We start from the raw sequence: 241,449 nt of genomic DNA, 5'->3' as shown, positions 1-241,449 counted from the left end.
GGGTTCTCCTACTGGTGGGATGTGCCCTGAACACCTTACCAGGGAGGCGTCTGGGAGGCATCCTTATTTGATGCCCGAGCCACCTCATCTGGCTCTTCTCAACGCGGAGGAGCAGAGGCTCTACTCTGAGCTCCTCCCGGATGACCAAGCTTCTCACCCTATCTCTAAGGGAGAGCCCAGCCACCCTATGAAGGAAGCTAATTTCGGCCGCTTGTACCTGCGATCTTGTTCTTTCGGTCACTACCCAAAGCTCGGGACCATAGGTGAAGGTAGGAACGAAGATCGATCGGTAAATCGAGATCTTGGCCTTTCGGCTCAGCTCCCTCTTCACCACGACAGATTGGTGCAGAGTCCACATTACTGCAGACGCCTCACTGATCCGCCTGACGATCTCCCGCTCGATACTTCCCTCACTTGTGAACAAGACGCCGAGGTACTTAAACTCCTCCACTTGAGGTGGGATCTCCTCCCCCATCTGGAGAGGGCACTCCACCCTTTTCTGGCTGAGAACCATGGCCTCGGATTTGGAGGTGCTGATTCTCATTCCGGTTGCTTCACACTCGGCTGCGAACCGATCCAGTGAGAGCTGATGGTCACGGCTTGATGAAGCCAACAGCACCACATCATCTGCAAAAAGCAGTGACCCAATCCTGTGGTCACCAAACTGGACCCCCTCAAAACCCTGGCTGCGCCTAGAAATTCTGTCCATATAAGTTATGAACAGAATAGGTGACAAAGGACAGCCCTGGCGGAGTCCAACCCTCATTGGAAACGAGTCTGACTTACTGCCGGCAGTGCCGACCAAGCTCCGGCACCGGTTGTACTCCATATTCCTGGAGTACCCCCCACGGGAATCCCCGAGGGACACGGTGAATTCCTTCTCCAAGTCCACAAAGCACATGTGGACTGGTTGGGCAAACTCCCAACACCCTCAAGGACCCTGCTAAGGGTCCGGAGCTGGCCCACAGTTCCACGACCAGGAAGAAAACCCCATTGCTCCTCCTGAATCCGAAGTTCAACTGTCTGGCGGACCCTCCTCTCCAGTACCCCTGAATAGACCATACAACTGGGCAACCTCAGCCCCAGAGATGGAGGAGCCCACGCCCGAGTCCCCAGGCTTCTTGGCTAGGCTACTTCCTTACTGGAAGGCGTGTCGGTGGGACTGAGGAGGTCTTTGAAGTATTCCTTCCACCGATCCACAACGTCCCGAGTCGAGGTCAGCCGTGCACCGTCCCCACCATACACAGTGTTGACAGAGCACCGCTTCCCCCTCCTGAGATGCCAGATGGTGGCCACGAAGGCCTAATAGGACTTTTTCTTCAGCTTGACGGCACCCCGCACCGCCGGAGTCCACCAACGGGTTTGGGTGTTGCCGCCCCGACAGGCACTGACCACCTTACAGCCAGCACCTCCTCTAAGGACACCAAAAAGGGTGGATACGCTGCACTGCCGTTTGGACCATAGGCACAAACAACAGTCAGGATCTGTCCCTCCACCCGAAGGCAGAGGTAGGCTACGTTCTCGTTCACCAGGGTAAACTCCAACATGCAGGCATCGAGCAGGGGGGCAATAAGTATTGCCACTCCTGCGCGGCGCCTCTCACCAGTGGACACTCCACTGGTGAGAGGAGAAGACTGGTTCCTCTCGAGAAGACTGGTTCCGGAGCCTGTGTTATGTGTTGAGGTGAGGCCGACTATATCTAGTCAGAACTTCTCAACCTCAAGCACCAGCTCTGGCTCCTTCCCCACCAGAGAGGTAACATTCCACGTCCCTAGAGCTAGCTTCTACAGCCAAGGATCGGACCGCTAAGGTCCCCCCCTGCGGCACCCAACTCACACAGCATCTGACCCCTTTGGCCCCTCGTATGAGTGGTGAGCCCACGGGAAGGAGGTCCCACGTCACCTCTTGGGCTGTGCCCGGCTGGACCCCATGGGTAAAGGCCCAGCCATCAGGTGCTTGCCGTCGAGCCCCACCCCCAGGCCTAGCTCCAGGGGGAGCCCTGGTGACCCACGTCCAGGCGAGGGAAACTTCGAACCATTTGTCGCATTCATCAAAAGGGGTTCGGTTACTTATTTTACAATTTTTTAGAACATTCATTTGTTTGTCACATTGTAAAAAGGGGGAGAACAACTGCAACAAAATAATGTGAGAGCATCATTTGAGCTAGTCTTGTAATGTGTGGGAAGCTCTCCTCTTTACTTTAAAAGATGAGTGAAATGTTAGCAATGTCACTGATTTGAAGCTGTGAACTGTGAAAGCTGTGCATTAGCGGCGTCCACATCATATGTATAAAGAGAGGAGACTGTGAGCATTTTTGGTTCCGCTGCTTTTATCATTGCTACTGCCGACATATTTTTATATTTTTCTGCATTTTGTCTCTAAGTGACAAAATGCGATCGGGATCGACCTTATGCTTTTTTTTTTAACAATCAGGCGTCTCAAAATTGTAGCTTCTTGCATCTATGATGCACATACAAAACTCCGGTATGGACGCACATGCGCCTCAGCCGGATGTCAATTCAGTTGACACTACACAGGAAGCAAACTCACGACAGTAAAGCATTTCAAAATAAAAGCCAGTTCACATAATTTCATTTTATATATTTATTGAGTTTATTTGTTTCACAAGCACAATTCTGTGGTTTCCTTCCTTTCTGCTAGGCAGAACTGTCAGCCAGCGGGCGGTGTAAGGCCCAGGTCTTGTCTAAAAAGGTCTAAGCAAGATGAAGCAGAAACACAAAAAGCCCCCAAAAAACCTACACAGTGATCTGCTATTCCTCTTTATCTGGACATCCGTCACCTCTTCAATCTACCACGGCAAGTAGCCTTGGTGTTTTGGTCATTTTTTCAACTTCCTTTTTTTATGGTGTTTTTGGCCCTATTTGAACCTTTTAATGCTACGGCGTGTTCCAGCACGCTATTTTATGCTGTTTTCAGGTGTTTTCAGCTGTTTTTTGGATGTGCCATATTGTGACATTTTTACCAAAAACAGCAAGGCTATAGCTTTGGTGTTTTGGTCATTTTTTCAACTTCCGTTTTTATGGTGTTTTTGGCCGAATTTGAACGTTTTAATGCTATGGCGTGTTTCAGCACACTATTTTATGCTGTTTTGAGGTGTTTTCAGCTGTTTTTAGGACGTGCCATATTTTGACATTTTCACCAAAAACAGCAAGGCTATAGCCTTGGTGTTTTGGTCATTTTTTCAACTTCCTTTTTTATGGTGTTTTTGGCCGAATTTGAACGTTTTAATGCTATGGCGTGTTTCAGCACGCTATTTTATGCTGTTTTGAGGTGTTTTCTGCTGTTTTTTGGACGTGCCATATTTTGACATTTTTGCCGAAAACAGCAAGGCTATATGGTGTTCTGGTCTTTTTTTCTACGTCCTTTTTCATAGTGTTTTTGGCCGTATTTGAACGTTTTAATGCTATGGCGTGTTTCAGCACGGTATTTTATGCTGTTTTGAGGTGTTTTCAGCTGTTTTTTGGACGTGCCATATTGTGACATTTTTGCTAAAAACAGCAAGGCTATAGCCTTGGTGTTTTGGTCATTTTTTCAACTTCCGTTTTTATGGTGTTTTTGGCCAAATTTGAACATTTTAATGCTATGGCGTGTTTCAGCACGCTATTTCATGCTGTTTTGAGGTGTTTTCAGCTGTTTTTTGGATGTGCCATATTGTGACATTTTTGCCAAAAACAACAAGGCTATAGCCTTGGTGTTTTGGTCATTTTTTCGAGGTCCTTTTTTATGGTGTTCTTGGCCCTATTTGAACGTTTTAATCCTATGGCGTGTTTCAGCACGGTATTTTATGCTGTTTTGAGATGTTTTCAGCTGTTTTTTGGACGTGCCATATAGTGACATTTTTGCCAAAAAAAGCAAGGCTATAGCCTTGGTGTTCTGGTCAGTTTTTCGAATTCCTTTTTCATCGTGTTTTTGGCCGTAATTTTGTCGACGTCCTTTTTTATGGTGTCTTTGGCCGTATTTGAACGTTTTAATGCTATGGCGTGTTTCAGCACGGTATTTTATGCTGTTTTAAAGTGTTTTCAGCTGTTTTTTGGACGTGCCATATTGTGACATTTTTGCAAAAACAGCAAGGCTATAGCCTTGGTGTTTTGGTCATTTTTTCAACTTCCATTTTTATGGTGTTTTTGGCCGAATTTCAATGTTTTAATGCTATGGCGTGTTTCAGCACGCTATTTCATGCTGTTTTGAGGTGTTTTCAGTGGTTTTTAGGACGGGCCATTTTGTGACATTTTTGCCAAAAACAGCAAGGCTATAGCCTTGGTGTTTTGGTCATTCTTTCAACTTTGTTTTTTATGGTGATTTTGGCCGAATTTGAACGTTTTAATGCTATGGCGTGTGTCAGTACGCTATTTCATGCTGTTTTGAGGTGTTTTCAGATGTTTTTTGGACATGCCATATTTTGACATTTTCACCAAAAACAGCAAGGCTATATTGCCTTGGTGATCTGGTAATTTTGTCGACGTCCTTTTTTATGGTGTCTTTGGCCGTATTTGAACGTTTTAATGCTATGGCGTGTTTCAGCACGGTATTTTATGCTGTTGTGAGATGTTTTCAGCTGTTTTTTGGACGTGCCATATTGTGACATTTTTGCCAAAAACAGCAAGGCTTATAGCCTTGGTGTTTTGGTCATTTTTTCAACTTCCGTTTTTATGGTGTTTTTGGCCGTATTTGAACGTTTTAATGCTATGGCGTGTTTCAGCACGCTATTTCATGCTGATTTGAGGTGTTTTCAGCTGTTTTTTGGACGTGCCATATTGTGACATTTTTACCAAAAACAGCAAGGCTATAGCCTTGGTGTTTTGGTCATTCTTTCAACTTTGTTTTTTATGGTGATTTTGGCCGAATTTGAACGTTTTAATGCTATGGTGTGTTTCAGCACGGTATTTTATGCTGTTTTGAGGTGTTTTCAGCTGTTTTTTGGATGTGCCATATTGTGACATTTTTGCCAAAAACAGCAAGGCTATAGCCTTGGTGTTTTGGTCCTTTTTTCGAGGTCCTTTTTTATGGTGTTTTTGGCCGTATTTTAACGTTTTAATGCTATGGCGTTTTCAGCACGCTATTTTATTCTGTTTTGAAGTGTTTTCAGTTGTTTTTTGGACGTGCCATATTGTGACATTTTTGCCAAAAACAGCAAGGCTATGGCCTTGGTGTTTTGGTCATTTTTTTGAGGTTCTTTTTTATGGTGTTTTCGGCTGAATTTGAACGTTTTAATGCTATGGCGTGTTTCAGCACGCTATTTCATGCTGTTTTGAGGTGTTTTCAGCTGTTTTTAGGATGTGCCATATTGTGACATTTTCACAAAAAACAGCAAGGCTATAGCCTTGGTGTTTTGGTGATTTTTTCAAGGTCCTTTTTTATGGTGTTTTTGGCAGTATTTGAACGTTTTAATGCTATGGCGTGTGTCAGTACGCTATTTCATGCTGTTTTGAGGTGTTTTCAGATGTTTTTTGGACATGCCATATTTTGACATTTTTGCCAAAAACAGCAAGGCTTTAGCCTTGGTGTTTTGGTCATTTTTTTAACTTCCTTTTTTATGGTGTTTTTGGCCCTATTTGAACATTTTAATGCTATGGCGTGTTTCAGCACGCTATTTCATGCTGTTTTGAGGTGTTTTCAGCTGTTTTTTGGACGTGCCATATTGTGACATTTTTGCCAAAAACAGCAAGGCTATAGCCTTGGTGTTCTGGTCATTTTTTCAGCGTCCTTTTTTATATTGTTTTTGACCGTATTTGAACATTTTAATGCTATGGCGTGTTTCAGCACGCTATTTCATGCTGTTTTGAGGTGTTTTCAGCTGTTTTTTGGACGTGCCATATTGTGACATTTTTGCCAAAAACAGCAAGGCTATAGCCTTGGTGTTTTGGTCATTTTTCAACTTCCTTTTTATGGTGTTTTTGGCTGTATTTGAACGTTTTAATGCTATGGCGTGTTTCAGCACGCTATTTCATGCTGTTTTGAGGTGTTTTCAGCTGTTTTTGGACGTGCCATATTGTGACATTTTGCCAAAAACAGCAAGGCTATAGCCTTGGTGTTTTGGTCATTTTTCAACGTCCTTTTTATGGTGTTTTTGGCCCTATTTGAACGTTTTAATGCTATGGCGTGTTTCAGCACGCTATTTCATGCTGTTTTGAGGTGTTTTCAGCTGTTTTTGGACGTGCCATATTGTGACATTTTTGCCAAAAACAGCAAGGCTATAGCCTTGGTGTTTTGGTCATTTTTTCAACGTCCTTTTTTATGGTGTTTTCGGTAGTATTTCAACGTTTTAATGCTATGGTGTGTTTCAGCACGCTATTTCATGCTGTTTTGAGGTGTTTCAGCTGTTTTTTGGACGTGCCATATTGTGACATTTTTGCCAAAAACAGCAAGGCTATAGCCTTGGTGTTCTGGTCATTTTTTCAGCGTCCTTTTTTATATTGTTTTTGACCGTATTTGAACATTTTAATGCTATGGCGTGTTTCAGCACGCTATTTCATGCTGTTTTGAGGTGTTTTCAGCTGTTTTTGGACGTGCCATATTGTGACATTTTGCCAAAAACAGCAAGGCTATAGCCTTGGTGTTTTGGTCATTTTTCAACGTCCTTTTTATGGTGTTTTGGCTGTATTTGAACATTTTAATGCTATGGCGTGTTTCAGTATGCTATTTCATGCTGTTTTGAGGTGTTTTCAGTTGTTTTTTGGACGTGCCATATTGTGACATTTTGCCAAAAACAGCAAGGCTATAGCCTTGGTGTTTTGGTCATTTTTCGACGTTCTTTTTATGGTGTTTTTGGTAGTATTTGAACGTTTTAATGCTATGGCGTGTTTCAGCACGCTATTTCATGCTGTTTTGAGGTGTTTTCAGCTGTTTTTGGACGTGCCATATTGTGACATTTTTGCCAAAAACAGCAAGGCTATAGCCTTGGTGTTTTGGTCATTTTTTCGACGTCCTTTTTTATGGTGTTTTCGTTAGTATTTCAACGTTTTAATGCTATGGCGTGTTTCAGCACGCTATTTCATGCTGTTTTGAGGTGTTTTCAGCTGTTTTTTGGACGTGCCATATTGTGACATTTTGCCAAAAACAGCAAGGCTATAGCCTTGGTGTTTTGGTCATTTTTCAACGTCCTTTTTATGGTGTTTTTGGCCCTATTTGAACGTTTTAATGCTATGGCGTGTTTCAGCACGCTATTTCATGCTGTTTTGAGGTGTTTTCAGCTGTTTTTGACGTGCCATATTGTGACATTTTTGTTAAAAACAGCAAGGCTATAGCCTTGGTGTTTTGGTCATTTTTCAACGTCCTTTTTATGGTGTTTTTGGCTGTATTTGAACGTTTTAATGCTATGGCGTGTTTCAGTATGCTATTTCATGCTGTTTTGAGGTGTTTTCAGCTGTTTTTGACGTGCCATATTGTGACATTTTTGCCAAAACAGCAAGGCTATAGCCTTGGTGTTTTGGTCATTTTTCAACGTCCTTTTTATGGTGTTTTTGGTCCTATTTGAACGTTTTAATGCTATGGCGTGTTTCAGTACGCTATTTCATGCTGTTTTGAGGTGTTTTCAGCTGTTTTTTGGACGTGCCATATTGTGACATTTTTGCCAAAAACAGCAAGGCTATAGCCTTGGTGTTTTGGTCATTTTTTCAACTTCCTTTTTTATGGTGTTTTTGGACGTGTTTGAAGGTGTTAATGCTATGGGGTGTTTCCGCAGGCTATTTCATGTTGTTTTGAGGTGTTTTCAGCTGTTTTTTGGACGTGCCATATTGTGACATTTTGTTAAAACAGCAAGGCTATAGCCTTGGTGTTCTGGTCATTTTTTCAGCGTCCTTTTTTATATTGTTTTTGACCGTATTTGAACATTTTAATGCTATGGCGTGTTTCAGCACGCTATTTCATGCTGTTTTGAGGTGTTTTCAGCTGTTTTTGGACGTGCCATATTGTGACATTTTGCCAAAAACAGCAAGGCTATAGCCTTGGTGTTTTGGTCATTTTTCAACTTCCTTTTTTATGGTGTTTTTGGCCCTATTTGAACGTTTTAATGCCATGGCGTGTTTCAGAACGCTATTTTATGCTGTTTTGAGGTGTTTTAAGCTGTTTTTAGGACGTGCCATATTTTGACATTTCTGCCAAAAACAGTAAGGCTATAGCCTTGGTGTTTTGGTCATTTTTTCAACTTCCTTTTTTATGGTGTTTTTGGCCCTATTTGAACGTTTTAATGCTATGGCGTGTTTCAGCACGCTATTTCATGCTGTTTTGAGGTGTTTTCAGCTGTTTTTTGGACGTGCCATATTTTGACATTTTTGCCAAAAACAGCAAGGCTATAGCCTTGGTGTTTTGGTCATTTTTTCGACGTCCTTTTTTATGGTGTTTTTGGTAGCATTTCAACGTTTTAATGCTATGGCGTGTTTCAGCACGCTATTTCATGCTGTTTTGAGGTGTTTTCAGCTGTTTTTAGGACGTGCCATATTTTGACATTTTTGCCAAAAACAGCAAGGCTATAGCCTTGGTGTTTTGGTCATTTTTTCAACTTCCTTTTTTATGGTGTTTTTGGCCCTATTTGAACGTTTTAATGCTATGGCGTGTTTCAGCACGCTATTTTATGCTGTTTTGAGGTGTTTTCCGCTGTTTTTAGGACGTGCCATATTTTGACATTTTCGCCAAAAACAGCAAGGCTATAGCCTTGGTGTTTTGGTCATTTTTTCAGCTTCCTTTTTTATGGTGTTTTTGGTAGCATTTGAACGTTTTAATGCTATGGCGTGTTTCAGCACGCTATTTCATGCTGTTTTGAGGTGTTTTCAGCTGTTTTTTGGACGTGCCATATTGTGACATTTTTGCCAAAAACAGCAAGGCTATAGCCTTGGTGTTTTGGTCATTTTTCAACGTCCTTTTTATGGTGTTTTTGGCCCTGTTTGAACGTTTTAATGCTATGGCGTGTTTCAGCACGCTATTTCATGCTGATTTGAGGTGTTTTCAGCTGTTTTTTGGACGTGCCATATTTTGACATTTTTGCCAAAAACAGCAAGGCTATAGCCTTGGTGTTTTGGTCATTTTTCAACTTCCTTTTTATGGTGTTTTTGGTTGCATTTCAACGTTTTAATGCTATGGCGTGTTTCAGCACGCTATTTCATGCTGTTTTGAGGTGTTTTCAGCTGTTTTTAGGACGTGCCATATTTTGACATTTTTGCCAAAAACAGCAAGGCTATAGCCTTGGTGTTTTGGTCATTTTTTCGACGTCCTTTTTTATGGTGTTTTTGGTAGTATTTCAACGTTTTAATGCTATGGCGTGTTTCAGCACGCTATTTCATGCTGTTTTGAGGTGTTTTCAGCTGTTTTTAGGACGTGTTATATTTTGACATTTTCACCAAAAACAGCAAGGCTATAGCCTTGGTGTTTTGGTCATTTTTTCAACTTCCTTTTTTATGGTGTTTTTGGCCCTATTTGAACGTTTTAATGCTATGGCGTGTTTCAGCACGCTATTTTATGCTGTTTCGAGGTGTTTTCAGCTGTTTTTTGGACGTGCCATATTGTGACATTTTTGCCAAAAACAGCAAGGCTATAGCCTTGGTGTTTTGGTCATTTTTTCAACGTCCTTTTTTATGGTGTTTTTGGTAGCATTTCAACGTTTTAATGCTATGGCGTGTTTCAGCACGCTATTTCATGCTGATTTGAGGTGTTTTCAGCTGTTTTTAGGACGTGCCATATTTTGACATTTTTGCCAAAAACAGCAAGGCTATAGCCTTGGTGTTTTGGTCATTTTTTCAACTTCCTTTTTTATGTTTTTTTTGGCCCTATTTGAACGTTTTAATGCTATGGCGTGTTTCAGCACGCTATTTTATGCTGTTTTGAGGTGTTTTCAGCTGTTTTTTGGACGTGCCATATTTTGACATTTTTGCCAAAAACAGCAAGGCTATAGCCTTGGTGTTTTGGTCATTTTTTCGACGTCCTTTTTTATGGTGTTTTTGGTAGCATTTCAACGTTTTAATGCTATGGCGTGTTTCAGCACGCTATTTCATGCTGTTTTGAGGTGTTTTCAGCTGTTTTTAGGACGTGCCATATTTTGACATTTTTGCCAAAAACAGCAAGGCTATAGCCTTGGTGTTTTGGTCATTTTTTCAACTTCCTTTTTTATGTTTTTTTTGGCCCTATTTGAACGTTTTAATGCTATGGCGTGTTTCAGCACGCTATTTTATGCTGTTTTGAGGTGTTTTCAGCTGTTTTTAGGACGTGCCATATTTTGACATTTTTGCCAAAAACAGCAAGGCTATAGCCTTGGTGTTTTGGTCATTTTTTCAACTTCCTTTTTTATGGTGTTTTTGGTAGTATTTCAACGTTTTAATGCTATGGCGTGTTTCAGCACGCTATTTCATGCTGTTTTGAGGTGTTTTCAGCTGTTTTTTGGACGTGCCATATTGTGACATTTTTGCCAAAAACAGCAAGGCTATAGCCTTGGTGTTTTGGTCATTTTTTCGACGTCCTTTTTTATGGTGTTTTTGGCCCTATTTGAACGTTTTAATGCTATGGCGTGTTTCAGAACGCTATTTCATGCTGATTTGAGGTGTTTTCAGCTGTTTTTTGGACGTGCCATATTTTGACATTTTTGCCAAAAACAGCAAGGCTATAGCCTTGGTGTTTTGGTCATTTTTTCAACTTCCTTTTTTATGGTGTTTTTGGCCGTATTTGAACATTTTAATGCTATGGCGTGTTTCAGCACGCTATTTCATGCTGTTTTGAGGTGTTTTCAGCTGTTTTTTGGACGTGCCATATTGTGACATTTTTGCCAAAAACAGCAAGGCTATAGCCTTGGTGTTTTGGTCATTTTTTCAACTTCCTTTTTTATGGTGTTTTTGGCTGTATTTGAACGTTTTAATGCTATGGCGTGTTTCAGTATGCTATTTCATGCTGTTTTGAGGTGTTTTCAGTTGTTTTTTGGACGTGCCATATTTTGACATTTTCGCCAAAAACAGCAAGGCTATAGCCTTGGTGTTTTGGTCATTTTTTCAACTTCCTTTTTTATGGTGTTTTTGGCCCTATTTGAACGTTTTAATGCTATGGCGTGTTTCAGCACGCTATTTCATGCTGTTTTGAGGTGTTTTCAGCTGTTTTTTGGACGTGCCATATTGTGACATTTTTGCCAAAAACAGCAAGGCTATAGCCTTGGTGTTTTGGTCATTTTTTCGACGTCCTTTTTTATGGTGTTTTTGGTAGTATTTCAACGTTTTAATGCTATGGCGTGTTTCAGCACGCTATTTCATGCTGTTTTGAGGTGTTTTCAGCTGTTTTTTGGACGTGCCATATTGTGACATTTTTGCCAAAACAGCAAGGCTATAGCCTTGGTGTTCCGGTCATTTTTTCAGCGTCCTTTTTTATATTGTTTTTGACCGTATTTGAACATTTTAATGCTATGGCGTGTTTCAGCACGCTATTTCATGCTGTTTTGAGGTGTTTTCAGCTGTTTTTTGGACGTGCCATATTGTGACATTTTTGTTAAAAACAGCAAGGCTATAGCCTTGGTGTTTTGGTCATTTTTCAACTTCCTTTTTATGGTGTTTTTGGCCCTATTTGAACGTTTTAATGCTATGGCGTGTTTCAGCACGCTATTTCATGCTGTTTTGAGGTGTTTTCAGCTGTTTTTGGACGTGCCATATTGTGACATTTTGCCAAAAACAGCAAGGCTATAGCCTTGGTGTTTTGGTCATTTTTCAACTTCTTTTTATGGTGTTTTGGTAGTATTTGAACGTTTTAATGCTATGGCGTGTTTCAGCACGCTATTTCATGCTGTTTTGAAGTGTTTTCAGCTGTTTTTTGGACGTGCGATATTTTGACATTTTTGCCAAAAACAGCAAGGCTATTGCCTTGGTGTTTTGGTCATTTTTCAACGCCCTTTTTATGGTGTTTTTGGTAGTATTTCAACGTTTTAATGCTATGGCGTGTTTCAGCACGCTATTTCATGCTGTTTTGAGGTGTTTTCAGCTGTTTTTAGGACGTGCCATATTTTGACATTTTTGTTAAAAACAGCAAGGCTATAGCCTTGGTGTTTTGGTCATTTTTCAACTTCCTTTTTATGGTGTTTTTGGCCCTATTTGAACGTTTTAATGCTATGGCGTGTTTCAGTACGCTATTTCATGCTGTTTTGAGGTGTTTTCAGTTGTTTTTTGGACGTGCCATATTGTGACATTTTGCCAAAAACAGCAAGGCTATAGCCTTGGTGTTTTGGTCATTTTTCAACGTCCTTTTTATGGTGTTTTTGGTAGTATTTGAACGTTTTAATGCTATGGCGTGTTTCAGCACGCTATTTCATGCTGTTTTGAGGTGTTTTCAGCTGTTTTTGGACGTGCCATATTTTGACATTTTGCCAAAAACAGCAAGGCTATAGCCTTGGTGTTTTGGTCATTTTTTCGACGTTCTTTTTTATGGTGTTTTTGGCTCTATTTGAACGTTTTAATGCTATGGCGTGTTTCAGCACGCTATTTCATGCTGTTTTGAGGTGTTTTCAGCTGTTTTTTGGACGTGCCATATTTTGACATTTTTGCCAAAAACAGCAAGGCTATAGCCTTGGTGTTTTGGTCATTTTTTCAACTTCCTTTTTTATGGTGTTTTTGGCCCTATTTGAATGTTTTAATGCTATAGCGTGTTTCAGTACGCTATTTCAAGCTGTTTTGAGGTGTTTTCAGCTGTTTTTGGACGTGCCATATTGTGACATTTTTGTTAAAAACAGCAAGGCTATAGCCTTGGTGTTTTGGTCATTTTTCAACTTCCTTTTTATGGTGTTTTTGGTAGTATTTGAACGTTTTAATGCTATGGCGTGTTTCAGCACGCTATTTCATGCTGTTTTGAGGTGTTTTCAGCTGTTTTTAGGACGTGCCATATTTTGACATTTTGCCAAAAACAGCAAGGCTATAGCCTTGGTGTTTTGGTCATTTTTCAACTTCCTTTTTATGGTGTTTTGGCCCTATTTGAACGCTTTAATGCTATGGCGTGTTTCCGCACGCTATTTTATGCTGTTTTGAGGTGTTTTCAGCTGTTTTTTGACGTGCCATATTGTGACATTTTTGTTAAAACAGCAAGGCTATAGCCTTGGTGTTTTGGTTATTTTTTCGACGTCCTTTTTTATGGTGTTTTTGGCCCTATTTGAACGTTTTAATGCTATGGCGTGTTTCAGAACGCTATTTCATGCTGATTTGAGGTGTTTTCAGCTGTTTTTAGGACGTGCCATATTTTGACATTTTTGCCAAAAACAGCAAGTCTATAGCCTTGGTGTTTTGGTCATTTTTTCGACTTCCTTTTTCATCGTGTTTTTGGCCCTATTTGAACGTTTTAATGCTATGGCGTGTTTCAGCACGCTATTTTATGCTGTTTTGAGGTGTTTTCAGCTGTTTTTTGACGTGCCATATTTTGACATTTTTGCCAAAACAGCAAGGCTATAGCCTTGGTGTTTTGGTCATTTTTTCGACGTCCTTTTTTATGGTGTTTTTAGTAGCATTTCAACGTTTTAATGCTATGGCGTGTTTCAGCACGCTATTTCATGCTGTTTTGAGGTGTTTTCAGCTGTTTTTAGGACGTGCCATATTTTGACATTTTTGCCAAAAACAGCAAGGCTATAGCCTTGGTGTTTTGGTCATTTTTTCAACTTCCTTTTTTATGTTTTTTTTGGCCCTATTTGAACGTTTTAATGCTATGGCGTGTTTCAGCACGCTATTTTATGCTGTTTTGAGGTGTTTTCAGCTGTTTTTAGGACGTGCCATATTTTGACATTTTTGCCAAAAACAGCAAGGCTATAGCCTTGGTGTTTTGGTCATTTTTTCAACTTCCTTTTTTATGGTGTTTTTGGTAGTATTTCAACGTTTTAATGCTATGGCGTGTTTCAGCACGCTATTTCATGCTGTTTTGAGGTGTTTTCAGCTGTTTTTTGGACGTGCCATATCGTGACATTTTGTTAAAAACAGCAAGGCTATAGCCTTGGTGTTTTGGTCATTTTTTCGACGTCCTTTTTTATGGTGTTTTTGGCCCTATTTGAACGTTTTAATGCTATGGCGTGTTTCAGAACGCTATTTCATGCTGATTTGAGGTGTTTTCAGCTGTTTTTTGGACGTGCCATATTTTGACATTTTTGCCAAAAACAGCAAGGCTATAGCCTTGGTGTTTTGGTCATTTTTTCAACTTCCTTTTTCATCGTGTTTTTGGTTGTATTTGAACGTTTTAATGCTATGGCGTGTTTCAGCACGCTATTTCATGCTGTTTTGAGGTGTTTTCAGCTGTTTTTTGGACGTGCCATATTTTGACATTTTCACCAAAAACAGCAAGGCTATAGCCTTGGTGTTTTGGTCATTTTTTCGACGTCCTTTTTTATGGTGTTTTTGGCCCTATTTGAACGTTTTAATGCTATGGCGTGTTTCAGTACGCTATTTCATGCTGTTTTGAGGTGTTTTCAGTTGTTTTTTGGACGTGCCATATTTTGACATTTTCGCCAAAAACAGCAAGGGTATAGCCTTGGTGTTTTGGTCATTTTTCAACTTCCTTTTTATGGTGTTTTTGGCCCTATTTGAACGTTTTAATGCTATGGCGTGTTTCAGCACCCTATTTTATGCTGTTTCGAGGTGTTTTCAGCTGTTTTTTGGACGTGCCATATTGTGACATTTTTGCCAAAAACAGCAAGGCTATAGCCTTGGTGTTTTGGTCATTTTTTCGACGTCCTTTTTATGGTGTTTTGGTAGCATTTGAATGTTTTAATGCTATGGCGTGTTTCAGCACGCTATTTCATGCTGTTTTGAAGTGTTTTCAGCTGTTTTTAGGACGTGCCATATTGTGACATTTTCGCTAAAAAACAGCAAGGCTATAGCCTTGGTGTTTTGGTCATTTTTCAACTTCCTTTTTATGGTGTTTTTAGTAGCATTTCAACGTTTTAATGCTATGGCGTGTTTCAGCACGCTATTTCGTGCTGTTTTGAGGTGTTTTCAGCTGTTTTTAGGACGTGCCATATTTTGACATTTCTGCCAAAAACAGCAAGGCTATAGCCTTGGTGTTTTGGTCATTTTTTCAACTTCCTTTTTTATGGTGTTTTTGGCCCTATTTGAACGTTTTAATGCTATGGCGTGTTTCAGCACGCTATTTCATGGTGTTCTAAGGTGTTTTCAGCTGTTTTTTGGACGTGTCATATTTTGACATTTTTGTTAAAAACAGCAAGGCTATAGCCTTGGTGTTTTGGTCATTTTTCAACGCCCTTTTTATGGTGTTTTTGGCCCTATTTGAACGTTTTAATGCTATGGCGTGTTTCAGCACGCTATTTCATGCTGTTTTGAGGTGTTTTCAGCTATTTTTTGGATGTGCCATATTGTGACATTTTTGCCAAAAACAGCAAGGCTATAGCCTTGGTGTTTTGGTCATTTTTTCCACTTCCTTTTTTATGTTTTTTTTGGCCCTATTTGAACGTTTTAATGCTATGGCGTGTTTCAGCACGCTATTTCATGCTGTTTTGAAGTGTTTTCAGCTGTTTTTAGGACGTGCGATATTTTGACATTTTTGCCAAAAACAGCAAGGCTATAGCCTTGGTGTTTTGGTCATTTTTTCAACTTCCTTTTGTGTGGTTTTTTTGGCCCTATTTGAACGTTTTAATGCTATGGCGTGTTTCAGCACGCTATTTTATGCTGTTTTGAGGTGTTTTCAGCTGTTTTTTGGACGTGCCATATTGTGACATTTTTGCCAAAAACAGCAAGGCTATAGCCTTGGTGTTTTAGTCATTTTATCAACTTCCCTTTTTATGGTGTTTTTGGCCCTATTTGAACGTTTTAATGCTGTGGCGTGTTTCAGCACGCTATTTCATGCTGTTTCGAGCTGTTTTCAGCTGTTTTTTGGACGTGCCATATTTTGACATTTTGCCAAAAACAGCAAGGCTATAGCCTTGGTGTTTTGGTCATTTTTCAACTTCCTTTTTATGGTGTTTTTGGCCCTATTTGAAGGTTTTAATGCTATGGCGTGTTTCAGCACGCTATTTCATGCTGTTTTGAGGTGTTTTCAGCTGTTTTTAGGACGTGCCATATTTTGACATTTTTGCCAAAAACAGCAAGGCTATAGCCTTGGTGTTTTGGTCATTTTTTCAACGTCCTTTTTTATGGTGTTTTTGGCCGTATTTGAACGTTTTAATGCTATGGCGTGTTTCAGAACGCTATTTCATGCTGATTTGAGGTGTTTTCAGCTGTTTTTAGGACGTGCCATATTTTGACATTTTTGCCAAAAACAGCAAGGCTATAGCCTTGGTGTTTTGGTCATTTTTTCAACTTCCTTTTTCATCGTGTTTTTGGTTGTATTTGAACGTTTTAATGCTATGGCGTGTTTCAGCACGCTATTTCATGCTGTTTTGAGGTGTTTTCAGTTGTGTTTTGGACGTGCCATATTGTGACATTTTTGCCAAAAACAGCAAGGCTATAGCCTTGGTGTTTTGGTCATTTTTTCGACGTCCTTTTTTATGGTGATTTTGGCCGTATTTGAACGCTTTTAATGCTATGGCGTGTTTCAGAACGCTATTTCATGCTGATTTGAGGTGTTTTCAGCTGTTTTTAGGACGTGCCATATTTTGACATTTTTGCCAAAACAGCAAGGCTATAGCCTTGGTGTTTTGGTCATTTTTCAACTTCCTTTTTATGGTGATTTTGGCCCTATTTGAACGTTTTAATGCTATGGCGTGTTTCAGCACGCTATTTTATGCTGTTTCGAGGTGTTTTCAGCTGTTTTTTGGACGTGCCATATTGTGACATTTTTGCCAAAAACAGCAAGGCTATAGCCTTGGTGTTTTGGTCATTTTTTCGACGTCCTTTTTTATGGTGTTTTTGGCCCTATTTGAACGTTTTAATGCCATGGCGTGTTTCAGAACGCTATTTCATGCTGATTTGAGGTGTTTTCAGTTGTTTTTTGGACGTGCCATATTTTGACATTTTTGCCAAAAACAGCAAGGCTATAGCCTTGGTGTTTTGGTCATTTTTTCGACGTCCTTTTTTATGGTGTTTTTGGCCCTATTTGAACGTTTTAATGCCATGGCGTGTTTCAGAACGCTATTTCATGCTGATTTGAGGTGTTTTCAGCTGTTTTTTGACGTGCCATATTTTGACATTTTTGTTAAAACAGCAAGGCTATAGCCTTGGTGTTTTGGTCATTTTTTCAACGCCCTTTTTATGGTGTTTTTGGCCGTATTTGAACGTTTTAATGCTATGGCGTGTTTCAGCACGCTATTTCATGCTGTTTTGAGGTGTTTTCAGCTGTTTTTTGGACGTGCCATATTTTGACAATTTTGCCAAAAACAGCAAGGCTATAGCCTTGGTGTTTTGGTCAGTTTTTCAACTTCCTTTTTTATGGTGCTTTTGGCCGAATCTGAACGTTTTAACGCTATGGCGTGTTTCAGCACGGTATTTTATGCTTTTTTAAGGTGTTTTCAGCTGTTTTTTGGACGTGCCATATTGTGAGTTTTTTCGCCAAAAACAGCAAGGCTATAGCCTTGGTTTTTTGGTCATTTTTTCAACTTCGTTTTTTATGGTGATTTTGGCCGAATCTGAACGTTTTAATGCTATGGCGTGTTTCAGCACGCTATTTTATGCTGTTTTGAAGTGTTTTCAGCTGTTTTTAGGACGTGCGATATTTTGACATTTTGTTAAAACAGCAAGGCTATAGCCTTGGTGTTTTGGTCATTTTTCAACTTCCTTTTGTGTGGTTTTTGGCCCTATTTGAACGTTTTAATGCTATGGCGTGTTTCAGCACGCTATTTTATGCTGTTTTGAGGTGTTTTCAGCTGTTTTTTGACGTGCCATATTGTGACATTTTTGTTAAAACAGCAAGGCTATAGCCTTGGTGTTTTAGTCATTTTATCAACTTCCCTTTTTATGGTGTTTTTGGCCCTATTTGAACGTTTTAATGCTGTGGCGTGTTTCAGCACGCTATTTCATGCTGTTTTGAGGTGTTTTCAGCTGTTTTTTGGACGTGCCCTATTTTGACATTTACGCCAAAAACAGCAAGGCTATAGCCTTGGTGTTTTGGTCATTTTTTCGAGGTCCTTTTTTATGGTGTTTTTGGTAGTATTATAACGTTTTAATGCTATGGTGTGTTTCAGCACGCTATTTTATGCTGTTTTGAGGTGTTTTCAGCTGTTTTTAGGAAGTGCCATATTTTGACATTTTTACCAAAAACAGCAAGGCTATAGCCTTGGTGTTTTGGTCAGTTTTTCGACTTCCTTTTTTATGGTGTTTTTGGCCCTATTTGAACGTTTTAATGCTATGGCGTGTTTCAGCAAGCTATTTTATGCTGTTTTGAGGTGTTTTCAGCTGTTTTTAGGACGTGCCATATTTTGACATTTTGCCAAAAACAGCAAGGCTATAGCCTTGGTGTTTTGGTCATTTTTCAACTTCCTTTTTATGGTGTTTTGGCCCTATTTGAACGTTTTAATGCTATGGCGTGTTTCAGCACGCTATTTCATGCTGTTTTGAGGTGTTTTCAGCTGTTTTTTGACGTGCCATATTTTGACATTTTTGTTAAAACAGCAAGGCTATAGCCTTGGTGTTTTGGTCATTTTTTCAACTACCTTTTTTATGGTGATTTTTGACGAATTTGAACGTTTTAATGCTATGGCATGTTTCAGCACGCTATTTCATGTTGTTTTGAGGTGTTTTCAGCTGTTTTTAGGACGTGCCATATTTTGACATTTTCGCCAAAAACAGCAAGGCTATAGCCTTGGTGTTTTGGTCATTTTTTCAACTTCCTTTTTTATGGTGATTTTGGCCCTATTTGAACGTTTTAATGCTATGGCGTGTTTCAGCACGCTATTTTATGCTGTTTTGAAGTGTTTTCAGCTGTTTTTAGGACGTGCGATATTTTGACATTTTTGCCAAAAACAGCAAGGCTATAGCCTTGGTGTTTTAGTCATTTCATCAACTTCCCTTTTTATGGTGTTTTTGGCCCTATTTGAACGTTTTAATGCTGTGGCGTGTTTCAGCACGCTATTTCATGCTGTTTTGAGGTGTTTTCAGCTGTTTTTTGGACGTGCCATATTTTGACATTTTTGCCAAAAACAGCAAGGCTATAGCCTTGGTGTTTTGGTCATTTTTCAACTTCCTTTTTATGGTGTTTTTGGCCCTATTTGAACGTTTTAATGCTATGGCGTGTTTCAGCACGCTATTTTATGCTGTTTTGAGGTGTTTTCAGCTGTTTTTGACGTGCCATATTGTGACATTTTTGTTAAAACAGCAAGGCTATAGCCTTGGTGTTTTGGTCATTTTTTCAAATTCCTTTTTTATGGTGTTTTTGGCCCGATTTGAATGTTTTAATGCTATGGCGTGTTTCAGCACGCTATTTCATGCTGTTTTGAGGTGTTTTCAGCTGTTTTTTGGACGTGCCATATTGTGACATTTCTGCCAAAAACAGCAAGGCTATAGCCTTGGTGTTTTGGTCATTTTTTCAACTTCGTTTTTTATGGTGATTTTGGCCGAATCTGAACGTTTTAATGCTATGGCGTGTTTCAGCACGCTATTTTATGCTGTTTTGAAGTGTTTTCAGCTGTTTTTAGGACGTGCGATATTTTTAAATTTTCGCCAAAAAACAGCAAGGCTATAGCCTTGGTGTTTTGGTCATTTTTTCAACTTCCTTTTGTGTGGTTTTTTTGGCCCTATTTGAACGTTTTAATGCTATGGCGTTTTTCAGCACGCTATTTTATGCTGTTTTGAGGTGTTTTCAGCTGTTTTTTGACGTGCCATATTGTGACATTTTTGTTAAAACAGCAAGGCTATAGCCTTGGTGTTTTGGTCATTTTTCAACTTCCCTTTTTATGGTGTTTTTGGCCCTATTTGAATGTTTTAATGCTATGGCGTGTTTCAGCACGCTATTTCATGCTGTTTTGAGGTGTTTTCAGCTGTTTTTTGGACGTGCCATATTTTGACATTTTTGCCAAAAACAGCAAGGCTATAGCCTTGGTGTTTTGGTCATTTTTTCAACTTCCTTTTTTATGGTGATTTTGGCCGAATTTCAACGTTTTAATGCTATGGCGTGTTTCAGCACGCTATTTTATTCTGTTTTGAAGTGTTTTCAGCTGTTTTTTGGACGTGCCATATTGTGACTTTTTTCGCCAAAAACAGCAAGGCTATAGCCTTGGTGTTTTGGTCATTTTTTCAACTTCCTTTTTTATGGTGTTTTTGGCCCGATTTGAATGTTTTAATGCTATGGCGTGTTTCAGCACGCTATTTCATGCTGTTTTGAGGTGTTTTAAGCTGTTTTTTGGACGTGCCATATTTTGACATTTTTGTTAAAACAGCAAGGCTATAGCCTTGGTGTTTTGGTCATTTTTTCAACTTCCTTTTTTATGGTGTTTTTGGTTGTATTTGAACGTTTTAATGCTATGGCATGTTTCAGCACGCTATTTCATGTTGTTTTGAGGTGTTTTCAGCTGTTTTTTGGACGTGCCATATTTTGACATTTTCGCTAAAAAACAGCAAGGCTATAGCCTTGGTGTTTTGGTCATTTTTTCAACTTCCTTTTTTATGGTGATTTTGGCCGAATTTGAACGTTTTAATGCTATGGCGTGTTTCAGCACGCTATTTTATGCTGTTTTGAGGTGTTTTAAGCTGTTTTTAGGACGTGCCATATTTTGACATTTTCGCCAAAAACAGCAAGGCTATAGCCTTGGTGTTTTGGTCATTTTTTCAAATTCCTTTTTTATGGTGTTTTTGGCCGAATTTGAACGTTTTAATGCTATGGCGTGTTTCAGCACGCTATTTTATGCTGTTTTGAGGTGTTTTCAGCTGTTTTTAGGACGTGCCATATTGTGACATTTTTGCCAAAAACAGCAAGGCTATAGCCTTGGTGTTTTGGTCATTTTTTCAACTTCCTTTTGTGTGGTTTTTTTGGCCCTATTTGAACGTTTTAATGCTATGGCGTGTTTCAGCACGCTATTTCATGCTGTTTTGAGGTGTTTTCAGCTGTTTTTGGACGTGCCATATTTTGACATTTTGCTTAAAACAGCAAGGCTATAGCCTTGGTGTTTTGGTCATTTTTCAACTTCCTTTTTATGGTGATTTTGGCCGAATTTCAACGTTTTAATGCTATGGCGTGTTTCAGCACGCTATTTTATGCTGTTTTGAGGTGTTTTCAGCTGTCTTTTGGACGTGCCATATTGTGACTTTTTTCGCCAAAAACAGCAAGGCTATAGCCTTGGTGTTTTGGTCATTTTTTCGAGGTCCTTTTTTATGGTGTTTTTGGCCCGATTTGAATGTTTTAATGCTATGGCGTGTTTCAGCACGCTATTTCATGCTGTTTTGAAGTGTTTTCAGCTGTTTTTTGGACGTGCCATATTGTGACATTTCTGCCAAAAACAGCAAGGCTATAGCCTTGGTGTTTTGGTCAGTTTTTCAACTTCCTTTTTTATGGTGATTTTGGCCGAATTTGAACGTTTTAATGCTATGGCGTGTTTCAGCACGCTATTTTATGCTGTTTTGAGGTGTTTTCAGCTGTTTTTAGGACGTGCCATATTTTGACATTTTTGCTAAAACAGCAAGGCTATAGCCTTGGTGTTTTGGTCATTTTTCAACTTCCTTTTATGGTGTTTTGGCCCTATTTGAACGTTTTAATGCTATGGCGTGTTTCAGCACGCTATTTTATGCTGTTTAGACTTTTTTTTAGCTGTTTTTTTGACGTGCCATATTTTGACAATTTTGCCAAAAACAGCAAGGCTATAGCCTTGGTGTTTTGGTCAGTTTTTCAACTTCCTTTTTTATGGTGCTTTTGGCCGAATTTGAACGTTTTAATGCTATGGCGTGTTTCAGCACGCTATTTTATGCTGTTTTGAAGTGTTTTCAGCTGTTTTTAGGACGTGCCATATTGTGACATTTCTGCCAAAAACAGCAAGGCTATAGCCTTGGTGTTTTGGTCATTTTTTCAAATTCCTTTTTTATGGTGTTTTTGGCCGAATTTGAACGTTTTAATGCTATGGCGTGTTTCAGCACGCTATTTTATGCTGTTTTGAAGTGTTTTCAGCTGTTTTTAGGACGTGCGATATTTTTACATTTTCGCAGAAAAATGGCAAGGCTATAGCCTTGGTGTTTTGGTCAGTTTTTCAACTTCCTTTTTTATGGTGCTTTTGGCCGAATTTGAACGTTTTAATGCTATGGCGTGTTTCAGCACGCTATTTTATGCTGTTTTGAGGTGTTTTAAGCTGTTTTTTACGTGCCATATTGTGACATTTTTGCCAAAAACAGCAAGGCTATAGCCTTGGTGTTTTGGTCATTTTCAACTTCCTTTTTATGGTGATTTTGGCCCTATTTGAACGTTTTAATGCTATGGCGTGTTTCAGCACGCTATTTTATTCTGTTTTGAAGTGTTTTCAGCTGTTTTTTGGACGTGCCATATTGTGACTTTTTTCGCCAAAAACAGCAAGGCTATAGCCTTGGTGTTTTGGTCATTTTTTCCAGATCCTTTTTTATGGTGATTTTGGCCGAATCTGAACGTTTTAATGCTATGGCGTGTTTCAGCACGCTATTTCATGCTGTTTTGAGGTGTTTTCAGCTGTTTTTTGGACGTGCCATATTGTGACATTTTTGCCAAAACAGCAAGGCTATAGCCTTGGTGTTTTGGTCATTTTTTCAACTTCCTTTTGTGTGGTTTTTTTGGCCCTATTTGAACGTTTTAATGCTATGGCGTTTTTCAGCACGCTATTTTATGCTGTTTTAAGGTGTTTTCAGCTATTTTTTGGATGTGCCATATTGTGACATTTTTGCCAAAAAGAGCAAGGCTATAGCCTTGGTGTTTTGGTCATTTTTTCAACTTCCTTTTTTATGGTGATTTTGCCGTATTTGAAGGTTTTAATGCTATGGTGTGTTTCAGCACGCTATTTCATGCTGTTTTGAGGTGTTTTCAGCTGTTTTTGGATGTGCCATATTGTGACATTTTTGCCAAAAACAGCAAGGCTATAGCCTTGGTGTTTTGGTCATTTTTCAACTTCCTTTTTATGGTGATTTTTGGCCGAATTTGAACGCGTTAATGCTATGGCGTGTTTCAGCACGCTATTTTATGCTGTTTTGAGGTGTTTTCAGCTGTTTTTTGGACGTGCCATATTTTGACATTTACGCCAAAAAACAGCAAGGCTATAGCCTTGGTGTTTTGGTCATTTTTTCAACTTCCTTTTTTATGGTTTTTTTGGCCCTATTTGAATGTTTTAATGCTATGGCGTGTTTCAGCACGCTATTTTATGCTGTTTTGAGGTGTTTTCAGTTGTTTTTAGGATGTGCCATATTTTAAAATTTTCGCCAAAAAACAGCAAGGCTATAGCCTTGGTGTTTTGGTCATTTTTTCCAGGTCCTTTTTTATGGTGTTTTTGGCCCGATTTGAATGTTTTAATGCTATGGCGTGTTTCAGCACGCTATTTCATGCTGTTTTGAAGTGTTTTCAGCTGTTTTTAGGACGTGCCATATTGTGACATTTCTGCCAAAAACAGCAAGGCTATAGCCTTGGTGTTTTGGTCATTTTTTCAACTTCCTTTTTTATGGTGATTTTGGCCGAATCTGAACGTTTTAATGCTATGGCGTGTTTCAGCACGCTATTTTATGCTGTTTTAAGGTGTTTTCAGCTATTTTTTGGATGTGCCATATTGTGACATTTTTGCCAAAAAGAGCAAGGCTATAGCCTTGGTGCTTTGGTCATTTTTTCGACTTCCTTTTTTATGGTGTATTTGGCCCTATTTGAACGTTTTAATGCTATGGCGTGTTTCAGCACGCTATTTTATGCTGTTTTGAGGTGTTTTCAGCTATTTTTTGGATGTGCCATATTGTGACATTTTTGCCAAAAACAGCAACGCTATAGCCTTGGTGTTTTGGTCATTTTTTCAACTTCCTTTTTTATGGTGATTTTGCCGTATTTGAAGGTTTTAATGCTATGGTGTGTTTCAGCACGCTATTTCATGCTGTTTTGAGGTGTTTTCAGCTGTTTTTAGGATGTGCCATATTTTGACAATTTTGCCAAAAACAGCAAGGCTATAGCCTTGGTGTTTTGGTCAGTTTTTCAACTTCCTTTTTTATGGTGCTTTTGGCCGAATCTGAACGTTTTAACGCTATGGCGTGTTTCAGCACGCTATTTTATGCTGTTTTGAGGTGTTTTCAGTTGTTTTTTGGACGTGCCATATTTTGACATTTTCGCTAAAAAACAGCAAGGCTATAGCCTTGGTGTTTTGGTCATTTTTTCAACTTCCTTTTTTATGGTGTTTTTGGCCCTATTTGAAAGTTTTAATGCTATGGCGTGTTTCAGCACGCTATTTTATGCTGTTTTATGGTGTTTTCAGCTATTTTTTGGATGTGCCATATTGTGCCATTTTTGCCAACAACAGCAAGGCTATTGCCTTGGTGTTTTGGTCATTTTTCCACTTCCTTTTTATGGTGTTTTTGGCCCTATTTGAACGTTTTAATGCTATGGCGTGTTTCAGCACGCTATTTCATGCTGTTTTGAGGTGTTTTCAGCTGTTTTTTGATGTGCCATATTTTGACATTTTTGTTAAAAACAGCAAGGCTATAGCCTTGGTGTTTTGGTCATTTTTTCAACTTCCTTTTTTATGGTGTTTTTGGCCCTATTTGAACGTTTTAATGCTATGGCGTGTTTCAGCAAGCTATTTTATGCTGTTTTGAGGTGTTTTCAGCTGTTTTTAGGACGTGCCATATTTTTAAATTTTCGCCAAAAAACAGCAAGGCTATAGCGTTGGTGTTTTGGTCATTTTTCGACGTCCTTTTTTAATGGTGTTTTTGGCTATATTTGAATGTTTTAATGCTATGGCGTGTTTCAGCACGCTATTTCATGCTGTTTTGAGGTGTTTTCAGCTGTTTTTTGGACGTGCCATATTGTGACATTTCTGCCAAAAACAGCAAGGCTATAGCCTTGGTGTTTTGGTCATTTTTTCAACTTCCTTTTTTATGGTGATTTTGCCGTATTTGAAGGTTTTAATGCTATGGCGTGTTTCAGCACGCTATTTTATGCTGTTTTGAGGTGTTTTCAGCTATTTTTTGGATGTGCCATATTTTGACATTTTTGCCAAAAACAGCAAGGCTATAGCCTTGGTGTTTTGGACATTTTTTCGACGTCCTTTTTTATGGTGTTTTTGGCCCTATTTGAACGTTTTAATGCTATGGCGTGTTTCAGCAAGCTATTTTATGCTGTTTTGAGGTGTTTTCAGCTGTTTTTGATGTGCCATATTTTACATTTTTGTTAAAAACAGCAAGGCTATAGCCTTGGTGTTTTGGTCATTTTTTCAACTTCCTTTTTTATGGTGTTTTTGGCCCTATTTGAAAGTTTTAATGCTATGGCGTGTTTCAGCAAGCTATTTCATGCTGTTTTGAGGTGTTTTCAGTTGTTTTTTGGACGTGCCATATTTTGACATTTTCGCCAAAAACAGCAAGGCTATAGCCTTGGTGTTTTGGTCATTTTTCAACTTCGCTTTTTATGGTGATTTTGGCGAATCTGAACGTTTTAATGCTATGGCGTGTTTCAGCACGCTATTTCATGCTGTTTTGAGGTGTTTTCAGCTGTTTTTTGGACGTGCCATATTGTGACATTTTTGCCAAAAACAGCAAGGCTATAGCCTTGGTGTTTTGGTCAGTTTTTCAAATTCTTTTTTTATGGTGTTTTTGGCCGAATTTGAACGTTTTAATGCTATGGCGTGTTTCAGTACGCTATTTCATGCTGTTTTGAGGTGTTTTCAGCTGTTTTTTGGACGTGCCATATTTTGACATTTACGCCAAAAACAGCAAGGCTATAGCCTTGGTGCTTTGGTCATTTTTTCAACTTCCTTTTGTGTGGTTTTTTTGGCCCTATTTGAACGTTTTAATGCTATGGCGTTTTTCAGCACGCTATTTTATGCTGTTTTAAGGTGTTTTCAGCTATTTTTTGGATGTGCCATATTTTGACATTTACGCCAAAAAACAGCAAGGCTATAGCCTTGGTGTTTTGGTCAGTTTTTCAACTTCCTTTTTTATGGTGCTTTTGGCCGAATCTGAACGTTTTAACGCTATGGCGTGTTTCAGCACGCTATTTTATGCTGTTTTGAGGTGTTTTCAGTTGTTTTTAGGATGTGCCATATTTTAAAATTTTCGCCAAAAAACAGCAAGGCTATAGCCTTGGTGCTTTGGTCATTTTTTCGACTTCCTTTTTTGTGGTCCTTCTTGTTTTTGGCAAAAATGTCACAATTTGACACGTCTCAAAAACAGCTGAAAACAAGAAAACTATGTCATCAAAAATTTCACCAAAACATCATACTATGTGGGCAAACATTTCATCAAAACAACATACTCTATTATCTTGTCCAGTATCTCACCATAATATCCTACTACACTGTCTTCCAAAATTTTACCAAAACGTCATACTATACTATGTCATGTGAAATTTCACTAAAAACATCATACTATAGTATGTCATCCAAATCTGACCAAAAAGTCATACTGCTTTATGTTGTCTAAAATTTCATCAAAACGTAATACTAAACTATGTTATCCAAAATGTCACTAAAACCTCACACTATGCTAAAAAATTTCACCACAACATGTTATACTATGTCATCAAAAATTTCACCACAACGACATACTACACTATGTCATCCGGAACTTCACCAAAAACGTCATACTATAGTATGTCGTCGGAAGTTTCACCAAAGCGACATGTCATCAAAAATTTCACCAAAACCTCACACGATGCTATATTGCCCAACATTTTACCGAAGTCATACTACAGTATGTCGCTGAGAATTCCATCAAAACGTCTTTCTATTCTGTCGTCAAAAAAAATCATGAAAACATCACACTGCACTGTCGTAAAGTTAACGAAAAAGGCAAACTACAGTGTCATCCAAAATTCCAACAAAACACCATACTATAGTATGTTGTCAAAAATTGTATTAATACAACATAATATAGTACACCATCCAAAATAGCCCCCAAAAAATCATAGAATAATTTGCTGTACAAATTTGCTTTAAAAAAAGTCATTGTATAATATCTTGTCCAATATGATATTAATGTCATAGTAAAGTATGTCGTCCGAAATGGCACCCAAGTCTTAGTATTGAATGTCATCCAAAAAATGCACAAGTTATAGTATAATGTGTCATTCAAAATAGCATACAATAGCAATAACATTGCATGTCGTCCTAAAATGACATTAAAAAAAATTCATAGAATAGTATGTCGTTCAAAATATCACAGAAAATCATAGTAGAGTACTATGTCCAAAACAGTAAAAAGTCGTAGCATAGACTCTTAACCAAAATGGCATAAAAATGTCATAGTATAACATGGCGTCCTAAATAGCATAAAAAAGTCAGTTAAGTATGCTCTACGAAATTGTAAAAAAAAGTCATAGTAGAGTATGTCATCCAGAATAGCACAGAAAAGTCATCATATCATATGATATTCAAAATAGATTTAAAAAATTAAAAATTAAAGAAACTGTTAAAATGTGAATTTCAAGACATATTTACAGTTTTTTTCTCATCACGAGAGACATCATAAGACTTAACTAACTTAACTAAGTTATGAACAGGATTGTACAAAAGTACGTATTATGTACATACTTTGTAGTACATACTTTTAATAAATTACAAGCCAATCTGTGGTGTAAAGTCCTGTCATTCCTAAATTTACCATGGATTTATTTATTTTCCACTAATTTTAGATGGGCTCTGATCTGTTCTGGTAAATCTATATTTGAGAGTAGATTTGGGGAGTGCGGTGGCAAAGTGCCAAGTCCTACATCGAGCTAATAAGAAAAGATTTGGTGTAGGCATTTAATGCAGCATTTAACTAATATGAATGCCAGTTAAATGGTTAAATTTTTTCCCCACTCTAAAGGACGACAGGACACTTTGTGATGTCGTTAAATGTTTTATTAAAGTGGAAAATCAAAAATTTAAAACAAAATACAGGATGAAACACAATGTCAAACAAATGAGAAAACAGTTCTATCACTTTACAGAATTGAGCACAACTGTCCATGTGGGGTATGATTTTGTGTTGTGTGTGTGTGTGTGTGTGTGTTCACATCTTAGCTTCCTTCTTGACTTTGAGGAACTCCGCCATGTTAGAGAAGTATTTCTGGTTGGCTTCGGCCACCTTTTTCTCCGCAGCTTGTGGGTTCACGATCTCCAGACCCTGCAGACAGGAGCAGAGCAGTTTGTAAATTTAAACACACATGCACAGTGTTAAGACCATGCTTAGTAACACGATGTTTAACTGTTTTTACCTGAAGAGGTGTGAACGCTACACTTGAGCTGGTTCCTGAGGAGCGGTCTCTGACTGTGGACTTTCCTCCGTATGTCATGCTCTGCTTCTGTAACGTCCTCTGTTGTGCATAAAAACAAAAAAATACAGAGAATTAACATACTGAAAAAAATTAATTAAATGAGTCAATAGTGGAGAAGAGAAAATTAGCAATGAATGAGTTTACCTGAAGGGATTTGGAGATTCTGGCCTTGGTGGCTTCGTTGACTTGAGCCTGCCTGACACGTCCGCTGCCGCTCTTTCCCAGTTGACCCAGACTGAAGCCAAGATCCTCCTGATATGCATCATCTTCAATCTGCAAATTGAGTCATGGAAAACTTGAGAACCACTGGTATATTATGCTCAAAAAAGTCACAGTAAACTGCAAAAATAATAAAGAACTAAAAAGTATGTTGTTAATAAAAGACACTGTATAGCAGGTTGAATAAAACTACAAAGTCATAGTATAGTAAGTCAATAGTGTATCATGTGTAAAAAGAAATTAAACTACGTCTAAAGTGTCATAGCATAGTTTGTTGTGAAAAGGTCATAGTATAGCACGTGAGTAAAAAAAAAAAAAGTAAAAGTAGAATATGTCAAAATAAAGTTATAGCATCTTATGTCGAAGGAGTCAGTTTTGTATGTTAAAAAAGTCATGGTATAAGAAGTAAAAAAAACTCACTAATATAAGTAATCATGTAGCATGTCTGAAAAAATGACGTTATAGCCCATCAGGACGTCCAAAGAGCATCAAATAAGTTACAGTATGTCTTCCAAAATAGCAACAAAACTGAAGAAGTCTGAGGTCTCACCACTGTGTTAAAGACATCTCTTTACCCAAAGAAAGAATTAACTCGTTACTTTGACCTGATATTATGACTTTTAGGTTGCAAGTGAACAGCGACATGAAACTAGTTTAAATGTTGTTTTGAACTTATTATTGCTACAGGAGCTTTCTATCTGAGATTTATGCACACTAGAAAATAATTAACCTTGTGCTGGAAGTAAATCATACTAGGGCTACAACTAACAATTAACAATCAGGACTAAAAAAATAGAAATAATGATAAAATAAGCATTTTTTCTCCCATCACATCATTTACAACAGTGCAAACAGTGCAGTGCATAAACAGCGGGTTGCTTGAACATCCCTGAGCTGTGAAAATACTATTAGATAATAAATAACTACAACATCAAATATGAAACAATTCAAAAACTAAATGCTGACATACCGTTATGTTTCTTTACTTCGTCAAAAAACGACGAATGTTCACTTTGATTTGCCGAACTGCAGCGTGTGTCATGCTTGAGGTGTTCACACATGCAGCGTTGTTGCAACGTCGCTGCTGCGTCACGGCCGCAGATATTATAATATGCATTTATGAAGTTATACAAGCTCTGCACAGCTGACAACACGGCCCTGTAAATGTTTCAAAATAAAATGCCTTGTATCAGCAACTGATGGGATTCTGTCCAGAGAGACGCCGTCAGAGGGCTTTTGTTTTGAAAAGGAAGTAGGGAAGTTGGAGTAAAACAGACGTCTTTGTATTTCCTCATCTCTGTGACAGAGAGAGACTTTTAGTAAAAAGTGGTATAGAGTCAATATAATCATCAAAACACCATCTTTACTTAAAAAATTGCCAAGCCACCGTTTCTCTACATGTGCTGCAGCTGACCTGCAGCGGAGACGCTCCTGACGTGCTGCGCGAGAAACGGTGAGTAATAATTGCACAACACAACAAATCGATAATTTTAGTTGTTGCCAACACATTTAATAATCGATTATAATCAATTTATCGATTTTTTGTTGCAGCCCTAAATCATACCAACAACTACAGTTTTCACCTTTCTACTAAAAAATAAACAGAACAAAAAAAAACAGGGTGCATATTCAAGAGGTACAGGAAGGGGTTTGGTGAAGATGAAGAATTAAAATAATTACAACTGCAGCGGGTTTGCCGTAAACAGCGTAGTTTAAATTAGAATTCTGCTTTGTGGCTGAAATATTAGAGCAAACTATGTCTCTCGGGATGCTGCAGTGTTGGATTTGCAGTTGTAAACTGATGAAATAAGAAACTAGTGGAGCTGCTAACAGCCTTCATCCTAGTCCAAGTGTTTGTATCTGCGTGTTTATATTTAGATGCTCTGGAAAAAAGATGATTCAGTGTGATCATCAGTATACGTGTCTGTGTATTCATTGTCTATTTTCTCACTGCCTTTGTACACAACTTACTTTTGTCTTTAAGTAAACCACATTCCTTGATTATGAGATCTGATAGCCAAATAACCATTACGGGGCACAGTTTCAAAATAGTATTAATAATAAGAATATTGTTGCCTTAAAGTGAACAGCACGGCATTAAATACACGTAAAAGTTGCTGTGAGGTTAGTTACACAATAGATGAGATATAGGAGGCATGAGAGACAATATTTACTGACCTCTGCAAAGGTCATCCTGTTGGCATGTTTCCTGATCTCAGTCAGTCCGAGGCGCTCCTTCATCTTTCGATACCTTCGGGAGAGGAGAAAAGAAGAGTGGAGATGGTTATGTTATATATACACGTTTGGAGAAGATGGTGGTATTCTAAACTTGGCTATGTGAGTTATGTAAGCTTTTTGCTGCTCTGTCCTCAGCTTCGTTTGCGTCCCCGTGTTCTGATGTTGCAGAATGTTTTACTTGAAATTAAAGGCTGCATTAATATATTCAATTTTCCATCAAGCATCTACATATTGCACTCCACTTTTTGGCCTGTTCTGCAGGTGTAAAGCAGCTGAGAGGATCGGTACCTTCTTCCTCCTCTCTTCTTCCTCTGTCCGTCCAGCGGGGCTGGCAGCGGTTTGACCTGCTTCACTGGCGGCGGCTCCTGCCATTTATCAAACTTCCTCTCTATTTCTTCTTTTAGATCGTAGCCAACCTGCAAAAATGACACAAAAGTTAACAGATGAGTCAAAAATGACTGAAATTACTGTTGAGTGCAATACATAAAATGCTAAACTGTTCGTAAAACTAATTTCTCAAATACCGACAGTGTCAGAGGTGTAATTTCAAACATATGGCACCGGTTGATGCTGTAGTTTTTGATCGTCAAAATGTTGGAACAAAATATATATGTTACAAGGTCACTAAAATGTTAAAGAATTTCGCATATTTGTACAATGTTATTTTGTAGCACACGTTAGTACGCACACAGCTAATCATAAATTCAGGATTAATGTGTATGTGCTCTATCTGAACAGTCACCTTGCCGTCCGAACTCTCGTGGAAACTGTCCACTCGGGCAGCCAGAGTGCACTTTGCAGCCACCAGACGAGCTGCCTTCCTCCTGAGGTCCTGAAGACACAAAATGGGAGACAGGTTTAAGCTACCAGGTCCCCTGTGCAGAGTGGAACAACACCGACGGTGATGTATTAATGTTGTTGTATTAACTGACAGGTGGTAGAGACTGCACAACGTCGCAGTGGTAAATGAAGCCGGTGTGGGGCAGCAGGGAGGTGCTGCTGAAGCCAGACAGCGTTCTTCTCTGAGCTCCCAGCAGCATCAGGTTACAGGCGGGCATCTTGGAGAGGTTAGTGAGGCCGCCAGCGATACCTGCAGAGAGGAAGAGAAACAGAGAGAGGCAAAGAAAAAGATTTTATTTGGGATAGATGGCACGGGCAATATGATAATATACTGTATTATCAGTGTATCTACAACACGCGTGTGTGTGTGTGTGTGTGTGTGTGTGTGCGATTGGTCGACTAGCCAAATAAAGATTGGGCCTCATGCAAGAAACGATATACAAACAAATTTCCTTTTGTTTTTGATCATATACAGGATTTGTTCCTAGTTTTTTTAGTAGCCTTTGGTTTTTGGGATTCACAAATGTTTTCTTATTTTTGCTTTTCTGTTCGGTAAGAGACCCATAATCAGAGAAAAACACAGTCCCTTTCACAGTCCACTAACTGTTGTCCAGTTGTCCAAATTGTTGTCCAGCACAATGAAAAATAAGTTTTATATCTGAGCAAAATTTAAAAAATGCAAAATTATCATTTAATCAAATATAGTTGAGGTTTTAGAGTAATTATAATGACGTGATTATTAAATTTCAGGGCTAAAGAGACACTGCTGTACTTGGTGCATTTATCCCCATTACTGTAATTTCAGTTATTTCAGAGTCCCTCTGCTGACTAGTGGAAGGATTCTGCTTTTAACAGCAAAATAGACAATAATGGCCTCCTGGCTAAAGCTGCAACAAACCACTGGAGAGATAGACTGAAAAATGCATTAATTATGGAAAAAATTACAGCTAAGTTACAGATGAAAATGTTAAGGTTTAGGGAACAATGGTCCCTGTTAATAGAGGCAACACCAGAAATTTTGGGACCTCATTTTTTTTCCAATGCCTCCGCTTTGTTTTCGTTGTTTGTTTACTTTTTGTTTTATTGTGGTTTTTAATCTTGGTTTATATTCATAATAAGTACTGATATGTCATATCTGTATATTTTGATGCCCTTTTTCTGTGAACAGAAAGGTGGGGGATAATGCCAAATTACTGAGTACGTAGTGGGAAGTAGTAATGCCACCAACTGTGTACTAAGTATGTTAAAAAATGGTCATGAAAGGACAAAGTATGTGTATATGTATGTTTGTGTATGTGGAGATTTTATATATATATATATATATATACATATAGTATGTGAATTTATGCGAACATCTATGTGTTGGTTGTAGGTGGTATCTGTTATCTTTATGTTGAATAAATAAAAAGTAAAAAAAAAAAAATGTTGCTAAGTGCCTCATCTTTCAGCCGCATTTAAAATATAATTGTGTTATTAAAAAATGTGATGATTTTTTTCAAATGGCCCGTAATAATAATAATAATAATAATATACAACATATTTTGAAGCCGTGTTAAACCATATAGATTAACCCTTTAAAACTGACATTTTTTCTTGCACAGCATCCAGATGCCTTTTGCATCGCAGTGTTTAAACCTTTGAAATGGGTTCGGCATTTCTTTCAAAAGCATAGAAAAAGACAATCAGCAACATGGTGGGAAAGTCCTGCAAATTGCAAAAAAATAGACAAGAAAATGAAAGAAAAAATAAATGAGAAAATTATCAAACAATTAGGAAGAAATACCAAGAAAGCCATTCTAATTATGTATTAATATATTAAAATATTTTTATTTCATTTTAACACTTTTTAGGTCATTTTCTTTTTCTTTTCGTGGTCTGTTACTTTTCTTTCATTTTATTGCCAGTCTAAGGTTATTTTCTAGCAAAATTTTACAAATATCTTGCTAATTTTTGGGTAATTTCTTGTTAAGTTGCTCATTGCCTTCATTGCATTTTTTGAAAGAAATCAGGCTCTGGTTTCAAAGGGTTTAATTGTACTCAATTCTGAGATCTTATGACTTTTAGACCAGTCTAAGCTCAAACATCCATATAACCAACAGGGACATTAGCCGTTGGGAACGTCCCTAATCTACATTTTTTTAAATACAAAATGGTTTTGTCGCATTTCTCACCCATGATCTTGGCAGCTGTTGATGCTCCAACAATGATGGACAGATTTGGGGCGATGAACGACATCCTGGACTCGACATATTCGTAGATCCTGTGTTTAGACTGGTTCAGCTCCAGAGCCATGTCACATGCCTCCTCCAGCTGCTTCAGTTCATCCTCACTCAGCAGTGACCTAAAACCATGAAAATACACAAAGTTGATGCATTGATGGGCATTAACCCTTAAACGTCCTGTGGATGGGAGCGATGACGGTAACCACAGACGTCTGTTCACTCACCCCTGTGTGGTCGAGGCTGTGACGCTCACAACCATAATAGTGGCGTTGGTGAGGATTTGCTGCAGAGTTTCATTGTTCTTGCATTTCTCCAAGTTATTTCCCAACTCCTGAGCAGGAAATACAAATGCCGAATATGATACTCAAACCAGACCAGAACCAGAATCCAGTGAATCGACAGGTACATACACATGCATATACATACATATCTAAGTCCAAATAAGGAATCTGATTGTTGGTGCATAACATAAATGTAATATGAGAAAATTAAATTTAAAAAAGTAAAACAAATATTGCAAAAGTAAAGTGTCACAAATATAGGATGGAATAAAGTTATAATATAAAATACTTGAAAAATAAATAAATAAATAAATACATACACACACACATACACACATTTATACAATGTGAGAAAATAACTTTTGTTTTCTAAACTATTTTACAACCTCTGGCAAAAATTATGGAATCACTAGTCTTGGAGGATGTTCATTCATTTGTTTAATTTTGTAGAAAAAAAGCAGCAGGGGTTGTATTATATTAATTTTCCTTAAGTATAAACATTCATTTCTGAGGATCTAAGAATTGTAAGCTTTTATATCTTAAAATAACAATTAATTATAGCATTAACCCTTTCAATCAGTGTAATTTCTCAACACAAACCCTCCAGGTCTTACATGAAACTTTTTTTTTTTTTTTTAATCTTTTCATTTCTTTATTTTATTTTATTTTTGGAGAATAATCATTTCAACTCATCTCACCTTGACTGTGCGGATGTAATCTAGAGAATCTGGCACCAGAGACTCGAGCTCAGGGAACCTCTTGGAGTATTTGTCCCGAGTAAATTTATGAATGATATCTAAAGGCAGAAAAACACAAGAAAAGTTTGTAACACAGAGCAGAACAGCATTAAACCGTTAGTATTTTGTTGTTGTTTTTTTTAAACTAAGGAGGAAATTTAACTCACTGAGCTCGTTGTCGATCTCCACTGTGAGGTTATTGGCTGCGACGATCAGTCTGTATTCTGGGTCAGCCTCGACTGGACCGGAGACTAAAAGGAAACACAAACCAACTTTATTCAGGTTCTTTGTTGATATTCAACTATAATTAAATGTTGTTTGAAACTCCTTTAACACACAGAATGAAAAACGTGCTCATGGGTTGCACTCACCCTCTGAGTTCTTGCGCTGCTTTCCACTGTACACGGAAATTTTGTCCATAATCTCTGAAAACTGGAGACAAATTAAAATTATGCAGAGAAAACCCTGAATAGACACCCGTATAAAACAAAAACTGAATGATAAAACTCACCTGTTTGCTATTACGGAGCTTGGCGATGGACGCTACACTCTCTGCTTTACTGTAGTCCACCTCCATCTCCTCTGGGATGTCTTCCAGCCCTGCCTCTGTCCGTCCCTGCGTCACCTCTCCATCACTCTCCCCCTCCTCTCCCTCTGGATACAACCCGTCCTCCCCCTCATCTCCGGCCTCCTCCAAATCTGCCAGCAGCTCGTCCGCCAGAGACATCTGCAATCAGGAGCAGAAAGTTTGAGGACATTAGAGGCAACTGGATAAACTGAGGTTACTCAGATCAGTTTACAAAATGAATCCGAGAAGAGGTTTGAGTGTTACTGGTAGTTCCACAAAGTTAATCTTTCTAATATGTTCTAGTTTTTAGTAACTTAATTTTCTATCCTTACTGTCAAAGCTGATCGCAATAAAAAAGTCATGGTCCTAACCTTTACACTGATTTGTTGTAAGATGACTTCAACACCAGAGGACGAAAAGAAGATGTTTAAATAAATATGAGGAATCAAAAGATCCCCAGAGGAAGGGTTGGAAATTAATTTCTAAATTCCTAAATCTACCAGCCACTTAATAGGTTACCACTGTTATTAGGTTAGGGTTTTTATTTATTTATTTTTTTTGGCTGGTGAGTGAAGCAAATCTAGCAGCCACTTGCTTGTTTTACCAGCATTTGAGCTGGTGGCTGGTGCTAATTTCCAACCATAGATGTTTTTTTTAAAAAAAATTTTTTATTAAAGACTATATTTAGGACTTAAGAGAAAACATTTTTGTCATAAAACATGCTATTTATATATTATATATATTTCTCAAATCTCTAATGATTTTTTTTCTGGCAAAATACTGGATACTTCTACTCATTCAAGCCTCCAAAATTCCTTAAATTAGTCAATCTGAGAAGTGACCTTGTTGAAATAACTTTCTTGACTGCTAACAACTTTTTTTTGTGACTTTGAGAATAAAGTCGAAATATTATGAGAAAAGGAAGTTATAATACTAAAAGAATAAACTAGTAATATTACTAGAATAAAACGTAATTTTACGAGAGAATGTTGTAAATTTATGAAAAAGGGGATATTATATTACAGAGATAAACAAATCACCAGCACACTTTAAAACAAGCGCAGCACAGGCAGCCACCTTAGCAACCACGGGTCTAAATGGCAGTTTAGCTCGTTTCCCGGTTTTGTTTTTCTCTTTTCAAAACGAAAATTTGTTGTCTGGTTGACTGTGTGTGGCACAACATGTCACTTTTATCTGCCAAGGTGGTTGCCTGTGCTCTCGCCTGTTGTATAATTTGCTGGCAATCTTATTTCCGAAATATAATATCCCCTTTCTCGTAAATTAACGAGTTTATTCTCGCAATATTACTAGTTTATTCTCGAAATTGCTACTTTTTTCTCGTAATACTATGACTGAATTCTCGAAATCTAACTATTTTTCTTCAACCTGGTCCTAATCCTCCGTCGCAATTACCTCACAGGTACCCATAGCTTCATTTTAAAGGTTCACAAGGCAACATATTGTGAAATACCTGCTTCATAGCGACAAAGAACTGCTGGTATTTCTCATTATAATGTCAATATAATTTGGGAAACAAAACTAGAAATTCAAACACAATGAAGAATGGTTGACAATGTTTCAATTTCATATCCGACAGATCACTGAATTAGCAGGTAAATACAAATCGCTAAAGTGAATAATGGTTTGTGATATCCTCAGAAAACATCTTCAAATGGGATTTCAAATCATCTGTTATGTTACATAGTGGTTGTTTTTCCTAGCTAATGCTTTCGTGGTATCACAGGCCCTGTTACAACATTAGTAAATGTAACAAAGGACATACAGATAAAATCAGAGTATGTAGTTATGTGTTTGATAAAGATGTTTGTACAATCAAATTCAAAGCCGGTGGTTGTTTAGTTCATGTAGCCTCGGTGCTAGCTAGCTAGCTTTAGCAAACGTTTGCTTGACGCAGCCGGTTGTGTTAAAAACGCTTTAAAAGTAAAACAATTACCTCTAATCTTCAAACTCTGGTGGCCTGGAGAAGGAAAATAAATATGCCGCAAAAGGGCTTCAAATTCTTCTGTATTTTTAAGCAAAACGACTCGATGTTTTCCTCGGCAGTTTGTGGAGCACACTTAAAATGTTTGTCGCACACTGAATACGTAGCCTTTGAGCTGCATTATGGGAAATGAAGTCAAAAAGCTGCACAAACAAGGACGAGTGGACGCTTTTTGTGCGAAGGTTATCTTATTTGAATTCCTAATCTAACTTCCAACGGCACAAAAAAGATGTTTTTATTCCATGTTTTTCAACAGTTTCCCTCCAATTTCTATTTGCCTCCACTTATTTCTTCGTCTTTTCCCCCTCTGACCCATGGATGTATTGTAGGAAGTCCCGCCCCCACGATGCGCATGCGCACCCAACTAATGTGACGTAAACGTGACGTATATACTATTTGAATTTGACAAGGAGAAATAAAGTTTTGGATATCTTGAAACACAGTTTCTTCTGGTGAGAGTGCAGATATATATGATTGCTATTCTGACTACTGAGAATATAATTAAGAAGAGGACATAACATAACAGCATTTCCCTACTCAATATGATGTTGTATTATATTATATTACATTATATTATAAAATATAATATTTTATATTATATTACCCAAAAAAATGTGAACAGTCAATGAGCTCTTTTAATGTAAAAATGGCATCATATCTACATGTCAACAGATATATTTAAGGATATCTACAATTGCATTGTCAAAGTCATAATTGTAATTGTAGATTTATAGAATTGCATTTTTACTGGACATAATGCTAATTGTGGTTATCCATAATGACACTTTTACTACTCAAAATGTATTTTGAATATTAGTAGTAATTAGTAGTATTAGTATTAATTATGGATATCTATAGTTAAAATTCTGACCAGTACAACTGGATTGTAGACATCTAAAATTTTAGTTATTCCTAGTGCAAATTTAATTTTAGATATCCAGAATATTCATTCTGAATATCCATTCTGGATATTTAAAATGACGCAAATATATGAAATTAAAAGCCCAATACACATGAATGGCAAAGTGATGCCATTTCTCAGAAGAATATCACTGTGCCTCTCTGAAATTTTCATTTTGACTAGGAGGAACTTAATTATGGAAATCAGCAATACATATCCAGTCTCTGTATTAAATGTTAGAACGGCCACTCATACTTTTTAGGGATTTGAAGACATCTTGAATTGAATTTTGACTAGTAGAAATAATGTTTTAGATATATTGGAACAATTTTTATAACTAAGAATGAATCACTGATATCTATAAATAACATTCTAAATGGTAATATTGCAATTTTGACTAGGATAAATGCTATTGATTATAAATGTTGAAACGTCATGCCAGAATTATACAGTATACAGGAGATATATGGGACTTCTTGGTTATAAATAGAGCGCTGTATGATTACAAAACAATACCATTTATTGTCATGAAACAGTTCAATAAGAGGTTCACATTTTGTAGTTTTTATTTCCCCTTGTTTATACATTATCCCTTGAAAACCATTCTTTAAACAATACAGGTTTTAAACCAACATTTAAACAGACTAAACAAATGGACTAGTTGGACCTCGACTGCAGGATGGACTGTTATTAGTAGAAAATGGGGTAAATTAACAGATACACAAACAAATGGAGTTATTTACTGATGAGAGGCTTTGATTTTTCATGCTAAGCTACGTTAACGGTCATTAAACAAAGTAAAAGAATGACAAGACGGCTAAAAATTCATAGACATTGGAAAATAATGACACGTTACAGGACATTGTTCCATACAGATTGGCATATATTAACAAGTAAAATTATACAAAATACTTTTTTTTTTTTTTTTAGCAATTAAGACGTTTGGGAAAATATTTTTGATTTATTTGTTATGAAGATCTTAGAGAAGGTATAACCTAGATGCATTCTGTCCCAAACAAATTATAGCTAAGTTAATATATATTAATTGCCGAAAAGCAAATAAATAAACTCAATAATAAATAAGTAAATAAAAATTAAATAAATAAAATATTGCATGGAAATTGGATTTACACAAATAAATAAAACAATAAATATATATAAATTAGTAACATAAGAGAAATCTTTTTAGAACTCAAAATATAAAGAAGCATAGCTTGTTTCGTTTTTCGTGCAGTCTAAGAATACATCTAAAAGTAAACAGCTCTAAAATGATATTGTTTTCACTTGTATTATGATATTTGTACAAATGCAAATGAGTATTGTCAAATACAGGAGTCGAGCGATTTCTGTTCCAAACTGCTGCCTACAAGAACAACTGACTGACTGCGATGAAAAACTTCTTCAATAAAGAGAGGGCTGGATCCAAGCGTTTACATAGACGGATGAATGACTAAAGAAAGTGCATTCCCCGCACATCTGGGGAATAATACAACAGAATGAAGAAGAAAAAGAGAAGGTAAGCTGGTACACAGCAAGACTCCCACTGCATAGCTGTCGAATCTGTTTCCGATTTTACAAAGCTCCAGGCTCCTCTGCTCCGCGCACACGCTGCCTCTTCCTTTTTGTAGCTGAAGGCTATGAATAAACTCTGTAAATAGTGGCAGACAGGAGCACAACAACCCCTGTCATACAAAATCCTGTCGCTGGTAAAACCTGGAATGTGTCCAGCTTTCCGAACGGGAGTCTCATTCTTTCAGTTGCCTCTTCAATAAAAAAATAGCCTCTGGGTGAATGGCTGGTTGTTGGGGTTAATTCACAGGCCAGTCCGAGAGGGTTCAGCTCTAAAGGTTCCCACGGTGACATGTGACATCACACCAAGTGGGGGTCATTGGCAGGGCTGACAGTGAAGCGCGATGATGTCACCGGGTTGGCCCCCACAGGCGACCTTGGTTTGATTGATAAATCCTCTTTTCTTTTTGATTCTTTGCTCTTGATGTTTGACCCTGAGGGAAAGAAACACAGAGTCAAGCACCATCTGTGCACCAGTCGCACGTCCCTTAGGTGCACATGCCAAACCGATTCATTTTACCTCTATTTTGTCTGTCAGTACTTTCAAATCCAACTTGTAAAGACAGTTAAAAGCTGCTCAGCTCTGCACTCACTGACCTTGAAATCTGGACTTAATGACTTGTTTTTAATTTGACAAGTATGCACCTGTGATGCACTATAGTGTGTAGCTTTTACAGTGTGTTTAATGTGCGATGTGCTTTTTTGTGTAGTTTTATGTCGCTTTTGTCATCTTTGTATTGCTTTATATCATGTGCTATTGTGTGTATTGTTTGTCTTGTTTAGGTTTTTATCTATTTTTTTGTCTTTTTCTCTTTTTATGTACAACTTAATATAATTATGCTATTGTGCTGTGTCTTTGTTCTGACCTGCCGAAGGACTGCAGATGTGAATTAGCACTGACCTATAATGTGATACGGTGCATCAGATGCTAATATTTTATGTTTTAAACTGTGCATGGTCCCTTTTGCATAAATAAATAAATAAACAAATACAAAAATAAAGATTTAAACTATCTTAAAATAGACTTTATCATTAGTAATGAGTTGAGATTTCTGTCCTTTGTTGTTTGCATCCTGACATGAAATTCCTCCAGCAATATGGCAACCTAAAGCGTCGACCTACTTACTTATACATATTTCATTAAGCAAAGCCTTCACATCTGACTCAGTGCATTATATTAATGCACATGTTCTAGAGTATTATCTCTGTACATTGCATATATTCTTCATACTTCATTACCTAAACTTTTGCACACTCCTTAGATAATATTTTGCACCTTCCATCCACTTTCTTTCAAATACTCGGACAGATGGACAGACGCATAGAAAGATAGACAGGTGGATACAATTACTGTATTTAAGTAATGTAACTTACTAAATTTGATTACTTATCTAATGAATGTTTTAATTGCACAATAAAGCTGAAAATGTCTGGAAATAGACCATGCCAAGAGAAGCATTACTGCATGACAAAAAGATGCAAAGCAGCAGAATGACACTTATATCCAACATGTAACTTTTTACCAAAATCCATACTTTCAGATGTAAACTCTCTGTAACCACCAACATCATATGACACATTTTCACCCAGTAACTGTAACTGATTTAAATTACATTTATTTGTAACTTAAATAGTTACTCCCCAACACTTGTGCCAAGTTTAATATAATGTATAGTGTGTTTCCTCATCCCTTTTTGTGTTCATTGTCTGGCCAGAGAGGTATAAAAGTTCCAAAACAAACCAAACACAAGTCAGAAAATAAACTACTAATTTATATCTATTAATACAATCACACTGAAGCAATTCTGGACAGTTTTTAGTTGAAAATAGCTCAAAGCGAACCCAGCCTCTTCATTCAACGCTTTGAAGTTTCAACTCTAAAGGCTACGAAAGATCATGAAAGCATCTAATTTTGGAGTTTCTGCATTTTTGTATGTATGCGCACAGCCCGAAGGAAACTCTGAGCCCAAACTTTCATTATTCTGTGAAATGAGGTAATCAGTGTACAAGATGGAGAGAGAAAGTCAAGAGAGCAAATGAAAATGTGTTGGGAGACACAGCTTAGGCCTGCATTGTTGAGCGCAGGATTTATGTCGCCGCTCAGTTCCACATGTCACAGTGTCGAGGGGGATAATTATAGAAGATTAATTCTGGCTGCATATTCGGAGGCGAGATGGTTGAAGTGAGGGTTTTCCATTTGGGTGGGTGGGGATGAGTTAGTAGCTGTCAGATTTTATTACGTCACTCTCCGGCTCAAGGTGAGGTGATAATACATGTGAAGAAAGAAGCGTATTTTGGACTTATGCGCATTATGTCTGTAGTCTGATAAGAAGAGTCTGCAGCATCCTGGCAACTCTGTGATGCTGCAGTGCTTTGAGCTAAATAGTAACGTGGGCACTCAAACATGAATCAATTACCTCAAAACACAACACGCAGCAGAAGACGATGTTGCGTGTTTTGCAGGTCTTTGGTCAAGTTTTTACAATTCATCCTGAGATTATCTATCAACAAATGTGTGTACCATAATGGCAGAGGAGGAGACATTTCACTCAAAGTTACGAATGTTAACCTGTGATGCAACAGGAAAGTCAGATTCGTCCTCTGGGGCCCATGAATGTTTGCACAAAATTTAATGGCAATACTTCCAAAACTAAAGAGACGGTGAGATGATTAGAAACAGCTTCCAGAGCTTTAAGGCTACATATTAAGCACATTATCAAGCTCATACTTGTATTCTGGTTTTCTGTTTACATGCTTAAATGCTCAAAAAGCACATTATTTTCCTCATACTGTCTGTGCTAGAAAACTTGGATTCACCTTCTGCCTGAAACACTTCATTCTGGCGCCTGTCTGTTAATTACTCCGCTTAAAAAAGCCCAATCTGCTGTGATTGGTTAGTGTTTCCAATTTTGCAGATCTGAACTCTCTGTGTCTCTGAACCATCACAGCAGTGGAAATGACTGTAACAGCACTGTGGCTACAGTTTCTACCTTTATAGAGTAAGTTTGTGACATCACAACTTTACAAAAGTCCTGATGGCTCGTTTAAAGGCACAGTGTCTGAATGCAGACTGTGTGCATTTCTCTGTAGACTGAGCATTTTGATACTTTCACAGTATTTATATAGTAACTATACCTGCTTTATAATTTAGAAAGACATAGAAATCTGACTTTTTACAATATGGGACATTTAAGGCAAATTAGATTTAAGAATGTGTAGGACTTTTTATGTCACTTGGAATTAATAACTAAGATTTAAAGGGGAAACATATGACCAAACATCAATTATTTAGGGTTAGGGACAATTTTGCCTAAATGTTTTTGTAACAATACGACTGTTTTCTTTCATGGCGCATGCAAGGGCAGAACAGAACTGGGAATTTGTTGGCAATTTTGTGTTTTTCACTCATTGATTTACCATTTGAAAAGTTTTTACATACAAATTACCAAGCCTCTTTGCATCACCCTATAGCAGTTTCCGTCAGGCCACAAAATCTTGATCAAATAGCCAGTTTTCTTTGTATAAGCACCAGAGTTTAGTGACAGCTTACGAACAGGATCCTCTGCTCTGAGTATCCATGCCAGAAACAAAATATCTATCCTGTCCTGACGGACATAAATGCAAGGGTTTTTTGGTAAAATAAAATTAAAAATAGATGTTTGTAATTATTTTGAGGTTTTAGAATTCAACATCAGAAAAAAACGATTCTTTCTTCCCATGTGTTAGCAATATTAAGACTTTTAAAAGGTTGATTTAAGACATTTTAATACAGATTAAGGCCATATTTTTAGATTAATTAATGTAATGCCTTTTAAGACTTGATGAGGATCCACAGAAACTCTGTTGGATGTTTAAAATATTTATGATCTTACCACGCAAATCCAACTTGGTGCTTTTGATGGACACTGGGGCCGGACTTGTAGGCGCTGAACTGCTCAACTCATTGGTTGGCGTTTCCTGTTGTAATGAAACAAAATAGTCAGGCCTCCTCTTATTTTTTCAAAAACAGTCTCCTGTAAATCGGTTATTGAAAGTGCGCGAAATACCTGATCGAAAAGATAGATTGTGACATCATCAAAAAAGGACACATTCCTCCCTCTGTCCCTCTCTCTGTCCATCAGCTCCTTGGGGGACTTTAGCAGACTCCTCAGCCCGACACGTTTGTCCACGTCTGTCTCGGTGACGACGATCACCCTCCGGGAGCTTTCGTCCTCCTGCTCGTCCTCCTCCTCATCGTCAGGGTCGCTTCCTGAGGACAGACCTCTCCGTCTTCCAATCCGATTTCCAATCGCACCGTCCCCAAATCCTTTACCGGTGGGGGTGAGGGGAAGCGTCAGAGCCAGAGGAGGGAGGGCGAGAGACAGACGAGCCAGTTTTGCTGTGAAAATGAGAGCAGGGAAGAGATATTGGACATGAGAGACATCTGACAAATGTGTCTTTAAAGTCTTTCAAAATTTGGAGGAAAGTTTGACCCTCTACGGGCAGACCAGTCGACTTAGGTGTTATTGATGTCCTCTAATTTTTTCTCTCTCTTTATTCGCTATTTTATGTTTGGATTGATGATATTTACTTTTTTTTGTTTCCTTTGTTTGTCGTCTCTTCCTTTTTTTCTTAATTAAAAAAAAAATAAACCCAGTGAAAATAGTGTTAAAAAAGCTCCCATCTCTTTCATCTTCTCCCTTTCTCTCTCGACTGTATATCATTAAAACTCTTGCTGCATCATTCTTGCCTTCAGCTACTGTTTCCTACAATGCTGTCATCCATGTTTGGGTTTAGGCCTCACTTTAGCTTAAAATGACAGTCAACCCCAAAATCAAAAATACATATTTTTCATCTTGCCTGTAGTGCTATTTATTAATCTAGATTATTTTGTTGTGAGTTGAAGTGTTGAAGATATCAGCCATAGAAATGTCTGTACTTGCTACAATATAATGGAACTAGATGGCACTCAGCTTGTGGTGCACAAAGCAGTAAAAAATGCATTTGAAAAACTCAAGAGCAATGTGTTTTTCCAGAAATCATAACCCGGTTATTCAAGATAATCCACACACCTTGTTGTGAACAGTTTCATATAGGAGCTATTTTCATTTCACAGAACTACACCCACCAACTGTATCACTGTGCAGTATCCTCTATGAGTCCTCTATCCTCTATGAGTAGATGCATGCTTGCTTATGCACAGTGATATGGTTATTACGTGTAGTTTGGTAGAAAGAAAATAGCTCCTACATGAAACTGCTCACAACAAGGTCTGTGGATTATCTTGAGTCACGAGGTCATGATTTCTAGAAAGAGATATTGTTGTTGAGTTTTTCAAAGTTCTTTTTTGTATTTTTGGGTGCTTTGTGCACCACAAGCCGAGTGCGATCTTGTTCAATTATATTGGAGAGAAGGAAGAACACTCTGTAACTCAGCACTACAGGTAAGATGAAAAATATGTAGTTTTGATTTTGAAGGTGAACTGTCCCTTTAACATTAGGCTGTGGTTAGGCATGGGAAAGTAAACAGGAAACAAACAAAGGTAAAATGCCGTTGTTCATATTTAATGATCTCAGTCATAAACATAAGTGGTATGCATGCTGCATGAAGGTACCTTTCATTGCCTGGTTGGCAGTCTGTTGAGGTGTTGTGACCTCAGGTTGTTCAATCACAGTGAGTGGCTCAGCTTTAGTTTCATCAGACTCAGTGTGGGGCTGAATGCTGGGGATATTTTCCTGCTCCTCTTGGCTACAACAACAAAACATAATAAAAAATGTAATTAAAACACGATTATTGAAGGTTTAGTTCACAAAATTATCCCCCCACATACTATTATAATATTGTAATATCTAGCCAAGCACATAGCTTTGGTTTTGTTTGTCCTTGTTCTGTTGTATTTATATTTATCTCTTTTTCATTTACCTTGTGTGCCTATAGTTTTGAAAAATGACATTTAAAAAGCAATCCCTGTTGCTCTAAATAATCCAGAGATGTTGCTGTCGACAGTTTTTATTGGAACTACTTTCTACAAGAAAAATTGCCCCTCTGAACAGTGTTCTGTAAATAATCCTAAACCACAAGGACACTGTTTCAGAAAAAAAGATGTTGGTTTAGAATCTTTTAGACTATTTTTTGAGGTATAAATTTTTAATGGACTGAGCACTGCAAATGAAGATCCATTCACTCCTGTTATACTGGGGTGACAGCCTTTTTCGTCAATAAGAGGGGGAAAAAAATCATCTTTCAAGACATAAAGGGCTCTATAATATCCCATTCCCACCAAAATTAGCTGTGTATGCAGGTTTTTCAAACACGGGTAAACCCGCTAAATATCAGTGATAAACTGCATTCGCATTGCCAGTGAACACACCGCTGCAGCAGACTAGTCTGCCTTTCTGTCAGCTTTTGAGTATGTGTGTGCGTGTTCTTTTACTGGTGTGTCCGTGCGACGTTACAGACAGACTGGAGAGCAGGTACACAGTAAACAGAAGAAACAGAGGTCTGAAAACTTTTCAGTGGTTTCTTCTCTTTATATATCTCTTACTTATTCAGTCTCTCTCTCAAACTTGGTGCAGACTAACTTGGAATGATGTTTAAGCACAGCTTGGGAGGAAACAGAGGGTAATTGGTGCCGGCGTGTCATTGCAACTCGCCTGTTAAGGAGCTGAAATTAGTGTGTTCACTTGTTTCCATCAATGCCAGTCGAAGCCAGAGGTGATAAATAACTGTGTCTACTGCGAAATCATTTGACCCGGGTGTAAATGCCAATTATATGCATTCCTACTGCATTGAAAAGATGTTGGTGTAGGCAGGCTTTTTCTGCAGTGGGAATGAGGCTAGAGATACCACTAGAGGAAAGTAAGAAATGTGTGGTTTTGTTTTTTTTGTTTGTTTTTTTTTGTGGCTGAATCAATTGTCTAACATAAACTCATGTTGTGTGTCAGTTGATATTCCTCTGTATTTATACTAGCTATTTTGAGTCCAGAAGTTTGTTCACACTAATGGGCATGGAAAAAGTGCACCACAAAGACCCGGATGGCGCACTCATAACAGTCAAAAAGTTAAGTGTGAAACGCTGGACACTTCTCGTACTCAATGGTCTTCATCTTGGATACATCTCTGCAGAAGAAGAGGGAATGTTAAACCCTGAATGCCCTGTCAAGTTGCAATTTGCCTTTAAAAAGAAGAATACAGCAATTATCATTTACAATAAGTGCAAAACAGCTCGATTTGACAAAACACTGACAGCACAAGTCTGCACACATTGTACTACATGAAGGTGCACTGACAGAAGTATCTGAATTGAGTCACACCATCAGATTTCTAAGTTAAGCCCTCTACATACCTTTCCTCCTCTTTTTGTTCATCCACAGTGACCAGCTCACTGCTGTTCTCCATGATTTGTTCCCCCCAAGGCCGCAGCATTACCGTGTCTTTGACAGTCGACCCCCAGAGCACGTTTGTTTTCACGTTTTCACTGAGAGAGAACTGCAGCCTCTCCTCACACACCTGAAGCAACAAAACAAAAGAATAAGAGAAGTGAATAATCTCAGAGAGGTAATATAAGAAGCATTTTTACAACAAACAAAACACAAGAAAACATGCTCACCTGCATCATGAGGCCATTCTTTGTTGTCATCTTAGAAAAAGATCTCTGTTCTTTGACATCAGACGTTTGGCTCTGTGTTTTCTGCCCATCATTGTGAGAGTCCTCAATCACATGTGATGCGGACTCTGGCACCTTATTAGAGTCATCCGAGATCCCGTCCTCCTTCAAATCCACGCTGCTCCCCTCAGGAGCTGAGGAGCCACATCCCTCCTCACCTGTATCATCGTCACCAACACTGCCGCCCTTCTGCTCAGGTGATTTCTTCAAAGACTCCAGGAGCTCCAGGTTACCCAGAAAAAGGTCCCCCAAAGAGTCCTCCTCGTCCCCAGATATGCAGCACAGTTGTTCCAGTTTTTCAAAATCCTCCAGGGGCTCCTCCTCCAAATCTCTCCACTCAGAAATCAGTAATTCTGGGAGATTGTTGAGGGGAACTTGGGGTGAAGATGGGGTGGCAGGTGGTGTTTTCTGGCACAGATCATCATGTTCACCCTGTTGTTCTGCGCTGGGTGTAAGGTCGCTCTCATCGGCCAGTGTTATATGCACAGAGGGGAGGTTCAGGTTGGCTGAGATCCCTTTACTCTGAGTTGTAGCAGGTGGTGATTCTTGCAGAGGTGGCTCTGAGACATCTGCGTTGTGAGTTGGGGAAATATACTGCTCCGTCTCGGTGCTAGTAATAAAGTCGTCTAGATTAATGTGACTAATAAACTCCTCTGCCTCTATAACAGATGGCGGTGGGCTAGGAAAAGAGTCGTCTAAACTCTCCAATTTATCATCTTGCACATCAAGGTCTATGCTTGGTGGAGGACTTGGAAAATCTACGGAGCTGAAATTGTCCACCTGTGGATATGACTGATCCGTCTCCTGCATATCAAGGTCACTGGGACAAGAGATGGGATTGGGTGGGAGTGGCATGTCTCTAAAATCCTCTTCTTCGCTCATAATGCTCTCTCTTTCTTCTATATATTGCCTGGCGAGCCATGGTTTCGTTTCAGCCTCCAACTCAACGTTTTCCAGATCTGAAAAGTTCTCATGAGGAGCTTCGGTGATGCAAATAGATATGTTTGAATTCTCTAAAGAGTGACTGAAACAGTTCTCTAAATTTGAGCCTTTGTTGACAGCCGATGTCTGTCCCTCTTTTTGGATCTTGCAGAGGTGATTCTGGGGCCATCTGTTAAAGTTTTGATTTTCCTCCGTCTCTGTGGAGTCTAGCAGACCTTGCCCGTCCCTGCCTGTCTGTCTGCATGACGAAATCTGCCCTTCTGTATCCTCCAAGGACTCCTGCTCTGGGATTTCTTTATTCTCTACCTCAACATTTGAGATTTTTCTTTTGTTAAAATCGCCAATTTCTCCCAGATTTTCAATATTTTCCTCCTGTTGTACATCTACAATTTGGACAGCCTGTTGGTCATCACCACCTGCAGAGTTCCACTTCTCCTTCATGGCAAGATTTCCAGCGAGTCCTTGCGTTTCATCGTTCCAGGTTTCTTCGCAGCCCTCCAGGACAGCAGGGTGTGGCTCACTTCCTGCAAGTTCATCGTTTTCTTCAGTCTCCCAAAACTCCTGACCCACAACGAGCCTCTCACCTACCTCCCAGGCCTTATTACTGAACCCAGAGAAAAATTCAGATCTCAGTTCATTATCTTGGTATTTCCTCTCTGGAGAGGCCCACTGGTCATTTTCATCAGGCCACAAACGTAAGTCTCTTGACTGTGAAAAACGGTGGCAGTCAAACTCTCCCCTGATGACTCCGGATCTCGTTTGCCCCTCATCCTCCTCCAGAGCACTCCATAACTCTTTAGTCTTTTCATTCAGGCCCTCGCAAGAGTCTTTATCCGTGTTGTTAGAGTCCGTCCGACTCACTGCTCCTCTCAGGGGTGACTTTTCCTTCATGGCGTTTCTCAGCTCTGCAGCAGCCAGCTGTTTCTCCGTCTCTGTTGTGACTTTCTTGACGTCGCTGCCATCGGAGCAGTGCAAGTTTCTCAGGCCCAGCTCGTTGTGGTCCAGACCAGGCTTCTCCTCAGCCTTTTCAACCCCTTCCTCGGCCCAAGAAGGACATGTCAGACCCCTCAATTTATCATACACAGACCCATCATCGCTTGGCTCGACTACTGACGGGGTTTCACCGCTGAGTGTAGCAGTTTGAACACTGTATACTTTAGATAATCTTGACTCACTGTTGTCGACTCGGGATGGTGTCACAGATTCCACAGCGTCATTTCCACCTTTCAGTCCAGAGAGATCAATATCTGTCTCTGTAACACTTGTGTAATCTTTGTTGTCGGGCCTTAACGTGCAATCCTTTGACTGGCTGCCAGATACAGACTCGATCAAAATATTTGTCTCAGCGAGGCTCCGTGAGTGTCGATTTAAATCGTTCTCCGCAGAGTCCTGGTATTTGCAATCTGCTATCTGGGAGATAATACCATCTGTGTAGTGGTTGTCTATCGGATACCCACCGCTGTGTGGGAGCCCTTTCAGTGGTTCATCATCTAATTTTGAAAACAACTTATCTATTAAGTCAACACAGTCCTTGGCCTGTGGGTCATCACGCAGCAGTGGTGACTTCATGCTGTCATTTTGGAAAATGCCAGAATCGTCTCTCTGTGTTGACTCCAGCCCTTTGTTTAAAATATCTTTGTCATCACTTAAATGAGACACGGCATTTTCTGAAGCATGTTGATATACAGTACTTGATTCCTCACACATTTCAATAGTTTCACCTTTATCTGACATGTGTGTACTGTTTCTTAAGGGGCTTTTTTCTCCCATCTCTCCCTCCTCCTCCGTTCTTTCCTCGATCCCTGTCAGAGTCCCCCGATCCCCTCCTCGACCGCTGCTCGGCCTGGAGGCAATGAGTCCATCACTACTCCTCCTGTTCATCCCATCCCCCTCCCAGTCACTGTCTGAGAAATAGGCAGAGTCTCGATGCGGTGTCTCATTTCCCAGAGCTCGCCAACCGCCGCTTCCCACTGCTCCTCCTCCTCCGCCACTTGTCCATGAGTCACTAGGTGTGAGACAGTCGGCTGAGTTGGAAGTCATAGGTGACAGGACCGAGTCGGTGGGGGTGATGAGTGAGACATCAGACGACAGGTCCCAGTCCGGGGTGGTTGGAGTGGCAGCAGGAGTGGGCGCCTTTTCGGCAGCGTGACAGAGTTTTTCTTGCCTGGTGTCATCGTGCTGGAGTGAATTTTCTCTTTTCGTCTCAGCGTTATTTTGAGAACTCTCCAAATTAGCTGCTGTGATGTGCTCAGATGCCACTGCGGACACGTTATCAGTGTGGTGCTGTTGTTTGTCTGGATCATGTGACGTAGTGTCAGTCTCTCTGCATGTTTGATCCCGTCTCTCAGGGCTGCTGGCCTCTTTCATTAACTCACCGTTCCCTATAACATCAGTCTTTTGACTATCATTTGTAATTGGCGATTTGTTCTCATGCTGTGGCGCCATGTTGGACTCAGATGGAGAGTGCTCTAAGAGATCGGTATGCTCTCCTCTGGCAGGTAACGCCGGACCATCTGCACTCTCCTCCTCCTCTTTCTCACATGGGAGTGTTTGGTTGTGCAGGAGTCCATTTTTGGGCATGATTTCTGAAAACACAAACTCACCAGATTGGCAGTGGTCAGCATTTCTTCCTTCGCTGTCCAGTTTAAGAGGTTGTTTATTTGATCCTATATGAAGGACGGGGATCTCAGGCTTCATAGAAACCTTTATCTCACTCTTTTTAGCACGCTTGGTCACTTGGGCATAGATGGCCTCTGTCGGTGTTTCAGGGTTGCCTTTGTTGGATGCTCGTATGGAGCTTTCCGTCTGGAATCTGATGGTCTGAGTGGCGTTAGGGTCGATGCATATGGACTCGTATTCAGGAGACAGTGGAGTTGGGGAGTAAGAAGAGTCTGGCTCCTTTTTGTTTGCGGCGGCATTTTGTCTCGATATGATTTCGGTCAGGAAGGTCTCTGCAGATTGAATCTCCTTTAGAAACTCCTCCCGGGTCATCTCTGTTCTCCGAGGCTCCTTCTCAGTCTGCTGCAGGTCGGACTCCTGCCTCCCCATCGTGATCTCAGAGAGGAGAGAGCGAGATCTTCGTATACCCTTTGAATAGGCTTCCTCGGCCTCGGTGTATGAGGGGAGGCCTGGAGCACAGACATAGGGCCGCAATCTTGATCCTGAAGGATAGAGGTATTTCACTGGATCGCTTTCTGACCCTCCCTCCACATCCGTGTCCATCCCTCCTGTGTCAATCTCTGTGAGGAAAAGATCTCTCTGGAATGATTCTTTAGTGACCGTGTTGTCCTCCTGAGTCCGTTTCTCCGGCACCCATGACTGCCCTGCTGACCCCAGCTCTGTGATCAGCGACTGAGAGCGGCGCATCCCTCTGTTGGGCAGCACAAAGTTCCCCCATCTCTCTCCATCTCTTTTCTCCTCCCCCTCCCATGACGCCTCCGACTTGGACTCGCTCGACTCTGTCACGCTCGATATCTCCGTCAGAAACAGATGCATGGGGGATTTCTTGGCAGCGGCCACACGTTCTGCGTGAAGTTCAGCGTCTTCCCTCCAAATTGCGGGAAGGATGGTGTCAAGGCGTGACTGAGTCCTTTTCATTCCCCTGGAGAAGAGCTCGGCGCACGCTGGGTCTGCGTCTTCAGATAGGCTGGAGTGAGTGACAGTAGTCCCACTGCCGGTTCTCTCGGGGGACATGAAGGGAGAGTCGTCCTCGTCTGAGTAGGTGGGACTGGATGAAGACTGTCTGTCAATCTGGGGGTTTGCGGGTTGAGGGCGGGGTATGTTGCGATAAATTGGGCGCAGTGGGTTTTCTCGACGAACGGGAGAGTCAAAGTCTTTTGCACGAGAATGAGAGGTCTCCCTGGAGTTGTGCAATGACACTAAATGCCTGCTGCCACCCTCTCTGTCGGACAGGTCACAGGATAATGGGTCTCTGTTGGATCTCTGCATTTGCGGCTTACTGTATCTTGAATAAGTGTCCGCTGTGTTGTAGCTGGGGCAGCTTCTTTGTGGTTTGGAGTGTGGAGGGAGGGGTGGGGGACACATTTGAGGAGGTTGGGGGTAAATTGGGTGGCTTGATGGCGGTAGGGAAGGGGAGAGGGACGGGGATGGCGGAAGAGTCTGTCGGGACCGGTGGAGCCCCAGGTGATCAAAGGTAGACGGTGGACAGCTGCTCATATGATGGGGGTCTGTTTCGATTTTTCCACTGATGGTGTAGTGAGGGAGGCCTCTGTAACCGAGTGGAGGGGCGGGGAGGGGGCGCGAGTGAAGGTGGTTGGCGGATGACATGGACATGGAGCGAGGCTTCGGAGGAAGGACCGGCGCTTGAGAACTCATTGAGGGTTTTTTATCTACCTCATTGCTCCTTTTCTTCTCCTCTTCGTCATCGTCTCCTAAATCGACCACTGAGAAGTCCGTCACTCTGCTGGAAGTGTCTCTGAATTCAGCCACGCCTGTGTTGGGCACCTGGAGTTGAACCTCGCTTGATCTGATGGTCTGGAGGCCCTTTCCACACTTGTCAGAAGAGCAATACGGGACTCGCTCTTTTCCCAGCATGCCACTGCGAATCTCCACCAGCTCCATGTCTCCAGGGCAGATGGAGTCAGAGCGGAAAGAGGACTTCCCTTTAAGAGTCGGCGACTTGTCCTGGGGAGTGTGCTCCTCTAATCTGATGTAGTACTCGCTGGCGAGGGAGGGGCTGCGAGCGCTTATCACTGGGACCACAGTGGGAGTGTCCAAAGACTGTCTGTGGTTATTGTTCACAGTCGGGATCGGCTGAGGAGGCGGGAGAGGTTTGTAGCCTCGTCTGGCATGAGCCTTTTCCCAAAAATACTCAAAGTTCAAGCCTTTGCTGGTTTCAGTGACGGTCAGGATGTCGTCCAGTTCAGACGAGGACGGGGTGATACAGTTCCCCACAGGGTCCAGCAGGGGGTAGGAGTTGTCTCTGTCCTCCCTGCTGTACTCTCTCTCCCTTTGTCGCTCATTTGCTGCAGTCTGGAAGGCAGGTGGACGGAGTAAGTCCCAGCGTCTTTCAAATGACTCCTCGCTCTCCCCTCTCCTTCCTCTGCCCTCCTCATATTCCTCATCCTCTTCATCTTCTTCGCCCACGCTCCCCCTCGTCATCCCTCGCTCAGCAGCCAGGAGGGAGGACAGGAGGAGGAATATCTCCGCTACAGAAGGGCGCTGAGATGGAGGTAGCCAGCAGGACTGCATGATCTCATACCTGAGGACAGGAGAGGAAAAACAGAGGAATTAAGTCTAGAGAGACAGAATTAGGGCATTATCACTTCCCACTGACATAATCATCATCTCTGCACAACTCCACATAGTGAATAAATACTTTTTCATGATCAAATTTTTACTTTTTGAAAATATTTACTTACTAGTTTCTGTGCAGAGCATAATAATAAATCCTAAATCCATAACCGCATCTCATCCACGTGTCTACATTTTACATATTTTGTGGATATTGAAACTCCAGAAGGAAAGTTAAGCTTTCCTCCTGTCCCCACCTTGACTAGCTCAAGATGACCTGTGATGTCTAAGTCATATGAAAAATAAAATAAAATAAAGACATACAGATTTAAGCAAGAAGACTTGCTTACTTAGTAATAGGACTACCACTAATAAGCGTATTGCTTGTACAAATATACTGTACTGCACACATGCCTACATATATCCATATAAAGCAGAAACAGATACATTAACACATCTATCCACAGATAACTCCTCTCCACAATGTAACAAGCAAACAAAAACAAAACCAGGGGAATTAAGTTTAGAGAGACAGAACTGGGGCATTATCACTTCCTATTAACATAATCATCATTTCTGCACAACCCTGAGTGGATAAATACTGACCAGTAGTCTGCATGGGAGAGTTTGAGTCTGGGCTGGGCGAGGGTGATCTGTCTCTCCCTAATGACGAAGGTCAGCACTTCTTCGTCGCTCAGGTGTCTGTGGGGCTGAGAGCCAAACTCAAACAGCTCCCATATAACCACCCCCAAGGACCTGCGGGACAAAGAAGACGAAGAGACAATGTGAGACAAATCTTCACAAACCTCTTAGCTGTTTTTTTGTTGTTTTTTTTTGTTATGTAATGCTTTTACAGCAACACTTTGTTTTATACAGAGCTCTGACTTAAAAGCAAACTAGTCTAAGAGATGATATTCGGGTGGTTATGTCATTACAGCTGTGTTATGATACCATCAGACGACAACACTTTTTGGAACACAAATAAGATAATGCAAATATTTTTTTAAATCTTTAGCTATCATTTTTTTCTGTGAGAGCAAGTAGTACTCATCCTCTGCTTGTGTGTTTTCCTCCCAGATTGTTTTCTTGTTGGTCCATTTAACAAAACACATTAAAGTGGAGTTTGTAATATCGAATGCTGAGTGTTCAGTCCAGCTTGTGCTTTTGATCCTCCATCGCTCCCTCTGATGTTCCTGAGTCTCGCAATGAAGCTACGGCTGCTGACAAACTGATGGACTTCCAAATTCTGCTTCAGCAAAAATTGAGGTCACACTGATCTTTAGAGGACGGCGTGTGTGTAAAGTATTTGTGGTACGATTTGTTTGAGAAATCAGCTGCCTTCGTGTCTTTATTCACATTTGGCTTTAATTTAAAGATTCAAAGAGTTCCAGATTTTGGGCCCAATCAAAGAGACCACAAAGAGGACTCTATAAGAGCATTTCAGATTATTTGCACACAGTTTCAACGGATGGGGTGTCATCTCATCCCCAGACTGATTTCAGTGGCATTAAGAGGTTTGAGGTTCACTCTGTTTTCCACAGAGAGCAAGTATTTTGTTTAATGAGCTGTTTTGTAATGGGTGAATTTAAAAAAAAAAAACATTTTGAGACCAGTAGACTAGCATAAAATGTCTACACAATATTAAAAATAATGATAATAAAAAATGCAACAACAACAACAACAACAACAATAATAATGATGATGATAATAATGATAATGATGATGATGATGATGATGACAATAATAACAATGATAATAATAATAATAATAATAATAATAATAATAATAATAATAATAATAATAATAATAATAATAATAATTCCAGTAAATTAAACCCAAATTAAAAGCCAAATTATTAACTTGGGTCTTTCTTTTTCCATTCCAAGGACGTTGTTGTTTTCATGCACAGTACATACATATACATACAAAAAGTAATGCATCACAATTCTTTCATAACCCACATATGCTTTGATCACATGACCAATCCGCTTGCAGTTGTAATGAAGGAAGGAGTATGTATAAATTTGTAACAACATTCATGGGTCACTAATTTGTTACATATCATACGAACCATTGTATGTGCACTTTTGGAAGATATCGTAGGAACTGTGAGGTTAAATTGCTGTTCTAAGATCCAAGCGGAGTGTGTTCCACAGTTTAAAGCCATAAAAACTGAGAGCAGCCTCAGCAGATTTCTTACGGGATACTTTAGGAACCTCTAAAGCCCAGGTCAGACCAAAGATTTGCAAAGAAACAAAACCGTTTTAGAACGCTGCGGAGAAAAGTGCAGCCTCACTGTAGTGGAATAATTGAAGTCATGCGACCGTGGTGTAGTTCGTTTATAGCTGAACGATAGCTTTTTTACTTTACTTCTTTAATACCTCTATGACAGTGCTAGTAAAAACGGAACTTCATTATTTCTGTAGAGTTAGGCTGAGATATTGCATTGGATTAAATTAAATCTTTCAGAGGAACCTAATATAATAGCTACCGAGTGTATACTGCATGACACCAGAGAGATGAGCATGATTACAGGATTACCAACATAAACTGGCTATAATCACCCTGGTTTCACTGTATATAAACAGCTATGATACATACCACACATTGCTTGTCTTGGTTTGGTCAGTAACAATGAGAGATCCTCTGTACTCCTCCAGCAGCTCAGGAGCAATCCAGCGCAGAGGGATCCATAGCTTGTCTGGAGTTAGGTAATAGTCCTCCTTCAAAAAAGACATAAAAACAATCTATTTTGAGCTAAAGAGCAGATTTAATTATGCCATTATTTACAAGACAAAAAAAAAAGCTTTACAAATCCTAAAATTGAAAATACAGGCTTAAACATTGTGGTAGCCTACATGAATAGATCATTAATTTATGTTTGGGTTTACAGCACAGACTGACGTACCTTATAATGGTTGTGTGAAAGGCCATAGTCGCCTATCCTAACAGTGAGGTCTGAGGTCAGCAGGCAGTTTCTCAAAGCCAGATCACTGCAGAGAGTAAAACACAAACTCTGAAAATTAACCACATTGAACAGGGACACAATCTTGTTTAACCCTTTGAAATATGAGCAAACTGGCTTGAAATGGTCCCAAAATAAGCAAGAAATTAGTAAAAAGTTAAAGAGAAAAGCCTGAAAATAAGCAAAAAAAAAGAAAAAAAAAACAAAACAGAAATATCTCTTGTGATTAAAAAATATCTATTTTAAGAGTGTCCAAGTCAAAACAGGCAGTAAAATAAGTTACAAAAACGAAACATAGACCAAAAATACAAAATCAAAAAGCAACTCCAAATGAAATTACTACAAAGAAAGACTAAAAACTGCAACAGTTCTTTAAAACAGCCAAGAGGGACCAAAAGGTGCAACAAATCCTTCTGTATAATATTCCACACATAAGGAGCTGCATACATAGAGTTTCTTTTGCCAAACCCTGTACAAACCCCAAGTGTAGAAAACAAGAGCATTTTCAGTTTTTTTGCATAATGCATACACATAAATATGACGGAAGTAGGCCAAGAATTGCTTTATAAATATAAAAAGATAATACCAATGAAAATTTCGAAGCAGTTTTAAAGACAGCAACCAACCCGAGCATTCCTTGTCACCTTTTAGTAATTTTTGCAATTTGCGGGACATTTCTTGTTGAGTAGCGAATTATCTTTTCTTAAATTAATTTTCTCAGTTTTCAGGTCTAAATGCTCATGAAAGGAACACAGCAAAGGAAAAATGATGACAATCCGGGTGTAAATGAGTTAAAGACGTGGGTGAAGTTATGACTGACCTGTGGATGTAGTTGTTTTCGTGGAGATGCAGCAGACCGGAGGTGATCTCAAAAGCCATTCTCTGAAGAGTGAGGAGGTCCCGGGTCGGCAGGTCGGGGGTCATCCCGTCTGACTTGCGCTGGGCTCTCAGGTACCTCTTCAGGTCACCCTAGTTGAACATCACAACAATAATGCAAGGAATGAACTGAATGCAGACTTAAGTAGACGATGAGTTAACGCCATTTCAGCCACAAGTGTGTGTGTGCCAAGCGCTTGTGCCCTTCTCCTAAAACACAGATAAAACTATCAGGCAACACCGTAAAGGCAAAGAGAATATTTGTGCCTTCTGCAGTAAATACGTCCCTTTTTAGGTGTTTTCCATCACAGAGCCTCAGAAGCAGCAGGGGAATTGGTAATGAGCTGGCAGCCTTTGTATTAGTCATTTGTGCTTCAGGAAGGGCAAGGAAATAAAATGAGGACTACATAAAAAGGATAGAAAATATCCGCGAGGAGAGGACAATGGGAGACTTTATCAAGCAGGATAATAGCGGCCTATGAGGCCCTCGGTGTTGTTTGGCTTCTCTCACAGCATTGCTGTAATTGATCTGCTTGTGTCTGTGTTCGGCCGGAGAGTCCACTCATATGGTTTTCTTAATCAGTCAGTGATTAAGGCAGCAGAGGAAAGGAAAACAAACTGATTGTACCGATGCAAAGCAGGTTTCAGTGACACTGTAACATCTATGGTTCTAATAATTTATCATTCCTGCAGCAAATAATACGCAGAGCTGCTCATATAAAATGACATTAGAACAAGGAGTAACTAAAGATAAGAAACATTTGTTGCAACTATAATACAACTAAAAAACTGCTACAAAAGTGGAACATAACAGCTTTCAAGCTGCAATCAGCACTTTGTTATTAAGAGTAAGGTCAAACTTCGCCCCTGTATGTTTAATTCCACTTTTGTCACAAATTTAAAGGGATAGTTCAGTTTTTTTTTTAAGTAGGGTTGTATAAGGTACTCATCTATAGTCTGTGTATTAGATACAGCTGGTGTCAGTCAGCTCACCCCCAGTTTGGAGAAGCAGGCTGGAGTCCTAAGTAGAAGCTAAGCAATGAACTGTTGTAGTGGAAAGTGTCAGCAACAAAACTTATTTGAGCTTTGCTAAAAAGTCCCATCTCGAAAAGTCAGTATCAGTTTAAGTGTAAGCTATATTCAGAATATTTTCACTGCTTCACCTTAATATCAGACCACGGTCTCCGACAGGAAACTGAAGCCAGTATATTGCTCCCTTCAAAGCCAGACTCCATTTAAAAAAACAATGCTTTAACATCGCTAAACACAGGGGCTGCTGATCTACTGCTGCCATGATCAGTTAGTGTGTTATTGTGTGACCTAAAAGGGTTAGTTTGGATTCACCAAAGTCACACAAGAATAGTAAGCTAACTAATGCCCAGGCCACAGTGCATGCATGAGCAGCACGTGTGTGTTGCGTCAGCCGTCATTTTTTATTTTGCACACGTATTAACAGGTTAAAGCAGCCACACTGCCCGGGTTTAGCAGCGCTGCTCAGGTGCGACAAATCTAGAGAACTGGACTGCTGATTTTTACTACATGATGCCCACTATTTTGAGTATAAATAAACACTTAAAATGGTGTTCTGATGGTCATAATGACTTTATACCACCTTTTAACTACAGTTTTTATGGATATTACAGAAATATATCTTTTTTCTCAACCTTTCCTGTTTCTGTTTCAAAATAAAAGCCCTCTTATAAAATTTCTGTGGACAGACTCCCTGCAGTTGTTAACATGAGGTTTTATATAGTGAAATATTTGCATTAGTGTTGTTGACAATGCAGAGGCTTACACGACTCCAAAAATTAGTGGCACATCAGCTTTTAAATAGGGAAATACAGTAGTTATGGCAGCAGGCAGCTCTGCAGCAGCACCGCAGCAACAACGTCTGCGTGAGCACCACAAGTGTCCAAGCCGCAGCAGTTCAGCAAGGTAGCCGTCACGTGCTGCTCACTCATGCAACGTGGCCCGGGTGTAGCTGATCAAAACAAAGATACACCAGCAGTCCTGCATTTAGTGAGATAAAATTACTATTTTTGTCAGTGAAGTCTGTTGGCTTTGCGAGACCAAATATGGGGAACCGAAGGTATTTAAAGCTTTCCTGTGAGGGACTGACATTACAGCAACCCTAACCTTAAACTGTGAAATTAATCTAAATATAGTGTACTAAAACTGCTATTGATTTTTTTTTTTTTTTTTTTGGTGGGACCTTTTTTAGGTGACTCATATCAGACCTGAGCCTACTTCCTCAAACTGGGGGCATGCTGATTGATATCTACTGTAGCTTATGCAAACCTATTTTAAAATGACTAAACTGTCTTTTTAAATGAACAAGTTGTACTCACCAGCTGACAGAACTCCATAACCAGGAGGAAGGGGATGCTCTCACTGCACTGCCCCAAACAATGAAGGATGTTGGGATGTTTAAGGCTCCTGAAGGGACAGAGAGAGACATAAAATTTACAGTCTGTGTGTGTGTGTGTGTGTGTGTGTGTGTGTGTGTGTGTGTGTGTGTGTATGTGGGTGGGTGGGTATAAAGGTGGGTGTATAGGTGGGTACATATAATGAGCTGGCAGCATTTGTATCACACAGATGAGAGTAGAGAGAGGAAGGAGAGGAGAGGCACTTGTGTGAGGCACTGCAGCAAATCCAAATGAAGTGCAAGTGAAAGTTAAAAAATGGAAATAAAGCATATTGGTGTTTTATGTGTTTTGCTTTTTATTGGGTGGGTGGGTGTTTACATTACACACACAAAAGATAACAGGTCAATGGGAAGGTGTGTGCCTCAGCAAGACTAGAAGTAACAGGAGATGTAAACAGCATATGAATGTGTGTGAAAATGACTTATTGTGGGTGTATAATTGTGTGTGCGTGTGTGTGTCCGTGTGTGCGTGCGTGCGTGTTTTGGGATGGCAGTGGCTGTTGTGGGTTTTGCCCAGAGATAGGAATAGAGAAGAAGACACAGCCCTGTCCTTGAATGCTTCCTCTCTCTCTCTCTGTGTGTGTGTGTGTGTGTGTGTGTGTGTGTGTGTGTGTGTGTGTGTGTGTGTGTGCGCGCGTGCGTGTGTTAAAAAGAAAGGACAGCCAAAATGACACTCAGTTTCTGAGTCAAACACTAAATAGGTCGGATCAGTGCTCATCTTCGAGAACAGTTTTTCTCACCATCTACCTGCAGTAAGATTACATCTAACTACACAGTAAAACTGAACAAGATATTTTTTATTGTGTAAACAGACACAATTAAAGCTAGTCTGGACCCCAGGACCACCCTGGGGAAGTCGCAAGCTGATACGTGTTGGTATATTTTTTATGTTTGTAGCTCTATGAATTAAAGGCCTATTATGTTGTTCAAACCGTAGTGAGTGCCTGAACCGTGACTGCACTGAGTGAAATGAAACTGAGTTGAAAAACAGATTGAATAAGTGAGACATAAAAAAAGAGAAGTAGCCACCATAAAGTTCTCACAGACCTCCATTTATGCTATTTTCCACTGTTTACCTGTTTATTTACCTGTCCATGACTTCGAACGTGACACACCAAAAAAAAATGAATAAAATGGACACACACACGCAGGCAGAGCTGTGTACACAACTTAGGCCTATTGGCAATGAGAAATCAGTTTATAGCCTATTTTTAGCAGATTTACCCGTGTTTAAAAAACTGCATGCATGCACTTATTTGGGTGAGAAAAGAGGTGTTTATGTTAGTTTTTAGTCTCTTCCTGGTCCATACATGTTAATTTGAGTGAAATTTTGTCAGTGAAAACCGGGGGGGCGGGCCCTAACACTTTGGGCCTGTGCCCAGTTAGACAATAATTCATCCATGGTTGTTAAGAAAAAGTTACATAGTCCTGCCTCCAAAGTGGCTACAGTTCCAGCAGCTTCTCCCACCTGTATGGCTCAGACTCGGCCAAGAACTTCCTCTGCTCCAGAGGGCTGGCACTGACACGCAGCTCCTTCACCACGGCCTGAGACGAACTGCAGTCACACAGCACTTCAGCCAGGATCACCTAGGAGAGATCGATGTGCAATAACATGGGAGAGCGCCCGGGAGAAGCAGAGCTGCCATAAATGAACTATTTTGAGTTAAGACTCCTGATGTGGTTGGTGGCTTGTATTAAATATAACAGAGAGAAGAGGCTGCTGCTCCAAAGAATATCTGTGCTGTGGGTCATATTTAACATGATAACAAAATGATATCTGAATGTGAGAGGCTTTAAGAAATGTTTATACCTTTCCGAACCAGCCATTCCCGATCTCCTGAAGATAGTTTAAAGTGTGTCTTTTGAAGCACTGAGACTTGGAGTCTGTAAAGAGAAAAATACAAAAAGAAAACATCAGGTTCGCACATATCTGAATTTGTTCTTTTATGAAATTAAATTTCACAGCAGGAACAAAAATCACTCTTAAAAACTGCTACACTCAGGAAAATATGTTATTTATAGTGCTGCTCACAACTACAGCGGCCATGATCGAAACATTAAAGGTCCCCTTCAGACATGTTTTAATGGGGCTGTATGTGAAAATCAGAGTGTTTTATTTATTCACAACATGGAAGTGGCTGAGCCAGCAGCTAGCAGCTAACAGTGCTGACTCTGCAAACAGTGCTTAAAATCAGTGCTGACAGGGTTAACCAGGGGGGAACTGGAGGGTGGAGGCTGCAACAATGCTATCATGGTATCAATGGTATCCACCTTATGAGCACGATGCAGAGCAGCGCCGATGAGCTAACCAGTGTGATACACACATGCACTAACATGCATGTGCTGCTGGACCAGCTTACCACAACAAACCACAGAGAAGCTCAGATTAAAAAACACACAGAGGGAGCGTGACGTCATTCTCTGCTCAGGAAGCCATTACTCCACTATATCTTTACGTAGCAAATAGTAATTTGCTGCTAATAATGCTATGACTGTTTCCTACAAGACCTTTATAGCATATAAAAAACTCCACTTTGAATAATTTGTGTCTCATACTGCTTTCCCCAAACATTGAAGTACATGCTTAAAAAAGATTAGAAATAATATCTATCTGTCTATATACCCTGTTCTTCATTGAGAAATCCAGAAGATATGTATCTGCAAATTTTAAAAAGTTTAACTCCTGAGCATAAATGTCTCACTTATAAACAGAAACATCCATTTCAGTGAAAATGCACTTTCATGTTTCCACATCACTTTTGTGTAATTTTGAAACACGATTGGCTTCCAAACTAGTGATGATGTATAAAAAAAAAAATAAATAAATAAAAATAATAATAATAATATTTTAAATATCATAGTAGTATGTACGCATCTTAAAACATGTATTTAAAGTCCAGGTACAGCAAAATCAGTTATGTATTTCTAAACACATGACAGTGTTAGAAAATACTTGTTGATAACGTGAAAAGACCGGGAACTATGCAGTACTGAATAGTAAATTAGACCATTAAACTGTTTGTCACCATCACTGGTAGCAAATCTGGAGTAAAAATGACTGCAAGGTAAGCTGGTGACGGATCGTGTTTATATGATTTCGGCACTTAACAGAGTTGTTTACTCATGTATCTATTAGACTGAAGAAGCTTCGAAAGTTTTCATAACGTAACGATCTCACCGCTCACACACAGGGTGAAGCAGGACGACACTAATGTATAATTAAATGCTAAAAGCTCTAACTTTTGTGGTAAACGTAAAATAGTTTACTCTTTTCAGTGTACACGCCCCCTGTGTCTCAGAGCGGAGAATACTGCTCAGTTTTTCCATGATTTTGAAACCTAATGTTGTTATATAGTTATTAATTTTTTAAATAATTCAAATGTGGTTGGATGGTTAATAACACATTTTTCTGTTGTATGACAAACTCATTTCACATATTTATCTTTGCTTTACTTGGACTTTAAGTTCAGCACAGAGAAACTGCAGCACATGATTATGACTTACTATGACTTATTATACTGTTCTTTTTGCTCTATTTATATTTCTTTTCTTTTCTCAGTTCTTTTTTCTATTTCTAGTTTGCGTCTTGTTTTTGCAATTTATATTGTTATTTTTGCTATATTTATCTTGTACATTTGATATCCCTTTGTAACAATGCTAATTTCCCTGTTGTGGGACTCATAAAAGATAAGATTATCTTATCTTATCTTATCTTATCTTATCTTATCTTATCTTATCTTATCGTATCTTATCGTATCTTATCTTATCTTATCTTATCTTATCTTATCTCATCTTATCTTATCTTATCTCATCTTATCTTATGATGTGAAATCATACTTCTAGTACACAAACATTATTCTGTACTGTTACGTAACAATTAGAAAAACATATCTGAGTGGAAGGAGGACTTTGATGTGTGAGACAATACCCCTCCTGATACCATCCGTGTCTGCAGCCAAACTTGGCGTGCTCACACGAGGCACTGATGCAGAATTTTCTCAGATCAGAGTTTTCACTTCATTGAACATCAGTGGGGAGTCCAGTACGACTGGTTTTACACCCTTTTTGAGACCTTTAATGGATCCACATCAGTGACTCAGCCACCAGACCATGAGGGAGTTTAGCACAGGACAGTGCTTCAGCGTCGTTTTGACGGGTTTGTGTTCGGGTGAGAGACAGAGAAGTTGTTTTGGGTTGTTACCTGCTCCATCCTGCAGGGTGGGGCAGTTGGGCCTGTCTCTGACTGGCAAGGTGTAGACCTCAGGGAGGGAGGGACATGACGACAGGCTGTCCTCCTGGATGGGACTGGAGCCTCCAGAGCATTCCTCCCCGTCTGCGTTGTCGAACTCCTGGTTGAGTCACAGTATAGAAAAACACCACACTGGTGTTATTAAAAAATATAAAATAAGCTGTCTCCTCATGACTCACTTCCTCCTACACCTGTTCGGACATGAAATACTTATGTTTGTTTACTGCATATGTCTGATCGGCATTCTGATGTTGTTGGGTTTTTTTTCTAGCTTATGTTTTATTTTTGTTGTTTTATTTTTTTTTTTTTTACCATGTTTGAAATAAAGATCTAACGACTATACAGTTTTACTTTTTCTTCCACAATTTAATTATATTTACTGTACACACAAACACACACACACACACACACACACACACACACACACACACACACACACACACACACACACAGACACAGACACACTGACTAAGTCTTATACAAAAAGATTCAATGTCCGAAAAGGAGTAGGAAGTCTAAAATTATTTATTGCTACCCCATCTCCCATATTCAAAAATTAACAAAATGTATCTATACATGCATTAACCTCTTCCTACACAGATTTATACATATGAAAATATATCATAGTTGTCGACACATATACACAAACACATTATTATTTACATATTATTCGACAGAACACCTGGTGCCTGAAAAAGCCCCTAATCATCCATATACTTTGTGAAAATGTTTTTGTTTGTCAGTTTGCAACTGCAAAAGATCAATAAACTTTAAAAAAATATACAACCTGAAAATCAGTTTGTAACTATCAAGGGCAGACAATGAGAAGGCAGCCACTCTGAACTAACAACGCCCCGCCTGCAGGCTCAACAGCACTGTCAGGTCAGGAGATGGAGGCTTAGTCAAGATTAGACTGAGAGATGATTATTGACCATTTCTACTTCATTAAATTGGAATTATTGACTCCTGACTCTGCTTCCATACCCAATCCTTAAGTCACATTTAACCCTTTGAAACCAGAGCAATTTGGCTTGATTTCTGTCAAAAACATGGGAAGAAGGCAATGAGCAATGAAAGAAGAAATGACCAAAAAATGCAAGAAATTAGTACAAAGTACAAGAAAATAACCTGAAAAAACAAAACAAAACAAAACAAAACAAAACAAAACAAAACAAAAAACAAAGCAAATGAGAAAGTAATACAAAGTAAATGACCCGGGAAAAAAAAATCTGTAACACAATTTAAAATATGTAATGATTATAATTACAGATGTAGTTCTTCCTTAGCTATTTTTCTTGTTCCCTGAACAATTTAAGAACAATAATAATAATTATATATATTTTTTGAACAAAACTGTAAATATTTGCAATAGTTATTGAGTTTTACACTACCTTTTTTCTTTTATCCCCAGATATCCTCCCTCTGCTTTTCCCAATAATTTTCTAAATCTACTAATTTCTTGCCATTTGTGGAACATTTATAACCAAGATGCTTATTCCTTTTTTCCCCCATGTTATGAAAGAAAATGCACCACTTTGCTTAAGATTCAAAGGTTTAAATACTTGTGAAAGGCATCTGAAAGCAGCACAAGAAAAGTGATGTTGCTCCAGGTTTCAAGGGGTTAAATAAAAATTATACCAGCATGCACAGAAGGTGTGGCAAAACTAAATAAGGCAGAGAGAGGTGAATAGATCTCTTACATGTTGAAGACTTACATTGAATCCCACTCCTCCTCTCTTGCAGCACAGGCAGGTCAGGAGCAGCAGGACAAAAGAGACGAGCCCCGAGCAGGAGATGAGGATGACGACGTAGGGTGGAGGAGAGAGGGACGCAGCCCTGGTCTGAGAAACTGAGAGAGGAAGAAAATACAAGGGAGGAACAGATTTAATGCAGAAATTCAGGGTGTTTGTGCTTCTATAAGGGGGACACACTGTTAGGTTTGAGTCAGTGACAAGGAAAAGAGAGACTTCACTGAATCAGAAAGATCTTGTTATAACAGGTGTTTTGTTTAGAGGGAAACCATTGGAGCGTTTTCTTAGCGGCAGGTTTGGGGACACAGTGGAGAACCCCAATGGACAGCTTGCATCAGGGGATTTGGGGAGGAAAAAAAGCAGGAAAAGAAGCTGAAGATAAAAAACGACTGTCTGAATCAGTAAAAGGAAAATAGAGACTGGAATTAAAGTTTGAAAGTAGGATAATATCCATTCCAGTAAGGACAAAAAGCACGGGGGGAAAGGGGAAATATCAGAAATGGCATTCCACTCAGGAAACACAGTTAAGAAGCAGGGGAAGGGTGGCTGGAGTTGTCATTTAGGTAAAAAAGGAGCGCTAATTGGGAAGGGTTTGGAAACTGGAAAAGAATTACTCAAATCAGGAAGGTTTACTACTCAGGTGAGAGAGGGAGGGATCGGGACATTTTGATATTTGTACCTCAACGTGGTCGATTGTGGGAAGTGAACCATCTGTAGAAAAGAAAAGGGGCAGGGCAGGGTGGTTAAATACCCTCAGGTGTTTTCTATATGGATTCATATAAAATACTGAAGCCAAAAAAAAATGCGTCAGACATATCACTTTTGACAGATGACAAGAGAGAGGAACAATGACACCGTGAAACAGTCAGGTGTTCAACTCACACTTAACACAACAAAGGACTTAAATATTACATATAAACGTTAAAGGTACAGTGTATAATATTTAGGGTAATATTGGCAGAAATGTAATATAATGTAAGTGTGTTTTCTTTAGTATATAATCACCTGAAAATAGGAATCATCAACACGTTCTCACTCGTCAAAAAGTGACGGTCGGTCAGTTGCCTTACACATCAACCTGCGATGTTGTAGTTATCCTTGCTGCACCAACCTATGACGTTACGGTGATGTCAACAAATGCACATGTGGTGGGATGACGTGGCACGGTCCCTATTCACACAACAGTGCAGACTGTCACGATGGTTGGGATTAGGCACGAAGTCACGGATGATTAGGTTTAGGCAAAAGAGGCACATGGTAAGGTGTTGTACATACACACACATACATCCACACGGGACACAAACTCACGCACGAAAGTTGGTTGTTTGTGGGACCCATCCTCCTCCTAACCCGCCCGTCCTTCTACGTGGTTACCCAACCGGGTCTCACTCCAAACTCAGAACGTCATAGGCTGACACGGCAAGGATACCTAAAACGTCATAGGTTGACATGGGAGGTCATTGACCAACCGTCACCATGTGACGACTTCGGAGGGAGACCATGTTGGAATCGTTGTGTTTTCGTTACCTTAGAACGAGCCATTTTGAACTACACAGGGAGTTGGTGGTTGGAGATCACCATGCTGCACAGCCATGTTTCTACAGTAGCCCAGAACAGAAAAACTGGGCACTGCTTCTATAGGGCCATGAGTGTTTTCACATTGTTCACTGTAGTTAGAAGCCCCTTTTACATGTGAATCTGCTTTATTCTGTGTGTTAACCAGTTTAAATCACTGGGTCCGTTTGTTTTGAAGAGGAAGAGACCTCTGTGGATAATTTGGCTCCCAGGAAAAACGTCCTTAACGTCTGGATCTTGAGGTATCAGAGAAGAAAGGTGAGCATGTATTAACAGGTGTTTAGCCAGTGGCCCCTCTGATGAAGAGCACGTTGCTGGAAACGTCACCTGGGTGGGAGCAGAATCCCGTAAGCAGACTTGCAATCTGCAAGCTTCACTGCCACTAAATGCTCCTAAATGTTACACACTTCTCCCTGTATAAAACGAAGGACTTAAATATCAAATACAAACATTAAAGTTCCACTGTGTAGGATTTATTGGCATTTAGCGGAAAGGTTGCAGAACCGAAACCTGCGTGTAGGAGAAACACGGCTGCTGACACAAAAAGGTCAATGGCCCTATCTAGTGCCAGTGTTTAATTTGTCCGTTCTGGGCCACTGTAGAAACAACATGGCAGACTCTATGGAGGAGGACCCGCTGTGAATGTAGATATAAAAAGTTCATTCTAAAGCCTGATTTATAGTAGGGCGGTCGAGAATTTCAATGAGTGTTGTTCGACAGAAATTATAGCCTTATGTGACGTTTATAATTCTTGCTTCGTCCAGAGGTTTCAGTCATAAAAACAAAGTCATAAAAAAATTTGCTCTGTGGTGGATTAAATATTTGAAAGAAAATGAAAAAAATTGGGCTAAAAAGAACCAGCTTAGCTAGACGTGGTTGAGCGGTCTTTTGGAGCAGTCACAGGCACTCGTATCGGAGAGAAAAAATAAGAAGGAAAGTAAGAAAAAACGCCAATGCGTTTCAGCACAGTGGCCTTCGTCAGGGTGTTGTGATCCTGCACAGGTGTGCTAGGATATAAATAGAGGTAAATTTCCTTGTTGTGTTGTCACATGACATCTTGCATCATGTGATGGTGTAATTTTGGTAGTATGTGTAATGTGTCTAGTGCAAAAATAGCAAATTAATTGAAAACAGAAAAAGAAAAAATATGCAATGGCAAAAAATAAGTTTATATAAAGGGTTTAAAATTAATTTCCCCATTCAGGCCTGGAAAAGTTATGGCATTGAGTCTGAAAATCCAGTAGTTTTCTCTCTGGAGAAGTTTTTTGACACTTTTACCAACACTATTCTCCAGCCAGTTTGTTTTGTTACATTATATCATCTCTATCAATAAGTATTTCCTTCTGAAACGCTTGTTTTGTATCTGCATATTTGTGCTCCTAATCTGTATTTTGATAATGACGGTATTTGATAAAATTTTTAAAATCGGTGAGTTAATTAAAGAGGAAGTTATTTAAAACTTAAAAGACATCAGGAGTCAAGAAAAGATGTTCAGTGTGTCCACTGAGCCAAACAAGGGAGCTTCAGGGTGAATATGCTTTGGTCCAGGCCACGGACAATGAGATGCACTTTCGTTATTTTCCAATGACTACAAACTGTGGTGATGATCTGGCCCTATTGCTCACACCAGGACACACAAAACTTCAGCAGATGTGTCAGAGAAGCTCACCATGACTATTAAAATACACTGCGCGACCAAATATGACAGCGTCTGCAACACAACACGAATTCTCAAAGTGTACGACAAGAGAGGAATTTGTGTTGAGCAGCATTCTTCAAAAAAGTGTCGAGTGTCCAACCATAAATCAGGCTCAATCAAAACACAATTTTTCTTCGTTTCAGGTAATTATAAAATAATAAAAACATAGTAATGAACATTATATGCCACTTCTGCCAACAGATGCCCCTAAATCCTACACACTGTACCTTTAATATTCAAACCATACCTTAGCCTATTTTTCTAAGTGTGTGTAAACAAAGCAGCATTTTTTACAGTATATTACCTAACATTAGCAAAGTATTAAGTAGAAATTTTTACCACGTGTTCTCTTGAAACAAACCTTTACAGCTATGTTCGCTGATATTAAAATAAATCACACACATTAAAACGTACTACATCACAATTTGAAACAACTATAAGCATTTGAAATAATAAAAAGGCATTGGGGGGGGAAATAACCCAGAGAGTACATAAACACTGATTTTAGAACCATGCCTTCAAAAATGTTATGTTATATCAGTCTGTGCTATCTTAAAAATATCCCAATTTCATTCTGTGTAACTCATACTAATCCAAAAATACATTCATTCGCAAGGTCATGATATTGTAAACACTGCATACATATATTTTAAAGTATATTTAATAATTAACCAGTGTAATAAATATTGTTTAAAAAAAAATTAGAAAAATAGAAAGAGAATCAGCATTCAGCTAGAAAATCCTCAAGTGATGTGAAGATAAATATGTAGGCTTCGTTTCAGTTATTTTGTCAGGTTTTCTTGTTTACAAAAAGTTGCAATAGGATTTTTTACACATCCTGCACAAAGGTAGCCTAAGTAAAGATATACCCAGCACATAAAGCTAGCTTTGTATCAAAGTATGGGCCAGTCTGTTGCTAATTAAAACAATATTTGTACTCTGGATTGCAACAAATTGTAGGTAATGCATCCTGCATAAGTTTTAGCCCATGCAACAGAGAGAAATAAAGCTAATTGTTGATCAGAGGCTAAACATGACAACTAAATGACCCTTTTTGGCAGTGTGATCTCCTATACATGCACCACGCAACATATGACTGGTGTCTCTGACCCTGATGCACAATTCCTGTGCAGTGCTATTCTTTCATCTTTCCCTAGACAGATGTCCAGACAGACACTGCATATAAATAGGAACCTAACACAGGGCCTTTTCCACCAGCCCCGGTGCCAGCAGCTCTTATCAAAACAATACACCACAATACAATGACTGCACACATTACACAAACACAACACTCTGCCAGATCTTGGGGGAAGAAGGCATATTCAGATTGAGGAAAATAAAGATGCCAGCACTGGTTAATAATCTCCAGTGCCAAGCGGAGGCTATTTATAGACTAAATATCTCGCACTGCTATTCGTACAGTATATATGCTGTTTTTAAATGCCATCGATGTGAGGCCCGAGACCTACCTAATATTTTCATCACTGCATGCAAATATGGTACCCTCCCCATCACCAAATCAGCCCCGCTGCTGTTTTCATTAAGTCAGCCACGTACTGCAATAATAATTCGCATTATGTCTCAGTCATACTGGCTGATAATATTGTACAGAGGCCTTTTCAGAACTGACTACATCCCCCCTCTTTTCTCCAGCATCACTGACAGCTTTTCAAACCCCCCTCCTCCTCCTCCTCCTCCTCCTCCGACTCCGCTCACCTTCCCTCTGCGGGGCTCCGAGCGCTCTCTCCGGGCTGAAGTACGACATGATCCCCGCCAGCGCCACCATCACCCAGCAGTGTGGCCGCATCGTCGCCGCGTCCGGAGCAACAACAACACCATCCGAGCGACGCTGCCGACTGTCGGTATCGGTGTCCTCCTCTCTCCCGTCACCCCCGCCACGGTCTGTGCCGTCTCCGGGCTCACGCTGTCTGTGTCTCCCCCCCTTCTCCGCTTTTCTCCTAATAATAAAGAGCGTCTCCTTGCCTTCCTTGTTGTGCTCTCTCCCCCCTCTCCTCCTCCTCCTCCTTTCTCCTCCTCCTCCCCCTTGCTCTAATCCGCAATTAAACACGGTGTGTGAGATGCTCTATTGTGCATCAGTCCACCGCGCTGCACAGACATTACTGCTGAAAACAACCACCCGCTATTTCTCCTGTTACACACACTCACATATATATATATAATTATTTCTCTCTCCCCTCAGTGTTGGAGGGTTGTCTGTGTTTTTCTCCTCCGCCAGCCTACGTCAGACACACACGGCGCGCATTGTCATGGTCCAGCTTGATCATCATAATGCTGCCCAGAGAAGAAGAAGAAGAAAAAAATCTGTGATAATATTCCCACAGGGAGGTTATGGGGTGTATGTGGGGCTCTGTAGTGGGTTTCTATTGATCTCATATTGAATTTTTAAGCTTTTAAAACATCATTTTAGTATTCATTTGAGGACTTTGGGGTGTGATGTGATTCTCTTATTATAAATAAAAAAGAATAAAATAAAATAAAAAATAAACAACTTAATTGACCGCACCTTTAAAGAGTGCAAGCCCACTTTATCAGTAAAAAACACAATTTAAAACAAAAAACACTTTCTGTAGGGATATTAATTAAATTTATTTCCTGTAATAAGGCGTAAATGGTCATAATGGGGGAGACTGGGTGCAACTGTAACAATTTTATGGTTTTGCCATCATTTACTCAAAAATCTATTTGGATAGTTTTTATGTACATAACTTGCATCTGTGTCCTACTTTTTAACAGATGATGATGATAGGGTAACAGTGAGACTACATATTGTACTTGTAGTATTGATGATGTTGATGATGATGATGACAGGGTGACGGTAGCAGTACATACTGTACCTGTGTGCTCTACTGCATCGACCTTTATGGCGCCGGTCCTGATGCTGCATTATTATGTCATTTCTGACGATGCTGTATACTACATTGGAAATGGTTTCCATTGTTGTCATATTTAACTATGAAGTTGTGGTGGACACTTATTGATCTGCTCCTGTGGAGCTTGTTTGTGCACAGGTTCAACTCCCACTGTGTACAGCTTAATGCCAATTGCTGTATGTTTCTGTATCATATTGTTTGTGCTTTCTGTGTTTTTATTGTGTATTTAACACTTGCTGCTACACAAACTGCCCTCTAGGACAAATAATAAAATTGAATTGTCATCAATTGTGTTACGGTACTTTTTCCACCGAAATTAGCAAATTTATGCAGGTTTTTAGAAAGCAGAAAAACACATAGCAATAATAACACAATAGCCAATAAGACTCCTTTTACATTTCCAGCAAACCAGAGCCGTGTACACAGTTCTGGATCTCTCAATACCGTCAATATGGATATTGACGGTATTTTGTGGGGGCAAAACACTGATGCCATGATGTGCCAGCAAAACGATGAAAATTTGGGCATCCAGCTGAATGTCAAACTTCCATCACTGCCGATCAAAGTCGATCGGAGCAGGAGCTAATAAGATCCCCTGTCGGACTGAATGCAGATTATTACCTATTAAATACAAAAGCAAGATGTTAGTGGGCGTTAATGAGGTTTCTGTCCACTGGCAAAAGGCTTCAGAGTCGCAATACTGATTAAAATACTAAAAGTCAAAATGTTACATCTGCCTCGGCCTGTAGGGGCAATCATAACAGCATATGTAGCATCTTCATGTAAATACCAAGGGCCACAATAACATCCCAAAAATGAGTCAGGGATCATCACAGACCAAGTGCAAAATGAGTTTCATAATCTTGCTAATTTCTGATTAAGGCAAACTGAAATGTTCCAATTGTCTTCCCTATACGAAAAACATGTTTAACCCTCTGACTAAAAAGTAAGATGTTGTGTACAAGTCATCGGTAATTTGTCACTTTGTTAGGTACACTAAACCAAAATGAATACAGTCTTATACATCAGCCCTGCAATAAATGACAAGTTATAATATTTAGTTTTTGGTTAAAAGTGCTAATTCAACGTTATGGCCACTTTTGGAGGTTTCTGAACAAAACAGAATTTCAGGCTGAGAGTATTTTTACGTGTATTTGTAAAATAATTTTAATGAAAAAAGCTGTGTCAGTCTTTTTGCTGCTCACTGATGGCGGGATATGGCGTATGCCTTTTTTTAACAGCAGACCTTTTGACTTGTCAGAGTAAAAATAAAATACACAGGTGTTACCATTAACATTATTATGGTTTCTCTCTTTTTTGAGTGTCCCTTTGAATCATGACAGTGAGCCAGCATGCACAATGTCAGGACCCTAAAATCGCAGCATAATGGCATTAGACGCACATTAATTTTATTATGTGCACCTGTAACCTTTTCCTGCTTTGACATGTCAAATGTTAAATTAAATGCAAAAATGTTCAGTTTACAAAGATCAGACAACAGCACATGAAATAAGGATTCGGGGACTTTTTTACTTCCAGAAAAATATAAATAAACCTTAAACAGTCTTTTTTATCCACAGCACTTACAGCTGGCATGTACTGTATGATCTCACGTAGAGCTGCAAATTAAGTTTTTGTAAATTATTGACTGATCAGCTGAATATTTTCAAAATAAGTAGATAAAATATTTTGTCAATACAATGTCACAAAACAGTGAAAATGTTTGTTAGAATTTCCTAGAGCACAAGTTGACATCTTCAAATTATTTGATAGATCCGAAACTACAAAAAAAAATCTGTTTCAAATATAAAATGTGGAAACGGACTATGGTTTGCAATTAAGCTTTAAAATAATCAATTTTCCATCAACTTATTGATTCAGCTACTCGAACTGTTAGGCTGCATTTTCATCATTTCGCCACTGAAAGACTGTTGTTAATTTTTCTACCATCATACAATATTTTTGAATTTTTTCGGTAATATATGAATGATTCGAACAGTTGTTCACAGCATGTTTTCTTTGCTGAGAGCTCGACCTTGAAGCCCCCTGTGATGACAACCATCTGCCCTGCTGACGTGATCATGAGCGAACCACTGCGGGGTTTAATGGTAACTATGGCCGAATCTGACCTCTGACTCTGTGGGTGAACAAATTAAATAGAAAGTGGCCGACAAGCTGCAGCTTTATTAACGAACCGACCACGACCAGGTTACTAATATGTTCTTTATGTGGCTCTGAAGCCGCTCTGACACACTTTCCACGTTACCGTCTTTCCTCTTTTTCCATTTGCTTTATCTGACTCTGGTCACAATGTTTATCCACTAACACCAATAAAGACGGTTCATGATTTTAGTATTTCATCTCTCCAGCTCTCTCGATCCCGTCTTTGGCGCTTTCGAGCAAGTTCAGGAAAGTACGCACTGTTGTACGGCCTCTCCCTCTCATTCACCTCCTTCCCCGCCTCCTTCCCTTTGCCGTTCCTCTGGTCGAGCAGGGCCTGGGCTCGCCTCCTTTCTTCAGCCTCCCTCTGCAGGCGCTCAGCGCGTAACCTTTCTATGGAGCTGGAAAAGACACGAAAGACAGATTTTTTTTTTTACATCTCTCCATAAGAATATTCACATCATCACATTTGATTCATATTATGACATTTGCTGCCTGCAAATAGAGCTGTGTTTACCGTGATCACAAAAACCTTGTTACTGGAAATTTTCACAACTTGTGACATGTTTGCTGACATTTTCAGAAACAGTAGAAGTCATAGAAGTGAATTCTTCAAGGGAATTTAAGTTAATATACTGCAATTTTAGTTGGTTTTCTTCATAATTTTACAATTTGTCTGTGGAAAACGTGGATACTCCCCACGGCGTCACCTTATTTCCACGTCATTATGCCTCTATGTTTCTTGAATTATGTTATCCACTTGAAAGTTTGTTAAATCGAAAGACTTGGCGGCTTCTAGATGCCAACAGTAGCGTCCATGTTGCCGTTGCCCAGCAGCAATCTTCTCATATCTTAAACATTTAAACACCAATCATACCATGTGCATGACCTCACATGTTGTAACCACATGCTCATGATTTCCATTTCAAGGCAGCGGCACACACGCCAGGTTATCTTAATTATATAGCTTAAATAGCTGTGTCCCCTCGCTTCCAGTCTTTATGTTAACCTAAGCTAACTTTCTGCTATTTCAAACAAACAAAATGTTGAATTACACATTTAAAACTGGAGAACTTAACAGCCAACACTGAAAAATCACGTACCCCACATCTAAATATTCTGAGTGATCGGGCTGAAATCAATCTACCAAATTAAATGGTCATATTCAATACTTCAAGATAAACTACAGCTGGTCACTATATTAATATTATATCAGTACTGTGATATGAAACTAGATATCATAGATTTTTTGGATACTGTAGTGGTCAGTGTTGTCTTTTCTTCATTTTAAAGGCTGCATTACAATAAATTAGCCGTTTTATTATTTGCCTTTACTTACGTCATTATTATATCCACATTACTGGTGATTATTTATTAAATGTCTTATTGTGTTAATATTTTGTGAAAGCACCAATAGTCAAAGATTATTTTATATTAGTTATTATAACATTATAAGTTAAAATATTTGATTTTACCTCTCTCCACTGCTTATCTTCATCCCTTTGTCTCTTTTTTCCTTTTTCTTGCTGCTGTGGTGTTTTCGGTCCTTTATAGCCAGCGCTTTCTTCATATCCTTCAACGGGTCTAAACTATCTTTCAATCTGCGATCTTTCTTCTCTCTCTCCTCTTCACTGATTCCCTTCCTCTTTTCTTTTTCTCTCCTCTCCTCTTTTTCCTTCCTCTCTTCTTTATCCTTGCCAGTCTTCATGTACCACGGAGTGACTTCAGACCCTGGTTGAGGTCCGAGAGACACCAGCAAGCCGATGGCTCGTTCCTGCTTCTCCTGAGCAAAAAAAAAGAGGGAAACCGACAGTAATTAAAATGTGTCGTACGGTAACATCAGTGCCGAAAGATGCCAAATGTATAAAAGGGCAAACTAGTAAAATGATTCACTTTTTAGGCTAAACTCTTGTCTGAGATTTGATTATAAACCTGGATCACATCCTTACATTTTAACATTTTGCCCTGAAATAGCGGTTTGGCGTCTCCTGTGGTTTTATTTATCTACCTCTCTGTCTGCATTAGTATTTCCTCATTCTCACACTCCATCTGTTTACACTGCTTGTATGCATAATGTGCCTGGACGGCATCCAGGATATATCTTGCTTTGTGATCACAACAAGAGACTGACCGCTTCCACCGAGTACAAATATCTGATTCAGTATGCTATCATCAGACATGTCTGAATGGTGAATGTTGTCCAGACTGTTACCTAAACATCTCAGTGGACCACAACAGTAAAACTGTTTATTCCAAATGTCGCCATCACAACTTCACTCCCGGTGTTACAATAATGTCAATTTCACAGGAAAAAACAGCACAAGATCAATTTGTGTTTGATTGTTTATACCAGAAGGTCGCCTGCTCACGTTAGTTCATAGACGACCTTTGAGTGAAACGGTAAATCTACACTAAACCAAGCCGGGCACCGGGACGAAGCGTCTGACGCGGCTGTTAAAAATTGCGAGGTGGGATGTTTTTTTCAGAACTTAATATGGAGTTACATTTGTCTTATTATTATTTGTGTGAACATAACAACAACCCATATGTTGATGTGTAATCTGTAAATATAAAACACCCTCCAGAAATACCAAAAAAAAATTTGTAAATTCAAAAAACTACTTTCAAATAAAACAGATCTGCAAATACACTAAGAAAATCAAAACATGTAAAAAAAAAAAAAAGAAAGATTCTGTGTGCATAACATGCAAATGTCCAGCTGTTGAATTGAGAGTGATTAAAAACTGGATTCACAATTACTTGTGTGAAAGTTGGAAATGTTAGTAAGATATTCGCAAATATTTTCCATTTATTTCTAAATGAATTACATGTGTTGTACAGATTTTTTTCTGAATTTGTTTGTGTATTTCCAGATCCGTTTCATATTTGCAACATTTTTTTTGACTTTAGGTTTTTTTTTTGTATTCGGGAAGATACATTTACAGATTACACATTAACACACACATCGTTGATTTGTTATACAAATAATATTAAAACAAATCCATCTCCACAATTTAACCATGCGACAGCCTTAGAAAGGCCAAATAACAACAAAATAGGGATTTTTTACATTAACATTAACATTTTTTTGACCTTCTAAATGATTCTGTCAAAATCAGCAGGTCTAATCTGTTTGCCGCTTGACGCTCTCTTGTGAAAACTGAATGTAACTTTTTCAAGGTTTACTTATTCATGTCACGATAGGGCTGAGCAATATGGCTGTAGAATAATGTCACAGTATTTTTAGGCTATATCGCCACACACAATATTTATCTTGATATTTTGAAATCTCCTCTTAACTAATGTAAAAAATCATTAAATTAACCAAAGTTACAAATAAAGTAGCTACTGTCATAAAATAAAGTTACAGAAACTACCGTTATAATAAAGTTGAATAAAATACTGTTATAATAATAAAGTTTAAAGTTAAATTAAATATTTTTATGGTTCAGTAATGCTTTCCAGCTCCTCCGTGTTTGTTTGTTTTGGTGCCGTGCATTGTGTAGACGTCCCCCTCGGCCACGTGGACAGATGCAGAGCATTATTAGCTAAAGTAAACGAAATAAATGATAGAGCATGATATAAAATGATCAATGTTTTTTTATCCTCAGACGACATATTTTGTCATATTACACAGCCCTATGTCACGATAAATCTAATCTTTAAGAATAATAAATTAGAGATGTAAAAATAATGATAAATCTTATCTTTAATATGTCTACCTTGTGCCTTGTATAATAATATATACATTACTTCTATATTGTTCAATTTAAGCATCTTTGTGATTGAGACATGTGACATGAGAAGCAGCACTGTCACCTTTTCATCCCTCTTTTCTTTGAGATATTCCTCGTTCCCCTTCTTCTCTGAGGAGTCCTCCAGGGGAAAAAGATTGAGATGCTCCAGAGCTCCACTCTGTTCACCATCATCCTCATCGTGCTTCCTCTCTCCTGCTGAAGAAAGAGCAGCTCGAGCTTTCCTTCTCAGATATTCTGTACGAGCCTGCGGAGAGGAAGAGTCGTTATTCCAAAATAACTTTATCAAAAATAATAAAGCCTTCTTCATAATGTATCATATCATATTTCACAGACTGGAATAAATCTCCTTCTGCTTCAGTTATTGATTTACTCTAACTAAAGTTTCAATGATGAAGCTTTTCATTCTTGCTTGTGTTATTTCACAAAAAGACAATACCACAGTAAAGAGTACATCTGTATAGTAATAGTAGGATGCATTGGAAGTAAAAAGATATCACGAAGACTAAGTTTGCTAGAGGCGTAGTACTGATTTTCAAAGGTACATATTATAGTCCTTTAATGATTATTTTGTAAATATTACTAATGACAGCATAGTAATACTGTTATTATAATAAACAACATATATGTCATATAATTCAGCACTATAATATTTTAACTCTACATGGTCAGGTCCAAGTCTGCAGCCAAATATTTAACTGCTTCTGCAATTTAGTAAGTGCTTCCTAAAACACAATTGCATAAGCAGTTTATAGTAAATAATATTAATTTAAATGTGCAAGAAATTAAATAAAAACTAAACATAGACTTTTCATTATGATTCATTCTTCTGTGAGGCTATCTCATGTTGTCAGGCATCTCATCTCGATGAAGGCAGAGGGGAAATAAGGTGAGTTAAGTATGTAATGCTGTCAAAGAGTTGTGCAACACAAAGATAAAAAACAACAACAATCATTCACCTCACATATTAACACAAGGCTGCTAACGCTAAATGTGAATTGGGAGTTTAAATGATTAGTCGGGATATATCGTGATTGATCAGGAACTACTCTCTTCACTCTCTGCGGCCACTGACGCATCAGCATCAACAACACATGCTCACCTCTTGCTCTGCACGCTCCACGCGACGTTTGGCCTCGCGCTCCTCCTCTGCGGCTTGGGCTTCGTCCCTCCGCACGCGAGCGACGTTATCTTTGTTGCGCACGTGCCAGCTCTTCTTCGGTAGAATGTTCATTGTTGCCTTGGAGACTGTTGCTACTGTACGTTAGCTGTTAGCTAGCTAGCTAATTAGGCTAGCTCCGACTGAAGTGGGACTAAGCACGGTCGAAACACTCAATTTGTTCATAAAACCCAACGCTTTTTGCAAGAGGAAGTTGAGAAATGAGTAGAGATGAAAAAATATCCAAATATGAACGCAGAAATACGGAAACCCCACCGTTATGGTGCTGCTTTAAATGTCAGTTGGCTTCCATTTCTGTAGTTTGGCTAATGTTAGCACAGGTCTGCTACTTTCCAACTAAACACTACACTTTAACGACTCAGCCTCGAGCACACACACTTAACTTGCTTTCTCACAACAAAATCATCATTTTAACAAGTAAAAAAATGTAATAAAAATACTGTCACCGACTTGCTGGAAGAAGAGTTGCTCTTGCTGCTGGCTGCAGTGACCCACAGGAACACCTTCATGCAAACAGGAAGTAAACATTAACACACGTTTGCAACACCACACTTTAAACACTAGAGGGTGCTATAATACATCACACTTTATTATGTAAAATAATAAGAAAAAGACATGCTTTATCTGTTTGCAAAGACATAAAAATAAATGGCGGTATTATATATTATAGAGGCACTCTTTGCAATGCATTTATACACAGATTTATGTAATATGGATCCATATTACATTAAGGTAAAATCTCTGACATCTGTCAAATCTGTGGACATCTGTTGGATTAATATCATCCATGTGCATTGCACATATTCTCTAAATTTTTGCACCTTCCTTTTACTTTCATACATTCCTTCAAAACTTTACAGATCTTTCATTTTAAAACAGATATACTGTACACATTTTCATAGTTTTTCATAATTTTATTGTATTTCGGTAATTATATTTTCATGTTTCTCAACTTTTGCATACTTCAATTTATTTTTTCCTACTGTGTATATTGTTGTGCACCAAAGGAAAATTCCTTGCATTTGAAAACCCTCTTTCATATTTGTATTGCTTTTGTTTTATTGATTGGATTGCATATTTTTATTGTATTCTTTTGAGAAACACTTTGTTTATTTCTGTGAAAGGTGCTATACCAAATACATTATTATTATTATTATTATTATTATTATTATTATTATTAGAATTATTATTACTTGGCAATAAACCTGATTTTAAATCTGATATACTGCTAGCTTTGGTAGGGTGATAATAAATAGGTTTTACTTTTCCTTTTTTCCAAATCCTCCTAGAAACAGAATTCTCATCTCTTAAGAACCACAACATCTTTAATTCATTTAACTAAACCCCAGACAGTCTTTTATGTCACTGACTTTAAACATATAGGTAGCATACAGATGCTCCATCATGTCATATCGTGTTTTAAAGGTTTGGTCCGTGTTCGATGTTCAGTTAAACGCTCCTGCAGAATGTTGTAGTAGCTGATGTCGACCCAGCTCCCCAATCTGCTTCACCAAGAACTGCTTGTCACGGCCTTCCTGCAAAAGCCAAAGACCCACCACTGTATTAGTAAAACTGAATGTGAATATTAGGCGGCCAACCTACAAGTTGCCAAAATTCAACACCATGTTAGTTTTTGCTTTACGGTACATTGTACAGGTAAAATGCCAACAACTTACCAGTTTGATTTGAGCTCTCAGCAGAGCAACACTTTTCCCATAGACAGAGGCTAAAGCTATGAAATAACACATCACCACACTGCCAGGAAGAAAGGAGCAGTTGTTATAAAATAATAATAATAAATAAAAAATCATGAAATGGTCAGAGAAGCATCACATAAAAATTACAGGCTTAATTCTATATTTACCTTCAGGTAGAGCATTGTATATACCAGAATAATGAAGCTACAGGAAGCACAAGCTGACTCACCAACTTAGCACAAACAGAGGGATGGAGAACGCTTGGGAACCAACGAAGAAGAGAAACTCCTTGGTGACATCAGAGAGGTTGTAGAAAGATTTCGGAACAATCGACCACATGCTCGGGAAGAAACGGAAAGGACCGCAACCCATAGAGGGATGGATTCTGGATGGAAAGAGGAAAACACTTGTCTTTAGTAAAATAATATGGAAAACATTTGAATCCAGTGTTTAGAGTGGTGACGTAACATTTTTTTTAAGGTGAAACATCCCAGATAAATAAGATACAGATATCACCACGAAACTCCCCCAGCTGATTACTCAAATTCAGACAGTTATTTTTGATGTTACAAATTATCTGAAACGTATGTTTAAATATGCAAATGAGAAGTGATGTATTTAAATATGCATTGACTTGTGTAACTTTCCAGAACAAAAAGTTAGTTTATATTTTTTTGTTATGTTAATGTCAAAGGTTTTTATAGATTGCATTATGGATGTCTCTTTTCATCTTTTCTCTCTCCTTTCACCACTCCGAGAATAAGCAAAAACTGCCAACAGCCATTAAAAAATAATTGCCATATCACATACACACACACATACACACACACACACACATAAATGAGAGAATAAATATTAAAGGGCTAGAAAGTTTAATGTATGTAAGTGCTACTGAAGTTGAGATTTTTGGCTCAGAGAATGATAAAAAATATATTTCTCAAGCTGATTACTTAATTAAGAAAATGATTTTTGCATTACAAAGTTTCTGAGATTTTTTGTTTTAATATATACATGCAAAACTATCTTTTAAATTATGCACTTTACATAAACTTCAAAAATCTGAACTAAAATTAACATCTAAATATTATTTTGGACATTTTCTTTCCTCTAGACTGAAGGAATCAAAATAGCCCCAAATTGCTAAAAAATAAAAATAAAAAAAATAAAAATTGACCAGTGCATGAAAATGTTTTTATCTGGGGCATCTAATCTTAAATTAAATCTAATCCTGTCAATTCACTTAGTATTTCAGATCTGCAGATTATGTCCACTGTCACTGCTATGTCACAATATTTACTGCCAGCCCTAAACTGAGAAGCACTTCTGTTCAATCACTCACTCAGCGAGACTGTAAACCATGACGGCTGTGGCCAGGATGAAGCCGAACAGGAGAACCACCAGGAAGAAGAAGGTGGAGGTGGTGGAGCGAAACGTCCTCAGTGCTGGCCGACAGTTATTGAAGAGTGTGAGCTGAGGAGGACAGGGGCAATCAAGGACATGAGGGGACAAAACCAAAACAGAGAGCTGGTGCCAACAAACTGGCACTGTGTGTAACGTTGGCCGTGTTAAATCTTCACCTTCTTGAAGTAGAAGAGGAAGATAAACTTTATGGTGTTGATGAGCGGCAGCAGAGGGCAAAACAGAGCTCCTGTCCAAACCACAGTCTGACCGTAAACCAGCCCGAGCACGTTGGCAGGTACTACAAACTCCTGTCGACCCACCCACTGAGTCAGCTTATTGGACCAGTTGTCGACCACCATCCTAATGCACACACACAAGCACGGTACAGTCACACGGATAAATATCTCACTTATAACATGATCTATATAATGTAAAAATTATCCACGCAGCGACGTGTACCTGCGTGGAATCTCCACCAGGACGAGCACAGCAAAATTGATGAGGAAGTCAAACAGCGTCAGCTTGTACATCTCCTGTCCCACACGAGTTTCCCAGCACTACAAGATGAGACAAACACAAAAAGATTAACCTGCCTTACAATATTTAAATCCTGAAAAGAATATATGTCAACTTTATTTTGTATTCTTTGGCATTTTCCCCCAAATTCTTAAATTAGGATACTAATTTCTTATCATAATATCACATATATAAGCTGTTATTACTCCATGTCATGATTTATAAACATTTATATGTGTATTTGACTTAAAGGAGCAGTGTGTAGGATTTAGTGGCATCTAGTGGTGAGGACTGCAGATTGCAACTGGCTGAAACTTTTTAAAGTTAGAATTCCTTCATTGTTCATTAAATTTTTTCCAGGAGCCAAATTATCCGCAGAGGTCACTCCCTCTCCAAAACAGATGGTCCAGGTGATTTAAACCGGTAAAAGCACAGAATAAAGCAGTTTTAAAACTCATTCATGCGCCTGTTATGTACTAAAATAGATTCGTCTGTTTCAGATGTTATCAGTGTCACCGCTTCGTACTTCCACGCGTGGCATAGATACAATTAATAGATGGCACGAGTGGGCAGAGGCGAAAGTTTCACACAGCCATGAACGAGGCCACAGTGGAGGAAGTGATAACATTTAACCTTTAAAAGGATGCAGCGTCATAGATGCAGCCATTATATACATCACTGTTTCAGCATATATTACTGTATATTATTGTAGGAGCCATTTAACATGGTTTTTATATTTGCATCGTTATATAGTTTAGTTCGGTATGTAAGGACTACAATATTTGACCACTAGATGGTAGTTTAGGTCTTATAGTCTATGACATCACATTGGGTGTGAGACATCGGTGTTTTAACGTCACGGTGGAGGGGCAAAATCCCATTGGAGCATAGGTGGGGGCACATATGGTTTTTATCGTAATCACAACTAAGAAGAAAGGCAGCAAAGGTAAATTGGTTCACATTACAGAGTAATCAGCTATCATCATTCTGTAATAAACAGAAACATCACCCAAAGATACTTCATTTTTTGGACAGTGGAATATCTTATGCAAGGAACCATATTGAATTATCTGAATTTTACTGACAGTCACAACAATCATTCTGTACCACCAGTTCCCTCCGTTCTGCCATTACTTAAATCTCTTTGTCGTCACCTGTGAAAATATATTTCAGGCAGAATCATTTTATATTCTCTTTGTAGTCTGGTGACTCACAGGTGTTTTGCAAAACAAAACTACTGTCAATCTGTTTGTTTTTCTTTTCCATTCTCGCAGTTATCTCCTCAGCTGTTCGAGCTGACTCAAAGCTTACTCCGTCTCCGCGACGACGCAAAATCAAACTGCAGACAGGATCCTTTGCTCATGTAAACACAGCCATGACAGTGAAGTCAGATTAGAAAAACAAACTGCAGAACTGCGCTGTATTTGTTATCTGAATCCCCCTCTGTTTCTTTCCTAAGCAGTTGGCACTCTGCTAACAGCTCAGACTCCTTCAATCCAGCCTGTGAAGAAGCAGCATCTAAAAAAAGTAGCATACTGACCGGGTAGTCTTTATGGCTGTACTGGCACTTTGCACAGTCTTCACTACTTGTGTCCCCCTTGCAGGTGATTTGAAGCCACAGCGTGTAGAGGAGAACACCCAGACCGACCAGACGAAGGATCACTGCCCTGTAACCGGAAAAGAAATCATGAATCATTCAAAACAACTGTGATACTGATGCTAAATTTCAAATGATAGATAATTTAGTTACTTAGTTTAGAGTAATTTAACACAAGGTTGTAAAGCATATGTTTAGTGCCGTGTGGATATAACTCTCAGACCACACAATAACAATTTACATATAAACTAATAATTAAATACAATACAAAATGTGTAGCCCTTGTCACACAGCCTGCAGATGTGAGTTGTTGGCAGTTCCAAGAGAAAGAGTGATTTCCCATCTAAAGCTCTCAGGTAGTTTCATTGAAGTAATTGTTTAAGGCCCAAAAAGGTATTAAAAAAATGTCAACATTTCATAAAATGCAAATATATTAGAGTAATTAGTAAGTCATCATTTGGAAATATCAGCTGAAAGCCGATATATTCAGTCTGACTTTAATTTCCAGCATTCCTATTATTTTTAAAATTTTATTTAATTTATCACAGACTGTGTTTTCATTGTCTCCTTTTTGCTTTTGTGTTGCATTTTTATTGTGAAACATCTTGAGCTGCACTCCTTTTATGAAAAGTGCCCCATAAAAAGTTTATTTTATATGTTTATTTTTTTCTTTCCTCTCCCATTACTCACCGCACGACGCCTCAGATGAACTTTGTTAGGAGCTAGGAGCCAAGTACTTTTGTTGATAATACTTCTGTACATCTTCAGTAGCTCTGTACTTAAGTAAATCTTTAAATCCAGGACTTTTACTTTCAAGCAAGTACTTCTTCTTTGTTGTATTACTACTCACACTTTCAGGGATAGTTCATCCCGAAATCAAACACATATTTTTCCATTTACCTGCAGTGCTATTAATCAGTCTAGATTGTTTTGGTGTGAGTTGACAGGTGTCTGCCCTCTCTCCAGTAAAAAAAATAAGTCCCAAGACGTCAAATACCTTCGCTTGGTCACTGATTTTGGCGTAAGACAGCAATGCAAAAAGCTACCTTTCATGGAGGCACGATACGCCACCAGATGGGCAGTGATACGGTTGGGTGGTGTAGTTCGGTTGACCGAAAATAGTTCCTGCATGAACCTGCTCACAACAAGGTCTGTGGATTATTTCGAGTAACTGGGTCATGATTTCAAAGAAAGACACATTACTGTTCAGTTTTTAAAAATGCAGAGAAGGCAGACATCTCTACGGCCGACATCTCCAGCACTCGGCAACCCACACCAAAAAAATCTAGGTTAATAAACAGCGCTACAGGTAAGAAGAAAAATGTGTATTTTTGATATTGGGGTTAACTGTCCCTTTCAGTAAAGTACTTTTCCACCACTCAGTTCAGATGATATTACTTTTTGTAGCAGGTTTCATAAAATCTCAAAATTATGATTATTTGACTCAATTCTTTTTGTAGCATTTATCATTAACAAACACAAATTAACTCAATGCACACATAATCACGCTGACAGAAATACCCCTGCAAACCTTAATAGTGCTGCTATGACAGTGGTGCTGGGGGGGTATCGCTCAATGAGGGCGATCTGGTCACACAGCAGCGGCACCAGGAAGTTTGCGGCGGTGATGACAATGGAAGGTAGATACTCAAAAAACAAACCCAGGATCCCTTCCTCTCCACTCTTTCCCTGTTTGTCAAAGATGGGAACCAAGAGGTCACCAAAGACTTCCAGACTAAATTCATTACCATCATAACTCTTCTTTTCCATCATTTACCTGGCTGAAGACAGTGGCCATGAAGATGCAGTAAAAGGCTGCAACAATGAGCGCAACAGAAAGAAGACCCATAGAGACACGTAGAGAGTATAAAACTATTTTTTGACACAATGTCAGAGCGGCTGCCCTTTTCTTTATGCTCTCCTCTTCCAGATCAACCTGACAGAGAAAGAGAAAACAGATGAGGGGTTGTCTAAAAGCACGCAGGGACTGAAAAACTGTGTTGTGCTGCGGAGAGAAATCCTCCAACAGGCTAACTGGGACAGATCCCCTCTGACCTGTAGCCGGTAGTGGATGTTCTTCTGCTTCAGTTTGGTAGCTCGATCACCCAGGCAACCGTAGTCCCAGCTGGTGAACACGATAATGCTGTAGTTGCCTAAAGCGCTGCCTCCCGTTGCCACGGCAACTCGAGCCGTAGTCCCCAAGCTGCGCGGGAGCAGCCGGCAGTCAGAGAGAAGAGGAAACAGACGCAGGTCAAGGTGACTGAACTCTCGACTCGGGCTTTTAAATGTCATTCTGTCTGTTCCACTTATTGGCCTGAACCCTCACTGAACACACACACACACATACACTAATACACACATATTGCATCCTGATTGTTAAAGGGGAACTTTGGGATTTTTCAACGTGGATTCTAATTTTTGAGAACAGTCCAACATTGAGCGAGAGCACTGCAGCCTGCATCAACCTGCAACGTAACCAGTTGAGGCATTTGTGCACGTCAATTATACGCTCACTTAAAATGCTTATTTTGCCAAAGGAGAGCCTAAGATTGTTACCACAAGAGTAAGAGCCTTTTGTTGGACCAGAAAAAGCCCCGAAACAGCCATTGCCAAACCCATCAGACTTGGAAAAAATAATACTTTAATCATCATGAGACATACTTTAGTCACAGTCAACAGAAACCAAATAACACTAACAAAAACCGCTGTGGTTTGTCTTTCCACTGTTTCAGCAATCACCAACCCTGGCTTTGTTGAAATAAATCCTTAATTCGCCCAGTTAAATGTGAAAATATGCTTCAAAATTACTGTTTATTCAAATAGAGTCTGGTAAACTTTGCAATACCGATTTCGGGCTGTTTCTGGTAAAAGCCAAATTATGTAGCAATTCGGTTCCTTGTGCTTTGTTGGCAATGGAAGGCCTCTGAGTGCAACACCAATGTAATAAAACACACATATTACTGATACACCCCCTCCTCATAGACAACGTGCAAATTTTGACAAGCTGAGTGGTGCGGAGCTTCGAATAGTTACACTGAAGCCTGTTTCACTGCTGCAGCACTTTCACTCAATACTGGACCAAATTAAAACATTTTTGCTCACATTTGTCACTGACAGAAAAATATGGGAAAATAGGGTCCATGTTGTAAAATACAGAAGTTATCCTTTCATACCGAGCCTGTTTACATTGGGACTCACCGTGCGATGATACAAATGAGGCAAAAGATGAAGTAGAAGACGGCGGTGAAGAGGTAGGCCAGGGGGATGTTGTAGGAGAAGTTCCTGTCCTCCACCATCGTGTTGTTGTAGTAGCCATAAAACATATATGAATACTCCATGAAGCCCTGACCAAAAAGAAGATGGTCAATAAGCATGCTGACGTACTAAATGTTCACTGCAGTGGGAGTATGTGGAAGCAGAGCTGTAGTACTACTGAGGACACTGAGGTCATGTCCACTGTGTATGGGGAAATTTGGAGGATTTCTTTTGCATGCTTTGCTCAATTCAGTTGTGTGTGGAAATGGCCTCCTGGTATATTAATCACTCACTGACTTTTATTTTGAAATTTAGGCCTCAGCAACAATGTATTCCTTAACTTAAAGAAATATTTAATCTGCTGAACGATTGTTTGCATGTCATTGACTCACAGTGTGTTACATTACAAGATTTTTTTTTCTCTTAAAGTTACAGTGGGTAACTTCTTTCAAAATAACATTTTATCATATTTTCTGAAACTGTTACAATAGTCTGAGAGGTGCATATGAGAAGGATGATCTGTAAAAAAAAATCTGGGTCCTGGGGCTCCTCCTGGTGCTGTTATTGCTATTTGTAGAAATCCATCGCGCCCAGCAGAGATCAACCAATCAGAGCCAGGGGAGGGCTCTACGCACTGTCAATCACTGCCGTGCACTTACTGCGCAAAGTTTTTCACATACTACTGTATAAATATGTGTAAAGTGTCATTACTTATGTTTACATGAGCTTCTCGGGTATTGACTGCTTCTCTCAATGCTACAAATGCAGTTTATTCTAGCGCACTACGAGGGAGGGTGACTGTGCAGCGAGAGCACGGCAGTGATTGACAGTGCATAGAGCCTCCCCCTGGCTCTGATTGGTTGATCTCAGCCAGGCGCGTGGATTTCTACAAATCGCAAAACCAGCACCAGGAGGAGCCACAGGACCCCGATTTTTTCACAGATCATCTGTCTCATATGCACCTCTCAGACTATTATAACAGTTTCAGAAAACATGACAAAAAGTTATTTTGAGAAAAGTTACCCACAGTAGCTTTAAGTCACTGCATAAGAATATAATTTAGAAAGGATTAAACAGCGTAACCATCAGTGTTATCCAAAACAACTCATGACCTCAGTATTTCTAATGTCCTGGCTGCAGTCTTGTGTTGCAGAGTTCAAACATTGTAAAAAAGCAGAACGTAAAGACTAATAATGTCCAGTAATTAAAAACACTAATATTACTGTACAGTTTCGCTATACATTCTGCACATTTCATATCTTTGTAGGTCACTGTGATGCTGCAGTTTCTCACCGTTCCCGAAAGTAAGTCAAGGAAGTAATTATAGAACACCACCAGGCCTTGAGGATTAGGGTCATAATCCAAGCACTCCTCTGGACCTGAAAAACACAGCAAGGAAAAAGCTTTACGATCTCTGCATGCATTCTCACAGATTACAGTTTTTCTGTAGGTTTCCCTGAATCTCTCTGGACGTGCAGGTCATGTATTTGTCCCGATGTTTTAAGAGTAACATAAAGAGGAGCGAGGAAGCTGCAGTGGTGATTAAACGTGGCTAACATGATAGCAGAGGTTATTAATCCGTACACGGTCATCGAGATAAAGCTGGATCCCTCACATCCGGGGGTTATAGAAAATGAGAAATTGTGACTTATTTTCTTGCAAGATGAAAGAGGGCAATAAAGCTTAGGTTTCCCAAGTGTCAGTGCATGAAAAATGTTTGAACATTATATCTTCAATATCTTACACAAACTCACCGACGAATCAGGTCATCATATTTTTATTTTTATCTTGGGGATACGTTTTCTGCCCATGAACCATCAACCATTTCTTTTTCTTAGGGGAATACCACAGCTGCTGTCTCCACGTTTACTCCTCAGAGGCTGAGCGGTTGCCTAGAAACTGTTGCATCAAGCTGTGAGAGCGCTTCCTGTTTATATTAGAAAGAATTGTGCTAAAATATCAGGATATAAGAAATATGGGGAGACAAACGACCACGGAAACACAACTTGCCTCTGCTTTGTGTTAGTTAAGTTAAAGCAGCGGTGTCAAACACACCAGCCCACCAAAGGGTCCAAGCCAACACACTGGATGAAGTGTTATTCCTATCTTTTCACAGGGTTCCTACAGCTTAAAGTCTATTAGATTTAGGATTTTTTCAGATTTTTTAATGCCACTCATAATAAACTTGAAGACCAATTTTACAACAACCAAAACTGAATGAAATCAGTTGCTAGGGTTAGGGGCAGTTTTGCCCAAGTATTTGTTACATACATAAAACATGACTTTTTTGGTGGTGTTCATGCGAGTAATATAATGACTAAGTAAGTAATAATAATAAATAAATAAAATATGTTACAAGTTATTCTGAAATTTTACTATGCAGCATCAGAAAAGAAATAATAAAATTCTGTTCCCTATATCTGAGCATTTTTAAGAAGTTTCATTCAAGACATAATTAAGGCCTTATTTTTTAGATTCAAGGGTTCAACGCCTTTTAAGATTTTTTGAGGATCTGCGGGAACCCTTTTTCCAAATGGACCACTTCCTTTTTTTCACAAAGGTAAACTGAAAACCGGTGCTGTTTGCGTATTCCCAGTATCTTCAAGTGCTCAAGGAATATAACATTCTGCGCCACCATAAGTCTCATATCAAAAAATACTACAGTTTGCAAGGACAAGTGAGAGCAGATAAGATAAATGAATTGTTTGCAGGTTTGAAGAAAACGCAGACTGTTTGTAGTAGCAGCTAAGAGATCAGCGATGCAGCTGTGAAGCTCGCTACCTTATTACAGATAACATCAGCACTAAAGCACTAAAGGAAAGGGACAAATTTGGGGGTGTTGTTATTTATAGGTTATTATGAAATGGTTTCTCTGGTCCAATCCTGCTGCATGTGGTCCAAAATAAAAATGAGTTTGACACCCCTGAGTAAAAGCAGGTCCTTACCAGTACTGTTGACGACGCTGGACCCGACAGATCTGAAGACGATGCTGGGGATGAGGACAAATCCAGCAATCAGTAAAAAGGAAACAAAATTGAGCACCACCAGGAATCGCAGGAACAGGAAGTAAGATTGGACGCCACCTCCAAAGTTCCCTGTGGGGCCAAAAGTTCATAATTTAAACATACCATACTATGCATGGAGTGTACAGTGTGAGTGATCTTTAGTAATGAGAGCAGCGTTTGAAGTTTTACCTCCGATCTTTTGCAAAGTCTTGCTCCACGGTGTTATGATGCTGAGAAATTCTCTGGCGTTGTCTCTGAGTTTGCGCAGCGCTTTGGTCTTTTTGTGTTTCCTGCTGGAAACCACAGGCACTCGCATTTGCTGGACCTGCCTGTAAAAGATAAATTACACTTAAACGACTCTAGAGCAGTTACTGTGTCATAAAATTATTGGTAGTAATTGGTAATAATATTTATAATTATTATAATAATTTTCCAATAATTTCTGAGACATTTCCTTAAAATAAACATATAATTTCAGTCTAACTATAGGGGAAATAGGGACAGCGTTCAGTTGGTACATTTCTAAAAAATTAATCCAGTTAATTGCAGTACATGACGTTTCGCTTAACCATTAAACATTTTAAGTCCCCCTTCACTAAAAAAATGTGTTTAGCTTATCATGACTTCACTTGGATGTTTGACCTTCGCTGCACAAAATCATGTATGTGCAGGTGTATGACTGTGTGAGTTTTAAGGAGGAAAGTTTCTCGGTGCTCACCTTAAATCTGAGTTCCAGGCGTGTAAATGTGAGCAAGATTTTGCGACATCACAACTACTTTTATGCACCCAATCGCTGATGTTCAAGTGATTGTTTTTATTATTAGTTTGGTTTTAATGAGTTAACTAGTTCTATAAAAAGGGGATTTTCCACCATGACTGACAGCTATGACAGCCACTCTGTGCACTCCTGTTCAATGATGCTGTCCCTATCTCCAGGGAAAAAAGAAAAAAAGCTTGGGAAAACTTTATAATTCATAATTACGCATAAAGTTTACATATATAAAATTGTGTTACAGAATTATTATATTTTTAAGCACTTTTTCCAAGTCTTGCTTGCCATCTTTTTTTTTCTTTTTCATTTTTTAAACTAATTTTAAGGTAATTTTCTTGTATGTTTTGCTTATTTCTTGCTAATTTTGGGGTAATTTTTTCTTTGGTTGCTCATTGCCTTTTTTGAAGAAATCAAGCCAATTTGCTCGGGTTTCAAGGAGCTAACTGAGACTTTGATGGTGGTGTTTTTAATCAAATTTCCAGCGGTGGATTTCATACCTCACAGCTCTTTTCAGTGCCATGGGCAGAGGAATGCCCCTGAGGTCGCGTGGCTGTCCACCGTCGCCCTCTCCATCCTCCTCAGCTGGCGTTGAGCTCCAGTCGAACTGGGGGTAATTCTGATTGGACACTCGAGATGAAACCCGTCGTAACCTTAGCGACGGCTGGTCACCGGAATAACCACCTCCTGAGTGGTTGAGTGACGGACAGAAAAACAGCAATGAAAATCATAAAACACAATTTAGCTAGATTATCAGATGATTCAATATCAGCAGTGACATTATTTATCAGTCGATTCAGATACTGTGATTAAAATAAATATGTTTAAGTATATGTGATCAGAGGTAAGAGAAGACACACCTTCAGTATAGTCGTACACCTCTATTGAGTCTCGTCTCTGTGGTCCGCCGGCCATTTCTCTTTTAAAACTTAACACAACCAGCTTTAAAGACTCTCTTCTGTAATCACATTTAAAACAAATTCAGAATAAAACAAACGGTGAAACCTGCCCGTCATGAGGAAATGCTGCCTGTCTGGTATCTACTTCCCTGTTGTTCTCTCTCACGGACTTTACTCCCTTTGTAAATGACCACACAGGTACTTCCTTGTACGATTTAACCCATTATTTCCAAGGGGATAGTTAGCGTTCATTTACAGTTTGCACGGTCAAATAAACTGCTGGTAGAAAAGAAACATAGCAAGAAAACACGTTACATTCAAGTTATCTGTGTTACCGAGGAGTTCAAAGATGTGTCTTTGAGTGTGCTTTAGGAAATATGTTGGTGATTTTTAATTGTGGCCAGTGATGAAAAAAAAACCTATATAATAAAACATATATTATTAATATGTACAAGTTAATAAGATGAATTCACCTGCCACAAAACATTTGTTTTATCAAAGAGCTGCAGTTTCTCTTAGCTCAGAGAGAGCACTGAAACTCTGTTGTGAGGTAACTAAGCAGGCGTGTTTGCAGTCACTAATAACACCAAGTTAATGATTTCTCACTCCAGCGAGTGAAAAAATGTGATTTATAAAAGCATCTTTTTACAAGCTTTAACCCTTTGAAACCTGAGCAAATTTGACTGATACTTTTCAAAAATAGAGGGCAATTAGTAACAAAAGAAGAAATGACACAAAAATTAGCAAGAAATTAGTTTTAAAAAATTCTACTAATATTAAAAATTACAAATTTACAAATTTAAACAATTTTAAGTTAAAAACAAGTTCTTAAAAATATATATATTTTTGGAACATAATTGTAAATATTTAATTACAGAATTTTACTTTACAAATTTTACTTTTTCCCAAAATATTTACCCCCTTTTTTTTTCAAAATAATTTTCTAAATCTACAAATTTCTTGCAGTATGTGGACCATTTCTTACAAAGTCGCTCATTGCCTTTTATCCCATGGTTTTGAAAGAAATTGCATCAGTTTTCTCAGATTTCAAAGGTTTACATACTTGTGAAAGGAGTCTGGAAGCAGCAGAGAAGTGATGTCGCTCCAGGTTTCAAAGGGTTAACTGACTGACTTACACAAGGTAATTAAGAACAAATAAAGGTAAAAAACAAACAAACACATATTATCATATTAAACAGACTAAAGAAAGAAAAAGGCAGGTGAGTAACATCGATCAGGAAAGGCTGATATGTATTCCACAAGTAACACTGTTACAGACCGGGGAGTGTTACAGTAGGTGCAGTGAAGCTGAAGATAAACGGACAAAAGGCTGAAAATTATATAGTCTGGAGATGAGCAGTCAATGGAGGAACTACAAGTCACAATATCACAGTAATAAAAACTAAAACTGTTTCTAAAAGGCTTGAGTCTTGGCACAGAGGGTAAAGGAAATAATCTCAGTTCCAGCTAACATGTGGAGAGCAAAACAAAATAAGAGGAAAAGAGCTTTCAGTTCTGCTGTCAGTCAAGCTCATAGAAAACAGACACACAGCGGAGGTATGACACCGTTTCGGATACACAGTTTGAGACAGGTGTGAGTGAAACAACTCTCAACATGTTTTCCAACTGTTCACAGTTTATCGGGTGAGGGCCGGGCGATAATTCAATATCATCGTTTAAAAAGTTTTGGCAGAAGCATATCGTGACTGTGATTATGTTTTCACTCGTGACATTTCTGCAGCTCTGATTAAAGGCAACAAAAGTTATGTTTTTGTTTTACATATAAGTTCAACATGTAATAAGGGCTCAATTTAATATATTAATCTGACAGTTATTTTCTCAATGAATTGATTATATGTTTTGTCAATAAACCTCCAGAAAATAGTGAAACATGCGGCATGTAATTTCGCAAAGCCCAAGGTGAGGTCTTCAAATCATCATCAGATGTCTGAAATGTAAATTTATGTTGGTTTCTTACAATCTGTTGTACATGTTCACTGTTATTTTTTTGGGGGGGTTTTTTTACATATACATAGTATTTTATTTACTTTTTTTTTTCAAATCAAAAAATGATTTAAAAAGTAAAAAAAAAAAAAAAACAATAAATGTTTGGCTTTTTCCGTCTAAAAAATACTAACATTATTGAGTAAATAATAATAAGAGTAGCCAAATAATTTTCTGTTGATCAAATAATTGATTAAATGATTCATAGCAAACTCTAATTAGAAAACTAAAATTTTACACACATTATAAGTTTGCTCATATGTAATACATAAATTGGCATATTGCTTTGAACATCAGTTTGATTATTTTATAGATAATTTGATTTTTTTTTAATTACTGTCACATACTTTTAGAAAATAGTTTAAGCAACATAATGATTTGAACCATATCGCCCGGCCCTATCTGTGCTGTTAATCACGTTGGCAGCTTACAGTTATGACGTGAAACTTGCAGCTTTTGGTTTCCAATGTTTGGTCCCAACCCTGAATGGTCCATGACGGCAGTACAGACATTTTGGCAGTGAACGTACTGTTGCTATTCTTTCACAAAGCACACTCTTTAGCGGACACAGCACTGCCACAGACATGTCAGTGCAGATGTTCCACTTATGTGCACAATTACAGGCAGAACAGTTATGAAAAAAAGTCCAAAAATAAAAATTTTGGATTCAAGGGATCACAGGAGTAAACCAAAGCACAGAAATGTTTAGCAATAAAATGAGAAACATTATAATGCTGAAAACCAAAATATAAAACACTTACAGAAGTCTTAATGTCATCAGGCAGGAATACAAGTGTAATCTGGACCTTGCTTTGCTCCTGTAAACCTGTAATGAGGGTTGCACAGTAAGTTTGCCATTGTTATTTTTCTGCTTTTAAAGATACACTATGCAGGATTTTACTAAAAAAAAAATGTATAGACTCATACTGAAGTAAACTCTCTCAGTCATCACTTATGACACACATGAAGTGTGTGGCGGTGTGTTTTTCTACAGAGACTGTTTTTCTGTATTTTCTTACTTAATAAAGACGTTTATGGGCGTGAACGCTCACAGCGCTCGGTGAGGTTGGGGCTTATAAAAACGTACCGACCAGGTGCCAGACTGTAAGCGGCAGGCAGCCGAGAGACACAGCGATGAAAAAAAACCTGCAAATATAGCGAGGCGAACACCAATTAAGAGGGAGTCTCGGGTTGGCGTTTTCTTTCATTTTTGCTGGCAAAAGTTTTTACAAACACTAGACTGCAATTCTGCATAGTATACCTTTAACTATCATAAAAACACAAAACTATTTATTGAGGTCAAAAGAAGTCAAGATGCTGATATTCAAGACAGCAATATTTTTGTTTTGTTTTGTGAAATTTAAAAGTTTAAAAATTCTGACAATGCAAAAATTACAGCTGAGGCCCAATGAGAAACCATTATAAAGATTTTTTTTCTTCACAATCTTTCCATTATGTACTCCAGTATAAAAGTACTGTTACATAAAACTAAGTGCTGCTCAGATTTGTTGTTGGTTATGGAAAAACTCAATTTAAACACATTCAATTTGCTCCTCTTTTAAATATTTGTAACAAGGTTCCCACACATTTTCAACTATTAAAATTTCAGTCATTCATGACTTTTATGTTGTTTCTTGACCCACTTGCCATTTTTTTGTAAGCACATCAGATATCAACATATCATTAAAACTCTATTTAAACATGGTTTCAGCAAGCTGGCATACATAAAGAACTGGAGGGAACTACGAGAAAACTAAGAAACAAACATGACGGTAAACAAATCATCACATATTGATGCATATTGGAGCTACGTTACGTCATCAGTTACAGAAATTAAGTTTGCCGTTTTGTTAAATTTCATTGAAAGTTATCATGTAACTTCATTATGTGCAACAAAATTCCCAGACTTTTCCAAAACTTTCAATTATTTTTAATACTTCCATAACTTCTGCAGTTGTAGAAAATGTGATTATAAATTTCAATGACTATTCCAGATTTTTCCTGATCTTGGGAACCCTGTATTAAGTTTTTTTCCATCACTATGTATCCATTTTTTTACCCCAGTATAAACATACTACTGGAATGTCCTGTTGCTCATAGAAACTAAATTTAATCACATTGAATTTGCTTTTAAATATCTGTAAGATCATTTAGAGGATTTTGCTGGTTATTGTTTGACTCACTCTGCTGCCTATTTCAAAAACAGCATCTTGAAATTTCAACGACCTCATTTTGACCGGTCGCACAGCTCGCTTAAACGCTTAAAACTGGGAATGGTATGGTGAAATAAAAGAACGCATACTGTAGAGGCCGACGCTCCACTTACTCACAACACAAAAGTAACAATCATTGAGCTTCTCTCCCAGTGTTCACAGGACTTTCATGTACATGTATGGAATGTCTTAACAGATTTTACACATCAAAGTTTATATAACTTTTACATTTTCCCACAAAATCTTACTGGACCTGTGGGACGTTTGTAGAAAGATGGTGCGGTGGTTGTTCTAGTCTTAAAATACCTCCTCCTCATGTCCCGATAAAGTATCCATCCCAGTTTTTACTGTACCATTCAGTCTGTTTTTTCTCCAGTTTTCACATTTTCAACCTTCTCTCCCTCTCTTTTCTCCTCCTTTTCTCCTCTCCTTCCTTCTCGTTTCCCTCCCTTCAGAACCTTCCCGATTACGATGCAGCAGACGGCGATAACGTGCATGATGAAGTAGATGGACGTCCAGTAGTTGATGGTGTCAGAGGCCTTCAGCAGCACGAAGCCCATGCACATGTAGTCGTAGGCCCTCATCTTCAGGAACCAGTGGATCCAGTCGAAGACGTTCTGTCCAAAAGGACCAAGTTTAGCTCGGACAGAGGCTTCCATGGCGGACTCGGCGGCGATGCACAGTGGGATGGTGAGGAAGGAGAGGTAGTAGCCGGCATGCAGTCCATGCCAGTAGGCGCTGATGAACATGGTCCAACCGGCCCTGAGAGTCACACAAAAACAGGAGATGCTGAAGTTTGAGCTATCAAAGTTTATTTTCCAAGATTAAATCCTGTTTTCTCGCTTCAAGCAAGAAAATATTTGATTTCAACTTTGCAACTTTTTTACCTTTATTAGAATACGGTGATCTGCTCTTTATGAATGCATCTGACCAGCAGCTAGAGAAGTTGGATACTGTGTACCATTGTGCTTTACGTTTTATTACTGGCCGTGTGCACCACTGTGCATTACTGCTAAATGGCCTCCTCTGTCCGTCTGCTGACTCTCACATCGGTTGCTCTTTGTATAAAAAGCTCTGCCTGGGCTGATTCTTTCTTATTTATGTACGTACATGTACAAAATCCAAAACTGATACAGCCTCCCACAATATTCCATAATAGTTAAACCCCAAAGGTTTAAACTGAACTTGGCAAAAAGCTTTTAAATATGCTGCCCCGTCTTTGTGGAATAATTTATACAGGGAGCTAAAACTATCTGAGCTGATAAGTAACAAGAATTTAAGCCAAATTTTAAGGATAGAAAAATTGTCACCCTTGGTAAATGTGATGGCTATTCAAATAATCACTGAAATCCTTTTAAAAAGTTGCACACGTCCATGTATTCAACTGGTTCCTTTGTTTCATTTTGACTGGATTTTATGCTTGTTTACTTGCTATGTGAGACAGTGTATTTGTCTGCTTATATTAATTGTTGTAACCAAATTCAACAATCATCCTAAGTACGTTCTGGGTAGCCAAAGCGTGATGCAATAAATGTCTATTGTTGTCCCAAAACCTATTAAAAAAAAACACATAAATAAGCCACACTGTAGCACTGGGTGACATACTCCTCCATTTCCATCAACACAAAGACTTTAGTTTATTTTTAAATCACTCCCACATACACCATCCTGCTGCCGTAAACACTCACCAGTAAACCAAATCAATGGCTGAGTCAGTCCAAAAACAATTTACTCTTACCTCCTATTTTAGTGTTTGCTGAAAACTCCAGCTTTTGTAAGACATTTAGTCAAATTTATGTCTTCATGCATTTAATCAGGACCCTTTTTCAAAGATTTGCATATTCAGGGGGACAGATTTCCAGAAAAGAAATAAAAGCGTTTTCAGACTGAAGGATCTTTTTAATGTTTCTAACTTCTTTTTCTGATTTGTCTGCACAGCGAGAACTAGGAATGATCATAATTCTCAGAACACTGTTTTGAGACTTTTAAAGTCCTTATTTTGGAGTAGGTACTCTCCTAGCATAAGAGAAACTATGAGTGATGGAAGTGTACAGTGATTGGTCGAACCCATGAGCCAAAGCAGCACCAGCAACCGCCACTTTAAAAGACCTGTTAGCCGTGTAAACAACAGACAACACAAACAACAGCTCACAACAAAATAAATGGATGAAAGCACGGACAAACGGACTGACAGTAAAGGACAAGTTTACTGAGCTGCGAAAGAGACAATGCATCAACAACTGCTGGCCAGCTTACAGCGCGCCACTTAAGCATTCCTCTTGGCGGTGCGGACACAAACAGAAAAACAAAGCCCTGAAGGTATGTAGTCCTCGGGGAAGCTCCCCATTGAGCAGTTTCTCTCAGGGAGTCCCCAGCTCTGTCTGGTTCGAAAACACCTTAAGACACTGTTGGTTTTTGTCTTCTCATGGGATGTATTTACAATAACAACAAAGAATATCACCAGTACTATTTTTAACATTTACATTTATAAGCCATGTCTAGCAGAATTAGCTAAAAAAGTAAAAAGTATTTTTAAAATAAAATGCTTAAATGTAAGAGCGGGAGCTTCACGGGTTTTCTTGCAGAAAATTGACATTTAAAGATCCAAGCAGATTATAAACAAGAAAGAATGACTAGAAAACATAAATCTGAGGTTAGTGCTATGACCTCACATTTGGCAGTAAATAATCATGTTTACTGTGAAGTCCTTCTGTCAGAGACCTTCTTCACGGATCAATCTCTATATTAAGACTAATCAAGTGACGTTCTCCTACGCTCCTGTAAGTGCTGGTTCCACTGTTAATAATGATTCAGCTCCAGCTCCTGAGTCTAGGTCCAAACACCGGGTGAGCAGTACTTTGATATGAACTCACATTTGAAATCTTTAATATTTTGAATCAGCACAGGTCCAATAGAGGTATTTTGATGCCAAAACGCACCACAAAGGGATTTATCGACAAGTTTGGGGTATCACGTGGTATTTTCAGAACCTGTGGCGCACATATGCACATACCTGAGAGCGTAGGCTCTGAAGGGGGCGTTGGGGTAAATGTAGTGATGCAGCCACCACTGCACCGTCATGTTCCAGTAACGCATGCCGTGGCGCACCTTCACACAGAAGTCGGTGTTGTAGCAGTCAATGTTCTGGATGGTTTTGAAGTCATATTTCTCCTCAGTGGAGGGATCCGGACTGCAAAAAAAACAACATTGAATAAGAGAAAACAAACATTCAACAACAGAATATTCAAACGCTGACATATACAAATATGTGAGTGAGCAATGCAGTTCAATTTAACAACGTGGGTAAATACTGATGCATCCTATTTCAGTCCTGTGATCAAGTACCTGTAGTTGACGGTGGGTCCTCCTCCAGGTTTGGACAGCGCCTTTTCTGGATAACAGCCCAGACCTGCACTGATACAGCCAGCTTCAGCTCCGCACCACGCCGCGTAAAAACGCATCCGAAACACGAAAAACACAGCGATCATGTAGAAAAACCTGGTGACAGAGAACGAAAGAAAAGTGTATCATTAATCTCTATCTTAACTCCTTAAAACCTAGGCAATTTTTTTAACAACAATAAGGCAATGAGAAACTTAGGAAGAGAAAAAATTGCAAAAAACTCTAAAAAAAAAGTAATAAACAGAAATCAAAATTGTCAAAGAAAATTACTTGAGTAAACGACACATAATTCTGTAACATATTTATGCAGTTAGAATATTTAGAAAGATAGTTTCTGGACATTTTTATCTCTGATTTAAAAATAATAATTTTCTCTATCTACTTAATTCTTAATATGCTACATATTTCTTGCCAGGTTGCTCACTGCCTTTATCCTCATGTTTTCGAGATAAAGCAAACCAGTTTGCTCAGGCGTCCAGGCTCAAAATACTGGCAACACTCATTTGCAACATTAACATCTATCTTACCAAACAACTGCAGAGATGTCACAAAGACATTTAACCCTAAATACTGCTACTACTATGGTCCAAAACCATAGAACTGTGATATTTAGCTAACTAGAAATAGTAATCTATGCTTTGTTTTGAATTGATTTGTCTAATTTCTAAGGTTGTAGCCAAATCTGATCGTTTTTATTTGACGTAGATCAGGCTGCTAAATACAAATATTCAACAATTCGTTTCTCAGTTTTTTTAATATAGCCTATAGACAACCTGGCATTCAGAAAATTCACTGCCATCTGACTGTGTGTGACTGATGATTTTGATCACATTATACTGATAAAATGCAACAGTGTCCTGAGGACATATTTTTTGAGCATTTAAAAATCGATTAAAGACAGATAGACAGCTATACGATGCAACATTTCAATTACCTTCCTCTACAACAAACTGCAGCCAGACTCTGCAAGAAATTAGCTGTGACACGTGTACAATCAATACACTGTAGTTTAAGTTAACTGGCTTCTAGTACAACTCAGGAAATATAAAATATTACTCAGAGGTAGTTTTGATAAGAGCATGACGTGAGAGTAATTTTAACAGACATTATCAGGGCAGTGATGCAATGAAACAATACCTAAAGAAAACGTTGTGATCCAGGAACTCCTCAGTGCGAACGTAGGACAGTGGGAAGACGGAGTTGACTGCAAGGAACAGAGCGCCGTAGACAGGAACCAGCTTCAGACGCTGCAGGCATGGCACCCAGCCGGGCAGGGCCTGCGGGCTCGGCTGCCTCAGCCAGTCAACGTACGTTTGGAAGCGAAAGAATGGACCTTTAGGGAAACGGAGGGAGGAGATTAAGGAACACAGGTGGTGTTGAGAGGACAGTGAAAATGGACAATAAGGAAAATGCAAGACACAAAAAGGAACAGTGGAGGACAGTGTGGTTCCAAAGAAAGGAAAAGGGAGAAAGTAAACAAAAAGAGTAGAGGTATATTAATTAAAACCGGAAGTTATTCTACATAGTACTGAAAATGATATGGACTCACACAATGTTGGACAAGTAGCGGAGAGTGAGACAAAGAGAGACAACAGTTAAAATTCATGCAAAAGCAAATGAGCATCAACAACAACACGTGAATATAAACAGCTCACACACAAACGTATTGTTACATCTCTCAACCTTCACTTAAAGCATCAGAACTCATATAACTTCAGTAACATTCAGAGAGGACGTTTCCACAGACTTACCGGTCATTATACCGGCATAACAATAGCTATAGGACAGAATATCGTAGATGGAGGGCTCCTGAGACAGACCACCGATGACGGGAGACTTGGCAAAAGAGCTCACGTCCTTTTTCTTCTCCATGTGGAAGCTGTGCACCTCATTCGCCAAACTCACCATCTGAGTTAGAAAGAGAGAGAAACAAAAAGTCAACAAAGAAGCACAAACTGTAAGGACACCATGTGGTGCTTCAGTATCTTTGACTGCATTTCAGTACCTTGAGAGTGAGGAGTAGTTGGATGGCATTAGCAAAAGGAGTCGGCTGTGGCAGACCGAACCATGTGACCAGACGGAAGAAGAGGAGGTAGAGGAAGGTCCAGCTGAGGCTCAGTGCTGGGGCATGCCTTGTGGACAGAGACAAATGTTATTAGTGAGTTTATGTCTGCACTGTATCTAAAGTGCAGTGCATGTTGTCCTCTTTGACTCCTGTTGTGTGCCATGTGCGTCAGCATTTGGTGAAACGAGAAGTTATTTGTTTAAAATTTCCATTTATTTAAATCATGTATTTGTTTGCACATAAAAACACAACTGGAACAATCCTCCCCTGTCCGTCGCATTTGCTGAGTCCTTTGACTGTTTTAAACGTCTCCTAAAAACCCACCTTTATAGGAAAGCGTTCCCATAGTAACTCCATGTGCTATGTTTTTCTTTCTTCGTTTTAGTCTTTGCTGTCCTTCATTGTATTATGTTCCTTATTGTAAGTTACTGAAACTCAATTCATCATTCACTCACTTATTTCCTGTGTACATGTGTTTGTGAAGCACTTTGTGACTGCATGTTTTAAAAAGTGCTATATAAATAAATAGATAAATAAGGTATGTATGTAAACAAAAACATCCACGTGCATGCAAAAACTTTCACCTTTTAGCTATGTTTTTTGACGTCACTTTAGACTTTATTGATGACATATTAATTACTGTAGATTAATAAATTTAAAAAGTGTTAGTTACAAGCTGATTTTTATATTTAAAAAATTGTGTGTGTTGGTGAAATATGTGTAATAGTGGATGTTCATCTCTCACCGCCAGCCGCTCTTTATAATAATCCATGTTCCTATCACCGTCACCAGAGAGTGGAGGGTGTGGATGTGACAGGTGGCGATGGCGACAGAAAGGCCCAGAAGAAGAGCTGCCCCCTGCTTCACAGGAGGACCTGAAGTGAGAGAAAAGTTATACAATTAAGTCAACTAGTTACATCGGGTTGGAAAAGAACCTGAGACACAGGATGAAAAGTGTGTAAAAGCTATGAATTTCCCCATATTGCCCTTTTTTTTTTCAAAATGGACACACAAGTTGTATTGTGGGTAACATCAGCACCGACAGCCTGTTGCACCAGCTGTGTGTAACTTCTCTCTTCAGTTAGGGTGCAAAGTCCCCGCTAAACGCTACGCTGAAAGTAGTCAGTTTGATACTATAATCGTCTGAATATTGCTGCAGCAAAGGATGTTTTCACTTTCTGTGGCCAATCAGTGAACCTCGATATGGTGTTTATGAGTCGGATATGTTGAAACACTGTCAAAGTCTGTCAGCAGGTTTATTTCATTTTTCATAAACTCAGACTCAGAGAGCTGTTCCAATCCGTTTCATGTTGTAATTCAACGGTAAGTGGATCAGTTAAGTTTTGCATCTCTGCTGGGTGAAATGGGAATCGAGAGTGCATATCAACATCATTATAATTATCAAAAGAATGCAGACTGTCGTGCAGAATATGTGGTTGGACGAAATGATGAGGAAAGTGGTCATCGTCATCATCATCATCAAAAAACCCTCTCAACAAATAATGTAGTTTTTCCGCCATGACATTGGTTGAGTTAAGAATGACATGTAGGTGTAAATTTTAAGTTATATCTTACATCAGAACTAACTTGTAACCACCGAAATTAAGTTTTAACATAATTCGATATAACTTAAGCTATGTTCGAACGTCCGCACAGGTGGTGCAAAAGGCTGCTGGTTATGAAAAGAAAGATGAATGTGCGGCATTAAAAAGACAATATCTCTGGTTCTTCTAATCAGTTTTGATCACTTTGTTTGTCCATCGTGATACAACAGTCTTCACCAAAGACTTCACCTCAAAAAGAATTAAAAAATTCACTTTTATATGTAAGGATATGCTTTTAAAACAATAACATGACAACATGTTCTGTAAACTGCAGTTGCAAAACAAAAGTCTGAGGCTGTGAAGCATGCAGACAGGCTTTACACAAGGTTGCACAAAACTCACAACCCTGAACAGAGCAAAAGATTAATAAGTCATCTTTCTGTATGATTCATGGCCTCCCTGAACACCAGATTAAGCATCACTAATCCTTCACAGAGCAGAGACTGTTAAGCAGATTTCCACTTTATTCATCCCGTCGAAGAACAGAAAGCTTTCCATAAATAAATGGTCCAGTATGCTGTGACGACCTATTTCAGGATATGTAATGATGGTTAGGGTTTGAGCTGTAGTCAGTTACGCTGTATTTTGTTCATCCTTTGTATGAGAAACATGATATCATAGTTTTTGATCATTTTTTTCTGTCCCACAGTTCAAAACTTCCAGCAGCAATGGTAAATTTTTAGTTTGTGCCATTTAGAGGAGAATTACAAAGAGAAGTGTTTTTTCACAGTTGCTTACAGAGACCACAAGGTATGGCATAAAGCATTGACCAACAGAAAAATAAACAATGCATTAAGTTATATTCCAAAATACTCACTGAGGTAACGGAAGAGGAACCCGACAGGGATGGAGGCTGCGAGGATTCCCAAGTACACCAGCTCATCAGGAGACATCGCTCTGCCAACGAAAACACGGATCAGCTCCATACAGAAAATTACGCACATAAAAAACATTTTTAATGGACAGTTCATAATTATAAGGGAACAACAGCAACACAGCAAACTTAACAAAAACAAGAAAAGCAATCAACAATCCTGCGCAGCTGAGGAGATAATCTGCCATATATCAGGGACGGTAAACTATTTTTTAATGGCATGTTAAGCCGTTGTTATTGTTTAGAAAGTGCTGCCAACACATAAGTCGTATGTCACACTAGAAGCCGACTCTGTTGTGTTAAATGTCACGCCTCTTTTGATTCTGCGGTGCCAGCATGCTGTCTTATATCACACAATGGAGCGACATGATGTTTGGTTCTGTGGAAAAATACAAAGGAGGCATGAAGAGACATCGCAGCTGCCACATAGCAGAGTCACTGTGTAAAAAGGGCTAACAAATGGGAGTCTGATTTTGTGAACCAACAGAATGTTTGTTTCCTTTTTTATACCCAAAATTAACTTTATTCTGTAGTAGTGTTCTCAGTTTTATTTACATCATCTTTCCCAATTCAGCATCTCCAGACTTTATACTAACATAGACATCACCAATTTGAGTTTTGGCAGTCTGACATAACGATTTGTTGTTCATTTTTGCTAATATTTTTGGACTATCTTAGACCATAGGACTAACATGCAGGAATGTTCAAAATGGGCGTTGTTCCCCTTTAAGCGGTTTGTGAAAAGTTATGCAAGAGCACCTTGTAACGTTATTTTGAAAGGTTGCATAAAAGTTCATAAGAGATTAAATGCAACACATATGGAAAACACAACACGAAACAACACACAGGGACTCATCCATAATTTAGGACAACATAGTAAGTAACTGAGTGTGTGACATGGTAGATTTCAGTGTGTATTGAAGCCAAGGAGAAAACTGGGGCATACGGCTACTTCTTTGATCACTTTTAATAGGTGTGATGAGTTATGTAGTGCATTTACCTGTAGTTTAACTCAAATAACGAGCTCAGAGCTGACTGAATAGTGTCTACTGTCACTCATTTGTGTTTACAAAGCTACTTCCAGGTGAGTTTAAGCGGTAACGTTAGCTTACAGCAACATAGCCCTACGAAGAATCACAAGGAAGTCAATGATTTATAAATTGTGACGGATTAAAAATACAAAAACAGCTCAGAAAAAGTAAAAAAGAGGAGGTTTCATCGCTTTAGTCCAGTCTGTATTTACTGTATCAGTCTGTTCAGGTGTGCAAACGTTAGCATTCAGAGTACAAACTAATCATTTGTTAGCTACGGTTAGCAACCACAATAAACAACAGTTACATTAGCAAACGCACGTCGGAGAGTTTATATTACTTACATTTATAACGTGTTAAATCACCACCGTTTGATGTCTCCGGTCTGCTGAAAAGCCTACACACCCCAACGACCCATCCACACACCCTTAATACTGCAAACATGTACTTCCTGGTTGATGGATGACGTCACCCAGCGCCCCCCGCTTTTTTTTTTTTTTACTCTTTCTTAACAGAATTAAAATAATGATATAATAATAATAATAGATATATAGATAGATAGATAGATAGAGAGAGAGAGAGAGAGAGATACAGAGATACACTGTTACTTGTGTTACTTGTTTTGTTTTGCACTGCTAGACTAGTACTTTTTATATTTTATATTTGTATCTTCTATTTTATCTGTTTTCTTTTTTTCTATATTTATGTTGCACCAACCCACCAGAACAAATTCCTCGTATTGTGTTAACTATACCTGGCAATAATTTTTTTTCTGATTCTGATTCTGATATACTTTATTGATCTCAAAACTGAGAAATTGGGATGTAACAGGGCCGTACAGTAAGAACAGAGAATAAAGAGCACACATTATTAATAGAATATAAAGGAATATGCTTAAAAAAACCTAAAAAAAAACCCAAAAAACTAAGAGACTGTACATATCTACATATATACATGTGTAAAGTGCGGAACAGTATCTGAATAAATATAAATAAAAATAAAGTCAGCAGTGTAGAATGACATGGAGCTAAGACCGGTGTTTAAAGCGCAGAGTTTAAAGATAATAATAATTTAAAATAATGAAAAAAGTAGGTACAAAACCAGACAAACCAAAATAAAATAAAAATAATTGGAGGGGGTTACCTAATTTGTTATATAATAGAGCTGTAAGATTTAATAAATTAATAGTTTTGGTTCTTTTTTTATTATTATTACTTTCGATGTTGTTTGAAGGTATGCAGCTACTGTGGCATAAATGTCAAGCTTAATAGGGTATCCTTCAAGATATTACCTAGAATTTATCTAGTAAAGCTTGTTAGAAAGATTCAAGCTGAACATTATAAATGTGATGTTTGTAGGCCAGAAAAACTACTTGTCACTCTTTTTGCTGATTTACGTACACTTTGATTCAAAAAGAAACAAAATGAATATTGAAATATAATTATGTAATGCTGTAATTTGGGCAAAGTAAGACTTAGAATTACAAATTGTATATCGGACAAAATTTTTCAGTTATATAAATGGTCCAAATTCTGCAAATTTCCTAAATGTTCATGATTTTCAGATACCAAGATATTGAAGTGAAATGATTTCATGATGCTTGTCACACAAACCTTGACATTATATAATGTGAACATAATTATTTGAATTGTAGTTTGTCTTGCCTTTTTTTCACCCTATGAATCTGAATCCTTTTTGTAAATCTTGTGTACAAGAAAAAAAATGACTTCAATAGGAAATTATCATGTGCAACATAGGGGTCTTGATTCAACCATTCTGACTTGCTGGATGACATGAAAAAAACTAATTCATTGCTACTGCACTTAACCTCCAAATTTGAATTCAAAATCATAATTCAAAACAAAAATTCACATCAACAAGTATGCTGCAATGTTAACCTGCTAGTTACAGTTTAGACATCAGCCAATTATACAGTTATGATATTCTTGAGGAATGAAAACAAATAACTCAGTTCTCTGGTTAGACCAAACATTTTTATTGAAAATTTTGACAGAACAGGAAGAATCAGAACAACGCTCCCTGGTCAACATCCTTCTTAATCCTCCTCCTCATCGTCAGCTCCTCCGGCTCCGCCCTGGCCCTTCTTGGCGTTCTTTCTCTTGACGCGGCCTGGGCGTCCACCGCCGTATGGAGACCTCAGAGAGAAGTCGATGTGCTTCTGGCTGTCCAGGCGAACCACAAAGGAGGGGATGTTCACCACCTGCTTGCGCACACTGCCAAGACAAATAATGTAGGACTTTAGAAAAAGGAGAAATTTTATTTATCCAAATTACTCTCAACATGTAAATGTCTTAGTGCCATAATTGACTGCAGGCTTCATTGACGAGGAATTCTTGACACCACAGAAAATCTGAACATGTAAGTTTAATCATCAGCCTGAGTATCTGGCACATCGGAGAAGAGAAGGTGTAAAGCAAACACCAAATTGCCCGAGGTGCAATCCCCCGTACCTTACCTGACAGCCACACCGCAGTGGCACAGTCCAAGCCCTCGGCGGCAGGATTGGCTCTGGGCAATGTCTACTGACAAGGTATACGGTTTTGATACCGAATTGACCTTGCTGAAATGTATAACTGATCTCAGCGGAGAGCTTTACAAGCTGATGGTCCTCTGATGAAAGAGGAAGCATTGAGTTTCTGATGAGTCCCTGAAGAAGACTTGTGACCCCTTTTATCATTTGAAGCTTGTTCCCCAGGAGCCTCAGAGCTTACCGAATGTGCCTCTGGCGGATAAGGACACGGGCGTGGTGGATGCTCTTGGCAAGTCCAAGCTTGAAGACCTGCGTCTGCAGCCTCCTCTCCAAGAAATCTTCAACCTTCAGACCGAGGATGTAATCGAGCTTCATCTTACCCTCGTCCAGCACACCGATCCTCACCAGACGCCTGAGCAAAGCATTACCTGGAAAACCACAAAGGAGCAGTTTAAAATCTCACACACTGTATGAAGCTGTTTGAGTTAAGCACTTTATTGGCCTCACTGCAGCTCTTGACACCACAGGAGTCTGACAAATGATGATGTTAATAGAATTTATTTTGCGTACCTTCAAACAGACGTTTGGGGTCTTTCTCGTCCAGAGTGAGCAGCTCTCTGGCAGCTTTACGGATCTTGGCAAGGGTGAACTTGACCCTCCACACCTCACGCTTATTCCTCAGACCATACTCGCCTAGAAAGAAGAGGGGACAGTAAACAGTCAAGATCAGTGCTGTCTAATTCATAAGAGGACAACAAAGGGGGTAACATTGCTTCACTGTTCACGAAATCACAGCATACCAATGAGTTTCAACTCCTGGTCGAGACGGGACTTCTCGAAGGGACGGCGAGGGGTGACATATGTCTTGCGACAAACCCAACTCCTGGCAACGGGCATGGCGGCTTATGAGTGCCTGTAATGTCAGAATATCAGACATTAGGTTGGTCAATCAGTGTAAATAATTACAAAATAGTTTCACAACAGAAAAATGTCATAAATATTAAGAAACATCCATATCAAAATCTTCAATTTATGATGTGCATCCAGTTTTCACTACAAAAAGTGTATTTCAAAGCCCTTAAAGTCATGAAAAACCAAACACTATGGAACTCTTTTGCCCAAAACAAGATTTCTTTCTGTAAAAGAAACTTAATTTGAGTTTCATCTTAGAAATTCACAGAATATTGCAGACTGCTATCAGACTAAGCTGTCTTAACATATGCAAAAATCCTTGTCAGTTAGTCCCATTCCCACTGAATCAGTTAAATTTGACCACAGTACACCACTGAAATTATGTCCAACTTATCATGTTTGCATAAATAAAGTACATCATGCTACAACGTTAATGAATATATCCTCATCTGAATGACACATCTGAGGCTTTTGACGTTTCTCTGATGTTTCAGCTTACAAACGCGTTCAAAAACCCCAAATACAATTTGCAGTTTAACGTACATTGTCAAATAATTTTAATTCGACCTAATTTCTGACATTTCCCTACAAGTCGCTGTTTAAGATGCACACTGAATTTGCGGCGTTAGCTAAGCCGAATGCTAACATTACACGTGAAATGTGTAGATATGAATGACTTTACAGCATTGCTACAACATTAAGATTTATTAAATGGTCTTAGTCTGCAAGACATCACGTAAATTAGCGTTTAAACCAATAATCTATCGATCATACGACTAGGCCGCAACTGCACCGCACCACGTTGTTCAATGTGATAAGCTAGCGTTAGCTTAGCCTCTCTAGCGTTTCACCTCAATAATTCGTCACAAAATGATAAAATTGTGAATTTAAAAGTCACATATGCCCGTAAATTGGGTTTCTTTTCACTGGTATTTACTTTTTCAAACTTTACAGGTCTAAAATGTGAGAGGTTGTGTTGTAATGTAGCACAAGGCGGTGGGACATACCTGTCTCGCTCAGGCTAGCGCAGTAAAGAGGACGTTTGAGGAAGTTCACAGTGATTTATAGGACGGACGCACCGACTACATTTCCCATGATCCCCCTCTGCGGTCGAACGGAAGTTGGGATGTTGGTGTTGTCGCACTCTGTTGGTCAAGCAAGGAGAAAACAGCTAAAAACACACGGTTTTAGCTGAAGATATATATGTGTGTGTGGCCCCGCATGGCTGCACGTGTGTGTGTTTCATACAGATGATAAATTATGTCACATAACCGATAATTAAGACACACTTTCAGCTTAATATGTAACTTTAGGATGCTGAAGAAGATAAATGACCTGTTATGGATTTGGAGTTACACTGAATCCCCTGTTGAATAGCCTGTTATTATGCAAGTATGCAACAAGTATTGCGGTGATAAATCTTGCATGACAACATGTGTAAGAGTGAGGGTGGTAAGGTGGTAAACTCAGACAGAAGGACATGGGTGACTATTTATATAACTCTGAAATGAGACCCTGAGCATGTGTTTCTGTCTGTCAGGCTGCATGGACACACAGAAGCTCACTTGCTTTCTCTTTCACTGCTCTATATCCTGTCTTTTCCGGACAGAACAGCACTTGTTTTGTGGACTTTCTTTGTGTTTTCTTCTTTGAGGTTAAACAGTCTTAACCTTTTTCCCCCCTCACCCTCTTGGGTCTTTTTTCCTGTTGGGATTTTTTTTTCCTCTGCCTGATCCCCTGCTCTCCTGTGTGCTTATCAACCTTTCCTTTTCCCCCTGCTCTCCTTTTCCTCCCATCTTCCACCGTTCCCTGTCTTCTTGTACGTGTTTTTTGGGCTATGCTCTCCTCACCCACTGTGATTCTCCAGCCGTATGGACTCCCTGTCTACCCACAGACAACCACATGCTACCCCAGCATAGTTCAGGTAAACGTTCCTTAATCTGCTCTCACATAAATGTTTGTCTTCACAAGCTTGAATCATAAATCTGTTTTGTCTATAAAGTGACTCTGAATTACAGGAATGGAAATAAGAGACTAAATGTGTCTTTATGTGAATACACACTGGAATAAAATTCATTGTTGTGTTAGTTGAAGGCTGTAACCAACAATTAATTCCTCTACTGACTGATTTGCTTATTTAGGCTATTTCTGGATTCATCTGTTGGTTCATAAAGTAATTTTAAAAAGCCCATCACCATTTGTTGGACCCTAAGTTGACATGTGACTGAATGTTGAGAACCTAAAAAAATAAGTATTTGTAATACTAAATAATTTATAAAATTAGCAAATATTCACATATAGGAAGCTGAAACCAATTAATACCCAGCATTTTTACTTTAAAAAATTACTTTAAAAAACAATTAATTTATCATAAAATTAGTCAAATTTTTCTTTCTTTTGTGTTGATCGACTAATCCTTTCATCTCTAAATGAGTTGTTAGTTAGAAATGAATACCAGTGTAGCCAGTAAACCATCAAGACAACACACTTGAAGTGTGAAGAAAACATTTAACTCAAAAAGAAAGCAAAGGGGCCAATTGTGTATTTTAGTGACATTTAACAGTAATGTGACAGGCAGTTGTCCAGCCAGCAGCCATTATATCACATCTGAGTATTCAGTTTTATTTTTAAAAAATTTTATACACTTATTTGCATATTTTTATTTTACTACTTATCGTTTTTCTCTTAGTCCTGGTCTACCGGTTGGTTTGAAGTATTTGTCTTGTCTTTGTCCTGTCTTGGTTTGTTGTGATGTTGCTGTACTTCTGTACTACTGTATTGACCAAATATTACTGTGTTCTCTATGTATTATAGACCTATTTGACAAATCTTGATAAAAATACTGTGGAGAAGAGGGAAAAAAAGAAACTAAAGTGCCCTTATGACTCTGAGTTAAAACGTCAGATCTTACATTTAATTTATTAAGTAATAGTGACTAAATTAGAGGAATGACAACTCAAGGAGGCCTGATGGGAGCTGTGAAGCACACTGATTGCAAAAGATCTTATTCATTTAATAGTAAGTACTTTAGGGGTTATCTTTAGTCGGGTGGTCTCAGTGATGCCGACAGCCTGTGCAAGTGTGCGTGTGTATCTCTCTCTAAGTGTCCCTGACATACCATTAATGCCACAATGCATCTGGTATCTCTCTACCTTGTCTCTGTGCTTCACACCAGCTGTATTTTTAGCCCTTCTCTCCTGAGCAGATAATCACAGGAGGTGATTGTGTCACCTATCTTGTTTTTGGGCACTTAACTTTACTTAAAATAAGTGCGAAATCCGCCTGTTTTGCATTTAAATATCGAGTGTTTAACTGGTCTAACACAATATACATATAAATTATTTATGTGAGAAAATTTGGAGACAACAGGTAAAAAGAGAGTCATGTTTGGAGGTGACTTAAACCAAAAAGAAAGCCCCCCAACTTTATTATTTATTATAACATTTCTAATGAATAATGATTATTAGTATTTAATTATTGGTATTAGTAGTAACATTGGTGACGGTAAAGGTAGCACTGGTATTAGTGTACTCTGTCTTTTTTCTTCTTCTTTCCTGTTCATTTACCCAATAGACCTCATCCGTATTGACTGTCCTAAATAGAGAGTACACACACAACAACAACAACAACAACAACATAACATAACATAACATAACATAACATAACATAACATAACATAACATAACATAACATAACATAACATAACATAACATAACATAACATAACATAACATAACATAACATGTCTTCCTCACGTTGTTTTGTTTGTGTTTTGTCTTGCAAAAAAAAAATCAGTGTAATCTATAAAGATTTTAAAAAGACAGTTTCAAGGCCTGAGGATTGAAACTCATCCAAAACATTGCAGTACTTTTTACTTTAAATTGGCATATTTCCAAAGACAGAGCACACCTTCAGCAGTTTTTGCAGAAACGTCTGCATGATTCAAGTGTAGCATCTGTTTCAAGAATTTAGGTTTGAAATTCGGTCAGGAACCTGTGTCATATGTTAGTGTCTGCCCTCTGTCTCTCCCCCATCTTTACTGTTTCTCTTCATTATCAGTAAAAATTGAATCCAACGCACTCACTCCAATATAAATGATAGAAAAAGGGTGCTGAATCCTCAAAAATGGATAACAAAAACAGTCAAATCGAACAGCACTCCAATTGAAACATATTTTTAAACATATTTTTAAACGTTTCAATTGGAGTGCTGTCCAATTTGACTGTTTTCGTTGTCCATTTTTGAGTGCTGTCCAATTTGACTGTTTTTTCTCTTCATTATCAACCATGTTATAAAAGTCCCAAATATTTCTTCAGTTATTATTGAAACATGAATAGGAGAAAACAGGATGTAGAAGGAAGGGGTGGGAAAGGGATATTTAGTTTCATTCACTAACATTTGTAACTTGGTCGGCACTAAAAGGCCACATCTGCACTTTAGTGTTGTCTGAGTGTAAATCCTGCGACAGCTGTCCCAGCAGGCACCTGGCTCCGAGCCATTGACCTCTGACCACCAACTGACAGCTGAAGAGGGAGACTAGAGGAAGAGGGAACAAATGTAAATCAAAAAAAGACTGTAAGGAAGACACGGGGGAGGGACACGGTGTCTGAACGTCTGCTGACACTGTGATAGTTAATCAGGCACAGTGGCTGCTGGTTACAGTCTGTGGGAACACAAAGACTGCTGGTGATATCTGACAGATTGTGTTATCTTTACTCTTTGGTCACTTTTTTGTCTGTGAGGAGAGTTGAGGCAGTCCGACACTTGTTTTTTCTATTTTAGATAAATGGGACATAATACAGACACAAGTTAATGTTGACATGTGGAAACATCTTCCAGCACAATACCATATTTAACACAACCACAAGAATCCCTTTTACACTATAGCCTACTCTCCAGAATTAGATTATATGACAACAACAAACATAATAGCAGGGAAGGCCTCTCTAAGAAAATGTTGCCATTTAATTTAATTTAGATTTTCAGTATGTTTTATGTAATGAGTCTTTAACCCATCTATGTTTAACCAAGCATATAATGGCTTTTAAATTTCAGTACTTTGGTTTACCTGCAGAACTAAAAAACAATACCATCAGCCTCAGCTGTAGGCCTAATTTATGTTTAGTGCTAACGAGCAAATGTTTGCATGCTCACACGCTAAACTAAGATGTGAACACGGTAAACATTAACCTGCTAATTATCAGAATTTCAGCATTGTCGTTGTGAGCATGTTAGTATGCTTCTTTATCAATCTGATGGTTTTAGTGTGAGTTGTAGAGTATTAGAGATTTCTGCCTTATTTTCAATATAACGAATGATGAAATTACATGGCACTCGGCTTGTGGAGCTTCAAGTGCCAACAAATACACTTGAAAAACTCAACAGCAATGTCTCTTTCCAGAAATCATGACCCGGACACTCAAGATAATCCAAAAAACTTGTGAGCAGTTTCATGTAGGAACTTTTTTTTTTTTTATCAAAGTACATCTACCAATTGTATTACTGTGCAGAAGTAAGCGTGCATCTACTCATGGATTAGAGGCTTGTGCTTGCGACAGCATGAGATGTTAACATTAATGGCGTTTTCGTCAGTTGAGCTGTAACACTGGCTCAGTGGTGTTAGGTAAACTCGCAGTAACTTCATGTTTCCTTCTGCATGATGATACAGTTGGCGGGTGTAGTTTGGTATAAAGAAAATAGTTCCTACATGAAACTGCATGCAACAAGGTCTGTTGATTATCTTGAGTAACTAGGTCATGAATTTTGGAAAGAAACATTGGTGTTTAGTTTTGCAAATGCATCTTGTGCCGAGTGCCATTTAGTTCCATTATAATGGAGAGAGGGAAGACATCTCTACAGCTGATATCTCTAATACTCCAATACTTACAGAGCCGTAGGCTGTCATCTCCTGGTCTGTTTACATTAAGAGGGTACTTGTACTACATGTTCAGTCTTGCTTGTGGTACCATAGATATTCTCTTAGATTGGAAAAAGCTGATATTCACAACTAAAAACATAAGGGTCTGATGTACTTTAATGCTGCCAACTAGATGCTTTGGTGTACGCAGTTTTCAAACTTGGCAATCAACTTGGCTATCTGACCCACATCCAGTAGTCCTTCAACCATTAGAGCCCCAATTCCTTCATTGTACTATCTGCATCTTCATATTTCTAATTTTTCACACCGCTTGAGTGCAACAGCTGATAGAGAGATATATGAGAAGTTATGAAATGTCAGTGGGGAGTGTTTTTAATTGTTATAAATCCTTCTAAATCCTTAAGCTGGCTGACAAACTTGTGGCATTTTGCATGTAAGTCAACACGAAAGTTAATCAGTCTGTTATGATACAGAGATGCTTGAACTTTTCTAATCCTTTAATCAAGTGAAAATGTTAATGCTACGATAGAAAAGGCTCAATTAAAGAAATAGTTTGACCTTTAGGGAAATATGTTGACGTGATGAAAAGATCAATACCACTCCCATGTCTGTCAATTAAATATGATGCTAAAGCCAATAGTTGGTTTAGCTTAGCATAAATGCTGGAAACAAGGGGAAACTCCTAGCCTGGCTCTGTCCACCGGTAACAAAATCCACCTACCAGCACCTTTAAAGCTCAGAAATCAAAATCATATCTTGTTATTTTTAGAAATCAAAGTTCTATATTGTTTTGGGGGTTTTTTTATGTAGCTTATAAAAGCTATGGGCTTTGTTAGCTGTTTTCCCTTGTTTCCATTTTTATGCTAAGTTAAGCTAACTAGCTTCTGGTTGTAGTTTCATATTTACAATACTTTTCATAGTCACTGAAAACATTTGCAAGATTTAATACACAATAACTGTATTTTATGAGGTTTTTATAGCGTGAAATCTTAACCGGCAAAATATTTTAAGTGTTAGTAAAATACAAAAATAATAAAAGTACAACTTGTAAACTACTTAAAATCTTTTATTTTGAAGGCTATGCTTGTCTTTGTTTGGCTATTATTTAACATAAAGTCAGAAATATTAGTTATTTGGAAGAGAATGGGAGACCTTTTTTCCAGGAGAGTAATATTCAGAAGTATTGGCCTTTTTTTAAATATTAATGTTGGACAAGTAATAAAACCAAGCTGACCTCTAAAATGTGGTATTCTTAGAGTCGACCTTTAGCATGACATACTGACTTGCAATGGTAGTAGCGTTTACATTCATAAATACTTCATCTTGTCTGCAGTCTGCATGTGTTCATGAGTGTTTAACATGAAGGCAGGGTGGGTGTTGGGGTGCTGAGGTGATTGACAGTTACAGATGACCACAGCTGGTGTGGCCTGGTCCCTTTTGCTCTGGCGATCATTTGATGTGATTGGTGGTTGAGTAGGACTTATGGTGCGGTAGGCGGGTGGTCAGCTGGCATTAAAACATGCAGCAGTTGTTGGACAATGCATCAGAGATCGAGGAATGCAGTAAAGGGGTAAGACAATGTTTTTAGCTCCTAACTTGGATAATTCACTTGTATCAAGGATGTGTGGGATGATTTCTGTTGTTCTGTGCAGCTTTTGATCTGTTGTCATGCAGCTGTTGTGTGCATTTGTCAGCTTATTTATCTTTGCAAAATGTGGTTGTTGTTTTTTACAGTGTGGTTAGACTGAATTTAGACTATACTGACCATATCTTTTGACAGTTTTAGTCTCTCAAACTAAATCTAAAAGAAATGTGTTTTCTTAATCTAATTCATTGATTTATCTAATGGTTTTTCAAAGAACGGGCTCTTCTTTCATCAACGAAATTTCAGAAAATAGTACAAAACTCTTGTGCAAAACTTTCCTGGTTATTTTGTCTGACGGTATAAAACAAAAAGTCAATTTTACTATGATATAAAACAGAGAAATGCAGGAAATATTAAAATCTGAGAAATTGGAACAAGGACATTTTTGCCATTTTTTTGAACCATATAACAATGATTATTTATCAAAATAGTTGCCAATTACTTTTGTGTTCATTGACTAAATGATGAATAAGCTCATGTTTTGGCTCTAGGTTTTAGCAGTATTTGTGACATTTTTTTAAACCTAAGTAAAAGTGCAACAGTATTATAATTAGTATATACTTAGGGTACCAAAAATAAAAGTTCTCATCATGTAGAATTGCCCCTTTCAGTATAATATATATTTTGGTTTTAACTATTAATGCATTAATGTCTTCATTACTGAAATACTGAATATAGTGAAGGTGAAGCAAATTTTGTTACTTACATACTGTCAGGTTGCTTGTGAATTTTCGTCCTGGAGATCTCTAAAGATAGATAGATACAATAAAGGTTTATTTGTTGATTACATTTTTTATTATTATTATGAACCTGCAAAGTAACCAGTAACTGACCTTTAAAAAAAATGTAGGGGAGTAAAGAGTAATTTTTTTGCCTTTTACACGTCATGGAGTAGAAGCAGAAAACTGAAATACACATGTACAAGTACCTTAAATTAAACTCAAGTACAGTAGGCTACTTGCATAAATGTATTCCCAACACTTGCAGTTACAAATGTGTTTAATTTTAGAATAGAAGCCAGAGAACAACATAGTGGTTAGTTTGTTTACACCAGGGATACTGAGCTTGCTTTGCCCAGGGCCCACTTTGGCAAAATGACAGAAATCCTTGGCCAATAAATAAACAAACAATAATATTATCAGTATTAGGTATCAGTATCAGTATTATCAGTATATGTAATAAACAAATTGGTTGATATTTATCCTTTGAAGTTTGCTGTCCATCAGGGTGTTTCTAAAATTTAAGGACAATGCAAAAAAACATTTTTTTTAATAAGATGCACCCTGTTACCTTATTTACATCCAAAGTTATAAATTAAATTATGAGAGTGAATCAGTTTATTTTCATTGTGAATCAGAAAATGGTCGGCGGGCCACCCAGGATCCCTATAAGGGTCAGATTCGGTGCACAGGCCGTAAGTTGAGTGTCATTTGTTTACACCTTTGTGTTGTATCATTGGCTGATTTCTCCCTCTCTTTCTCCCTCAGGGAGGCCCCACTCAGGAGGCCGGCCCCGGCAGCGGCGACCCCGCCCTGCCTCAGGTCTATGCCCCTCCTCCCTCCTACCCCCCTCCGGGTCAAGGTCCTCCAACATCTGCGGGCAGACTGCCACCTCTTGACTTCACCTCTGCACACCCGAGTTCAGAGTACCCCGAACATCCCCAACTCAGAGTGTATCAGGGCCCCCAGCTCGACGGGGCCGACACTCTGACATCCAGTAACACGGTAAGAACACACAAAAAATCACGTCCCAGTAAAATCTGATCTTCAGACAGTCAATGTGAAAAGAAGCCCTGCTGCTTCAGGTAGTGCATCCATATGTCCTATCAGGGGAACGAGGCCAGATAGAGTTTCCTTCTATATTTAGAGCCTCACGTCCACTGTTGTGTCCATGTACGGGAATGCTGCTCAAAGCGAGGGGGGGCAGCCGAGTGGGGATTTGTTGATGAAAATAAATCCCCACTTTTCCGTCTCCCCTGTGTCTTATTTAGCAGGCAATAAAACAGATCACCTTCCAAGATTATAGCTGTGAAGATCTGTGATGATATTGACAGTTTACAGTTAAGTGTGAAGAGGATGAACACAACATAACTGTTCATGTGTTTTTGATTTATTCAATGCAGAAATCAAGATGAGATAAAACTGTAATTAAATGGGGGGCAGTTGTAAGCTGATTTAATAATGATGTGTTTTTTGGTTTGTCGCACTGTAACAAATCATGCCATTTTGTTTGTCATTGTGTCCTTAAAGTTTTTGTGAAGGAAGTGAAAACATCTGCCAGTGCAGTAAGATTATTTCAACTCGTTTCCAATAAATTCCTTAAAAGTCAAATTTAAAATAATTTGATTCTAGTGCGGCCATTTCACCCCCAAAAATAAAAACATGTCCTTTTCCTCTTATCTGTGCTGCTATTTATCAGTCAAGATTGTTTTGGTGGAAGTTGCCAAGTGTTGGAGATATCGGCTGAAGAGATGGCTGACTTCTCTCTGATATAATGGAACTAGATGGCACTCGGCTTTTAACGCTTTAAGTGCCAAAAACATACACACATTTTAAAAACTCAAAAGCAATATCTCTTTACAGAAATCGTGCCCCAGTTACTCAAGATAATCCACAGACCTTACCAGTTTCATGCAGTCACTATTTTTCTTCTGCATCTGAGCTACACCTTAATAATCCTGCAAATTAGAATTAAGGTGTTTTTTGACAGCGTGCAAAGCCAAATGGGCTTTATTTTTTTTGATTGATCCACTTCTGTGCAGTCTTAGTGCCACAATGTGCATTTTCCAGTTTGCAAAACAAAATGGTGTCACACAGCTCCTTCATTGGACACTCCTATCTGGGGCAATGATTGGCTTAGATCCACATGACACAGCCCAGCTTTGTAGATACACCATCAGCTGATACGTGTTTGAATATATTTGATTGGTTGTTTTTTAATGTGTTTCATGATGACCTTGATGAAGGCCACAAGCCGAAAAGCGTTGGTCTTTTAAAAAATTGTTCTAAACACCACGAGTGCTGCTCGAGTTTCCACGTTTTTGATTCTACACATTTGGAAACAAAGTGAAATATTCTACTGGCAGATTTTTCACTTTAATGGAGATAATGAGGTTTTTAGAGCTCTGTTTAGACACAAATTATATTATTGGCATACACTAAACAAATCTCCCTCAGGCATGAAAATGTCCACTGTGTTAAGGACAGTGGTGTTTAGTCTGATCTGTGTGGCAGGGCCGCTGTGTGTCCTGCTGCAGCACATCTCTGCCTCCTCTCATAAATGGTGTTTTTTTGGCCCCATGTATATATTTTATTACTAGAGCCCCTGACATACTCGGGTCCGTGCTGATTTTCTGGGAAAAGTTGAGACGTCGCCACGGAGGGAGGGGGTCAAAGGGGGGAGGCTGACCAGATGACCCCCCTTTCCCCCTTCTGAAATATCGCTCAGGTCCAGAAACACATTTCTGCATCGTGACATGACACCACCACCCAACTCAACCCTCTCTCCCTGTCTCCCCTCCTTTGCTGTCTGTGGTGTGTGTGTGTGTGTGTGTGTGTGTGTGTGTGTGTGTGTGTGTGTGTGTGTATGTGTGTCTGCAGTAGCTAGTCATGGTAAACCAGTGTAGTTTAATAAACTGGCTTGTGTGTGTTAATGTGTAAAACCTCTATGTGAGTGTCTCTGTACCTTTTTTTCTGTGTATCTCCAACTTATTAATTATGCCCCTTGACAAATGACCTTTAACCCTTGGCAGAAAAGCAGCACCGTGACCCCAGACTGACTCTTGTGGAACGTTTAGTTTTGATCTCTTTGCCTTCCCCCATCACCCTCTTCCTTTTTAAAGCTTTTTGCGCACCTTCTTTGCCTTGTTTAGTTTGGTTTAATTTTATTCTTCACTGCTGCACTGAGGCCTTCTTCACTCTCTGCCTCTTGGTACTAGAATTCTAATACTTAAGTCTTTACTTCTGCATACATTTTTCATAAATCAATACATTTCCTGTACTTTTTCTTTTGCCTTTTTATGTTTTTCTTCTTTTTTCTTGCTCTCACTGCTGAAGCTCATTATATCTAGCTTTTCTTCTTGCAGACCTTTACACTCTTATGTTCTTGTTTGGACTTATTTGTCTTAAAACACATTTTTAACATTTCTCTTTTGCAATGGTTGGTTATGCTGGTTGACCAACACATACACGCACACACACGTGCACACACTAGCATCGTGGTGCATTGTGGGATAGTGAATGTTTTGGTTTTGGCACATTAGTCCTTGAGTTTTTCTGCATGGGGCGATTGTAGTTAAATATTTCCGTAGATTTATACATGTTTTAAAGATTATTACAAGTGCTTAGAAAATATGAGGAATAAGTTTAAGTCTTTCTTGCTTTTCAGTGGAGCTTAAACTTTATTTAAAGGAACAGTGTGTAGGATTTAGAGGAATATATTCCCTTAAATGCAATATAATATAATAAGTATAAACACTTGAAAATAAACGAAAATAAGAACCGTTCTGTTTTCATTTCCTTAAAATGAACTGTTTATACCTACATAGGGAGTGTGTCCTCGTCTAAGGAGTTGGCCACGTTGCACCACCATGTTTCTACAGAAGCCGAAAATGGACAAACAAAACACTGACTCTAGAAAGGGCAATTCGTATTTTTGCGTCAGCCACCTTAATTATCAGCCTCCATAATGTCAGAAAAACACAGATTTTTTTAAATGTGAAACTGCTTTAGTCAGTAGTCAGTGTTTTTATTGGTGTAATTCACCTGGTCTGTCTGTTTTTAAGAGTAGGAGATCTCTGTGGATAATTTGTCTCCCAGTAAAAACATCCTAAACATCTGGATCAGAAAAATGTGAGAACAGAGGCTGTGCTATGTCTGTAACATGCCAAACAGTGTAGGAGAAACAGTGATTTGTAACGTGAAACTGCTTTATTTATTCGTTTTTCCAGTATAAATATTTCTATCATTTGTTTTGGAGAAGAAGAGAACTCTGCGGATAATTCGGCTTGTGTTAAAAACATCCTGAATGTCTGAATATTAAGTTATCAGAGAAAATGTGAGCAAACTTTAGTAGGTGCTAAGCTAGCAGCCTGTCTGTGATAAGCCGAACAGTGTCGGAAAAACACTGATTTGTAAAGTGAAACTTTATCTACTGTTTTTATTGGTTTAAATCACCTGGTTCATTTGTTTTGGAGAGGAAAAGACCTCTGCGGATAATTCAGCTCCTGAATAATGTACACTAAAGGAATTTTAGCCAGGAGAAGTTTCAGCTGGTTGCAATACGCAGTCCTCACCACAAGCTGCCACTAAATCCTACACACTGCTCCTTTAACTCTCTTTGCCACAGCTTGAGTGTACATAAGTAGTTTTAGAGTTAGATATATAATCTTTGTTACTGTACAGTGCAGTAGCCTTCATACTCTCCTACAGGCATGTGTGCAGAGACACCCCACTAAAAAGGAGCTCACGTTTGCCTGCGAGGGATCACTGGTTGCTGAATGCTCTTTGAACTTTGGTTTGAGTCACTTTATGAAAATGATCTTTGCCTAATGTCATGAGATGCTTAAACCACTCAGAAGTTTCTGAGAGATGTTGCAGGATTTGCGCTCTGAATTGACTTTTTTTCCTTCTTTCTTTGCTTTCCTACTGATGCTCTCTCCCTGTTTTGTCTTCACACCCACCCTCATCTCATTCAAACTCTGTCTCTCTCCATCTTTTCTTTTCCATCTTTCTGTTTTCGTTTGTTCTTTTATGTCCATTCTTCTTCTATCTACGTGCTCGCTTCCTCTTCGTCGTCCTCCTGTTTTCATACTTTCTCACTGTCAGGAGGATGTTTTGGCCCCTGTGACCTCTGACCCCCAGTCTCTGAGCGTGTCCGTGTCATCAGGGGGCGGAGCAGGAAGCGGAAGTGACGAGGAGGGGTCAGGTAAGGCCCAACCGAAACGCCTCCACGTCTCCAACATCCCGTTCCGCTTCAGAGACCCGGACCTCCGCCAGATGTTTGGGGTATGAATGCCTCAATATCATGCATGAAATATTGTTATACATGTTTACAAACAAAAATAAATTATCTTTATCTTTTCTATTATATTGATTTCTATATCATAAAATATTTATTATGACATTTTCAGCAATTTGGGAAGATCCTTGATGTAGAAATTATCTTCAATGAGAGGGGGTCCAAGGTGAGCATCACAGAAATATTATCACTGAATTTTTAATGAGCGACAGCAGAATGTAAACAAACAATATGACCGTGTGAACTCGCAGGGATTTGGGTTTGTCACTTTCGAGAGTGCAGCTGAGGCCGACCGAGCACGAGAAAAGCTGAATGGGACGATTGTGGAGGGGAGAAAGATTGAGGTGAGGGAGAACTTTCAACTTTTTTTTTGGTAGTTTTTTGACATTCATATTCTGCGTACTTATCCTTTATTTGACATTGTCCTGTTCTGTGTCTCCAAGGTTAATAACGCCACTGCCAGAGTCGTTACCAAGAAGCCCCAGACGCCTCTTGTGAATGGTGAAATTTCAAGTAATGCACCTTAATTATCTTTGCTCATGCTATGAACCGAAGGATTCTGGGAGACCTCTGTGAAACTTAATCCCACCTTTTTTTTGTTCTGTGTAGCTTCTGGATGGAAGATCAACCCTGTCATGGGGGCGATGTACGCACCTGAACTCTACACAGGTAATTTCCTCTCTCTAACACGGATCTGTTATTGTTATAAGATCAACTGCATTGTCACTTATTTTCTAACGTGTTTTCTTTAGTTGCCAGTTTCCCGTATCCCGTAGCAACTCCCACCTTGGCCTACCGGGGCTCTGCACTGCGTGGGCGGGGCCGAGCTGTGTACAACACAATCCGCTCTGCTGCAGCCACACCTGCTGCTGTACCCACCTACCCAGGGTAAGACTGTCTGAGTACAAGTGCCTGGTCTACAGAAATAGATACATAGATACCTGCCTCGTCCTGAGAGAATTAAGGAATACAGTAGCTTATTCAACTATATAAAACTCAGATAGTCACGGGGAAAACAAATAGAAACATAAGAATAACTAGAAATACCATTACGTGGTTGTATGCCCCCATGCACCAGTCAAGTTGCACTTAAAGTTTATGTCTATGTCTGAGGAAACATGGATGCTTCAAACATCTTACCCCCGGCAGCACAGGAGATCAATACAGCCAGTTTTTGGAGTTATGGCAAAAAACATGTTGTATGAGGTCACCATGACCTTATATTTTGACCTTTAACCACCAGAATCTAATCAGTTTGAGGAAACTTCCACCAGGTTATCTTCAGATAATGCATTCACAAATATGAGACTGATGCAAGGTCACAGTGACCTTGACTTCTGAAAGCCAAAATGTATTCAGTTTAGTTTTGAGTCCAACTGGACGTTTGTGTCATATTTGAGGAAATTCCCTTAAAGGTGTTCTTGAGATATCACTTTCACAAGAATGAGACAAATGCTAGATCACTGTGACCTTGACCTTTGACCACCAAAATCAGTTCATCCTTGAGTGTACTCAAACGTTTGTGCCAAATTTTTAAAAAGTTCCCAGAAAAGTGTTCCTGAGATATTGCATTCACAAGAATGAGACAGATGAGGTCACAGTAACATTGACATTCAATGAGTCCATGTGAATGTTTTTGTCAAATTTGAGCAAAGTGCTGGAGTGCTGGACGTACATATGTACACATTTTACAGGGCACAACCCAAAAATACAACGCCTCCAGCCTCCATGCCTCCATGCCTCCATAAAAATACATGCAGTAAAATGATAGTCTAGCCACCAGGACTACAGAAAGCCGTCATTATAATAGATGGGCTAATGTTTGTAGTGCAAATATAAGGTTTTTAACAGTTACGTTTTTAACAGTGAACATATTGCAAATGTAAGGTGATTTAAGTTTAAATGTAAAAAATTTAAAAAGTGCGAGATAATGGGTACTATGGAAATTATAAAATTTGCAGTCCAGCAAAAGGTAACTACAAGTAAAAACATAAGTGTATATATATATATATATTTGAATGTATATATGTGTGTGTGTGTGTGTATTTATGATTGTTGCTCAATTTTATCAGGGTGGTGTATCAGGATGGACTGTACGGAGCAGAAGTTTATGTAAGTCGTTGTACACATTTACACACATTAGAGTCATTTTAAAGTGTTGTAGAGATATTCATTTTTCTTTTTTTTTTCTGTGCAGGGCGGCTATCCTGCTGCTTATAGAGTGGCTCAGTCAGCGTCTGCTGCCACGGCAACCTACAGCGATGGGTAGGCAGATATTACACACACACACACACACACACACACACACACACACACACACACACACACACACAGTACTCACGTGTTTCTCAAAGCAAGCGTGCAAATCAGCTTTTACAGTTCATTAGAAAGCTTTCTCTGATCTTTTTGGGGTTGGATTGTTGGATTTTTTAAATATTTTGGGGGGATTGGAGAAGAATGAAGAGGGCACTTACAAAATGATGATTGAGCAGCTGAATTAATAAAAGAGGAGGTAATTTAGCAGGTGGTGGTTGCACAGGGGCATAAATCAGCCTTTCTAAAATCCCTGCCACTGCAAATGACATTTCCATCTGCTTCTGATGCCTCTGAACAGATATGGACGGGTGTACGCCACAGCTGCGGATCCCTACCACCACTCAGTTGGACCAACAACGACATATGGAGTTGGCACAATGGTGAGTCAAGTCAAAACACTCACGCCTCTGTTGAAAGATATCTCGTTACTTCTGACAGCAGACCTTGGTCACACCTGACACACTGCTTCTGTCAACAGGCCAGTTTGTACAGAGGAGGATATAACCGCTTCACCCCGTACTGAGCCGCCCGCGGACAGAAGGGGGGAGACGTCTCTTCTGAACTCTGGGATTGGCCGATCCGTGGACGCTGCAGGACAGAGTGTGAGATCCTTGGAAATGTTTTTACTTCCTGCCTCCATCACAACCTCTCCTCGAGAGACTAAACAGACTGAAGTTGTAAATAGTGTAGGACCCATTTACCGTCCACTCTGCTGATGAATACTTAGCACCTGGAAGAGGATGTTATGTAATATATTCACAGTTGCTTAAAAAAGGAGTATTGTTCTATGATTTTAAAGACGTTGGCTAACACTACGGAAGATTGTGAATTGTACTGTGAGAATGAATTTTTTTGAGTAATATATGGGGTTTTTTTCAAATTTCACGGGTCAAACTGTACAAAGTGAGAAGTTTGTACAATGTTAAATGACTTATTTATGATGACAATTATTTACTAAATCTCTGAGTGTGTGTGTGTGTGTGTGTGTGTGTGTGTGTGTGTGTGTGTGTGTGTACGCGTGTGTGTGATGACTACACATCAACATTGTTCAATAGGGTTGTACCAAATGTCATTTTTTTTTGCATGTCTATTAAACCTGGTAGTTCTGCACAGCTGCAGATAAAGATTAGGCTACACTGATATTATTAGTGTTACTCTATTTGTACAATTGAATCACAGCGGTAGCTTAGCAAAAGTCAAAATTAATTGAAAAAAGATTCACACCTCACCCAACTGTTTTGCACGAACCACTGTAAATGGGGCGGTCGAGCAACAATTTGTTAGCAGCATAAATTGCATTTACTCATTAGAGAAAGTTGATTAAAAAAATATTAAACCAATTTAATCCAATAAATCACCATTTTTCAAATTTAGGATTTTGTTTGAGGATTTTTTATTATTTTTTTAGGTCGATGCCATCATAAAATATTATAAATAAACATCCAAAGCTTCATTCAAAAACCTCAATAGAAGTTTTAAATGTGATAAAGACATTCGGTACAGCCCTGTTGTTCAGTTACCTGGTTGACCGAGAGACAGCTGTGACACTGACTGATCATTACTACAAACAGCAGAACTAATGTTTATCTGGATATAGCTGGAATTTCTTTTTTTTGTTGTTGATTTGCCTTTCTAACCATCTACCTCTCGTACATTTGTAGCAGCTGTCCGTATTAATTAATCCTGTATCCTTCTCTGTTTGTGATCTTTGATTCGGCAAAGCTTTTTCTTCCTCACTTTTCTGTCCATAAATGCTGATTTAGTCTCGTTTTATAGTTTCCGTGGCTCTGTACCTCACTACTGATGAGCCTGATGCCTGTCGACTGTTATTTCTCCTCACACTCACCCAGGGAAGTTTTATTTTTCTGAGCTGCTTTAAACCCCCGTTTTACATTCACACAGTTATACGCATGCACCACTGGGAAGAGCAGTGAGAAGCAGTCTTTTGCTGCCGGCTTAAAATCACAAACTGAGGATTAAAGGCAGGAGAATTGAAATGTTTCAGGCCAGAGGCTGCTTCTTTCATCGCTGAGCTGCAGATATGACTGTTAACTGTGTAAGAGTTCACATATCTTATTCTCTCGTTTTTAAACTCTTGTCTGATGTCGCTGTATTTCACACTCCTGTCATCTTTTCCTGTGTTTTCTGTCTCTTTCCTCACTCTGAACTGCTGAATGACTTTTTGACTTGTATTGATAATTTCTTCTCTTATCTTACTCTTTGTTTCTGTTGCTCTCTTTTTTCTCTGCTGTGTTTGATGTTTACTTCTAAATAAAACTATTTTTTCTCTCTTTTCCTCTTCTGTCCTTTATTGATTTTTAACATTTTTCAATCTTTTTTTCATCTCTCATAACTTATCTTTGCATTGTTGTTTTTTTATTTTGTTTGTTTGTTTCTGTGCTGCTTTTGCTGCCAAAGAAGCCTGGACTTGTGAAACTTAAAGTGGCAGTTCACTCCACCCCAAAATCAAACTTACATACTTTTCCTCTTATTTGTTTACTTTCTACCAAACTACACCCGTCAGCCGTATCACTGCGCAGAAGGAGGAGTGCATTTCCTTCCAGCGCGAAGCACCACTGAGCTATCGCTACAGCTCAGATGAGTACGACATTAATGTTTACATCTCCCTCTGTCGCGAGCCTCTTGTCCATGAGTAGATGCATGTTTCCTTCTGCGCAGTGATACAGTTCAAGAGTGTAGTTCAGTAGAAAGAAAATAGTTCCCGCATGAACCTGCTTACAACAAGGTCTGTGGATTATCTTGAGTAACTGGGTCATTATTTCTGAAAAGATATGTTGCTGTTGAGTTTTTCAAATGTTTATTTTTGATGCTTTGAGCACCACAAGCCAAGTGCCATCTAGTTATATACTATACTGGAGAGAGGACAAACGCCTCCACAGCCGATATCTCCAAATCTCAGAAACTCACACCAAAACAGTCCACACTGATAAAAAAGCACGTGTAAGAGGAAAGAAATCTGTATTTTTGATTTTGGGGTGAACTGTCCCTTTACTGTAACAGGAATATTTCTAGTTGCGACCTGAGAATTGATGACTTCATCACATCACATCATGTGTCTATATCATTTCTGTCAGCCCTCAAACAGAAACAAAAGCAGCCTCTTTCCTTTTATATCTTTTTAAATTTCAGTGCTCCCTCTTTTTTATTTCTTTCCTTCTGTGCCACTCTGCAGCACTAAATAAAACACATATTGCCTAAACTGTTCATGTGCATGACATTTAGCTTCAGTCTGTCTTGTTTTTTTCTGCATTTTCTGACTCTAATGTCCTATTTTTTCCCTCTCTTTATTAGTAGGTTTAGTTGTATAAGTATATTACTTTATTTAGATTTCAATCTTCTGTCTGCTTTCTAACTTTCATCTTTTCTCTGAGTGACTCCGCCCTTTGCTTACGACTTCCTCTCTTTTTGCATGTTACATAATTCTTCTCATTTCTTCTCTCTGCCTCTTAGCTTTACTTCCCTGTTAGTAAATTAGCTTTTCACACTTTGCCTGTTCACTTTCTATTAAAAGCTTTTAATCTTTAAACTTTTTTCCTGCTGTTCTCTTTAATTTTATCTTTTAAACTTAACCGCATGTGCTGTCCTTTCCTTCTTTTTAAGCAGTTGCATGCAGTTTTACATATTAATTTCCCTCACATTTATCTTTGATGTAGTTTCTGTCCCTTTCCCTGCAAATTCAACTTCTCTAAACGTTTTTTTTTTTACCTACTATGAAACTCGTTTGTTTTCCAGCCACTACATTAAATTCACTTTGATGTCATCTCATGCCTCAAATGTATTTGCCAAAATGAAAATGTCAAACATGGCTGTATAACTGTATAACATGGAAGGAAACACAATATTTGGGTAACCAAATTTAGGCCTTATTTAATCTTTCAGTTGTCACAAGCGTCTCTCTCCATATTTTTGAGAATTCACAATAAACCGTCCATGCAACACTGACTCTGCAGTTTTGTTTTTATCTTGCACTGCTGAAATGATCCTGCTGTATTTATGTTAAAAAGATATCGGTGTGTACTTTGACTTTTTAGTTCAGTTTCTGTCCATTCACTAACACGGAGGGGCGGGGCTTAGCACCTGTACTGCAGTCAGACACCAGGGGGCGCTCGACATTTAATGACCTCACTTTGAGGAGCTGTCATGTCGTCCATCTTTAGTCTGTGTGAGCAACCCAAATACTCAGCTCTGCTGAGCATCCCACAAATGCATGTTCCTCACAAATGTAGCACCATTTAAAAGTGAAATAAACAAACTTTCCAACGGTGTAAGATTTATTGCCAAGAAGGATTGTTTCAACAAAGAAATTATCTACCAAACACAAACTTCCTTACTTTTTGTGTTTTGTCTATTTATCAATTCCGCAAGTATGCATGACCTGATATAAAACCACTAACACTGGATGCCCTTTATACTTGAAGTTTATTAGATTTTTTTCTCCAAAAAAATATATATACACGTTATTTACAAAATGGCAGTTTATCATGTCAGATCTGTAGATTGAGAGGAGGCATTGCAGATTAACCTTCAGCTTCAGTTGTTAGTGAGCCGCAACATAATCTATTAAAGCATTGCAGACGCAATACAATACTTACTAGTGAGAGTGACTAAATGCACACGGCAGACGGTCACAAACATACTCAACATAAAAGGAAAAGGTAAGGGTGAGGAGAACAAATACTGGTTAGAGATCTGTAGGAGAGAGCAGGAGAGGACAGCATGCAGGGAGAGGAAAAAAGAGAAAGTGAGAACAGAGAAAAGACTAATTCAAAGAAAATGAACACAGCAGAGGAGAGGGACATGGGAGTTCTTTCAGTAAATGTCAAGAGAGGAGTTACAGAGAGACTGATGAGGAGGTGTACAGTAACATGGGAGCAAAAAAAAATAAAAAAATACTGAAAACATGACTCGGGCATCAGAGAGGGGAAAACAAAACATCCAAAATGAAAATGTGTAGTTAGTTTTTCGGGGTGAATATTTCTACTTAAAAAATAAACGAGAGCAAACATCCTGGGCTGTATCAATGCTGAAAACCTGAGACATCACATGTACACACTTTAAATATGTGTAAAATAAATCAATCAACCATCAGTCAAGCTCATACACATAAGAAGAAACCAAAGGGTCATTTCTTAATATGGGAGCACACACCAGCACTGGTCAAAATAAGAAACACTGCCTAAAAAAAGAAAGCTCGCTATGGAAAATAAAAAATGTTACTAAATGCAGGAGAATTTGAGGGTAACAACGTATTCTGTATGTCCAGACACATTTCTTAAATGAGGGTTTAAACTCTCAAAACTAGTCTCAACTGAAACTTTTTGACTCGTACACAATCAAACACCAACCAAAGGATTCCTAACTAAATAAAGAGGATGAAAGAAAACAAATACAATTTTTTACCAGCAAATGTCTGTAGGCGCTTTTCTAAATTTTTTTAAATAAAGTCTAAATGCATCTGGACAAACAGAAAGCAGCAGTACATGGTGACTTTGTCAATCATCAAACATTGGGTTTTTTTTTTTTTTTTAAAGCTAAACAGGTATCATGGTGCACGGTAAACATTTTAAATTTTTGGGTTAGCAGCAAATCTGTTAGCAGCAACATTTTTCTGTATTTCACTGTGTGACGCTCCCATGTATTTCATCAGCTGTGTGGCTTCAACTCGAGTGGGTCAAACCAACACTTGGATTGCTCACAATTTCACTCTCCGGCTGGCGTCTGGAGGTCATTCGCCCACTTAACATCGCTCCATGTGCTCCTGCAATGCAGCAGTGCTACGAGCTGAAGAATGAGAGGTCTGGTGGTGTGTGAGAGGAGGGTTTGGGGAGTGAGGGGAGGGAACAGCAAAGAGGGCAGGGGGTCAGGTAAATGAAGGGGGAAGAAAGAAAACATGTTGAGATTGTTGTCATTACAAAATGTTTGCTGAAATAATGGTCAACAGTGAGCAGTTTGACAAAACAAATTAACGGTCAAGGTTTACGGGAGTTCTGTCAAATCTGATGGAAAGGCGTTAACATAGCATTTGTTTAGAAATCGTGATCCCATTTGTCACTGTATGTATCAGCTTTGAATGGACACTGCCACAGTTCAGTGACACAAATGTGGCAGTGTGTTTTTGCCTGATGGACAATTTTTACAACCACATATGTCATATCACTGGAAATTAAGCACGACGTCTCGCCACAGTGCGGTTTGAGAGGCTGTGCTGATGTTTTCGGGCTGTAATAGGAGAAACTAGCACTGGAAACTGCTATTATTATCTCCACTGTAATGGGAAATACATAACGCACAAGCCAATCCAGATCTGTCTGCATTTAAGTTTACATATTCACAAAAAGAAAAAAAAAAAATCACACTTACCCGTGTGTGAACAAAAACAGCCTACGCTATGCACTTAATGAAAAGAAATCACAGCAATATCATACAATATTTACAAAAATATACTCTGTAGACAAGTAAACATGTAGATTGTATAGCAAGCCTGCATCCACTCATGTTACACCACAGTCTTAAATACCTCCGGCTCAACATTTCTTCAGTGGTAATCAATACTGATCAAATAAAATCAAAAAAATCTAATGGAACAATGTGGACCTGTGTTTTCAGCGTCAGCACAATCATTCTATATGAAGACCCAAATTAAAGGATGTGGTGAAAAGCAGTATTAGTTTTAGCCAGCTTGAGAGGTTCTGTTGGTTAACGGGACATTTCCTGATATTTTCAAGCTACTTAAAGTACTGTTGTTAATATTTCTTCTCAATTATCACCTAAAATAGTGAGCACAACCACCATCAGTATTCTAGATCCTAAAAAACACAAATCTCCTGAGGAAAAATGGACCAAAAACGCATCAGAAAGAACCAACTCCACTGCCGCTTATTTGGGAGAAAAAACGCTACATTCGCAGGTTGTATTTTATAACATTTCATCAGAATTACTGGAAAAACTGACTCGACTTGCATCTCCCTCTTTCGTTATTACTGTCTACGTAGGTTTAAAACTCATGTTTTAATGTAAATAATTTACCGTTTGATATTTAGACAGCACAAGTACATGTGCAGAAAAAAATCTGGGATCTCATTGTCACCATCACCGGCACTTAATATATTATCAAATCGGATATTATACCAATTTATCTGTCCAATATCAACCTAGGAATTTTCATTAAAAAATGCTTTGTAGCTTCATAATGCTTTTGCCTTTGGTCAAAAGAATACTGCTGTCCAAAAATAAAAACAAACAAAAAACAAAAACCTACAAGATTAAAAAAAAGACACAGAAGACGTGAGGCGACGTCTCTGCTGTGCCGTCATCCACCTCCTTCCAGAGAAGTCCCTCTCGCTTACCAGCCTTGCAAACCACAGCCAGATGTAACATACAAACCACTCGTTGTTACTCCTTCTTGTAACAGCAGCCGTTTTCCCGTTGATGCTCCACCATCAGCTGTCAGCTGTATTTAGAGACGGCCGCCTGTTTCTTTTCATAAAGCAGCTGGCGAGGTTAAAGATGAACAGGGATGAAAGACGGGCTTCATCACTTTGCTGCGTCGATCGGGTTCTGCTGGACTCCAGGCTGCTGGCGGGACGTCTACCTGAGGACGATGGGAGCAGATTCCCTCTCTGCCTAAAGCTGCGTTGATTCTGGAGACGGTGCTTGGTTCAAGGGGACGAGGGAATGAGGAGATCACCTTGATGAAGAACACTTGCCTTTATCCTTTATCACACACAAAGTCAATGCTCATCGGATTGAGACTTTTTCCCCACAGCTGGCCAACAATTTCATGACTGTGACTGGCGAATGAATGCAACGTAATTTAATCAGGAACAAAACTTAAGACTCAGTCCATTGCTCTTATCGGCCATATGACTGGGGACGCGGAGCAGCCAGCTGCGGACACCTTGAGGAAACCGGTTGCAGGACAGGACATACAAACCACCACCTCTTCTCACCGCGTTGTTTCACAGTCTTTAAGAGGAATTTGTGAAGCTGACCTGAATCTGTGGGCTTCACTGGATGAATGACTTGAAGAACAGCTGTTTGTATTTCCCTTTTGGTTCGACAAGCCTTGAGTCTTCAGGTCTTGGAGCTGTTGACTTGAGGAAGGAAAAGACATAACAGAACACTGTTAGCTTTGACATCTGACGGTGGTTATGGAACAGGAACCATGAGGGTGCCTCCCTGATCTGGATCTGTGACTTGTTGGCTTCTAAGTGCTGAGATTACATGTTAACCCCAAATCTAAAGCGTTCACTCACTTTACTGGCATAATAAATGTGGTTTGGGCATCAGACTGATCTATAATGTTTGAGTGACAGTGTGTGCAGACTCATGTTTCAAACTTTATCTGAGTGTCGGAAATAACATCTGGAGTCTGAGTCTTGCAGCTGGGTATTCTAGCGTGTATCTGTCTATATGGGTTGTCTACTGTTGTTAGTCTGCCAACTACCCTATCTGTCTGAACAGGCTGAGGTGTCTGAAGTGCAGTGCATTGTTTATGTAAGGATCCATGATGGTCCCTTCACATCTCCCTTCATGGTGCTACCCCCACCACCCCCCACCTCCTCAGGAAGCAGCCAAAGTGGCTGTGCTGGCTTTGCAGTCTATCTTTTGGGGGTCATATTGACAGAAGGTGACACCTAGCCCAGTAAGAAAGGCCATACAGGAGTCTAAACAAGAGAAGCCCAGATTGGACTGCACATATTCAACCGGCAAGTCGGGCCTGAACCTGTGAACAGAAACAAAGATCTTGTAAGTTCGGAGGACCTAAAAAATGTGCGAATATATCTTTGTGGAGCATGACTTACGTTTTGAATATGGCCCGAAGAGCAACCTTTCTTTCCCTCTCTACAAACTTGTCAATGAGGTATGAAGCCATGCGCGGGGCTTCCAGGTACAGCTTAAAGAAGCGCCGATAGTTTCCTAACGCCCAGGCAGCGCGGAGTGCCAGAGCATGAGCCACACAGTCATCTGCCCGCAATGCCGGGGTCAAGTACACCAACTCCGTGGTCAGATCTGGAGGAGAAGATCAACGGCCAAAGTTAAATCATCAAGGCAAAGGTGGAAAGGGTGAGAATGAAAAAAAAAGAGTGAGCGTACCTCCAGAGTTTTTAGTGAAGATGTAATACATCAATCTATACGCTGTAAACTCCCCAATGTTCTCTGAGGGATTGTCCTTATACAGGGCCTTCAGCTGCGTCTGACACTGGTTGAACTCTTCATGGTCTCCCTGAGGACAGTAAACATTCAGCTAGTGTTAAAAAATGTACGGTTATCACATTTAAAGAAGTACTTCACTGATGTAGGGAGCGCACATAAAACTAGGTCGTCTGCAGTATAAAGACGCAAACATCTTTCAAATTGGTGCTACATGACCAGAGATAATAGAGAAAAGGGGTGCTTTTGCTTAACTGAATGCACTGGTTAGATGGAGGGAAGTTAACCACAGTTCATTTGCCCCGAATACCCACATTGTTTTGATACAAAGCTGGTTGAAAATCAGCGGAGCAACTATTGCAACACTTTTAAAAGGAAAACAGATTCACCTTTTCCAGAGCAATGCGTGCATGACATTCATACACTTCCACTGTGAAGTCAGTACGAACTCCTTGGACCTGGATAATGGTGTGGAAAAACAAACAGATTTAAAAAAAAAAAAAACCAAGGAGACAACACAAAGTAGCATTGTAAAAAGACAAAGGGAGGGAAAAATGAGACATTTATGAAGACAGCTAACCGTGAGGTCCTGTCGTATGGACTTCATCTGTTCGCAGGCATAGGTGTAGTCCTGGTGGGTTTTCCAGTGGACTTTCACAGCCTGCAGAGATTTTCTCAGGACCTGGGTAAGAAACAAGTTCAGAAACAGATCAGAGTCTTGATACTGATCTTCTGTGATGTAAGAAGAGAGATTTAATATACTCAAAGGTTTCATTATGTTCACTCTTCTTTTTTTTTAACTTTGAAGAATCAAAAAGCTAAACAGCATCTCTGGTCTGTAAAACTTCAGTGAGAAACTTTAAAAAGGTTAACAAAAGAGCACAACTTACGTGCACAGGGCGCACAGTGGAGGGGTCCGGGGCACAGGTGAGCCTCAGGTAGGGCTTGGAAATGTCCTGGCATGTCCCCACAATGGGGCAGTCCTCCCAGCTGAGGCCCTCCTGTGTCCCATCAGGTAAGTCCAGGGCATTGATGGAGAGGACCAGGGGCTCTGAACGCAGCTGCTTGTGGAAACGAGCCGCTCTGCTCTGCTTTTTGGCTTCTCTGTTGGGGTCGTGGAAATCCAGACCGGCGTTGCCACCTTTCCTCTTCTTTCCAACAGCTGCAGTGGAATCGTCCATATTTCTGAGACAACAAGTCAAAGGTTACTCACAAAGCAATCCCTGTGCCACTGACAGGGTTCCCACACATTTTCATGTGCAAAATAAATAATAATAAAAATCTTGCCCCATTTGCCTGGCATTTTTCAAATATATTATATCAAAGCTCTATTCAAACATAATTTCATCTCGCTGGCATATGTAGAGGAGACAGAACATGGAAACGAAGAAAAACGCAATGGTCAACAAAACATCACAGATAGATGTTCCATCAGCAGCTTAAGAAAATAAATTTGCCATTACGTTTCATTATGTGGAGGGTTATCAATGGAAGATTACATTAACAGTTTCATTACACGCAGTAAAATTCCATGACTTTTCCAAAACTTTCAATGGGTTCCACTTATTGCGCAACTTTTCCAGGCCTGGAAAATGTGACTTTACCAGGTTTTGAATGTGGGAACCCTGCATTGAGCAGTTAAGTAATAAGCCTTCTTCAAGAACAGAGATCAGTGACAACAAATGTATTTACCGCCTTCCTCGGTTTGCTTTTCCTCCTCTTCCTCGTCCTCTCTCTCCACCTCCCCGGCCTCTATCCCTGTCATTACCACGACCACGAGCACCTCTCTGATTCCTTCGTGACAGCTGGGGTCGGAGGTCACTGGAGATGCTGCTGTCCGATTGTGAGCCAGAATCACTTGGAGCAAAGAGACACAAGACATTTAAAAAAAGCCACAAGATTCCTACAGTAACAAAAGCAAAGGCCAAAGATAGCGTCTTACCTGCGTCTGTGCCTTTGGTTGCTGCGGTCCCTGTGTCGGCCATGGGAGGGGGATGGAGAGCGGGAGGAGGAGCGGGAGGAACTAGAAGATGGACTCCTTTGGGAAAATACATTCCTGTAGTGGCCCAGTCTGTGTCCACCGCCCCTGCCTCTTGACGATGCAGCCACTGTACTTCCACCGCGGCTAATAGAGCCGTCTGAGGACCTCTGGGATGGAACAGCCTCCCAGCGAGACTGCTTGACCTTTAGTCTAAAAAAACCCAAAACAAAACAGAAAATGAAAACACTCTAATCACAATTTGGGTTTAAATTCCAGGCAAAAAGTCCCAAAAATCCCAAACGATATTATCAGTCACGAATGTTGCAGAGGAGCTTATTGAAAATGAACCAAGAAGTTAACTCAACTGAAAACACATCAAAGCGCAGCAGATTTTGTAGATCCTTTTTTTATCTTTATAGCTCATGTGTAGTATCACAGATAACAATCAATACACACAGCAGGCAAACACTAATTCACTGCTGAACTCACTCTGGCAGCGGCTCACGAGTCCAATCAATGGTGTAAGCAGAGCCATCCTTCAGCCGGTCCTGCAACACTTCCTTCAGAACCTTCTCTGTACGATCTTTGTCTTCCTCCGTCTCACAGGCTGTAAAACAGCGCTGCACGTATTCCTTCATGGCTTGGGGCCAGTCCTGGGGTCTGAAGAGGAAGCATTTTCAGTCAACATATTATTCACTCTGTTACCTAAACGTGTGGGGACAGAACTGTTCTCACCGTGTCTGAGCCCCTCCAGGTGCAGCGCTCGCAGTAGCTGGGGAGGAAGGAGCTGGATTCAATCCTGAGGGCTGCTCGCCTGGAGGGAAAGTCTGATTGGACATTTGAGAACACTGAACCTGATAGGGCCTCTTGTGAATACTGAACTTTACAGACGCTGTCCCGGGTGCCTCTGTGAGAACAAAAAAAAATAATAGGAACATAATTAAGAAATGAAAACTCAAGAGTGCTGTGCAGGTGTTTTCTCTATCTGTTCAGCATTCTATAAAATAACTAAATAACCACTATAAGGTTCACAGGAACAAAATACTGAGATTCACAATAATGTAACTTTACTTCTTTAGTATGAAGAATCAGGATATCTGAACTCAGAATGTAGAATCACAACATTTTGCCCGACATCACCCTTAAACCACCTCTCATACCAAAGTCCTCTTTAAGGAGTGTTACAGATTGGAGCTCTCTGACTGGTATTTACAACTGTCACCAAGTGAAATACCTGACTGACTGTCTCCTATATTTCTGTGTGAAGATGCTCCTGGTAACACAATCTCCTTTAACAAGAGGTACGGATTGTATGACTAAGACTGGCATGTTGTGTAAATCCCTCCAGATTTCCTCTTTCTGTCTGCATTGTGTACAACCTGGATTGTCATTAACAGTCTAATGCAGTTTTAGTTACTGTTGAAACAAGCCTGCGAATATGCGAATATGTAGTAAAAACAGCAAAAACAAAATACACAACTGTGCAAAAGTCTTTGGGGCCATAGATCTTTTGTTACATATATCCATATCTAAAATAAAAAAAAACTATTGTGGGCTAAGAGGCAAAGAACTTGAACAATGCATTAAAATTAAAAAAAAAAAAGTAGCTCAACAATCAATATTGACATCTGGATATGTCTTGACTGCAACCTGGTGTAAAGACACCAGAAGATTAGTGTTGTAAATCTTATAATGTCTGTCAAAGAGAGCTCGAGACATGCTAAGTAGAAATGGAGCTCACACTGATACTTACAACTTTAGCCTGTTGAAGTTGTATGATTCTGAAATGTTTGCATTTTTAATACTGAATACATATTTCCTGTATGTTCTCGTATTTCAGTAAAAACACTACTGGGAAATAAATATGTATGATCATCATAACCTTGATAAAATGACAAAGTTAAAGGTTGTCTAAGACTTTTGCACAGAGCTGTATATGCTGCATCACAGAATAACAGCGACGTTTTCAGATGTAAAAATGTTAGACATATTTAACGATGTCATGAAAGAAGCAAATCTTACGTTTCATGCGGTGCCACAGTTGTTGTCCTTGTTTTTGGTTTTTGTTTTTGTTGGCCTCTCCTCTGCCAAGCCCTGGGACATACTGGCCTGGCTGCTGTTGCTGCTGGGAGGGGTTCTGCGAGGGCTGATAGGTGTTCTGGGCCTGGAAGCCCTGTCCATAGTTTGGCCTTCCCTGGGAATGATTGTAAACCTGCATTTGGTTGGGGTCACCGGGTGGGTATGGCATGGAGTTATTAGCACCGTAAGCATTTTGTGAGGGGGGAGGGGGGTACTGGGAGCTGGGTGGGGGAGGAATTGGTGGGGGTGGAGGAGGAGGGGGGTTTTCTGAGGTGGTTGGGCTCTGGGGTGGCTGAGGAGTCGCAGGGGGAGGAGGCTGTGGTTGGGAGGGGTAGCCGGGGGACTGGTCTTCCATTCCAGGCACCGGAGGAGGCTGTGAAAAGTGAAAAGTAAAAATAGCTATTTTAGCAACTTTTTTTGGGTAGTAGCTACAGAAATGCCTACAAGATGAAGTTGCCATGCCCCGCAGATCAACTTCACTCATACCACTAAAAATGAGTTCATCTGAACATATTTGATAAGGTCACTTGTTAAGTTCAGTGACTCAGGCACTACTTTGTCCGGTGCTCATACTTCTAGGTTTGTACAGTCTCAAGGATCAGTGACAAAACTTCATTAGTTCTGTCTGTGATTATACATGCACTGCAATTCAAGGGTTTATGAATAACTACAAATTGTTATAATGTACCTGTCCATTGGAGGTAGGAGTTCCCGGGTAAGGCCCTGGAGGTACACCATACTGATTTGGTGGGTATGTAGCTCCATACTAAAAATTTAGAGAAAACCCATGTTGTCAGCATAGGACCATCTTCTAATTTCTCAGCATCAGATGTAATTTTGGGAATTACAGGCCTGCCAGCTAACAGTGTTGAATGCAGTAGCGTGCATTTGATATGTTTGATATGTTACTACAGTAACATACTGACAAGAACAAATTTGTTTTCTGTACTTACTGGACCCATGGGGTAGTAGTAATTATAGGGGTATGTGTATCCAGGATAATGCTGCTGAGTTTGCTGGTACCATGGATAGTACTGCTGCTGCTGCTGCTGCTGCTGCTGTTGTTGTTGCTGCTGCTGCTGCTGAATGGCAGCGGAGTCAGTTACTGCTGGCTGAAACTGACCGGCCTGAAATTACACACACGCACAAATAGACTTACTATTTTAATCCAGAACACAGCAAATATTGTCTAGAAGGGACAAAAATGACAATGCTACAAAATTATAAAAAAAAATCTTTGTGAAACAGGTTATGATCCACCACTAAAACAGATCATGTTTCTAGGCATTTCGTTAATAACTAGAGCTGCTCCCTGTCAGTGACCCCTGAGTTGGTGGTGGTGGTGGTGGGGGGGGTGTTGTTAGTCAGTCTGCTTATGGTTTTGGTCCCCTGATTTTACTGTGCAGTGACTACTCATGACTTTCATGCTTTGGTACAGGGAGCTGCAGCTCGCACGCATGCAGGGGCATGGAGGAGGAGGAGGGAGGAGAAACCTTCTGCTCTATAGTTGTGAATTTACAGCTCAAAGCAACTGAATATGACAAAGTCTCTGGCGAAAAATATTATTGCAGATTTCTGATCCGTCGTTCGTGCCGTTAGCTTGTTTACTGAATTACATGAATGCCCTTGTCATGCTGTGTGAACATCCAGCTGAGCACAGTTACACTTTTCAACTTTATATGGAAAAAAGACCAAATCTTCAATGTTCATATTGAACAGCCAAATCTGATTTGACTGAAACAATTCTAAGTCGAGCACAGCCCTACGAATTACACATCTAAACACCTATTTGGCATTTCAGGCACTTACTAGTTCTGTATGGTGATACAATTTCTGCACAATTAATGCTGTAAGTGCATTGTGTAGGTCCAAGTAATAAAGAGGGAAGTAATTCGTAGTTATCCACTATTACTGTAATTGTTAATTAATGCACTTTTTATTATGTCAATAGTGTGAATGATTTTGCATTTCTTGTTATGCAGATGATTAATAGGGTCCAATGTACTTAAAATACACAGTCTCTAACGATGAATAGCTAAATAACTGTGAATAAGGAGCCCACAATTACATTGTGACTGATCAGAATTTTCTTACTCATTTAGATTTTCTGTGTACACATTTGTATTTCTAGATCTCAGGTTGTAGAACAAGGTGAGCAAACATGAAAAGATCAAAAGCACACCTCTGCTGTTGCTGTCCGGTTGGCTTGTGTAGTCTTAGCAGAGCTCTGACTTTTGTTAATAGATGCCAGTGCTTGTCTTGCTTTCTCCCATTCTGGGTTTTCATGAACCTGGCCGTCTCCAGAACCACCATAGGACCTGCCATCAACAGAGGAGGATCAGTATTTCAGCATTTATATAATATGGTCTGATTTGATCAATAGCACAGGTTAAAATAACTTTAACATGATATAAATACAGGGATGTCCCGATCAGATTGGATGGATCAGTATTGGCCCAGATTAAAGCATTTTTTAATGAAGCACATACGCTGCCAAAGTCCTCTGTATATGACACCTGAGTGTCATAAACAGAGAGCATAATTTGTGGCAGATGTTTAGGTTTTATTGTAATACTGCTACTCCAATAAATAGGGACTGATTTTTTGTTTTCATTTTCATCTTAAGCTGCTACACCACTTTAAGCAGGATTGAAATTTTTGATGAATTTTAATGAACAAGATTTACCATAATGCTGTAAGATCTGAATTGTGACCGTTTTTCTTTGTTGTGACTGGGGATGTTTAAGTCAAGCTACAACAATACTTTAAAGTGGAACTATGATGACATTGTTCATAGATAGAGATCTTTACTTATATTACAATGCTGTACTGAGTAGACATGAGAGCAATTTCTGAAGACATTTACACCGTTTACTTGATTATGTAAAACAAATAAATGCTTTAATGGGTGTAACTGTAATAAGACCCATGCAGACATGTTACTTGTATTGTAATACAACACTATTAAACTATCAAGCATATACACTAAATGTATTTTAATAGCGTTAAAGCACTTGAAGTATGCATCATCCAGCTATATTACCCGACAGGGGCAAAAAAACAACAACAAAAAACTCTCTTGATCGGGACATCCCTCTATAAAAACAAATGTATGTATCTCTTTTTAGCGTTTTACTCCAGAACAGGTTTTCGATTGTAAAATTTTAATTATATTCCTTGTGTCTGACAGGTTTAGATGATTACAGTCGTTCACTTTGACCTATTTCGCTGTTGATTAACCGTTGGCTTGTTAACGTTAATCATCTTGATCGCCCGTTAGCTAACTGTAGCTGTTCTTATGTTACAGTTAGCATGTGATTGGGAAGCCTGACCCAAAAAGACAGTCTTATAACTTGTTTTTTAAGTCAACTGCACCCAATTTCATCGCCAATAACGTAGTTTGACACTGATACAGTAGTATAGAAAACTATCGTAAGCAGCTAACATTTAAGCTTTCTATTATACAAACCAACGGCCTATATGTAGCTAAGTATGCTAACACTTGTCAACACCCTCAGCTGAGCTAATTACGATTGACTCAAGATTATAGCTGACCACCTCAGTCACATTATACAAGATTTTAACGCTTAAGTCTTAAACTATGTTTCATTTATGTAATTCCCCATGTGCTGTGTAGCCACAAAGTGCGACCTACCAGTTTGTTGTAGGGGTTACTTGCGTCGTGTTGGCCGCCATTTCGCCACAGACTGTTAGCGTTAGAAAGCTAACGCTTGGACAGTTGCTAGCTAAGCTAGCCGGCTAACGTCGTTAGCGTTAGCTCCCCTGCTAAAGGCAAAACGTAAACAAGATGAAATCTGACACGACGATGAACAGATAAAAAATAAACGCAGCTGACTGCTACCTATGCCAATCTATCTAAACAAGTCAAACGGTAATATGCTTTTCTTAAATGTGCAAACTAAGTGAACACTCGCATGTTTGTTTCCTTCTTCACTGACGACCAACTTCCTCTGAACAGACAGCGCTGATACAAAATGGCAGATAAGTAAAACTGGCCAAGTGAAGTGACGTCCTTAAGCCCTGAGTATATTCTCTCAGGCAAAGATTACACCCTGGTTAGCCCGCCTTCTGTCTCTCCCCCTACAGGGTCCACCCATCAAATTCCGTTTTAAGGCTCGGATTAGAGTCATATTCGTCTACTGGCCTGTCAATCACAACAAATGCAAAGCGGTTTTTATGCCTGACAGGCAAAATTCAGGAACAATTTACCTCAATATGCCCTACTTTCTCCAAATTGTTGACAGGCGTAGATTAAATAATATGTTTATATTCAGTTTATGGTGACTATTTAGTATTTTAATCTAATCAACGATAAACATGTAATCTCTACTTAATACTATTTATCTCAACACGTGTCCTTCACCCATGTGTTGTCAACATGACACCATTCAAGCTAAAAACTCAAGGTTCAAGGTTATTTACTGTCAAATGAAAAGCAGTTACAAGAGCAGTTGTTCTCACTTAAACAGTTAAATGTTGTTAATAATAATATTAATAATAATAATAATAAAATCACACACGTAGTAACAAAAAGAGAATCTAGATATAAGGACAGATATAAGGATAAAGTAGTAAAGGTTGACTGATTATCTGTCTGGCAGATTATCAGGGCCTATATTTGGCATTTTTTCCTTTATAAAACCTCAGGGAGCTATTTTTATTCATGCATTTTTTATTTATATTCTCACTGAATATTATTAAAAAAAAGTTGCAAGGACTTTGATGTATATGATTTTGAAAGGTTTAGTTTGATTAAATGATTGCTAAAGGCACAGTTTTGCGTTGGAGTTTGTTAAATTCCACATTCTAAATTTTGACAAATATTTTCATTTTTATTGTAAATGCATATTAGTTCTAAATATTGGTTATCGGCCTCATTATATACTAATAATCAGTATCGCATTAGCCCTGAAAAAAACAATATCAATTAACCCATATAAAGTAGCATAGTATAATAAATAGTATAATGTAGTATAATTATAGTATAAAATATAACCAGTGTTGGGAAGTAATTTAGATGTAAGTAGTTACAGTAATTAATTTACAAAATAAATGTAACTGTATCAGTTACAGTTACTGAGGAAAAAATATGGAATTAAATTGCAGTTAGGCATACTAATCAGTCCTGGTGATTAAAAAGGGGATACCTATGAAAATAAATCTTTTCGGTAAAAACTTTATACGCTGAATAAAACATTCACTCTGTTGCTTTTCATCTTCGTGCTGTGCAGGAACTCCTTCTTTTGGCATATTGTTGGACAATGTGGATCAGCAAAGCCGCTGACACAGATCTGAGCACAACATTTATGCACTTATGTTTTGGGGTCTTTTCAGTGTAATTGCCCTGTTTTAAACATTTGTTAGAAAAGTAATTTTAAAAAGTAATCAAATGTAATAAATTACATTACTTTAATGAAGTAATTAAAATAGTTATTGTAAAAATGTAACTTATTACATTTTTAACAGGGTAACTAGTAACCTGTAAATTATTACATTTAAAAACCTTCCCGACACCGAATATAACATAAGTATGAAGTACAATTTTCACAGAGGCAGCTATTATTTTATCCAATCAAAAATACAATGTTTGTTTTTACTTTGTGTTTTTTTTTTTAAATCATAGATCTTATACGTGCTCACTCATCAGGGTATACATTTTTCCTCTGAACTTCCTGTGCAGCACACACAGCTGCAGGATGTGTGTGTGTGTGTGTGTGTGTGTGTGTGTGTGTGTTACAGAGAGGGGAGTCATATCCTGTCAAACAGTCTCTCCCACACTTAATCACCCCAAATTTCCCCTGCTGTTGTAAGTCTCTGCGGAGCGTGCTCACACACATACAACAAAATCTGTCATTTCTAAACTATTTGCATTGCCTTTTAATACTGACATACAATAAAATAAACACCACGATACTGCATTTAACTCAATGTCTTTTTAAATCTACATTAAAAATGAAGGATCTCTTATTTGTCCTACCTGATGTCAGGATGCACAGCCTTCAAATGAATTAAACACAGTGTTGTAATTTCCGGCCGATTTCTCACAGTGAATGATATCATGTGCCTGCTGAATGAATATTTCATCCCTATTGTTGTCTTGTTGGCTACATCATCGCACAAATATGTCGAGCATTTGTGACAAGAGCTCGCAAACAATGACTCACTACCCACTACTATTGTGTGAATACCTGGTGTTTGGTAATGCTTCTGTTTCTTTAAACCACAGAGGAAGCTGAATAATATACTGACTCTTAAATAGCATCACCACTCCTGACATTGATCCAAATTCAGGTTTTCTGCAGTTGTTTTTAGAGATGATTCCCTTCTTGGTTGTTGTGTGAGTGAATGCATGTGAGGTTAAATATGTGAGTTAATTATACACCCGACTGAAAAATGAAAAATATGCTGTTGGCAGCTAAGTGATGCAATACAGGAGTGTTTACTTCACCGACTTCATTCCATCATAACATCAGTCAGTGTGCAGTCAAACCCTTTGTAGTGAAATTTGTCAAGTATTTTAATAATTTTAACATATTTTTCTAGAAACTCGGTATCTTAGCAATCTTTAGGCCGATTCCAGTATTTTTAAACTAATGTAGAGAGTTTTAAACAGTAATTTAACATTCATGTTGGGAAATAAATCTGTAACATTTTATTTCGGGAGGCCAAGTTAGTCGATTATGTAGAAGTTTCCTCAAAAGAAGCTTGATAATATTTGAAAAATAAAGACCAAGCTGAGACAGTTTATTAAATTTGAGTTGTGTTTAATTTATTTATTTTTTTAAATATTCAATATATTCCATATTTTCATATTTTCCTCAGCTAGAAAATGATAATAATTTACTCTTATTTGAGTAATGTTCGCTAAAAACTAGTGCCCAACTGTTGTAGGCAATTTATTTTTACATATTACATTTTATATTATGTTTTTGGAAGAAAAAAAACATATTAAGACACACAAATGGGCTTGGGAATGAGTATTACCACAAATACAGTGGGAAGTGAAAATATTGGTATAGAGAGAGATCAGCCAAAATAGAGTTGGAGTTAAAAATACAGAATATTGCTAAAAAAATAACTTGCAGAAAATATAAATGGTTAACTGAATAATTTAAATATAAAAAGGGTTATTTAAAACATTTTACAAATTTAACAGAAGTGACATGACTTTTTGACTTGTGATCTCAGTATTGAATGCATGTATTTTGTGCATTTGCGCATATCTTTAAGTATGTAAAGGTCCACATGTATGCATATGTGTATCTAATTTAGATAAATGTGTGCACTAAACAGGCTGTTTGTCGTATCCCGTTATTGTTTATTTTGTCTTTGTTTTTCTTTTTGTTTATTATTATTATTATTATTACTCAAACTTTTACCTATTTAGTCAAACATGAACAAACAACAGTATCGTTATAGGAACTCAACATATCCAAAGGCCCCTAATAGCTACACATTCTTGGACCCAAAATGGTAATTTAGCAACCACAGCGTTAAGACCAGTTACCAAATCATTACAGCGCAGCAAACATATTTCAAACCAAAAAAAAGACCTCAAAATGACCTCTTAAAGATTTCAGCTTCACTGTTGACCCTTGCAAACATGTATGTTCAACATAATTTTCTTTTTTTTTTCAGAATCTGGAGAGGATGTATTTTATTATTATTATTATTATTATTATTATTTTATTTTTAATTTTTGAAAAATTTCTTTGTCTTAAATTGTTAACTTGGAAACTGTATGTATACAAATGGTATTGAGGGGAAAAAAAGTATAATAAAAAAAATATTCTAAATCCTGGCTGCAGTTCTGCCCCAATTTATCGATAAAAACATAAAAATAAATGTGACGTCATGAAAGTTACAATTTCTTACTTTTTAACTGGATACGTTTTTACGCATCGTCTAACCCTCATTCACCTACAAACACGCTGCTGGTTGATTAATAAAATTCGGCTCTCTGTTATAACCTAAAAAAAATCTGCAGTGTTTTGTTTCGCAGCAGTCTGTGGAAACTTGACTGCTCGTCTCGTTTATATTTAACAGCATCTGGTAAAGTCGACAGATACTTTTGATCCAGCTCTCCCCAATAACTGTCGCGTCACTTCCTCACACCATGCCCATCCCTTTGGAAAGAAAAAAAATCACACAGGCAAGCGACGGCGAGAAAAAGAGCGAGGGAAAAGTCGAGAGGGAAGCGAAAGTCAAAAAGCCAGATGAAAAAGTTGGATACAGTGGAGCGAGCCAACCAAACACCAGAATATTCCCTTTAAAGTAAGTTTTCAATACTTTGAATGTGTCGGTGACGCTCACTCGGATCAGTTGATCAGTTTGACATTGATACCAACGTTGCGGCTGTTTTGTCAATTAGTGTAACGCTCGCGTGCGCTTCGTGTAAGTTATGCGTTATATATATAAATAATATCATCTGCCACTTACTTTAGTTATTATTGGAAAGTCTTGAGGGTTGGGGTAGGCCTGAATGATAGCCCCCTCCCCTTACTTAATCTAACACACACACACACACACACACACACACACACACACACACTAAAAAGAATGATTTGTCAAACGTATTACGTTTACGTTTTAGAGCTTCACAAATACATTGTCATTAAGCCTGTAAAGCATAATTTAAATATGTTTGGTAATCCTGTTTTCAAGTTTCTTTAATCATTATTAACTTATGATTTTTGATTTTAATATGATTTTTTAAAACTAATTTCAATGGCGACCAAAGCAGCACAGGTCATGTTTTTTTGTTTCATAGATTCAGTTTTTTTTGTAGATAAAGTTACAGTCATGTTTTCATCCGCACACACCCCTGAGGGTAGAGAAAAGTATGTGCTAGCGTTGCATGAGTGTGTCTCAAGTACAAGTCTCAGCATGGCCTTCACAGCCGCTCTACTGCCAAAACGCTCGTTGGTGTCCCACAAAGTTGCACAATATGGATGAAGTGTTGCTGCTGCTCTCTTATCAGTTTTTCAGTTGCTTTCAACACTTTGTTATCTTATTTTACCGCCATTCACTCAGTGCTATCATACAAAAATAACTCAATGTTTTTCCTCCTTCTTCCTTAATCTGTCTACAGTCATGCCGCTGCACAAAACAACCCGGGCCCCTCGCCTGGACCCCACCATGATCTCAGCTCCACTGGGTGACTTTCGCCACACGATGCACATTGGGAGAGGAGGTGATGCATTTGGGGACACCTCCTTCCTGTCCACTCTTGGCCCGACCCAGGCTAACCCAGACGCGGGGAGCACACCAGCTGATGACCCTCACGTGGAGGTCAGTGATCTTCACACAGATGCTCCAGGAAGCCCGCAGAACAATGAGCTCCAGCACTCCGAGTCAGTGTCTTCATTCGACCTGGACCTCGATCTAGGGCCGTCTATGCTGGGGGACGTACTCGGGGTTATGGACGGTTTGGGGCTTGATGAGGAAGTGTTCAATGCCAAAAGTGGCACATCTGCGGTGGAGACAAAGCAGGGAAAAGCGGAGATGTCTGTGAACATGCAGAATGAGCTTAATGGGAAGAACTCGGACCTTGGAAACCAGGTGGGAGACGGCAGGATACAAGACGGGATCAAGCCAAAGGGGCTACGACCAAAAGTGCGGTTCAGTGACAAACGAGAGGAGATAATTCGCCAGGCGTCCGAAGAGGAAGAGGGTCAAGGGTTTGACTTCCAGGATGAGGATCAGCTGGCGTGTCACAGTCCAACGAGCACAGTCAGTGGAGGTGAAACCGAGTTCACCAATCACAAAGTAGATTTGCCACCCAGTCCGGCTTCGTCACATAGCTCGGAGTATGAAGGAGTCACCCCGTTGGACAGGAGGAGGGTCGACAGCTGCCACTCAGAGACTGATTCAGAGGAGGAGGAGGAGGAGGAGGAGGAAGTAGGACGGGGCTACACATTTGAAGACGAGTTTGATGATGAAATTGGTCTATAGGGATCCCTTTGAGAACACATCCTTGCTGTTATTAAAATCGAGTATACTGTATTTTCCAAAACTCATCATTTCAGTATCATTTGAACGAGACGCTTTAACAGAATGCAAACTGGATTTTTCTTAAAGATTTACAGTTCGACGACGTTGCTCAACTGGAAAAGACATTTCATGTTTTATCTGTGAGGGTAACAGATTTGCAATAGAATGTTATTTTGATCCGAAAAATCAAAGTGTCATTGAGGTTATTACAGTGAAAGGTTTGTAGCACTTTGATTTATTTCACTCACCTGGAAGCTTTGCCATGAAACAGACTAAGTTAATGATGCTTGTTAATTTTTTTTACAATGTCTTACATTTGCCATCTGAAGCAACAGGTGTTGTGTTCATTGAGCTTTATGTTATAGTGCCTTAAAGAGAGCTGTATTCTTGCATTATTATGTGCTATATCAGTGTCTTAATAATTATTTCTCATATTGCATGTTTATTACGATCTCCATGTCTTCTCTTGATGTTTTGATGCATTTGATGAGCTTTACAAATGGTCCCCAGAGACGGCGTCAGAACAGAAAGTTATCCTGTGTATAAATAGTTACTGTGAATTTGTCACATTCCAAATCTGTGAGTTTCTCGGGTTCAGATCAGTCTCACACATCTGTTTTCTGAGCGCAGTTATTGAGCATGTTTGAAGTTACCAAAGCTTTTTTTTTTGCTGGGAGGCTGGACTAATACTGCAGTGCTAAGACAATCATGGGATTTTAAGGTCAATTGTAGATCAGGACCAGTGGTGCATTTTTGTACATGTGGTTTTGCCTGAATAATACTTATGTTTTGAGAGAAAAAAAAGAGTACTTTGTTTCATAATGCTGTAAAAGGGAGAGACCATGTGTTCATCTGTTGAAAAATGCTGGTTTAAACAACTTTGTTATCCTGTGGTTTAATAATGATTACAGTGAAAACAATAAAACAATTATTGGGATATTGGAATACTTATCAGCATGTGCTATAATTATTTTCTTTGTAAATGATGCCTTAAAGCAAAAAAAAAAAAAAAAAGTGAAATAGTAAAGGAACAGTGTGCAAGATTTAGGGGGATTAAGTGGCATCTAAAATTGAGAATTGCAGATTATAACCAGCTGTTACTTCTCCTGGTTAGAATTCTTTCAGTGTAGATTGTCCAGGAGGTTTTCATCAGGAGCCGAATTATCCACAGAGGTCTCCTCCTCTTCAAAACAACCAGACAAGGAGATTTAAACCAGTAAAAACACCAAATAAAGCAGTTTCACTTTACAAATCAGTATTTTTCCAATGCCGTTTGGCACATTGGAGATGGGCAGCTGGGCTAGCACCTGCTAATGTGTGCTCACCTTTTTTCTCTGATAATATAAGATCCAGACATTTAGGAGGTTTTAACTGGGAGCTGAATTATCTGTAGAGTTCTCCTCCTCTCCAAAACAAACAGACCCAGTGAATTAAACCACTAAAAACAATGAAAAAATCACTTTTTCTGATGCTCTTGTCATGGGGGGGGGGCTGCTAACTACGTTAGCCGACGCAAATACGTAAAAACATGAATTGTCCTTTTTAGAGAGTGCTTGGTTTGTCCGTGGTGATTTCCATGGACATGGACTAGGTATGCATATCAGGTGATTGTACAATTAAGTATTAGTCTGAAGATCCTTTTATGTATAACCACTGCCTAAAATAAAATAATTCTGTTGCTTTCCACCATTATAGATAAAAAAAAACAGAGTAAACCAGTCTTTGTTGGAAAACACCAATTCAAGAAATCAGAACCTATGCCAGTTTTTAACATTTTATTTTAAGCATGCAATAGGAAATGCCTAAAATAGTTCACACATCTGTAAAACATACAGACTGAGAGTTTAATAGTAAAGATTATAACACCATATGGCGCCTGCATGGGCCAATAAATGTCAAAAAAAAGAATTATTACCTACACAGCAGAGTTATGTACATTATTACAAGCTCGCTAATGAAACATATTAAGAGTTTCCTGCTCATTACACGATAAAAGTGTACTTTTCATGCAAATGCAAAAATATGTCTCTCTCTCTCTCTCACTCATACACACACACACACACACACTACACAGATATTGTCCTGAACACGTTGAATCCAGACAGAGCCGTGGAGATCATCACACCAGGTATCTGCGGGTGCCAGTGGATCTCCTTGATCTCCGACTGACCCTGGTGCAGGAACAGCAGTTGGGGTGGTAAGTCCTTCACTCCCTCCACCCTGGCGCCCACGTCACATGACTCCACGGACAGATCCCACTGGCTGATAACGTCGTCCGCTCCAGAGGCGGCGAACACGCTCGAGTCCACGGGGCTCCACTCCACAGACGTGATGGGAGCGCTGTGCTGCTTAAAGTTGGCCACAGGACGCCCAGTCTGCAGGTACGGGTGGAACAAGAGGTGTGTCAGCTATTCATCCCGAACAATTTCAGGCAATAAAAGCATCAATCCTAACTAGGGGTCAGCAGATTATCAGCCTGGCTGATCATTGGGGCAGATATTTGGCATTTTGCCGATTATCTGTATTGGCTTTCTATGTTAATTATTAAGTGCCAGCATGGGAGGAACTTTTACCTCATAAAAACTTCAGGGAGGTATTTTTATTTATTCATTATTTATTTAAACTTTCACATTACTTTATAAAACAAAAACAGAGTTGCTGGGAACTTGCTGTATATGATGTTGAGCATTCCAGTTTTGATTAAACATTTGTTAAAGGCATTTAAACAAGGTTTTGTGTCAAAGTTTGTGATCATTAAAATCCTCAGTTTTGACTGAAAGATTTTAATTTTTATTGTAAATGTATATCAGGTTCAAACATTGGTTATCAGTCTCTTAAACTACTATTAATTGGCATTGGTACTAGCCCTGATAAAAAAAATATCAGTCGACCCCTATTCCTAACATAAAGACTAATGTATAAATCTGTATTTTCTGCTTTTTGTTCACAAGTTTCAGCAAGAACTAAACAGGGTGTAGAAGTGTGTCTTCAAGGCAAATTAAAGTGGATTCCAGCATTAGGAGGTGAGGCGACCGAGGTAATAACAATATTGTGTAACAGGCACAAGACGGAACAATGTTATTATTTAGGTGGGGCTGAACTGTGAAGCTGTTTGATTATCTAATGGTGTTATACCTCAAGCAATGTTTGTTTTGTGGCACTAAGGGTGAGTTACTTTGTTGGGATGGCACTCACTGATCAAACAGTAAGATCTCCTCTCACTTGTGATGCACGATTGCGTGCAGCTGTTTATTGTGTTTCGTTACTGATATGTTAAGTGTGATTTTATTGAGTTTTCAATATGCATAATATGAATTTTCCAAAATGAACTGTACATATTCCACTGACAAGTAGTTTCATTTAGCCACTTGCTAGCAACCTCCTTTTTTAGACGCGTAAAAGTTTCATAGTTCTTGAGTGGGGTATTTATTGATGTACTTTATGTCGTAGAAAAAAACGTTAAAGTCTTTTTAGCTTGTGTTAACCACAGACCTTATCTAAGGTATACAAACAAAAGAGACAAGGGAACCTGGAGTGCTAAAATGCTAACTAAATGTAAGTGTAACTTTCTCATTTTACAGCTAAACAGTGCACTAAAATGTTCCGTAACAGTTGAGGTGATAAATAAGCAATGCAGTAACCGAATCTTGACTCATATTTGATCAGCAGTGCCGAGTTTGGTAGTTGGTAGTGATTGACAAGATTGACAGCTGCAATAGAGACTCCCCGGCTCTGATTGGTTGTTTCTGTTTACATGCGTTAAGGCGATAAGAAGCAATGTGAGGGGAAAAGGAAAGATAAGTTTTTCAGACTGTCTCATGTGCTTCTGGTAGCTGTAGTGACAGTTTAGCAAATATGACAAAAAAGTTATTTTTTCTAGACGTTAAAAAGTGTGGCTTCAACACAACACAATAACACAATAACAATACATAATAGTAACTGTACAACAAATGCTCAGCTGAATTATCTTGCATTGAGTAAAAAAGTTACTGTTTTTAAACATGCAAATTAAACTTTTTTTTTTTTTACCTTAAACTGTCGGAGGTCCCACACTTTCAGAAGCCCGTCGTCCCCTCCCGACAGGATGAATGGTTCGCTCCTGTTCCAGCTGATCACGTTGATGTCTGATGAGTGAGCTTCATTGGCTGAAAGCATCGAATTGGGCGGGGCACGGATATCCCAGATACGAATAGACTGATCCACCGAACACGATGCAAAAACCTGTCGCACACAAGAGAAGACAAAACTCTCGCATCAAAATAAGACTTAACAAGGAACTCTAATTCTTGCAAAATGTATTTGTTCTGTCTTTTTAGTGTGTGTGTGTGTGTGTGTGAGTTGGCTTTCTATGATCATAATTGATGGATGTTTTCTGCAAACCTTGCTTTGTTAAGAAATTCCAGTCAGCTAAGTTGCGTCCTAAGAGCTGCAGTCACATCCAAAATTCACAAACTAGTTTGGTGACTTGTTACATTGCATATTTCAGTGTTTTTCTTGGTTTCAACACTGTGATGGCGCATAGTTTCAGTGCGCACAGGTGGTGTTTCAGTAGTCAGCATAGTTTCATTCATTCCAATCATTCATTCCCCACGCCACACCCTGTCCTTCCACATTAACACCTGTATACAGCTGATGAGTTCAGTCTCACATCATTAATCTCTGTGGAGAAATTCATCCCCTCCATTCAAAGCAGTTGAAATATTTGGGATCAGTGGAGCTACTCTGAGGTCAGCATTGTGGCCAAAACTCAATGTGCATGTGTAACACTTTGCATGTATGTATTTTAGGTTTGAGAGGAAACCCACACAGATTACTGCCTTGCGGGGGTTGAACAGAAGACGAACTTGCAGTGAGCAGACGGTGCTTTACACTGATCCACCGTGCCGCCCTCTAAAACACCATCTACGGTACCTCAGTCTGACCCACTGTGTCACTATTTTCCTACAAACATACTGTAGCTTCAGTGGGCGACCACTGCAGATCCTCCACAGACTTGCTGTGGGAGCTGAAAGGTCGCTGGTCGATCTGCCATGAAGTCCCGCCCTCTCGTGGCTCCCACACGTGGATGTTCTTTTTGCAGTCTCCGCTGACAAGACGACCTGATAAGAAAAGTACAAACACTTGGTTTACGGAAACACACATATACTGTAATTATACTTCACATCATCCAATCAGTATTTTCACAGTTGTGACCTGTCTACATATTCAGGATGATGTCTGACGAATTTAAGGTTAAAATATTTGATTCCTGAGGCGACCTCTACCTCACCAGGCAGAGTGTGCCCCATATAGTCTGAGTCCTTTGCTGCATGTCGCCTGCCCCTCTCTCTCCAAACTAGCCCGTCCAAATAGCTTTCCTACCAATAAAGGTGAAAATGCCCAAAAGAAATCTTTAAAAAAATTTATTCCCATCCTATTCTAGTAGTTCATTCAAGCTCTTTTCCCCCATTTTTCCATCATAACTCCTTCTACACTCCTGCCGAGGGTCCCTCTTTGACTACAGATCCAAAACAACCCTTTGCAAAGGCACATACAGTAACACAATATTTAAAAAAAAAATAAAAATGCAAGAACAGCTTTGAGCTGCCCAACTCAATGTGTTCCAGTTTTATTATATATAATTGTGCACATTTATTCTCTATAACAGGGGTGTCAAATATACTGCCCCAGAGCCAGAACCAGCCCACCAATGTGTACACTCTGGCCCAGTGGATGACTTTACACAACTTAGTGTACAGTCACACATCTGCAAAAGTAGAATTGGCAAATATTTGCCTCCCATTCACTTCCATTAAATCTGTGTGAATAGGCAAATAAAATATTTGCTTCCAGTGCCTAAACAAATTGGCATCATCACATCCTGCTAGTTCAACTTTGGTGAAAAGTAGAAACCTCAACCAACAGGAAAGAAGCATACGTGAGGGAGACACTGAGTGTTGGAGTGACTAAGCAGCTAATATTGTGTAATATTGGCCATGAAAGACACAAATTGCCTCACATGAGAGATGCTGCCTGAGTGGCAGCGAGCCAGGCCAGGAGGTGCCAGGTTTTAGGAGCAAGTTAAACAAGTTAGTAGCCTACTTCATGTAAAATGTTGTTTCAGAGGCTGACCGGGATACCGTTTTTCTGAAAAAACGATGAATACTTATTGTGGTCATATTTAAAGATATTGAACATTGTGCAAAATATCGACAACTTTGGTATGAAAGAATTTAGTTTGGAGTGGTATTAGGAGTGGAAACGTATGGAAAAAGCACATTTAATGACAGTGAGGAACAGACTGACTGGATGTGGAAAAACTGACATATTGTTGAAACTGCACTTATTTTTCTCAAGACATTTCAGACTGTTGTAAACGGACGAGTATTTCCTGAATGTCGTCCTTTACACTAAGAGAAAGGGGGGAAAATGGAGGCTGTTATTTATAGTTTATTGTGCAATGGTTTTACTTGTCTGGCCTACCAGAGATCAAGTGTGGAAAAAGCCATGTTTTTTTTCCATCAGACAGAATATTCAATCCGATCCAGATGTTCACATTCAAGGCGAAAAATTATTGGAACCGTCTATCGGTTTGAATACTTGGGAGTTACATAATTTAATTTATTTTAAAACACATTAATGTTCTTGGGATATTGCATTCACAAGAACGGGACGGAGAACCTGAAAACAGAATGCCTGACGCCGTTCTGGTGGTATAAAAATGGAGCTCCGTCTCTCTCCATTTTAACATTTCCCCAGACTCTTTTTGTTTCTCTTCAGTACTAAAAATGTGCTTAAAGGAAAATCAAAAATGCAATTACAGAGTTAAATTTACGAGCTGCTATTAACTAGGCAGTAAATGCCACATGACTATGTACATCGTGATCAGCGATAATAACCCGGGTTGTATGTATTGCATATTTGTCCTTACACCATTTGTACTCTATATTTGTTTACTTGCCCAGGGACTGGGTATAAAAATTAGCCTTTAGCTGTATCTTTGTATAATACCTGGTCCCTGTCAAACTTATAAAAATGTAATACATTTCTTAAAAATCATAAAGAGAAATAAAACAAAATCAAAATCAATTGGGCTGTATGTGGCCTATAAACTGATTTAAGTTTGACACCACTTCTCCAAAACTACAACGTGTGCATCCCTAACATTACTGCAGACCATTTTTGCATAACGTTTTTTCTTTTTAACCACTGCCAAGGAGGATATTTGTTGGATCCTATTCGTTTGTTTCATATTTATTTAGTAGAGTACCCCAGGTTACAATTTAGCTATGGTCTGAGCACAGGAACTGTTTTGTATCTGGGTGGATCAGATGTCTGGACATCATTTTTGAGCTCTTTTTCTGTAAAACAACAAGCAAACATAGATGTTGTCAAAAGGACAGTGTGGCTGTGTCTGAAATCAAAAGGTTGCAGTTTTGGAATTTACACAGAAATTTCTGATGCGGTGGTGACAGATGGAGGGACAGTTAAGCGTTTGAGAGAGAAAATTATATTTTCCGCTGAGCACAGACTGTTCTCATGTTTCTCACACGTTATAGAGTCGACTAGATGCAGTCGAGGACACACTTAGTTACACTTACAGTTCACAACGTAGGGTGGACACCTGAGATTACTTTTTCAAGATTTACAATGCAGGATTTTCCTAATAAAAACATTATATAGACTCATACAAAAGAAATTCCTCAATCATTACTTATGACCCACTGGAGGTGTATGGCAGTGTATTTATCTGCAGAAACTCTGCACTCTGCCTGTATTATCTTATTTTCTTCTCATTTTCTGAGTTCAGGATGTTTATGGGTGCTCAGGTGAGGTCAGGGCTTTATGAAAACATAGTAACCCGGTACCAGACTGTAAGCAGCGTTCACGGGACAAAAAACGCAAATATAGCCAGGCAAAAGACCAAAGTACAGTGAATCTGGGGTCGACATTTACTTTTGCTGATGAGCATGTTTACAAATAACAACCAACTGTCCTAGCATACCTTTAATTAGTTAATTTGATATTTTTTAAAAACAGACTCAAAACCTACCTTTCTAGTTTGGCTTTGAATTTTACTTTACCTATCTATTTATTGACTATTTATTTTATATTTTAGTCTGTTTTACGAGATGGCATGTTATTTTAATATTTTCAACATTTTTGACCAATCAATATGTGTGCTATTATCCTACTATTTACCCTTTATGTACTATTTAGAGTATTTTATTAATTTATTATTAATATTATATATATGTTGATATTGTTTATCCTGCCTCTGGTGTTTCCTCACTTAAGGTAGCATTTCCTCAGTGTACGATTTTAATATGCACTCTTATTTTAGTGCTTTAATTAATTACAAAGTCTTGCTTTTTAACCTTGTGTACTCATCACTTGTGTGTGTGTATGTGTATTTGTGAAGGGGGGACTTCTGGTTTTATTGTATAAAACACTTTGTGTTACAGTTTTGCTTGTATGAAAAGTGCTATACAAATAAAGTCTGATCAATTGACCTTTAGTGTCAAAAAAACAAAATGTGTGCAAGTTACTGCAGGTTAAGGACGTACCTGGTACTGTAGGCGACCAATCGACAGCAAAGCCTTCAGTCATGTGTCCTGAGAAGCTGAAGAGAGCCGTGGCCTCCTTTTGCTGGTTGATGAAAGCAGCCATAGCAGCAGAACTGTGCACGGCTTCCAGCTGAGGTCGGAGGTCAAATATTTCTACCTGTCCCTTCTCTGACCACACGGCAGCCAGTGACTGCTCTCCACGTTGAGTCACCTGGAAATCAGAAGCAAAAATCAGAAATCTTTGTAATACAGGAGGCATGACCGCTTTATACATATGCCCGCCTAGAAATGGACACACAACATACTCTGACTCTGTTAATCCCTCCATAGTGAGGCATCATGGCCAGCTCCATCTGTGGTTTCTTATCTTCATCTTCCTCCTCATCACTTTCTTCATCGCTGCTCTCTTCCCCCTCTTTGTCTTTCTCTGTTCCATGGAGGTTATGCATGCGAATGACGAGAAGTCTGCAATAGGAAAATAAGATGATGCATTCAAAAGGATGTAGATGACAAACGGACACTTTTATTCATTACTTTAGAGTGGTGCATCGTCTATCCCAGACTGCTGTTTGTATTCAAGTGCTGAGCTTAAGTGTGAAGCTAAATAATATCGTTTAAGTTTCTGCCAATAACCTTCAAATGACCCTTTACAATTGAAAATTCCTGTCTCTTTTAGTGCAGCGTGGATGGCGTCAAAACAAAACTGAAAGTGTGCAGAACAAAACAAAAGCCCCGCTGTGCTGTGATTTTTGCCTCGAAGCAGACATACAAAAACAATCTGCAGCTTAGACTTGAATTTTTATGCCATGCCTCTGCAAACACAATAAGATCAAGTTAAAACCTAAAATATGGCTGGATTGTGTACAGTGCGTCCCAGCCTTTCTCCTTCAAGGACTTCTTTACTATCATTAACAAAACTGAAGACATATTTTAGGGATTTTTTTATATTAAATTAAGAGAAGGGTTGAAAATGAGGCAATGTGCCTGTGGCCCCACCCCAGGCCCCCAAATCACTACATCTGCCCCTGGTGAAAATAATGAGAGCTCAGCATGAGCAGCTGCATGACACACAGAGCGATGCGCTCTGGTGACTCTAAATAATTCCATCCAAAGTGAATCTAACAAGGAGGGAGCCCACACACGAGATTTAGTAAAATCTATTATAATTTATTAAACTGAGACATATAAAAATGAACAAAACAACCAAACCAAAACCAAAAATGCTGGGTGGATGTCAGCTGGAGAAATGGAGAAAACAAGTCAACACCTGTTCCAGCTTTTATAGCTGAAAGACTGGATGGGCATAATCAAGATAGCGACCCCCCACATGTCAGCAAGCTGCCTATGAGGCTCCTCAAGACAGTGGACGGGGCGTAACATTAGAGAGAAAGCAGAAATCTCTACAGCCGATATCTCCATTACTCTGCAACTCAATCTAGATCAATAAATAGCACTACATGTAAGTTATGGGAAAATGTGTGCTTTTATTTCTGAGGTAAACTGTCCTTTTAAAATATTTTTTAAAAATCTACTATCTCTCAGCCATTAGTATTTTTTAATAACTATAAAAAGCTATGAGTGTGTTAATGCTCTGCTCTTTATGCTTGTTAAATATTTGTGCTTTTATACCAAACTGAGAGTATCATTACAGTGTTAAAGATTTCCGGTTAATGTCCTGTTAGATACAAAGATGTGTTAGCAGTCTGTTTTAACCAGAGAAGTGCCAGAACAATTAACAACCAATTCATTCCTAATTAAAATTAACAACAGTAATTGAACACAGTGCCTCTAATTATAATAAGCACTCTAGAAACTAGAACAACCTCCTATCTCTCTATAATCCAGAGTCCCTTTTAACTATTTTGTGTGTAGGACTTTTATTTATAATGGAGTATCTTATAGTACTTACACATATTTTCAGTCAATTTGGCCTCCGATCAGGTGAAGGTGCACAAAGCTATGTTGGGAATAATGGGAAGTCACCTAAACTCCATAACAGTGCTAAAGTTCATAGTACATAGTTACTCCAAACAGGTTTGTAAGTGGTTTGTTGATACTGGAAAAGTGATGCAATAAAGTGAACTTAAATGAGTCATCATTTATTAAAAAAAAAAAAGAAAAAAAGAAAGCTTGGCTTCTGAGGGGAAAATTATTTTTCTCAAAAGGTCTGAAATATCAAAATCATTTAATCATTTAAAGCTGTATTTGGTAACTTTTATTTTGTTCCCTCATCAAAAACATTATGGGATTTTTGAATGGGATTTTCGATTATCGCCAAAAATAAGCTCTGTGACGAACTCTAGTTTATGAGACTTACACATTTTCTTCAGCATGATAGTCTTCACAGATGAACACCACTTTTGTGTGTTATGAAGCATAAATGAAATCACCAGAGGCAAAAAGCTGTTGTTAGGCTATACACGAACTACATCGCCGTCGCACGACTTAAACGTCACAACAACAAACACTGTAAAAACATGATAAAACACGATCGAAAAATATTATAAACAAATAAATCTACAAGTTTGAGTGTGATTCTGTAAAGCTGTAAAGGCAGCGAGTTAAATGAGTTTCTGTGTCCACTGTGATGACGTCTAACGTCCCCGACAAACACTGTGGTCCCATTTAGCCACTTGTCAGCGACCGCCTTTTTAAAGACGAGTAAAACCTTAAAAGTTCAAAAATCGGGTTTAAGCGGACATATTTTATGTTGCAGAACAAAACATCTCAAAATCTTTGGCCTGTGTTAACCACTGACCTTATTTAAGGTGTTTTACCGAAAACCCGTAGACTTTAAGACGAAGAAACTGGAAGTGCTAAAATGCTGACGGACTTCCGCGTTTTAGGACTCATTACTTCACAACTCTATTAACATGTGTCTAAGGTGATGGGCTCACAAGTGGGCAGCTCTAATTCTAGTGAACTATAAACTGTATATGATATGATATACAAACATGGCAGAAAATTCCCCTTTTGAATAACTTAATACCTCATTAAAACCGAACTTATAAAAAAAAACACATGAACAAACATCAAGGTTTGTTCATGTGAACTATCTTCAGTTCCAGAAACCATCTTTGGGAATGATTTATTTTGGTGTGTGCTCTGAGTTTATAGTTTGGCCTCTGTCCCATTCACTAACATGGCGAGGCGGGCTTTATGACCTATACTGTGTACAGACACCAGGGGGCGATCGAGATTGAAAAGTTACACTTTTGGGGGGAACTGCTGTTGTCCATCTTTATAGACAGTTTATGTAGCGAACACACTGCTGAAATAATTTGACCATATCCAGCCCAGACCACCTCTGAATGTGATCTGAGTGATTGGATCTCAAGACGCATTGATGACGCAGACCTGTCCACTTGTGATTTAAAACCTAGGAAACATGTTAATCCAGGTGTAAAAAGGCCCAAAAAAGGTGGTCTGGCCAGTGGGCAGGGCTTCGTATTTCGATCCACTATTTACAACACTGCTGCCAAGTCACACACTTTTTGAGTTCACATATCTCCAACATTGGGAAACTGCAAAACAGTACAGATTGATAAATAGTACTACAGATCAGAGGAAAAATGTGCATTTTTGTTGTTTATTTTGGTGTTAAGTATCCCATTTCAGTTTTCTCTGCAATAAACGACCCCTTCTTGGAAAATCAACACTGTCAGCATTAATAACCTTTAAACACACACTGTTTCTGAGGTTTCTGTTGGAGTTTTGTACCTGTTGCTCATGGCTGTGTCCGCCTGTGTGCCCGCACAGAGCAGCATGGACAGAGGAAACTGCTCCCTGTTGTCTCCGTCTCCATCTCTCAGGACGTCGAAGCTCAGACACGGAGCACCTGGACACAAACACCAGCTCATACTGCAGCTCCTGCATTATGACAACACTTATAAAGAGGTGTCAGTGTGTCTCAATAGTTGCTAGATCTCGGTGCAACTCGCCTGTTTGACACTCGTGGTACATGCGGTACGCGGACCGGTCCATCTCCAGCTCCTCTCCGGACTGAAGCGGCTCGATCCCGGGCACATACACTTTCTTCTCCCCTTCTCCGTCCGCTCCTTCCTCCTCCATCTCCACTCCTTCATCATCGTCGCTGCCAGCCTCCTGCATCTCCTCCATCTCGCCTCCTTCCTCGGCAAACGTGTCTTCATCGGGCGCAGACATCTTTGCTTACTTCCGGTTTGTGGAGCGGCCACGTGGTTTAAACACCCTGCTGCTGCTGCTGCCTCACCCCCACCCACCCCCTCTCTGTCTCTCCCACTCTCTCTCCTTGTCCTCTTCCCCCCGTTTACGGGAATTCAGCTGGCCTCTTTGGCTCCATGCTGCCAGGAAAAATCAGACTTGCAAATATTTGTCTCGGAAATTGCCCGATGCTTAAACATAAATGTAATTCGGATATCACGAGACTTAAGTGGATGTTCAGGGTCGCACCCTCACTTTCTCCAGAGAAACATTTGTTTAGAAAATTAGATGAAATCATTTCCACATTTTTGGGTCATCATGTAAACCTACCGACCCGGGAGAAAATCACCCACAGCGAGTCACATTATTGCATTTATTTCAAGTAAGTGCAACATGTGTACAAACTGCAACTATGTATATATATAATTATAATATTTTTATATTTAAAATTATTTTATAGAAATTTTAAAATAAGAAAATCAAAATAAATTAATATAGACCTTTAAAATATTTTTATTAAATTAAATAATTGTATCTAATTATTTTACAGGAAAGAAATATTAAAATATAATCAAGTGTACTATTATATATATATGTGTGTGTGTGTGTGTGTGTGTGTGTGTATGTATGTATGTATGTATGTATATGTTTTTTGGCACTTTGGGTTGTTGTATTTTTTTAATTTATTTTTGCTTTTTTTCACTTAATTTTCTTAGAACTTGTACATTTTTTGTTCATTTTTGGGCCATGTCTTCTTCAAGACTTACTACAATCCCAAACCATTTTTCCAAATGAAAATCAATATAAATGGGTATTTAGTAGTGTATACAGAGTCACCTCTTGACGTTTGAATGCAAAGTATTAAAATTTGACATATTTTGTTAAAATTATGTGTAGTGATTGCCCTCTAAATGTTAAAACCCAGCTGTACCATCAGCCAGAAGAGCCAACACAAAAGCTCAGCAATGTACTGCTGTGGATGGGGGTCAGCAACAAAACATATTTTAGCCAAAACTCCCCGCTAAAAAAATCAATATCATTTTAAGATTACGTTATATAGAGAGTATGTTTACTGCCGTACCTCTCTGTCGGACAGCCCATTCCAACTGGGAAGCAGTTAACAGCTTCAGTTCACCATCTATGCTCTTGTCAAAGACACCACTCTTTTAGCTCGCAGAATACAAGGTTGAGAAAGAGTTATGTCTGCAGGGCACACGTGCACTCACCTGTGGTCATGAGCTTTGGGTTGTGACCGAAAGAATGACATTGCAGATACAAGCAGCTGAAATGAGTTTCCTTCGTGTTACGGCTGGGCTCAGCCTTAGAGATAGAGTGAGGAGCTCAGACATCCAGAGGAAGCTCGAAGTAGAGCCCGTCCTCCTTTGCGTCGAAAGGGGCCAGCTGATGTGGTTCGGGCATCTGATCAGGACGTCTTATGATGCCCTCCAGTTAGAGGTTTTGCAGGTACATCCAAATAGTAGGAGGCCTTGGTGCAGATCCAGAACATGCTGGAGGGATTATGTCTCATCTTGCCTAGGAAAGCCGCGGGATCCCCCAGGAGGAGCTAGAAAGCGTTGCTGGAGAGAGGGATGTTTGGAGTACTTTGCTCAGCCTGCTGTGCCCGTGATCCGGACCTGGACAAGCGGATGAAAATTGATGGAATACAGGAGCTGCTGATCCACCGCTGCTTTGGTTAGTTAGTTTGTGTTGCTGCATGACTTTGGTGAATCCAAACTAACTCTCTTTAACACCAGAATCACACAAGGAAGTGGCAGACCAGCAGCTCCGGTGTTAAGCGTTGTTAAATCAATGTTTTTCTCAATGGAGTCCGGCTTTGAAGAGAGCAATGTAACAACTTAATTTTCTTGTTGGAAATCACTGTCTCACATTAAGGTAAAGCAGAGAAGGGTGGGACTTTTTTAGGTGGCTAAAATATGGTTTGTTAGTGACCCCCATCCCCCCAGTCAGACGCCTGCTTCTCCACACTGGGGGTGTGCCAACTGACATCTACTGTATGTAATATTCTGTCTATGGATAAGTACCTCATACAACCCAACTTCAAAAAATCTGAACTATCCCTTTAATATTTTTTTTTCTCTTTTCACGTTTTTGCCTTTAATATTTTTTTTCTCTTTTCAAGTTTTTGCCAGGAACAGATGCTTGGAAATGTGCACTGTCCACAGTCCAGAAGAATAGCATTTGAGCCTCTGCCCTGATTTTTGTTTTTGTCAAACATTTTGTCTTCTAGCATTATCTAACTTTTTGTAATGTGCATTTATGCTGTATTACGTTTGTCCTTCCAAATTCTGACACAAGTTCAGTGGAAAAAAGGTCAATGAAAACTCGGGGTGCAAGCCAAAAGTTTGTTCCCATAGTGGCCAGAGCTACATACCTCTGTGTTTTAAGGATTATGAAACTGTAAGGAGGATCCTGTGACGACAGCGGTGCACAATAGGCCTACATGCGTGGGTGTGTACATGCAGGGGCAAGTGCAAGCACCAAATGGCGGACTTTTTATTTCTCGTGTGTAGATCCTGACAGGACTCAGATCATCTCTGGGGTCCTGTTGGATCCAGAGCACATTCCTTCCTCATCTGCAACCCCTCTTTCAGTTGTTGTTTTTTTTTTATCAGTTCCAAAATACTTTTGGAGCATTTGCACTCTTGGAATGACTCTTTAAAAGAGCCGGCAGATACGGTTGAGCTGACATAAATGTTGGACGCTTTGCACACACTCTGTGTCATGGTACTGGAATGCAAAATTATAAACAAAATCTAACTTGTTTAAGCAGAATGGACGGAAATATAAATATCTAACCGTTCTCAGTGGCTCACAGATCTTTTACTTAAGCAAAAACAATGCCATAGTGTAAAAATACTCAGTTAGAGGCAAGGTCTACATTACAAATTATACTGAAGTTAAAGTCAGAGGTGGGACCAAGTCATTGTTTTGCAAATCACAAGTTCATCTTAAGTCTTTGAACTCAAGTCCAAAGGAAAGTCCCAAGTCAAAAACACCAAACTCTGTTACAAGTACAGTTTGCACTCAAAATTACACTTAAGTAATAGTCAGTCATTGTTTTGCAAGTCACAAGTAAATCTCAAGTCTAATGTCAAGACTGACATATCCTATGTCAAGTCCTTAGTTTTCAGTTCAGAGTCCTAAACAAGTCATAATGAGCTCTTCACCACATGTAATGCCATTGTAACAGGAAAGAAATAACACATTACATTTACAGAAATCATAAAGGTGTCTTACATTGTACATTTATTAGTTAAAACAAGTTTGTTAAAACTTAATAACATAAAAGTAGTGCTGACATTGTATTTTCATAGCAAATTACACTATCAACCAGTACAACAACAACAGAAGGAATTTGGTGTAAGTCTTGCTGTCTTGTATTTAACACATCTTATATTGAAAAAATGTCCATAAATTTCACTTCCCAAATTGGATTGAACATTTTAAAGTAAGAATGCTGTCAGAAGTCAAAGTGAAATCACAAGTCATTGGTGTTAAAGTCCAAGTTGAGTCGAAAGTCTTTAATATTTTGTCAAGTGGAGTCTTTTGTCATCAAATTTGTGACCTTAGTCCACACCTCTAGTAAAAGTATGCAAGCATTGTTTGTAAAATATATTAAAGTCTCAAAAGTAAAAGTATAATGCAGAAAATTCTCTCTTTGTAAACCTGTGAGACTAGTATTATTGATGCATGTGAAGCTAAGGTTAACAGTTGTTAAATATTATGTAAGCAGCTGTCAGATAAATGTACTGTGTAAAAATGTCAACATTTCCCTTTGAAATGTCGTGGAGTTTAAGTATAAAATAGAAAAAAATGGACATAATCAAGTAAGGTACCTCAAAATTGTGCATTAAAGGTCCAGTATGTAGGATTTAGTGGCATCTAGTGGTGAGGTTGAACTGAAGCGATGCTCCAAGTGTCCAAGAGATCCACGTGGCTGATACAAAAACGAAAATATCTTGAGCCATCATCATGGCGAACTCATCGGAGAGGTAACAAAAACACAACAATTCTTGTTTTCAGGCGATTATAAACTAATGAAACATAGTAATGAATAATATATAACATTAATGCTGATAGATGCCACTAAATTGTACACACTGGACCTTTACATGTACTCTCCATCACTGATGACCAAACAGCAAATAAATATAGCTTACAACCTTTGGGATATTATATCAAAAACTAACAATGTTTATATATCTAAATGTCTTTAATTTACAGGTATGTACAAAAGTAAACTCCCACAGACTGTAATATCTTACATATACATAACATTCATTGTAAACAGTGATGAATTCCACATCAACAGACGATGGCTTATGTGCATTGGCTTACTCAGCATTTATCTCTGGTTAGCATGAAGAGCATAGCTGGCTGCAGCTTGTGGCTTGCTCTAGAGAGGATAACTATATGTTTATATTGGTGATGTTACAGAGCACTGTTGCACGGCGGACTACGTGAACTAACTTTGGACATTAAATACAACCTGTGTATCACTTCATATTAACAAAGCTTGCTGCATTGAAACACAAATATAAGAAAACGAACATTCAGTGCCAGGAAATGTCTTGCATTTTGTGTGCATCATAAAAAAAGATCCTTTTTTAGTAACTATGGCATCAGCCACCAGTAGAGTCTGAATAGCAAGGGGCTCCAGACAGAAGCGGAATATGATAGGGATGGAGGACCACCATTGGATGAAGGCTGCGTACTGTCTATTATCTTATCGAGCTGTCCTTCCTCCTCGTTGCTGATAGCTCGGGTGGTCAAGAGTCTGGCCCTCGATGGACCGTAGTCCTTCCTCTCAACAGAGGGCGGCAAAGTGGGCAGGGAGCAGGTTTCGATCTCAGGCAAGCACCCGACATCGAGCCATCGAGTGAGAAGTTCTGACGTGAGCTTGAGGAGTTCTTCAGGAGAGGAAGATAATGGGGAGAATTGGGAAAGGTCCGTCTCCTCCTGGAACCTCTGAGAGAAGGAAACAAGGAACAAATTCATATTTTTAATGAACTGTAATATCCGACAAGTAGGTCTTAATTAAGATGATCTTGGAAACTGATTGCCTTGAAAAAAGAAAGAAAATGTAACTATTCATTTTAATTTATGTTTACGTAATATCTAATTGTTTACTTAAAAGTTAGCTGTATTTATTATTTTATTATTTATTTTAATTTTGTGGAGTTGTTGTTACAAGTGAAATTTCCTTGTTAAAACTTCAGTAAACAAAGCTAGTCTGACTTGACTTGATCATGACAAAAAGGATTTTGCCAATGATGAAGTTAGGAGATCTGCAAGCTATGTTTTGTTTAAGAAAATGCAGTTTGAAACCAGCAGAATGCAGATATATAGCACAGAAAACTTGGTTTACCAAAGTTGCTTAAGATTGTTTTAATAAAACTGGTCATTTCTAAGTTGCAACAACTTTACAAAATCCAGTAAATATAACTAACTTTTATGTAGACTTAACAATTTGACATAAAGTACGCACATATGAAGAATAGTAGTTATATTTACTTGCATTTTTCAAGGTAATCCTAGATTTCTTTTAATCAAAGATTTTACAGTGAGAGGAAGAGGAGGCCCATTGAAGGGATTTTCAGCAGTACAACCTATATTGACGCACTTTTACATTGATTGAAATATTAATGCAATCACATATTAAATGATTATATTTCTAACCTGTTTTTGCATGAAAATGATGTATTTGAAACTTTATTTAACCCTTTGAAATCTTAACATCAATTTCCTTGTGCTGGGTTTAGATGTCTTTCAAAAGTATTTGAATATTTGAACTCTGAGCAAATTGGTGCAATTTCTTGCAAAACATGGAGAGAAAGTTGTCAACTCTGCAGGAAATGTCCTACAAATTGCACAAAAAAAACAGTAGATTTAGAAAATAAATAATATTTATTTCTTATTCTGAAGCACATTTTCAGGTAATTTTCTTGACCCCTAATTTTGTTTTATCTTTTGCATCATTTCTCCTTAAATTGCTTATTGCCTTCTTTTCATTGTTTTGAATTAAATCAAGCCAATTTGCTCAGGTTTCAAAGAGTTAACAGAGTAAAGCAAAACATGCAATAAGGTATACATTTGAAATAAAACCCTACCTCTGTATTTCTGTTCCTTTTTATAATTTTATCCAGTGTGTGCTTCAGATCGAGGATTAAGGAGTGATTTAGGTGCTCATCCCAGAGGTTTCCAAGAAGCACGTGCCAGGACTCCAGGAGGACGACTGCAGCAGGGAACACACAACACTGCAGAGAGAATATAAAGCAGTTAGAGTAAGTGTGCAAAACATGTGACAAACCACCGCAAGAACCACATCAATTGCTCAATTACAAGCGAGACTTGAAGCAGCATGATACAGCTTTGTGCTAAACTTAGCAGTTACAGAGCCTGTTGACAGTAGCTGGAGATGAGGTAGAAGCTAATGATTATCTTGTTAGAGAAACCAGAGGCTAATGGTGTGGAAAGACTTGAAGATGTCCGAGCCACTTAATGCACATCAAGCCCCATTTCCTCTATTTATCTGATAAGCAACTCACCGGATCAGTGTCACAGAGCATGCTTTTTGTGTAGCGGTGCACTACATAGTAATCTTTAGGAAATACTGTCCGCTGGAAGAGAGACAGAAAGCAAAGGCAAAAGATGAGAATACACCCACAGACTTTGAAATAAGTTAGCATTTATAATTGAACCACTTGAAACCTGGATTAACAATTACAATACATATACAATTATTTAAACAGTGAAATTTTGAGCAACTTGGTTAATTTTCTTTCATAAACATGGGGGAAAAAAGGTAATGGGCAACTGGTAAGAAATGTTCCTCAAACTGCAAGAAAGTTGTAGTTTTAGGCAATTCTTTTTAAAAAGCTAGGGAAAATGTCTAGAAAATAGATTTTTATTTATCATAATTAGACATTTAAAATTGTGTTACAGATTTATTAGAAAATTATTAAGCACATTTTTCAGATTATTTCTATGTTTGTTTGTTTTGGGGGGTTTTCTCTATTTTTTCCAGATTTCAGGGTAATTCCCTGGTACTTTTTTAGTATTTTCTTGCTAATTTTGGGTTAATTTTTTTCTTAAGCTGCTCATTGCCTTCTCCCCATGTTTTTGAAAGAAATGAAGCCACTTTGCACAGATTTCAAAGGGTTAATTATTACTACAATGAACTATAGTAACGACTGAGTTTGACAAGAGAAGTGTAATTGTGTGGATAACAACATAATCATCCACTGAAGTGAAACTACACCCTGTTTGACTGTTGACTCTGTCGAGCTACGCAGGTCTGTCATAAACACACTTTGCCATTGTTAACTTTGCAGGTTATCAGATAACAATGCAGAGCCGATTGCTGTCATTCATTTGTGTGAGATCTTCACCTTTGACCGCCTTTTTATACCATCTAACTGAAGAAGTCAATACAAGAGATTGTCTTCTTGAAAGTGAAGTAAATACATTTAATGAGAAAATACAATTTCCACAGAGAGCACATTTTAGAAACACTGAAAGGACACACAAAAAAAAACATGAATAAAGTCAAAAGTGAACTTACAAATCCACTTGGATTGGAGTCAATAGTTGTTTTGATGTTTTTCACACCTTCCCGGTCAAAGTCACATCCACCACATCGGACAGTCCAGAGTGATAGCAACAGCAAAACTGTTGGAGGCATGAGTCAAAAGAGAGAAAAGAGACAGAACACATTCAGATAATTGCTGGAAACTTTCTGTGGTTTTGTAGCTTGTTCAAACTGCATACCTACGAAAAAGTGTTACATCATTTCCTGCCTCAATTAGCCATTTCTACAGAGAAAAACATGAAACATGGCCTGGTTTTGCAATACTTCTAATTGAATTAAGACACCGGAAATGCTATCGTAACAATGCAAAATGACAGAACTAATCAGTTTTGATTCACTGACTCAACATGGCTATATGAGTACTAGTTCTAGTATTTCACTGTTTTTCTACAGAGTCACAAAAGTAAAGTTGCGTTTCTCACCTGGCAGTGACATCCTTCCTATCTTTCTAAGAATGGACACTTCTCCATTTCTCTTGTTGACGGCAATCACTCTGCAGACGGGTTTTTGTGTCAGTCTGTGAAAGGCTAAGTTTCCTCCTCTGTGGTTTCTTGAGGTCTTTGACACAAAGTGCGTTGCTGTGTCTTCTCTTTCACCGTCTGATATTCAGTCTTCTTGCTGACATCCCTTATACATTCCTTCCTTTTGAGTCCTTTTGGTACTTTCCAATAAATGCCTCATTTATCCTCTCACGCCATCCTGCTCTCTCACTTTGGATTTTCCCACTTAAGCCTGAGTGGCTGCAGCCCTTTCCCTATGAAAGCTTTTGTTTGTTTTGCACTATATCTCTTTCCCTTTCTCCCTCTCACTACTGACCTAGAATCTTCCTCAACAGCCTAATTTGAGCCACTCCTCTCTCCCTCGAAAAACTGGTTAATGGATAAAGCGGGAGAGACACTGGCCTCCTCTTCTCTGTCTCTCCCTCTGGCCACTCTGTGTATCCTCACTCCGCTCAAAGTGAAAGTGCCCTGCTGGATTGCTTGTCTGCTCCCTTTAAGTCTCGGCCCCTCCCACCGCCACACGTTTTACCTCACTATTGACTGACCCGGCCCCCTCCCCCCCTGCTCCCCACATTCCCTGACACCCACCCTCTCACCCCCATCCTCCCCCTCCAAACCAGGCCCAAGGAGGCTTAGTCATGCAGTTGGAGCGTATGTTTTTCATTTGGACTCTCCCCCACACCTCTGTGCCTGTGGATCCCCAGTCTTTATCCCTCTAGAGTCAGTGCGCAATATCATCCTGTTTAATCATCACATGATCTGCTTTTTTTTTCTCTTTATAAATCAGGAATCACATTCCTCTAAAAGCAGGGTTGCAACACATTGCCAGAACTTGCAAGTCATTCCATGTGTGATAGCTTTCTGCAGTCATTTCTGCTCAGATCGGTTCCACGGAGACGGCTGGTGTGACTGTGACGTCCACAACATTGTGCACAGCTCTCATCATCCCGTCAGTGATGTGTTGTTCTGTCCCCTCAGGTTGTGTGAGGTGTCATGTTATTTTGGCTCTCTGTTCACGAGGGGAGTTAATCAGTAATGAAAGGAAGGAAGTGCAAAGTTGTTTCTTCATGTCAAAGAGAAATTGTGTCCTTTTTTGAACACGAGCCAAAGAAGTCAAGACACTTTCCCAAAATCCCAGCTCTGCTGTGAGGAAAAGGAAACTAGAGAGCAGCAGCTTCACCACAAGTAAAGCATTAACACTCCCAGAGGTACCCTCAACTCCAAACCTCTTCACATACACTGTGTGTTTTAATGACGGGTATAAATATCCAGCCAGTGAGCCGTCTTCCTGTTTCATACATTGCTTGCATATTGAGGAGAGTAAATATGCAACTAATTTGTGGAGCTGCTGCAAATTAGGTTTGTGCTTCTTTTAGTGAAACTTGCAAAATGAAATCCAGATCTGAGCTTTCAGAGAGAAGCAAAACAAAAAAAGGTAAAACTCTATTAAGACGCAGCAGCATTCCAACAATGCTGAGAAGTAGACAATTTGGCTTGGATTTGGTTTGCAAAGAAAGCTAATCAATCCTAATATCTACAAATTCACTTTTCCATTTAAATTGGGCTGCAAAATGAGCTGAAATTACACAATCATTACATGCATACTGATCAAGAAAAAAACACCCCCCATTGATTTTAAACAAAACCGTATGTTGTTGAATTTTATTGACTGAAGTCTGCAAGCTTCAGCAACACAACAAGCTCAATTAACTGTGGTATGAAAAAAAACAAAAACGCAGCTTTTTAGTGGATCAGTGTGAGACTGGCTCATTAAGAATCTAAAATCCTGCTGATGTGGTCGGCTGTACTGGAGCAGGGCCGTGTTATGCAACTGCTTTGTACATTTCAGGACACCAGAAAACCTTAAAAGTGTTGTCTTACACCACTTGAGGCTTGCTGGCCGACAGCCACTCAAACAAGTGAGTGGGAGCTGGCAGAGGAAATGCTGCTCTCCTCCTCCGATTCACTCCCTCTTTATTCTTCCTGTTCACCACAAGATGGAGCCAATTGTGGAATTTAAAAACAGGATATCAAAATGAGAGTTCATATTAATTTGTTTCATTTTAAAACATCAGTAAAGAGTGAACAAAGTGCAAAGTCTGTCTGTAATAAGTTAAACTTCACATATAAGTATGAAGAGGTTTCTACAATAATCCCCTTTGACAAACAAAAGCCCTCATGCATTATCCAAACTGACCATACGTGTTAATCTGTGCAGGATAATAATCAGTGTTAGGAACGGTACATTTCTACTTAAAACGACAATAATGGATGAGTCAGAGCATTTCTGTCATCCATTCACTTTCCTCTTTCACTCCACTAAAAGTCCCAAAATAATGATGAAAGGAGTCTTGCTTTCACTTTCCCTTCATTAGTATTTCCCCCTTTTCAGCTCCCTTTCTTTCACCCCCTCTACCTCCTCCTCCTCCTCCTCCTCCTCTTTGTCACTGGCTGGGGCTCCTCTCCCCTCCTCGGACGGCTGTCATTAAATGACTTTTGTAGGTTTTGCTGAGTCCAGTCATCCAGAACTTGAGCAGCCTGACGTTGTCCTCCTCGCCCGGCCCTGTGGCGCCCAGGAGGGCCAGAACCTTCTGGGTGTCCTCCCTCCCTCGCCCGTCCACTTTGGAGAACTTAAACAGCACCTTGACTTTACTGAAGGAGAGAGAACAAGCTATGAGAATAAAAGGGAACTTCAATGCTTTTCCACATTTTCTGTCATACAAACGAAGTAACAATGTTCGATGATTTTATTAAAAATGGCTTAACTTTCAAATAATAAGGTAAACGTCAGTAAAAGTACTCACTGTGAGCTAAAACCTCAGGCTTCACACTGTTCTAAATTAACTATTGTACGATTCTTTCTACTTTGGCTCCAAGATGAGGCCAAATTGTGACAGATTTATTTATATGGTCATCTGCTCCAGGCACTACTACATGTAGCTACATGCTAACATCGCAGAAACCTGTAAACTTGGTTAGCGATGTTGTTAATTTCTCCCCAATTCTGTATCAAATTCCTGTCATGTCTGATTGTGTACAGAAGCTTTTCTTGGTGATTTTTCACATTAGAAAGTGCAGCTATGTAGCTACAGTCAGTCCCTGGGTGCAAGTGCACTGCTACATGTAGCTACGTGCTAAGATCATGGAAAACTGTAATCTTGGTTGTTAATGTTGTTAATTGATCCCCAATTTTGGACTATATTACTGCTGAAACATGTCTGGTTGTAAAATTTTGTTCTTTTAATGGTGATTTTTCACAGTAAAAAGTGCCGCAATACTCTGAAACAGTCATTCCCAGGCTGCAGGTGCATTGCTACATGTAGCTACATAACATGAGGGAAACATGTAATCTTGGTTGCCGATAATGTTAATTTATCCCTGATTTTGGATGTCCAGTTTTGAAGATTTTAAGTTTAGAAGCTTTCATTAGTGATTTTTCAATGTAGTAAGTGCTGCTGTATTCTGTTACAGTCATGTCAAGGAGTGATTTCAAGGCGTGTAATTTTAGCTTAAATAATAACATGTCTTCTGGCAAGAATTGCAAGTCAGAAAAAAAGAGAATGCACAAAATGTCTGTGGAGAAATTGAAACCCAGTCCAATCAGTTTAGATCACATTAGAAACGGTAATATTAGATGGTATTAATCATTTTAATTAATCATATTTCACATGTATTTTTCAACCCCAACAGTATAGAATTTAAGTGTTTAGTGTTAAATCATTGTCAGACTTGAATTTTGCATTTACTTTTTTACCTTGGCTCAACCAATGAGGACCCTCACAGACGTCACAATAGAAAGTGCTGCTATATTCTGGTACAGTTACTCCCAGGCTGCAAGTACAATGCTACATGCTACACGTCAGGGAAGCATGTAATCTTGGTTGATTTCAGATAATATTCCTATTGGAACATATTTAATTGTAAAGATTTGGTTAAGAAGCTTTTACTGGTTATTTTCATGGTACAAAGTGTCCATATTTTCTGTTACAGTCGTGTCAAGGAGTGATGTCAAGGTGTGTAATGGCAGCTTAAATAATAACATGTCTTCAGGCAAGAGTTAGAAGAGAAGAAAGTGAATGCAGAAAATGTCAAAAGAAAGTGAAAGAACAAAAATATCTTTGTGGAGAAAAAACTGAAACCCAATCCAATCAGTTTATACCACATCGGATACAGTCATGTCAGAAGGTATTAATCATTTTAAATCATCATTTCACAAGTATTTTTTTAACCTCAACAGTGTGGAATGAAAGTGTTCAGTGTTAAATCATTGCAAGACTTAAATTGTGCATTGATTTTTTACCTTAGCTCAAATAATTAGGACCCTCACGGGTGCTAATGTCAGGGGAAACTTATTATCTCAGGTTTACCGCCCAATTTTGGATAATACTTTTGGAACTTTTATGGTTGTTAAGATTTCGGTTTAGAAGCTTTTATTGGTGATTTTTCTCAGTGTAGAAAATGCAGTTATTTTCCATTACAATCATCCCCCCGCTGCAAGTTCAATGTTATATGTAGCTACTTAACGTGAAATCTTGGTTTGCGACATTGTTAATTTCACCCCGATTTCGGATCACGTTCCTGTTAGAACACATCCAGTTGTGTTTGAAACTTTTATTTGTGATTATTCATAGCACAGTCATTTTCTGGCTCCAATTATGACTCAGTGACGCAAAAATGCGGAAAACCAGGAAATGCTGACAGGTGCTCAAGCAGCAAGCCTTCTCAGTCAGTATGAGGAAAATAATGTGGTTTTTTTTTTAAAGCATGTAAACATGTTCAAGAAGGAACCCAAAAAAAAGTATGAACCTAAAAATTTGTAGCACAAAGCAGTTTTATATTTTATAAACTAAGCACATTATCCATATTATAATTTAAATATTCAGTACTAATTGTCCATTACTGTATTTCTGTCCTTTATATTTTACACACTTACATACTCAGCATACTATTCATACTTTATTTTAAATATTTAAATATTTACATACTATGCTTATTGTTTAACTCTTACTGTATTTTCTGTTTTCTATCTTTATATACTTGAGCTGGTACTTCTTTCTACTTGCTATAATTCACTTTGCTGGCATCAGAGCGACTGTAATGAACCACAGTTTCCCTCCAGGGATCAATAAAGTATTTCTGATTTTGAAAATGAGCACAATAGCTTTTCTTTAAAGGTTATTTCCTATAAATTATGATTGAACTTTACTCACTTCATCCATTCTTCCTTCAGACACAGCAGGCAGTGAGACACGACGTCCACAGACAAGTTCTCATTAGACAGAGCCACTTCCAGCTTGTTCAATAACGTGGGACCTGACAAAACAGAAACAAAGATTGTTTGACAGTTCATCATATGGTTGTTATTCAATAAGTCTAAGTGCAACCTTTTTTGGCTTTCATGTTTCTTGCCAACTTAAATAATTCCAACAAGGAGGTTGTGTTTTTTGGTCCCTTTTGTCCATGTGCTATCACAAAAACTTGCTGATGGAACAGTTTCGAATGAAAGCTGGCAGAGAGATAGGCTATGGGACAAAGAACAGATCACTTTTTTGATGGCGATCCAGATCCTGGTATGGGACATGTCTGAACATTTTCCTCCTCACATTCACCTCTGCTCTTACTTAAATGAAAATGCTATCAAAACAAAACATTATAGATGCAGTTTCACATCCAAATTACATTAAAAAAATTCTGGTTTTAATTCAAATTAAGTTCTGCCTTGGCAAAGATAGGCACTTCTTTCTTTTGAGGTTGAACCAACAGACAAATGACTGTATATTTTGTGACACTGAAAGTGAAAGCAGACATACAGTGACTATTTATAACTTAAGGTATGCTCACTCACCCCTGTCTGTGGGCTGTGTGTTGGCACTGCTGATTGTGAACTGAAAAAGCGAGGAGATATCATCTTCACCCGCTGCTGAGGTCTGACAGCTCTTCTCTGAACTGACATCCACCAGCACTGAAAACTCTACAGGAAAAACAAAAGGAAGATCAAATCAACACAATGTGACCTATATGTGCAAGATTACAACTTGTAACAGAAGTTTTCTTTGAGACTTCTGATAGTAACATATAGTAGTGTGAGTCCACAGAGGCTCCTGTACCTGAGGAGCTGACGTGCGTAGGGATGGGCACATCAGGGCTGAGACCCAGGAAGTTGCATTTGTAGGCCTCCTCATACTGAGCACTGTATGGCACTGAACGCACACAGCCTACTGGGAGCAAAGACTGATGGGAAACAGGATAGAGATTCAGATTATAAACATGGCCATCTCTGTTATTCTGACTAATAGGTCACAGAAGACACTTTAACATGATACATTAAGAAAAGCACAAGTATAAATACTACAATTAGTGATGGCTAAATTCCAATTACTTCCCTCACTTCTCGGTAACCTTCATGCTGCTTCAGTAGCCCTTTTTACAGAGATTGTACTGTAGAAATGCTAAGAAGTCACCTCTTTACATTGACTTTGCATTTTTACACTGAGTGTGACTTTAGCTAGCATGGCGGTACTGAAATGTGTTCCCCCATCAAATAGTCCCCCCCGCCTCAGTTCAGGTTTAGGTAGGGGAAACACATATAGATGGGAAAACACAATAACGGCATTGCAAGAGGCAAATAAAGGTGTGGCAGGTGTGTAACTCAATAGTGTTGGCCTCTAGTGTGACATATAACAGATGCATCAGCAAAGCTTTCAAAACAAGAAAGAAAGAAAAAAGACAAAAAGAAAGAAATAGGGAAATTAAATTTGCGATGCCTTTCTCAAGGGCCCCTCGACAGTTCCCAGGAACATGAACTGGCACTTCTCCAGCTACCAGTCCACAGTCCATACGGGGACTTAAACCGGCAACTCTCTGGTCCCCAATTCAAGACAGACTGAGCTATTGCTGCCCAATGCTAATGGCATAACATTACAGTAACAACCATTTTCTGTCCTGTTTTTGCCACTTACTGTCTACCCATTTTCGGCCGCTGTTCTACCTTTTTGAGTTAGCTGCTAACTGCTTCTTGCTGCTTTTTAAATCTCCCGACAGAGGATTGCATAAATAACACAGTGTCAAAACGTCACACCCGTCTCCTCCATGGTCTTTTTACACAGACCACCGCTGCAAACTTAAAGGCAACTCTGCCCCCCCACTGGGTGTTATACTTATTTATAAATAACAGGGAGGTAGAATCGCGGCGTGATATTCCCGCCATGAACAGGCTGCGTAAAAAGGGACTAAGGGAATTCTTGTCACACTGTCATGGCTTACTGGAATTTTGGAAAAGAGCTGAGTCATTGTTAATGTTATTCGCTAACACTTGAGAATTTCCCCAGATGACAAGTCATTGTGTCTGCATGAAAAAGGCCTGGGAAGCAGAAATCTTGCAACAATCTAATTGTAATCATATACAATTAACAAAAAAAAAAAAAAAAAAATCCAATATGGAAAACCATTTCAAAAGGATCACATACAAAAAATACACTCAGATATCTTTCCACAGTAAAAAGAAACCGTGATTGTCCTGTGAAAACAGTTACATGCTCTGTCTCGTTTGTGTATCTTGCACTGAAAGGTCGGGGAAGCGTGTATGGGCAAAGACGTTTTAAGGTGTGTAATGGTAGCTTAAATAATGATACGTCTTCAGGCAAAACTTGGAAGATATTAAAAAAAAGAAAGAAATTGAATGCACAAAAATATCTTTGTGGAGAAATAACTGAAACCCAAACCAATCAGTTTATATCACATCAAATGAGGACAGTCAGAAGGTATTGATCATTTTAATCAGAAGGTATGAATCGTTTTTTTTTAATCAAACTGCAGTATGAAAGTATGAAATGAAGAATTTACTATTTTATGATTGTAAGAGTTAAACTGTGCATTTACATATACCTTCGCTAAAAACAATGAGGACCCTCACAGGTGCTCAAGGTCACTTGTCCTTATTGATATTTAGCATTGTGATAATAACACTACCTCTTCTAACAGGGCAGAAAAGGATACAGTGGTAAAGTTATCTACCTTGAGGACTGTAAAAGCTGACTGGATGAGCCCGGGGTCTGCGCCTCTCCATATGACCTGATTTCCCATGAGCACGTGCCACACTAGCTGACGAAACTCTGCCGCCCCGAGGACCTGCAGGACAAATCAGACTGTAATGTGCAGCAGCTCACAGATACAGAGTTTGAGCTGATGTAAAAATGCTAATTAAATTATTTCATAGTCATTAAAGAGTAACTTTTCAACTTGGACCCTATTTTCACAAGTTTTTGTATCTAAGTGACTAATGGGAACAACACTTTTTAAATTGATCCAGTATTGAGCGAGAGAGCCGCAGCCAGCAGCTGTAACCACTCAGGGAAAAGCACACTGTCAATTTATGTTCACTTAATGGTTTTGCCACTGACAGGTTCAAATTGGTGTTTTGTTTGTGTCTGAAAAAGGATGGAAAGGATCCCAAAGACAGACCTTTTTGTTAAAAATGCCATAAAACCATTAATTCCTTGGTTGAGGATAAAAATAATGATAACGATCAACGACAACAACAACAACAACAACAATAATAATAATAATGTATGTATATTATTTAAAGGCGCCTTTCAAAGCACTCAGTGACACCTTATCAGACACAGCTAAAATCAAGCAGTAATGCATCCGTAGATCATAAAAACACAACACAATCATCACCATTAAGTCATCATCGATGAAAACCTCAATGTGTGTGTCACCATTAGATCAGAAATAATATGCCAGTTTTTATTAGCTTCCACACAAAAAATGTCAAGCTGAAAAAGTACCTAAATTTACCTGTCTCAAATGCCTCAGAGACCTAAATTTTGGGCCGGGTAATTCATTTAATTTCGCATCATCACACAGGAAGTCGAGGCCCAGCTCGCTCTCTGATTGGTGCCGCTGTGACGTAGAACCGCCTCCTTCTGCTCCCTCCCAGCAGCTCATTTCCTCTTCTTGCTCTTTAGAAAGCAAAGAATGACAAAAACACAGAAATAGCGATGATCAAATGTTCTTAAGCCAGTTACCACTGTGGGGGAAATTCCATGGGAAATTTGTTAAGAGCTGGTACACTCTATATATAGCGTCATGTACACAAGATACTTAACATCCTGTTTCAAGACTAAAATCAGCACCGTGCAATTTCACCTCTTATCTATGACTAATTTCAATTCCAAAACAAATAGTTTTGCGAGTGGGCACAAGATGTAACAGCTTCGCTGCAGTATCAGGGTGACTGAGTCTGTGCTACATAAAAAAAGAATTTCAACTTAAAAGAACTTAAATTTACACTGTTTTAATATTTCTTAATGTTAATGATGTAATTATTTTATTTTATTGTCTTGTTTTAATTACTTGGTAATTGTGATTTTGACAAGTGCAACAGGGATAAAATGTGTGTACTTACAATATTAATAAAAGGGAAAAGGGTATTAAAATTCCACAAACTAAGAGCCGCTCTGGACTCGGAAATATCTCTGTAAATCTTTTAATCACTCTCTAAATCTTAACTAATAATTGTGTAAACACTTTCTGGAAAGGCTGTGTATTTGAGCACAATGGCTCAGTGAACAGCTCTGTTTTTTTTGCTGGCTGGAGTGTGTCTGCACTGACTGACCCAGTGAATCACACGTTCACAGGAGGCTTTTCAGACTGATGATAAACCATGGCACATTGTGGAAACAAATTACATCTGCTGATATCATCCTCCAGCAAGAGGCCGAACATTGCCTGGAAGTCAAGACATGTTGAGGCATTGCCAAGGTAAACGATACCCCCTTTCCTGATAAGTTTTATTTTACTGTAAAAAGGGTTGGGCATCGGTACTTGATACCTTTATGGTAAAGATGTAAATAACCCAGTACCATGTAGTCTCAAAACACCTCCAGTGAAACGATAACTGCATTCAGTCCTTCTTGTATTTAGAAAACTAGAATTACGCTTATGTGGTTGTACGCTTCTGCACACCAGTCAAGTTGCACTTACAGTTTACATCTGTGTCTGTGACAACACGGATGCTTCCCGCACACATCTGCCCCCCAACAGCACAGAGGATCTATACAGTCTGCACAGTTTCAACGTGGGCACCCAAGATTAGTGTCACCAATTTATGATCTGACCAAATGTTTCCCCTTCTGTTCCTGACTTATGACGCTGAGTAATAGCCAGAAAAATGTTTTTGCAGAACATTGGGACGTCACGGTTTACCTTTGACCTCTTGGATGTAAAATGTCAGACCTTCATCTTTATATCCTATGACGCATTTGTTTGAAGTTTGAGTGTATGAATTCTTGAGTTATGGCCAAAACATGTTTTATGAGGTCACCATGACCTTTGACCACCAGATTCTAACAACTTCATTGTTAGTCCAAGTGGATGTTTGTAGCAAATTTGAGGAAACTGCCTCAAGGTATTCTTGAAACATTACGTTCACAAGAATGATATGGATGAAAGGTCAATGTGATCTTAACCTTTGACCACCAAAAGCTAATCAACTCATCCTTGAGTCCACTCAAATGCTTTTGTTGAATTTGAAGAAATTCTCTCAAGGTGTTCTTGAGATATCGCATTCACAAGAATGAGTTAGACAAGGTCAAAGTGATCTTGACCTTTAACCCATGACCACCAAAATCTAATCAATTCATCCTTGAGTCCAGGTGGGTGTTTGTACTACATTTAAAGAAAATCCCTCAAAGCGTTCTTGAAAGACTGCATTCACATGGGCCAGATGTAAAACATAATGCCTATATGTATGTTTTGCCTCACAGCCAGTCAACTTACGCATTCTTTCATTTAATGCGATGTGTGATTGGCCCACTACTGCAGCAGCCACAACCCAAACAGCCTGTGGTGTGGTGAAGTGCAGCGCAATGTATTTGACGATGTTGGCAGTTAATTGTGCTGAGATGCCACCAAAATGTTTGAAAATAAAGGTGGTATTTTACACAACTGAGTGTTTCAGTTTACATAATTGGTATTGAATGATATAGAAAAAACAGGTATCAAATTAAGTGCTCTACTGACATCAGTATCACTTTGTAGGTAATGGCACTGCAATTTTATTAAACAATACCCAGCCGTAGTGGTAAACACTAGCTACCTGTCTGTCTCTCTATGAGCACCAGTGTGTCCTCAGTGGGTGCTCCCTCCAGCAGCTTCTCTGTCAGACGACTACCACAGGCCTTCAGCAGCCTAGAGACAATGTGAAAACACAAATCCACACGTCAAAGTGAGCCATTACAGACAACAGCTTGCACAGTGGAGCTGACAGTTTATCGACTCACCAGCTGAAGGAGGAGTGCAGGCTGGCCCACAGGTTGGGATGCTGTGTGAGAGAAGTCAGTGATCGGGCTGCGTTGCCACTCCTTTGGTGTGGGAAAACTGCAGGTGAGAAGACGCTGTTTATCCTCGCTGCTCTCTGGGGACAAACTCCTTGCTCATTATCAAACACCTGGAGAGAACAGTTCAAAGAAATGAGATGCTCTAGATGCCTGTGGATTAAGTCTTAATACATGCCTGTTTTGAAAAAGGACATTGTTTATGTGTGCACTCTACCTTGAGGGCTGTGCTTTGAAGGCTCTGTATTGTGAGTCTAAGGTGGCGTAACAGGAAAGGCCAGGAGTTAATAAGGTAGATCCTGTCCATAGCAACCATGACAATACTGTACCAGCGCTGGAAACCCCTGGCCAGGCTGTCTTTGATAAAGAACGTGTGTGAGAACACAAAACCATGTTGCTCATCTCCAAAGAAAATCGGCCCTTCACGGCCGGGACACACCTGATGAAACAGACAGAGAGAAAATATGTAGAAGTCCAAGTGGCAACAGAAGTGTATGAAGTGAATGGGATGTGTGACTCACACACACATACATGCAGACGTACGTCACTGTTTACCTCACAGCTGAGGCTGCGTACGCAGGCCTGGCGTACCACGCTAAATAGCTGTGGCTGTCTGGGGTGCTGGTGGCTCAGGAAGCGAATGCCTGTTTCATCGTCGATGCTCACAAAGCCAGGGTGAGATGCTGGAAGAGATCGACATCCCTATGATGCAAGGAGAAGAAGGAAATTAGTATTTTAAGACACATGACAGGACTACAGGCTCACCTGCATACCAAAAAGTTATAGCTAGAGCGTTGTTATGTAGAGCAGCGATTCCCAACTGGTGGGTCCATTTGGCTACAAGTGTCTTGTGAGTGTGTCAAGTTTGTAAAAAACGCACTTATTTTGTAGTACAGTGAATTTCTAGCACAGAGCTTTAAAGTGTCATTTCTGTATTTTTTTTGCTTATGTTTTATTTCTTTGTGTTACAAGCCAAAGTGTTGTTTAGATTTTGTGAAATAGCGTGGAATATGGGTTAATTTATCTAGTGTGTCGGCCTTGAACTAATGACTAAGAAGAAATCTGGACTCTATGATTAGACCAGTTGGGAACCACTGATGTCAGGGCAGGAGGGGGGAAAGGGTGGTTCCCATTGAGTTGATATCATCTGCTGTTTCTCTGCACTCACCTCACACATTTCTCCTCTCTGTGTGGCCGAGCTGTTGGCCCTCATGGTCAGCCCTTCACCTTCTCGGTCACCATCTCTGTCCCTGTCCCCCGGCACAGGGGCACCTGCCTGGGATGAAGGGGATGGGGACGGAGGGTGCAGTGCCTCGGTGCAAAACAGTGTCCGGGGGCCATGGAGCTCACAGAAGTGACAGAGAGCAACCAGAGCATTCATCTGAAAGGGAGATAACAAGTTTTATAAATGTTTATTGTACTGAATATATCTGAGTTGAACATTAACAATCAGTTAATAATACAACATTTGTATCTGGTCATTCACTCGCATTACTAGGTCATTTCAGCAGGTCGTTACAGCTGATAATATCAGACAGACAGTCTTACCTTCAGCACAGAGCCAAGTTCAACAAATGACTGGTGCTCAATGCTACTTCACAAAGGGACATTCATTGGTCGCAACGTCCAAAAAAGCAGTTATATCAAAAGCAGCATCTTAATACAGTAATATAAAACAAACCCAATTCTTCATTTAGTACGTTTCGGAAAAAAACATGATTCTAAGCGTCTCAAATTTAGTTTTTCTACACTTTCCTTGTTCTGTTTTCCTTGTGTGAAGCTGCTGCTAGCTGGCAACAACAGATCCTGTCACATGACGCAGAGTCACGCGCTCGAGCACAAGTGACGCATGGCAGATATCTGCGCGAGCTTTTCGCAATTTTAACGAAACTTTCGACGGTATCACGAGTCTTTTTAAAGAAATGAGAAACTCAATAATCAATATGTTAATTTGGGAAGGTTAAGTTTTATTCAACATTCCCTCAGAAGCATTTTTCGACTAAAGACAAATGAAAACTACATTACCCATGATTCCCGTCGCGTCAACAAACTCGGGTTCAAAGGGCGTTAAAGTCAGAATCGCGTGCTCCTTCGGTTAGTATGTAAAACACTTAAAAATAACTTTCAGGCGATTTTTATTTTTTAGTAAAGATGTGATTTGTATTATATGTTTGTATTATTATATATATGACGGTAACTTTCTTCAGGAGTTGTTGATTGTTTAAACATTTCTAATGAACGCCAAACAATTACTTCCGCATGAAAACTAGCCGAGTTTGTTTTTAGAATTACAGTTTTAGGAGTGTCCGCTTTTGTTTGTCATTCATCATCAGGTGAAACAGGTATAGCTTCAAACACCAGTGTGGCACAGCAGGTGTTTTTTGAAGTAACAGTGTCTTTTAAAACACAGGTTTGAGCATGTCATCAGACGGATTAGGAGAGCCATCAGTACCAGCAGAGTACCAGAGAGATGGTGGTCCAGAGACAGGGGTCCCTAACTGTGACAGAGACACCCTGAAACCCACAACAGGTAAATCAAATACACAGTAACTGTTTGGCGTTTGTCAAATGCTTCTCCAACGGCTACTATCATTTTAGACATTATGGGATACTCCATATAAAGCAGGAGTGTCCAAACTTTTTTGAATGGGGGCTGTAATGTGAAAATACCTGATGGACAGCTGCTTCCCACATCATGAGGGTTATTTGAAATAATCCTGTACAAATGAGAAAAAAACACCTCATCTTTCAGTGAGAAAGAATTATACTTCTTTGCTGTAGGATTATTATGTATTGGCAAGAATATGGCAGTACACAGTTATCACAACACAGGGTGTGATTCAGTGTATTGGGACATATTGCAATATTGTGAGTAATTTGGGGTCGACTGATATTGGCTTTTCAGGACAGATACTGATACTGATCATTACAATCAGAACAGTAGGATCTGGATTTATCACAGCCCCTGTAATGCGCTAGAAATATGTTTTTAGGTTGGAGTAGCAGTCATAGGACAGATTAAAGCACTGCTCTCTAGCAGTCAGGGGTTTAAATTAGGGTCAACGATTATCGGCCTGGACAATTATCGGGGCCGATATTTGGCATTTTGCAGATTATCTTTATTAGCGTTTTATTTTATCGATCGCAGATAAAATTAAGTAATTAAAAAGTGCAAAGAAAGTGTCAGCATAGGAGGAACATTTACTTAGTGAAACCTCCGGGAGCTATTTTTATTCATTCATTTTTTATTTAAATTTTCACTTGGCTTTATAAAAAAAGTTGCCTGCAACTTGCTGTATATGATTTTCAAAGTCGATATTGATTCAACACTTGCCAACATTTAAACAAAGTTTTGTGTTGGATGTTGTTATATAATAAATTCTAAATATTGACAGAAAGATTATAATTTTTATTGCAAATGCATATCGGTTCCAAATATTGGTTATCGGTCTTATTAACCACAGATAATCTGTATCGGCCCTTAAAAACCAAATTTGGTTTACCCCTAGTATAAACCCAAAAACAATACTGAATTGATTCTCAGAAACACTGTATGATGAAAGAATAATTGGCGATACTCAAGGGTATCGATATTTTCTTACATCTCTGCTTTACTGTGGCCATGTCTGCTACCTATTAGGAAATGTCTCCTGTAAGGTTAGTTTTTGTTTGCTTGTCTGTTGTCTGTTCATGAAAACACATTGGTGCTTGTCTACAAACAGTACGATAGTCTTGCCATCATGAGGTGAATGGAAAAAATACAAAGTGGTCCGGCTGTATCAACCAATAACGAGTGGGGCCACATATAGTATATTTTGAACAACAAGCCAGGTTTAAAATTGGCCTGAGGGCCACGATCAGCCCCCAGTATGGACTTTGGGCATGTCTGATATAAAGTTTCAAATATAGAAGAGACTTATCATCTGTGGAGTAGACCTGCCAGTAACTTACTGGAATCCATTTGAGTCTTTTCTCAGTTATTGACTCTGTCACTGAATACCTTTCTCTCTGGTATTTTTCTGTGTTACTGTGAACAACTGGACTTCTGGTAAGCTTTCGGTTATGTTATTGTGTAGCTGGAGTCTTGAACTGTGAAGGATGACCTGAGTAAGTGCACAGACTTCTGTGATTTCAATAAACAAATTCAGTTAATGCAAGTGGACTCTGCTGGAAATGTGTCAGGGGGATCAGGAAGTGAGTCAGGTGTCGGCTCTGGCTTCTAATTAAGTAGGCAACAAATATCAACTGTCTGCATCCCCTCCCTCACTTGCATCACCTGCTTCACTGAGCTCAAATCCAGAAAAACTTTCCAAGAATTTTTTCCTAGTTAATGTTTTACCCAGTCACTTCCTGTAAGGTAAGGTCTGGCTCTTAGGGACATTTTTTGGTATTACCAAGAAAACCAATGAAAACTCTCTCTGCAGAATTGTGTGAGTGTTACTTTTATAACTTGTTATGGTTCTCTGCTATTTGTATGAGGACAATACTTTGTTAAGTAAAATAATTAAGAAACTTCAATCACTCCGATAACCCCGACCTCACTCTGGTAACACGTTCAGGTAAAATGGGACAATAATCTCTGTTTATATTTTTAAAAAAAAGGTGATATTCATTTATTAGTTCAGTCTTTAATTCAGTAAATCCAACCTATGGCTATTTATTAAAAAACCATGTCCAACCTTTCTGCCACACTTTCCCTGTTTTTTCGTTGCCTGTTTGCTTGGTGCCATATTGTCAACACTGGACATGTATGTGTGCGTAACAAAAGCAGCTTTTACACTGACTGCTCAAGGCGGGAATATCACGCCGTTATGCCACCTTACTGTTCTGTGTATAACGTAAAAAATATATAAGAGAGAAGATGAATGATTATTATTGACATGCTATGCCTCTGTTATTTTCTATAAAGTGCCACTGACGCATATGTTGTGTGACATACACTACAGGCTGACGTTGTGTTACACGTCACGCCTGTCATGCCTCTTTTGATTGCGGGATGCTGCATAATCACACACTGGAGCTGTGTAAAAATACAGGGGCAGCATAAGGGGGGATTTTTGTAGCTGATGTGGCCTTACAACATGATGTTTAATATTTGTCAAGTGACAAAAATACAAGAAATATCTGAAATGTTACAGGTGGCACAAAATAGTATAAGTCATAACTTAATGGCACCTGGTAGCCTAAAAACATGCCTGTTTTACTTTTAAAAAATGTCTCTCTTTTTACCTGAATGTGTCAAATACTCGCTTAAAACCTTTTCTTATAAACAGTGTTGTGATAATATTTAGATTTTAAATAATAAAAAGCTCATTCTACAAACATTTTAGCTGCAGGAGTCTTATTACCAAAATTAGAAAGTCATGCAAGCATGCCACATGTTTTTCCTGGCAAGTTCAGAGACCGGACATTTTTTGACTCTTTGTCCTGCCCATACTTGTTATCTCAAATGAACAAAAATGATTGTTTCATGTAAAGCACATTTGTTTCTCAAAAACATGTTTGGTTGCTGGCAGCTAATATTTAAAGAGCCCAATATGTAAAACCTCATTTGTCCCACATTACCTCACTTCACCCTATGTTATACGGAGAAACAGTTGACCGTCTGCTAAAAGTTTGCTCATGTTCTCCCGAGATTTGGGAAACCCGTGCCAGCCAGTGCTGTGTCAGTGGGAAGTAAGATTATTACAGCCAATAATTAAAGGATTTGGAGCGTGAGTCACAACCAGTTCTCCTATCTGGAAATAGCATTGCGGGGTGTGTGGTATGTGTTTGAGATTACAGCCAATCATGTCCCGCCTACTTGGCTGACATTTCAGTCTTCTGGTTCGAGTCATTGCCACCTGTTACATGAGTTATACTCTGGTAGTGTAGTGGAAAGTAAATGAAATGTTAATCATATTTTCCGCTGTGAGTGTCCTGTTGGTGATCACCTTTCCTATCACTGATTAATCACTGATTTATTTTTTATTCAAATTATACATTCTAATGTCAGACCTCCTAAGAATCAGACATAATCTAGTTTAAGATTTCAGGACATGTGACTGGAGGATCATATTTCCAGACGTTTGTGCATTTAACATCTACGTATGATTTGGCATACATTACAATATCTGACTGACGTGGAGGCTTATACAGGAGTCACAACTCAACCATGGACTGAAAACACAAACAGCAGAAACAGATACCTCATTTCCTGTTCAAAGTATGACTTAGTCTAACATAATACTGTGTAAATATTTTTTTTATTTATCCAGCCTGCTGGTTTAACCCTTTGAAACATAGAGCAACAACACTTCCTTGTGCTGCTTTCAGACACATTTCACAACTATTTAAACCTTGAACCCTGTGCAAATTGGTCTAATTTCTTTCAAAAACATGAAAAAAGGCAACTAGGTAAGACATGTCCTGCCAAATTGCAAGAAATTTGTAGATTTAGACAATTATTTTTAAAAGCTGGGGATAAATGTCAAGGGAAAAAAGGTTAGAAAAAAACTATATCAAAATCATCACATTTAAATATTTATAATTATTTTACACCATTGTTGCACTTTTTCCAGGTCATTTTGTTGTTGTTTTTTTTATCGTACTTTTTTTTCTTTTTTTTTAGTAGTAATTTTCAGGTAATTTTCTTGTACTTTCGATTTACGAACAAGGATCAAAGGATCGATCCGTTGTTTACATCCGCCATCACACAGGTGTTGTAAACAGAGAGCAAGATTTGCGGCTTATTCAGGTTTTATTGTAATGCTGTTGCTCCAGTAACTGATTTTTTAAATAATATTCATCTTGAAGTGCTATACGACTTCAAGTGGAATTGAAATTTTTGTTGTTAATTTTTAGTGAATTAGTTTTACTATAATGCTGTAATAAGCGGAATTGTGATAGGAGCCATATAAAGATACTTTTAGTTTCTTTATTTACTTGTTTTGTTAAAAAAAAAAGTTATACCCTCCACTAAGTGGAATTTCTAAAGACACGTTTTACTTCTTTTCTTCTTCATTACACGTCTGCCCTTCTTACTTTCTCTCTGTCATTCTATCATTGACAGACTCGGCAGAGCGCGTTGAGGATGGAGTCAACGTGTGCCAGTTTTTCCTCATGGGAAAGTGTCATTTTGGCCACAGATGTCGTTTTTCTCACAGGTCTGCTCAGCTTACCTTCTTCAGCAAACACCCGACTTTCAGTATTTTTTGTTAGATTCTTGACATGTGAAAAAAACATTTTTAGAAACAGCAACATAATATGGATTTGCAAATTATTGTGACACCAAAGCGGCTAATTTTAAATACACAGCTGCATGAATGTTAGAGGATAAGTTCACATTTTGGTAGCCTTAAAACGAACTCCAAAATCTTAATTCTACAACAATTTAAGCCACTAATAACTCCGTCACTGTAGATGTTGGCTTGTGAATATTGTTTTAAATGCAACATATTATGCTCTTCTGAATTTTGTGTCTTATGTGAGTTTTGCAATGAGGGATAGCGAACACATAGAGAAGTAATATAAGCAAAAACTTCAGGTTTCCGTACTGTTTTTAACACAATATTCAAACTGTTATTTTTATTCTGGCTAGTATGACATCATAGTGTGCAGGATTTCCTTATATGGTCATCTGCTCCAGGTACGCTATTGCAAGTGTTTACATTATTCAGCCTACAATGCTACATATAGTTACATGCTAACGTCAGCTAAACATGTAAACTTAGTTGCTGACGTTGTTAATTTCTCTCCAATTTCTGATCATATCCGTGCTGGAAGCTTTTCTTGGTGTTTTTTCACAATAAAAAGTTCCACTATTCTCTGTTACAGTTAGAGACAGGCATTAACACGATGCATCTGAGACAGAGGTGTTCCAGCACAGACAGTATGAGGAAAATAATGTGTTTTTTGAACATTCAAGTATGTAAATATGTTCAAACAGAAACCCAAAATACAAGTATGCACCTGAAAATGAGCATAATGGGTCCTCTTTAAAATAGAAAAAAATGTGATCCTATCCTCTTACTATATATTACTAAGCTGCTCTTGGTTACAGAAATTCATAGGAAAATGTACAGAAATTGTTTTTTTACTTATAGTTAATTTATTTTTAATAACTATAACACTAAATATGTTGACAATTACTGTAGCAAAACCACTAACACTAAATTCATAGATTCCTGAATGCTAATTTATTATTTCTATGCTCTGAGAAGAATTTTATGTGTTTTATTTCTGTTAGTCAATCACTGCTCATATTGTAGACCAGACAGACACTGACACTCAGCCATGACTAAATATGGCTGTTCAAAGTTCATAATGCTACACGAGGGTTAATCTGTGTCAAATGGAATTAAGACTAAGAGCATTTTTTTCCCCATCTGTCATATTTTCCATGTATATTCTGACATTTTTTCCACTCGTATTGCTCTCTTGCTAGTAACCCATCGATAGATGATTCAGGGGCTGTAACACCTGACCAGGATGACAAACAGGATGGAGAGAAGGCAGAAAGACACAAAAAGAAAGTGAAGAAAGCCGCAAAGCCAAAATATGAGGCAAAAGGTCATTTCATATCGAGCAAGAATTCCTCTGGCATCTGATGATCATCACATATTCTTAAGGGGCTGATTCACATTTTCTGTACATTATTTTGTTTTCACACTTTTTTAATGTCTTACTCTCCCACAGAGGTGAACAAAAAGCCTCGCATGCGCACAGCAGATGATGTTATCTCTCGGATCCTGTGGGACTCATCAGTGGATGGGTCTGAATTTGTAGTGGGGTATGTGGATCGTTTCCTGGGTGTGCTGGAGCGTCCCTTCAACGACTTCAACTGGGACACCAATCCCTGCGACTGCGATTACACCTCTGAGCTGGCCCTGCCCAGACACAGGATCCAGTACTTCACCTACAGAGGGCACCGCGTCTGGGACCGCCACAGCAGGACTGACAGGGTGTTTGGCTCCACCGGTCAATCTCTGGCTCCCCCCTTTGGAGGGGAGGGGGAAGTAAAGGGTAAGAGAGAGCCATTTATTGCTGCCCCACCTTACACACACAACCATGTACAACTTACACCAAACTTACAAAAGCCAGTACTTCTCTTTTAAATTCATGCTGGCCAAATGTTTGTTTCAGAGGAAATTAACCCAGAAGGCCAAGAGCAACAACAAGACTGCTTTGAAACAACAGAAAAGCAGGCACCTGCTGTTAGTGAGCAGGAAGAGACTGAAGCAGGAGAGTGTGATCAAACTGAGAACACACATCTGGAAGAGGGGAAGCAAAGTGAGACAAACACTGCTGACGCAACACAAGCAGCGCCAAACTGTCGAGAAAACACTTCTCAGGAACAACAGGAGTCACAAGGAGAAGCATGTGTTATGGAGGAGTCTGCAAAGAGGTGTGGAGTTCTTGATCACCCTTTAAATTTAACTCAGAACAGATAATAACTTATAGCCTGTTGCTTTGCTGATGATTACAAAGCACAAACTAACAGTCAAGTGTGTTTTTGTGAAGTATGGTTTTACGTGATATCCTGATATCTACAGGTATTGTCTTCCATTACATTAGTTTGGGGCATAATTGACACAGACTGCATCCCCAGTTTTCTTTTGCATGTTCCTGTGAACCTTTAATAACCAGAGGCAGATGTTTGCAGTGTTAACATAAGAACACAGCACAGGAACTTGGAAATGTATTTTTTTACTGTGTCCGTAAGATATTTCACATTAAGGAGAATTGTATATTATGTGACTTTTAAAGCAATTTCAATTATATCCTTGTGCCTCTTAAGTAATTGTCCTTGCCTATCATGATTTTAGATTTGAGGCTTCAACAGACCAAATGTCCTTATCCCACAAAGAGAATGTAAGTGTTAAAGAGGAGCGTGAGGAAGGGAATTCGGCAGAATGGCACGAAAGCTGGGAAGGCAAAGAGGATACTTTGGTGGGTACAGCACAAGTCACCTTGAAACAAATTCTTTTTCTGCTATTATAGTTCATGCTAAACACAATCACTCTGTCCTCTATTTTTACGCAGAGTTGTCTCGGAGCCCTGAACATCAGCCAGAATCCATCATCACCTCTGGAGCAGAGAGAGGAGAAGCGTGGTAGCGGTGGTCGCCCCCCTAAAAAACGACCCACACACTTCATCACCTTCAGAGCCAACACTCCTGCCATCCTCTCTGGTTTCCAGCAGCTGCAAGAGGAGATCACCGCCCTTCTACCGTCCTCTGCCCCTCACTGGCAGACGGCCTCCAGCCTTCACGTCACCATGTGCCTCCTGAATCTGTCCGGCCCAGCGGAGGTGGCCGCTGCCGGGGAGATCCTCCGTCAGTTTGCCCATTTGGATCGTAACCCCCCGGTGGCTCTGACATTCCCCTTGAGGCTGAAGCATTTCAACGGAAAGGTGCTGTACCTGAGCCCCCAGCCTCAGCTTCACCTCCAGCAGCTCAACAGCGGCCTGCAGGAGGCCTTCAGGAAGGAGGGCTGGCTCCACAGGGACTCCTACAATCCGCGCTACCACCTGACGCTGGCCAAGGTAGAGGGCGTAGAGGGAGAGAGGATTTTTGAAGGGGTTGGGGACCTGAAGGTAGGGAAAGGTATAAATTTTGGGCGTCTGCCAGTAAACACCTTACACCTTTGTACCATGGGGGTTTCCAAAGTAGACGGTTTTTATGAGACCGTGTGCACAGTAACTCTTCGATGATAGAAGAGTGGGAACACTACATACATGTATGTTTAAACTACAGTTGGTAACTTTGATAAAAATAACTTTTAGTCATATTTGCTGAAACTGTCACTACAACCACATAGTAGTAGATGAGCAAGACCTCCTCCTTTTTGTAGTGCTTCTAATGACGTTAACTTGAATCAGCCACAGCAGAGGGAAAATGTCCAATCAGAGTTGAGGAGTCTCTAATGCAGCTGTCAATCATATCATTCACTACTCATGAACTGCAATCAAACTAGGCAATCAAAATCCTGTTGCTGCTTTGCCTATTTCCTGCCTCAGATGTTTTCATAAACATATTTTAGTGTACTGTTTAGCTGTAAAATGAGAGAGCTTTCTTATTTTGCAGTTAAACAGTACACTTAAATATCTAGAGAGACATCAGAGACTAGGTCCAAAGTATACTGGAACACATGGACTAGAGGCAACAAACTTTATTAAAAGATGTTTTGACACAGAGCGTCTTCATCAGAGTCGAACAATGAGTGTATGTTTTGTTCCACTCTGACAGAGACGCTCTGGTATCAGAACATGCTTTAATAAAGTTTATTGCCTATGGTCCGTGTGTTATAGTATACTTTTACCTCAATTTCTGAAATCCCTCTTGATATAGGACTGTGCTACTCTGATTGCACTGATTGACATGCCTGCCTTTGCTCATCCTAAAGCTGTTAAGGTGCACTTAACCTCTCCTTCTTTTGGTGCACAAAAATATGTTTGTGAAAACATTTGAGGCAAGAAATAGGCAATGCAGTAACAGAAAGACTTGATGTACTGTTTAGCTGTAAAACGAGAACGTTTGTGACCTGGCTCTCCATGTTGAAAACAGATGAGACAAAAACCAAGCCCTGTCTAGCAGCAAGGACAAACATTCTTATCTTACAGCTAAACAGTGCACTAAAATATGTTTCTAAAAACATTTGAGGCTAGAAATAGGCAATTCAGTAACAGAATTTGTTTCATATTTAATCAGCACTTCTTAGTTTGACAGTTTGACCACATCACATAAACATTTTTTCACAGACTATCTGACTCATGCACTTCTGTGGGAAAGTAGTGATAGTTTCAGCAAATAATAATAATTTTATTTTTTAATAAGAGTTACCTACTGTAGCTTTCATGATGCAGTAACCTATGAAATTTGCACTATCCATGTACCCTCAACCAATATCGGATGGCTGTTTTAAGTGTTTAAGATTATTTAGAGAAAAAGCACTTTTAAAGATAATCGGGTGAAATACAATTTTATATGAAGGCCTAAAGGGAGTTAAATTAATATGGCGAGCACAATGTTCACTTATACTGGCCTATGTTAAGGTCCAAAAGCACAATGGTTCCACTACACTTAAAATATATGTATTTTCTATAATTAATGCCTTTTTAATCTCAGAGCCTATGTTATATGTCCTTTTAAAGGTGAGAAATCAATGTTGTTGTTTTGTCACTTTACTGGATATTTATCATTTTAATCTTGAAAAATATTGATATTTGATACTGTTTTCACTACCACAGAGAAAATTGACAACGAGGCCATACAAGTTAAAAGTTGCATTAAAAATAAATATAACAAGGCTAAAACATAACGGTGACAACTTTTTTTCTTGGTTAGTGGCAGAGAACTGCAGAATGATTGTAGTGAACATTAGCATTAAGACACAAAGTGCAGCAGGTACCGGTGTATGGATAATGTTGAAAATTAGTATAGAAACTCTTTCAAATATTCAAAATTGATTTTTTTAAAATAAATCCATATTTTTGATGACACTAGAATGTAGTCCACACAATGACAATACAAGGAATTCATGCAAGCTGATAACAATACATCCAGAACTTGCTAAAAGCACAAATGTTTACTTTGGTGAAGTGCATCCACTGTACTTCAAGTCCATTTTTCGTGTTTTGTGTTTCGTTTCTGTGAGTTTCATCAGTCTTCTTACTTGTTAGTTTTAGTAGATAGAAATGAAAAAATACATTCTAGTGTTTTATCAAATTTTATTTATCAAAATATTAATTAGAAAGAAAACATCAGTTGCCGCCCTTGTCAACGTTAAACCCACATTATGAATCATGATGTCAGTGTAAAAATCACCGGCTGTAGATGCCGAGGTCACAGTCAAATCTGCCTTCAGGCTGTGAGGGAGAAACATGCAAGTAAATTATTTTAAATCAGCTTTAAATCATTAAAATACAAAATTCTTTAAATTGTTTTGCTCTATTTATTATCTCATGGACCAAACACGGTGTACAGGGCCAACTTTATGCTTCACGTATATCTACTATTTACAGCTGCACTGACAGGACATATGCACCTGCCATAAAGGCTTATGTACGAGACATGAATTGTTCATGAGGGGGAACGATTATTCTTTCTTTACAGCTATGAATTAAATAGTTGTAGCTAAATTCCAAGATTTATCTGTTTTGAATGAATATTGCATGCATGGGCTTCCACAAAAAGTGATGACTTTGTATGCCTCTTAGAATGAATTACAACCAGTAGATTGTCGAGGACATTAAATATTGAATTGGTTATTTTAAATCCTGTGAGTGGTGATATTTTATCAGCACGGTGATGGATGGCCTGGATGCGGTACTGTTGCCGTGGTTTTACATACAGTCACGTGGAGGCCGCGTAAAACGCTCCCTGAACAACTCTTGCATACATAATATAATTTTCTGTCTTCTTTCACACACATACAGCATACATAGGCTATATGAGTCAGTGAGTATGCTCTCTGGCTCGCTACTGTTTGCTCCCTTGCTCGCATTATCTCCCTGCCTCCCTTCCCCCACTCTCTTTCAGTGACACAGAAAAACTAACGCCGCCCCCTCCCTCTTTGCTCGCTCGCTCCTGCCCCCCTTTTCTCCAATGGCAGACAAACACCATACTCTTTTTACTCTTCATTATATCTCCAATTTCCATTTCTGGTTTCAGATCGCCCAGAGAGCATCTCCATCAGCGCCCTCTCATCATGCTCTCCTCTGCCTCCTTGCCACTGAATCAGTGTTGATGCTGTCCTGCAGCCTCCTCTGAAAGCTGGTTTTGCCTAAAAATCCATTGCATGCTGCTCCCCCCCCTCCACCCCCCCAGCCTCTATATTCATTGTTCACTCCATCTCTCACCCTCCCTCCTCTTTCTCTCAGCATCACTCCCTGGGAACCCACTTTTTTTCCCCTCCTCAGTATTTCATGTTGCCTTCCTCTGCATCTCCCCCTCCCCATATTCATCTATGTGTGCTTATTCTCTAATTTTACATGCATCTCTACCTCACGTTAGCTCTGGACACATCCTGAACATCATAGGCAGGAGTTTTGCATCCAACATGTGAGTGCATGTCTTAAAAAACATCTCTTTTCACTATTATTCAGTGCACACAGTTGGCTGCATTTTGACTCTTTTCTCTCAGTAATCTGGTCAGGGTTCAGTGTGGTAGTCTGGCGGAGATTGGTCAGGTTGATGGGGACTGTGCGTGGTGGGGGTCGGCATTAGAAGTGTGCCTCGGTATGAAGTGAGTGAGGGGGTTAACCCCGCTAATCCTCAGTAACAGATTAATTATCTTTGGGCAATATCGTGTTGCCGCCGTGTTGTGAAGTCGCTTGGGCGTTAAGCTACGAAGGGCTACAATGCAACGATAAAGGGTCCCTTAGGGGTGTCTCCTCAATCTTAATCCCTCTCTCTCTCTCTCTCTCTCTTTCACTCACTCTCTCACTCTCTCTCTCGCTGTCTCTCTCACTCACTCGCTCTCACTGAGAGCGCCTCTCTCATCCATCAACACAAGCACCTCTCCACTGTCACCAGACAACCATACAATTATTGGCAATTTAATATTTAAATAACTGCAAGAATTATTGGCTCATTTTTTTTTACCTTTTTCCCCCCATTTTGACATATTTTTGGCATGTCTCCAAGTCGTTTTTTTCAGGATGATGTTTTTTCAAGAGCATCAAGCGTTGATGGCTGGCAGTATACCTCTTTGAGTGGGTAAATATTTCACGGACACCGGCGAGAGAGACGAGACGAGAAGGAGAGAGAAACCTCCCATCACAACCGACAGAGGTAAGAGACTCATCTCTCTCTCTCCTGTCGATTATGGCTTAATTGTTGATGTGGTTGCAAAGATATGATTTATGATAGAAATGCACATTACACCACATGGCAGTGTATTGCTAATTTGGATTTTTGCTGTAAAATTTTGAAATATGTTTAATGGATGTTCATGAGACCATTACACCATTTTGCCAAAATGGATTCTTTTCTTTCCAACTATTACACCTAATGGATGAATCTTCTCCAATGGACGATTGTGGAATAAGATGCTGTAACAGTTTGATTGCATCCAATTATTTCACACCCAGGTTGTTTTCTATTTCCTCTTTTTGTTTTAATCTGCAAGATAATTGACTATTTTTTCCTGCATTGGTTTGTCAGTTGGGTCAGTAGTGTGGAAGCATTTTGTCACCATCAACTTGTCATGCTGGACTCTTGCACACATCAAAGCACTGATTCGCTCTGACTTACTGACTATGAGCTGCACTCACTTACCTTCGGTCAGCTGCACTCACTTTGAAGGTTCATTGTTGCGGAGCTGAATCTTTGCACATGAATGTGAAGTGAAAATTGAATTTTGATTTAGAATTTTCTTGTTGCTTCACAGCAGTAGATGAAGGTAACTTTGCATCCTTCTCAAAGACGTCAATTAATTTCTCCTTTAGTGTGTCATGTGATGTCATAAATTACAGCCATTAAGGTTGTTGATAGGAGGCTATTAGACGACCACTCAGGCTTTAATGTGAACCATAACAGATTTTATGAGGCAAATTGGAAATGTGCTTCATTTCGGCAGCAAAAGAACCACATTAATTATATCTCCTGCTCAGGAGAGCTGTATTGTCGTAAAAAGATGAAGGTGGAGATGAATCTCCTGTGCTAAACATGATCCTAAATTCAGCTGACAGAGATGCCTCAGCCTTGTTCTCATTAGCCGCATCACAAAATGGCCCTTTTCTTTACATTCAGACATCATGGAGTCTCATATCACGCAAGTGATTTCATTCTCAGTGATGTCTTAGCTTCTTGAAGACTGAACTCAACAGAATTATTCCCTCTGGTTTGTTTTTTGTTTTTTGTTTTTTTTCTTCAGAGCCCACGGGTGGGTGAGAGTCAGTGGTTTTTTGCCACTTCTCTTCTCGTCGCTCCATTTTCTTTTTTTCCTTTCCACCAACTGAGCTCAAAATCACATTTATTTGGCTTCAGTTATGCAATGGTAAGAGGCATGATAACAAGCTGGCAGGAGACATCACGTCAACTTGAGGGTTCCTATCTGTGACAACTGCTGAGTAACTGCTGCTCCCGAGGACTGTGGACCCCCCCTCACCCCCATCAGCACCTCATTAAGTTGCTTCAGTAACTTTATGGGTTGCAGGAGAATCTTACCCGAACTTTGACCTGATGTCCATCACCACTGTGCTTCATGCAACCGGAAATAATTTTAAGGGTGAGGGAAAAATCGATATAGCATAGTATCGTGATAGTTTGCATGGCAATATTATATTAACACATGGATGCCAAGTATCATTCTTTTATTATGTAGATTATTAATATTGCAAATACAGGTTAATTTTTTGATGACCTAATATAATTATTAAAAAAAATGTTTTTTTAGTCAAATTAGATACATTTTCTGCAATAAAAACAGACTTAAAACTTGGCCTTAATAGATAAAAGACATGTTGACAAAAATTCTTCCTTAATTTGCAGTTGTATTAAATCACAATATAACGCAGTATATGTTATGGGAATACTATCCCATATGTATCGTGACATAAGAATTGTGATAATATCATATTGAGGGGCTTCTGGTGAAATAATGAATAATCAGCACGACAACAAGTTATCTGTCTTGCTGCAATATCACTTGTAGTGCTAAATTCATTAATACATAAAACAGATGTTGACAAAGTTTTCCTTTGGGAACATAATTTGCAGTTGAAAAATGGTAAATAAATCACAATATATTGCAATATATGTTATAGTAATATCCAATATAAATTAAAATTGCAATAATAATGTATAGTGAGTTAAGAATTGGGCTAAAATTATATTGACGAGCCTGATTCCCATCACTAATTAATTTAGTGCAAGAAGAGATATCACTGTTCGACAGATAAGATGTGCTGGTGATTCGGATTTTTTTATTTGCGTAGTAATAAGGGGTGGAAATCACTTACACTGTTATGGTCATTTTAGCTTTTTTGCAAAATGATGATTATTTTGATAACGTATTGAAATGTATTATCTTATTTTAACTGCAAACTAAGGAAAACCTTTGGTGACATCTGTTTTTATGTAATAAGATAAAGTTTTCAGTCTGTTCATTTCATTTCAGTAATTTTATTGCGGCTCCATGTAGCTATTTAGTGGACCGAAAAAGCAGGTTATGTTATTATTCAAGTAGGCTACCAAAAGTATTTGCAGTATAAATAATTTCTTGAATAAAAGAGGGATACTTGGCTTTAGTGTATCAACACAATATTAACAGTAATTATCGTGATATCATTTTTTTCAATTAAAAACATAAACGTTGGAGGTTGGTAATGCACTTTTAATGCCAGTTGCCACCTGCAATTAAATAGAAAGAAAATAAGTAATCATAGTAGAGGAAGACAACGACGAGATCGCCCACTAATGCGTTCAGTAACATCATAACATTACAACAATATTTAACGCGCTTATGAAATTAATTTTAGGTTGTTTTGACCACAGATAACCCTACCACATAGCTACAGTATAGGTGTATGGGTTGTCAACTTATAAAATGCTAATATTAAGTTATTAAGTTAGTTAAGTGACTGACTATTTCATTACCTGATATGAGATGACATGAATAAGGGTCTTCATAAACTCGTCCATGAACACGATTTCTGTCTGAGACAAGCCACACGGATTTTCATCGACAATGAATGATCCCACGTTACTTAACGATGTCTTCAAAGTCTGTTTTTTGTTATTATTTTGATTGAGAAATGGCAGAAATTAACTGTGGGTTTAAAACGTTTACATTTTATATTTTACTATTTATTTAATTTTATTTATTGACATTATCAAACTTCAAACTAAAATTATTTTAAGCTTATCAGAATTATTAATATCAACTGATATGAACATTTTTATCATGTTAGCATTTTTAGCTGTATCACCTGGCCCTATGATATTACAATACTATACTGTATCCATTGTTTTCCTCTGAGCTAGTAATAATGGGGATTGTGTGGTGTGTTCTGCCTCCTATTTGCCTCACGGTGAAAATCATTATTAGTGCAGCTTGTCATCCATCAGAGGAAATGCTTTTCTATATTGACCCACTTTATTGATGTTAGTGATCACAACAGGTAGACTGATTCTCTTTTGATTGCGAAATTATTCCCTCGCTTGATTATTACGCCTCTGAAAAAGCTTTTATCGTCTCCAAAGTCTGATAAATGCACCTCATAGACCTGCCTCACAGCTCCTACAACACATCTAATCTAATAAATTCACTCAAGATAAATGGCCATGAAGGAATGCATAAATACAACACAGTCTGTTTACACTGCAGATGTGTGGTGGATGGATGCAACTCTTCGCAGCGTGTGCGAACCATTATGTTCAGCACAGTTTTAATAAGGGAAATGGAGTGTTGGCAATGATTTGATTTGTGACAGTTGGGCTGCTGGAACCATTAAGGTGAACAGGCTTATTGTAATGGGCTTACAGCAGCCCTGTCTGGCCTATGGGTGAGCTGTTAACTTGTTCTGAGCCATTAACGCCCCAAATCTGAATGTGGAAATTGTCTGGCGTTGAATGTGACATGTGGCTAAATCTAAACTTTTATCATGCTCAGTATTAACCCAATTATGCGCAATGGATTGTGAATCAATGGGGATAGTAAAAAGCCTCAGCAGAGTGGAATAGTGTGCCGATTCAAAGTTGTACAACAGCTGCGTTAAAAGATAATAAAAGCCTTTAATTCAGACATTATTGAATCCTGTTAGAGTTAAATGCAGAATTGTATCTGTCTGTAATATCGCGCTGTATAACCCTTAGTATTGAATCATCGGTGCTTTTGTTGTGAATGCTTCTCCTTGTGCTCTGTTGTCTTAAAACACTCCTTTCTTAAACAGTAAAGCTCTGATGGTCTCTTAATCTGGGCAGCCGGTATCAGAAGCCTACCAGGCTCCCGTCTCACCCGCTGTTCCCCCTCTGCTCCGTCATTGTAATGAGGATTCCAGTGTATGTTTTGGCTAACCGGATTTGCCCTTTGTATTTACCCTACTTTCTCCCTCTTGGCCGGCTTTAGTAAGCAGTGGTTGAGGATGCAGTCAAATATATCGTTCTTTGTATAACACTCCTCTCTGTGCCATATACAGCGTTCTTCTTCTGCATATGCTCGGCCAAGGAGACGTCTTCAAAGACCCCATATATCCCCATATATAATCCATGCTGCCCCTATAGCTGATACCCTTTTCATAAGGTTAAGAGAGAGGTCGGTGAATAACAGCCATTTGTTACATATGATCATGTAATCCCCCTCCATTCAAGGCAAAAAAAACCCCAGGCTGCTACTAATGATTATTATAATTTGATGTATTGATTTTTTTCTGATTTACACACGAACATTTATAAATAGACACAAACATACATACAGTACACACATCTACATACATGTTAGGTATATGTCACTAAAACACACAAACAAAATACCTCCTACCTCATTACAGGTCAAAAAAAATTCTTCTTCAGTAAGATGACAGAAGAAATAAGATAATTTTGCTTTATCTTGATCTGTACCGAACAAAGATTTATTTTCTCAAGTTTGAAGAGTATGTTTTGTGTTGTCGTATATCTCTGTAGCACAACTATACTCCATTTAAAATGGTATATATTTTGGTGTATATTTTGCCTTTAACAATAAGTGCCTGTGATTTGGATGTTGCACTTTTCAAAAATGCGATTTTTAAAAAATTTGATTCATTGTTCAACCGTATTTAAAGGTCGGGTTTGCAGGATTTAGGGCATCTATTGGCAGAAATTGTTTGTAATATGGCTATGTTTTCATTGGGTTATAATAACCTAGAAATAAGAATCGTTGTGTTTTTGTTACCTTGGACTGAGCCGTTTATATCAGCTTATGGAGTGGGTCCTCTATGCAGTCCTTGATGTTGTTTCTACAGTAGCTCAAATGGACAAATCATACACTGGCTCAAGATTAGACCATTAGCATTTTTGCATCAGCCATCATAGTTCTCCTAAACGCTTGGCACAAGGGAGAAGTTTCATTTGTGCAACTTCACTGCCAGATGCTACTAAATCCTATACACCTCACTTTTTGATTAAATGAGTGAATTAATCCCCAAAATTGCTAATTATTCTTTTGAGTACTGAACACATTGCATGCTCAACAAAAGAGGTCTTTTTCCTGTTCTAAAAATATTAAAGTGAAGATTGGGACAGGTAAAACTGATTACAAGTCAGCTTTATTCACTCATGTATAGTTTAGTTTATTTAACATGGATTTCACAGCAGCATTGTAATTGTACGTTCATGCACAAGAAGCAGATGCGCTGTGTTTAATGTTTGCAGCAAAAAGCTAATTTGCAATATCTGTCCACAGAAGCTTTTTAAACTTGGGTCAGTTTTCTTCACTTGCATGTAAACCTCTAAATCCAGAAAGAAAATTTGTTTGATTTCTTTCAAAAACATGGAAGAAAAAAAAAACATAATGAGGATCCTGCAAACTGCAAAAAAATATGTGAAAAGGAAATTATCCGAAAAGTAGCTGGGGGCATGATTAGATATGATCAAAAAGAGAGGCAAATGTCTAGAAAACTATTTTTCTATTTATCTTAATTATACGTTTAAAATTATGTTACAGATTTTTTAGCACTTTCTTGAGGTCATTTTCTTGCCCCGTTTTCATTTTCAGTTTGTGATATATATATTTTTGCTGATTTTAAGGTGATTTTCTTGTAACTTTTTATTAATTTCTTGCTATTTTTGGGCCGTTTCTTGCTAAGTTGCTTGTAGCCCTTCCATGTTTCTTTAAAAGAAATCAAGCCAATGTGCTCAGGTATTAAAGGGTTAAAAGTGAAAATTGTGAAAAAGAAAAGAAAATACATTCACCACAAATACATCTGCAAATCCATACACAGAAATCTCTCTTATACCTGAAGTGTTACAGTGTTACAGACTAAAAACAGAGCAGCTCACTTACTTCAGCCTGAGTGAGGCACAGTGCTTTACACTCCCAAGAGCATCTTTCGAGTAACTGCGTCTGACATTTTGATCCTAACTTTACTCAGGTGATCACTGCTCATAAATTGTCTCCGCTGCTCCCTAATGAAGGAGGGACGCGGCGGTTTGCAGAGCTCGCAGTGACCTTTCTGTCCTCCCTGTTCAGGAAGTCCTTCACCTCTCCTCGCCCCCTCTGCTCTTCCTTCACATCCTGGTTGCTCTAACCCTTCCTTCCTTCCCTCCTGCAGGGTGGAGGAGGGGGACCAGTGGCAGTAGAAAATGGCTGCCATGACAACGGTGCCCAGCTATACCCCTTCAATATGGGTGAGAATGTGTCACGCCCTCCCCCGGCTGGACCTCACCATGCAGATGAAGGACAACATCTTTGTCCCCGACAGCTGGGAGTACCAGCAGGTAACGGACACCTGCCACACCACATGCTGCACTGTAACTGTCCAATCTGAGCTGCCACGTTGCGTAATCATTACAATTGCCCCACTTGCATTTATAACTGTGCAGGTATATTGTGCTACAATTAAGTGACCGGATGATGGGCAATTTGCTCTTTAAATTGGTCCATAAATTCCTGAATAATGGTGGCATTTACAGTCCTTTAAAACACCCCTCATGCCAAATCATTGACCTAATTATTGGTGGGAAGATTGCACTCGACCCCTCCAAGAGCCCCTTAGCTCATCATGTCTAATCTACCTTTTTTTTTTTTGCTGTACTGCTCTTCTGAACTTGTGCCTCTGTGCATGCAAACTGTAGATATTTTAATGCTTTCGGGGAGTGCATGAGATTCAACATGGTCCTCTAGCAGGTTTCCACATCTGCTGCTGTCTGCACGCTCCTGCACTGTGCAGGTTCTGCTGCAAAATTGCAAGGTTTCATCCTTTTTTTTCCCCCTCCAACAGGCTCTCATACAAAACGCTCCAGCCAGCAGTGTCTCAGTGCGTGTTTGTGACTTCTCTGCGGTACAAAAAAAAAAAAAAAAAAAAGGAGGGGGGACGCAAATTATCCTGCAGAACAGAAAGACAAAAGAGACTGAAAGTGCTCCGAGAGGGAGAATGAGAGAGGGAATGAGTAATGCGAGGAGGTTGTTGAACAGAAGACCGGGCAGAGAGAGAGTGAGAGTGGGAGTGAGAGAGAGTGGCAGTGAATGTATTTAAGTAGGTCACAGATTATTAATAGAGATTCAGTGGTGTGGATAGAAAGAAAGAGAGGGGAGAGTGGGGGAGAGAACGAGGGAGAGCGTGGGGAAAGAGGGTTGGGTGGAGTGGAGCGATGGGGAGGGGCTTTGGGAAGAGCAGGAGGTGAGACAGAGAGAAGGTGGAGGAATGGGGAGTGACAGACGGGCAGATGGATGAAGGATAATACTGTAGATATGTGTGGAGCAAAACGCATTTCAGTAATGTTGACTTTATGACATGGAGCCTGATCAAAAGCAGAGTCTGATATGGCTTAGTGACATTAATATTTGCCGTGGTGCAGATCAGGGATTGATGGGTTAACCCTTCGAAACATGGGGCCACATAAATTTCCTTGTGCTGCTTTCAGATGCCTTTGATTTGATTTGGAAATTTATTTCGAACACTCCATGACTTGGTTTACATATTCAAAAAGGATTGAGAAGAAGTACAAATGTATTTAATCTCACCCCTTCTCCATAAGTCATTGCTTTCTCATCGATTTAAACCTATACTCAAATTAATTAAACATATATGCATAAAACCCCAAATCCAATATCTACAAATATGCATCATTATTTATAAAAATCAAGAGGAAGATAAACTAGGAAAAAATAAATATTAAGTAACCAAATATATAAACAGTAACCCCTGTAAACACCTGGTTACTGTAAAAACTTCATCTCTGTACCTCGTGAAAATCACGTTTTTATACGTTATTTTAAACTGGTTTATATTAGGAAATTGTTTTAGCTCCATTAAAACTGTTCCATAGTTTAACTCGACAGACTGATGTACAAAAACTATAGTTTTGAAATTGAATTTTCCCCTTAAATTATAACTCCCCTCTTAATTACTGAGAAATATCACAGTTATTGAAACCTTTTAACACTGAGCAATTTGGCTTGATTTCTTTCAAAAACATGTGAAAAAGGCAATGAGCAACTTGGTAATAAATGTTTCACAAATTGCAAGGAACTAGTAGATTAAGGAAATTATTTTTACAAAGCTAAGTAAAATTGGCACATTTTTGATTATCATAATTACATATTTAAAATGATGTTATAAATTATTATAATATTTAAGCTTTTTTCCAGGAAATTTCTGTCTGTTTTTTTTTTTTTTTCTTTTATCCACTAATTCTTACTAATTTTCAGGCAATTTTCTTGTACTTTTTACTAAATTCTTGCCAATTTTAGGCACATTTATTCTTTCGTTGCTTATTGCCTTTTACTCATTCCATGTTTTTGAGTGAAATAAAGCTAATTTTCTCAGGTTGCAAAGCGTTAAAACCTTTGGAATAAGTATTAATTGGTCGATAAACATCTCATATTAATTGTGTTAAATTCCCGTATTTGTTTGTTATGCTTGCATAAAGAATGTATCTGCATCCTTGATTTTTCCTGCCTCTTTGAAGCACACAGTTTGTACTCTCATACCTTTTTAATCACCATCTCCTGCTGCTTAATGGGGGCGGGACAATGTGACAAGCCATGGAATTTAACAGGATTAGTTGGTATTTTACTCTCTCAAATTGCTCTTCTCCACTTGTAAAAATGGAATCAAAGTGCCAGTTTTCACATCCAGTGACTCATACCTTTCTTCTCCTCCTCTTCCTCTTCTCTCAGACTCTGCTGGTTCTGTCCAGTTTGTCAGCCATCGCTCTCGTCATCTCCCTCTTGGTGGTCCTCTCCTTCCTCATACACTACTGCTGCTGTCACCGTGGTGACCGGAGTGAGGGCTCGGAGGAAGAGGAGGAGGACGAAGATGCCAGCACAGGTCACGGCTACAGCGGGAAGAAGGGGCGGGGCATCTGCTGTGTCACGTGGGTGGCGGTGGCGGCTGTCACGCTGTGCTGGTGAGAAGGAAGACTCAGATATTATTGTCAGCCACAGAGCTCTTTAACTTAATAACAACATACACAGGTCATGGAAGAAAAATTAAGATCTCAAGTCCACTGCAACAGTGTAAAATACTCCATTAGGAGTAAAAAAAACTTTGGTTAAAATCTTATATTAGTAGGAGTACATAATCAGCAAAGGATAAAGTATGACTTCATAACAGTCACAAGTAGTGACTACTTTACAGGTTATGATTTTACAATCTTCTAAAATATACAATCAGTACAACCTGAACAACCTGAAACAGCGACAACATTAAAATGTCCCTCAGACATAAATGCATCTATTAAAATAATAATACAATAATATAGCTTAATATATAACAATATTATAATTACAGGTTCCCTTTGTATAATTAGTGCTTATGTTTTTGAAATTCAAAGTACACTTTGCTGATAGACTTTTACTTTAAGTGGAGCATTTTAGTATTCTGATATTTCTACCTAGGAAGAAAGATCTGAATACTGCTTCAATCACTAATTGTTAGATTATTAACACTGATGCATCAATGCAAAAGCAGCATTTTAATAACATAAAGCTGGTCAAAGTCTTGGTCCAGCTAGGTTACACTTGTTTAGTCCAGTGGTGCCCAACCGAGGTGTCGGCCCTCTGCACTGGGTCCCAAGATAAATCTGAGGGATTAATGGTGATTAATGCTGTAGGACAGAAGAAAAAACAAATGTCTGAAGCATATTTTTTTTCTCTACGTTTTGGACTTCTTAGCCTTTTTCTGAAAAATATTGGAATATTTGACCTATTTAAGCCTGAAACTTACAGTATTATTTTAATCAATTACTTTAAATTGTTGAACATTTTGAGAATAAGGCTTATTCACTCATGTCTATACTGTAGCTGGAGCCAACAGCTGGTTAGCTTAGCTTAGCATAAAGACTGTAAACACTCGGAAACAGTCGCCCTGGCTCTGTCAAAGGGTAACAAAACCGCCTATCAGCACCTTTAAAGCAAAGGAACTAACATGCTATATTTACAAATGTGTAGCTTTATATTTACATACAGACACAAGAGTCTTCTCATCTAACTCTGACGCAAGAAAGAAAATAAGAATATCTCCCAAAATGTCAAACTAGTCCTTTTAAATGACACCAAGTGTGAAGTGAAAATCAACAATGCTTAAAACCACAGGTTTATAGGTGCTGTATATGACATTCAGAGCATTAAAAAAGCAATAGACCACTGTTTGCTATTGTCACAGCAAACACAACCTAAGGCACTCGATACTGTTACTTCAGGCAAACACTCATCTAGGGCTTCCAGAGCTTTGCTGCCCATGTAAATATATGTTTGCCTAAAGGATGTGGGCCTGTGGCCTTGTACACCCAGAATTGATCAGATGGTCGTCATTTGATCAGCTTGCTCCCAATGGTCCAACACTGCTGAGCATTTATTTGTATTTTTAACATTATTTGACATTAAACATGCTGACATGCATGACTTGAAACAAAATTTATCAGGGAAAAAGAGGAAACTCCATCGTCCATCTTCCTCGAGGCTCTCAGAAACATCAATCACCTGCAGTCCACACCTGGTCCAAATCGTCTCTGTTATGGCACACCCCTTTTCAAATAAACAAAGGCTCTCAACTCGGTAGGCCCAACCAGCCTAGCATAACAGTCAAAACAGCCAATAGAGACAGTGTGACGTGACACTTAGTGAAGAAATGACAGAATAAAGTCTCTCTGTGTGTTGGAATCTGAACTTCTCTGTTTTTTGTTGCGGTTGACAGTCCAGCTGCATTTGCATGTTAGTTAATGTGAGTCCCTAAATGTGTATCCCACTGGCTAGCAAATTGCCACGACTTAATATATATATACTTTATACTTACCCCTTTAATTGTGTGGCAGTTACTGCTCATAACGCCATCACGACCCACAGCAGTGTCACAGAGGCGCATCGCCCTCCCGCTCAACACCGTTAACTCTGTCAGCACTGTTGCCGTTGTTAGCAATGTTTGTGCTGTTAGCATTGTTAGCTGCTAGCCGCCGATTCATCTCCTCCAAATTGAGAGAGATATGAAGACAATACTGGCTCAGACTCTGTATTATAAAATGCTCTGAATGTTGCATACAGCTGATTTAATTTTTAAAGCCGCATTGCATGTCATAAGCTTATCTTATGGCTTTTATGTAAAACCTCAAACTCCAAATGAACCAGTAAATATAGCTGTCAGATAAATTGAGCAAAAACTTCCTCTGAAGCAGCATAATCACCTCAATGTTTAACTTAAAGGGACAGTTCCCACTAATACCAAAAATATATGTTTTTCCTCTTACATGTAGTGCTGTTTATCAGTCTGGATATTTTTGGTGTGAATTGCCGAGTGTTGGAGATATCGGCCGTAGAGACATCTGCTTTCTCTTCAATATAATGGAACTAGATGGCACTCGGCTTGAGGTGCTCAAAGTAGCAAAAAAAAAAAATACATTTGAAAAACTCAACGGCAATGTATCTTTGTTTCATGTGGAACTAATTCTTTCTACAGAAATACACCTGCCAATCGTATCATGGCGCAGAAGGAAGCGTGCTTCTACTGCGAGCTCACCTAACACTACTAAGCTAGCTAATGCTACAGCCAAAGAGGACGCCATTAATGTTTAGATCTTCGTCCATGAATAGATGCGCGCTTCCTTTTAGAGTTGTCAGGTGTAGTTCGGTAGAAAGAAAGTAGTTCCTACGTGGTCTGTGGATTATCTTGAGTAAACAGCTCATGATTTATGGAAAGAGACATTTCTGTTGAATTTTTCAAGTATATTTTTTTGGCGCTTTGAGCACCACAAGCAGAGTACCATCTAGTTCCATAATATTGGAGAGAAGATAGACATCTCTATAGCCGACATCTCCAACACTCTGCAACTCACACCAAAACAATCTAGACTGATAAATAGCACTTCAAGTAAGAGAAAAAAAATATGCATTTTGGAATTTGGGGTGAAATGTCCCTTTAAGGACGGTACTTTTAGGTGGAAATGCAGCAAGGCTGTGAATCACAAGCTGTCATCCTCACCATCGTCATGTGCTTTTTAGTCTCTCACACAGTCACCAATGTCACTGGAGAAGAGAGGATGGCAGGGTGACAGCTGATGGTCACGTTAAGTTGCAGTTTACCAACCAAGGCCCATGTGACAGTGCTGTGCGTGCTAGTTTGTGTGTGTTTCCTCATCACTGTGTGTGTGAGGATGATCTCAGCGCGCCCACCTGCAGTACAGCAGTCATTTACCCACCAGTGTTTCCCTTAGATCTGGTGACCATGCAGTCATCAAGTCAGTGCACTGTCTCTATATGTCTTTATAAAGAAATCCTGCTTGACATCTGTCCAGGACACTCTTGTACAGCAGAAGTCACTAAGGAGAAGCTCGGCTGCCCGTCAGACCTTTTAAATCTAAAGCTACAGGCGCAGCTGTGTGCTGTAATAAAATTATTGTGCAATTTAATGCTTCAGCAGTGCTTGTTATTGTATTCCAGTCCATTCCCCGCATGGTTAAATGCACTGTGACCATATCGTTATATCACAGAACATAATGTACTGGGGATCTGATTTCAGCTGTCATAATGATGTCATCATATACAGACTGTAGGTTGATGCGGCTCGTGTCTCCCCCTTATGGCTCATAATGTAATGTGATGTACTCCTCTGATGCTCCACAGCCTCCTACGCTAGACTGTATGAAAAAATAATGCAGCAGTTTACCTCTTGAAAATATTTCATGTGACACCCTTTCCTCCAGATGGTGGCCTTTTTGTCACAAGCACAAAAAAAACCAAAACATTTGAAATGCAGCTGCATTAGACGGCGTTCACATTTGGCAGCTTGAAATGCAAAGCACACACAGACGCAGACACACATTCCTCCTTTTCCCTTTCCCCCCTGCTTTCTAATCTGGGTCACATACTTTGTGGGAGATTGGGTCATACCATTCCTCTCGGGTTTGAGGGGATTTGACGAACATCTGGCCTGAGCCTTAATCTGAATATTTGAATAACAGAAAGATGTGTAAACATGTCGCTATGTTTAACATTTCGAATATTTTCCTTGCTGGAGCTTAGCCGCTGAGTGCTAAGAGTCAGCTTTTTTCCCCATCATCTGTTTATTCCTTCCCCTGCGCTCCACTGTTGATACACTCATCCAGAGCACACATATCCCATCCTCTCCAGCTCCATCTCCTTGTGTCACATTCATTTAAAATGTACATACACACTGAATTAAACATTACATTTATGCCCCTGCTATCTGTTCCTCTACCCCCTTCTCCCCCTCTCTCTCACACACACATATATACATCCACACGTTCCCACAGTGTTTTCATCTTGCTTTTTTTCTCTCCCTTTGCAGTGTTGCCATAGGCATCGGTTTCTATGGCAACAGCGAGGCTAATGATGGGATGTATCAGTTGACCTCGTCTCTTCTCACAGCCAATTATACGCTAGCTTCCATCGATCTGCTGGTGAGTGCCGCAAGTCAGCGAGTAAACTGTCATGCAGAATATCTAACCTGCCTCTGTGTGTGTGTGTGTGTGTGTGTGTGTGTGTGTGTGTGTGTGTGTGTGTGTGTGTGTGTGTGTGTGTGCTCATGTGGTCTGCAGAGAGAGAGAGAAAATCAGATACAAACTTGTGTTTTTATCGATTTCCCTGTGGTCAGACAGTGGTTTATGTGTCAGACTGCTAAATGTCCTCCTCCCACTGTAGTGAGAAACAGGTCAGGAGAACCAGAGAACAATATTCATCTGTGTCAGTCATTTCAGCTAACTACGATTCATAACAAAGAAATGAACATATCAGTTGTTAGAATTAGAGCAGGATGTCTAATATGACCCAAAATTTGACCCAGTGGAAGGAAAGAGGGACACTGGACAGAATAATATTTAGAATATGCTTACGCTTAGTCAATATAAACACGTTTGCTAAAAGTGAAGAATAACTAACATTTAACAAGAAGTCTAACCAGAGATGGGCACAAACACACTGAAAAGAACCATGTTACAAATTAAATACTTGCTTATCAAATGTATCAAAATATAATATGTTTTGGTTGTCAGACCTTCATCGGGTTAAATTAAAAAAACTGATTTTTTTAAAAAACATTTACAGATAATGCCTACTCAGCTGAGACCAATCAAGTGGGGAATGGACTGCACTTGCATAGCGCTTTTCTAGCGTCAAACTCAAAACGCTTTCACACACACATTCACACACTGGTGGGTGAGGCTACTGTACACAGTGCCACCTGCCACTCAGTAGCCATTCACACACACACACTCCAATGGCGCAGCCATGGGAGCAATTTGGGATTCAGTATTTTTCCCAAGGATACTTCAACTTCTTGACTGGAGTAGCCGGGGATCGAACCACTGACCTTCAAACTAGAAGACAACCTGCTCTGCCTCTGAGCAACAGCGAGCTGAGATTGCAATCAGCTCCACAGTCTGCGAGTATTTAGCCTGTCAGAGGACACCTCCCACCATCAGATGTTATGTCACCGCAAAAAACTAGTTTAAAAACAGTTAATACCAACTATGTCTAACAAGTCAGCAATCAAAACAGGCTACTGGTAAAATACCAGGGCAGAATCATAACAATATCATGTCATTTTTGGACACTTTGTACACATTGCCGAACAGGAGGAAGGCAGTCGTATTGCAAAACTGAAAAACCATAATCAACAATATCACAGAAACAACATTGTAGGAAAATTACATTAAAAAAGTATAAATATGCATAAAAATAGAAAATACATTCATGTATTTTTAATACTTATACATATTTGAATGACTTTTTCTCTGTTCTTTTATTCAGTCTGATGAACAGAACAACAAAGGTTTTTGAATTTAATAGGACAACATGCGAGAATTCTCTCTTTTTCTCATCTATGGACAATTTCCATCTACGCACCTCTCCACAAGTTTTTCAAAGGTGTGCATGAGCCTCCACATTAAAGTTCATCAAAATAAACTATAAAATATGGTATGAGAAATATAATAATGTTTAGTACAAAAAAAACAAATTCTACACAAACTGATATCACATATTAGGCATATGGTAGCATAAATATGGGTCTGGATCTAAACTTAAACCCCCTACATTAAAAAAGATGAGCTCTGCTAATTTCAAACATCACACATCTGAAGTGGCTGATCTGAATATCTCAGCAGTGGGAGGCTGCGAATTCAGATGGTGCATGCTGGGTGATTTCAGTCACTCAAAGCGACCATTGACTGAGTGAAGGGCCAGTTGAAGTGAAACTGGGGGAGCTGAACAGTTAGGCCGCGGTCATGCTCTAGTTCTTTTAGATCACAATAAGGCCGGGCATTTAGCAGATGCCTTTTTCAAGAGCAATAAATATGTGTGTGGAAAGTAAATATCTGAGATCTCCAACTTTACAACCTGAGTGCAAAAGACCAAAAACAGCAGGACAACAAATGAAATATGGTCGTTCACATGAGCAGGTCACATGTAGCCAAAAATCTGTGACAATCGATAGAGCGAGGAGCTTCATTACAGTTGCATTGATTAGTATTGGTATTAATTACACAGTAAATCTATATTTGCACACAGGGATGTATGTACAGGTATGTAATAAACGGGTAAGATATTGGATAATAACATAGAAGCATCACAAAAAAAGCAGTAGCTGCAAAAAAATAGGCTTAAATGATGTTATTCTGAATGAGGCAGATAACAAATTATTTATCATGATTTATATAAAAACAAAACGACTTTTCTCTCAACCAGCTGAAGAGATCTAGAGATTTTGTTTATGAAAGAGTATTTTCAGTTTAACCCCTTGAAACCTAAGCAAATTGGCTTTACTTCGTGGGAAGAAGGCAACAATGCAAGAAGAAATAACCCCAAAATTAGCAAGAAAATAGTAAAACAGTACAAGAAAATTACCCCAAAAAAACAACAAAAAAAAGAAAATGAGCTGGTCAAGAGCTTTTTCTGACATAATTTTGATTATGCAATTATGATTAATACATATAAAGTTTTCCCCTAGTTTTTTGTTTTGTTTTTTTGCCCTAGCTTTAAAAAAAATCTTTTCTAAATCTAAAAATTTCTTGCAATTTGTGAAACATTTCTGACCAAGTAAGTCATTGCCTTTTCCCCATGTTTTTGAAAAAAATGTCATCAATAATTGTCAAAGGCCTCTGGAAACAGTACAAGAAAAGTGTGTTAAAAAAGGGTTAACCAGTTTAAGAGACCTTGATATGTTTTGTATTCAAGAGTATTTTCATGTTAAGGGGAAAGGAAATTAGAAATATCACTTTTATGTTTAAGTCTGCAAGTCAGAGTACAAGTGATGGATTTTTCTCTGCTTTAACTTTAACTTGTCTCATATATTATGAGGGATGCATTAGCAGGCTGCAGCACAGAGATAACCACAATCTTCTGCTCTTTATCTCAAAGAAAAAACAACTCTGAGCCAACCATGATTTTATGAGCGTCATCAGCTCTAGTTTGTGGTTTCCGTTCCACTTAACTCCCCTCACATTCTTCTATCCTCTTTAAGATTTCAGACACAATTTCTGGGCTGCAGCTGTCTATTTCCGGCCCCCTGACCTCTCTGGAGGAGCTCTTTACTGGCAGTAAACCCTTCCTGGTGTCGACACGGAACTGCCGAAGGTTATCTGAGAACGTCATCAACCTCCTCTCCTCCATCTCGCTGGCTCGGTCCAGTGTGGACGCAGGTCTGGGGAATGACAGTATCAGCGGGGCGTCCATTATACCTCTAACACCAGTACCTCCCTCTGTGGCCCCGACAGTGGTGCCTACCAGCGGCTTGATGCCCAGCCCCTTCTCACCTGGCTGGGCGGCCAACACGCTGATGGTCAATGAGGACTACAGGTGAGGCTGCAGTCCACATCTCCATCTTTATTTAAAAACTGAAAAGTATATCTTTAATTTGGATCAAACATTGTCAATAAATTATTTAATAACATTAGATTAAATGATACAATGTGCCGCCGGGATTAGGGATGCCAAATGTTAACAGTTAATTGATTAACCGCTGAAAATATTTTTGACTGGTCATGCACGTCAGTCTATAAGTTAATTTTGCTGACCTTTAGTTTACTGCCCTGAGCGCCATCTGAGTCTGGAGTGACCTAGCTAGCAGCCATGCTCATTTGGCTATTACTGCTTGTAATGCTGTCCCGAACCAATAACATTGCTGTAGACACATTGCACCCACCCTCCAGTCTGCGACTTTGCATTTCCTAGGATGGTGAAGATCTGACCCACCCCTTTCTGAATTCTCAATTTGCCCCTGATCTCCAGGCCCCCAGGAAAGCTGCAGATTATTAAGGCAGCATGCGTCTGCCTTGTTAGCATTGTTGCTAATACCTGCCTCTGAGCTTTTCCAAACTGATCTTTACTGATAATTGTCAATAGCCAGGATGGTCTTCAGGGGCCAACGGGCCCTTTTTACTCCCCTAGTGTGAGCTGTCAGGTTGTGGCTTGACAATTGGTCCGTACATTGTGAGCACATTAATCGTGAGCTTTGGCTTTACATTGCAGACGATTTACTGGTACAGTATAAGTTGAAATCAAACAACATTTCTAAAATTGTACAGTGTATCCCCAGCCTTAGGGGCGTGTATTTCCAAATTCAATACATATCTCAATACATAGCCCACTATCAGGGGAGTAGATTTTGTTTGGATATTAGAGGGGGGGCCGATATGAAGTGTTGGGTTTGGGGGTCAAATTTCCTGCGCTCTGGTGATTTTTTTTGTTGGTGAATTTTCTGCATAATGGTGTAAATATTTTTAATTTTGTCAAAATGAAAGTCCTCTGCTACTTTCATGTTTTTATTAGGGAGAGAAAAATGCACCTGTTCTAAGTACTGACAGGCATATGTCTCCTGAACTTACACAGAAGACAGATATGATACACGAATTTCGTAACGTAACGAATTACATAATCCTGTACACCGTGAGTCAAAGCCAATTCATCAGAATTTGTTGTAGCTTAAATTTAGTAACCTTTCTCAGAAAAAAACTGCGTCATTTGTCTTTCACTGGAGGGAAAATACCTTTTACCCAATTCATTTCACCTCAGACCTATTAACAGGAAATACCTTAATCAACATACATTACATAAACAGCAGCGTTTTTAGTTAGAAATGGGTATTGCATGATAATGTCCTTATAATCACAAACAACCCTCTTTCCATTGGACTTCTGAAGAAAACCAACCTGCAAAATTAAGTCTATGATATTATAATGATTAATCCCATAGTCAAAAAGATTTTATATTTTTAACCTAAATCAACAACAAAAAAAAGTTTTTAGTAGCTGAATTAAAGAAACATCAATATTTCCTAATTTTGTGTTCCATGTTTGGAATCAGAAATAACAAGTTAATCTTTACTGCCATACCAACAACAGTAAACATTGGCAGCGATGATCAGCTTTCTGGGAAATAAGAGTTAATCTCTTTCCCAGTCTGCCTTGATTGATAGCTGTTTATATTCTTTTTCTTCTTACAATCTGACCACCATCTGATAGTTTTGCTCGTAAACGTATGTGCTCGTCTCAGTAATTGTGCAAGAAATAATAATCCCTCCAAATCATGTTTTATGTCTCCAATAAAAATAGATGGCGTAACTCCATTCTTCTACTAACACAATCTGGATTCTTGTTTCTTCCACTTACAAAACTCGTTGTCCCCCAAGTCTGATCTGTCAGTTTTCCACTCCAGAAGTTTAACAATGACATAAACATATTGATTTACTTAGATAGTAAAAAAGATCTTTTTGCAGCTCTCAAAGAGATGTAACACAACCCCAAAAAAAAAAAAGATTCAGAACAACAAAAGTCTGTGTGTCTTGCACCCATAGCCTTGTTTCCACTGCACAAAAAAAACTGCTACTGCTCGCCAACATCTTGATTTTTAACGCAATGGGAATGCGTACAATCTGCATTCACATCCAAGTCAATTGACTTTGCACTAGTTTCGTCTGTTTAGCGTCTTCGAACAATCAGGTGAACACTAATTTAAGCTCCTTAACCGCAGAGATGTAATTACATGCTGCCGCTAATTACTGTCTGTCTCTGCCTTAGCAGCGCTAACACATCGATCCAAATTAGTCTGTACTTAGTTTGACAAAGTGACTGAAAAAGTGCTGCTTTTTACTTTTCACCTGTTGCACAGACACATCAAAACAAATCCCTACACTCGTCTGCTGCAGAGCCGTGTACACAGCTCTGCTCCACTGGCAATGGGAAAGCAGTCTATTGCCTATTTTTAGCGGTTTTATCTGTGTTTAAAAAATCTGCGGGTGAATGCTGATTTTCGTGGGGAAGGGGTTTATGCCGAATTTGTGGTGGAGCCTTTTGCAATGCTGTGCCCAGGGGCCCATTGTCTTAAAGTCGGCCCCTGATTCTGAGAAGTTGATGTGGAAAATGAGCAGATTTTTAGGAGGATGCACATAAACCATCTGGATCGATTTCACAATTATCAACACATACACACTGCTTATCACTGACATGCCGCTGCTCTCAGTGTTATAGGAGTTTGAGGAAACTGTCCAAATCAGCTTTTTTTTTTTTTTTATAAATGTTGCATGTTTGTGAAGTTGGCTTGTTTTTTTGAGGTATTGTAATGGAAACTTTCCTTTCAACAATGATAAACTGTTCTGATACTTAATGGGCCACTGGGATGCAATTATATCCCATATTGCATAATAACAATATGAAATTACTGCTTCTCATAAACTAACCACACAGCACACACAGAGGATGTAATGTATCCCATCTCCTTAGCCAGTGAGAGGTTAAATTAAGTTCAGCCTCATTTTAACTTCATCACTTCCCTGTTCTCATATAGTGGATTGTCTGCCATATCTAAGAGGCAAATAAAGCTATTCAAGCTGACCAAAGACACACACTGAGTGAATGTCTCACTTCTGTTTTAGAGACATATCCCGGATCAGCAGAGCTAACAGAATCCTAATAATCTTATTACACTTCTCAGCAGTTTTAATTCTGGGAACAGTGGAACAAAAATAGCAAATTTTAATCCCAGATCAGGTGGAAAAAAAATGAATATAATGAAAGAAACGCTGCATATTTCCCATATCACCCAAAACATACTGACTAAGATGACAAATCAAATCTAATAAGCTTTTTGATAAATTAACAGGTTGCTGAGCTTAAAAGTTCAACGAAAAAAGAAGACAATCTGGTGAACATTTTAGCTCCTGTCTGTCAGCATACAGTGTACTAACCAGGGGTTTGTTAAAGGGACAGTTTATTCAAAAATCAAAAATAAATATTTTTCCTCTTACCTGTAGTGCTGTTTATCATTTTGGTTGTTTTGAAGAGAGCTGCCAAGTGTTTGAGATGTCAGATGTAGAGACGTCTGTCTTCTCTCCAGTATAATCGCACTCGGCTTGTGGTGCTCAAAGCGCCAAAAAAAATACATTCCAAAACCTTAAAAACAATCTTTCTTTCCAAAAGGCTCGACCCGGTCACTCAAGAAAATCCACAGACATTGTTGTGTGCAGTATCATGTCGGAAATATTTTATTCTATTAAACCACCCCCGCCAAAGGTATGACTTTGCACAAGTTAGCGTGCATCTACTCATGAACGAGAAGCTTCTGCTTGTGACAGCGCGAGATAAAAACATTATTTGCATCCTCCTCGGCTGAGCTGTATTATTAGCTAGCACAGCAGTGCCACGTGAGCTAGCAGTAGATGCATACTTTTGTTGTCCAGAAGTATGCTTAGAACTTTTTAAACACATGTATTTTAACTTAAAAATGTAGTATGGTAATCTAGATTTGGAGCGAGATTTGGTTAGTGTTTCATTCAGTTTGAAGTGATAAGGGTTTGCTGATATGCATGTGTTTGGGAAGGACTGATTATACGACGGGATTAATGAGTCTTGGATTGTGTGTTTGTTAAAGGATGTTTTGTTATTGTTCTGCTGTTGTTAACCCTTTGAAACCTAGACTGACATCACTTTTCTGCTGCGTTCAGACACCTTAACAAGTATTTAAACCTTCGAATTGTTTTGATTTCATTTGAAAACACAAGAAAAAAGCATTGAGCAAGTGTTCTGAAAATTGCAAGAAATTAGATTTGTAGATTTGAAAAATATTTTTTAAAGACGCAAGGGAAGAACGTCCAAAAGCATATATTTATAATCATCATAATTATGTATGTTGAACCATTTTACAGAATTCTAATTATTTTTAAGCATTTTTTAAAACTTTTTTTGCCTCTGTTTTTTAAGGTCATTTTCTGGTACTTTTACAATGTTTTTGCTCATTTTGGGGTAATTTCCTTATAATTTGTTCATTTCCTTTTACATATGTTTTTGATCGACATTAGGCCAATTTGTCATCAGAAGTTTAAAATAACACAGCATAACTAACTGATACACAAATGCTCATTTAGTAAATTAAGTATTCCTATAATATTCCTAAGAGGAGGTGCAGCAATCAAAAAAAATATCGGCATAACCATCAGCCAAATTGTTACATTAGACATCAAGATTGGCCCAGAATTTCACAGTCTTTACTGAATTCATAAACTTAGTAAGTAAATGCTCATAAAATAAAACCATAGATTAATTAAAACAACAACATAAAACTATAGACATTAAGATTCAGTTGTGACTCCAGTTCCTCCTGCAAATAGTACACATAAGCAAAAGTATGCACGCACATCCAATCCAAAGTTGAGGCAGGTGCTGAACCAAAGGAGAGTAAATAGTCAAAAGGCAAAAAAATGGCTCGCAGACTGCAGAGCTCCAGTTATCACTTATTTAATGCACCAAAGTAGAAGTAACATTTCTAGACCGACACTGCAAGACGCCATCTCAAATTCGTACAGACACCCTATCGTGTGTCTTCCTCTTTATGTTTCTTATGGATATATACTTGGTATCTTTTTTTCAAGGACACATGAGGTTTGCAGGATATTTGTTGAATTTCTTCATCAGATATTGAATGAACAAAGGATCATATTATATTTATACATATTTATACATATATTTACACATGTATTGTGTGTGATTATGTATGTATTTATTTGTTGGTATGTATTTATTGATTTACATGTATCAAGAGGTTGTCTGTACATACAGTATTAAAGAGCTGTGTGTCCCGAAACATCACTTCTACTTTGGTGCATTAAATAAGTGATAACTGGAGCCCTGCAGTGTGCAAGACATTTTTTGCCTTTTTTACAATGACAAATAGCCCCATGTTTTGCGCTTATTCAGTATGTCTTTATTCAAAGATCAACAACATTTTTGCACACCCAACATTAATCACAGATTCAATGTATTTATCAATCAGCTGTATGTTTGTGTGTCTCTTTGCTAAAGGTGGCTATCGTACGTGTTGTTGCTGCTGCTCGACCTCATAGTGTGTCTGTTCATTTTGCTGGGACTGGCCAAGCAAGCCCGCTGGCTGCTCATCCTGTGAGTACACACACACACACACAAACACACACTTGTATCTTTAGACATAATCATACAACACTGGATTGATGGTCATGCTGTCCTCTCTCTTGGCTGAAGAGTTTGTGCTCTTCCCCCCACAGGATGACCGTGCTGGCATGGCTGGCTCTCTTCCTAAGCTGGGGCTCCTTGGGCTTGGAGACGGCCACTGTAGTGGTGAGTAGACCCAGTAAACTGCTCTGGTGAGCGGAGGCCGAGGCGGCAGGAGGGAGGGTAGATGAAGGGCTGGAGGAATAGGAAGAGAATGTGACTGTCATGGGAGGGACTGGCTGGCTTCAGCTGAGGGAAGAGAGCTACAGGAGATCGACCCCTGATGCCAGGCCAAAACTCTGTGTGTGCGTGCGTGTGTGTGTGTGTGTGTGTGTGTGTGTGTGTGTGTGTGTGTGTGTGTGTGTGTGTGTGTGTGTGTGTGTGTGTGTGTGTGTGTGTGTGATTCTTGTGCCCATTGTGCTAAACTGTGAAAAGACCTGCCTCCTAGGGAACGCTGCAGCTGTGGCAGAGGACCAAAAAGGCAGGAAAACGGGGGCAGAGATTAAAGATTCAATGTGCGTGTGCACAAGCGCGTTTGCGAACAAAATGTGTTTGTGCATTAAAGTGCGTGTTTTTCATGTAAGTGTGTTTGCAAGTGTGTGGGCGTTTGGCTTCGAGAAGGGAGGATGGAAGATGAAGAGAAGTGCTTTCAACGAGAGTGAGGAGGGAGAGGAAGAGCGGGAGAGTGCATCTCGAGATCAGTTCAAGAGAGGGAGCGAGAGAGAGTGTAGTTGAACCATCAGATTGCCATCAGTAGTGCAAGACTTGAAGCTGTTGCTGTACTGTACCGCGGCCCCTTGGGGCTTCAGACTGAGCACGCAAGGAGGTGGAAGTGTTAGTGTAATACTGTGAAAGTAAAATTCACCAACATGCTGCTGGACACTGTTCCACTTTTAAAGCCTAAACACGACAACAACACCAGTGTGCTGCAGGCGTAAATCCAGGCAGTAACATTTATCAAGAACAAAGCACAGAGAGAGTTTTTATGTCTCGAACAGAGGAGTGTTCTTTTTCAGTTTCCCCTGTGAAGTTTGGTCTCTGAAGGGGGTGGGGGGAGGTTGGTTTGAGGGTGTGTGAGGAGGGTAAATGGTGGCTGTTTTTCTGCACTGCTGCCCATTTTAAGAGACTCAGTGTCATGTGGAGCTGGCGGGAGATGGTCCCAGAGCCTGTGGGTCCACACAGAGCCGCTCTGTCCATGGTCACTGACAGGGAAACAATGGGCCAGCTGTGGGCCTGCCCGCTTTATTCTGTCCTGGGGTCGCCGCTTTTCCCGTCAGCCGCCGAACTCTCTGTATGTGGCTCTCACTCCCTCTTCTGGTGGGGCGTTCTCAAGCTGAGAGCACTTGTGGGTGCACCCTCTTCAAAAAAAAATAGGCCAGAACGTACAGCAGTGTATAGAGATGATATGGAAAAACAAAGGGGAGGATATGAGTGACGAGCTAATGGAAAGACACATAGATTTTAGAGTGTTATGCAGCTTTATCCAGGTCATCACGTAGGCCAAGGATACTCAACTTGCATTTCTTGGGGGCCACTCTTGCAAAATGACAAGGAGGCCAGGGGCCAGTCGCAACAGCCGCATACATGTTTCTAGGATTTTAGGACATTCGTTGGATTTAAGTACATTTGTTGGATTTTTGTACATTTCTAGAATTTCAGGACGTTTATAGGATTTTAGGACATTTCTCAGATTTTAGGACATTTGTAGGATTTTTGACATCAGGGACTCTGCGAGGACCTCTGTCTGGGGAAGGTGGGGGGGGTCCTCCACTGCCACTTTTTTTGAATAACAAACTCTATTTTGATGCTGTTTAATGCACTGTGGCACCTTAAAAGTACAAAAACAACGTCCAGTGTGAATCACTTTATTTTTATAGTGAATTTAAAAACGGTTGGGGAGGGCACTCAGCACCCTATCTGAGGCCAGATTTTTGCCTGCGGGCCATGAGTTGAGTGTTACTGATGTAGGCAGATCAATATTTTCCACAATATTGTGAGCTGCTGTCAGCTGTCTGAGGAGGTAAGTATGTCAGTCGGTCAGTGTGTCTACTAACTGTTCCCTTGTGATCATTTTCTCTCGCCCTCCCTCTTTTGCCTCATCTGTCCCTTTTTTTCTGCTGTCATCCTCTCACGCTCTTCCTGTCACTCTCGCTGCATCGCCAGGCTCTCAGTGACTTCTGCTCAGATCCAAACACGTTTGTAGTCAACTCCACCCACTTCAACACCGGCACCAGCTCAGGTACAGTATCAATGTGACCCTGCACACAAGCGCTAGTTGTTTCCCCATTTATGCAATGCACTTGATTTACCTCTCAGCTGTGCTTATGTCAGCACAGTCTAATATAATGACAGCTAAACATCTGTTCTATAATGCACTGATCTGTTTTTGCGCTGGTGTTTTGTTCAGATGTGTTGGATTATTACCTGACCTGCAGCAGGCGCATGAACAGTCCGTTCCAGCAGGTAATGTGACCTCCTGTCAGTCACATGTATATAACACAGAGCACTGCAGGCGTTCAGCTGGCGCTCTTCCCCTCACTGATTTAAGTGAACAGGTTGCATGTCAGACTTGCTCAAGGCCACTTAAGGACAAATTATGTGAGGACGGCGGGGCACAGCTGTTGCTACGTGTCCTATCCTTAAATGATTCGCTCCCCAGATAAATAGCTACACCCACGGCATATTAATGGTATATTTGAGCAATGATGCAAATTAAAAGCGTTTAACTCCGCTGATTTGTTGGCCGCAGCTGCTGACCCAGTCGCAGAGGGCGCTGTCCAACATTCACACGCACCTCTCCAGTCTGGACAGAAATGCTCTCACACAGTTCCCCAAAGCTGAGGTATGTTATGAAATTTAAACGTAAGATTTAACATTTTTCGCCTCTCCAGTGTTTTGTTTTTTTAACTCATCACAATTTTTTTCCCCATCGTTGCAGAAATCACTCAGGGAGGTTCAGCAGATACTCAACTCCACAGAGGGCAACTTTCATCAGTTGGTGGCACTGCTGAACTGCCGAGGTCTGAATAAGGTAAATACATGACAGGAGCTGTACTGACAGCTAATTACAGAAGTAATGCATCTTCATTTTCATCTATATCTGACTGTTTTCTTTTAGGACTACATCGACTCTTTGAAAGGCCTGTGCTATGATGGGATGGAGGGATTGCTCTACCTCTCCCTTTACTCTTTCCTCTCTGCTCTGGCCTTCACCGCCATCCTCTGCTCTCTGCCCGGCGCCTGGAGGAGCTTCCCCAGGTGAGAGAGCACAGTGCATAGACATACATGCTGTTACTTTTCCTGCGTTTGGTTGTTTGTATCTACAAGATTGTTATTTTCATGCACTCACACTCATTTCTACAGTTTGAATTGCCGAGTGTAAACACTGTCATGTGAGACAACATGGGTTGAAGCAATAAATCCATCTTTTCCCACAGTACCAGGAAGAAATTGTACTCCTCTGCTCCTCCATTCATTATAAACATGTGCAAATCATCCACTATTGGATCATACTTACACAATGTAACAAGTGTTTTGGAAATAGTTGGTTCAAATTTACCCTTGACAATTTTCAAATTAAAACTGGTATATGTAAAAGTGTTGCTTAAAGGTTCAGTGTGTGGGATTTAGCGGTTTCTTTTGGCAGAAATGCTTTATGTGATATTCATAACTAAGTTTTCATTAGTGTATAATCACCTGAAAATAAGAATCATTGTGGTTTTGTTACCTTAGAATGAGCCGTTTATATCTACATACAGTCCTCTACCACGTAGCTCTCGATAGGGCCACTGTAGTTCTCCTACATGCTTGGCACACGAGGGAAGTTTTAGTTCTGCATCCTCAAAGCTAGATGCCTAAATCCTACACACTCGACCTTTGAAAGGGTATACAGTAATGTCAGACTGGCTCTCCTCAACCCAATTATAGATCACTTTAAGAAATGTCTTTTTTGCATATTCAGTTGTTTGGTAGCAGTGTCACAGGTTTGTTCATTCTGCAGAGAGTGGATAGAGAGTAAGAAGTTACTTCCAGGTAACCTGAAATCCAGAGGAACCCTCTTCAAGTTTCATCAGCTAACAGCGAGATTAGATAGTTTGTGACCGGTGCTGATTGTGCAACAGTCCTTTTAGTTTGATGTTTTCTGTGGTAATTTGTATCAATATGTCACTTTTACTATCTGAAGTGTGCATCTTATTCTTTTGTTTTATCTTAGAATAAGAGCAACTAACTACACTGTAAAAAAAATTCCATCGTTTTCCAGAGAAAAACTGGCGGCTGTAGTTGTCAGAATAATTCTGTAAAAATACAGTGAATATTTTAGCAACTTTATGGAACAAGTCCTTAAATTAACAATATAAAACTGTTGTAATTCAACTGTAAAACTGTTATTATTACCTTTTTCCATCACCTGTCCATATGTATAAACTCTTAAATTAATAATTGCAAATCTACACATTAGACAATCATAATTTTTCTTTCAATTTCAAATAGCTGTTATAGGCAGGTAAAGTAATTTTTTGTCATTTTGTCAATAGTTATGCCAAAACATTTTGTTATTTATTTTTTTGGAGTGAACAGCAGGAGGAAAGTTCAAGTTTTAAGGAATTGTGACACTCAAATATTGTAAAATCCTTTGTAAAATTTATTTGTAGGCTACGAATTTATAAAATGTTTAACAATCATGTTGCAACAGAATCCTATATTTTTTCTATTACATTTTTTTTGCTTAAACTACAGTAATCTGTAAATTGAATTGAAATTAAAATATCATTATTTCAACATATTCTTACTTTAAAATGAACAGTTTTGTTTGGTTCAGCGCTTCTTTTGAACACTGCGTCATTGTTTTCCTATTTACAGTTTCATGCTGTCGTGATTTTACGGCACTTTGCTGTTAATTTTACGGGCTTTTTTTGTGGTGTAGCCACGAACAGGAACAGAGAGGATCGTGGAGATATCTTGTAAGATGTCATTTAAGGGAACTTTAAAAACTGAATACATCTCTGGTGAGAAAAAGGTACAGTATGAAGACACAGTGGTTTCTCTGCTGACACACGTCTCTCTGTCTCTTTCATGGATGACGACAGTGAATCCGAGGAGTACGAAGACTCGGACAGCGAGAGTGAGGACCCCTTCACCTCCCATCAGGCACGTAGACAGACGGCCTCGGGGTCTCAGCGAGGGGCCATGGCCCCCTTCTATAATTACCCGGGGGCCGGGTGGACACCCCCCTTTTCTAGCGCGCCGCCCCTCCCGTGAGTAACACAGACACTCAGACACACAGACAGACAGACAGACAGAACGTCCCAGATGTTTGTAGACGAGGAGGAGGTTGCTCTTAGATACAGTTTGGGCATCAAGCTTGAGTTTCGGTGTCGAAATCTGTACCTATGGGCAACTTTTAAACTGATAACCCCCAGATCAGGGAGTTAAAAGTCCAGGATGTACACAGTTTGCTTAAACAATACATAGAGACAGACTGAATATTACTGAGATGTTTTTGTGCAGACACATAGATTTCCCCCTCAAAACACAAACATTCATATCATATCAGAGAGCGTAGTGGCAGTGCAGTGCAGTCAGCTAGGTTCACACACTCTTGTCTCTACGTAGACACGTAGTCCACCTCCACAGATTGTCAGGTTCAGCACATGCATTGCAGACAGACACACAGACAGGTCAATATGGACTCCAGAGTAGGCAGAGAAACAGACACAACTCCAGAGGTCTGTCTGTCTGTCTGTGTGTCTGTCTATCCGTCTGTCGAGTGTTTCAGGACAGACGATGTAGGCCGCTCGGTCACTCTCACAGATCTTGTCTCAAATGGCGTCCTGTCTCCTAAACAGCAGTAGACTACTGCTGTGTTGGGGGGAGGGGGTCATTGACGAGGCCGCGCTCGTAAAAACTCCGGCGATGTGAGGCTCAGTTTGACTATAGGTAACCCCACCCCTCATCTCCTCCCTGCAAACACCCCTCTGCATCATCTGTCTTTTCACTGTGGTGTCCAAAACGTTATTTCTCTGGATCTGTCCTCTCTTCATCCGTTTCCCTTTTTTGGTTCTCCCTCTCTTTCTCAAATTTTCTCATCTTTTTTTCTCCCTCACTGTTGTTTCCAAGCTTAGTTAGAGCTCTGAGAAACCTAATAATCGTGGACTATTTAATGTCCAAATCTGATCGTCTTGACTGCTCCCATATCTGATATTAACACGAAAATACGAGGACTAAACCAGACTGTCAAGGCTCAGAAACTCAGCTAGCACTAAAAATACAGTCCACTCCTCTTAAATGGAATCTGCTCGGGATTGCTTTAAAAGCTTTCTGGGGTTTATCATGCAGATAAACAGATTCATTAGGAAAACAACATTACAGCTGAAATGGGACGGGTGAGTCACACCCAGCTCTAAATGCATGTAATTGCAGATTATTGTAGAAATCCTGCAGTGCATCATCAGTCAGGAGTGGACTGTACGCCGGCTGCACTAATACCTACTACTGAGTGCTGTGTTTTACCGCACTATATTTCTAACCGCTCTCTCTCCTTCTTTCCTGTTACCTGTCCTTGGCTCCCGTCAACCCCGCGGCCCCCTCCTCCCCGTCCCGTCTGTCTTTTCTCAATGTGTCTCACCCCTGTCTCCCTCTCTCCTTCATCCTCCGTTGCTCCTCTCCCTCTCTCTTCTGTCCTTGTCTCTTTCTATCTCTATACAGGACTCCAAACGTTTCCTCCAATGGCAACCCTGGCTATGAGAGCCTACCCCTGACTGACAGGCAGTCCCCACCCCCCTCTGTGAGTTCCTCTGTACTTGTGACGCCATCGCAATCTGTGCCATTTTACCACTGCTGTTAGTGCACACGCTCGCTTTAATAATCAGTAGCAAACGGACTAACACGGTGACCTCGCAGGACCCTGTGGGCCGGACTTTTGTTCTTTTTGATGCTTCAAAAGCTGCAGATACGTGAACGAGAATTTGCATTTTTGTCACTGTTTCTGATTTACTTGTGCATAATTTGAGAGCTGTTTGTGTTTAATGATCACTATCTGACCATTTTAAAGAACACCTTACTTTAACCATAACGATTTAAAATTAATATAATGTTACATAATCAAAAATGAAACATTTAGTTTGAAATTGGCAGCTTTCAACCACAAATCATGGTCATCCACTGTGGAAGTTATATAGTTATGATCACATGTCATCATGTGACTTAATTTAGTCTTATGACAGCCTAGTTGTCTCCATGACAACTGAGCAAACTTGATCCACTGAAAAAGACCATATGATGCAGTTGAAAAGCTTCAGAAAAAGCTTGTAAGAGGACCATGACATTTAATTAATGACATAAAATTAAAATTAAATTATTTTCATTCACTGTAAACAGATACATAGAAAAAAGTAAGTTAGTGAAGAAACCAGTGATATGAAATATTAGTTATATTATTTTTTAAGTATTAACAAAAATGAGTTGTTTTCTGTTTTTATTATTATTAATAATAATACTAATATTACTATTAATTAATGAATAATAAGACCTTATTAAGTATGTATTAATAATATATTATCAATACATATTTAATAAAGTCTAAGAGTAGTTTGGCAGAAAAAAAATAAATGTAACTTTAAGTTTTTAATATGGACCCTATTTTCACATATTTTGTGTCTAAGCCACTAATTAGAACTGCAGTTTTTAAAAATGGTCCAATATTAAGAAAGATGGCTGCAAGCTGCAGTGTAACCACGTGGAGTAATAATGGACTGTAATTTAACATCTACTAAAAGTGCTTGTTTTTGCGACTGACGGGCTCAGATTGTTATTGTTAGTGTCTGAAACATTATGGAAATGATACCTGCAGAGATAGACCTTTTAGTTTTAAAGTTTTTAACCAGAAACAGCCCAAACACGCCATCACCAAACCCACCAGACGTCATTCAAATAAACAGTAATTTTTGTTTGTAGAAGCAGCATATTTTCACGTTTAACTGAGTGAATTAAGGGTTTATTTCAACCAAACCAGATTTGGTGATTGTTGGAACAGGGGAAGAGAAAACCAGACAGCTTTTCTGAGTTTAATTTTGCTGCCTTCGGCTTTTAATGTTTTATGATGATGAAATTTCTGGTGACTTAGGCAACAGTGATTTCAGGGATTTTTTTCATTAAACAAAAAGGTCTACCATCCAATCCATAATATAAGACACTGAAAACAATAATGTGAGCCTGTCAGTGGCAAAAACAAGCACTTTCAGTGGACGCAAATTGACTGCGCTAACATGACCTTAGTGGTTACATTGCACCCAGCAGTCTTGCTCAGCACTGAACCAGTTTCAAAAAATGTTGTTCCCATTAGTCACTTGGAAACAAAAATATGGTCAAGGTTGAAAAATACCAGCATCACCCTTTAACCTGTGCTCACTAACTTTTATCGCAGCTTTCAGCTGCATCTCATAGTCTTCCTCATCAAACGGAGTCTCTGAGTACTAATCTCACCGTCCTATAAATGACCGCAATATATCATGTGACCAGTCTCTCAGTCTCATGAGGACAATTTAGCTTGTCTCCGTTACAACTGAGCAAACTGCACGCATTTAAGAAGACCATGAAATACAGCTGAAAACCGGCAAAAACTCGTTAGTGGACCTTAAGTACATTTTTTTCAAAATAATGAACATATTGAGATTGCATAACAGTCTTCTTTACTGACTATAAGCCGATATTTTTTAGGAGGGAATGAAGTAAAGCAGTAATATATACAGTTTTATTTCTTGGAGTTTTATTTAAGAAATTAAATTGTGTATAAATGTGTTCAAGCCTGTTGGTCAGATAGTGAGCGAAACGTGCTCTCTTTACCTATAACGAGTTGACCATCACATTTGTAAATAATTTTGTTTTCCTCTCTTTTTATTTCTCTCAACACTCCTTCGGACCGTCTCCACCTCTCTCCTGTTGCCTCCCATCATCCACTCTGGACCTACAGTACTCTCCCAGCATGCTGACTGGTTACGGGGGAAGTCAATCACACCCCAACCCCGCCCATTCGAGGAACCTGTATTCACGTTGATTATTATTTTTTTGTTAGGAAATGTATAGAAAAAAAGAAGTTTAGTTTTCTTATGAATGGACACTTTACTGAAATGAAAAAGAAACTAATCTAAATAAAATGAATGCTAGGTGTGAATTCAAAGTGCGTAACGTCAGTACCACTGAAATATTATTATTATGAGAAGCACTTAAAAGAAACAGGTCTGAAGGGACTGTTGATATAACCGACAATGAAAATGCTGGTAGGATGGCTGTGCAAATATGAACCAAGTCCACTTGGTCTAAATTTTTTCCCCCCTCGTCTGTCCAAACTCTGTGTAAACTGTGAACAGTGGTGAGGCAAGTCAGAATGGTATTGACGTTACAACGTTGTAGTTTTATATTCTTAAATGTATCAGTACCACCAATTTTATTTTTAAGTTTTTATATAAATATTGTTGTAGAAAAGCACTGGCACGTAGCAACAATACACATTTTTTTCTGTGAATGGTTATGCAGTTCCTTCACTTGGTATCATGTTTTTTTATTCTTACTTTTTATAGGTGGCAATTCTGTATTTTCCTTGTATTACCTTATGGTATTCTGTATATCTCACTGTCTATAATATCTGAATAATCATGAACATTTGCTCTTAAAAAAAAAAACAAAAACATACTTGAGGGCTACCAAGACCCTGTTTTAATGATCGAATGGAGAACTACAACTGCCACTCCAGTCTTGAGAGTGGAGAACTACAAATCCCATGCAACGACAGCAGGTACATAGCAATATGATTCTTGCTACTGGTGCTGCAGTAGCCCTACCGTAACTAGCAATAATAACTATGTATAGCATCGGGTTTCTGAGATCTCTCCAAGATGTTTTGTGTATATATGGTCTGGTATGTTGGAGATTTCATTGAATCCCCCCGTCCCTGCCAACTGACCTTGTTAACCCTTGAATTGAGTTTGTATGGTTATCAATGCTCCTTTTGAATGGCATCCTTTTACACTCAAGAGTCTAATATAAATAAAAATAACTTCAATAACCTTCACCGGGTCTTCTTCATGTCTACAACTCGATGCGACGTTCACTGAACAAACTTTAAGTTGCAACACTGCTGTTTTTAATTCTGTTTTTCAGGTTTAAAGGTCTAGTATTTGGGATTGGGGATATGTCAGCAGAAATGAAAAATAATATAAGAAATATGTTATTTTTTAGTGTACAATCGCCTAAAAAATGAGAATTGTTATGTTTTTGCTGCCTTAGAATGAGACGTTTATATCTACATAGGGTGCAGGTGCTCGTTTAACACCATGTTTCTACCAAAGCCCAGAAAAAGCCAAAACCAAACATTGGCTCCAGTTAGAGACATTGTATTTTTACATAAGTGACTGTTCTTAGAAATCCATTTGTGACAAGCAGCATCGTAAAACACTGACATGTTCCGTCAAACTGCTTTATTTGCTGTTTGTACCAGTTTAAATCATCGGTTCAGTTTGTTTTGGAAAGGAAGAGACCTCTGTGGATAATTTTGCTCCTGGTAAAAACATCCTGAATGTCTGGATCTTCAGTTATCATGGGAAAAAAGAAGAGCACAAATGAGCAGGCCCTCGGCACTGTCTCCAACATGCCAAATAATGTCGGAAAAACACTGATTTGAACCGTGAAACTGCTTCATTTAGTGTTTTTGCTGGTTTAAATCACTGTGTCTGTATATTTTGGAGAGGATGAGACCGCTGAAAATAATCTGGCGCCTGGTAAAAACCTCCTAAACGTCTGTATCAGAAATTAGTTGAGCACACAAGCCATGTGATGGGCAAGCCAGCCATCTCTGACATGCCGAACAGCGTCCCAGAAACACTGATTTATGACGTGAATGTTTTTATCACTTTGTTTTGGATAGGAAGAGACCTCTGTGGATAATTACGCTCATGGTAAAAAACCTCCTGAACAAAAAACACCAAAGGAAATCCAACCAGGAGAAATTTCAGCTGGTTGTAATCAATTTTCACCGCGAAATGCCATCAAATCCCCTTAAATTTTATACACTGAACCTTTAAGGATCTAAGACTTTTTTCAGGCACTTAATAAATATCTTCATCTCAGTTTTTGGTTGCAAATTTGTTGAAAATCTGTGTTAGTGAGCACTTCATCTTTCCCAAGATAATCCCCTCACCTGACAGCTGTGGTGCATCAGGGTGCTGATTCAACAGTTTGATTATCACACAGGTGTGCTTTGCAGCTTTATCTTGAGAAAATACTTTTTGGGGGTTTTTACGTGACTGGTGCTACAGAAATGCATTTCTGGTTACAAATACCCAAAGAACCAGTCAGTAACTTGTCACCATTATCTCATGCAGTGCGACGCATCTCTTTCACAGAGAGAGTGATTGTTGAACGTTTGCCCGCTCCTCTTCAGTGACTCTGTGAAGTTTCTGGTTACTGGCAGGAACTGGACCACTCTGTCGCCGAGCCAGAGAATCCTGAACATGCTCAATGGGTGACATTTCTGGTGAGTACGCAGACTGTGTGAGCACTGGGATATTTTCAGCCTCTAGGAATTGTGTACAACATGGGGCCGTGTATCAAGCTGCTACATAAGTTGCATTTCATCCAGGTATACCGTAAAACTTCAAGTAAAAGTCCAAATTAAACACCAAGTCCCTTTTTTTACAAGCCGGGTGTGGCTGCACATTTGACAAATGAAAACCTGTCTCAGTTAGAGGGCTGGTCTGGTTGCCATCCAGTTCATTTTTACAGAAGTTCTTTGGGTGTATTAAACTGCGTCGTCGGCTCACCACTGGATGCTTAGATCACACATACAATATTTGTTTAAACCTCTGTCAGTATGGACATACTACTTACAATGTCAGTTTGGTAAGATTCTGCACAAGTGAGTCATTCAGTTAATTTTTCTGACACCATGAGCACCAAAAAATACAGTATTACCGTCACTGTAAACAAGAGAGATGCCAAAAAAAAAAAAAAAACAAGATTAGTACATGTAGAGGACTATTTTTTAAAACGCTAAAGAAAAATGTCCAGTAAACTATATTTATAATAATCATGACTATATATATGTAAGATTATTTTACAGAATTATTTTATAATTTTTAAGTATTTTTTCACATAATTTCTAGATTTGTAATTTTTTTTTTTTTTTTAGGTTTTTTGACAAATTTTCAGGTAATCTTGTTTTCACAGAATTTCTCACTAAATTTCTGATCATTCCTTCTTTTATTGCTCATAACCTTCTTACCATGTTTTTGAAATAAATAAATAAATAAAGCCAATTTGCCCATGTTTCAAATGGTTAAATAAATAATTTGATTGTATTTTCCGTCTTTGCTGAACAACAGTTTTTTGTGAAAGGAAATTTAAAGCCCGTCCCATATAGACGCCTGTCCCAAATATAAACCTATTGAGTTTATGATGATTTGATAACAGCCTGGTCTATTAATTGAAGTTTTACGGTATGTGCAATGAAATGCAACTGTGATCGGTGTCCGTGGCTTATGCCAGCCCATACCATAACCCCACCACCATCATGGGGCAGTCTGTTCACAACGTTGGCTTTAGCAAACCACTCGCCCACACGACGCCGTCTGCCATTTGCCCGGTACACTATCAACCACGATTCATCTGTGAAGAGAACACTTCTCCAAAGTGCCAGACGCCATCAGAGGCTAGCAGTTGCCCACTCAAGTCGGTTACGATGACGAGCTGCTGTCAGGTCAAAATCCCAGTGAGGGCGATGAAAATGCAGATGAGCTTCATTCAGACGGTTTCTGACAGTTTGTGCAGAAATTTTGTGCAAACCAGTTATTGCATCAGCTGTTCTGGTGGCTGGTCTCAGATGATCCTGCAGGTAGAGACGCTGGATGTGGAGGTCCTGAGCTGGTGTGGTTACATGTGGTCTGTGGGTGTGAGGCTGGTTGGATGTACTGTCAAATTCATGGAAACGACACCGGAGACGGTTTATTGTGGTGAAATAAACTTTCAGTTCACGGGCGACAGGTCTGGTGGACGTTGGTGCCAATGGCGCACTCTCTCAAAACTTGTGCGTTGTGTTGTTTCATCAAATTGCACATTTCAGAGTGACCTTTTATTGTGACACACCTGCGTAGTAATGGTGCTGTTTAACCCTTTGAAACCTGGAGTGACATCACTTTTCTTGTGCTGCCTTCAGACAGCTTTATGTGTATTTAAACCTTTGAAATCTGAGCAAACTGGTTTGATTTCTTTTGAAAACTTGAGAAAAAAAGGTTCTGAGCAGTTTCACTAGAACCGCTCTGCAAATTGCAAGAAATAAGTAGATTTGAAAAGCTGTTTTTAAAGAAGCTACAGAAAAATGTCCAAAAAAATATATTTAGAATGATCATAATAATAATAGTTTTACAGAATTAATATTATATTTTAAGCACTATTTTGGGCCATTTCCTTGTTGTTTTTTTGGGGGTTTTTTGGTTTTTTTTCCTTTTACTTTAATTGTCTTTGGTTGTATTTTCTTTTTGGGGATAATTTTTGGGTCATTTCTCAAGATGCTCAATGCCTTTTTAAAGGACATCAAGCCAGTTTGATCAGGTCTCAAAAGGTTAATCAGCATCTTGATGTATCAGGTGTTTAGATCATCTTGGAAAAGGAGATGTGCCTCACTAACAAAGATTTCTGACAAATTTTCAACCAAAATTTGAGAGAAATATATCTGCTCTGTGCATAAAAAAGAGTCTTAGATCATTCACTCAAACCTGTGAAAAATAAAAACAAAAGGACTGCATTAATTATTTTTGATCAGTGTAAATAAAAATGCTTTGCAAGAGATTCATACTTAAAACAAGAGGTCAAAGTTTAATATAAATAAGTTTCACTATTACGAACCTCTGAGCTCTGAGGTTTAAGTGTGAGTTGATCACTAGTGTGTACCAGAGACAGATTTTTTTTGGATATGCATAGATCAATAGGAGAGACAAAATACAAACGTAAAGGTTACATACAGTCACACAACCAGTGTTTTTGCATGTCAGAGTTATTTTACACATGTCGGCAATAGTGTACTTTATATTCCTGCAACCTTTTAGATTAAAAAAAAAAGATCTAACTTCTTTCACTCATGACAGAACTGTGAAAAACTCAACCTGTTGAGACTTGAAACTGGGATAAAATGGACCGAGCCTTTTTTGACCTGGTATTAACATGCATTTTGGTGACCCAAACACAAGTGGACAGCCGAGACACATCGACGCTATTCACACTGGTGCCTATAATTTGTCTCCAGCTGCCACTTGTGTTCAGATTTCGTAACTGCCCCGCACAGTTATTACGTCTTCACTTTAGCGAGCTGCTCTGTAGCATGCTCGCTAGTTACATTAGTGGTTGTGTCAGTCGGCAGAATTCAACACGTGTCCGTCCGATGGACGGTCTCTGAACACTTTGTCCAACTAGAAATAAAAATTGGCAAGTTTTAGAGCATTAGCACGCTATCACCAAAACAACCACTGCGTCCTACACTGATGCTGTTATTTTCCTGTTGCGTGCTGGTTTAGGATGCATCAGGGGGCCTTCGTGTTTACACTACAAAAGATATGTGGTCAGATATGTCCCAGACACTGTCCACGTGTGATTGGATCACTCCAAATGCACGTTAATACCAGGTCACACCTGCTTTTTTTTGTCGTCAAAGCTTTGTTAACTGTGTGGATTCAGCCGCATCATCGCACATCAATGACAAAACTTTGGCAAAAACAATAGTAGGGTCACGTTATTTGTCGTGATTACTGATCTTAACCTTGTTTCAAATCTCTGCAAGCTGATTTTTTTTTGTTTTCAACACTAAAGTTACATGAGAGGAAAACAAAGGCAGCATGGAGGTAAACAAAACACATTTTCATTTTTTAAAAAATGTGGCACACTATGAAAACGTTTTAGTAAATGGATGAAAACATGCAAAGACACTGGTGGTCCAACGCCTCACTGAGTGATGCCTTCACAGTACCTCTGCCTGTGTGAACACGCACGAACACAAACAGCGCTAACAAATCAAACTCTGCAGTGCATAGAAGGTTTATAAAAATAGTCGTGGAAAGAGATGGTGCTGCTCGATAACTGACTGACATACTGATACGATTTTGGCGACTTGATCCTAAAAGTCTCGGACCATTAAATCGTTGTCATCTTGGTGATGTTTAAAGTAGTCAAGTTATCCTTATTGCGGATGTATTTTCATGCACAAACACTGCAAATCTTCCTACCACGAAACAGTGAAAGTTCAGTCACAACTCATCAAACATGTTTGCTTCGATCCTTGATAGCTTGGATGCACCTTCCCAGTGTTAAAAACAAAAAAAAACTAAGAGAAGGACAACGCAGATACATGGGTCATATCAGAACAAAAGCTTTAACAGCTGTTACAATCGAAACAGTTCTTCGTCTCAGGAGCAAACGCCGCCTCTGCTCCTCTTTGGAATTTCCTCTGTGTGTAGATATTAAATGTATTTTAGTGCATTCCCTGAAGAAGTTTTCTGTAATGAGGTTTTTAAAAAAAAATGTCTGTCATCATCCCAGAGGAGTTTTTTTTTTTTTTTTCTTCCATGCTGTGTAAAGGTACGTCTCGTCCCAAGGCATCACTTCTTGGGGTTTTCAGAGTTCAGCCACGAGCCGTCCTCCTCCACCTCCCGCCGGACGACCAGGAGCATCTCTGCCACGTCCTGAGAAAGCTGTTCGCTGAGAAATGTGCTGAGAGACAAACGAGGAGGACAAGAGATAAAAGGTTACATGGACACAGACAGAGGGGACAGATCACTGGAGCGCAGCGCTCTAACACAAACAAACAGTGAGGTAAGCCCCATGTGACCACTCATATGCCATGACTCACTCGCCGAGACAGAAATCAAGCAGCACGTCAAAGCCAAGTTTTGATCTCATTCAGAGCAGACACACACACACACAGACACCCACACACACACACGCACGCGCGCGCACACGTACATGAGCTGGGCGATATATCAATATTACATCTATCGTGATATGAAACCAGATTTTGTCTTAGATTTTTTTGATATCATAATACCAGTCTTTCCCACAGAATTAGGACCTGTGTGCGTCCCTTTGTTATCATTCAGTTTCGCTTCTCTAAGTTCTGACGTTTTTTCAGGTCTGTGAACGCAGCGCAGGTGGAGCTCTTTCAGTTCTTTTTTTTTTTCTCAGCAGCAAGTGGAGTTTGAGCTGTGGGGCGGATAGTTGACCCATCGCAACTGCGCCCAAAGTACAGTCAGCACTCTGGGAGTGTAATGGGATGTATGACAGAACAGGTTATATATTCCAAATAGTCCGGCTCCAAAAGTATAAAATCAATATGTGGCGGCAGATGTTTTGATTGTGGCGGACCACCACCAATAAATGAGTAAGTGCTGCCCGCCTTTAAATAAATCTGATTGGAACGAAAAAAAAAAAAGAAACCCCAATGACATTGGGTGCCTTTTCTGCTCTGAGTTTACGTCTCAACTTGCATTTTTTAGGACACTTCCTCAAAAACACGAGGCGCTTCACTGACATTAAAAACAATAACAAAACGCCGCACCAGGCTGCTTAAACGCACTCTGTCTGATTGGGAAATTACAGTAAAGTGATGTAATTTTCTAAACTTACCAAACTGTTCCAGCTATTTGCCTTTACCCACTCAGTCATTACATTCGCACTATTGGTGATTATTTATCAAAACATCTCATTGTTTAAATATTTAGTGAATGCACCAATAGTCCCTACAATATCGACATCATGACATTTTCTCACAAATATCTTGATAGACACGTTTTAAGGATGTGATGCACATATTTACCGTAGTTCTGCTTCTCCCCCGATGCAGACGGGACTCTTCAGTTTGGAGTCCAGGTTGTAGTACTGTCCGTTAACTTGTCGAACCGCTAGCCAGTGCCGCCTTCGGAGTGGGAGGGACACGATCCCGAGAGATACTCGTGACGGGACATTGAGAATAAAACCCTGGACCTTTGACATACAAAGGCTCTGAACCGTCCTGTATTTTTAAAAAAAGAGAGTGTCAGACAAAACTTGCACCTTGATTTATTCTTAGTTCTCTGTCTGTTCGGCTCAGTATATTTTATGGACTGTTCAGGTGTCAGGTGACCTCAACCTCGCGCACTTCTGTTGCACTGCCTGACTTCCTCAATTTCCCCAAATAAAAGCCTATTTTTTACATAGCGGTTAGGGTTGTGCGTAGGAGTGAGAGTCATGGCTCTCAACATGCAACAAGCCTCGGGGTTGCCCCGCATGATGCTCTGCTACTTGTGCAGAAATAGATTTATCTCTGTGTCTGTCAGCGAGTGTAAAAAGATGCTTTTGTTCTTTGTACATGAAAAGCTGATGCTTTGTGATTAGCTTTTAAAGTGTAAACTCCATGCAATGATTTACGGCATCTTCTTCATTTGTCGTTGTTTTTTCATAAATTAATTTTGTTGGTAAAACCCACTGATAGACATAGAGGGCCTATGTCTATCAGTGGGTTTTACCATTTCTTAATCTTTATAGCATGAGATTTGGGCCAAATTTATTAGAAAAAAGGGCTAAAATGAGCACACATATTCCAAATATAAACTTTGTAACCTGTAAGTAGATTTTTACGTATTGCTGTGCATGTATTCCCCTAGATGAGGTCATTAAAATAAATGACAGACAAAACAGGCATTTCCACATTCGCTGATCCAAATCCCTCTATGTCCATTAGAGCTTGATTGAAGTAAAATTTTACCAATATAATGACTCGAGTATCTCACCACATTCAAAGACACAATACAGGATTTGTTTATTTACAATGGAAATGGGAGACATGCATTACCAACTGAGAAACTCAAGCCCAGAAAATGCAAAGTACATTGCAGAGTAACGTGTATTTTAGGATGGACTGTCCCTGTTTCGATAAGACATGTCAGTGCAGTAAAGCTCGCAGTTTCTGATCTCACAGGTCTCAGGGTGTCTCACTCACCTGCGTTTGTCCCACCACACTGCAGCCAGGTCCCGACTCTGTAGTGCCGCCATGATGACGTTGACGTCATAGTTTCCTGTGCCTAACACGGAGCGATGAGGGTTCACCACACACTGTGGAGCCAGCCTGCATAGAGGGGGAAACGGAGCAACGCAGCATTTTAAAGGTAAAGTCCAATATGATACTGGCTCTGAGGTCATTTGTTTTATATCTTCTTCTGTATGAACATCTCCACCCTCTGGACTTTACTCTCAAGCCCGACATCCGTGGCAAATTAGCAGGATATGGCTGCATTTATTTGCAGAACTGATTAAGATAAGCCATATTTATTTATAACAACTTGGACAACGTTTCTTTGAGTTGATGGAGTCACAGGATTTCCACCAGGAAATTCTTTAGCCAAGGTCACAAGCTACCAAGATCATGACTCGACTCATTTCACAGTCAATGAAGTTAGCATGGCATCCTCAACAACAGCCAAACTAACTGCAGTGGCTTTTGTGGCGTGAAGCCGCACCACTGCTCTTCCTCGAAGGGTAATGTTATATATCATAAAACACTGATATAAATAAAAAAGTCACTGATCGGTTCTTTGTGACCTGACCCGCTCTATAAAGTTTCATCAGTTCAAGTATTGATCCTGTAGATTTCCAGCTTCTAAAAAAACCTCAAAAGGTTCACATTCTGCATTAATCCAGCTAGTGTATTCAGGTTTCTCATAAAACGGAATAAGCTAAAAAACAATAGAGTTGCAAAACTTTGCATGCAAATACTGTATTGACAGGTGGATGCCAAGTATTTATTTTTCACTATGTAAATAAATATTTTGCAAGTACAAATTAAGCTTTTAGTAGCCGAAGAATAATGAATCAATCGCTTTTTTGGTCCACTAGATAACGTTTTGCTGCAATAAAAACTCTTGGTGTGAAATAACAGACTGAAAATTTTTTATCTCGGAAGTGAACTTTATCTTATTAGATAAAACAAAGTTTTTTCCTTTAGTGGACCCCGGAAGAAGGATGTCCGTATTTCACTCAATAACTCAGTCACATAGTATTCACTATGCAAACCTTTGGAGAGACACACTGTACCGCTCAACTCTACTGTGTTATCTATTGCAGGCTGAAGAAATTTTGCATTTTTAAGTTGGTCTCACCTCTGACAGACACTGTATCATTCTGGACAGAAAGCTTTAACTGTGAAAATAAAACCAGCTGCTGCACAATATGTGTTACGTAACATTTTGATCGGGAAACTATGTGAGCAAATTTTTGAGTAATAATGGTGGCTGAGGTCATAAATGGGGCTATGGGCCAACAAACTGTGGGGATACTACTTTAACCCTTTATTTAACTCTCTATTTAACCCTTTGAAACCTGGACTGACATTACTTTTCTTGTGCTGCATTCAGATAATTTTTAAGCAGTTTTTCAGGTCATTTCCTTTTATGTTTTTCTTTTTTAGTTTCCTGTTTGTTTGTTTGATATGTTTCAGATTTTTTAAGGTAATTTTCTTTTGTTTTTTAGTAATTTCTTCATAATTTCTGGGTCACTTCTTAAATTGTTCATTGTCTGTTGTTTTGCAAAGCAGCTAAACAGGCAATGAGCAACTTGGAAATAGATGTTCTGCAAATTTCAAGAAATTGGTACATTTAGAAAAAAACGCAAGGGAAAATGTCCAGAGAAATATATATCATAATTATAGTTTTTAAATTATTTTTACAGAATTACTAAAATTTAACAAACTGTTTTCAGGTAATTTCCTTGGTTTTTCGTGTTAATCTTCAGGTAATCTTTTTATTTTCATTTTTAGTAATTTCTTGCTTATTCTGTGGGTAATTTAGTCTCTTGTTGCTCATTGCCTTCTCCCCATGTTTTTGAAAGAAATTAGAAAATTATTTTGAAAATGCTAGGAAAAAAAGTCCAGAGAACTCTGATAATAATATAATAATAATAATTATATATTCATTATTATTTTTTACAGATTTATTGTAATTTTAGGCAGGGTTTTCCCAGGCAATTACTTTGTTTTGTTTTTCCACTACTTCTTAGGTAATTTTAATTCAGCTTTATTTTTTGTAATTTCTTGCAAATTTCTGGGTCATTTAAGTTGCTCATTGCCATCTTCACGTTTTTGAAATAAAATCAAGTCAATTTGCCAAAATTTCAAAGGGTGAAGCAATGCCCCCGATTTTAAACTAATGTTTGTCTAATTCTTTTGCTTAATACAGAGCATATAAATATATTTTAGCTAACATTATATACGTTGAAAAACACCGACCCATCCTCAGATTCGCCCCCCTACCGTTTGCAGATGTCATCGGCTGTCTCCTTGGTGAACACCCGCTCCTGGAGCACGTTGTTGAGTGCATGAATCGCGCACAGCTCCAATCGTTGCTTCTCATGAAACACTTCTCCTTCGCTCATACTAAAACTAAACACACACACACACACAGAAAAATGAGAACAGTTAACAGGTAAACACGAGCTTTGATACAGTTAGCTTGGTAGCTAACAGACGAAGCTAACGATAACTTTAAAGTCGTTAGCTTACCGTAACGACGGCTAAACTGTGACAGCCTGCTGATTCTACTCTGTTTGGTCGCTGACAAATAGCAAAACAGCGGTAAAGGGAACTATTATTAATCGACAATAGCGACATGAAGCTCCTGACCTGCTGACAAAGCGCTCCCCCGTTAAAAAAAAAAAAGAGATGCTGGAGTCTGACAGCTACATCCAGAAACCGGAAGCAGATCCGTTGTTTTTATTGTGATGTTGTTGTTTTTGTGGTTGCGCGCCTGTCACGCCCATTTACGGTATTCACGGCAGCACTGAAGCTAACAAATCTGTCGCGTTGAACTGTTGTGATTTTGTGTTATTCTCTGAATAAAAACGCGATACATTCAACGTTGAATGAAACTTATGTCCTTGGCTGCGCACACAAACATGCACAGATCAGCTCCAACTGTGTTAAAGCGTCCTCTAGCGGCCCTGGTGGTGACCTATAATATATAGTATGAGGGGGTGGGAGGGGGCTTAAAAGTTACATAGGTGAGTTTTAGGCATTAAAATATAAATATGTCATATTTTTCTTGTTTATTTTTTGGCAGTCGTGGCATGTAATTGGGTATTTTTAGTCAAGCACTGTACTTAAGTACAATTTGAGGTACTTGGACTTTACTTAAGTCTTTTTTTTTCATGCAACTTTGTAGCCTACTTACTGCTTTACTTCTCAGAGGGAAATGTTGTACTTTTTTTTTACTTAATATTTTTCTGACAGCTTCAGTTGCCAACTACTTTACAAATTAAGAATTTTACTTAAAAGACGAGTTTTTAAAATATTATGTTTTTTTTTTTTAAATAAACAGTTATAATTTATACATGTGATTTGTTAATTAATCAATTAGCCCATTGACAGAAAATTAACTGTCAACTCTGGTGATATACATTTAAGTCATTTATTATTATTATTATTATTATTATTATTATGCTCATCATCATTAGGCTATTATTAATAATGAAAATAATTCTGACTTTTTTTCTTGTTTGCTTGGTTGGTTTTGTGATTTTTCTGCATTGGGTACTTGTATTTTTTATTCTTTAAGTACATTTTCCTAAATTTACGTACTTATGCAGGACTTTTACTTGCTACAGTCTTTTCACAATGTGGTATTTGTAGGCTAATTTTACTTGAGTAAATGAACTGCCTGCTTTTACATCTGGTTTTAGGGTTTCAATAATGGACAATAAATTACTTTGCAAACCTTTCACATCTGGTTAGATCTTTTGAGAAAAGTATTTTAAGTCCTTTGAGTCAAACAAATGGCATACAAATAACAACAAAAATTAATGTGTAGGGAAATTAAAGAAAAAAACACGAAAGAGCGTACTGATTACCTCTGTGTAAAAAAAAATATAATGACAGTTTTACCGCGTGAAGATACAGCACATATGTTATCACATAAAACAAAACAAAAACAGAAATATATGGTATATGTGATTCACATAATCTTGTTATGATATTATGCAGGTCTGGAGGTGGAAACATTGTTACTACTTATTTGCACTCCCACAGCAGTGAAATTTAGATCTCACGAAATTATGGTAGTGTTGTGTGTTGTATTGCTGCCACTGTGGAAATAAAGCAGAGATTTGTTGTTTCAAATTTGGTTATAAGTATAATGGGCATTCCTGGGATATTGTGCCTTCTGTGCAGCTGGTTGCCAGTGAAGGGTTTTTTCATAATCTTTTAATCTTACTTCTTTGTTGTTGTTTGTCTTGATTAATTGCGTTAGCTTTGTTGGTAGTAAATTGCTGCCAAACTCCACAACATCAGTGGAAAGAAGCCTTTATTGTGATGTCCTTGACATGTTTCCGGATGTGTGTGATTATGTACTCCTTGTAATTTAAACTATTACTAAGATAAAATCATCCAAACCAAACTTAGAAAAATGAGTCGTGTGGAAGAATGGTCAATACTTTTATTACATTTATAGCTTACGGCACTGCTGCGAGTAGGTTTTTATTGTTTAACACATGCAGTGATACTCAACTTTTGGCTCATGATTGGATGCCAGGTTGCCCACCGACCATTTTCTAATATAAACTGATTCACACTGGATTGTTGTTGTTGTTGTTGTGTGTAAATAAAGGACTAGAATCCATAAAAAGCAAACAGAAGTGATCAAAAAATAGATCCAGAAAAAAAAAACCCAAATGTCCTTAAATCCTAGATATGCCCATATGTACAGTGCCTTGCGGGGTTGTTGTGATTGGATTTGCCTCTTGATAGAGATGAGTGAGGACAGCAAATATTGAAAAATCAAAAATGGGCAATCCATTAATTATTTACTGACAAATATTATTAACAATGTTTGTCGATTAATTGGTCCCTGGTCTCCTGTCATTTTGCAAAAGTGGCCCCAAGTTTAACAAGTTGAGTATCCTGGTATAAGATGTTCAACAACAGTTCTATGAGGTTTTCATTATTTGCACAATAAAACAAGAAAAAAAGCATCTTCCCATATGCTGAAATTTTCTTGTTATAAGGACAAATCAGTGCATTTTCCCCACAGTGGGATTAATATAATGCTTTATACTTTATTTGACTGAATGAGACGATTTCTTTTGTTTTGCATATGCTTATGAATGACTGTGTGTCCCAGCTACTTCTGTGAATTTCTTCTTTTATCTTTATTATTATGAAATGTGTCCTCTTGATTGTGTTTTCCAGACACACAGCTCCAATTTTGAGTTCAGTTTTCTATGGATCAGTTTCAACTTCCTATCAATCCATCAGTCTTGTATAGCACTTTTCATACAAGCAAAGCTGTAACAAAGCGTGCTTTATACAAATCAATCAATCATTCAGTCAATCAATCAATCAAGTACTCCAAAAAGTATATAAAAGGTAAATGAAAGGATAACCACAAACAATAAAATAATATTTTTAAACTGATTCAACAATATACCATATGGTAAAAGAATAAAATAGACTAAACAGATAAAGTTCAACTAAAAGCCAAAGTAAAAAGGTAGGTCTTGAGTTTGCTTTTAAAAATATCAATACCCAGTCAATATGTTAATCGTATTATTAATGCTCTT

At 39.0% G+C, this 241,449-nt stretch overlaps 15 protein-coding genes and 1 long non-coding RNA gene across 28 annotated transcripts; 5 read left to right on the top strand and 11 right to left on the bottom strand.

Moving 5' to 3' along the window:
* Nucleotides 1-27,846: 27,846 nt before the first annotated feature.
* prpf31 (PRP31 pre-mRNA processing factor 31 homolog (yeast)) lies at nucleotides 27,847-37,704 on the bottom strand. Its single transcript, XM_088084450.1, has 14 exons — nucleotides 37,344-37,704; nucleotides 35,333-35,548; nucleotides 35,193-35,253; nucleotides 34,989-35,072; nucleotides 34,783-34,880; nucleotides 34,028-34,134; nucleotides 33,753-33,922; nucleotides 31,674-31,831; nucleotides 31,484-31,573; nucleotides 31,030-31,157; nucleotides 30,682-30,754; nucleotides 28,429-28,557; nucleotides 28,225-28,323; nucleotides 27,847-28,133 (listed from the first exon to the last, which is right to left on the bottom strand). Exons 2-14 carry the CDS (start codon nucleotides 35,546-35,548, stop codon nucleotides 28,020-28,022), a joined length of 1,527 nt encoding a protein of 508 aa, XP_087940576.1. The 5' UTR covers nucleotides 37,344-37,704; the 3' UTR covers nucleotides 27,847-28,019.
* A 1,129-nt stretch (nucleotides 37,705-38,833) lies between these two features.
* On the bottom strand, nucleotides 38,834-71,658 carry lmtk3 (lemur tail kinase 3). Of its 2 annotated transcripts, none has more exons than XM_042490584.2 (16): nucleotides 70,958-71,658; nucleotides 65,917-66,065; nucleotides 64,169-64,316; nucleotides 61,778-61,851; nucleotides 61,436-61,554; nucleotides 59,891-59,978; nucleotides 57,487-57,635; nucleotides 56,610-56,694; nucleotides 56,303-56,424; nucleotides 54,308-54,457; nucleotides 47,450-53,669; nucleotides 47,186-47,349; nucleotides 45,455-45,588; nucleotides 43,908-44,239; nucleotides 43,734-43,818; nucleotides 38,834-40,295 (listed from the first exon to the last, which is right to left on the bottom strand). In XM_042490584.2, exons 1-16 carry the CDS (start codon nucleotides 71,046-71,048, stop codon nucleotides 40,162-40,164), a joined length of 8,244 nt encoding a protein of 2,747 aa, XP_042346518.2. In that variant the 5' UTR covers nucleotides 71,049-71,658; the 3' UTR covers nucleotides 38,834-40,161. The 2 variants fall into 2 exon arrangements, with proteins under 2 accessions (XP_042346518.2, XP_042346517.2); XM_042490583.2 differs by having other exon boundaries at nucleotides 65,932-66,065; nucleotides 70,958-71,657.
* Nucleotides 71,659-73,642: 1,984 nt separating this feature from the next.
* On the bottom strand, nucleotides 73,643-79,741 carry leng1 (leukocyte receptor cluster (LRC) member 1). Its single transcript, XM_042490105.2, has 4 exons — nucleotides 79,150-79,741; nucleotides 78,112-78,294; nucleotides 75,768-76,075; nucleotides 73,643-74,693 (listed from the first exon to the last, which is right to left on the bottom strand). Exons 1-4 carry the CDS (start codon nucleotides 79,279-79,281, stop codon nucleotides 74,474-74,476), a joined length of 843 nt encoding a protein of 280 aa, XP_042346039.1. The 5' UTR covers nucleotides 79,282-79,741; the 3' UTR covers nucleotides 73,643-74,473.
* A 51-nt stretch (nucleotides 79,742-79,792) lies between these two features.
* Nucleotides 79,793-95,267, bottom strand: tmc4 (transmembrane channel-like 4). The gene is made up of 17 exons (XM_088084448.1): nucleotides 95,132-95,267; nucleotides 92,328-92,645; nucleotides 91,968-92,154; nucleotides 90,888-91,027; nucleotides 90,639-90,788; nucleotides 88,987-89,072; nucleotides 87,637-87,782; nucleotides 86,494-86,641; nucleotides 86,216-86,374; nucleotides 85,970-86,127; nucleotides 84,382-84,508; nucleotides 82,785-82,882; nucleotides 82,502-82,685; nucleotides 82,264-82,394; nucleotides 81,154-81,309; nucleotides 80,904-80,982; nucleotides 79,793-80,762 (listed from the first exon to the last, which is right to left on the bottom strand). The coding sequence occupies exons 2-17, from the start codon at nucleotides 92,380-92,382 to the stop codon at nucleotides 80,673-80,675; spliced, it is 2,094 nt and encodes a 697-aa protein (XP_087940574.1). The 5' UTR covers nucleotides 92,383-92,645; nucleotides 95,132-95,267; the 3' UTR covers nucleotides 79,793-80,672.
* Nucleotides 93,601-106,024, bottom strand: mboat7 (membrane bound O-acyltransferase domain containing 7). Its single transcript, XM_042489878.2, has 9 exons — nucleotides 105,904-106,024; nucleotides 104,472-104,551; nucleotides 102,796-102,925; nucleotides 101,991-102,117; nucleotides 101,737-101,893; nucleotides 101,123-101,318; nucleotides 99,929-100,081; nucleotides 99,597-99,773; nucleotides 93,601-97,345 (listed from the first exon to the last, which is right to left on the bottom strand). Exons 2-9 carry the CDS (start codon nucleotides 104,545-104,547, stop codon nucleotides 96,940-96,942), a joined length of 1,422 nt encoding a protein of 473 aa, XP_042345812.2. The 5' UTR covers nucleotides 104,548-104,551; nucleotides 105,904-106,024; the 3' UTR covers nucleotides 93,601-96,939.
* A 1,507-nt stretch (nucleotides 106,025-107,531) lies between these two features.
* rps9 (ribosomal protein S9) lies at nucleotides 107,532-110,012 on the bottom strand. Its single transcript, XM_042489921.2, has 5 exons — nucleotides 109,970-110,012; nucleotides 108,851-108,963; nucleotides 108,621-108,743; nucleotides 108,292-108,478; nucleotides 107,532-107,793 (listed from the first exon to the last, which is right to left on the bottom strand). Exons 2-5 carry the CDS (start codon nucleotides 108,945-108,947, stop codon nucleotides 107,616-107,618), a joined length of 585 nt encoding a protein of 194 aa, XP_042345855.1. The 5' UTR covers nucleotides 108,948-108,963; nucleotides 109,970-110,012; the 3' UTR covers nucleotides 107,532-107,615.
* A 461-nt stretch (nucleotides 110,013-110,473) lies between these two features.
* Nucleotides 110,474-127,110, top strand: rbfox1l (RNA binding fox-1 homolog 1, like). 2 transcript variants are annotated; one of them, XM_042489920.2, is made up of 12 exons: nucleotides 110,474-110,886; nucleotides 117,972-118,208; nucleotides 122,310-122,489; nucleotides 122,615-122,668; nucleotides 122,754-122,846; nucleotides 122,946-123,015; nucleotides 123,112-123,171; nucleotides 123,255-123,390; nucleotides 124,575-124,614; nucleotides 124,700-124,767; nucleotides 125,117-125,198; nucleotides 125,297-127,110. In XM_042489920.2, the coding sequence occupies exons 1-12, from the start codon at nucleotides 110,800-110,802 to the stop codon at nucleotides 125,339-125,341; spliced, it is 1,152 nt and encodes a 383-aa protein (XP_042345854.1). In that variant the 5' UTR covers nucleotides 110,474-110,799; the 3' UTR covers nucleotides 125,342-127,110. The 2 variants fall into 2 exon arrangements, with proteins under 2 accessions (XP_042345854.1, XP_087940573.1); XM_088084447.1 differs by lacking the exon at nucleotides 110,474-110,886 and adding an exon at nucleotides 116,304-116,409.
* A 2,129-nt stretch (nucleotides 127,111-129,239) lies between these two features.
* Nucleotides 129,240-142,052, bottom strand: leng8 (leukocyte receptor cluster (LRC) member 8). The gene is made up of 15 exons (XM_042489599.2): nucleotides 141,708-142,052; nucleotides 140,235-140,370; nucleotides 139,006-139,179; nucleotides 138,741-138,818; nucleotides 137,996-138,425; nucleotides 136,709-136,880; nucleotides 136,463-136,633; nucleotides 135,935-136,183; nucleotides 135,685-135,849; nucleotides 134,883-135,177; nucleotides 134,573-134,674; nucleotides 134,382-134,450; nucleotides 133,936-134,065; nucleotides 133,644-133,851; nucleotides 129,240-133,564 (listed from the first exon to the last, which is right to left on the bottom strand). The coding sequence occupies exons 1-15, from the start codon at nucleotides 141,746-141,748 to the stop codon at nucleotides 133,402-133,404; spliced, it is 2,583 nt and encodes an 860-aa protein (XP_042345533.2). The 5' UTR covers nucleotides 141,749-142,052; the 3' UTR covers nucleotides 129,240-133,401.
* A 4,129-nt stretch (nucleotides 142,053-146,181) lies between these two features.
* cdc42ep5 (CDC42 effector protein (Rho GTPase binding) 5) lies at nucleotides 146,182-149,011 on the top strand. Its single transcript, XM_042490114.2, has 2 exons — nucleotides 146,182-146,347; nucleotides 147,165-149,011. Exon 2 carries the CDS (start codon nucleotides 147,167-147,169, stop codon nucleotides 148,025-148,027), a length of 861 nt encoding a protein of 286 aa, XP_042346048.2. The 5' UTR covers nucleotides 146,182-146,347; nucleotides 147,165-147,166; the 3' UTR covers nucleotides 148,028-149,011.
* An 815-nt stretch (nucleotides 149,012-149,826) lies between these two features.
* On the bottom strand, nucleotides 149,827-160,801 carry grwd1 (glutamate-rich WD repeat containing 1). The gene is made up of 7 exons (XM_042490827.2): nucleotides 160,554-160,801; nucleotides 160,333-160,450; nucleotides 156,918-157,077; nucleotides 156,613-156,823; nucleotides 153,020-153,165; nucleotides 152,096-152,287; nucleotides 149,827-150,441 (listed from the first exon to the last, which is right to left on the bottom strand). Exons 1-7 carry the CDS (start codon nucleotides 160,774-160,776, stop codon nucleotides 150,133-150,135), a joined length of 1,359 nt encoding a protein of 452 aa, XP_042346761.2. The 5' UTR covers nucleotides 160,777-160,801; the 3' UTR covers nucleotides 149,827-150,132.
* Nucleotides 160,802-164,038: 3,237 nt separating this feature from the next.
* Nucleotides 164,039-169,398, bottom strand: LOC121946272 (uncharacterized). Its single transcript, XM_042490774.2, has 5 exons — nucleotides 168,829-169,398; nucleotides 168,380-168,486; nucleotides 167,364-167,435; nucleotides 166,926-167,072; nucleotides 164,039-165,783 (listed from the first exon to the last, which is right to left on the bottom strand). The coding sequence occupies exons 1-5, from the start codon at nucleotides 168,839-168,841 to the stop codon at nucleotides 165,430-165,432; spliced, it is 693 nt and encodes a 230-aa protein (XP_042346708.1). The 5' UTR covers nucleotides 168,842-169,398; the 3' UTR covers nucleotides 164,039-165,429.
* A 1,137-nt stretch (nucleotides 169,399-170,535) lies between these two features.
* flcn (folliculin) lies at nucleotides 170,536-182,042 on the bottom strand. 2 transcript variants are annotated; one of them, XM_042490762.2, is made up of 12 exons: nucleotides 181,794-182,042; nucleotides 181,414-181,626; nucleotides 180,789-180,947; nucleotides 180,463-180,684; nucleotides 180,192-180,358; nucleotides 180,008-180,099; nucleotides 177,706-177,869; nucleotides 176,920-177,033; nucleotides 175,014-175,137; nucleotides 174,752-174,877; nucleotides 174,117-174,219; nucleotides 170,536-171,558 (listed from the first exon to the last, which is right to left on the bottom strand). In XM_042490762.2, the coding sequence occupies exons 2-12, from the start codon at nucleotides 181,624-181,626 to the stop codon at nucleotides 171,351-171,353; spliced, it is 1,692 nt and encodes a 563-aa protein (XP_042346696.1). In that variant the 5' UTR covers nucleotides 181,794-182,042; the 3' UTR covers nucleotides 170,536-171,350. The 2 variants fall into 2 exon arrangements, with proteins under 2 accessions (XP_042346696.1, XP_042346697.1); XM_042490763.2 differs by having other exon boundaries at nucleotides 180,801-180,947; nucleotides 181,794-182,041.
* A 65-nt stretch (nucleotides 182,043-182,107) lies between these two features.
* On the top strand, nucleotides 182,108-195,011 carry leng9 (leukocyte receptor cluster (LRC) member 9). 7 transcript variants are annotated; one of them, XR_015777940.1, is made up of 10 exons: nucleotides 182,108-182,339; nucleotides 182,656-182,775; nucleotides 187,297-187,390; nucleotides 188,671-188,795; nucleotides 188,922-189,248; nucleotides 189,369-189,630; nucleotides 190,052-190,175; nucleotides 190,269-190,769; nucleotides 193,897-194,286; nucleotides 194,872-195,011. XR_015777940.1 is itself a non-coding variant. In XM_088084442.1 (9 exons), exons 1-9 carry the CDS (start codon nucleotides 182,255-182,257, stop codon nucleotides 194,887-194,889), a joined length of 1,707 nt encoding a protein of 568 aa, XP_087940568.1. In that variant the 5' UTR covers nucleotides 182,110-182,254; the 3' UTR covers nucleotides 194,890-195,008. The 7 variants fall into 7 exon arrangements, 4 of the variants coding, with proteins under 4 accessions (XP_087940568.1, XP_042345095.2, XP_087940569.1 ...); XR_015777938.1 differs by having other exon boundaries at nucleotides 190,269-190,820; XR_015777939.1 differs by having other exon boundaries at nucleotides 190,269-190,830.
* Nucleotides 194,880-227,902, top strand: ttyh1 (tweety family member 1). Of its 3 annotated transcripts, none has more exons than XM_088084446.1 (15): nucleotides 194,880-195,018; nucleotides 201,480-201,645; nucleotides 204,050-204,279; nucleotides 208,671-208,782; nucleotides 211,842-212,176; nucleotides 217,672-217,767; nucleotides 217,890-217,962; nucleotides 220,000-220,075; nucleotides 220,244-220,299; nucleotides 220,586-220,678; nucleotides 220,775-220,867; nucleotides 220,955-221,094; nucleotides 222,924-222,984; nucleotides 224,542-224,620; nucleotides 226,805-227,902. In XM_088084446.1, the coding sequence occupies exons 2-14, from the start codon at nucleotides 201,511-201,513 to the stop codon at nucleotides 224,578-224,580; spliced, it is 1,539 nt and encodes a 512-aa protein (XP_087940572.1). In that variant the 5' UTR covers nucleotides 194,880-195,018; nucleotides 201,480-201,510; the 3' UTR covers nucleotides 224,581-224,620; nucleotides 226,805-227,902. The 3 variants fall into 3 exon arrangements, with proteins under 3 accessions (XP_087940572.1, XP_042345096.1, XP_087940570.1); XM_042489162.2 differs by having other exon boundaries at nucleotides 222,924-223,091; XM_088084444.1 differs by lacking the exon at nucleotides 224,542-224,620.
* Nucleotides 227,903-231,672: 3,770 nt separating this feature from the next.
* josd2 (Josephin domain containing 2) lies at nucleotides 231,673-238,825 on the bottom strand. Of its 2 annotated transcripts, none has more exons than XM_042489938.2 (5): nucleotides 238,520-238,825; nucleotides 238,151-238,279; nucleotides 235,847-235,972; nucleotides 234,686-234,880; nucleotides 231,673-233,583 (listed from the first exon to the last, which is right to left on the bottom strand). In XM_042489938.2, exons 2-5 carry the CDS (start codon nucleotides 238,270-238,272, stop codon nucleotides 233,472-233,474), a joined length of 555 nt encoding a protein of 184 aa, XP_042345872.1. In that variant the 5' UTR covers nucleotides 238,273-238,279; nucleotides 238,520-238,825; the 3' UTR covers nucleotides 231,673-233,471. The 2 variants fall into 2 exon arrangements, with proteins under 2 accessions (XP_042345872.1, XP_042345870.1); XM_042489936.2 differs by having other exon boundaries at nucleotides 238,400-238,824.
* On the top strand, nucleotides 233,457-238,140 carry LOC148188282 (uncharacterized). The gene is made up of 3 exons (XR_015777937.1): nucleotides 233,457-233,685; nucleotides 235,826-236,012; nucleotides 236,968-238,140. It is a non-coding gene; the product is annotated as an uncharacterized LOC148188282 (long non-coding RNA).
* Nucleotides 238,826-241,449: the final 2,624 nt, after the last annotated feature.

This window comes from Plectropomus leopardus, chromosome 11, assembly GCF_026936395.1.
Source record: "Plectropomus leopardus strain MGB_pleo_1.0 chromosome 11, ASM2693639v1, whole genome shotgun sequence".
Taxonomy (NCBI): Eukaryota; Metazoa; Chordata; class Actinopteri; order Perciformes; family Serranidae; genus Plectropomus; species Plectropomus leopardus.
This window is presented reverse-complemented; position numbering and strand designations above follow the sequence as displayed.

Coding starts and splice junctions, on each gene's coding strand:
- grwd1 (XM_042490827.2), bottom strand. CDS start 160,776: ATGTCTGCGCCCGATGAAGACACGTTTGCCGAGGAAGGAGGCGAGATG. Junction 156,824..156,917: donor GAGGGATTAACAGAGTCAGA/GTATGTTGTGTG, acceptor TCTGATTTCCAG/GTGACTCAACGTGGAGAGCA. Junction 152,288..153,019: donor GGTCGCCCACTGAAGCTACA/GTATGTTTGTAG, acceptor TGTGTGCGACAG/GTTTTTGCATCGTGTTCGGT.
- prpf31 (XM_088084450.1), bottom strand. CDS start 35,548: ATGTCTCTGGCGGACGAGCTGCTGGCAGATTTGGAGGAGGCCGGAGAT. Junction 31,574..31,673: donor TTGTGCAGTCTCTACCACCT/GTCAGTTAATAC, acceptor TTGTGTCTTCAG/GACCTCAGGAGGAAGGCAGC. Junction 30,755..31,029: donor AAGAAGAGAGGAGGAAGAAG/GTACCGATCCTC, acceptor CCTCTCCCGAAG/GTATCGAAAGATGAAGGAGC.
- mboat7 (XM_042489878.2), bottom strand. CDS start 104,547: ATGTCTCCTGATGAGCTGGTGTACTTGGGAATCCTCGCAGCCTCCATC. Junction 102,118..102,795: donor ATTATAAAGAGCGGCTGGCG/GTGAGAGATGAA, acceptor TCTGTCCACAAG/GCATGCCCCAGCACTGAGCC. Junction 97,346..99,596: donor TTCAGAGCCTACGCTCTCAG/GTATGTGCATAT, acceptor TGTGACTCTCAG/GGCCGGTTGGACCATGTTCA.
- rps9 (XM_042489921.2), bottom strand. CDS start 108,947: ATGCCCGTTGCCAGGAGTTGGGTTTGTCGCAAGACATATGTCACCCCT. Junction 108,479..108,620: donor CCCCAAACGTCTGTTTGAAG/GTACGCAAAATA, acceptor GTGGTTTTCCAG/GTAATGCTTTGCTCAGGCGT. Junction 107,794..108,291: donor ATCCGCCAGAGGCACATTCG/GTAAGCTCTGAG, acceptor TTGTCTTGGCAG/TGTGCGCAAGCAGGTGGTGA.
- rbfox1l (XM_042489920.2), top strand. CDS start 110,800: ATGCTCTCCTCACCCACTGTGATTCTCCAGCCGTATGGACTCCCTGTC. Junction 122,669..122,753: donor TCAATGAGAGGGGGTCCAAG/GTGAGCATCACA, acceptor GTGAACTCGCAG/GGATTTGGGTTTGTCACTTT. Junction 124,768..125,116: donor ACGGCAACCTACAGCGATGG/GTAGGCAGATAT, acceptor GCCTCTGAACAG/ATATGGACGGGTGTACGCCA.
- ttyh1 (XM_042489162.2), top strand. CDS start 201,511: ATGGCTGCCATGACAACGGTGCCCAGCTATACCCCTTCAATATGGGTG. Junction 220,076..220,243: donor CAACACCGGCACCAGCTCAG/GTACAGTATCAA, acceptor TGTTTTGTTCAG/ATGTGTTGGATTATTACCTG. Junction 220,300..220,585: donor TGAACAGTCCGTTCCAGCAG/GTAATGTGACCT, acceptor TGTTGGCCGCAG/CTGCTGACCCAGTCGCAGAG.
- cdc42ep5 (XM_042490114.2), top strand. CDS start 147,167: ATGCCGCTGCACAAAACAACCCGGGCCCCTCGCCTGGACCCCACCATG.
- leng9 (XM_042489161.2), top strand. CDS start 182,255: ATGAAAACTACATTACCCATGATTCCCGTCGCGTCAACAAACTCGGGT. Junction 188,796..188,921: donor GCCAAAATATGAGGCAAAAG/GTCATTTCATAT, acceptor ACTCTCCCACAG/AGGTGAACAAAAAGCCTCGC. Junction 189,631..190,051: donor ATGGAGGAGTCTGCAAAGAG/GTGTGGAGTTCT, acceptor TCATGATTTTAG/ATTTGAGGCTTCAACAGACC.
- tmc4 (XM_088084448.1), bottom strand. CDS start 92,382: ATGGCCGGCGGACCACAGAGACGAGACTCAATAGAGGTGTACGACTAT. Junction 90,789..90,887: donor GACTTTGCAAAAGATCGGAG/GTAAAACTTCAA, acceptor TTGGCCCCACAG/GGAACTTTGGAGGTGGCGTC. Junction 86,642..87,636: donor CTCATTTGTATCATCGCACG/GTGAGTCCCAAT, acceptor GCTCCCGCGCAG/CTTGGGGACTACGGCTCGAG.
- josd2 (XM_042489938.2), bottom strand. CDS start 238,272: ATGAGCGAAGGAGAAGTGTTTCATGAGAAGCAACGATTGGAGCTGTGC. Junction 235,973..238,150: donor GCCGATGACATCTGCAAACG/GTAGGGGGGCGA, acceptor CCCTCTATGCAG/GCTGGCTCCACAGTGTGTGG. Junction 233,584..234,685: donor GGGGGAGAAGCAGAACTACG/GTAAATATGTGC, acceptor TTTGTCTCTCAG/CACATTTCTCAGCGAACAGC.
- lmtk3 (XM_042490584.2), bottom strand. CDS start 71,048: ATGCGGCCACACTGCTGGGTGATGGTGGCGCTGGCGGGGATCATGTCG. Junction 61,555..61,777: donor GGAATGGCTGGTTCGGAAAG/GTATAAACATTT, acceptor GATCTCTCCTAG/GTGATCCTGGCTGAAGTGCT. Junction 43,819..43,907: donor CAATCTATCTTTTCGATCAG/GTATTTCGCGCA, acceptor TCATTACAACAG/GAAACGCCAACCAATGAGTT.
- leng1 (XM_042490105.2), bottom strand. CDS start 79,281: ATGAACATTCTACCGAAGAAGAGCTGGCACGTGCGCAACAAAGATAAC. Junction 78,295..79,149: donor TGGAGCGTGCAGAGCAAGAG/GTGAGCATGTGT, acceptor TCCTCTCCGCAG/GCTCGTACAGAATATCTGAG. Junction 76,076..78,111: donor AAGAAAAGAGGGATGAAAAG/GTGACAGTGCTG, acceptor TTTTTTGCTCAG/GAGAAGCAGGAACGAGCCAT.
- LOC121946272 (XM_042490774.2), bottom strand. Junction 167,436..168,379: donor ACTCCAATCCAAGTGGATTT/GTAAGTTCACTT, acceptor TCTCTCTTCCAG/CGGACAGTATTTCCTAAAGA. Junction 165,784..166,925: donor AAAGGAACAGAAATACAGAG/GTAGGGTTTTAT, acceptor TCCTTCTCTCAG/AGGTTCCAGGAGGAGACGGA.
- flcn (XM_042490762.2), bottom strand. CDS start 181,626: ATGAATGCTCTGGTTGCTCTCTGTCACTTCTGTGAGCTCCATGGCCCC. Junction 177,870..180,007: donor GCTCATAGAGAGACAGACAG/GTAGCTAGTGTT, acceptor TGCTTTCTAAAG/AGCAAGAAGAGGAAATGAGC. Junction 171,559..174,116: donor CTGAAGGAAGAATGGATGAA/GTGAGTAAAGTT, acceptor TCTCTCCTTCAG/TAAAGTCAAGGTGCTGTTTA.
- leng8 (XM_042489599.2), bottom strand. CDS start 141,748: ATGGCGGCCAACACGACGCAAGTAACCCCTACAACAAACTG. Junction 140,371..141,707: donor GTAACCCCTACAACAAACTG/GTAGGTCGCACT, acceptor TGTTGATGGCAG/GTCCTATGGTGGTTCTGGAG. Junction 135,850..135,934: donor AACCAAAGGCACAGACGCAG/GTAAGACGCTAT, acceptor CTTTGCTCCAAG/TGATTCTGGCTCACAATCGG.